The 259,155-nt window shown below is 46.4% G+C and overlaps 12 protein-coding genes and 1 pseudogene across 20 annotated transcripts; 7 read left to right on the plus strand and 6 right to left on the minus strand.

The window, feature by feature from the left end:
* Positions 1–3,199: 3,199 nt before the first annotated feature.
* pnx (posterior neuron-specific homeobox) lies at positions 3,200–3,894 on the plus strand. The gene is made up of 2 exons (XM_070988239.1): positions 3,200–3,314; positions 3,431–3,894. Exons 1-2 carry the CDS (start codon positions 3,200–3,202, stop codon positions 3,892–3,894), a joined length of 579 nt encoding a protein of 192 aa, XP_070844340.1.
* A 4,494-nt stretch (positions 3,895–8,388) lies between these two features.
* On the plus strand, positions 8,389–24,686 carry aebp1a (AE binding protein 1a). The gene is made up of 21 exons (XM_070988923.1): positions 8,389–8,957; positions 12,449–12,694; positions 12,947–13,006; positions 13,694–13,768; positions 14,040–14,108; positions 14,500–14,559; positions 14,662–14,721; positions 15,626–15,703; positions 16,696–16,805; positions 16,890–17,029; positions 17,743–17,827; positions 17,927–18,071; positions 18,664–18,743; positions 18,845–18,968; positions 19,768–19,964; positions 20,781–20,954; positions 21,051–21,176; positions 21,276–21,522; positions 21,708–21,847; positions 22,849–22,948; positions 23,081–24,686. The coding sequence occupies exons 1-21, from the start codon at positions 8,708–8,710 to the stop codon at positions 23,647–23,649; spliced, it is 3,135 nt and encodes a 1,044-aa protein (XP_070845024.1). The 5' UTR covers positions 8,389–8,707; the 3' UTR covers positions 23,650–24,686.
* On the minus strand, positions 24,638–30,468 carry ddx56 (DEAD (Asp-Glu-Ala-Asp) box helicase 56). 2 transcript variants are annotated; one of them, XM_070988924.1, is made up of 14 exons: positions 30,377–30,468; positions 29,326–29,487; positions 28,900–29,054; positions 28,551–28,721; positions 28,099–28,189; positions 27,764–28,005; positions 27,185–27,325; positions 26,572–26,685; positions 26,335–26,429; positions 26,082–26,155; positions 25,859–25,948; positions 25,670–25,775; positions 25,482–25,585; positions 24,638–25,050 (listed from the first exon to the last, which is right to left on the minus strand). In XM_070988924.1, the coding sequence occupies exons 1-14, from the start codon at positions 30,431–30,433 to the stop codon at positions 24,967–24,969; spliced, it is 1,686 nt and encodes a 561-aa protein (XP_070845025.1). In that variant the 5' UTR covers positions 30,434–30,468; the 3' UTR covers positions 24,638–24,966. The 2 variants fall into 2 exon arrangements, with proteins under 2 accessions (XP_070845025.1, XP_070845027.1); XM_070988926.1 differs by having other exon boundaries at positions 24,642–25,047.
* A 6,578-nt stretch (positions 30,469–37,046) lies between these two features.
* On the plus strand, positions 37,047–40,954 carry LOC139348753 (dual specificity protein phosphatase 26). Its single transcript, XM_070989078.1, has 4 exons — positions 37,047–37,375; positions 37,651–37,834; positions 38,708–38,919; positions 39,558–40,954. The coding sequence occupies exons 2-4, from the start codon at positions 37,656–37,658 to the stop codon at positions 39,767–39,769; spliced, it is 603 nt and encodes a 200-aa protein (XP_070845179.1). The 5' UTR covers positions 37,047–37,375; positions 37,651–37,655; the 3' UTR covers positions 39,770–40,954.
* Positions 40,955–46,900: 5,946 nt separating this feature from the next.
* LOC139348706 (arylsulfatase B-like) lies at positions 46,901–61,052 on the minus strand (annotated as a pseudogene).
* A 3,527-nt stretch (positions 61,053–64,579) lies between these two features.
* On the minus strand, positions 64,580–67,692 carry LOC139348788 (peptidyl-prolyl cis-trans isomerase-like). 2 transcript variants are annotated; one of them, XM_070989129.1, is made up of 5 exons: positions 67,483–67,692; positions 66,444–66,474; positions 65,337–65,425; positions 65,072–65,244; positions 64,580–64,965 (listed from the first exon to the last, which is right to left on the minus strand). In XM_070989129.1, the coding sequence occupies exons 1-5, from the start codon at positions 67,663–67,665 to the stop codon at positions 64,830–64,832; spliced, it is 612 nt and encodes a 203-aa protein (XP_070845230.1). In that variant the 5' UTR covers positions 67,666–67,692; the 3' UTR covers positions 64,580–64,829. The 2 variants fall into 2 exon arrangements, with proteins under 2 accessions (XP_070845230.1, XP_070845231.1); XM_070989130.1 differs by having other exon boundaries at positions 66,444–66,498; positions 67,483–67,571.
* An 844-nt stretch (positions 67,693–68,536) lies between these two features.
* Positions 68,537–88,139, minus strand: LOC139348962 (zinc finger MIZ domain-containing protein 2-like). 4 transcript variants are annotated; one of them, XM_070989400.1, is made up of 20 exons: positions 87,630–88,139; positions 83,065–83,166; positions 81,643–81,760; positions 80,188–80,390; positions 79,119–79,287; positions 78,251–78,457; positions 77,733–77,945; positions 77,382–77,465; positions 77,095–77,272; positions 76,776–76,917; positions 76,091–76,169; positions 75,259–75,390; positions 75,064–75,169; positions 74,576–74,733; positions 74,419–74,486; positions 74,259–74,327; positions 73,902–74,143; positions 73,195–73,316; positions 71,879–72,079; positions 68,537–71,093 (listed from the first exon to the last, which is right to left on the minus strand). In XM_070989400.1, the coding sequence occupies exons 2-20, from the start codon at positions 83,112–83,114 to the stop codon at positions 70,986–70,988; spliced, it is 2,649 nt and encodes an 882-aa protein (XP_070845501.1). In that variant the 5' UTR covers positions 83,115–83,166; positions 87,630–88,139; the 3' UTR covers positions 68,537–70,985. The 4 variants fall into 4 exon arrangements, with proteins under 4 accessions (XP_070845501.1, XP_070845502.1, XP_070845503.1 ...); XM_070989401.1 differs by lacking the exon at positions 87,630–88,139 and adding an exon at positions 87,242–87,336; XM_070989402.1 differs by lacking the exon at positions 87,630–88,139 and adding an exon at positions 83,604–83,643.
* A 3,779-nt stretch (positions 88,140–91,918) lies between these two features.
* LOC139349116 (secretory carrier-associated membrane protein 1-like) lies at positions 91,919–101,165 on the minus strand. Of its 2 annotated transcripts, none has more exons than XM_070989634.1 (9): positions 100,930–101,165; positions 97,329–97,406; positions 96,624–96,731; positions 95,969–96,080; positions 95,408–95,536; positions 94,382–94,541; positions 94,181–94,282; positions 93,912–94,029; positions 91,919–93,816 (listed from the first exon to the last, which is right to left on the minus strand). In XM_070989634.1, exons 1-9 carry the CDS (start codon positions 100,984–100,986, stop codon positions 93,667–93,669), a joined length of 1,014 nt encoding a protein of 337 aa, XP_070845735.1. In that variant the 5' UTR covers positions 100,987–101,165; the 3' UTR covers positions 91,919–93,666. The 2 variants fall into 2 exon arrangements, with proteins under 2 accessions (XP_070845735.1, XP_070845736.1); XM_070989635.1 differs by lacking the exon at positions 100,930–101,165 and adding an exon at positions 97,964–98,077.
* An 835-nt stretch (positions 101,166–102,000) lies between these two features.
* ap3b1a (adaptor related protein complex 3 subunit beta 1a) lies at positions 102,001–148,944 on the plus strand. The gene is made up of 27 exons (XM_070989542.1): positions 102,001–102,293; positions 108,441–108,516; positions 108,663–108,737; positions 110,922–111,017; positions 111,109–111,269; positions 111,964–112,030; positions 116,115–116,297; positions 117,278–117,433; positions 118,278–118,375; positions 118,472–118,526; positions 118,609–118,680; positions 118,948–119,010; positions 119,320–119,452; positions 119,569–119,678; positions 119,829–120,005; positions 121,113–121,299; positions 122,287–122,417; positions 123,218–123,392; positions 123,752–123,929; positions 125,799–125,955; positions 127,559–127,607; positions 128,836–128,939; positions 135,478–135,706; positions 138,347–138,431; positions 138,939–139,036; positions 141,077–141,215; positions 148,132–148,944. The coding sequence occupies exons 1-27, from the start codon at positions 102,166–102,168 to the stop codon at positions 148,283–148,285; spliced, it is 3,336 nt and encodes a 1,111-aa protein (XP_070845643.1). The 5' UTR covers positions 102,001–102,165; the 3' UTR covers positions 148,286–148,944.
* Positions 148,945–182,955: 34,011 nt separating this feature from the next.
* On the plus strand, positions 182,956–194,226 carry tbca (tubulin cofactor a). The gene is made up of 4 exons (XM_070989570.1): positions 182,956–183,120; positions 188,455–188,560; positions 191,085–191,171; positions 193,134–194,226. The coding sequence occupies exons 1-4, from the start codon at positions 183,068–183,070 to the stop codon at positions 193,212–193,214; spliced, it is 327 nt and encodes a 108-aa protein (XP_070845671.1). The 5' UTR covers positions 182,956–183,067; the 3' UTR covers positions 193,215–194,226.
* A 4,728-nt stretch (positions 194,227–198,954) lies between these two features.
* Positions 198,955–202,906, plus strand: otpa (orthopedia homeobox a). Of its 2 annotated transcripts, none has more exons than XM_070989369.1 (3): positions 198,955–199,025; positions 199,569–199,966; positions 202,297–202,906. In XM_070989369.1, the coding sequence occupies exons 1-3, from the start codon at positions 198,989–198,991 to the stop codon at positions 202,816–202,818; spliced, it is 957 nt and encodes a 318-aa protein (XP_070845470.1). In that variant the 5' UTR covers positions 198,955–198,988; the 3' UTR covers positions 202,819–202,906. The 2 variants fall into 2 exon arrangements, with proteins under 2 accessions (XP_070845470.1, XP_070845469.1); XM_070989368.1 differs by having other exon boundaries at positions 198,989–199,064.
* An 8,011-nt stretch (positions 202,907–210,917) lies between these two features.
* On the plus strand, positions 210,918–219,236 carry wdr41 (WD repeat domain 41). The gene is made up of 13 exons (XM_070989372.1): positions 210,918–211,339; positions 212,984–213,099; positions 214,103–214,151; positions 214,240–214,368; positions 214,471–214,533; positions 215,655–215,766; positions 215,848–215,910; positions 215,984–216,088; positions 216,163–216,344; positions 216,425–216,546; positions 217,393–217,478; positions 218,722–218,855; positions 218,938–219,236. Exons 1-13 carry the CDS (start codon positions 211,292–211,294, stop codon positions 219,076–219,078), a joined length of 1,350 nt encoding a protein of 449 aa, XP_070845473.1. The 5' UTR covers positions 210,918–211,291; the 3' UTR covers positions 219,079–219,236.
* A 759-nt stretch (positions 219,237–219,995) lies between these two features.
* Positions 219,996–252,741, minus strand: pde8b (phosphodiesterase 8B). 2 transcript variants are annotated; one of them, XM_070988987.1, is made up of 22 exons: positions 252,313–252,741; positions 243,411–243,467; positions 237,699–237,889; positions 235,797–235,856; positions 235,322–235,379; positions 234,949–235,037; positions 234,782–234,860; positions 234,514–234,654; positions 234,346–234,434; positions 234,207–234,261; positions 231,393–231,444; positions 230,901–230,978; positions 230,434–230,510; positions 229,069–229,233; positions 228,355–228,400; positions 227,013–227,142; positions 226,292–226,490; positions 225,938–226,155; positions 225,687–225,825; positions 225,241–225,408; positions 225,019–225,148; positions 219,996–222,592 (listed from the first exon to the last, which is right to left on the minus strand). In XM_070988987.1, exons 1-22 carry the CDS (start codon positions 252,592–252,594, stop codon positions 222,483–222,485), a joined length of 2,613 nt encoding a protein of 870 aa, XP_070845088.1. In that variant the 5' UTR covers positions 252,595–252,741; the 3' UTR covers positions 219,996–222,482. The 2 variants fall into 2 exon arrangements, with proteins under 2 accessions (XP_070845088.1, XP_070845090.1); XM_070988989.1 differs by lacking the exon at positions 252,313–252,741 and adding an exon at positions 243,558–243,688.
* Positions 252,742–259,155: the final 6,414 nt, after the last annotated feature.

Consider the following 259,155-nt stretch of genomic DNA (forward strand, 5'->3'; position numbering starts at 1 on the left):
GATTTCCTTCAGTGATTTAGAGATATGCACTGTTTGGTAGTTTAATTCTCACAGTCCATCATATTCTGAAGGTTCTTCATATGTTTTGTATTAAAGACCTTAAATGTGTGAAATAATTAAAACTGTCAGACAAATGCAATAAAAGATCTCCAGAAAAGAAGAGCAGTCGAAGTATAAAGTGTCATGAAATGTAAAGTTCCTGATACTTTGAATTCGTGCTTCAGTGCAGTAATGAGTAAATGTACTTAGTGACGTTTATATGGAGCAGCTGATCAGGTGTTTGGACATGCAAATGTCCTCTTTACGTTTTAACACTTCCATTCAGTGTTTACAGAGCAGAGAGCGGCATAGAAAGCTTTGTGAGGACGCGAGACCACCCCTCGTACGCTCTGAAAGTCAAACTGCAGTTAAACGTTTGCGGGGCTGTTCCAGCACCAGTAAAGATCGTCCAGCACAAAGACAAGTGTGCCGGCCGACGCGTCGCAAAGAGCCGGGGAATGCTCCGAGGGCGCCGCTGTAAAGGCCTTCAGGCCTCCTCAGGCCTGTGATGATCCTGCTTTCTCCTCCTCTTTCCTCCTGCAGAGGAGACACATCTGTGACGCTTCTGTGAAGTTATGAACACATGAAGGAGCGACATCATCATGAAGCTTCTTCTTCATATTTACAAAAATTCACTCCATGTTGTTGTTTTTTTTTTAATTTTAAAGGTTTTTCCAGTTGGGATGTGAGTCTTGAACTGGTTATTGATGTGATCGATGTCACTTGTTAACGGTTTTAAAAACTCCTTTTTGTAATGTTTAGAATTACTGAGTTACATTAGAGGCAGACATATTATTCTGGTGTACATTAAGGACATCTGAATATCAGAGTATGTGAGTTTTTAGAAAGTACATGTGCTGCACTCAGGAAGTACTTCATATTCAGCAGTTTTAAGAAATGAAGTACAATTACTCAGGTGGTGTACTTCAGCAGATCTTTGATAGTCGTACTTTGCTGGAGTTTTACCTCTTTACGCTTCTTTATTCTTTTCTTTTCGGACATCTAACTGACAGTTATTTACTCCCCCCCCCCCCGAGTCTGTCCATGTCCCCTTGTCCTGCAGAACAAAGCCCAGGGTCAGAGAGGGTCAAGCCTACTGGTGACATCTGCTAATTGTCCTGATGAGCCGGCCTCTCTGGTCCTTTCAATGCCGCTGGCTCTGTAGGTGTCTGTGGCTGAGAGCGCGCTGGCAGCTGCCAACTTCATGAATTACCACCATCGTTTACCCCCCGACTCCGAACCCCTGCGGACCCTCCTTCACGTTATGAGGAACGACCGCTGTGGGTATTAGGACACTATAAGCCATAATGTGGCTTTAAAGATGGGACTGTTACCTGAATTGTGAAGTTAATGAAGCAACTGAAGGGAGATAAAACTGTGGAGGGCAGCTGCAGCCAATTAAACACAAGCAAAGAGGCACGATGGAAAGTAACTAAGTACATTTACTCAAGTACTGTACTTAAGCACACTTGTTCTTCACTCAAGTATCTCCATGTTTTGCTACTTCAAGCTTCTACTCAACTACTTTTGAGAAGGAAATAATGCGCTTTCTGCTCCACTCGAAAGATTTCGTGTCTCACATTCATTCAAAAAACAGTTTGAGGATCAAAGACATTAAATTGTGTAATTTCACAAAAAGTAACGAGAAAAGTTTCACATGTTCATTATAAATGTCAGAAGAATCAGAACTGTGCTTCAGTATGAACAAACAGAGAATCAGAGATCAGGACAGGAGACGTTTTACTGCACAGACAGTACTTTTACTGCTGATACTTTTACTGCATGGATTGACTTGTAATTGAGGATTTTTTACATGAATGTTGAGGTTCTTTTATTTAAATAAAGGATCTGAACTCTTCTTCTGCCGCTGTAGAAAGGAGACTGTGGGTACTTGTCTTATCTCCTCTGTGGATTGACGTGAAATACTTAATTAATCTCTTACTTTATCGTGTGATACTGGTTTTGTGGCATTAACGCCTACTGCAAGCTTCTTTTCCTTTAAGTATTTAAGGCTGAAAAATGATCTCCCTCCACTCAGTCTGACGGTATCATTTATATTCTGCTTGTTCCAGCTCTTCATTGAAGCCACATGATGTTTGAAATATTCAAACCACGGACTGTATTTATGGCTGCGTTACTCCTCATGTCTTCTGCATCTTTTTATACGCATTTCCCCCAAATTCAGGCTATTTGTCATCTCTGACAGCATTGAAATCTGCTGTTTTAAATAAAGTTCTGTGAGCTGGAGGAAAGTCTGGCTGCAGGAGTTTGTGCTGACTGAGCGTCCGATCAGACATTTGACGTTCATTGTTTTCAGTATCAGTTTATCTGTCAATTCAATTTCTGATTGATCGATAACAAATAAGAAATGTTCAAGTCTTGATACAGTCTGAAATCCATGAGCCATTTTTTAAAAACAGGAAATAGAAGGAAATCCAGAGACTATTTGTCACTTTTGTTTAGAATTAATCATCAGATTACTTAATATTATTTCAACTGACAGTGAACTAATTGATTAAACACTGTGTACATAAACAATAAGCTTGATAACAGTGACAGAAACGTTGGACTGTCTGATTTTCTTCATCTGTCACCTCTAACCTGCAGGAAGTGGCTGCAGCCATCAGCAGCGCTCATAAAGTGGTCGGTGGGCTTAAACCTTTGTGGAGACGCTGCACTCCACAGGACAAGTGGCGCTATGGAAACTGCGACACAAGCGACAAAAAGCGCAAACTTTCCCTTTGATGAGTCCATCAATTAGCATCACAACCGGCGTTCACGTGTCCGACCGGCGTAAAATCTCACATCTGCAAATAATGACAAGCCAGACCACAAAGAGGAACACGGAGGGAAAGAAAGGAGGCACATTTTAACCAGATGCCCGGCAATAAATAACCGGCCCAGTGTCCCCCCAACTGAGAGCGGACATTTACATTTTGAAGTGCCCACACGGGGGTCCCACGGGGCCGGAGCGTGTCTGCGCGTCCGCACGGGAGAGACTGAGGCTGCGATTGTTCCCGCACGGCGCATTTGGCCAAATTTTCCAATGACATGTAAATGAAGCGCCCCGGCGGCCTGTGCTGAGGCTGCAGATATAAACCCCACAGGAGAGCAGGCTGAGCCACTGCTGCCTGCGCCCTGAACGGCCCACAGAGCTGAAATGCAGCCACCTGCAGCCAAACTACCGCTGATCCACAGGACTCCGTTTTCCGTGGAGGATATTTTGGATCCCACAAAGTTTACAAGAAGAGTAAACTGCGCCGAGGAGCCAACAGGTGAGAGTCAAACGGAGGGAGAAACAGTCCAGACCTGGAGAGAGAAGCTGAATCCAGCTGCTGCCTTATTTTTTCATGCATTCTTAAATTGATTTATTGGTGATTTTCCTTTGAAGGAGCCTCTCTTCCCAGAGATGGAACCAGAGAGCAGCAGCAGCCTCCGGCAGGTGGAGGCTGCAGGCCGGAGGAGGAGGCTCCGTGTCCGGGGAAGCTTCACAGGTCGAAAGCAAAAAGCCGACGCATCCGCACCGCTTTCACCCTGGAGCAGCTGCAGATCCTGGAGCACAGCTTCCAGAGGTGCCACTACCTGTCGGTGCTGGAGCGGCACACCATCGCCTCCGCCCTGCGCCTCTCCGAGACTCAGGTGAAGATCTGGTTCCAGAACAGACGCACCAAGTGGAAGAAGGAGCGGCTGCAGGGGCCGGAAGCAGAGGAGGACCACGGCTTCACACCATCCTTCCCCTCACATCCCACCCTCTGCTCATCTCTGACCTTCAGTCCCCTTCACTGCGCGCAGCGCGCTCCGCTGCAGCTGTTTGCGCCACTGCCGCTGCTGCCCTACCATCATTATTACACATGATGCGCAAACCTGCAGAGACTGAGCGCATGATGGACCAACATGCAGCCCACCAGCATCTCCACCAAGAGCTCCTGCACAGTGTGGCGCTGTTCAGGAGAGCTGCTGCTGAAGTGCCAGACAGGACTGAGTCAGAAATATGTTCTAATGTAATTATGCTATAACTTATTTTGATAAACATTTTTTATTGAATCTGATCTGTTTGTTTGTCATTTCTTCAAATATACTGACTTCCTCCACCTGCCACGAGGCGACAGGAAGTCTTCTTGTCCCAGTGCCTGAAAGGAAAGTGTTAAAATCAAAATAAGTTGCTTGAGCACACAAACATGTGGGCAAAGCTCAGAAACACACTGATGGATCAAAGACATTTCTCTTTATATATTCCCAGGCTGTGATTTGTTGCCTCATTGTGAGCTCTAATGGTTTGGAGGACACCATGATGTTACAGTAGGATGTAATTTGTAATTTGGCCTTGGTCCATGTTTTTAGCTGCAATTCTTACTCATAATGAAAACAGGTACATTTAATGGTCTGAAGGGGCAAACGGAGCCGGACTGAGGGTCCTTTCCTGCTGAGCACTTTACACAGAGAGCACTTTATTGATCCAATTAGCTAGTTCTTGAACCAAGAATGATCTATATTTAGCATTTATGACACTATGAGCAGCATTTTGCTGTTATGAGAACATGTAGCCACACACATGCAGGAGTATTGTCAGTCTGATCCTTTTTATTACTTACAGGTAAAGAGCGGAAAATGTGATCGTCTCCATTTTATGGCCAAAGGCAGCTGCTTCCAGAGGCTCACACTGAGAAAATATGAAATGAAGACAGAGGCTCATAAATAAGTTTGATAAGCAATAAGCAGCTCTGTGAGGCTACACGAAGGCTCAGCCCAGCCCGGTGCTGTTTGGGCTAACATTAGCTTGCCAAATAGTGATTAACATAATGTCAGACAGCCAGGAGTTCAGCAGCAGCATGGAAATGCAGAGATTAGTCAAAGTGTTGAGCGATAACTTACCCTGAGTTTACCCATTTAATGCTGTGTCTCTATTCTTCTCTGTTTGTGTCTGCAGTCAAATGTCCAACACATATTCAGGATCCTTCAGGGCCTCTGGTGCAGGAGCAGAGCAGCAGTTTCAAGGTAGACGACACGTTCGATCGAACAGGACAAGGTCTTTCCAAATTCAGCGAAGTGAACAGAAGCACTTCAGGGGCCAGATTTCAGCTGAGGCCGGCGCCCCTGTGGGCCGGAGCCTGGGTCCATCCATGGATCCGTCCAATAACTGATGAGATATTTTACTAAAAAGCACGAAAGACAGCAGGATTCATCCTCTGGGAACCACGACTGTCTGTACATATTTTGTGCCAATCTATCAGGTAGATGTCAAAACTTTGACCTGCTGGTGGCGCTAGAGGGAAGGTCAGAGGACCAAGACCAACTCATTACATAAAGAAACAGATGTAGTGTGAAGCAAAACATGAAACCCACTGAACCCTCTGCAGGCTGAGGTTAGAGGGGTGTGTGTGTGTGTGTGTGTGTGTGTGTGTGTGTGTGTGTGTGTGTGTGTGTGTGTGTGTGTGTGTGTGTGTGTGTGTGTGTGTGTGTGTGTGTGCGCGTGTGTGTGTGTGTGTGTGAGTGAGAGAGAGAGAGAGAGACAGACATGGACAGATGGTCTGAAGTGGACATTTTTGGACAACTTAAACTCATTTTGTACTGAAAGTATTTTAAAGAGACACATAAAAGAACAAATATCTGCTTTAATCTTTTCTCTCAAAGTCTTTGTCTCTCTCCCACACACACACACACACACACACACACACACACACACACACACACACACACACACACGCTTCTGAGCACATCTGTATATAATTTAGCACATACTCTTATCCTCGGATGTCAGGGGGCTCTGAACTCTCTAAAATGTCCATCCACTACAGGGAATGAGACAAACTAGAGAAGTGTTTAGGTTTAATGTAGACGTAATTAAACCAGGTCCAACAAAAGGATCTATGGGAAAAGCAAAGAAGCACAAACATCAGGAGCAAGAACTGATTTAGTATCAACCTTTCTCCAGGTGATAAAAGCTGAGATTTCTTTTCTCAATGAATAAATCTTGATGATGAAAGATGAAACATCACATTATCGCCAGCTGTTTTTTCCTGGCAGGCCTGTTAGAGCAAAACAGATCTGAAACCACCTCCATCAATGAGGTATTGGAAACAGATGGAGGCCCGAGAAAACAAAGCAGACGGGCCGACAACATGGCAGAGAGACGAGGTTATTGTTTCCCAAAACATGAGCCTGAGCAGAGAAGTCAGCATCTGATGGAAACAGAGGAAATGTTTTCCACAGAGTCTGCGTGATAACACTCATTATTGACAAGTGACATTTAGCAAAGGCTTCTTGTCCGAGCAGGTTTTGACCCAGAGGACACAGCTGTCCTCGTGGACATGAGTCATCAGTGATCACTTTCTGCTGCTGAACATCTCTAAAACCACAGTCTGCTTCTTGACTTTCGAGCTAAACTAAGAGTCTCAGCCGTGCAAGCAGCGCTGTGAGGCTGCACAGGAGCTCTGAGCTAAAGGCTAACACCAGCATGCTAACATGCTCACAATGGTAATGCTAACACGCCAATGTTTGGAAGATAAATATTAACTTTTTAATATGTCCAATTGCTAATTGCTAAACTGAAATGTAAACATTATACCTCGTCAACATTAGCATGTTAACAGTGTCGCTGTGTGCGTGTTAGCATGCTAGTGTTAGCATTTAGCTCAAAGCGTTCCTGAGCACAGCTTCACAGAGGCGCTACCAGTGGAGGAGGACGTATTCAGATTGTTTACTGAAGTAAAAGTACTGACATCACACAGTAAAAATACTCTGATGCATGTCCTGGATTAAAATGTTTCTTAAGTAAAAGTATAAAATGCAGGTTACTGAAGTAGGACTGCTTTACTGAAAAGTAAAGTACAAATACTTCAAACTTGTAGAAAGCATTCAGGTTCACAGGTGAGTTTTTATATATTCACTAGTTTAAATTATATTAAGGCTTAAAGTTAAGCATAATTAAGGGTATGGTCGCTTTGAGTGACAGCTGGCTGTTAGGTTTCATCGAGCAAAGCTCCATTTGGCCGCCTCAGCTCCACCCACACCCCACCTCTTTTCCCATTTTTGTATTAGCCGGAAGTTTGGCTTCACAGCGGCTCTTCAGAAACCTGAGGGCGGGGTCACGGAGACCGCGTTCATGTTTAATACACTCCATGTTCATCACATAGACCTCCTGTTGTAGGCTGTTTTGCGTGCATAGTACCAGCACTTCAAATATCTTTGACTGTCTTCTTGTCTAATTAATGTCTGTCGAAGGCGAGATGACCAAGCAGAACAGAATGTCCCTCTGCTGACTTTATAACATGACTCAGCTTAAACACTTCAATCCTCACATCTGGTAACAGTTTTTCTGACTGAGGTAATGCTGCGTGACCCATCAGTGACCGAGACCACGATCGACAAAGTGTTCTGCAAACCATTCCTGCATCAAGAAACGACTTTGTAATATTAGTCAAGACAATCAAATCTACATCTTTCTAACATCAGGTCATTCAGACTTTTCCTGCATGTTTTACAGGCCGAGTCCAGAGAGTCTGCTCTGCTAAGGCGGCTCAACACCGACAGTCAGGACATGTTGTCTTGCAGAGGGACTCAGGATTTAGATCTTCTGTCTCCAGAACAAACATCAGACCAGACGGCGCCGTCACAATGACCTGACATGTTGGACACAGCGGAGCATTTAGCAGCTAAAGAGCCTGATATTTCAACCGGGAGCTGGTGGAGACCAAAAACAGAGCTGAAAGAGGGTGATCGTTGGATAACTTCATCGAAGTGTTGCTCACCAATGCAGCTTTAACAAACTTCAGCCATCATGAGCAGATGTGTGAGGCTGCACTGAGAAATCATTTGTGAATTCAACTTTTCATTTTCATGAAGAAGAAGAGAGCTACTCCATCTTTCAGAAGTTGCTTTAAAAAAGCAAACACTTGGAAACATCACATGCAGCCGTCTTGTGCCCACGCTGTTCATATCTCCGGAGACTCTAGTAGGAGGCGAGCAGTTGTATGTATTTCTGTTCAGGGGAAATGTGGAGACTCGGCTTGTTCAAATGTCTTTCCAGTCATGTTTTCTATTGTTTAATTTCCTCACTCTAATCATCGTCACTGTGGTTAAGTCACTCTCTTCTCGTCGTTGTATGGACAACCTCAAAGCACATTAAAATGTCTTTCTTCAATGCTCTGTCTTTCTTTCTTTCTTTCTTTCCTCCCTCATTGGAATGTCACATGTGGCAGACGCTCCTCCCCTCTGCTCAGAGATGGGTGAGGGGAAAAGGGGGTGAAGGGCCATGAGGGAGAGATGTGACTGAGCAATATGTGGGAGAGGAAGAGGAGGAGGAGGAGGAGGAGGAGGCAGGGAGGTGTGCTGCTGCTGCTGCTCCACTCCAGACAGACGCTCCAGGACGACCAGGAGGCTGCTGTAAAAGCTTCAGCCCACAACATTTTCTTCCTCTCTGCATGCTGACTCGCCATCAGAGAGGAGGAAGCTCTCTAGACCTCCACAAGCTCATCCCTTTGTTCTCTCCACAGAACATCCCTTTCATGTCCTCTGAGACTTCTTAAGGAGCTCAGAGACTGAGACAGCTGAATCTGTACATCTGCGGGTCAGATGTTGGTTCCTAGATATTTTTACTAGTTTGAGATTCAGGACTTTTCCCAGAGGACGTCTGCCTCATCCTCGTCAGTGTCGTGCTTCCACTGGAGACATGAGGGCCGAGGTGCTGCTCGTCTGGGTGGGTTTGACCCTGGGCTGCGCTCTGGTCTGCGCTCGAGAGGATGTGAAGGAGGACAAGGTCTCCAGAGGCCGGATTCAGGCGAGAGAAGCCCGAGGACTGGCCGAGCACAGGAGGCGGGGGGAGGAGGTGGATGTCGAAATGTCAGATGAGCCTGCTGAAGCGGTGGAAGAGGAGAAGTCCAAACCAAAGAAGAAGAAATCACCTGAGGAAATTGAGGCAGGTAAGAGGAGCTTCTACAAACACGGGATGGTTTGTCTACTGCTCAGATGATGTTCATCTGGGATTGAATTTAAACCTCGTTTGGCACAAATGTTAAAGTCAGGTTAAGATTTTTCTGGACTTTCCTGGCCTCCTCACCGCTCCAAGCTTCCAGTCACAGTTTGCAGCCAAGACACTGAGGATACACAGACAGGAAAGGCTGCAATCAATCTCAGAGGCAGGAAAGCATTTGGTTTGAACTCTGTTATCTAACTCTCCGTCTCCAGCTTTCTCTCCGAACTCGTCCAGACATTTGCTTCCCTCCATAAACTCACAGAAACCTTTGCTAAAGTTTGTGTGTTTACCAGATGAATTGCATTTCAAAGGCAGCACAGCAGAGGGATTTGGGGATTTTGCTTTGATGAAAATATCGCAGTGATTCAGAGATGACAGCGCAGAAACTCGCACACATTCAGTTGGTGGTCTGACATTTTCTTGGCAGCCTGACTGCACCGCTGCTTACAGTACATGACTTACTCTCTCTGCCAGGAATACAGGTTGGACACGCGACAACGTTTTCAGTCGCAAGTTTTGTCAAAGCACAAAGGTCAGAAAATGAGCTTTACCATGAGAGTGGCGTCTGTGCCTCAATTATGTCTACAAGACAGACACATCCGTGAAAAAAACAAGTCTGAGCAACAGCAGAAATATTTCCACTACGATTTTCCATAAGAGAGCGGACAGGATTTACGAGACGACCCACTTTCAGTAGCACTGATTCAACGGTGCTGATCTTCTGAATGTTAACTTTCCACTGCATGAAGCAAAACCACAAGCCTTACAGCCAGAGCTTTTCATGTGTGACTGATTTAGGTTACATAAAAGGCCATAATTAACAAAACCTGAGCCCCCAAACAATTTTTCATTACTTTCAAGCTCTGTTTATCCAGGGAAGGCTTTGCTGAGCATGCAGCATCTCTATCAGCCCTGTTTGACGTCATGCTTTGCTTTGACTTGCTGCTTTTTCTGCACAGATTCTTGCAGCCTGTCCATGCTGTTATCTTCACTGTGTGCACAGCCAGAGGATGTGTTGTTGGGCTCCTACTTCCCAAATCTAAGTGTAAAGTTGTCATCAAGCAGAGCGCACACTGCAGACCACATGCCCAGAAACAATCACAACCATCTTCAGCGATGCAAAGTCCAGGATGCAGCGATGATGCTCTTGCAAAATAGTGTCAGCAGGGATCTTGTTTTGAACCTTGTGCACATGGAGAGGTGAGCCCTGGAACCAAAATGGCTAAACTAACCAGTAACACACAGAGAGCGGGGGTGAAGAATGCAAGCTGAAAGCCAATGGCCGGCTCCCACCAACAGTCTACTTCCTGTGAGTCACACGACGATTTGACCAAACACAGACTGATGTAGGAATTTGAATTTCACATTTTTATGCACTGGGAAAATTGCACAGCCCACACAGCGCATAAAAAAACGACTTGTCGGTCAGTCGCTCCACCTCTTTGGTCCAGACTGAAATATCTCGACAACTGCTGGATGGATTGTGATGAATTGTGCTTCACACACTCATGTTCCCCCCAGGATGAGCGCCATCAGCAGGTCAAAACATGTCAACAGGTCAACACATCTAAAATGGTGACCATGTTAAACGTTATACCTGCCTAGCATCAATGTTAGCATACTGGCATTAGCATTTAGCTCAAAGCATAGCCACAGAGCAGCTAGCTTGGCTGTAAAATCTCGTTATCCTTTAAATTTCTTTGGCTAATTCCTGTTTTTGTTGGACACCAGCCTGTTTGGCATAGCCTCAAGAGAACAAAACAAATAAAACCTTTGAATCTGGAATATGCACCACAATATAAACTGAATAATGGTCTTAAATTAGAGAAATTTTTATCACAGGGTCAACTACAAGACAGGGCCGTTTCCTGACAAATGAGCAATTATTTACAGTAAATTACTATGAACCATTGGACCTGCAGTGAACCCGAGACCTTTGGGGCCTGTGGTCGTGTGTTACCATCACATGCCGTTTGGCAAAGAAACCATGTGCCATAAAACCACCGTGTATGAGAAGACAAAACAGGAATAGCTTTGTGGTCTGCTGCTAAGGCTGGAGCTGATGCGTGCAGAGAATTCACAAGCCTCAGTCTCAGGTTGTTTAATGTTATTTCTGTGCACAGTCACAGAAAAGGTGACTGACAGTAATGAAAAGTGGCTCCCCGGCACACCGAGGGTGAGTCATGGATTGGCTGCGAGGGACTGTTGTGTTTAAGGACCAGTGGAACATCAGGAAACGGAGGAAAACAAGCCGCCCTCTGAGTCTGTGCTGGAGTCTGAACGATGATTGCATAACGACGGTGGATTAAAAACACTGAACCTGAAGACCTTTGAAGATCTCCTCTCTGTAATGTTCTGTGTAATTCTCCATGAAACCACCTATTTATTCTTTCAGGTCTTTGAGCAGTTTCTCATCACACACTGGAGGGGGTGTAAAGCGACGCTGAGCTGACTGAAGGCCAAAACATTTAAGTTTGGAGGTTCTGAGGTCGCCCCCGTCCATCCGCTTGTTAACCTCCTAATAGCTTGGGAAAAGGCTGCATTTTAAACTCTGCATACATTAAAAAACATTTGGTTTTGTGTGCAGCTTCCTGACACAAAACCACAAGTCTGTCATTTTCATGCACCAATCAAACAAGCAAGACAGAGCCAGGCTAGCTGTTTCCCACTGTTTCCAGTCTTTGTGCTAAGCTAGGCTAACTACGTTCTCACTCCAGCTTCATACTTCAGGCACAGACGTGAGATCGACCTCATTCTTCTTCTCTTATTCTCAGAAAGAAATCAAACAAACGTTGAGGAAACGAGTTGATGTAATAAAGCTGGTGTGATTTTAGCCATTTCCTCTGGAGGAAAACAACGTGCTGATGTCGCCTCTCGTCTCACTCGACCATCAGACCAAACTTTGTTTCCTCTTATGTAACTCTTCCGTCACGCAGACTGTTGAGCACCGGGTGTCAAAGGAGCAGCTTTCTGGGGAGATGATTAGTCTTTGGCAAAGGTCTCCTCTCTGAGTGCTTTCTTTTTTGGTCCCAGACCAAAACAAACCAATGAACTGCTGAGTTCTGCTGCAGAACCAGGTCCTGCTGGGTTTATGTCACCGTCTGTCTGTCTGAGACTCAGTCGGACTTGTTTTATAGGAACGTAATGACGTTTGCTGTAAATACATGTGTGCTAAAAAGACAGCCTGTAAAGAAAGACTGAAGAGAAACATTTGGCAATAAAAGTTCATATAGTCAGACAATAAAATGCTTAAAGAAGCTACACAGCTGCTTCATGTGCCATACTGTCTTTCATACATACACACACACACACACACACACACACACACACACACACACACACACACACACACACACACACACACACACACACACACACACACACACTGTTGACTGGTTGAACTGAATGTTTTCCTCTCTTAAACCCATCTGTGTGAAGCCAGGGCAAAGAAGGCAGCAGAGAAGGAAGCCAAAGCGAAGAAGCAGAAAGCCCCCAAACCCACCAAAAAGCCAAAAGCCCCGAAGCCCACCAAAAAACCCAAAGCACCAAAACCCACGAAGAAGCCGAAGGCCCCCAAAGCCACCAAGAAACCGAAGGCGATGACCACAGTGCAGCCAGACAGCAGGCGACCTTCTCTGGAGGAGGAAGAGGAGAAACTGCTGATTGAGCTGGGCTGGGACACGCGTACGTTCACACACTCTATTGATCAGGATATTGATGATTTTTCAGGGTACCTGCAGATCTTACATGATCTGAAAATGAACGTATATTCCACTTGATGCTTTTAAGAGACGGATGGTTGCAAATCTGACTTTAACGTCCTCTAGTGGAATAAATATGAGCTTTAAACTGATCTCATCTTCTTGAATCTGAATGTTCTGAGTCCACATTTGGTCTGATGGGATTCCTCCTAACTCTTTCACTCCACCTTCGCAGTGTTTCGACCTGTGACCCCACAGGGGCCTGGAGCCGAGGAGCCCGTCGAGCCGGACCTGGGTGAGACTTTCGCCGCTCGCTGTGCTGCTTCCAGGGCTCGTTAAATGAAGAGCAGAGACTCATCACGTTAAATGCTAATATTCCTGATTCACTGCAGCGATACTGTCGGCTAAAATGCAGTGATGGAAAGTACATGTACTCAAGTAGTGTACTTAAGCAGGATTTTGAGGTGCCTTACTTTGGTATTTCATACTTCTACTCCACCACATTTCAGAGGGAAATATGGAACTTTTTTACTCCACTACATAAAAGTACTGCTTACTTTTCAGCTTCTGATTAATTCTATAAAATACAATCAACAAGTAATGTATGAAAGTTTACTGATCACGCTCCAGCGGGATATAAAGTCATTTAAATGAGCTCCAGCTGCAACATTAAAGTGATCAACACATGAATGTATTGCTAATTATAATACATTGATGAATCAAATGGGTCATTCTGCAGCATGAGTAGTTTTAATTTTGGTACTTTAAGCATTTTGATGCTAATACTTTTGAAGTTTTACTTGTAATGGAGTATTTCTATACTATGATATTGGTATTTTTACTTAAGTAAAAAATCTGAATACTTCTTTCATGAATTCTAAACTGTAAAAGAGTCAGTTTGAATCACTGAAGTGTTGATGTGAGCATCATGTTGTCACGATAGCGATAAACCCAAAGCTTCCTCCTCGCTTCTCTCATGCAGTCGACGTTTCCAAGAAGCCGACATCTCCACCAAAAACTCGCAGCGAGCTCGACGCCGACTACTGGGATGCCAGACGTAGGTTTCACCAACATCTATTCATTCAGAGCCAGAAGTTTGATGAAGCCTTTGATGACGAAGCTCCAGCGGGTTACGAGGAGGCGCGATCACAGCCAGGACACTGCTGCACTGCATGAGACACATCCACTGTCTGAACGTTGCCATCAGAGGAATATTGTTTCACATTTCTTTATTGCATTATTGCAGGCTGAGTTCCTTTTCCTGTTTGATGGCAGAGATTTTGGCCTAAATTCGGATGAAAGTGGAGAATGTGTTGTGTTTCTCACAGATGACCTGCCTGGTGGACTCCCTGACAACAAAGAAGTCACAACTACTGAGGTCATCATGTATATTCCAGGTACCCCCCCCCCCAGCATAAGGTCATGCTTGTAAGAAGGGCTTACATCTGTAATGTACAGCGAACTGAGGGATTAAAGTTAGAAATGCTTTAAAGAGTCATGGATATTAGAGTTCATAATAACTGTTTAAGACTGATTTTGTCTTGAAAATGACCTTTTCTTTCTCAGCCATGTGCAGAATTCATCTAAATGAAACGAAAACTTTAAACTTCATGTTTGACGGGAGGTCAAAGTGATGCGTATCTTTGTGTATTAGTTTGTCTTGACGGGAGGAACAACTAAATGAGCTAAATGCTAAAGTTGAAAGGTCACCAACTGTTCACTGCATTTCAGCTTCTTTTTGTTTGTTTTGGAAGGAAAGTCTAAGCTGTAGTCATCTATGTGTTTCAGAGGAGACCACCACAGTCCCGTATGTCGGCCCCTGGTATGAAGAATACGACTACGCCGACCGTACGTCCCCAAAAATAACTAACCAATAACATAACGAGCTTCATCATGGGCTGCACTTCGTCATTGTGACCATGAGATGAGCCGCTTTCTGTCTCTTCACAGTGGCTGCCAAGAAACAAGAAGAAGAGGAGGAGCAAGCGCGAAAAGAAAAGGCAGAAAAAGGTCTTTATTCTACTTTTCTGGAATTCAGCTCAGTTTTATTTATAGAACGTTAAACCACAGCAGAAGCTGTTTCAGGACATTTTCCATACAGAGACCCAACAATCCCCCCACGAGCAGGAGCTGCCATACAAACACACTCTCTGAAGCACCAAATGTGGATTAATCCGCCGCTGAAAATAGTCCCCAACAAACGCACTACTTCCTCCAAGAGGAACCAATGAGCGTGGAGCTGACAGATGAGAGACGTCAGGCTAACATGTTGTTAGTTTGGTCCTTTCGTGGGATTTGTTGACAATAAGAAAAATATAAAAGCTCCAGACTTCTCCTTTATCCTTAATTCTTCAGAGGTTTAAGATAAGATAAAGCCTTGAGAAGGACGGCTCAATTTGTTGATGGAAAAGTTTGAATGAGTAAGATATGGATGATAAAACACAGTGTTTTTGGGAAACACAGCAAAAAAGATTTGCAATATTGCACAAGATGTGATGGATATTAGCAAATGCAGTGCAAAACGTAGGTTTGTGATGTTTGTTCAGGACGATTTGACTTCCAACAGCTGCCCTGTTGTTGCGGACGGTTTTGTGAAGCTCAGAGAGCAGCTGGCTGATGTTCTGGTGACATCAGGAAGGGAGGTGTCCGAAATCATGAGTTTGATAACTCTTCAAATCCAGTGAAGTCAAATGAAAAGTTGTGAAAGCCGACTCTGAAATCCAGCCTTGAATGTCTGACCTCGAATACACCAAACTGACCCATATCTGGGATGGGAAGCAGAGGTGGAAGGAGTGAGGGGAAAGCATGGTGCACTGTACGAGCACATGTGGAAACGCTTTGCGTGGTGGCTGCAGAGCGAGGTCCATGTGAGAGCATGTTGTCACACATAATGTTTTCTCATTACGCCGTGAAGCTGAGCGGCTGAGGAAGCAGTGGGAGGAAGAGGAAGAGGAGCGACTCAGGCAGATGTCGGTGCCCACTGAACCCAAAAGTAAGAAAATGACTTTTCTCCTTTAAATTACGACATTAAAGACGGAGAGTCGACTGACTGATTTTGATTTGATGTGGTGGATTGTAACTGAGTACATTTACTCAATTACTGCATTTAAATACCAGTACACAGTGCTTGTACTTTGAGTATTTCCGTTTTATGTAATTTAATATTTCTACTACATCTCAGAGGTAAATATTGTACATTTTACTCCACTACATTTATCTGGCCGCTTTAGTTACCTTTCAGATTAGTTTTCCATTACCTCCCTGTCCAGTGAAGAGCTCGTATCTCCAGATGTGTTGATGCTGATGTGCTGAACAGAAGGATGAAGAGTTCCTTCATGTCTTCAGCTCAATAAACTCTTTAAAAGCCTCTTGGATCAGCTGAAAAAGCATCGTCACAAAGCTGAAAACAGCCTGTTTTTATGAGCTGCTCACACTGTTTGGAGATACGTGGTTCTCACAGGACGCCGCTGCAAACATGTGATGATCTTCTAGAATCTGAAGCATTGATGAAGATTAAAGCAGCAACAGGAGATAAAGGAGTTCAATGAGCTGAAACATCTACAGCAGGAACATGAATGAACACATGAATGAACACATGAATGCAGCAGGAGCATGAATGAACACATGAATGCAGCAGGAACATGAATGAACACATGAATGAACAGGCACATGAATCCACAGACAGCAGAGAGAAACACAAGTACTTTTACTTTGAGTACTTTAAGTACATTCTGCTGATCTGTAACTTGACTTGTGAGTGAAGGTTGTGAATACTTCTGCCGCTGTTCACTGGTTAAGCGCTGAGTCTTTGTCAAGCACCACAGTGGAAACCGTCTTTGAGGACACGTTTCAATGCTTTTGACAGACTCGTTAACGGCTGCGCTGCTGCTCCCACGAACGAGGCCGATGAGTGCTTTGAATTTCCGGATCGTTCGTCAGGCAGATCCTGTTTGTGTGAGCCTGTATGTTTGCGTTTCCTCTCAGAGTGTCCTCCTCTGGGCTTGGAGTCTCACCGGGTGGAAGACGACCAGCTGCTGGCTTCCTCTCAGTCTCACCACGGCTTCGTGGCTGTGAGGGGACGACTCAACATGCAGGTAGACGTACAGCTCGCCTCAGCCCGCCGGGAACATGTGGAATTTAAAAGTTTGGCTGTGAAGTAAAGCCGTGGTCACCTGCAGGGCTCTGATAACGACGACGATCTGTACGGCGGTGGATGGTGCGCCGAGCCAGAGGAGAGTAACCACTGGTTTGAGGTCGATGCCCGCCGAGAGGTGGAGTTCACTGGGATCATCACTCAGGGAAGAAACTCAGAGAAGCAGTGAGTCCTGCTGAAACGAGCTCGGTGCACACGCTGACGCTGCTGTGATTTGCTGCTTTTAAACCATCTACATGTCACATTGATGATACTGAAGCCCATTCCTGTCAGGAAACGAAAGACAGTAAATGGGACTAACTTAAAAAGGGTAAATCAACATTATGAGATACTAGATTCATACTTTTGAGTCAGTAAATTTCAGATTTTTGGCCACTTGGGGGCAGCAGAGCGAGCTGACACTGACAAACATTCAAACATTTTAAAACACTGCTAACATGTCGCCAAACAGCGGCATATTTACACGTCCAGCAGAAACATTCATTCCTCTGGAGTCATGTTTGTGTCCAACCCTGTCAGCTCTGTTCATGGGCTCGTCCAGCTCCTCTTTAGCTGGACGCTAACTGTGTCTGTCAGCTGTTCGCTGGATTTAGCATCAGATTTTTCACTGGAATCAGCTGAAACATGGTTGATCAGAGCGGTGCGAGTGAACCAAAAACAATGAGCTGAAAGACACTACAACGCTGAAAGGGACTGCAGGGTCAGCTGATGATTCTCTTTGGAATAAATTCTAGCGACACGTTTCACATCACACATCTGATCAGTGTTTGAGTGCATTTTTAAAAAGTCATAATTTTGATTTAGTATCTCATAATTTGGCAGCAATGATCTTCCATATAAGAACAATTATGGTCTGATTAATCTCACTTTATTCCCAGTGAGGATTTCATGTCCTCTTACTTCGTGGCCTTCAGTAACGACAGTCGTGATTGGACAACGCTGCACGACGGCTACGCTGAATGGGTGAGTGGAAATTAAAAAATACACAAAATGGCCAGTGTTTACACAGAAAGACACTAAAGGATTACATCTCTTCTACTGTGTGTGACCGCCTCTGTGCAGTTGTTCTATGGGAATGTGGATAAGGACACGCCGGTGATGAATCAGTTCGCTACGCCCGTGGTGGCGCGCTACATCCGCATCCTGCCTCAGAGCTGGAACGGCAGCTTGTGTCTTCGAGCAGAGATCCTGGCCTGTCAACTTCCCAGTCAGTAACCTCACAGCACCCCTGCCCATGTCTAAACGTCACATCTGCAACATGTAAACTTTACAGCAAGCAGGGAGCCTTGTTTTAAAGCAGCTCTCAGTGGTTTCGTGACCTCGTGAGTCTCAGAGCGTCTCTCTGAGGAATACGTCACCGTCCACCCAGAGAGAAAACACAAACCTTTGCCAGACTTGAAGTCAGAACGGTTTCATCCAGCAGTGGTGATGCACAAGAGTCTGTTTCACAACACAAACTTCATAACCTCAGTTTTACAGAGTGGATTACACAACTGCACTGGAAGCTCTGACCTCAGTACTTCACACTTACGCACATCTTTTTTTTGTTTGTTTTTTTTGGATTAACTTGCACATTTCAAACTGTGAACTTTTGCTCTTCACTGTTTTACTGATTTTTCTTTCAGATTTTACTGTCTTCTTGACTTGCAGTACTTCTTTCTTTATACGTTCTATGTTGTTAAGCACCAAAACAAATTCCTCATGCGTGAAAAACAACCTACAAATAACCAGTTCTGATGACTGCAAAGTGTTTCCGCCATTTCCACTTCCTGCTATCATCAGCGTGCTGCTTCTTCCAGGCAGCTACCACGGTGAGAATGAAGTCGACCCGTCAGACGACCTGGACTTCAGACACCACAACTACAAGGAGATGAGACAGGTCTGTTTTTAAGTCCGATAAATGAAACAAAGAGTCGAACAGCCGATAGTTCTACAAAGAACGATCTCACAAAGGCGTTTCCTCTTGCCTCTCTCCTCCAGATGATGAAGGTGATAAACGAGGAGTGTCCCAACATCACCAGGATCTACAACATCGGTAAAAGCTCTCAGGGCCTGAAGATGTACGCCATGGAAATCTCTGACAACCCTGGAGAACATGAGACAGGTACGAGAGACGGACAGAACCCACTGAGTTCATGTGAGAACACTGAGAGTTTCATCCCGTTAAAAGAACAGACTCTGCAGTCTGCAGCAGGAACATGTGGGAAACGTCCGAAAACTGGCGCCAAATGTTGTCACTTCCTGTTCAAATAAAGCCCCCAGGGGCCACAGTTGGATGTCGCCCTGCAGCTCTCTATACTGCCTACTATTTAAAGCAAATTTGTCTTAAAAATGTAAGGAAAAAAAAGACAAACAGCATCAGTGGCATCCTGAACCACAAGGTTCTGTTGTGGTGGACGAGGGAGCGTTAATTTATCCTCAGAGAAAACACACACTGAATCAAGGGTCAAAAACCTTTGAGGCCAACTAATAGATTGTAATTTGAGGTAAAATTGATGTGGCTTGTCTTTAGTTGAGTGTATCCACACTGCAACCAGGAAGCCCAAATGCTAACATACAGTCTGAAACGGATTCCAGCCAAAGTACAAATCCTGGGACCAGAGTCTGCACAGCCAGAAACACCTGATATGAACTATTTGTCACTTAGTGGAACAACGCTGACATTTCTTGCAGATTTTCTATACATTTTGTTTTATATTGTAGCAAGATTGACAAACGTGGGTGTTGAGCATCTGCTTTCATGCATCAGCAGGAATTCTGGCTGCGAATCAACAGATTTCTGAGCGCGTCCTGCTGAGCTGTTCGTTATACTGAAGAAATGCGTTCATGCACAGGTCTGAATCTTCCCATCATCTTGGCACTAATAAACCCACGTGCTGTTCCTTTTGCTTGGCGCTCACCAGGTGAACCTGAATTTCGGTACACAGCTGGTCTCCATGGTAACGAGGCGCTGGGCCGAGAGCTTCTTCTCCTGCTGATGCAGTTTCTGTGCAAGGAGTACAACGATGAAAACCCCAGAGTGCGCCGCCTGGTGGACGGAGTGAGAATACACCTGGTGCCTTCGCTCAACCCTGACGCTTACGAGCTGGCGTATGAGATGGTAGGATGAAGCATAAATTACTCCTCTAAAGCATTTCTAACCTGAGTATTCTTAAATTAACAAAGCGTTGGTGCGACTACACGCCCTGAAGAAATGACCCTCGGTGTAGGGTTGTGGTTAAAGGAGCACTGGTTTGCTACCCGGGGGCTGGGTCGCGGGGGGAGCAGTCTGAGCAGGGACGCCCAGACTTCCCTCTCCCCAGACACTTCCCCCAGCTCTTCTGGGGGGATCCCGAGGTGTTCCCAGGCCAGCCAAGTGACATAGTCACCCCAGCGTGTCCTGGGTCTTCCCCGGGGTCTCCTCCCGGTGGGACATCCGATAAAGATGCCCGAGCCACCTCAGCTGATTCCTCTCGATGTGGAGAAGCAGCAACTCTACTCTGAGCTCCTCCCGGGTGACAGAGCTCCTCACCCTATCTCTAAGGGAGCGCCCCCCCCCGGGAGAAAATGGATGGATGGATGGATGGATGGATGGATGGATGGATGGATGGTTTGCTACTCAGCTTGTGAAACCTGTTGCATAATGTCGTCTTTGGCTTCGTTGGAGATTTGCCAAATCTGAGAAAGCTACCCTGATGATGTCATGAATATGACATTAGTTGTATTACGGGAAGTGCAGTAGATCAAATGTTTTTGGAGGTTGTCCCTCACACTAAACCGCTGCAGTACTCCTTTAATGGAGGTTTTCCATAATTCTTCGTGCTTGCAAAATGAATGACCTCTCTTCACATCTTCACAGCAGATTTCACACAATACTCAGTTGAATGGCTGGCTTGCCTTTTTGGAGACTTAGCATGGTCCTCTTCTTGTTGTCCAGGGTTCAGAGATGGGGAACTGGGCGCTGGGCCACTGGACTGAAGAAGGTTATGACATCTTCCAGAATTTCCCAGACCTCAACAGCATCTTGTGGGGAGCCGAGGACAGAGGCTGGGTCCCTCGGATAGTCCCCAATCATCACATCCCCCTCCCAGAAAACTCCCTCAATGGCTCCGTGAGTTTGTTTGATGCCACCATGAGATCATTCACCACTTTAATCCTTCACAGTAATTTGGCATTCAAACGTTTCTCTGCTTCCTTGCTCTTACAGCTCGCCACTGAGACAAAAGCCATAATTTCCTGGATGGAGCGCAATCCATTTGTGCTGGGAGCTAATCTGCAAGGGGGAGAAAAACTGGTCGCGTACCCTTTTGACATGCAGCGTCCACCCATTTCTGTAAGGCAATTTTACAAAGACGAACCATATCAACCTATGGATTACTTCAGCAGTTATACACCGATTCAATAATCCTATCATCCCTACATGTCGCTACAGTTGACCGACAGCCGGCGTTGGAGAAATAATGCCGAAATGAACGAGGAGACGTGGGCTCGCATTCAGCGACAGAATGAGGGAGCCCTGAGGGAGACGCCCGACGACGCCATGTTTCGATGGTTGGCGATGTCATACGCGCACAGTCATCTGACCATGACGGAGACGTACCGAGGCTCCTGTCATGGTGACGACATCACTGCGGGACAGGGCATCACCAACAGAGCCATCTGGAAGCCAGTTGTGGGCAGTAAGTGTTGACACTGTGGTCAGCAAAAAAGAGGGGCAGAAGTTTGGAGGCAGGATTAGAGGAAGACAACAAAATGACTTCCTCCAACGCAAGAACTTGTTACTGAGCACCTGACACTACTTGGTGTAATTGGAGGTGTGAACTAATCCTTCATTCTTCTGAAGCTTTTGTCATCTCTCCCACAGGTATGAATGACTTCAGCTACCTGCACACCAACTGCTTTGAGCTGTCCATCTTCTTGGGCTGTGACAAGTTTCCCCATGAAAGTGAATTGCCTCTCGAGTGGGAAAACAATCGCGAGGCTCTGTTGTCCTTCATTGAACAAGTAAGAATGGGACTGACAATTACAGGTAGAAATCAGCTCAGCTCACCTGCCTGCAGACTCGAGAGGTGGTCCTAGAAGGTTTGCTAGAATAGTGTTGGTTGCAGTGGATTCCAGTGGTGGCAGCCTCCATTGACACCTTGAAGGTATTTGCCCAGTTGTGAGGGACTGGTGCAGCAGGACAGTTGGCCACTTTCCTGTTTGGTTGTCCAGCCATCAGGACCGCATGACACAGAAGGAGTGTATTTTAAGGCTTTTCAGCACGAGACAGTCAGTATCACAAACCGCTTCTGACGCCATGTTTGTTTACTTCTTGCTCCAGGAAGTCAGTACCTAGAACCTTCTTCGTGATGACAGGTCGTGAAAGATGGAAGTGAATGAAGTGGTCATTGGTCGAGGACCAACCTATAGTCTGTCATGTTTCTTGGCCGAGTCACGGCAAGAATTTATGACTCTATACTCATCTAATCCGACCCCGGCATTACTCAAACTGGCTTTCCTGGATGTTATTTCGATGCTTCACTGAAACTTAAACCTTCCCAAACCAAAGCCAACCAGTCTGGAGGCCTGTTAAAGATAGCATTTGGGGGAGCATCACTGAAATTCACCATGTGCAGATTTTGAACATTTATGTGTCTTCAGGAGCAGAGCGAAGCGCTGCCTCCCCATAGATAGATCTGATCTACCTGGCTAAAATGCTGTCACCAGGGAGACCTTATGTAATGGTTAGCACTCTGGTCTTTGAGTTCATATCTCGGTGGGACCTCATCCTTTCTGTAATTTCTCCTTGCAGGACTAATGAAGGAATACTGAATTGAATTCTTCAACAAACAACTAAGACCATCAGATTTGATTTGAATGATGTGACAATCTCATAAAATTCTACTCATAGTGTCTTTAAAGTCTTGTCCTTCGCCATTGTCTCCCATTGAAACTGATGTAGTCTGAAGTCTGGTTGGATGTTCAGGTGGGATTTCAGGCATAACATGCTGTTTCCTGTGCAGGTAAATCGAGGGATAAAGGGTGTAGTGAAAGATGTGGAGGGAAATCCTGTGTCTAATGCCACCATATCTGTGGAGGGTATACGGCACGATGTCAAAACTGGTATGTTGGGTACAAGAGAAAAGATACTTGGCATGATGGAAATTTACAGTTTTTGTATTTTTAAAGAATTTCATTTCCTGACCAGCGATCAGTTCCCCAAAAATGTTCCCCCAAAATGTTCTCTCATTTTAGCTGCAGGTGGCGATTACTGGCGGCTGTTGAATCCTGGAGAGTACAGGGTGACTGCCAAAGCTGATGGCTACACCCCTCAGACCAGACTATGCATGGTGGGCTATGACTCTGGAGCCACTCCATGCAGCTTCACCTTAGCCAAATCCAACTGGGACCGCATCAGACAAATCATGGCGCTGAACGGCAAGAGGCCCATTCGACTTGTCACCAGACCGAGCGTGGTGAAAACGACGCCAGCCAGCACAGCAGGGTTCATCAGCACCACAGAAAGCCACGCCAGCGCTCAGAGGGCAGAGCGACTCAGGCGGCTCCGGATCATGCGTTTGCGCAGGTTGCGGCTGCAGAGATTACGAGGCGGTCTTGGCACCACTTCTACCACGACAACAACCACAACCACCACAACGACAACGACAAGAGCCACCACGACAACACCTGAGACAGAGAGTACCACCTCCTGGTACGACTCCTGGTTTCCTGTGGACAGCTGGTCCACCGAGAACCCGTTTGATAGCGTCATCTTTGACTCGGTACCCACACAGGACTATCCGTTTGAATACACTATTGATTGATTAGTACTTTCAGTGGCCCCACATCTATGTTACACAAAGACCTTACTAACCACTTCAGTTCGCTGCAACACCACAACTTTAAAAACACACAGTACTTAGGTTGTTAATGATGTAGTTCTCACGAGGTCTTCTCTTGCTGGGTAAACATTTTGAGACAAAGCTGATTTTAAAGGAAGTTCCATACGATAAATGTTTTTTGGGAAATTCTTCACAGAGGATTGATCTGGAACAGAAAGCTTCTGCTGAGCAGAGACCACACAGCACAAGTTTAACTGACTGTGTTCAGTAAAACAGTGCACAGGATGTCACAATACAAGGATATGATTACTTCTCCATTAGAAATGTACTGTGTGTATACCTTATTTTTCTTTAATGGCCTTACAGTGTGATTGCAGGCCTCAGATAAACTACTGCTGAATGCATTTGATTATTTTCTAATGAGCCTTGTCTGTGTATTATTTTGTGGTTCGAATTAGCTCTGTAGCATCGCTTAAAACGTCTAATTATTGGTGGAAATTGAAAACAAACCATAAATAATAAGCAGGATTAGAAGAAAACCGTACAGATGTTGATTTAAATGAAGCATGAGTTGGTTCAACAGCCAAACTCAAGCTGCCTGAAGCATTTTGATCACTACACAAACACTGACTTGAAAACTTCTAATTTGAACCATTGAGGGCAAATCTACAAACGTCCTAGTAACCTGCCGTGCTTCCAGTTTCCACAGAGTATACAGACAGTTCAACAGTTATGAGATGCATTGCCTTTAAATTTGATCCAGACATTGGTGGTCCCCAAACGATGAATCCTCATGAGTTTCATCAGCTCACAGTTTTAATTTGTCCAAACAGCTGAACTAACTTTCTGTTTGCTGCTAATTAGCAAATGCTAGCATGCTAACTCACGTCTGTGGGTACCTGCTGCTACGCCTGCTTAGTACACCTCAGCATCGTAAATACATGCCATTAGAACAACACAAATACTCAATGTTTGAGAAGAAATTACTTTATTTTAATAAACATTTTCATTGTTTCCAGAACAGACGCATTAGAAATGAGATTACATGGACGCTGCGCTCTTCTTATAATCTCAGTTTACGTTTGGATTCCACTAAAACCAAATTCAAACTGATGCTGTTGAGATTTTGGTCTGGTTCCTGTGTTGCAGTCGCGGTCCGTTGCGTCTGTGGTCTGTACAGCTTCAAGAGCCCATTAAATCCAGAGTCCATACAGTTTATATTTGTCTTGTCTGGGCCGACACTGGAGACCAAACCGTCCATCTGCAGTCCAACATCCAGGACTGACACGTGTACTGCAGCTATGACTGACCTGCTTTGCCTTTTCTGCTCTTCCCTCCGGTGTATCGGAAACTCTTCAGTGGGTTCGTCCCCCTGATGTTCTTCTGTGAAATAAAATACATTTCCAGGGCTCTTTCTATTTTAATATAGAGTTTTTATTCTGTGTAAAACGCAGGCAGAAATTTAGGATTATTTCCACTTTCAATTATTGAAATCTCAACTGTTTGAATAATTTGGTCTCTAAGAGGTTAGAGAACAGCTCCTTGAGCCCATGTTGTCTGATTTTGTCTCATTTGACAATAAACTGAATATCTGTGGGTTTTGAACTAAAAGAAATAGAAAATATTTCCTTTTTAGAAGGAGAAACCAGAGAATCTCAGCGTAGTCAGTTTAACTGACGCAAAAATAATAAAATATATCTGCGATATCTAAAAGTGTAGAAAAACATATTTCAGGTTGCTAAGATTGTCACTCTAGTACTGCAGTACCCACGCTGGCCATCAGGGGGCTCTAACGTGCGTTCACTGAGTCTCACCTTGAAACTGGTCTTGACTACTCCTTCTGGTTTTGACTTTTCCCTCATCCTCTTCCTCTTCCTCCTCCCTGACAGGCTCACCACGCTCCTCAGCGTCTCTGGAACTGCAGTGAAAATGATGAGTTAGCAGTGATGGAGGTCCCTGTAAGCATGCTGTGTGCGTGCGTGCGTGCGTGCGTGCGTCTTACCGAGGTACTCGGGGACGTTCTTCAGGTGGGGTTTGACCACAGCAGGATGGAGTTCTTTGTCATGTCTGAGCAGCTGCAGATCTCTGGGGTTATCCTCAAAATATGTCTGAGTGACAGCACAAACATCCAATCAGAGCGCGTCCACACACACACTTCCACCCCCTCCATGGTCTCTGCGAGGTCACTCACCTTCAGTTTCTCGGAATTGAGCAGCTCCTGCTTGATCTCCTTCAGTCTGGCCTCCTTCACTGCCTGCTTTGTCACTGAGCGCATGGCGTCCTGCACGCCAACACAACACACATTCAACATCCAGACTATCACAGCATTAGCATGATGGCCGCTTCAGTACGTCCTAGCACTAGACAGAGAGTTCGTCCTGCTTTGACTCTTCAGGTACGATGAGGACACTCACCCTGCACCTGTACCTGAAGCCCTCTATCTCGTCCATCTTGAACTTGTATGGTTTCAGAACAGAGTCGCCGTGATCTACAAACAAACAACAAACATGCTAATGTCACTATTAGCCCAGTAACAACTATCTGCACTGTCTAACATAAAACAACGACATCCTCCTGTTAACAAAAACCTAATTAAGTGGCTAAAATGTGCCTGGAGGTGATTTTAGTCACATGACCTCAGACTCCATGAAAAGAAGTCGTGGTTACCTCCAGTGAGGGCTTCCTCCACCTCTGACAGCAAGCCGAGCTCAGTGTGAGAGATGAAGGACAGAGCCGTGCCCGGGTTGTCTGCTCTCGCCGTCCTACGAGATAACAAAGAGACCACATCAGGGTCTGAGTGTCATCAGAGGTAAACTGCCTCTTATTGAGCTCCAGAGTAAACAAACACAAGACACACGACGAGAGTGATGCTGACGAAAAGCGGCTCAATCAAAACCTTCTTACCTTCCGACTCGGTGAATGTACGATTCTACGGTTGGGGGGAAATCAAAGTTGATGACATTGGCAACGTTTTGGAAGTCGACACCTCTGGAGACGCCGTATTCTTTGTCCTTGGTCCTTTAAAAACATCATTTAGAAGGAGCGTCAGTGTGAAACCAGGGGAAACCAGTGTCTGATGATCCAAAGCCTCAGGCCTCCTGTTACTAAGAGAAATGCAGGTCGCACGGACACAACAACCAGCCTCCTGTTTGTTTTCTGTTTGAGAATAAAAAGGTAGAGTCCTCTTTATTTTCCCCACAACATGCAGCCATTTATCAGACGATCAACCTCTGCAGTTTGAAGGATCCTCCCATCAACGTACATGCAAGCAGGAGGAGGAGGGCACCTTTCAAACACTCACTCAAATGACTCTGAGCTCTTATTAAACTGCTCCTCAGTGTAGTTCTTTAAGGATCCTGGTGCATGCATTTTTTCTGGTACATTCGTGCCCGATTACGGAACTTCTCAGGTGTCTCAAACCCTGAAAGAGCCGAACGATGTGCTTGTAAACTGCAGGAAAATGACACCAAGCATTAAGGCAGAGCCAGCGTTTCTTCCAAAATCTCGTCCCACTCACTTTCCTTGCTTCTCTGCGCTCTTCTTCTTCCCTTTGCCTGCAGGCGTCTGTGCAGCTGCACCGGGGTCAGCCAAACTCTGCTCATCTGTGGCGATGATGTAGTCGTAAAGCCCCCGGTTAAACTGGCTGATGATGTGACACCTGCAGCAGAGCGGCAAGAAACGTCAACACGTGCAGAAGAGGAGGGATTTCACACGCTGGGCGGGTTTCTAACACACAGAGCAATGCACTTTTCTTCAGGTTTGGCTTCTGGTTCGAACGTGAACGGCTGAATTGTTCCATTATTACCACCTGCCATTGTGTAGCACGCAGCTGCAGGTGAGCAGTGGAGGGTGGAGACAGAGGTGAGGTGCCAGGAGATGAACTTTAAATATTAGCTGGAAAGGGTCATTTCTGCCGTCAATAATTCACCACAGAAACAACTAAACACACACGAGAGTCTTGTTATTACTCGCGTGTCCGTTTCTTTGCATTTGAAAATGTAAAAAGTAGAAGAGAATCAGCTTCCAGACAAACTACTGGAAGGAAAATCACAACATAAAAACAGAAGGGCTGAGATTGGTCTGCGTCCTCTCTCACCTGGAATGGACGGGCAGCTCAGAGTTCAGCACACAGGCAGGAATCCCAAACTGTTCCAGAAACAGTTTGAGTCTGTAGCATCTGTCCACGGCGCCCACAAACAGCAGCGTCTTGCCCTGAACCAGCTGCAGCCTCAGCAGCGTGTAGATGAGCAGGAACTTGTCCTCCTCCTCACACTTGATGCTGTACTGCTGCAGCTGGTTGCTGTCTGGGAGCTGAGAGCCTTGAAGCTTCAGGATCACCTGAGAGGACAAAGATCCAGGTAAGAGGACTAAACCACACCCAGTGACACAAAGGCGACTTCTCTCAGACTACGACTGCGAAGAGGACATTACAGGGTTGTGCAGCAGCAGCTCCTTCAAGGCCTGAACGTCCTCAGTGAGAGTCGCCGACATCAGAAAGGACTGGTAGATCTTCGGCAAATGGCTGTTAAAAAAAAAATTAAAAATTTTAGAAGGTAAGAAGGTAAATATTAAGAGACACGACCCCGATTGGATGATGCTGCTCTGTGGCTGTCGGATGGGTAAATAGGCACGTTAGCCATATCAGCAATACGACCTGATTTCAAGTTAGCTGAGAATTTGTTTGCGTTACGCTGCCCCCTGGTGGCCAAAAGATACAACTACAACTTTAAAGGTAAAATCAGCATCATCATCAGCGGGCTTATATACATATATGTGAATACTCTTCACTGAATGGGACAAAGATCTTTCTGCTGAACAGTCAGAATAACTCAGCGTGTGCAGCCGCCTGAGGAAAGTCAAAATCTTTCTGCGTGTGTTCTCACCACAACAAGTTCTTCAGGTCAGCCTCAAAGCCGAAGGAGAAGAGCAGGTCGGCCTCATCTACGACCAGCATCTCGAGGGATGAATGCAGGACCAGGTTCTGGGCGTTGAGGTGGGCGAGCACACGGGACGGCGTCCCCACGACCACGTCGGGCTTCTCCATTAAGATCGGCCTGTTCAAGCACAACACCAAGCGCACACTTCATCGATAAATCTGGTTACACTTGATGCAGGAGAGTAAATTCTGACTGAATTATCCTCTGGAGACGTAAATACGTTGTGTTTGTACAAACATCATTAATGTCACTCAACAAAATACGTCCTCAGTGAGGGAAACGTGTCTGAACAGACCTCTGCGCTGATAGGTCAGCTTTTCTGGAGATGTCGGCCACTCGCACGTCCCTCGAGCAGAACGCCGTCAACTGTCTGATCATGGTCTGGACCTGGTGACCCAGCTCTTTGGTCGGAACCAGGATCAGAGCTCTCACATCCTGCTCACGAACACTCTGAAGATCAGCAAACACAAAGGAGGCGGTCAGGAGGGCGAAAAGGACGAAGCTGCAGTTACGCTCACTTTACTTCATCCATTATGGGCGGCTGCTCTCCCACCGGGTGCATCCACTGCAGCCCCCCCACGCTCAAAGAAGTAAAGCGAACAAACGAAACATGCGAAAAAAAACGACCATCTGCAGGTATTAATCACACGAGACGGTTTGGTGGAGTAAACTCACAGATTAAATTCACTTTCCTCAGTGTAATTTCTCCTCTTTTCCTCACCTGTTTGGAGGCCAGGATGCGCTGTATGACAGGTATGGCATAAGCAGCGGTCTTTCCGGATCCGGTCCGAGCTCGAGCCAGAAGGTCTTTCCCCTCCAGAGCCAGAGGGACGGCCTTCTCCTGGATCAGAGTGGGCTGGGACCAACCCAGGTCTGCGACCGCCTAAACGGTGATTCAGCGGAAAGTTAACAGCAGACACGGGCAGGAGGACGTGCAGCGAAGGTCCTCAGCTGGAATCGAGCTGGGTTTGTTGTGCTTATACTGTTAAACCACTTGTACACAAGGAAAACCCCCAGTGCAGTTTTTAAGAGTAGGACACAAACACACGCGCATCGAGGTGCATTAGAAGCAATCAGCTGGTTTGACGTCATCAGACAAATGTCAAAGGAAATAAATTTGGTAAATTGTTCCTAATTACACCTTATCATGTGTTGTCTTTTGATTGTTGTTACCAAAAACAGCCCCAATAACATTCGGAAAACAGGTTAACTCATTGTGGCGGCTAATCATACATACATTACTCTGCTTTTCCACTATCCATGGCTCATTTGTCAGCTTTGATATGACAGAAAACAGAACATCTGAATGTTTTACATTTGGTTAAATGGAAGAAAGACACCTTGTGGGACAGCCCAGAGTCCCTCTGAAGCCACTTTTCACCTTCAGTTATCAGGACGTCGGCTGAAGACCACAGAGGATCATTTTCAGTAACAGAGAGACTGATCTAAACATAACACGGGGAAGTTTTCTGCATCGTTTGCTAAAGTTAAAGTTAGATTTAGTCCATTAAACGAAACTGGTTTCTGTGGGAATGTTTCAACACAAAGCAAAGGAGGTAAACTGACGTTATTCAACGGATACGAAGAGCAAAGTCTCCTCACATTACATCTGTAGCTAACAGTGCGCGAGCAGCTAGCGCAGCCGTGAGGGCTCCACCTCTACTTCTGTCCACTTTCCTTCACTTTTCTGCGGTTTTAACTCTTCAGCTGCTCCTTCAACGGTTCACCAACAGTTTATCGAAGATTTACCGACGTCTCAAACGGCCTGTTACCTTTAAAAGACGGTCGTCTAAGCCCATTTCATGAAACTGTAGCCTCTCAGCAGCCATCTCTCCGCCTCACAGCGCTCACACGTGCGTCGCACGAGTTTTACGTCATGTTGCCTTCAAGTCCCTCCACTAAAGCTCCGTGTCTCAACATCTCTGCTCGTCTTCTTGTTCTTGTTCTTGTTCTTGTTCTTCTTGATTTTTTTTTTTTTTTGGGGGGGGGGGGGGGGGACTCTAAATTAATGCGACTCGCTATGATGATTAAAAAAAATCGAACAAAAAGAAAACACTTTTGTATCCTCTCCGTCGGAGCGAAATAGAAGACATTAATATCCTGAAATACTGATTCAATACAAAATATTACGTCAATCAAAGTTTAATTTAGTCTCTCTGAGGCTGTGAATCAGGTCTCTACTCTCGATTTAAAATATTTTACAATTAATCCTAAAGTTATTAAATTTCCTCTTGTCAGCAAACGCTTCTCCTTCCTGTGCTGTGTGCATTTTTTGAATGTGTTTGTTGTCAAATATTTTGGTCAAAAGTAGAGCAGTTCTACAATGTACAGACTGGTTCCAATATTCGGCTGAGAGTTTTTTTATGAAAATAGTTGTAGCGAACATCGAAAGAGTTACATCTTGAATTTACTTATATTGTATGGCAAGTATTATATTCACAAGTGCAAGTGGAGTCAAAAAGCTCCAACAATACAGCAGTTTATAAAGGAAGTACAGTTTTATATGACCTCCTTACACAGTGTAAAAGACAAAAGAGCAATGAAGACTCTGGATATTTGCGAATCCTTCAACATGTTTAATTAATTTTGCAGGTACCCTAAATATTTATGTATATATGTACATTTGTATATATTGTATATTTGTATATACACTGGTGTTTGTATATATTGTAATGTATATATTGTGTGGTGGACACTATCAGGCGTCTACGTATGGTCCCATTTACTGATGGTTGATGCGGCCGACGGAGGAGCCTCCGCGTCCTCCGTGGGCCGCGTAGGAAGGGTCGTCCGAAGGATGCAGCCCCTGAATTGGGACACAGCCACAGACGCACGACCGGGGTCCTGCGTGGATCCCCACACGACAATTTTGCTGGCCTTAGTATTTCCTGTGTTTTAGTTTGTTTATTATTGTTAGATTTAGTGTTGATGTGTGTGTGACAAACATGTGTATTGGACATTTGTGAAAATACGGAACAAATCGCGTCCCGTATTAGTTCAATACGGGATGCAACATTTAATTGTCAATTAAAGGACGATTCCGTATTTTACAGGACGGGTGGCAACCCCACCTATAATTGACCTTGAACAGCCAATTATGTGGAGAGATTGCCGCCCCATACAAAATAAAACAAATATAGAACAGAAATATGTCAGCTAAGACGCGACATTAATGATCCGTTAATGTCAGGAAGCACCCAACAAGCCATAGCTTCGATGAGCCATAGACGAACGGAGTTCGATTCGCCTGATCGAATAAGCAATTGATGAAGCACTGAAAAAACACCTTAAAAACCTTTTCATGGTCAATTTTTTAAGCCGAATTACTCAGCAGAGCATACTGATTACAATCCCAGATCGAAAACACGCGGACCGACGCAGATTTTGGAGAAAAGCGGGATAACTTTAAATTTGTGGATTTTTGACTGCGGTTCGGCGAGCCCCGCAGCGTCCCGTCAGAGTCCTCACTTCGGGACGAAAGCGAGTGCCACACTGTCAAAAACAGTTATATTTCTCCGTAGATTTTACAAATAGATCATAAGGCATGTTATTTAAATGTGTACTTTTTGCGTGAGTCTTACCTGGCCACAGTTTTATGCAAACGATGTCCTCGTGCGCCTGAGGTGAACGGCAGAGTCCCGTGATCTTGCTGGGCAGGTGGAGGTCTGCTATCCTGCACGTTCACATACAACCAGATTGACTGTTCGTGTGCATGCGTGAAAGAAGATTCACCGACCGGTATCGAGGAACACTTTTAGGTCAAATTTCAGGATTCTGCGTGAGCTCAGAGCGGGACACAGTGGAACTACACTGTTAAAAGGGATTTGGGCTTTTAGTCAGAAGGACTATTGCTGTCAAGCTGAGAGAACTCTGCCCATTACAACAAAGTAAGAAGAGTTCAAACAACTTCAACTTGAAAAAAGCGCGGAAACTCATTAAAAACCCACGATAATCCATTCAGTTAACTTCAGAAAAAACGTCAAGGTGGGCATTTCAACCAACACGCATGCGCCGCAATGTGACGTCACGCGCGTGTTGAACTTTAAATCCGAGCCGACCGCCATCTTTTTACCTCGGAGCCAGCCGTCCAGTAAGTACATTTAAAATTATTTTAGCTTAGTTAGTTCATCTGTTGGTAATGTGCACTGGTCGTCTAATGTCTCTCCATCTCAAATGATCCGTCAAGATATTAAACCTGTGATGAATATTTCATGTTCGTTCTTTTTCGGAAATGCTTTAGCATGTAGCGCTAGCTAGCTAGCTAGCGCCGCCAGAGTGAAACAGCAAGTTAATGTAGGGTTGAGCCTCATATTCGACTGTATCAAGTATTCGGCACCGACAGTGTACTCTTATAGGAGTGAGACAGTGCGGGACTTGTCTTTATTATTACGGAAAAATGTGTCAACTGTGGGAATATTATACCTGGATCAACCCGCTAATACGTGACGTTGCGACTCGTACAAGAGGCCTTGCTCGCACTCAAACAACCTGGCACAGGATTGACAAGGCAACGAAATAACAGCAATTTATGTTCCACCAGGAAGAAGAGTGGAAAAACACTGACCACTGCCGTAGTGTGTGGATATTTTTTTTATGTAGAGTTAGATGCTGTATAAACACGTAGTGATAGGTGATTGTTTTCAGGTGTGCCGTTACACTTTGTATCCATGGCAACGCGTAGCAGTGGGGGTGAACGGCCACGGGTTTTTTGGCCAGTGGGAAAGGAGCCCTATGCCGTTTGAAAGCGGGTCGACCGCGTTTAAATAAAAAAAACGTGTCAGCCCGGTAACCATGAGCCGCTTCCCCAATGAAATAAGCGGGTCGATGCGGGTTTTTTAATGCTAGCCGACCCGCTTTCAAACGGCATAGGGCTCCTTTCCCACTGGCCAAAAAACCCGGGTCTGATCTCCAGCTGGCAGCTGCCACCATAGACATAATATACGTAGACAGCTCATTGACTGACGCTTCCTATTGGAACTGACGTTCAGTGCGGCCGCCATCTTGGATGGGTCTCCCATGCGCCCCCAGTGCATTTATTTCTGCGGAGGAAGGTGTATGTCCAGCTACAATAATCATAACTTTTTACCCGATTTTCACACGGTTTGGTTTGTTACAAATGGCAGAGATGTAGTTATGACACAGGACGCTGTCACACATTAAGAACACGTGCTTGATGCTGAAATACTTTGTTAAAGAGCAGAATACAGAAAAGTAAGCTTTAAAATTCCAGGTCATTCCAGCGTCTTACACTACCCTTTTAAGCTTGCAACTGGGGCTGGGAAGCTAAATAAAATATAATAAATAAATAAAATATGGGCATAGTTGCTCTCTTTATGTTGACTTTGGTTGGCTCTGGTGCTAGCAGAGACCCACCCAATATGTCGGTGATGCTGGATTATGCTCCAGCATGTAATGAGGCGTCTACGTATATTATGTCTATGGCTGGACCGCTGTGTGTTGCCATGGATACAAAATGTAACGGTACACACGTCACTCATGAGAAGCTCTCTTTTCTCGCTGTCTTGTCAGTGCTGTGCCATGTGGCTTCTGTTTTTACAATGTAATCACTTAGCATTCAGATGAGTGACATGGCCCAGTGTGTCCACTTTATAATAAAGTCATGTTTATTTCATGTTAGGATACATTAAAATCTGGAAGCTTTAAATTGTGAACTGTGCAATTTTTCAGAGACTTGTGGCGATGCACAGTATTTTGCTCATCTAAAAATACACATACACAATAAGGAAACTGAACTTAGTGTGTTTTGTGCTGATAATGGTTGTATATCTTTCTTTCTTTCTTTCTTTCTTTCTTTCTTTCTTTCTTCTGTACAGGGTTACTTCAGTGTAGGCTGTGCTGTTTGGGGCAACTGTCCCTCAATGAGGTGGTCCTGCAAGTGTTTCTCCTCGCCGAACCAATGCACACTAATTGTCCATTATATCTCCACCTTGTTTTCATTCTCTGACTTATTTCTATTGCTCTGTTTGGAGGAACACTAATCCATGTGATGTTATAGAGAAATTGTCAAGAGAGTGGACATTTCAGTAATGTTTGAATGTTTTCATTTTCAACATTTTGAGCAAGTTTCTCAGATACGTTTTTTTGTTTGTTTTTATGAATCTTTGCAATTTACTTCAGCAACTCTGAACATTCACTCAGAAAGGACTTTGTTGAACTCGGAGAGTTATTGTTTTTCCCCAAAGGATGGCTCTTCTTTTTATGTATTATATTATTATTATTATTATTAATATTATTATTATTATTATTATTATTATTTATGTGTGGGACAGTGTAATTTCAGTCTGTGAGCAAAAGTGTGTTAGAGGGTGTAAGGGCTATTTTTTTAATATGTCCCAAGGAAGGTCTTTTTTGATGTCTCGACATCCATTGACACTTATTTTGAAGCAAGGCTGGTTGAAGTTGGACTTGTTGGGGGTTAAATAAAGGTCTTTATTGAATTGTCTGTTCAGCTATTTTTTCTTGTGTTAATATTTCGTTTGTCTAATTCTCATGGAGATTCTTTGTAGATTTTATTTTGCTTAAAATTTTGAAATCTAGCAGTTTCTGTAAACTCAAGTAACTTGGCAATAAAGCATGAGAAAAAAATAATAATGTTGCCCTAACTTGATAAAATAAGTTCAACCAACATCTTGTTTAGTTCTCTTAAGTAATGTTTTCCAGTCCACATTACTTGATACAGAAAGTTGAGTCAACAAATCGCAAGTTGTATCAATTATGTATTCCATGTTGAGCCAACTTGATCCACAGTTGTAGGAACTTGATAAAATAAATTCAACCAACATCTCTTAAAGTTATCTCAAATAATATTTTTAAGTTCAACTTACTTGATACAGGAAGTTGAGTCAACAGACTGTATGTTGCATGAACTCATGTTTTGAAGTGTAAAAAACTGGACACTATAAGTTGACTCAAATTAACTCAGTCAAAGCAACAAGATGACTTGACATAGTTAAGTCGTTGGGTCACCTAATCTTTATATATATATATATATATATATATATATATATATATATATATATATATATATATATAATATAATATATAGTGCATGCTTCCCGTGAAATTATTTTCCCCGCATTTATCCCATCCTCGGTCTGTCGATCCTCCGCGGCAGACCAGGAGCGGTGGGCTGTCGGCTGCCAGCCGCCAGCCGACGCCGGCGCCCGGGGACCAGTTCTCCTTCGGTGCTTCGGTTCTCCTTCCTTTGGTGATCTTCTTGCATGTTTTTAGTGGGAGTTATTTAAGGAGGAAACCTTAGGTTCATGCAAACTCCACACAGAAAGGCCCCCTTTTTTCCTCGAGCAGCAGGCACCGAAGGCGTGGTGGAGGACACGCCACCAGCGCCCACAGCGGGATTCTGGGGGCCTTCTAGCTGTGAGGCGACAAGTGTGACCACTTGTGCAACCGTGCTACCCTACAAATAAGTGTCTGACATTATTATGGAAAGAATCCATACAGAGATACTTCTTTGTTGATGAGTAAGATCTGTTTTGCTTAAGCACAAACAGCTGTTGCAGCGCTGTCGCCAAAGCCACCAGACTCCATTCAAAAAAACAGGAATTTTAGCATTTTTTAAAAAAACTTCTTCAAATGCATCAAAAACAAAATAAAACTCGACAAAACCCTTCTTGGATCACATTTTTAATGTTTCGGCAACAATTACTAACTCTGGATTGGTTGAAATAAACTTTCAATTCACCGAATGGGGAGAGGAGCGAGAGAGCTGGTGACGTCAGAGAAGCAGCGGGGGAAACAGCACGTTGAGTCGGAATGTTTCGTATTTTGTGTGTTTACCTTTTGTCACGCTTCACTCGTGTTTAGAACAATCCTGCAGAAAATGGGATTGACAAAAAATGATTGACAGGTGCTGATGTTTTTTTTAATTTATTTTTTCTGTTTGATTACGTTCTGTGTTAGATTTAAATTGTTAATTAAAAATATTGTGTTCTAAATTAAAATCTTATAACCTCGTTACATTATCTATTCCATTTCTTATTTACAGTATAAGTAAACTTTTGAACTACTTTTCAGTGACAACACAATTATTTTATTTTTTCTGTGATATTTACAGATATAGGGCTGCGCGGTGGGTGGTGGTGTCAGGTAGTGCGCGTGCCTCACAGCAAGAAGGTCGCAGGTTCGATTCCCGGGTCGGGCCTTTCTGTATGAAGTTTGCATGTTCTTCCCGTGCATGCGTGGGTTCTCTCCGGGCACTCCGGCTTCTTCCCACAGACCAAAAACATGCTCATTAGGTTAATTGGTGACTCTAAAATTGCCCCTAGGTGTGTGTGTGTATAAGTACAGCACTTGAGCAAACGTATTTATTTAGTTAGATTCCATCACAGCTCTGTAGAGATTGTTAATCAATTTCCGTCCCTGGTGGGTATTTCTAAATAAATCTCCCTGATTTGACCGGAAGGCGGCGACAAACGACTGAGCGCCCACCTCACGTGAACCATCATTAAACAATTACACATAAAAACATCCACGATAAGTGAAACCCAGCGCTCATGAAGCAGAGAAGCCCCCCATGACCACAGCAGAGGCTGCGCGTGGCTTTAAAGCCGCAGCCGCGTCTGCAGAGCTCACGAGGACTTGTTGAGAAGAAGATGGTGAAGATGTCTGGTGGATGCTGAGCGGCAGCATCATCTCGTCCTCATCATCCTCCCACAGCAAATAAATGAGTCAACATGGCCGCGGAGCAGCTCGCCCTGTAGCGCCAGAGAGACGCGGAGTAAAGCAGCACAAAGGTAAAGAAAACGCGCGGACGGTTCATGGAAAAATCCTGTTTTTATTTCCCATGTCACAGGATGGCTGCTCAGACACACACAGACATCCAGCCCAGTGTTCACCGAAATAAAGCTACAGGTATTCATTACATAATGTAATCATTCCGATATGTAAACGATGGCGGCTGTAATTCCTCCCCTGAACGCATCTTACTCTGGCCTTATGCATCTTGTTATTGTCCACTGCTTTCATATTTTCTCACAGACATCTATTCGCTTTCCTCTCCGCTTTGCAGACTAAATGGCGTTCATGTCCCGGTTCTCTCGGTCCCGCAGCAGCTCCAGGTCTCCGAACCGAAAGGACTCGGAGCGCGTCTCCCCGAACCTGAGCGTGTCGGAGCTGGAGAGGCTGCTCTGCACGGGCAAGACCGCCTGCAACCACGCAGACGAAGTGTGGCCACGGCTCTACATTGGAGATCAGTGAGTTTACATAACCCTCAGCTGGAAGCCCTGACAGGAAGCGATCTGCTGCTCAGCGCAGTGTACAAATACTCGGTTATAAGTACAAGTACTGCGTTCAAAACGGCAAACACTGCACACACAGAGATCAACAGTGGCAGCTGTACATAGTCACACTTTGTCACTTGTTAGAGACGACCCATAAAGGTAGTACTACAGTTACTGTTTGCAAAGTATTTTTTAATGTATTTACAAATTTATGGTGAACCCGAGATTCCATTACAACAAAAACACTGCATAAAAAACAAGAAAAAAGCAATCGAATGGAGGAAACGTTGCTTAAAATAAGCAAAATGATCTGCCAGCGGAGCAGGAAACTTTTACTTACCAGGATTTTCAAAACAAGTAAAAACATCTATTTTTATTTCTGGAAATTCTGGTTTCAAGCATTAATTTCCTCAGAACTAGCAAGTAAGTCTCAGAGAGACGTTATAATATCTTACTGTAAAGTACTTACTGTCAGTACTGTAAGTATATTTTGAGTCAAAATATACTTAAAGCACAAAATATAGGATGCTGTAGTCATATAATAGTGTGAAAGGAGTCTGCGTAACAAGTATTTTTACTTTGATACTTGAAGTACATTTTACTGTACTTAAAGTAACAGAGTATTGTTGCATTGCTGTATTGGTGCTTGTACTTGCAGTAAGGATCTAAGTACTTCTTCCGCTGCTGTCAAACATGAAAACAGCTGCAGCATGAAGTTTTGGTGGTCAGGTGTAAACATCTGCCTGTTGCTGCTGGACTGTTTGTTACTGTCAAGTTAATTCACTTCAAATGTTCATCGCGCCGACATGCGGAGGAGTCAAAGTCTGACTGTCCTCCTCTCTGCAGGGATATTGCATCAGACCGGCGCGAGCTGGCCAAACTTGGCATTACGCACATCCTGAACTGCGCCCAGAGCAAATGGCGCGGTGGAGCCGAGTATTACGCCGGGATGAACATCACCTACCACGGCATCGAGGCTCACGACTCCCCGACCTTTGACATGAGCGTCAACTTCTATCCTGCAGCTGAGTTCATCCACAAAGCCCTCACGAGTGGAGGTCAGTCAGTTTTATTCAGTGTGTCAGTCATTATCAGATAAAGCTGTCAAACAGGAAATGTTACGATAACACAACGTCTGCGGCGATCTTTCCTCCAGATTACACACCAACACTACGATGAATCACAACACGTAATAGACAAAGACGAGTGAGGAGGGAAAATGTGCAGAAGTCACTGTTTTAAACAACGTAGAGTAACTTTTGAAGGCTTTTATTTTATTTATTGAAATGCTGCATTACTGTAAATACATGCATCACTTCACTGTTTCTGCTCTGCTTCGACCACAAAGAGACACAAAACCCTCAGTTTAATACAGAAATACAGATACTAAAACGATGATGTTTGCACCTCAAATACACCAAGCAGATAGAAATAAATACATTTTATACGATATATCCCTGGAAGAGAAGCACAAACCCCTTCATAATGTTTAGATTTAATATCAAATAAAAAACTTGTAACTGAAAACTGCGATAAGTATTTTTGGCCACTTGGGAGCAGCAGAAATTAAAGTTGATTAGTTGAACTCGTTAACAAACGGCAGTGGCAGAGCAGCGTTATCGTTCATTTGGAGACTTTTTGTTTGTGTGTGTGTGTGTGTGTGTGTGTGTGTGTGTGTGTGTGTGTGTGTGTGTAGGTAAGGTGCTGGTCCACTGCACTGTGGGATTGAGCCGCTCGGCTACTCTGGTGCTGGCCTACCTGATGATCAGACAAAACCTGACGCTGGTGGAGGCCATCAAAACGGTGAAGGACCACCGAGGCGTCATCCCCAACCGGGGTTTCCTCCGCCAGCTCAACGGCCTGGACGGCATCCTGAGAGAGAGTCGCAAGACGTCGCCGCAGAGCTGAAAATGTCCTCGATGCTCAAACGACCAATCGGAGGCAGCTGCTTGTCTGGTTGCACTGAGTGAGGTAAAGGGACCAAGTGAGGAGCAGCTATGGGACCTGTAGCAGCAGACGACACCAGAGTCAGCATCCTCACATCCTTTATTCTCTTTGATTGGTTATTTACTCATTATTATTCATTTTATATTGGCTGATGTCCATACATGTGGAAGTTGCGGCTCGTTAATGAAGAATTCATTTAAATCAAGTCAGTTTTATTGATCGCAGATTTACCTCAAAGGGATTTATGATGACATCCTTCAGGCAGGGTCACACCAGAATTTAAAACAATAAATACATTCATTTAAATGAAGTGAGCATGATCAGTGAGCTAAATCTGGACAGTTGACCAATAGCGAGCCATGAGCGGAGACTTGAGTAAACCTGGAGGAAGCTCTCACAGCTTTTTAACTGACTTTTTAGTCGGTTATGAGACACGAGTCAATGGTACAAATACACCCTTCGAATAAACTGTGCTGAGTTGTCCTGTTAGCGACCAAGCTAACGGCAAACATGAATTTTCCCCCTTTAGTTACTCGTATTTGAAATGAAATGAAAGCGACGATCCTGAAATGTGTTACTGTGACTGATTGGTGCCAGCATGTCATGGCTGGCTACTGTTTTAGCCTCTAGCCACATCACCAAGCTTCTAGATTGTGGATGAATTCAGCCAGGCCACTTTCTGGTGTGACCAGGCCAAGACCTGGACTCAGATAAAAACTCCCCCCAGAGAGGACTGTAAAACCCCCGGGACGGATTTGCTAAATCATAACTGAACAAAACTGCAGAAAATGTCATTTGGAAGCCAGACAGGCCTTCAAAATACAAGAAACTGAAGTTATAGCCTTGTTTTTCATTAGGTTAAAAAAAAAGGTTCCCTACCTCGGGGTCGGGACCCTCAGAGGGGTCACAAGATAAATCTGAATGGTTGCAAGGTGATGGAAGACAAGCTGCTTAAGGCCCCATACAAGCCGTCTTGGTGGAGGTTATAAGACGATTATGAGGAAGTCTGCGGACAGAACTGAGGGCTAAAAACGTTCAGCTCCTCTGCATTTCAGGGTAAAGAACCCAACATTTTCCTCTTTTCATTTTCAGATAATTATGCTAATAAAACAGTTGAATTAATCATTGGTGAAAGCTAATGCAGTCAAAGAAAACTTAAATATTATTGGCTGAATTTTAAGGTTCATAGTTGTAGGAAAATTCTAGGTGATTATTGGGTTAGTGCATTATGCGAGGCTTTTTTGGTATACTAACATTATCATAGGTTAGGTTTGGGGTTAGGGTTAGGGTTACATAACCCTAACCTTTACCCTAACCCTGGAGTACAAGAACTTTATGGTGAGCGTTCACTCTAATAATAAAATCACACTAATAAAATCAGATTTTAGGACCAAATAACTGGATAAAATGGGGAAAAAAACAGTTTTGTCACTGCCCCCTACTGGTAAAATCATGTGATTGTTTCCTCGTTTAGGAGGGATCGCCTGACGGTGAGCCTCACATTGGCTGTCCTGTCTTTTCTGATCAGACTGAGGTAAAAAATGTGAACTATCAGCCCTCAGAAAGAAGATTCTTCCTCATAGTTTAAGTCTTTGCAGGTCTTCCCTCCACTTTTACATTCAGCAAGTGTCATTAAGTGCTCTGAACAGCTCTCACAGTGGTCGTAGCCCAGTCTAAACCAGCACAGTTATGTAGCCTGTTGATCATAGTATTACAGTGTTTTCACGGTGTGTACACGACTCTTCTCTGTGGTGAGTTTTTCAGAATAGCAGCATACAGTATACAGTTTGATATGATTTTCCTTTTCAAGTGAGTGTTGAATAAGTTCAGTGAGTGTTTTCAGTCCTTCTTGACTTTTGTATTAAATATCTTGTGTGTGATGATCTGAAATTCATCCAGTAGCTCTGTCGGTACTGAGGCCCTTTTGGACAGGATTTACATGAAATATTCACTGCTCTGTAATTTAACTGCTCGTCCTGGATGGCACGTTAGCCATCGTGGATGCTGTCTGGAACAGACATTCAGCAGGACAGAGTCAAAAGTGAAAGACACAGGCGTCTCTGTCTGAGTCGCATCTGAACACAAAAGCATAAGATCTTCCTTTTCAGAGTGGATTACACGTCCTGAGGATATGAGTATCATGAGTAAACATCCAATGATCTGCATAGAAATCATAGAAAAAGATCCTTTAGAACTTGCCTGAAAATCATCACATTTAGAAATTTCTCTTCATTGTCAAAGTAATCCAGTGAAATGTCTGTACGTCTATGGGTACATTTCAAACAGGAGCGGCTAATAGCTAATTGGGCATAATGCTTCCACTTGGTCAAAATACAAACAAACATTGACTTAAAAACGGGCTCAAAGGACATTATCAGTATCTCACTGTGGCTGACAGACAGAATATTTGCTGGGCTTGTACAATGTCTCTCTCTTCTAGTGGCCTCCATTTGTTTCAGTCATCATATTGTCTCTCAAATTTTCCTTAAGGCTGTTGTTAGCATGTTTGCATCTATCAGGTTAACACAAACATTTAGGCTCCTCTGTTTTCACAAAAAGCCAAATTTCACCCTGAGCTGGTCTACATGCATGTTAAAATCAGCCCACCAGAGAAATAAATCCTGTCCAAATGGTGCCTCGTACTCAACGTCGTACTCTAACGAGGCTTCACGTCGACTTCACAGTGACTGTTAGCTGTCTAGAGGAGTGCTGTGAGTGGTAATTTGATACGCCAGCACAGGAAGCATTTAGAGTAGACAAGCAGTGGAAGACAATACCACAAACGTGCCATTGCCAAAAGCTACCAACTGCCCTGAAGACAGAAGCTGCCAGTCCAGAGCTGCTTTCCAGTCCTCGCTCTTTCGTTGTGGTGTGAGATGATACTTGTGTTCTCATGCTAGTGGAAAATAAGAGACGATGCTGAAACTTAAACTGGCTTTTCCAGAACCCTTGATTACCTCAAGTGTCAAACAGATTTTTGTGACTCGTGGTGTTCGTCTGTGCTGTTTTAACGCCATAAAGCAGAGATGAAAGGGAAAAGAGTTTGTTCATGCTGTGCACATTTAAATGCATGACGTTTTGGGAAATGTGCTCATTCACTTTTTTGCTGAGGGTTACATGAGAAAATCAGCACCACCCTGTAGGCTGTTTGCAGATGACGTCGCGTCACTCTTTTGTTGAAGCGCAAACTGCAGATGGAGGGCATGGAAGTGATGTTCTGCATAGGAAGCACTATGACACACACTCAAGATGCCTGTTTAGTGTCATTTACGGTCGCTCAAATTGATGACTGACAATCCAGGAGGAGCTTTTATTGAGTAACAAAAGTTGTTGTTCATAAGGGGGAAAAATGCAAGAAATTGCCAGAAAAATGCCAGAAAAATGTCTTGTTAACTGTCTGCGGGAGGGAGGAGACGAGTCGGCTAATGGTGGAAGTGGTGTGACGTTATTGTTTTAAATCTATGGTAATTAAGTTAATTATATAATAAAATATATAATAAATAATAATAAACGACTAACACTTGTTAAATCGGCGTTTACAGTTTTACGTAAGACAGGTGAATGTAAATGATGTACCCTGTCTTTTGTTTCGCGATGATCCACATCTTTAGTGGTGTTTCACTGGACCTTTGCGTGTGCTTAAACTAAACTAGCAAACAACCGTAACGTAAAGGTCACCATTCATCACCGCGGCACTGAACATTTGTTGCTGGTTAATCACCAGGACAATAAAAGATACACACCCTCACAAAAACCCAACGAGAGCCATCCTGATTATTTTGCAGAGCTAATTAATGCTAACTCCTTTAGCAGATCCCGGTAGAGCAGGTAAACACACTGTTGAATCCATTTCTACGATTGCTCTCGTGTTTTGGTTGGTGGTAAAACCCTTCCTCGGCCTCTTCATGAGTTTCAGCTCATGAAGAAATCAAAGTTTGACAGAGCCGCTGTCAGCTCTAAGCTTTGATTGGATGATCGCTGTTCTGATCGTTTAGTGAACCATCACTTTAGAGATGTTGGTCACCTTTTTTTAACTTTTGTGAGAGCCAGGCTAGCTGTTTCTCCCTGTTTTGGGTCTTTATGCTAAGCTAAGCTAATTGCCTTCATACTTTCTGCAGGGCTTTATTGATCTTCTCATCTAAGTCTCGCCAAGAAAGCAGGTAATTCCCAAAATGTCGAATGTATTCCTTCAAAGAGTGTTTTTTATGGTGGCCTTGGAAAGAATGCAAACAATCTGGACACGACTATCAAGAGTTTGAAGGACGGTTTGTTTCATTGTGTGTTAAATTACTTCTTGTACCACAGCTGGCTGCTTGGGGACCAACAGACCCAAGAGGCCACATCAGACCCCTGTATCCCCACCACTTTAAAAGATGTTTCCATGAGACGTGGACGTCTTAAGTTTGCATTTTTTCTATAATATGTGGGTTGAATCGTGAGGCCCTGCATAGACTCCCAATGCCTAGAATCAAAACTCTTCTCGTGTCACGTCTTGTGTCGGGATAGCCGACTGTTAAACCCCTCGATGTCCTGGTGCAGCAGAATCTGCCTTTTCTCAGAAGCTTTCCTCCCTCAGTCAAACACAGAGGAAACACTGAAAACAGGGAACCATCCATGGACGTTCTCTGGACAGGGCATCGCCGACATTACGATCTCTACCTTTGCTGTATTGGATCTGTATGTTTTGTATTTGTGATTTTACTGTGCCGTGATTGGTCATTGGTCTCACTTCCTGTTTATATTCTGGTACTACCTTTGTTTTCTTACAGGGACCTTTCTATGGGAGAGCTTGAATTCTTTTGAATTTATTTTTGTATCACTCTCTTTGAGGTTCACTGAAGGAGAAACTGGAAAAAGAGATGTTGATGCCTTAATCTGTTTCCTTCAACTTGGTTTGTATGGTTTTATTGTGAATAACACTGAGCAATTTCTTAATCACAAATTGAAATAAAAACTTCTCTCAGCGCTGTTGTACTGTATTTTCTCTTAAACAGGGGTAGATTGAGTAGCAGTGAACAGGTTTTCATCTTGAATATAATCATTTCCTCTTCACGCTTTTATTCAACCCAGCTAGCAAGAGTACCATTAAGGTTCAAAGTTCATTCTTTACCTGTTCTGCGGTACTTCAGTCCTTTACAAAATAGTTGAAAAGCTGAAGAGCTTCACCTCGACCAACTCCAACAGTAAAATCCTGCTTTTACATGAATGCAGGAGTCAGAGAAAAGAGGACAACAGTCACAGGGGACACTTTACTGCAGTACTTTTACTTTCAAAACCTGAATTACATTTTCCTGATTATACTTACATTACTGCAGGAACATTTTCAATGCAGGACTTTTATTTTAGAAATAGATCTGAATACTGCTTCCACCACAGATGTATGACAAACATGACAAGCCGTATTTTCCCTGAGTTGACTTAATGACTTTAATGACCCAAAAAATATTATTTATTGTTAGAGAACTTCATTAATAAGGTGTAATGTTGTGATTAATTCACAGAAACACTCAAATACCAAAGTTAGCCATCAAGTTGTTTTGTGTACATGAACACCATCACTGTATTTAGATGTTTTATTTGCTCCTTAAAGAACAGATTAAAACCTCTGCTTTAGACACTATGACAATGAAAGTGCAAAAACAGCAAAAACAGCTGCATAATGTATTGGGGCGTATGCACAAGCGAAGCTTATATGCCATTTTTATGCATCCACTGAGTATAAATGAAGTCATATAACTAACAATGGCTATGTGGAACAAAATCCCAGTCAGTCAGTAATGCATCATACAGGTGTTCAGAGCAACTGATACTTTGCTGTCATCATCAACGCTCACATTTTTCTCATTGTACCTCCATCCATCCATCCATTATCTATACCGCCTATCCCTTTCGGGGTTGCGGGGGGCTGGAGCCTATCCCAGCTACAATGGGCGAGAGGCGGGGTACACCCTGAACTGGTCGCCAGCCGATTGCAGGGCCACATTCAAGGACAAACAAACATTCACTCACACTCACACCTACGGACAATTTAGAGTCATCAATTAACCTAATGAGCATGTTTTTGGTCTGTGGGAGGAAGCCGGAGTACCCGGAGAGAACCCACGCATGCACGGGAAGAACATGCAAACTTCACACAGAAAGGCCCCGCCTGACCCGGGGATCGAACCGGCAACCTTCTTGCTGTGAGGCACGCGCACTACCTGCTGCACCACCGTGCAGCCCCTCATTGTACCTGTGCAACCAAATATTCAGATTGTCAAGCCGTGCCTCAACCACAGCCTCGCCCCGTCTGGAACATGTTTTCAGGTGCAGGTTGATGGGTTCATACATAAATGCTTTCTGGGTGTGTGGAGGAAGCCTGTAATTTTCTCCTTATCGTCAAAGCTGATATAGGCGCAGTCTTTGGGACCACATCAGCCGAAAGCTGCAAAACACACACATTGGCAAATCATACAGATGGATGTAAAAGATTTTATTGCTGCCGATTTTAAACCCTTAAAAAATGACAATAGTTTGAGTGAACTAAAGTTACAAATAGTCTGAGGTTTATCTCACCTCCATTACAATCCTACCAGTGCTAGAACCATCAATAGTGATGTCAAAGAAAATTTTGGGATTTTCCATGCTTAGAAAAGCCCTTGTTATATGGCTATGATGGAAAAACCTAGAAAGAATAAAATATGGAAGTTTGGTTTTGTATCTGTGTGCTGCCACTCTATTGTGATTGGTTGAACTATTTCTCTTTTAAATCTCTAAAATGCACTTTTGTAAGTTGCTTCACAGTAAAGCATCATCAATATCAATCAATGTCAGCTATGTGATATGTTAATGTGAGATACTCTAATGGTAGTAATTAAACTAGATATGAGAATATGATATGGTGTGTGTGTGTGTGTGTGTGTGTGTGTGTGTGTGTGTGTGTGTGTGTGTGAATACAGTCTGGAACAGTCTTGGCCTGGTTCCAATGTTCCAGTGTTCAAACGTTCATGTTGAAACTTCATTCAAAACATAAAGCAGGCACGACACCGAGGACCTTCTCAGCAGCACTTGTACCATAATTAGCTGAATATAAGACAAACACTTTCACACCCTTTTACCCTGTTTATTATGTTTTTTTTTCTTTCCATGACAAGTAAAATTGGTAACATGATTTAAGCTTCCACCAGTAGGCACTTATGAATAGTAGTGTGCACAATTAACAATAAAAAAAAGCTTCATAACCCAAAATTAAACCTGCAGTAATTGACTCAATGGCCATGTAGGTGCAATGCAACAGGCTGTTAAGATTGACATATTATGGCTTTACTCATTCAGCTGGTATGGAGCAACATGACACAGACTGCAGCAGTTAAGTTGGATTCATTCCAGCAAAGAAGAAGAAGAAGACCAGAGCTGAGAGGCACAGTCTGTACGTACTGAACAACATTTCACCCCAGGCAAACATACCAGGCAATACTGATTATATTTTGCATATGTGATGCAATGCCTATTGTTCTGCTCTGAGCTGTACTGGCAGCAGCCTCACCCTTCTCGATTCATCACTACCCCATGAGTTTGGTGCATTTAGTAAATACGGAATAATATTATTTTGCATCACCAGCTGCTCCACCAGTTGACCAGCTAATTGCTAAGTTCAGAAGATTTTTCAGAGCACATCGGATGCGCTGGGGGTCCAGCACTTGTTGCGTTCGGTCTTGGTCTCACATTGGGTTGGGCCAAAAACATTGAGATTCTGGGTGTAGACAGGGCAGTTGGTAGATGATTGAGCTTTTGCCCTTGCGTATGGCTGCAATGGCTTTTGGAACGATTTTACTCAAAGTTTGAATCTCTAGCTTTGGTATTTGGTCAAGCCAGCCCTTGGAAAACCACCATAAAATATCAGCTGTGCAAAAAGGGCGTATATAAAAATAATATTTCTCATGGAGAGATTAAAAATTGCACGTGTTAAGGGATGGATAATTATGTACAGTGGCCACCCATTGTGGCCATTGAGCCCACACTCACTGTCAAACATCTCTGTCCAAAGACTCATATTGTTTTCCCTTATCATACTGAATAAATGCTATATTACTGTCCCTCCCCCAGGAAGCGGAGTTTAAAAAAATGAAATAATTCAATTGTCATTGCAGCCTTGCTTATTCACCATGTCCATGGAGGCATGCCATAAAGGCATGGTGTCTTAATGCAGAATGAGCTGTCTTGTAGCTGATATCCAATAAATTCTAATGATCATAGAGGAAAAAAATATTTCTACAAACTTCATTATTCCCAAGAAAAGAGATCCCTGCTGTTGTGAATACGCTAGTATATAATAGTCAACACGGTCAACTGAGCTTCATCGTTGTCATTGTCATTTAAGCCCAGGGTCCCCAGACTCCGGAGGGGCCTGGGTCACATTTGGGGTCATCTTTGGGGTAGTGTACTGGCACAGCAGTTTTCTGGTAGTGGCTCAGCCTGCTGAGGAGATGCTCCACTACTTCGGGGAACTGAGCAGACACTTCGTTCCTCTCCTCTGGATCTTTTTCTATGTCAAACAGCATTACAGGCTTCAGTGGTTTCACCCATGACTGCGTGCTCTTGGACTCCGACTCTCCGGGCAGGGGAAACCAGTTGCCACTCTCTGGAGGAAATAAGATAGACTTTAGCAGTCTTTATGCTTTCTTTAGGGAACATTGTCAGGAAAAACACTCCATAAACTTTCATTGCTATGCAGATGATACCCAGCAATATTGATCAATGAAGCCAGAAGAAACCAATCAGTTAAATAGATTCCAAACGTGTCTCGAGGACATAAAGACCTGGATGACCTGCAATATTTTTGTTGCTAAATTCGGAAAAAATTAAAGTTATAGCACTAGGCCCAAAACACCTGAGAAACTCACTATCTGAGGATATAGCAGTTATGGATGGTATTGCACTGGCCTCCAGCGACACTCTAAAGAATCTGTGACTTATCTTTGATTGGGATATGTCCTTTAATTCCCATGTAAAACAAATTTCAAGGACTGCCATTTTTCACCTACGTAACATTGCAAAAAGTCAGGCACATCCTTCTCAAAACAATGCAGAAAAACTAGTCTATGCATTGGTTACTTCCAGGATGGATTATTGCAATTCTTTACTGTCTTGCTAAATACTCTCCAGCTGATCCAGAATGATTTTAGCCACTCTGCACTGGTTCCCTGTAAAGGCCTTCTCTTTACATACAAAGCCCTACATGGCCTGGCACCAAGTTATCATGAAGAGCTCACAGTACCTTATTACCCCTCTAGAACACTGCATTACCAAAACACAGGCTTGCTTATGGTTCCTAAAGTCTCCAAAAGCAGAACGGGAGCCAGAGCTTTTAGCTATCGAGCTCCTCTCCTGTGGAACCATCTTCCAGTCTTTGTCCGGGAGGCAGAGACTGTCTCTACATTTAAGAGTAGGCTTAAAACTTTCCTTTTTGATAAAGCTTATAGTTAGGGCTGGCTCAGGCTGGTCCTGGACCAGCCCCTGGTTATGCTGCTATAGGATTAGACTGTTGGGAGACTTCCAATGATACACCTCTGTTCTTCTCTCCCTTTCCACCCGCATGCTTTCATGTCCTACCACGGCGTGTTACTAACTCAGCTTCTTCCCCTGGAGTCTTTGTGCTGTCTCGTCTCACAGGTTCCCGTGGATAATGGCTGGACCTGGATTGTGGATTATAGCTACGTCACCTGCCATGACCCTGCCTGACATCCAATGCAACTGCTACTACTGTTCGTCATACTACTTATTTTTAGAGCTGTATTACGTACTTACTTACTAATACGTACATATATCACATACATAAATATATCATATATGTATAGACTATGCTATATGTACACTACATTTAGTTAAGAGTCTATTATTAGAGCTGTCACTGTTGCTGTGATTGCAGTTCTCTCTCTCCTTCTCTCTTTCTCTCTCTAATCCAACCGGTCGAGGCAGACGGCCGCCCACCTGGAACCTGGTTCTGCTTGAGGTTTCTGCCCGTTAAAAGGATTTTTCCTTGCCACTGTCACCAAGTGCTTGCTCATGAGGGAATTGTTGGGTTGAACTGAAGTGAAGTGAACTGAAGTGAATTGAAGATACTGACCTTGGGGGCCAGTCAGCAGCTTCCAGGATGAGGATCGAATGGCTGCCTGAATGGACACATCAAAGCCAGATGTGGCCCAGGTGGTCACCTGATGCTCTTCGTTATAACCTGCAGGGGGCAGAGGACAGAGCTCATCACAAATGAAACCCTGCTGAAGGTATTAGGTCTTAATATTGTGTTCTGATGACAGTATAGACAGACTGGTAAAAGCCTCTTATATGCACAGTGAAACATGAACTTACCTGAACGGGCAGACAGGGGGTCAATGTTGTGCAGCAGCTCCAGTCTGGGTGAGGCAACCCCTTCGCTATCAGAGAAGAAGCAGTGTAACTCTTCAACACATGGATCCACAACCAACACACACACACATCAAGATGTCTGACTCATGTACTGTAAAATCCACTGGGATCTGTTAAAAGAAAGCAGCTGGCCATTGTTCACCAGGCAGTCATACGCTCTGACCGCACTCCACCACAGACTCTCACTGACCACAGTGTCTGAACACGACTACAATAACTCTCACTCTGTCCTGCCTGCCTACTGATCTAGGCCTTCATTTAGTGTTTAATGTCATCGGCTGAGCTGTCGGGCTGCTGTTTTGTGTAACAGAAGAGCCAATTAAGAATGAGATCAAACTGCAAAGCAGCAATGACAAACAGCAGTTTATGCCCAGCAGTGTTGTGTTGCTCACATGGCAACGCCAGCAGCCAGGCTGTGACTACTAACTTCATTTTCAATTTCACCTTCTCTGCTGTGTCCACATTTAGTTTACAGATATAAAGTGTCAGTCAAACAGGACTCAGTGACAGCTCATGATGACCTGGTAACATGGAAAGTTCATCTGTGGTGTGGCAACAGTTGTGTTTGACTTATCATGTAATTTGGTTTCTTTCAAAGTTCCAAACATAAAAATTGTAATTCAATTTATTACATATAATAGATTTAAAACATCTCAGGTATGCTGCCACATAAAAGGATTTGTAGCTAAACAAATTAGTTTGTCCAATAGCAGGATGTCACAGGTCTCAGAGGTGGGGATGGAGACAGGATGAGGGCGGGTAGTCAGAACTCAAGCGCTGGTGTCGCTCACGCTGTCAACTCAACTAAACACATTCTCGACCTGAATTCAAGTCCCAGCTCTGTGAGAACAGCCCAGCTCACCTGATTGTGTTCCTGATGTTTGAATCCGTCCAGTGGCTTTGTACCGTTGGTGCTCCCTCCTGCCAGGCCAACAAGTGTTGGCAGCCAATCAGAGATGTGAATGAGCTGGCGGCTGACAGTCCCAGGTTGCTTCAGTAACGGGCTGGCGACAAATCCGACTCCCCGGATCCCTCCTTCCCACAGTGAAAACTTCTTCCCTCGCAGTGGCCAATTGCTACCACCAGCCTCCGTCTGACCTCCATTATCTGCCCAACAACCAGACGACAAGAAGAAAAACAGACAAAGACAGAAAAGGAATTTCAAATCAGTAAAAATAAGGACGAGGGCTCAAAGATCTAGGGAAGTGTCAGTGTATTGTGTGGTGAACAAGATTAGGAGTCATTTAAACCAACGTTTAAAAGCAACATTTCCACAGATTTGCAGTGGTGCAGTCTGTGGAAATATTGTTTTTGAACCCACACTTTGCTTTCACAGCATTGTTCCTGTCTTCTATAAAAGCCCATAAAGATAGCTCCAAAGGAGTCACCTATTCTATTCTTCTAATTCTTTAGATGTTCCTATTTGCTTTCTACACAAGGCATGTCAAACTGTACAACACGTTATTACATTTGTTCAGCAAAACCAATGTGTACCCATTCACATTAAACATTTTCTACTCCACAAGACAGAAATTTTGAGAAATAATGAGTGCCCATAACTACCATATAGATCCCTTTATAGTCGTAAATTACGTTGGATATGACACTGATCAGGGTTTAAATCCTGGCTATGTGTCTCAGTACAAAAACACACCTGTTGAGAATACTAGGACTGTGTTGTCCCAGAGACCTGCCCTCTGCAAAGCCTGAGTGATGTTGCCCACTGCCTCGTCCATGGCAGACACCATGCCAGCATACAGTCTGCGATCGGGGTCTCTGATGAAGCTGTAGGGGGCCAAATAGTGCTTTGGCACTTGCAGCGGTGCATGGACTGATGGCAATGCCACGTAGAGGAAGAGTGGCTGAAAGATAAAGAAAAGAATATGTGAGGACTCATTTCTGTGACTTAGCAGGGTAGACAGTGTAAACACTCAGGGTCAAGTGGCCTGGGAGTTGAAGAATGCAGGGCTGGACAAGAGCAGAGCTGGAAACCTAAGACAGGCTGCCTGGGGCCTAGATAGATGGGTGGGACCACCTGAGAGGTCTGGCAGGAGGTTGGCAGTGAAGGCGCAACCCCTCTGGAGATCAGGCAGGATAGCTGCAGCCCAGGAAATCGAGACAGCTGCAGCTCTGGCTCAGTGGATCGCTGAGTGTTGGCCCGGCTGCTGTGGGGGAATCAGGAGCAGGTGTCGGCCCGGCCAGACCACCTAATTGAAACCAGGAGCAGGTGTCAGCTAGACCAATAATTTGGAACTAGGAGCAGGTGTCGGCTGGACCGCCAACTGGGAACCAGGAGCAGATATTGGCTGGCCCGCCGATTGGGAACGAGAAATGGACTTGGTGGTGGTGTTCAGTGATCAGTGTTCAGGCTGACCAGTGCTGATACTGGTTTTACAAACTGACAGACCACCAGCTGGGTTTGTTGAGATTCATGTTCTTCTATCAAACTGATCACAATATCTACACCAAAGTGTTTGTCCTAAGACCCAAACATATACGAAACATTCAAATCCCATTTTCCAGTTTCAAAAATGTAACTCATTTCGAAAACATTTTTCAGATGCGTTTTCCAATGAAGGCAACAACCAACAATTGTTTTCATTCTGGATTCATCTGCTGTCTTTTTAGGCCATTGATTGTTTTGTCAACAAAAGCCAGAACATCATGAGAGATTCTTTCATTCTGCCCAGTGATGTTCAACACAGGAAACTGAAACATTGGCCAAGGCACTGGGCATCAGGACCTCCATGGTGTTCAGAATAGGTCAGGATAAGGAGCTGGGCCACAGTGATGACAAGGAGCCGGACCCTCTTTCTGTAGGGATTCTCAAAAGGTGACTCCGGGACTGAATTCAGCCACAAAATGTCTGGGTTCATGGTAGCTGTCTAGTCAACTGATTGAAAGCCATTCGTTTGGAAGCTGCCTGGCTCTAAAGCAAGGTCAAGGAGAACAGAGACCAGGGAGCTGGGAGACACAAGGCTAGCAGGCAGATGGCTAGCTTGAGTTGGCAGCTGTGAACCTGGGACATTAAGGAAGGTGGTAACCTACACAAGTATGGAGTCCCAAGGACTAGAGGGCCATTTTTGATAACTCATATAGTCATACTTCAGAGTGTCTGTTGGGGCCATGCCTGGCCAGTTCACAATTGTGCGAATGGGAGGAACAAGGAAGCAAGGGGTGGGATCCAAATGCAGACTACAAGTAATGGAATGATGAGGCAGGCAAAGGGGAAGTCCAAAGAAAGGAGTCCAAACAGGAAAACAAATCCAAAGAAAAGGAGCAGAATCCAAAAGTCAATAACAAGTGAGCTCCAACGAAAATAACTACTGAGGGCTACGGGACATGGTTTAATGGAATTATGACTCTGAGAAGAGAAACCTGGGATTGTTCTTATTCTAGTCTATTCGTGAGGGGAAATAAGCTGCTCTGGCACCGAGGAAGGCTTTCCTGTATGCTTTAAGACAACCAGGCAGTGAACCTACAGCACTATAAACCAGATGATGAATTTGGGAGGGATTAAAGTTAGCACAGGAGTCTTCTGCTGTGTTGAGACATGGCCTTGAATGAAGTACTGATGGGATCACATCCTTGAATTTAGCTAAGCATTATCAGGCATCTGGTTTAGGAATTTTTGCCTAAAGGTGGGTTGTCTGGCAAAAGGAATTCAAAAGTTATTAAATGATGGCCCGATAAAACCTTTAAAAACTTCACTGTCAGGTCAGGTAAAAACTGTTTTACCTGACCTAAATGTGTTAAAAACACAGAGAATTCAGATATAAATTCAGAATAAGGCCCAGGAGTGCAGTACACAGTAACAAATAAAACTGTCTGCAGTGTTTTCCAGCGTTAGGATTTACTTTTTGTCTTCTACTAGTGTTTTTCTCTTTCCGCTTTTCCCTGGTGTTATTTGTCTGTTTGTCAGTCTCCCCTGTCTGTCTGAGACTGGGCATGTCTTCCTCGTGCACTGCTCGCCCTGTCTGATTACCTACATGCCTGAGGTGCGATGCTGGCAGTATTCAGACGAGGCTTTCTGGACTCGTGGCTGCCAGTTCGTCTTGATCTCAACTGTGTGGTCATCCTATCTTCCATTGTCTTCAGCCCCTGCTCGGTGTGCCTCTCAGCCTAAGGTCTCCAGTATAGTTTCTTTGCTATTTCCATTTCAGTTTGAGTGTGTTTTTGGTTTTTCCTTTTGTAAATAAATTGAATTGTTTGTTTCTGGCAATTGTCTTTGTAATCATCTGCTCATTTGAATCCTGAAATTCTTATTCTTTAAGGCTAAGCCTTAACATCCAGGTTTGGTGTGAAAGACTAAGGACAAGGCTCTCAAATGAGTTATAATTGAGTTTAGGTTTAGGGTAGATTAATAGTCTGGAGTCCAAAATGGCTGCAACTCTACCTCCTTGGCTGCTGCTTCAAGGAATGTGAGTATTACTGACTCTGGGGGGATTGGCTTCATTTAGGCTAACATACTCTTCATGACACAGCCAGCTTTAAGTCAGACGAAATAAATCGATTGATGATTTGATATCAACTCATTTACTAATACAGCTTTAGAACACAGAGAGTGGATGTTGAGTCCATATTTAATCCATATTGTTGTACTGTTCCAGTGGTGGTGTTCATTTCTTAAGTTTTATTTGGTGTTTATGTATAACTCCTCTTCTGTTTGCCAGGGTGGCACGGTGGCACGGTGGCAACACTGTCACCTCACAGCTAGAAGGTCCCGGTTCAATTCCCGCTGTGGGCACCGGGGGCGTGTCTTCCACCATCGGTGCCTGCTGCTCGAGGAAAAAGGGCCTTTCTGTGTGGAGTTTGCATGTTCTCCCCCTGTTGACCTGGGGTTTCCTCCACAAAAAACCCCCGCCAAAAACATGCAAGAAGACCACCACCTGACCAATGGTGACAACAAGGAACTGGGTCCCAGGGTGCCGCTGTCAGCTGGCAGCCCACCGCTCCTGGTCGCAGAGGAAGGACTGACCATGGATGGGTCAAATGCAGAGGAAGAATTTCACTGAAGCATGTGCATGATGTGTTGTTGTGTGTGATTAATAAAGTAAAGTTCTTCTTTTTCTTCTTCTTTTTCTTTTGATTGAATTAGTTTAGGAGGCAGACTAACTACAATGGAAGTGCAGAGGACCACGTAGGACTGTATCTCTGCGCGCCTCCTGGACTCAACTCTGGCTTGTCGTGGGTTTGGTTCACTAATAAATTGGCTCAAATTTCTGGAGATGAGAGCAGCTCAGTCTAAAGTGGGATGGATGCCGTCTATCCAAATCAGACCAAGTCTTCCCCAGAAAGTCTGCCCATTGTCAATGAAGCCCACATTGTTTTCTGGGCACCCGACATTGTCTTTGCGTGTGCCCATCGACTCCACATTAATTTCAGCGACCGATTGACATAATTGGGTGTCATTACCACCAACATGAATAACAATCGCACTGTATTAACACTTATCCCTAGCTGCTCTGGCCCCAGGAATGCATTTGACTGTGGTCGCTGGTGTCGCTTCACGCTTCTAAAAATGATCAGCCTTGGTTTCTCAGCGGGTGTGTCGCTGAGTGAGTGGAACCTGTTAGAAACATGAAGCGGTCGATGGTGGCCTCGGCTACGGGGCCTGGCTAACTACACCTTGAGTTTCCATGGTGCGGAGCCGTGCTTTCCATTAACTAATCCTCACCTCCATATTTATTACACGTACCAGTAATCGAACTTAACATTTTTTACCCGCCTATCTGTTTGACTGACAGTTTTATGGACCACTGAGACAGCACTGTCCTGGAAGGAAGCTGATTCAGTGTGAACAAAAAGTAGTTTCCATTAAGTACTTTTGCAGTGCTGCTGTAGCTTAGCGTGCTGCATTTCTCTGGGGGTAGCTGTCACCTTGGCAGAGTCGGATTTTTCAATGATGTCGATGATCCTCTGGCTGAACAGCATAGTGGAATAGACTCCGTTGTATGTTGTAGCGGCCTCCTCTCCGTCTCGCAGGTCCAACGCACAGCGAATCAGGTTCAGGTCATCGATCTGATAACAGCGCTGATGAGTGTAATAATCCCTGCAGCCTCCAAGGCAGCCTGGAGCACACAGTGTGCAAATGACAGGAATTAGTCAGATAAAAATGTATAATGCTTGAAATAAAACTGGAATATCAAAGGCTTCACTCTTTATGAAATATACCAAAGAATGTGTCAAATCCCCGGTGTGTGGGCAGGCAGTCCTTCTTGTACATGCCCAGGTGCCACTTGCCCACCATGTGCGTGGCGTAGCCAGCCTCCTTCATCAGCTGGGGCAGCAGTTTCTCATCGAGTGGCACACAGGATGGTTGACAGGCCTTGATGACACGATGTGTCAGGCCTGTGTGGATCTGAGGAGGACAAAACAAAGTCTGACAATTGGATGAAGATGGCGGCTTTATGATTTTTTTCTACTGTGTTTGTTACCGTTTGGGTGTCCATGTTTCTGGGGATGTCCCAGTATTCTTCTGTATTTTACCCCTCTCTCCGGCTGGCCTCTCGTTTAACTGTTTCCCTCTGAGTGTCCCGTATTTGTAACCTTTCTGAATACATTCCTTTCAGAAAGGAATGGACAAGAACGTTTTCTTGTTGTCTTTGTTTTTCACAAAATCTTCTACTTAGTATTTCACAAATGCATGTGTCCTGAAATGTGCAAATATTTACTGACAATTAACAACAGTTCATGTTTGTAAGCGCCATTTATCATTTTGTAGATTTGTTTACTGTTAAATTGCAGTTCTTGTTGAGCACAATGTGAGAGTGTTTAAATTTAGGGTTAAGGAACATTGCTGAGCATTTTGTGTGACTTTATTTCTGTTTGTTTTGCCCTCTGAGCTTTATTTTGTCATTCTGTGCAGTTTCTGTGGACTCGCAAGAAAGTAAGAGGAAATGGAATTTTATTGTGAAAAGTTCTGTTTCATGAATAAACGAGTGACGGTGGAGCAACACGGTTGTTTTACCGTTGGCGTTGTCACCAAGCCAACTTAATGCGTAAAACGTCTCATGTCGTCCTTAGATTGATTGATTGATTGATAGATTGACACGGGGCCAACAGATACCCTTTTTAACTACACTTAGATATCAAGTCATGGACGGCAGGGAATTTCCTTCAGCTCAACCAGGACAAAACAGAGGTTTTAGTTATAGGTTCTGAAGGCCAGACTGAGAAACTTTTACCAAATTTACAAGATTTTAAACCAACACAATCTGTAAAAAACCTGGGCGTGATTTTTTTATCCTGAGCTGACTTTTATCCCTCATATCAAAAACATAACAAAAACAGGCTTTTATCATCTTAAGAACACGGCCAGAGTCCGCCTGTTTCTCTCTCAGGCCAGCACAGAGGTGCTAATGCATGCTTTTATTTCCTGTTGTTTAAATTGCTGTAATGCCCTGCTCTCTGGTCTTCCCAAAAAGAGTATTGCATACCTCCAATTACTGCAAAACTCAGCCGCACGCGTGCTGACGAAGACCAGAGGGCGGCCCACATTACGCCAGTTAGACAGGCGCTGCATTGGCTCCCTGCCCGCTTCAGGGTCGACTTTAAGGTTCTTTAACTTGTTTTTAAATGTCTCAACGGCCTTGTGCCCTCTTACTTATCTGACCTACTCTTACCATATCAATCCTCGCGGACCCTGAGCTCCTCCGGCACCGGCCTTTTATCCATACCAAAAGCCAGAACAAAAACCCAGGTGAGGCAGCATTTAGCCACTACGCTCCACACCTGTGGAACAGCCTGCCGGAGCGCCTCAGGTCTTCAGAGACCGTTGATATTCTAAGAGAAGGTTTAAGACACACCTTTTAATCAGGCTTTTTAAGTGACCTTTAAGTTCTTCTTACGTTTTATCATTTATCTTATGTTGATGCCTTTTAGTTTGTTTGTTTTACCATATTTTATCTACTTTATTCATTATCTTATGAACTTCTCTTCTTTTAACAGTTTCATTTATTTTCTAATTCCAGTGTTTCCTCAGGGGGGTCATCCACACTGGGAGCTGTGTCTGGTCTGCTGCCGGGGGTGTTGTCCTCGGGTCCCTTCGGCCCAGCTGGTGGGGGGGCTCCCTACCTTGGTGTGGGGGTCCGCCGGTCTGTCAGGGTCAGGGGGGCCCGGATGGCCAGCGCCCCCTGTGCTCACAGTCCATGATGACTCCCCAAAGGGGGCATTCCTCAGCTTCCTGCCATGTCTCGTTAGTCTTCCTACCATGTGTGTGTGTGTGTGTGTGTGTGTGTGTGTGTGTGTGTGTGTGCATGTATTTCGGGGTGTGTGTTAGTACATATGAAGGGTGGGAGGGATGGGTTTTTAATGTTGTTCTGTTTTTATTTATATTAACTATTGTAAAGCACTGTGTGTTGCATTTCATTATGTATGAAAAGTGCTATATAAATAAAGTTTGACTGATTGATTGATTGATTGATTGATTGATTGATTGATTGATTGATTGATTGATTGATTGATTGATTGATTGATTGATGTGGTTATTAAGAAGGAAGAAAAATGTAGACTAAGGATAGGCACTACAATGTTGTTTTGACATCTTCTTCTTCTTCTTCTTCTTTGAAATTCATACATAAGAAACACCCATGGTTACATAACATGCAAGGCTGGCCTGGGGAACCGCCACTTTGGGCTGACTCTTGCCGTTCCTGTTCCAAGAGGAGGAGGAGGAGGAGGAGACTTCGTCATCACGCGATGATGCCGAAGGAGACGACTATGGAAATGGCATGCAGTAGTCTGCAGACGCCGTTTCCCCTATTGCATCTGAATATTGTCCAGGCCCGCCGATGGGGGGGGGGGGACACAAATGGGTCTGCTGTCCCGGGCCCAGGGAGAATTGTGGAATTAAAAAAATGTCAGAATAGTCCTATTTGTGGAAAACTATTATTTCAATCACATTGCAGTTTTTTATTTGTATTCTCCTAGTTGTCCTTGAGAAATAGTAATCATGAACCCTCCCACCCCAAACACAAAAATGGTTTGGCCAAGATCAAACTTTGATGTTGTTATTCATTTGAAGTTGAGAAGGCGCGCGGGTCTACGATCAAAATGTCTGGTAAACACAAGTCCGGTGCCCAGAAAAGGAAAGAAAAGAGAAAAAGAGAAGAGGGCAACAAAGGGTTGAGAAATGTTCTAAACAAATATTTTAAAAAATGTCCCGACAGTGAAGCTGGGACGAGTGGAATAGAGCGAGGTAAGTAGTGCAGCCAACCTTGTAACGCAGCCTAACTGACTAGCTCTAATGTTAACGGCCATTAGCCTAGCTTGTACAAAGCCTGACAAAACACGTTATCTTTGACAGAAACAGAGAGGCGGGAGAGCGAGCAGCGGTCAGGAGTCAGGCTACGGGTGGCGGAGAAGAGAGAGAGGGGCTGTGTCACTCTGGACCGAGTCCGGAGCAGCAGAGTGAGGCTGCCGGTGACGGAGAGGAGAGGGGGGGGGGGGGGGGGGGGGGGGGGGTGTCAGTGTCACGGTGGAGCCGAGGAGCAGAGTCAGGCTGCAGGTGACAGAGAAGACAGAGAGAGAGCGGGAGCTGTCCGCTGAGCAGGGATCAGAAACGGATTAGTTCTGATCCCCGATTATTAGAAGAGGAGAGGAAGAGCAGATGAGAAGAGAGGAAGATAAGAGAGAGGTGACAAGGAGCAGAGGTGAGGAGAGGAAGACAGGAGAAGAGAGGAACTAATGTCAGTTATGAGATGTTCATTTGGTTTTGAAGTTACAGAACTGACAATTCTAGCATGACGTTGAACTGATAAAGTTTTCATTTAAAGTTTGATATACATGCATATTATATATTTTTATTTTATTTATATATTATCAGTTGACAAAGAGAAAATTCTTCAAACTAAAATGCCTCATTTATTCTTCCCTGGTCTATTTTTCCTGCATGTATAAGAATTAGAAAATGTGTATGCATAACTCTTAATAATATTAGCAGGTCCTTTGTGACAAGTATATAAATGTCATATTTAACAAAAATCTCAGCTGCCATGGAAAGCTAAGATTTTCCCCTCGTATAAAATACCTTATTTATTGCATTATCACAATATATCAGACATAACTGGTGATGTTTAGTGACAAAAAAAAACCCGACGGTGGTGGAGGGGAGGGCCCATCTAACATTATCTTGTCCCGGGCCCAGACAAGACTGTCAGCTGGCCTGATATTGTCCACTGTGATAATTAAATGTGTAATGCTGTCATTTTCATCTTCATTTTGACGTTGTTAGAAAATTACAGTTTAATTCTTATTTTGTCTGCTTTGGAGCATGATGTGAAAATGGCAATGCAACAGACTGGAGGAGCTGTCTCCAGGTCAGCACTAAAAATGAAATGTCTCATGTTATTTTCATTGTAGTTTTATTATGGTCGCATGTGGAAATGAAAATCCAAATGGATTGTTGCATTTTCATTTTGACCCAATTAACACATAGATAAACGGGAAAATATAATGCTATTGTGGACTTACATTTTGCTTTCAAGTTTGCACATTATTGTGTAAGTCAGTAAATGTACTACTTCCAGCACTGCCTGTGAACGACCCTAAAACACAGGCAGCAGGACGCGGGCCTCACCTGATACCTCCCGGTCATGAGCTGGTTTCTGGAGGGGGTGCATGAAGGCTGGATGTAGTAGTTCTCCAGGCGGACTCCTCCAGCTGACAGTGTGTCAAGGTTCGGTGTTCTGATCTCTGAGCCGTGGTAGCCGACATCATGCCAACCAAAGTCATCCGCCAAGATGAAGACGACGTGAGGCTGCCGAGCCGCCAAAACCATCGGAAAGTTTCCGAGGAACACGGCTACAATAAGCAAACACACCGATTGTGTTTGATCCATCATCGTTTCTGAGTGAGTGGAAATGAACAGAGTAAGAGGGAGAGGTGAATAATAGTGATGCTGATGAGCCTTAACCAGCCAGTTGAATCACTGGACGTTGAACCACTCCCCTCCCTGGACTGCAGTCAAGCCAGCCTCCACTTCAAAAAACTGCAGTCAAGCCAGCCTCCACTTCAAAAACCATTGTCAATCTAGCCCCTACTTGTTTTGTGGTGCGCGTATATACTAAGCATTACGGTAAGGCTGCATTAAGGATCTGAATGTAGATATAAATACTGAAAATATTGGATGTTTCTCAGGGCTTTTATTTTGAAATTCTACATCAGACCTCCCTGAAATTGTGTGAGTGACACTCTGAGGCGGTGTACTGTCATTCTGAATCCTAATTGGTCTGTGGAAACAGGGCGTTTCCTTTTAATATCAATCTGAATTTAGTTGTAAATACTGAAAATATAGGACTTTTCTCTGGGCTTTTATTTTGAAATTCTACATCAGCCCTCCCTGAAATTTAGTGAGTGTCACTGAGGATGGGTACTATCATTCTGAATCCTAATTGGTCTGTGGAAACAGGGCATTTCCTTTCCATATCAATCACAATTTAGGTGTAAATACTGGAAATATCCTTATATTAATTGCACAGATTGAATTCCCTCCTGTGGTTTTATTTAAATACTTCATAGATGAATTGATTAAAAATTCATTAATTGATTCACAACTGTTATATTCCGGTCGATATTCTCAAGAAGCGTACACACTTATTACGGCTTCAACCCAACCGGGTTATAGACTTTAATAAACTTCAGGGTGTCACAAGTCCATTCAGCTCGGTCTGATACATAGGTCGGATAACTCGGTGTGCCTCGCACCAAAACACGTCCGTGTGGCAACACGGAACCAAACAATAGTTCCTATTGCTACAACAACCACGCCATTAGACAGGCTGAGCGATCGAACCTGTGCGATCAAGTCCACAAGAAGGTTCCTTTTATTTTGAAATCAGTCCTTAATGCAGCCTTACCGTAATGCTTAGTATATACGCGCACCACAAAACAAGTGGGGTCTAGATTGACAATGGTTTTTGAAGTGGGGGCTGGCTTGACTGCAGTCTCCCAGGAGTGGTTCAACATCCAGTGATGCGTCACTGGAGTGACTCCAGTTCATCCGGCGTCATCCTTCTCCTCCTGACCACTGACATTCCCGTTGGTTATTGGTGTTTATGTACTTTCTTACATTTCTCACCGTCCCAACGTGCTGTCATGACTATGAAAAAGTGTAGCTGCATTATTTTTGGAATACACACAACAGGCGTTCATTTGAGCTCTTCTGTTGAGAATTCAAGAATCGTGGAAGACATGAAATGTGTGTGTGGAAAATGGACAAGAAGAGTCAGATTCACGCCATTTCACTAAAATGATAATAATAATTTCAATAATGTGTTTTTGAGCGGGCTGCACGGTGGCGCAGCAGGTAGTGCGCGTGCCGCTCACAGCAAGAAGGCTGTCGGTTCGATTCCCGGGTCGGGCCCTTCTGCGTGAAGTTTGTTCTTCCCGTGCATGCGGGAGCTCCGGGCCACAAACATTAGGTTAATTGGTGACTGTGAAATTGCCCCGTGTAACTAACAGCGTAACGTTAATGATACCATATGGCACATTAGCCTTTCACCACGGTTTTCACACTGTCATTATAAAACTGTAAATTTGTAATTCTAAAAGTTTGATGTGGACTTCCGGCAGAGGTCATCAAGTGATGGCAGCCTAGGCAGAAACCTCCCGACCAAAGCAAAATAAGAACGCCCCGAAGTTAGAAACACACATGAATCGTACGGGACACGTGAAGTTAAAAAGGATGGGATTCCAGCATGTTTACTCTTCCTCATATAAGTCTGGCCGTAAGAGAGGTGTCGCCACTCTCATATCAAATACACTAAACTATGAACACATATCCGAGGTTCAGGACGAGGATGGGAGGTTCATCAAAACCACAGGTAGAATAGAAGGGAATGAAATAACGTTAATAAATGTTTATGTTCCCCCAGCAGGTGATTGGGTATTCTATAGATGCATCTTTGAATTAATGGTGAACGCACAGGGGGTGGTAATCTGTGGAGGTGATTTCAACATCAGGTTGAACCCTGAAATGGACTCATCCAAAGCAACTACCCAGAACAAACCCCTAACTAAGAGAATGAAATCACTGATGAGGGAATTGGGAATAATAGATGTATGGCGGGAATTACACCCTACTAGTAGAGATTACACACATTTCTCCTTTCCCCACTCGCTATATTCAAGACTAGACTATTTCTTTATGTTTAACATAGATAGATTTAAAATTAAGGACTGCAGTATAAAGACAATTGATCTGTCAGACCATAGTCCGATATCCATGTCCCTAACACTAGGAGGAAAGATTAGGAAAAATTTATGGAGATTGAACACAAACATACTTAATGATCCAAAAATTAGAGCAAAGAGGGGAAATTACAGACTTTTTAGACATCAATGACTCTGGGGATGTGTCGCCTACAATCCTGTGGGACACATTGAAGGCCGTGTTGAGAGGGAAAATAATATCCATTACCACACACATGAAGGAACTCCAGGGACAAAGACTGTCTGACCTTCAGGGAAAATTAAAACAGTTACAACTTTCTAACAGTAGAAACGTAAGATCAACCTTGAAAGAAGAAATTAAAAAATTACAGAGTGAAATTGACAATATATACACACAAGAAACTCAGAAAAAAATGATCTTCCATCCATCCATCCATCCATTTTCTATGCCGCTTATCCCTTTCGGGGTCGCGGGGGGGCCAGAGCCTATCTCAGCTGTCAACAGGCGAGGGGCGGGGTACATCCTGGACCGGTCGCCAGCCGATTGCAGGGCACATACACACAAACATTCACACTCACACTCACACCTAGGGGCAATTTAGAGTCACCAATCAACCTAATGAGCATGTTTTTGGTCTGTGGGAGGAAGCTGGAGAGAAGCCACGCATGCACGGGAACAACATGCAAACTTCATACAGAAAGGCCCGACCCGGGAGGGAGGTGACAGTGTTGATTTTCAGATCAATTTTTCATGCCCTTCCTGTGCAGTGAAAAGCTCGTATCTCCAGATGTGTTCAATGTTTGTGCTTAACTGAAAAATGAAATCTTCCTTTACGTCTTGAGAAAATTCTCCTCCTTCTTCAGCTCATTAAACTCTTAAAACGCCTCTTGGATCAGCTGAAAAAGCATCGTCACAAAGCTGAAAACAGTCTGTTTTTCTGAGCTTGTCAAACTTTTTGGAGATACGTGGTTCTCACAGGACAGCCACGCTGCAAACATATGATGATCTTATAGCACATGATGCATGACAAACATAGCCAACAGTATTTTCCCTGAGTTAATGCCTAGAATGACCTCTAGTGGTCAACTGCAGTAAGACAACCTGAGAGCTTCTTGTTGGATGACATGATCAACATTCACTTGTTTATCAGGTGCAATATGATTCATTCACAGAAACATTCACATAGAAAAGTTAGCCTTCAACTTGTTTTATTTACACAATCACCATCACTGTATTTAGATTTTGTTAACAAATGTGCTCCTTGAAGAACAAATTAGAAGGTACCAAATATTAAACACAGATATGAACACAGGAGAGGAGGAAGAGGAGGAAGTGGCTTCATCAGGTGTTTTTCTACTGACGCTGCAGACGAACCACCTCAAAGACTGACTGGGATGTGGGTGGTAAAGGACACACCTGACAGGTCAAAGGAGCTTTGTGGCACTATTTTAGTTCACCACAGTCGGCGATGACAACCTTGGCTTTGGGGGTGCCGCTTTTCGTGCCTTGCTTGTCCATTGCCTTGACGACATCAGTGCCTTCCACAACTTTGCCAAACACCACGTGCTTCCCGTCCAGCCTGGAGAGGAGAGGAGCTGATTAGTATGAGAGACGAGTATCAGAAAGGAGCTGAAAGTACTGATGGAGCCTGAATGCAGCAGCACGGGGGTCAGAGTGGAGCTCACCACTCAGTTGGAGCTGTGCAGATGAAGAACTGGGATCCGTTGGTGTTGGGTCCAGCATTAGCCATGGACAGCGTGCCCATGCCTGTGTGCTTCAACTGGAAGTTCTCGTCAGGAAACTTCTCCCCATAGATGGATTTGCCTCCTGTTCCATTGTGGTTGGTAAAGTCCCCACCCTGAAAAAAGTTAATTCTGCAAATGTGACAACAGGTTCAAGGTGAACGCCAGAAAACAAGGAAACAGCACAAATTCCTCGCCTTCACTGTACCTGGCACATGAACTTAGGGATGAGACGGTGAAACGTGGAGCCCTTGTAGCCGAAACCTTTCTCTCCGGTGCACAAAGCACGAAAATTCTCTGTAAAATAAAGACACTGTTGCTAAAGTACAAATATATATTAGAGGTTCATATCAGCAGAAATAAACTCTTAAGTTCATCAGAGCAGAGGTCTCAAACCCAAAAGAAGTCATGAGTCAGGCTGCAGAGGACTTGATTTTATTCTTTCTCAGCAATCTTAATCATCAGTACCTTTCACCTCCCTGGTGCCTGCACACTGCTGGCAGGGAGGGATGATGAGAAACAATCACACCCCACAACCCTCCTACACAGCCCCCACGTGATCTGCATGTCTCTGTGGCTGTTCTGCCTCTTTGAGATCATTCTGAGTCTCTGGTCGTTTTGCATCTCTTTCTAGCAGTTTTGAATGTCTTTGTGGTCATTTTGTGTCTCTTTGCAGGCGCTTTGAATGGCTTTGTAGAATTGTGTGTCTGTGTCGTCATTTTGTGTTGCTTTGTCATCGTTTTGCATCTCTTTGTGGTTGCTTTGTGTCTCTTTGTGGTGGTATTGAGTCTCTGTTGTCATTCTGTGTCTCTCTGTAGTCGGTTTGGATCTTCTTGTGGTCATTTTGTGTCTCTTTGTTGTCATTTTGCATCTCGCTCTGGTTGTCTTCAATCTGTTTGTGGTCGCTTTGTGTCTCTTTCTTCTGGGTGTTTTGTGTCGACAATGTCTATGTGGGTCAGTAACACGTGATGCTGGTGTTCTTGTTGGGAGTTGCATGAAGACCGTGGGACAGAGCAACAAATATACTGCTGTCAACCACCACCAGCTGTGGTGGAAATAACCAGCAGCAGGACATATCAGGGAACACATCTTCTTCTGCTACTTAACATGATTCACAGCAACGGTAGCACTCCTATCTACACTCACTTTTAGCTCCGTAACAGCCTCTTTATATTAATGCCTTGAAGCCTTGACCCATATTCAGACCCATATCCCAACCAGACTCATTCTGGGTGTGTGGAAGACGCCTGAGCAGCAGCTCTGCAGTTAAAGCTGAAGATACAAGAGATTGCCCTGACTGCCAAAGCTTACCTACCTGCAGTCTTTGGGACCACGTCAGCCCGGAGCTGCAAAACACAGACGATTCAGATCTGGGTGGCAGTATGACACATAGTGCGAGGACAGGGGAGGCGAGAGAGGCACGAAAAACTGAAGCTCTGCAGGAAAACAAGGCTCAAAATGTCTGGAGCGTCAAATCTGACAACAGCAGCAATGAACCAGGTTTCACTCAGCGGTAAAACAGACTCAAAGTTAGCTGTCCAGAACAGGACGCGTTTTCCATATCGACTCAATCATTTTATTCATAGCTTTTTCTGCAAAATGTCAGAAAACAGTGAACATCGCTCATCGGAATTTCTCAAAGCACAATGTGATTTATTCAGATGTCCAAAACCCAAAGACATGAAGTTTACACCATTTAAGACCAGATGGAGTTAGAAAGTCTGGCATCTGGGAAGCTGACGCCAGAGACTGTTCGCTGTTTGTGCTGAAGTAAGACTTCAACTGCTGAGTATCAGAACTCTTGCTTTCATGGGAATATTCCTCCTGAAATCTCTTTTAAAAGTGAGTCCTGGACGAGACGGAAGCCTGAAAGATTCACAAAAAGAACCAACAGCAAGTAAAACATTTTGATAGAAGAGAGACTGGAAACAGACAGTAAATTGCAGGTAAAGAATGAGCAGCGGTCAGTTTCACGCTCATTCAGTGGTGCAATAATCCTGTTTTTAGCATCTTATTCTTAAATCACGCAGGTCAGGGACTGCGCACCGGCCGCAGACTGTGCGGCTTCCAGGTGAATTTCCCATGACTGACTCATCAGTGCGATCACCTGCGCGTCATTTCACCGCTCTCATCCGGATTCAAGCAGTCCATCATCCCGCATCAGCGCGCCGCTCCGGGCAGCAACACCGATACCAAAATGGCTGAATGAGAAGTTGACGCACTGCAACGTGTCTGAGGACGTGAAGGCCTCGCATGAATCAGACAGCAGGATGTAAAACATGTTCTCGATTTTAAAGCTCCACAAACCAAACGACGCGCCAAATGTTCAGTAAACACTCTGATACTTCTCTTACCTCCATTACAATGCGGCCGGCGTTTGCGCCATCAACAGTGATGTCAAAGAAAACTCGCGGGTTTCCCATGTTCAGGAAGGCGCAGGTGAGGCGGTTATGAAGGTACGACGCACCTGAATGAATAAATGACACAACGAATTCCGCACGCGGCGTCAGATAATCTGGATCTGTGTAGGTCTGCATATAAGTGAGTCGCTGCACCTGTGATGTAAAGACTGCCGACAGCCAATCACAGTCACGTTCTTCTAAGAGGCTCAAGAATAGACCAATAGCAATGAAGGGGGGCGGGGCTAAACGTGAGATTGTCCATAGAAACCCGGCGGGCGGAGCAGAGCACCAATCAGAGATTTTCAAGCAGCTGGAGGTGTGAAAGTCCAACTGACCCAGAACATGAGCACAAACAGGGATTCAACACCTGGAAACATCTGCCAACATGTGGAAAGAAATCTTCTTCTTCTTCTTCTTCACAATAATAATACTGTTCACCTGTTCTGAGTGACATTTACTTACTTTAGTAAAAGTTTCAATATGTCGATTAAAACGCTCCACTACAAGTTAAAGTCCTGCAAACAAAACCTTATTTAAGAAAAGTACAGCAGTACTGTCAGCTGCATGCAGTAAAAGTACAGCAGTACTGTCAGCTGCATGCAGTAAAAGTACAGCAGTACTGTCAGCTGCATGCAGTAAAAGTACAGCAGTACTGTCAGCTTCATGCAGTAAAAGTACAGCAGTACTGTCAGCTTCATGCAGTAAAAGTACAGCAGTAGTCAGCTGCATGCAGTAAAAGTACAATATTTCCTTCTCAAATGTAGAAGTATTAATAGCTGGAAAAACTTATAGTAATGCCATTATTTAACATTCTCAGAGGGAAATATTCTACATTTCATCTGCTGTCGTTTGCAGATTAACTTAAAAACTATGATCCTATTAAACATAATGCATCGCTATAGATGAATCCATGCAACAGCACTAACCTGCACTTGAACTGCTGTAACGTGAAATACATCAACATGAAACGTGTTGACGGCAGATTTAAACACCAGAGGCCTGACTTTGTCAAATAAAGTGATTTTTAATTCTGATTCGGAGCTTCAGTCGAGGGACAAAGTAACTGTAGGTACAATGACGATTATGGTTAAAAAATAAATAGAAAATAATGGCAATTACAATGTGTTACAAAATATGTGGAATAGTTTACATATTAAAAAACTTTTTTTTCTAGCAAATTTGCAGTTAAATAGTCCATAATTTCCAAATATAACATGACTGTGATGCTCTGTTGGCAAAGAACATTACTTCTTGCTGCCTTTTCGGGGCGATGTTGGACCACAAAGTCGGAAAAGTGATTCATAGAAAAAAAGGTCAGCTTTAAAAAGTGGTCTTAAGAATAATTTCTGCATCTTTAACTGCGTTGCTCGATGTCAGCTGACTGTTTCCTGTCATACATGCGTCAGTGTGACCTCATTTGCTAACATACGGTATGTTTACAGAGCCAACAATGATCCATTATCCAACTAATAACATTAAAATTACCATGATTAACAATTCATTTGATACACACACGTTCTCTAATGAAAACAGCTGATTATACAGTACATAAACCCGCGTCAGGATGGGTTATACATGTCAAACGATCGAAAAACATACAAATAGCTTTCAAATGGCAGAAAATGCCATGACACACAGCTGTACACAGCCCCCCCCGGCAGAGGGAAAGATGGGAGTTTCTATATATTTCACAGTGCTGAAGGATGTCAGAGATACAACGAACCTCAGCGCTCTGCCAACGTCACGTGTACAAAATGTCCACTGTACATCTTTTTTTTTCTCTCGTGTTTAACGTGAGGTCAACGTCAGATCTTTTCACTTCGTCATCTGACTCATCAGCTTCAAGAAAAACTGCCCGTATCTTACACCACAACGCACAAACCCGACTCCAAAACAGCCTGAACTCTGTGAAAACACAAAACCACAATCAATCGATCAATCAATCAATCAATCAATAGTCTGTTCACTGACAGCAGCTTCAAGTGTTCATCCCCTTCATCCTTCATGTGTTCACAAAGTGGTGATCTCGCTCCATCCTGATCCTCTCACCTGTTCACCTGTGGAACGATCAAACAGGTGTTTCTGGAGCGTTTCATCTTTCAGGCTGTGAAACGTGTCGCTGCATCAGATTCACAATCAGAGATATTTACAGAAGTCAGTGAAGCTGATGAGGAAGAACATGAAATCTACTGAGTTTATGTCAGAGAGGATGAGCAGGTGATCACACTCTGCCTGATTTATGGTTCACACAGCGTCTCACCTGGTTTGGAATCGGGGTCGTATTAAAAGATGAGTCTGGTGACATCATATATTTCTCTTATTGTCAACAAATCCCATGAAACGACAAACCGGCAGTGAACGCTAACAGTTCACTGAGTGCATGAGCCGTCGACCTCCATTAAAACACATCAGTGAGCCTCGCTGAACACACACACTGTGGTTTATTCTGACTCGGTCACACACTCCATCCTGCTGCCACAAACACTCACTACAGCACCAGGTGAGGATTCATCCGCCGCTGAAAATAGTCCCCAACAAATGCATCGTTTCCTCCTGCTTGAGTCACGTTTGGTACAAACTACAGTGACCATCCGCTTTAGAAATGAGCTTTTTGAACAGTATTATTGTAATAAAAGTGTAAATCTGACCCATTTGTGAGTCTTCAGTAGGAGCCAATGGGCTTTGGGCTGAGAGCCGCAGACAGGGCAGGTGAGTCAGAAACACATGAGAGCTGCTGACAATGAGAAACATACTGAAGATCAGGAGCTTTAGTCTTTAATGCAGCGGTTCCCAAACTGGGGGGGGTGACCTCAGGGGGGTGTGAGGAAAGCATGGAGACGTTTGAATGACGTCCATAACGCCAAACACAGCTGCTTAAATATTACTTTACAACTCCGGAGAGCTGACACAGTGATGGTGATCGCTGGATATTTGGCCGTGATGATCATGAGGTGAAGAGTGAACGTTTGTGTACAAACAGGAATACGCATGTGTGCTGCTGACGTACGCAAAAGAGGCCCAGAGAGAAAACGCCTGGGAGCCGCACGTGAACACATCACAGCCTCCATTAAGCTCCACTTCCAGCGTTAACACTGTGTTCGAATCCTTCTTCCTGTCTGTGCTTAGTTTGAATGCTGGTCTGCAGAGTCAGCGCTGACGTTCTGCTGGATTCTTCATAGACGGACGGCGATCACATGACACGCTTCCCTCCTGCTCCTGTTTACTGCAGTCTGACTGTCAAAGTACAGCAGGACACCCCCAAAAGACAAAGACACACAAAAACACTCACACACACACACACACACACACACACACACACACACACACACACACACACACACACACACACACACACACACACACAGAGCAGTCTTCAGCCGGTGAGGGCGGAGCTACAGCAAACGGAGGCGCAGGGGCCGGACTGGAAGATGGCTGCGGCGACGGCGTGAAGGGCGTCAGTTGTTCTCAAACAGAGACAGGAGGTCATCGCTGCTGTTGGTGGGGAGGTCGGGGGGGCCCAGGTAGGACAGCAGCTCGTCCGGGTTGGTCAGCTCAGGAAGGAGCTTAACGACAGACAGACGCAGACAGAGTAGAGCAGTTATGTTAGAGGGAGACACTGGAGGTCCATATTTATGAATCGTGCATGAAGACACGTGTGAAGCCACTGACTGCTCCTCACAGGGAAGGTTAACCTTTAGGAGCAGCCAGTCACTTCCTGTGTCTCTGTCACATGGGTGCCGCCACTGGTGCGTCCCTTCAGGAGACCAGCGGCAGGTCCTGAGTCGTGAACGTGAGCGCAGACTGCGATCGATTCTTTCACCTCACGGTCGCCGCAGTAGCTGCTGGACGCAGCTTTTAAACAGCCGCGCATCACCTGAATGCTCTGACTGTAACATGGCAGCTTTGAGACGGACAAATCAAGAGACAATGAAGTTCGTTTGAGATCTGTCTCTGTCTCAGCAACACATTCTCATTAGATTCTGGAGACCTGGATCGAGCCCGTTAAGCTAGCAGATAAAAGACTGAAAAAACGGCTGCTAATAGAGAAAAACACGTTCTGCAAAACGCCGTCAACGCCTCTGTCACGACTGGAAACGGCAGGAGACAGCTAGTCCGGGCGTCCCGTAAAGATTCACTGATTCATTGTTAGAGCTCGTCCATTTCACCTGCTCAGGGCGTCGGCACGTGAGGGAGTCACTGGTCTCTGTCGAGAAAATAAAATGTTGACTTTCTATGTTCACACTTCAGTCTTCGTCAGCTCTGTTGGTGAGTTCACCTTTAGACAGAGAGGCTAGCTGTTAGCCACATTAAAGTCCTGCAAAGGTGTGATCATCGGGCTTCCACTCACATCTAGTGCATGATCGGCTCCCTCGCCTCCAGGCGCTCCCGGGCCTCCCAGGACGAAGGAGCCATCGCCCTGCAGACGGGGATTCTGGGTACCGGCGTTCCGCTGTGGCAGTGGACTGCCGGCGTCACCGAGACTGTGAACACCTGAAGCGTGCTGCTGCAGGAGGCCGTGGGCGTGCTCGATTCGTCCAGGATGAGGCGTCTGACGGTGGCAGACCAGGAAGAGACACAGAGACAGAGAGAGACACGAAACAAGAGGACAACCTTTATTTTAATGTCAGAGAAATGAACTCAGAGTGGGTCAACGCTGTGCACGAGGTGGTAGAGCACCAGAAGGGCGCGACAGAGGAGGAGGCCGTCCTGTAAAGACCTTCAGCAGACGGACGAGCAGCTGGCTGCGACAGGCGGGCTGGCGGCAGATATGGACTGAATATCTTCTCAGTCAGTGCTGTCGACTTCAGGCTCAGTTTAAGGCTCTTCACTGAACTCACAAGCCAGACGGAAAAGACAGTCAGTGCCACACAACAGCTCGAGAGCTAAGCTAAGACCAGTCCTACGGATGCTGCTGATTGGTCCAGGGCTTCAACAGTGCTCTCATCCATTATTTCTGCTACTTTGTAAGAAGAAAAAAACTAATTAAGAACAATTATTTTCTAATATGTACTATACAGCTTTACTGTGCGCATGCATGTGCTCCTTCCTTTGTTTGCAGAAGACCTGCTGCAGTGGTAACAAGTGTTGTCCACATCGAGCCGAGTGAAGTGCAACCACACTTTTGATGCGCGTGTGTGTGTGTGTGTGTGTGTGTGTGTGTGTGTCGCTCTCGCTCGTACGACAGGCTCCCACACAGATATCCGTCTTTGGGAGTGAGAACAGTGAAAACGCATCCCGGACTTGGTGACATAAAAACGTGCAGCGTAACGTGGAGACACCGTTAGCCACATGTTTGCAGGTACAAAGTCCTCACAAATACACAGTTTCATCTTTCAATGGTATCACCAGACGTACCCTTCAGCATTAATCACCTCAACTGGCTGAAAATCGATCAGAGCAAAGAAGTTTGACCGCCGTCACATTCAGCCAATGAGTGCCTCGGTCTGAGCTGCACAACCGGTACGTCAAACGCACGCGGCAGCGCCTTCTGTCTGCGCTCTATTCATACTCCGCTGCCATTGATGCCAACTCGAGCGTTAAGGAAAACGTCCTGAGTGCGTCAAACAGAAAAGACAGCGATCCCCGTCACCGTGGCCGGAGGCTGCGTCAGGAAACGGGCTGCTGCGTGCGCTCGCACAGGTGTTACGCAACAAAGAGTCTCACCTGCTCAGGCTGATACGGCAGCGGAGGCGGCGGTCCAGAGGAGGCGTACTCTCCGAGCGTCGGGGTGCCGGGAGTGTTGGGGAAGTCTGTGAACCCCGACTGGCCGGAGAATCCCTGGCTCCCTGAAACCACAGCACATGTTACTTCCAGGCAGCAAATAAAAAGAGGTCAGCGTGGACAAAAGCGCGCAGCTGGACGAGGACATGCGCAGGGGGACGGGGACACTGAGACTGCACTCACTGGTCTCTGCTGCTGAAAAGCTGTTCTGGGTCACCTCACATCTAAGAGCAGATCATCTGTTTGACTGAGCTGTGTGAGCGCGGCACAATACACACATTATATACTACACCAGTGGAAAGAACACGTTTCCATCTGACTCACGTGCACTTCGATGTGGCACTGGTACATTTTCATGGCACCAGTATTCTAAGAATCCTGACCATAATGAACATAAATATAGTTGATTTTGTTTTTATTCTGCGTCCTTTCTTACTGTCCTCATCGTACCTCAGGCAGCTTCAGAAAGGTCTTGTGCATCTTAAAAGCCCTGAAAATGATGCTAAACTCCCTCAACTCAATAAACAGTCAGTGATTTCTAAGCATTAAACGTTTATTTTCTCATGTCAGCCGACTGACACCGCTGCCGTTCTGCTGATTTCCAGCTCTCCTTTTCACTCTTTGGTGACATTTGTGAAACTCCACCCTACCTGGCCTGGTGTAGTCGGGGGTGTTCCTGCCCCCTGCAGTCACGCTCTGGTAGGGGGACAACGCCGGGCCCAGAGCGGCGATCATTTCCATCACATTAGGCAGGACCATGTGACTCGGGCTGACGGTCCGGCAGCGTTTCAGGACCGGGCCGTCGGGCTCCTCCTTTATGTGCAGGTCTGGTTTGACGGGCACCGGCCTCCACCCGCACACCGGGTCTATGGTGATCTCCTCGTAGTCCGAACTGACGGAGGAGCACACAGATGGGCTTTAATTACACCAAAAGTTACTGGACGGCAAACAGAGAGATGTCAGCATGAACGATCTGATTTACATAAAATCCACAGAGTAAGACTCACTTCTGGATGTAGACCAGAATCCCGAGCATGTACTGGTCCACCTCCAGCCCCTCCAGCAAAGCCGTTTTACTGTGAAGGACAGGAAGAAGCTGCTGGTCACGTTTGACGCTGAGAAAACCTGATTCTGAAAGGTGCCACGAGAGCAGGACACAGAACGTACTTGCACACAGGACACCTCCAGGTCCCTCGTTCACAGTTCAGCTGCAGATAGGACTCCAGGTCGAAACACTACGACATAAAGACGCCAGCATGAGAGAACTCATTTCTCTGTGTGGGCGGATGTAAACAGGTGTGTGCATGTGTGTGAGAGACTCCACCTGTATGTGTCTGCAGTCGTGACCTCTGGCTGGCAGCTGGATCCGTCTGAACGTGATTGGGCATTTGAGAGACACTTTGATGGCCGTCTGCTCCACGCCGTCCTCGCCGTTCAGACCAGGGGTGCCGGGGATGGTGCCGCTGCTGAAATTTCTCTTTACTGAAACAAACAGGGACAAACAGGAGGCAGAGTCACGCTGCTGCTCTGCGAGAAGCACTTTCCTGAAGCTCAGGACATCTCAGAGCAACGTCCGCAAGTTCAAGGACCAGTTTGAAGGATTTAGTGGCATCTAGTGGTCACAATACAGATTGCAGCCACTGCCAAATGGGGCCCTCTTGATGCAGTAACATGTCAGTAGTGGTAGTACTAGTACCTCAGAATTGTTTTTAAGTGCAGTACTTGAGTAACTGTGATACAAAGCCACTGGTGTAACTTCTTTTTTCACCAAGATGACAGATTCAAATCACAGTCAGCTGGATTTCAACTCACTCTTCGTGATGCAGTGCTCGGCCGGCAGGAGCCTCTTCTTCATCAGACCCTGCAGGACAGACCGGACAGACGGCCGGTGGACCAACTGCAGCACAAACAGGTGGGACTACGGAGAGAGAGGAGGGGAAAAAGGCTTAAAATGGGATCTGATGGAAGGAAACGTGAACGTGACAGGAAGCGGTCACTCGTACTCACACAGCAGCAGGCTGTCACTGTGATCTGCACGGTGTTACGTCCCGGCTGACACACTTGCTTCAGGTACAAGGGCTTGTGGGAAGTTTTGTTGTCGCCTCGTTCAATGCACAGAGGAGTTGCATTGACGCTGACCTGACGCAGAAGGAGAGAGGGGACAGAATTAAAGGACGAGCGGCGCCGTCACCATCACAAAAGCTTGGTTGACGATTTATTTCACTTTTCTAGACGAGTTTTTGATTTTCATCCCAACTGCTGCTTCACCTTTAACAGGTGAATCAAAAAATCATTCTGTGAATGGATTTTCATCACAACATGCAAGTTTAACAGTCAATTAATTCACGTTTCAATTTCCATTTGAAAAAACATTATCTATCCTCATGATGACGAAAAGAAAAGAAAAGAAAAGAAAAGAAAAGAAAAGAAAAGAAAAAGGTCAAGAAAAGCACAAGATTATAAGAAGGCGAAGAAAAAGAGGGGGAAAAGAAAAAAAGAAGGAAAAGAAGAAAAAGAACAAGAAAGGACAGAAAAAGAAGAAAGAAGAAGAGGGAAAAAGAAGGACAAGGAAAAGAAGAAGAAAAAGACAAAAAAAAGAAGAGGAAGAACAGGGAAAAAAGAAAATGTACAAGAAAAAGGAAAATAAGAACAAATGAAAGAAAAGAAGAAAAGGAAGAACAAGAAAGAAGAAAAAGAGAAAGAAAGAAGTAAAAAAAAGGAAGAAGCAGCAGAAGAAGAAGTTGAAGCAGAAGAAGAAGCAGATGAAGAAGAAGAAGAAGAAGAAGAAGAAGAAGAAGAAGTGGCGTCTTCCCTCTCACAGGAAGCTGCTGCTGCTTACCTGTACAGAGGCGGGCCAGTTGGTGTTCATCTGTCTGTCCTCATGGTGGTAACACTTAAACTGCAGCTCCAGATCCGGTCTGCAGGGGGCGACACAGCACAAACCATGAGAGGGGCTGGGTGGGGTTATCAAACGCTCCCCATTTGTTTTTCCTCATCTGGTGTTTTTAAAATCGCTCAGGAAGGCAGATGTGTTCTGCTCTGAGGCCACATGTTCTGTTACAGAGGCACATTTTTATTCATATTTATCCGTTTTCCACCTGATCTCAGCAGAGACTGGAAGACTAGTCTGAGGTTTGACACGAGACAACATACAACAACATCATCAGTCAAGCTTTCACTGTGATCACCAGTTTTTCCATGAGTTCGCTCTCAGTGCTCATGGGAACACCCTGTTATCAAGATCCCTGACAGGAAGTGGGATTTTGTGTTTCTTCTTCTTCTCTTGTGTCCCAACTTTTACTGGAGACATTTCCACTGCACGTAACTTCAGGTGTGAGAACGCTTTCGCTATCTGGTCACCGCGTATACAGTCGCTGCTTTTGGGGAAACCGTCTCCTTGTGGTTAAAAGGTATTTCAAGTTCACCGTGTGGGAAGATTTACTTCAAAAAGGTGTTCGACTCCCGCAGAGGATTCAACGACTGCATGTGTTCTGAAGGCGTGCGCGGTAAAATCAGTGTCCTACCTCAGCATGAGCGTTTTGTACACCGAGTCTCTCAGCTGGAAGGCGTGGTTACTGACGGCCAGGTTGTGCTCCAGCCTGAACGGCTCCAACACGACGCCGTCTCGCACCGGGAAAGTCAGGCGCAGGTCGTCGCTGGGGTTACCTGTGGAGGGAAAGCAGAGGCTTTTAGGGCGCTTAGCAGGAACTTCTACCAGGAGAGCGAGAAGCTTTTGGGGAACTCTACACTAACGTCCAGACAAAGCGTGAAACAGGAAGTCTGCGTTCTCCAGGTGAGATGTACCTGGAGAAAGTGTTTAGTGTTTCCTGCAGCCAGTCTCACCTGTGGAGGGCTGCTGGGTGCTGATGTTGGGTTTGATGTCCGGTGGGAGGTAGGGGGGTTTGGCGTCCTGGCCCGGGGAAAGGTAGGGAGGTACGGACGTCCCGGGCGTCATCGGAGGCGTGGGATTCCCTCCCATCGGCGAGCTGGGATACCCGGGCATCACTCCGCTCCGACCTGGCTGAGAGACGAGGACGAGGACGAGCGTTTAGAGCTTCAGATCGTCGAAGCGTCTCAGGCGAAGAGCTGGACTCCCTTGAGGGGCGGAGTTGAGCGCACATATGACTTACCCCGCTCACCGCAGCCTGCGTGAAGGCGTTGTATCCTCCTGCTCCTCCAGACGGCACGCCGCCCTGACCGTTGAACGGCTCTGACTGCGGAACAGACAGGAAACATGACGGTCAGCTGACCATCCATCAGATCGATCAACAGAGCTCGACGGCGTTTTGGAAATTAGATCCGTGTGCCCGGAGGCTCGCAACAGCTTTCATGAGAAATAAATAGGAGATTAAATCCTTGCCATCGTCACATTTTTCCGATTTATCATCCAGCATTTTCACTGTCAAGTAATTGATATTTAGGGATAATCAACTACTGACGTCAGCCTCAAACACCCAGAGTCTCCCAGTGGAGCCGATTACCTTATAGTACTGTGGAGGGTTGGGCTGGCCGGCTCCGGGGGGGAACTGGGTCGGGTTGTGCGATCCAGACGTGTACTGTCCCATGAGGGGCATCCGAGCAGAGGGGTACGAGGGCGAGGGGGCGCACCGCTGCTGTGGACCAGCGGGGTACTGCAGAGGCTGGTTCGGGTACCCTGACATCCCACCAGAGCTGTACTGCTGCACCGGAAAACCCTGGAAACAAAAGGATCCACGTTCAGCCCCAAAATCGATCTGACCACCAGCATCAGTGGCAGTGAACAGTGATGGGACAACAAACAGGAAGTCCTCCATCACGCCATCAATAAATGATTGATTGATTGATTGATTGTTGATTTATTTTCTGTTGATTGATCGGTCAATCAATCGTCTAATTGTGTCGGCTCTAATCATCACTGCTGCGTTCTTGTGTAAAAGGACTACATATGTAATAATCAAACACACTGTATCTGTGAGCCGTGTGTTTGCTGACCCCCTGCCCCCCCCCCCCCCCCACTGACCTCTGAATGAAAAGGCCGTTTGAGCCCTTGCTGGCCGCCTGGATAACCTCCATGCTGCGGCATCTTCTGAGTCTGGGCAGGGTGGGAGGGATACAGGCTTCCGGTGGTGGGCGGAGGTCCGGGCCTGGAAGAGACCATCCCTGGAGGAGGGCCGCGGGGGCCCGAATGAGACAGGAACTGGGTGCTGTAAGAGGATGCTCCACCCATCTGGGAGGGAAAAGGAAGTACGACAGCACGGGGTGAAAACACAGCGTGGAGAGGGGGACGCTGCTGTAGGAGAAGTTCTCTTCAGGCTTTAAGGATTTTACTAATCAACCATTTGTGATGCGAATCATCAAGGTGTTTTTCACTCAACGTCGGCCAATGAGGATTCTTTCAATAAGCTCAGAGTTTATCAACAGACGCCCGAAACATCTGGCCAGGCAGACAGATGTCCTCCTCTGAGACGTGTGAACTTTCTCAATTGAAATGAGCCACAGTTAAAGTAAAGCTAAACAAGTATGTACAGTGACATCTGCGCTGATGGACAGCCTGTATTTACTCTGTTCACATGCCTGGAAGCAGGAATATCAGGAGTGCGTGCTCCTACAGCCACTTTTGAGAACTGTGTTTTGTATATAGAGTCAACACTCTGTCAAATTACGTGATGTCTCTGCCTCTGACATGTGCCCTGAATCTGTAGGCAGCGTCTGCTTTTGCACTCCTCCCATAGACCTGCAACCAAACATCACCTCTCTGAACAGTGTGAGAACTGATCTGAAGAACTCTGACTCAATGTTCTTCAAACCATTTCTGAAGAGTTTAAAGACTGAGAGGCTTTCGATAAATAATCAAAATCTGACTTTTTCAGCCTTTTTCAGACGTTTACCTGTCCATAGCTCAGCTCCTGGTTCTGCTTTTCCTGTATTGCTGCAACAGTCGCCGTGGCGGTGGCAGTCGCCGTGGCAGCGGCGGCGGCAACAGCGGCGGCGGCAGCCTGAGTGAAGTCAGAGGGAGGACGAACGCCCAGACCGGCACCTCCACTGTTACCGGAGTAACTGCAGGGGAAGACGGGGAGATGAGTGGGCGGCGAGCCGAAGGCATGAGTGTGTGAGGTGTCATCGTGAGCGTGAGTCAGAGCCGTGGGTGAGAGCCGCCATGCTGACATATGCTGACACAGAAAGCAGCAGAAATAGCACGAAACGAACGGCACAGCGCCACGAAAAACCACGACAACGCTGTTCAGTCGTCAAAGTCACGTGGGAGAGCGTCACAGCCAGACATGAGCAGCGACGCTCCTCGCACAAACTGCTCGGCGCTGAGCGGGAGGAAGCTCAACATCACGAATGTCTTCAATAAACAGGTGTTAATCATGACTTCGACACCTGCTGCTGTGAACAGCTCCAGCTTCCTTATGTCACGTTTATTCCCTGAGTTTGAAACAATCCAGACAATCGAGCAGAAACGAAACAAACTGAGCTGAAATCAAGTTTTTTAGATGAATTTGCCCTCAGTAACTTTGGGTGGGTCTTTAGCCACGCTAGCAATGTAGCTGCAGGGATGGCAGTGGTCCAGCCTGAACCCGGGACTGGACTGACTGAATGTGGTTCAGAGGATCACGGTCCCCAGAGGACGAATCCCTCAGACCCCCGTGATCCTCTGAGGTTCACATTTATGGCTCTGAGTGAAATCTCAGAACAACTGTCTGATGGATGGTCACGAACTTTGGTTCAGCCATTCACGGTCCCCAGAGGACGAATTACAATCATTCTGTTGATCCCTTAACTGCCCGTCATCAGGTGAGCATAGTCAGGTGTGTAATTAGCGAACGTTAGCATGCAAATGTCTGCATCTCATTGTCAGCATGTTAGCATTTAGCTCATAGCACAGAGATGCTAGCACGGCTGTAGACTTGTTGCATGATGGAGGTCAGTGTGATTAAGTGACGGGTGCAATACCTTCCACCGTAGCCTGATCCTGGGTTGTAAGCAGCGCCGGGACGTCCGTACATGACCGGCTGGCCGTAACCTTTCGAGATGGCCTCCCCGTACGACTGCTGGCCCATGAACTGGGAACCCATGCCGGGACCCATGCCGGGGCTGCCGCCGGGCATCATGTGACCGCCAGAGCTCTCACCCGGACCCATGGGTGCACAGAACACCTACACAGGAAACGGAGAGAGTGACAAGAAGTCAGTCAGAGGAAGGATGGCGGAGGAGAGGCTTTACAGTCAGACTGAGTCTCATGGTGAATCAGAGTGAAACTGGCACTAAAACACGAAGCAAAAACAAGACGCAGAAGCACATTTTCTCATCCGAGAGAGACGGGCATCCCTCAAAACCCGAACATCACACCAGCCGATCTCGCACTTACAGCCGCGTTTATTTTCTGTCTTTCACAGGTACGTCATTTTCCAGGAGGTTTCCTGGAAAAACCTACACAATTTGGTACTGACTGCAGGGACAGTCCTTGAAAGAAAAGCTCCATTTAAAGCAGGCATTGACTCGTTTAAGGACGCTGCTAACATTTCTTTGTCATTAGCGATCAATCTGCAGATCCTCTGGTTTCTAAAGTGACAGAAAAGTACTGAAAAATGCAGCTGAAGACACACTTTGAATACAAAGCTCAAATGTTCTGCTGCAGCTCTCCCACATCCGACTCTTGGAAGCAGGAACAAATATTATTTAATAAGATGTGAGAGCTGCAGTGAAAAAGGCTCCAAAGAGCCGGTTGAGGAGTAAAAATATGTGAAGACTGAGACACATTATCAAGCAGCTCACTCCTACTCACGCTGAGGTGTAGGCGTGACCTTTAACAGCATCTTGCAACTGTTTATTTACGACTGCGTGGCTTAAGCCTACGTCTGCTCCATTGATAACTTTGTTCAGGAAACTGTGCTGCTGATGGAGGAGGTGTTAAACATCAAACGCTTTGCGACAGCACTGACGAGCGGACGGAAAGAGAGCGGCTTGGCGTTCGGCGTCGTGGTGTCAGCCGACTACCCGACCTGAACTGTGGACACTCCTTTGAGCATCGTGACCAAACACGCAGCCCTGCTCTTTAACCTGGCTGTTCAGAACTTTTAAGGCAAAAGAAAACGACTCATAAGTTTATATTTCACTCAAACTCTCAGTGACTGATCGTTCGCCCACTGTGGGGCAGCAGAAACCAGTATCGTTAAAGCTGATAATTAAACACCTCTTCTCACACTGTCACAAGCCATTTGTCCTACAAGTATCGATCAAAGCTGCTCTGTATCAATAGAAATCTGATTTAATTTGCCTTAAATCTATCTGATCATACGAGCTTTGACAGTAAATAAACACCCGCCCCTCCGCCCTGCTCTGATTGGCTAACAGCACATAAAACAGGAGGAGACAGAAAACGTCCCCGGGCGCCCAGACATGTGTTACCTGGCTGTGTGTGGGATTGGTCACGCCCCACACTGTGGTTACTACAGAGAGAGATCCCGCGTGCTGATTGGTGCCTGGTTGCCAAGAGACTGGGTCATTTAGGAAGGGGCCGTCACTGCTGCAGAAGGATATGAAGGCGAGTTACTGGTTAGGAAGGTTCAGGAGAGCATTCATCAAGACATCGACCACATCGCAGCGTTAAGGACAAAATGTTGGACACGTCATCAGGGCGTCTTTGTCCTGCAGCTGCACAGAGGCAGCACCCGACAAAAGGTACATCACACACCTGAGCTAACATTAACCTGCGCTGGTTGGCTGAGGCTACCCTCTGCTGCCTCCTTTAAACCACGTCCTCAGCAGGAAGCGACCACAGCAACGTTACTGTCCCACGCGTCCACAGAGGGAATCCTCCCCATTTTTACATTTCACTGTCAATTGTCTTTTTTTTGCAAAGTCTCCTAAGCTTTAGCTGTCAAACACACGTCTGCAAGCCTGAACGGAGCGCCTTCCTGAGGCTGCCTGTCGTGCCAACACGTCTCCGGCTTTCATGGCTTCCCGGAGAGAAAAGAGCAGTCAACAGGCTTCCAGGCTGCGCTCAGCAGCCGACCGTCCTCACAGTCTTGATTACGCGTTTGAAGCAGGCCGAGCCCTGTTTGGTGGAGTTCATTCACTTTTTCTGTCTCACCTGTACAGGTATATGCTCGGCGGTGACGCCACTCAAGATCTGTCCCTCACATTCACACAAAGCTAACAGAAACGTCTGATTTCCATCCGCGGAGCTCTGACTGGAGCCGAGCTGACACTGCTCCAGTTTGACTTTCGGCGCTGACTAGTTTCAGCAGCCGTCGTTTCAGGTGCAGCGTCGTCAACGATCCGGGCCGTGATGCTCATCTCTGGCAGGTTGGATTTTGGTGCGAGCAGCTCCGCGGGCTGCCGTCAGAGGGTCCCTCATGAACTGTGGCGAGCTCGTTTTAATCGCTGCAGCCGTTTCTCACATGTTGAGGCTAAAACTGAGGCCTTGAACGAGACAAACACAGACAGATATCATCTGCTGCTCCGTGCACGTCGCTCTAATCCCTGCGGTTCAGAGCAGAGGCGCACAAAACAACGCTGCCTTCCTCTCTTTCTGTCAACACTGTCGAGGTCGTCTTGTTTGAATAAACTTTATTGGAACTGTCACAAAGCCAGCGAGGGGTTTCCCTGCTTTGAGCAGCGCTGTCATTGTCCTCAGGTACGATGAAGCTTCGGCTCAGTGAAGGCAGGTAACCCAACGAGACCCTGACTGTGATCCAGACCCCCAGGATCCACGACAAACCCACCGCTGAGCGGAGCAGGTGAGGTGTCGTGAGGTTCACCTGAGGACACTGAGCTTAACGTCACCGCAGCGTGCGTGTGTGCGTGTGTGTGTGTGTGTGCGTGTACCTTTGTGGATTGGAAGGCAGGGAGGGTTTCATGGAGTTGAGGGGGTTCATCGGATGAACGGGGGGATCATTCGAGAGCCCCTGCCGTCCTCAAGAGGCAGCCCTAAAAGGGACAAAGACGCATAAAAAGACGGTTACTCAGAGCTCATTTACTGCACAGCAACAATTTATCATCGCTGAAGCCCACACTGTGTGCACAAAGACACTGTGCCCTCCCACTCAGAGCCACTCACTTTAATCTGTGTGTGTGTGTGTGTGAGCGCGCGCGCACATCAAAACGTTAGCCTATCACTGACTGCTGTAGCTCTGATACCTCTCAAAGGAGGGGGAGGGGTGCTGCAAGCTAAATTTAGCTTGCTGATTTCAAAAGGAATTTAAGAGAACAGAGATGTGAAGAGGCAGCCTCTCCTCTCAGCAGCACATCAGTCGCTCGCTCGCTCGCACGCACGCACGCACGCGCGCGCACACACCCCGCTCTTCCATTCGGATCCTTTAATGACACCCCTGCATGTTTATCTGCACGCTTCCCTCCGTCGGTACCAGATGTTTTCACCATCCTCGGCACATTCCTCGTCCCCGCTGCGCCGCCGCGCTCCTCCCGCCCCCCACTAATGATTTTCTTTATCTGACGCTTTCCAACCGACATGCTAATTTCCCAACATCAGAGCCTCGAACCCCCCCCCCCACACACACACTTCTTCTCTTTGCTTTCCTTTTTACACTCTGCAGATTTGGGTCAGACGCCCCACATATTGTGTAGAAGGAGGCGGGGTGGGGGGGGGGGGGGGGGGTTTGCTCAGATCACATGACCGTTGTACCTGATTTCCCACCTATCAAAAGGCACTGGCAGCCTCCAGACAGCACCTTGTAACTAAACCACACAAGGGGGGGGGGGGGCATGTAGGACGTCTGTCTCCGTCAGATGCTGAACTGAACACCAGCAGCACAGACTGTACCTGCTGTGATGATGGAGACACCGTGTTCCCTCACACTCTCTTTGCCTCTCCTAACCTCCGCTTCCTGACCTGAAGCAGCGGCGCCGCCTCTCCACCCAGCGGCCCGCCGCCTTTCTCGCCTCGTCCTTTCCCTCTGACCTCTCAGCCACCGGCCGACCCTCCAGACCAGCTCTCAGCTCTCTGTGCTGAAGCAGATCAAAGATAACAGTTCATGCTTTGACCAGCAGCCACATCTCTTTCTAATCTCCAGCACCGGAGCTGCAGCCAACAATGAATTTCTGTGGAACTGTGGAAACAACAAACATGTGGCAAAAATGACAAACATTTCAACAGCTGCCGATAAACCTCCTCATTAATTCATGGAGTAGCTGTCATTAACTGACATCACTTTCATTATTCATTAATCTGACAATTATTTTCTTGATTCCACGAAACGTCAACACACTAAAAAACGCTGCTTATCATGTCTCACTCTTTGAGGTTTCGGGTTCTTTAACGGTCTTGTTTTTGTCAAAACCAAAAAATATTCAATTTACAATGAAAACGCTGCAAATCCCAAAATCTGAGAAGCTGCAACCATCAAATGTTTGACCATTACTTTATGTTTACTGTTGTAGACTCTTAATTTGAAGGGCCAAAACATTGATATATGCAGCTGGGATGCAACTAATGACTCCACTGTCCACTCATCACTGATTCATTCGACCACGTAATGCATCCATAAGATGTTCAGACGTCTTTATACGTAAGTTGAATATTAAAACAGCTGCTCAAAATGTGAATATTTGCTTGTTTTCTGTGTAAAATATGAAGCTCAGACTAATTTATTCACATTATTAATAAAACATATTAATGACAAACAACCATTTGTGGATAAACATGTTTATATTTCACAGAAGAATTAAAAAAAAGGAGAAATTCTCAAAGTTTGAGTTAATTTTGGTGTTTGTCCCAAACCTCAGGTCGAGGACAGAAAGAGTCCCCTGCAGCCATCAATCACTTTGATTAATCGTTTAATTCTTCATGCTTCCCGCCCTTTAAACATGACGATTTGCTGATTTTTCTCGTCTTAAATCACATGAGACTGGTTTGGCTCCTGGTCAGGAAGCATGTGAGGAGTCACTTCAGGCTCTGGATAACTTTGAGAGAAATATTACAGACTGATCGATTAATGGAGGAAATAACCAGCAGATATAAAACCTGTCAGCTGTGTAGAAAACTGTCAACATTAGCTGCTTAGATATGAATGAGTGCATGAGTAACAATCTAGTCATAAAACAGTCACATGGGCCATTTTTTCTGCATCGAGTACTTTGACTTTTAATACTTAACATACTTTCTCCTACTCACATACTTTTACTCTCGAATACTTCCTCCATCACAACGCAGCGACTTTCAGTACTAATCACTCGTTTAGGTGTTTGACAAACAGCAGGTTTTGGTGGGACAGAACGAGACACGTCAGGGTGTCTTCCTCTGCAACACGTCTGTCAGCTCATTGATAAAAATAATAAGCAGATGGCAGTAATCTGTCAGCGTTCGTTCAGGGGTCCAACTCAGGTGTCAAAGCGATGACAAACAGGAAACGCATCACCTTCGGCAGCCACCTGTAACCGGCTGAGGGTGTGAGTGCCGTCACGCCGCCTGAGCCAACGGTCCGGCCCGACGAGCCCGCCAGAAAACAACCTGCATCTGAAACGAAGCCAACAGCTGAGAGCAGCGTCACATGACCGCCACATCTGTACAGTCACAGCTGTACAGTGACATCTGTACAAACCTGAGAGACGCTTTAAAGAACAACACGCACGGCGGTTCATCAAAGGCCAGAAAACCGAGGAGACAGAGGACAGGTGATTCTGTTATTCAGCCCACAGCTACAACACCTGAGCAGACACAAAATGCAGGTCAGCAGCAGCACAAACGACATCCTGAAATGATCGAATCGACGTCTCTCTGAAGCCTTCACGACAAAAACTGAACGCGCTCATGGAGGATTTACTGCTGGATTCAACTGCTTTAGTTTTACCTGAAAATCCAAACACGCTGCTATCGTCTCCACTGACTGATCAATCATTTGATCACAACCCTCTGAAGGCGAGGGCGACGTCTTAAAAACCCAAAGACAGGAGTTTCACCGTCACATAAGAGAAAAGCAGCTGCAGAAAGCAGAACTACTTCAGCTCCAAAAATGACTCCAACAATCAAAACATTTGCAAACGAATCATTTTCCTGTCGACCTACGGCTCAGCCAGGCGATCACTGAGGGGAGCCTGGCAGGTAAACTGACACAGATCAGAGGAAAACACTTATTTCCTGCGACTGAAAAACCACACTTTTCAACAACAATCCCGCTCGACAATAACGTCTGGAAACTGAGAGCACTTCTCTGAATGAGCAAACGTCTGACGAAGGCCACTGCTGATAACTCGTCTGCTGGATGAAAACACGCTGAACAATACGTGAGCTTAACTGGTTGATCTGCAGCGCACCTGCCTTTAATAAAGCACTAATTAAGAGTGTCAAAGGGATCTGAGAGATCACCAATTAACAGCCTCTTAAATACAGAAGAGGCAAATGACAGATGAGATGTTATTACTCCAAGGAATAAAAGACTGTCACACGAACAAAAGACGTCCACAAACGGTGAAGAAAAGACAAATAAAGGTCTGGAGGACTGAGCGTTTTGAGTGTGTGTGTGCTGGCATTAAGTGTAATGGACAGCATGGTGCGTGCCACAGGTGTACAACGAGCCCAGGAAACACACCTGGATGCTTCACTTCAGCCTGCAGTTTTCAGTCTTTTTAACCACCTTCCTCATCTCTGACCCAAACTAAGCCAGTCTGGCCTCCAGCCAAGGCAACATGTTATTGTACCCATGATGCATCCAGGAAGTCACGGCCACAGAGAAAAACAGGCACTGGACACCTCACAGACACACAGCAACACAACAACAACCCATGCACATTAACGCAACTGTTGAGAGACACCAAAGGAGCTCGTGCATTTCTGTCATGATGTGGCCACTCATCTGTTGATGAGATGATAGTCAGAGCGACGCAAACCTCCACCTGCAGCCTGCAACAACACAACCACAGCGTGCTGCTCGCGTTTGCAGCAGACAGAACAAAGCATTTGAGCAGTGTGCTGGCTGTGGAGGAGTGCAGCCTCTCCGTGTCTGCACATCACTAAAAAGCAGCGCGGCAGATGTTTTCTTCCACCTACCTGGCCGCGCCGCTTAATAAACGCTGGTATGTTGCAGTTCACCGCGAAACACGAGTATAAATAGGAAGTGTTAATAAAGAGAAGCCCTGTTTTGTAAAGCTGCGGTTTGTTAGTGTCGTGGCTTCCAGTTTGAATAATCTGTGGTTGCCTTGTTGGTTGTCTGGAGCCGGAGCTGTGGAGGGTCTTTAACACGCCGCCGCTGCCGCGCTGCTGGCTGCGCCGCTGGCACCGTTAGCTACCGAGGGCTACTTAGCTCACGTTAACTTTGTGTAACGGCAGCTCGTCTTTCGTTACACCGAGTGAGTACTTAGCCACACAGCAACGAAACGCGCTAGCTAAGGAGCTAGCCACGCTATCTTGATAAGTAATTGCCGTGAGAGGAGCTTACCTTCTGCCTGCCCCTGCTGCCAGACGATGAAGCCGCTGGACTGTAGACAGTTAAGTTAGCTAACGTTAGCTAGCAACAGTGTCGCAGTCCGGCTAACAAGACAAGGCTGCTGGATAACCGTGTTGTCGAGCGATGTTAGACTCTTCACACATTTTCTCTTTGTTTTCACATCCCAGACTGTTGAGGAGTAAGTACACCATCCAGCACTTTAAAGAGTACAGTGCTGCTGTTATTTATTACAACCTTCCGTGCGGTGTCACCTATTAGCAGTATTATTAAGCAATAAGGCTAACTAAGCACCTAGCCGAGGTAATTAGAGTTAGCTTGTTGCAGGCTGTGTTTGGGCAGGCCATAACCTGGCAGCTCGGTGTACCTTCCTCATTGCACAATGAGCCGCTATAATATATTCATGAGATCACAGGGCTAATGTCTCCCACAGAGAAAGGCATTTTCCTGTCCCTCCTCCTGCAAGTCAGGCGGCCGACTGACTGCAGACCAGAGCAGCAGATCATTTCACAGAAGAGGGTGGCGGTGAGCGCGCGCGCGCGTGTGGTGGAGATCATGGGGAGTGACGTCACCCGCAAGCGATCACGTATGTATGATCCATGTATGTAACATGGTCTGTGGTCTCCTCTCAAAGCCGTCGTGCACCTGTGACACCTACATGTACGCCAGCTCCTCAGCGGCGCGCGCGCACACACACACACACACACACACACACACACACACACACACACACACACACACACACACAGAGGTAGAGTGTGTCAGTTGAAGCAGGCAGTGTTTCAGCAGCAGGGCCAGCAGCGAGTGTTTTGGAGTCATTAGAGGTGTCTGCAGTGTCTTGCCAGAGGGCAGTGCAGCGTGGAGAATAAAAAGTCCAACCTGCCGTGTTTTTCAGACCTCTGTTGCCCTGGAAACAGGTGCCGAGATTTCCCGTTTCTTCATTTTTTCTCTACACTATCCATATCACCCCCCACCCCCCGCCACCACCTCTACACTCCACACACTGCTGCTGCCTTGCTGCTTCCTCCCCCACGACCTGCCGCATAGTACAATCACACACACACACACACACATACACACACACATACACACGCACAGTTTCCAATCTACTGCAGTCATTTCACAATGTCACAGGACGGACTAACCGGCTCTTCCGCGACATAACTGCACACAAAACCTGCGAGCGCGCACGCCGCCGGAGCCCTGACCCTGCTTTGACTCTGAGCAGCCATCAGCGCCGCAACAATCTGACCTCCAGCAGGAGAAAAGGGGGAGGTGGGGAGGCTTGAGGAGACAAAGAGGGAACGACTGAAATCAAGGACTGGTGGGAGTAAAAACAAAGCTGGCTGCACGCTCAGATTCAGCAGTGTGGCTCATCTCACTCCCGTTTGGTGTGGGCGAGGGTAAAGTGGTGAAGTCAGCTTTATTTATTAAAGATCAGTATCACAAATTTTGCCTCAAGGGGTTTTACAGTCCATGCAGTGTCCAACACGTCCGTCCTAAGACCCTGAAAAACCCCTTAATGGTAAAACTGGAAGAAACCTCTGGACGAGCACCAGACTGTGGACGACGAGTTGTGTTGAAAGCATCGTAGAAGTGCGTGACAGGGACAGGGACAGGGACAGGGACAGGGACAGGGACAGGGACAGGGACAGGAAAAGTGCCATCTTGCTTTCCCTTCTCTCAAAATGTTCACCCAGTTGATTATGCTCACGGGAGCGTCGCGTGGAGTTCGGGCAGATGGTTCACCATATTGCACACGCACCCATTTCATAACTGTAGGTGTTATTTTGAATATTCATGAATAAAAGTGGTGAAGAGAGGAGGCGTGTGTGCTGCAGAGACAGAGACGGGCCGGAGACGAGCACTCAAACCGGCTCTGTCTCCTCACTTTCAGGCCTTTTTAAGTCATCCTTGTGTTTCTGCAGTGTTATGTGTGCATACCATTGTAGTGACTTCTCTTTGGCAGGAGGCAGAGCATTCCTGGGAAATGGCTGACCCAGAATAACACACAGGCACAGGATGACTGAGCGAGCGAGCGAGCGAGCGAGGGTCCTCCACCCTTTCGTTGCCTGAGCGCACTTTAACCGCTGTTTCCTAATGGACGGCTGACATTTGGGGTGGAAAAGCACCGCTGCACTCATCGTATATGCAGCTGGAGCAGCAACGCACATGACTGTCATCACAAGAACTCATGACGCCGGCTGCCCCCTCGCCGCTCTGTAACTCCACTGTCATGTCCTCAAACCATACAAATCTGAATTTCTACCCTGCTGTCATCTCTGATCTCCCCAGGGCTCTGTGAAAGTTTTTTACTCGAGTACACAGCTCCAGCATCATCGCTGAGGAATCTCTCAGTCTGTAAAATGTCAGTTTAAAATGCTCCTCACAGCTTCCACGAGCCCTCGATGATGTCTTCAGATGGCTTGTTTGGTCCGATTGACAGTCCAAAACTTGACTGAAATCACTAATCAGTTATCAGAACAGACTGCAGTACTCAGTCGAGGCTGTACGAACAAATATGAGTACGTAGTATTTTCTGTGACTGTGCTTCTGCTCCACTCAGAGGGAAACATGGTACTTTATGCCACAAAGCAGTGCAGTGGTGGAAGAAGTACTCGAGAGCTTTACTTAAGTAAAAGTACAAAGTTGTATTATTGCTTCATAGTCCTTTTATGTGACGGCTGTAGTTCTTAGTTACAGTTAATGTTACTGAACAGGTTCAGATTTTATGCACAAAATATGAGATTTTTTAAAAATGAATACACTGGGATACTTTGAACTACCCAACAGTTCAGAACAGATGAATAAACCTAAATCCACCTCAACAGTGGGATTGTGCTGCTGCATGAATGCGTCAGTAAATGATGGAATAGAGCATCTGACAGTAAAACACCCACAGGGAGCATTTTTCTGCCTTTTCAGGACCTCCACTTTTGGGCCTTCGTGCCAGTAATGCTTGCATTCGTTTAATTGAACGTCTTGGACGCTTCGACCTGTCGTGTTTTCAGAGTGTGGTTTGATTTTATGATGAATGATCAGAGTACTTCTGCTGCCGCTCTGGCAGAGGTTTCCTTTCCCCTAAAGTCCTCCTGAATCAATCCCTTTATCCTGCTCGGCCATCTGTGTTATTTTTACTCCTCTTTCACTGTTTGAGAGTCATTGTTAGCGTGAACTCCAGTCATCCCTCCTTGTCCTTCAACCTCTGATTTCCATCTTACATGCCGCTCCTACGACCATCTGGTGCCGCGGATTCAGATTTCATCTCCTGTTCTGATGTGGGCAGACGTGGAAGTGAAATGTTTGAGGCTCCTCAGCTGAAGCTTCATGTAGCTGCATGGATCCAAACATCTGCAGCAGCTGGACTCTGCAGTTACAGTTAATGCCTCCATTGGCTCCGGCGTGCACAGTGGAACGTAACTGAGGACGTTTCAGTTTCCGCGCTCTGTGCTCACTTCATGCTACGATGCTACGCTTCAGAGCTACTGAAGCTACTTTTCACATTAAGATTTTACATTAAAAACATGATTGGTTTCTAAAATACAAAGAATCATTTGCAGGTAAACCACTGGTTTCCATCAAGCTGTGGCCTCTCACCACATGTGAGACCCAACAAGTCAAAAGTCAAATAAAGAGTTTTTTCTTCCGTCCCATCAATCATCTGACGCCCCTTCAGATTGATCTGCTGACCCTTTGGAGGGGCCCGACCCCTACGTTGAGCCCCACTGGCCTAATCTCACTAACTGTACATGAAGTATTTGAAAGTATCTGAGTTGAAGCATTGGATTCAGTGGTGGGAGAGAAAACATGGATCAGTGCCTCCCCAGCAGCTAGTGATGATGATGATTTTCATTCACTTGGTGGAAGAAGAATTCAGATACTTTACTCAAGTAAATCAGCAAAACTGCAATACTCCATTAAAAGTACAAGTCTTATCAAGGTATTATCAGAAAATATACTGAAAGTATGTCAGTAAAAGTGTTCATTACACGAGCAGATTTGACCTGTTACATTATGATATATGAGCACATTTGATTATGAGCACTGCTGAGCAGTTTGATCAGGATCAATAAGTTGTATTTTCTAAGCTGATTGTGTGTTTTGTGTGTAAAGGATGAATGTGAAAGGTAAACAGTAACTGTTGTTGTTGACTGAATGAATGCAGAGGAGCAGAAAGCTCAATGTTTCCTCGGACATGTGGAAACTCCTCTGCAGGCAATCACAGCCGACTCACTGCCGCCATCTAGTGTTCAAAAATCCAACTCCCCTAAAGAAAGCATGAAACGGGTACATAAGAAGAATTTTATTCAGTGTTAATACAATAAATATACAAAACTCAAACTAGTCAACATGCGACTGAAGGTGAAACCAGAGTGCATCTTTAAAGTACAGCAAAATTTAGAGCAAACAGCCGACGTCTGGAAATCGTACAAAACATACAAACATCCTTCTACTCGTCTTCAATAATTTCATTAAAATATTGGAGTTAGAGATGCTTCTGGAAACTTTAATTTCCTTCTCAGTGTTTCTACCACAAACCATGTTGATTATGAAGCACAGCTTAAAGCCACAGTCGAGCAACAGTACATCAAACAGGCCAAAGACTCCAAGCAGTGAATACCTGAAACTGACAGATCACCCAAAATCACAACATAAAAATGTCTCCAGTATCAAACACTGCATGTCGGCGGGAGAGGAGGCTGTTTGAAGTCTGACAGAGACGGATGCGTCCGATCGACCTCAGATTTCAAAGGAAAAGAGATCAAACAATTGATTGGTCAATCAGTTGGTCGACATGAAATTAAGCGACAATTGATTAGTCTCTGCAGCAATGCTAGCAGCTCTGTGAGGCTGTTAGCTACATGCTAACACGCTCACAATGACGCCGCTAACATGCTACTGCTTAGCAGGTATAATGTTTACAGAGGCACCATCTCAGTTTAGTGAAAATGTCTTTGAAACACCCAGTCTTTGACCATAATACTGGACGATTTGAAATCTCGAGCTGGGTAGAAATTTAAGGGATCAAACGGCAAACTTCCAGAAGTTGTGGAGATATTTCGCTGAAATCACAAATGCGAACTTCATGGAGGCGTTGGAGCAGAACTCATCCTCTGGGGAACGTGAATGTTTCTCTAACAGTAAATATCTGTTGATATTTCAGTGAGGACCAAAGCATGGACGGACCCAGCGGTCCCACTCTGCCTCACGCACACTCAACATCTTTGCTCGTCATTAGCCCTGCAGCCTACAGGGGGAGTGTTTGATACTTCACAAATGAGATTTTGGGTGGCACATCATGTTAAGGAAGTAAACCTAAACACTTCCTGAAAACAGATTCAGAGGACAGCAGAAAGTAGAAGGCAAGGCAGTGAACTGGAATGCACAGCATTCATCTTCAATACAAAGTCCCTCCACCGGGGGGCAGCAGTGCAGAAAACAGCAAAACCGATCAGAGAGCTGCTGCTTGCGCATTAACCGACAACTACCGAGAACGAGATGACCTCCGTTTGTCCAACAATAAATTAATTTAAAAAGTAGTGATTGGGCTGATAAATTAGAGGATGGCTCAGAAACACAGGAAGCCACAGAACTGGAAGGTGGTGGATGGTGGAAATGCCCAGCTACATCAGAATCTGTCTACAGAGGACAGACAGGCACACAAACATTCATTTAGTTGGCCACACACACACACACACACACACACACACACGCACACACACACACACACACACACACACACACACACACACACACACACACACACACACACACACACACACACACAAGGCTGGTTGAGAGGTGGTGGGAGTGCAGCGAGGGTCTCAGAGTCCGTGATGGGAGTGCACACGGCCGGGCAGGCAGAAGAGGACAGAAACGAGCCGGGTCCGGGTCCCCTGGATACCCGACCTCACATCAACCACCTCCATATTGTCAGGAGGTGGGGGGGCAGTCGGCTCAAGTGGAGCAGAGATGGAGGGAGAAGGGGGATGGGGGTTGGACGGAGAGATGAGCGAGCTCTGCGGGCCAATCAGATCTGCTCCTTGAAGGTTCCCTGCGCAGCCCTGGAGGCGGCATTAGCAGCGGCCGCCTGGACCGTCTTGTTGGACATGACGCCTGTTGCGAACTCCTGCTGCGCCCTCTCGAAGCTGGCGCCGGTGGTCCGGTACATCGCGTGGACCTGATGAGGATGAGGAGGGAGGAAGAGATGAATTACATCTGAAGGGACTTTAATAGAGGTCACTTAATCTTCCTCTTTGTTTGTTTTGCGTCTACCTTCTTGAACATGATGAGGGACATGACAGCCAGTGAGGTAAAGAGAGCGGCGATGAGGATCATTATGATGCCCACCGGGACGCTCCGGTTCAGGCCGGTCAGAGCTGAGATCCACCCGCTACAGACAACAACGTCATTACAGGGTCAAGTTACTGAGGCTTGTGTCAAAAATCATGTTCTAATCATTGATGCTGATTTGGTAAGAGCACTAAAAATGACTGAACATTTAATTTCACGTTGCTGTGTCTCTTCTCGTCCTGCCTTCTCACCTGGCGCCCCAGCCGGCGATGCCGATGCACTGCAGAACGTAGACGCCAAACTGACAGATGTACACGAAGAAGAAAACGAAGAACCTGAATGAACTGTCGCTCCTGCAGAAAGAGGGAAAACAGGACATGAAGACCACAGACGACGGAGCGGAGGAGCTCTTTGTTCGCACGTCCACGATGAACACGCGTGTGAACATGTACCTGAACGCTCCGTACAGCGGTCTGTACCAGCAGACGAAGGAACACGGCGTGAAGAGCATGAACCAGAGGATGGACAGGCCGAAGTCCACCCCGCGGTAGGCGTCCACACAGAACCAGGCCAGGCAGCCCACCATGTTCGCAAGCAGCGTCCCCGTGTGAACTGAATATGAGCAGGAGGAGGGAAATATGTCTCTGTGTCTTTAATATTGTCTCTTTACCTCCAGTCGGTACGGGACGATACCCGGACAACCCCAAAACACATGATCTGCTTTGTTTGCATCTCGTATCTGACAGTGCTGCACGCTCATATTTCAACCTGTAACACCGCGCAGGAATGAGAGCAGAGCACACAAATGCACATTTAATAATTCATCATTACCATGTTCATGGGTCCTCAGAGCGACTGCACGGCTAAAGGCGCCGCTCGCTAACGGCCTGTGAAAGTGAAGCGCTTTACGTCCCGGCGTGAAACATGACATCCGCCTGCTGGTCGGGGGCGGCGCCAATGTGTCCTCAACATCTTCTCTGCTTCGGCTCGGAAAGGAAATCCAGTTCGCTGGAGTTACTCCAAGGAATTCATCAGACAGCGAGGAAACGAGCCAGGGAGAAATGTGAGCGTATCCGAGCCGACCTTCACGCCATCATCTGACCGAGTCACTGCAGCGGCCGCATGACGGCACCATGTGACCATGTGCCGCCGTCACGCGGCCGCTCAACGTCACCTGAACTACAGAAGGGAGCTGTGAGTGAGCAGCAGTTGGGGGGGGGGGGGGCGCGTTATCATGAGCAATGTGACGCGGAACGATCCTGATAATCAACGCTATGAATGACGACAATGAACATGCCCCGCCACATTAAAAGCATCAGAGAGGTAAGATGACTTCAAACGGATTCTTTTGGGGATGTCTTTGTTCTCTTCACTCACTTCCTCCGTGGACAAATTCGCTGCCCTGGGACGAACACGTGGCCATAAATGCAGCGGCCATGCTGCACATCAGAAATAAAGGCATAAAAGCAGCCACTCACACATCCAGAGGTAATACATGATCTTGACCGTCTTCTGAAACTCTACGGGGATGTCCACGGTGATGTCGTGGTAGAAACATGGACCCACGGGGAGCATCTCCGGGAGGGGCGGCCAGTTGTTCTTCCTGCCTGAAACAGGACGAGACGAGCCGTCAGAGAAATGCGAGATCAGGGTTTCCATCGCGCTCGTCAGGAAGGATTACGGACTGTCGCTCGAACACATGTTTTATACTAACCGGCTGCCTGGATTCTTGTGAGCATGTTAACAATTAAAACACCTTTGAGTAAACTCATCTCATGGTTGGCAGTGAGATGAGGCAGTTAGCTTAGCTTAGCATAACAACTGTAACAGCAGGGTGAACAGCTGGGCTGGCTCTCTACTAATGAACCACTATTACTATCCACGCCATTTCTTTGCCGGCTGCAGTACCATTTCGAGGTGCTGGTGGTACAGAGCCAGGCTAGCTGGTCCCCCCTGCTTCCAGTCTTTATGCTAAGCTAAGCTAAGCGCCCCGTCTGGATTGGATTTTTGGGTGTGGACAGCTGTGATCTGACACTGACCTCCTGAAGCGCTGAGCGACTGCATCTCTCGCTCACGGCGGTCCAGCTCTGCCGCCTTCCTCTCCAGCTCCTCCTGTCTCCTCAACAGCTCAGCAGCTCCTCGCGACTGCTCCTACACACACACACACACACACACACACACACACACACACACACACACACACACACACACACACACACACACACACACACACACACACACACACGCACGCACACACGCACACACAGGTTAGAGTACAGCAGTGTGTGTCAGGCTGTCTGCTCGATGACTTTTTTTCTACTTTCGGAATAAAAATGTGGACGGGCAGCACCAGCAGGAGGACAGACATCACAACAGCATGTTCCCGGGAGCAATGACTAGAAAGGAGGCGCACCGTCACAAGTTATTTCTCTCTGTGTCCCTCGGAGAACCAGCCTCCTGCAGAGCGACTTTTCTGTCCACAAACTCAGCGTGAAACCAGCTGTCATGTTAACGGGTTTTCTGCCATCGACGCTGGACTGAGCCCATGAGAAGAGTCTGAGTCTGCTTCCTGATGCAGACCGACACACCGCGTGATCAGCACAGGGCGATGTCTCTCAGTGGACCACAGAGCAGAAAGCTACAGGAGATGAGGCTGTTTTTGGCTGGACGAGGTCTGGTCGTGGTCAGTCCTACCTGTGTCTGAGGCTGTGAGTAGGCCGGAGGCTCCTCTGTGGGTTTCATGATGGCGGGCTGTGTGTTGATGGCGGGTGCTGCGGTCTTGGGCGCCATACCTGCAGGCGTCTGTGGAGGAAACATGCAGACAGACAGGTGTTTGCCTCCAGTTCATCAGGATCTGCAGTGCTGAGCTTCTGAGTTTAACGTGGAGGCTAAAAAACATGAGACATGACTTCTTCTTCTTCTTACATTCAAATCAAACAGGTCAGCTTAGCGGAGGATTTTAAGTCCAAGCATGAAATCACTCAGTTAAAGCTGCAGAGTGTAAAAGGCAGATCAGTGTGAAGAGCACTCGTATGAAAGAACAACAGAAGAAACCTAAAAGCGAATGATTGGTGACTAAAAAACATTCTTTAATGTGGAGGGAGGACAGCTTAAGTCGCAACGCAAAAAGGTTTTAACAGAGCTCAAATGTTCACTTTCTGGCTTTTAACCACATCTCGTGCTCTTTTCCTTTTTATTTCCTTTTTATTTAGTTCTCAATATCCATCATATATTTTAAGACTACATGATTTTAGTTAGCAGTACGAACAAGAGCTAAATAATGAACTGGGATGGACGAAGAGGATTTAATTCAAAGTGTCCATCATATCCTCATGGCTCACTGTGTGAAAAGCAGAAACAACATGAATGAACTCACTGGTTCAAAGTACAAATACTCACCGGTTTGCCATCTGCGAAGGGATTGTACTCCTCCAGCCCTGGAGGAGCAGCCTGTCTTACCTGTGTCACTGATGGATCCTGACAAAACAGATTCAAAAAGACCTTATGAGAACAGAAACAAACATGAGATGCACATGAAAAGCTCAACAAAGAGTGAGGAACAGTCTTGATGTATGTTCCCTCGTGTTCTTACCGAGGACAGCAGCAGAAATCTGCACAGTGCCAGTAAAATGGCACATGTGAGCGTAAAAAGCCTCCATTATTCTGTCACATCAAGGCCAAACAGGCCTATAATTCAATACTGCCAAAGAAGGGATGATTCCAATAATTTTCACAGGAACATGTCTATAAATAGTCCACCACTTTTGGGGGGGGGGGGACATACAGAGAGCCTTTGTGGTTTTCTGCACTGGACACAAAACCTGCTAAAGCACTTTCTGATCCTTAAAAACACAAGAAAATCAAAAGGTCGGTGTTCACAAACGCTCATGAACGTCAGTTTGAGTGTGCAAAGACACAAAGTGAACTAAAACACGGAGCTGAATATTCAGGAAAGAGCAAACTTTCAAAGCACAGTTTAATATCCTCCTGCAGCCAAGCTACAGTCACACACCTGTATCTCATGACAAGCTTACCATCAGCTGCTGTCCGTCTCGCACTACTTTCATTCAAACCGCGGCTCAGATTAACATCCAGTCTGCATAGTCCTGCAGTCCTGTCCTCATCCGGTCTCTGTCCTGTCCTCTCGCTGTCTCCCTGACTCTTGTTCTGCCGAACGCACAGGCTGAAACTTGTCACCAGACCAGGGTCATCAATATTTCAGGCTATGTGTTTAAAGTTTAATGTCGCCCTGTTGCCCAGCCAAACAAAAACATGCACATTCCCCGAGTGTCGAGTTTTCGTCCTGAAATCTATACTCTCAGTGGTAAAAATCAAAAGATGGCCGTGCACGCTCCACTTGTTGCATGTGTGCAAACTGATCTCGTAGACATGGATTTCCTGTCGCCTAACGAGGCTCGAACCAGCAAACTTCCATCTCCATGACGCAGCTGACAATAAAACAGACATTGTGCTGCGTGATCTGCTGCACAAGTCTCAGCGGCCGATGACACTTCATCCCAGACTTCAACACTTTGCACGCTGTGCTGTTTAAAGGTGGAGCTGCGATATGCAACACAGAGCCGGGTCAGCAAAGAGCACACCGGCAGGACTCCACGCTCTGAACGCAACTCACATTTCATTAAGCTGCTAATAAAACACAACGTGACATCTGTACTTTCTTTTGCTAAGGAGCATGGGAGACTAATCCCTGTGATTAGCCTACATGGGAGAAATAGGTCAAAACAGAATGTGATGCACGGCTGGGAGATGAAATTCAGCAGGAAAGGCACCACAGGGGATCAGATCACCACATGTCGCCATGATGCCACCATATGATTTCATGAAGAATTGAAGATAGCTCGGAGGAGGGAACAAAGCTGTTTCTCCTCAGGCCAACGAGCGCGTGCCAGCGAGTGACAGACGAACGGCAGGACAGCAGGGGTTCGCTGGACACGTCACTATGTTAATGCGGCTCCGTGAATAATTCACCTTCCACACGTCTGTACCGTCGCACTGTGCCGTCAGCGCCTTTCACCGCCTCGCACCGAGCGAGCAAGATGGTGGGATGACTTTTTACGTTTCTGTGACACATTACAGCCTCGAAAAGGGGAGGAATCAGGAATATCTGTGTCTGAGTATCGGCCAATTACAGCAAATGAAAATGAACAGTTGATTACCTCATTTAAATATTAAGCGTGCTGATGACAGCTTTACAGATGTGAAGACTGCTCTGCTTTTCTTTGGATAACATCTGAATTTAAGGAATACTTTGCTCTGTCTGATGGAGACATCTTTAGAAATCATGTCCGGCTACTTATGATGGGCAGAAACAATCTGTTGATTATGAACAGATAAATCATTTGGCCTGTAAAAATATCAGAGGAAACAGGTTGATGCTCATCACAATATCCTACAGCATTTATTGTTATTGTTCTACTATTATTTTTGGTGCAGGCGGGGCAGGGCTGCCACTCTGATCATTTCCATTATCACCTAATCTGTTCATTATTTCCTTCATTCGTCTTTGGCCCATAAAGGTCAGAATAGTGAAAAACAGACTTGCTGATGAAAGATTTTTGATGCAGATTTTGATATTTAGGAGTGAATAAACAAACATCCAAATAAAATCAGACAATTATATCACTGCCACAATCAATTTTCTTTACACATCCCCTTTGCATAGAAATAAAAACAGCTGATGAGATTCCTTTAAATTTTCCTTTTTGACAATGCAACGGTGGACAGCACAGGACATGTCCCAGCTGTCCACTCCCTGGTGGACAAACTATGAACTGCTGGCACTATTTCGAAACATCTTTATTTCAGCTTCTTGTCATTTAACAGCTGACGTTGGTCTACACTGATCTGATGCTGTTTATTACATCCGCCTGACTGATTTCTCAGGTGGCTTCTAGTTGAAAATGTGCATCACAGTTTCCTAAATGACAAACTGACGAGTTCAGAAAACTCATTTAGTTCGACCAGCAGTCCACAGCTCAGAGGTATTCACTAAACTATCACAGGAGAATATGTCACAAAAGCTAATAATCACACCTGAGTGGCAGGAAGCAGGGACTTTTCATTGAAGAATCAATATTTAATCAATCAGTTGTCAAAATAATCACTTGACTAATGAGTAAATCTGATCTTTTCTACTCTAATGAAAACGCTAATGAGCTTCTGGCCTGGGGCCCATGTTCAGTACACCTGATATGATGAGACAGAGGGAAACACCATCTTCAGGCTGGCTGACGGAGGTTTAAGGCTCAAGAGGACATGATCAAATGCATGCTTTCACCATGACTGGACACGAGTGTGTGCACGAGGCCAGCAGCAGGAGGCATGACAGTCATCTGTCCCAGAATAATCCCCTAAAACCCTGCACCTCTGCTTGAGTTGGTACTATCTGTGGCTTGTAGCAGAAAGTCCATAAAGTGACTCTAATCTAATTTCAGACTCACACTGAAAAATGCAGTGAATGTCCAAAGTATGGCAGCGCTGAGTCAGGCAGAGAAATCTACATGCATGAAAACAGGAACAACATTTTAACACCAGAGATGTATTTCCTTAAAAACAAAGGTGTGTGTGCTCCCTTTGTAAGTCCGTCAGACAGCCGGAAAGTTAAATCTGAAAAGTGCAAAGAGAGCAGAAAGAAAAGCACAGAGTCTCTATAAAAACACACAAACACACCTGACTGAAAGCTAACACCTGCTCGATCAGCAGGAAGGCTAACACAAGTCATTGAACTAGCTAACACAATACCTGCTACCTTTACGTCAGGTCACACCAGTCAGGCAAAGAGTGAAAGTCTCTCACTAAAGCCGACCAATAAGTGCTTTAACGTCTGTTTTCAGTTGCTTTTAATATCTTTAAACTCAAATATCTTTACCACAGCTGCTTAACACAGAACAACCAGAGCCCGAGTACTGTTAACCCGTTACTAATGTGAAATAACGCAGATGCTAACGCTAATGCGGCTAACGCTGCTAGCTAACGTTACCTGGAAAGGGTTGTTGAACTCCGGGTCCGCGAACGGATTGCTGTCGAAATCCGACATTCTCCAAAGGGGATGTGGGTGGTTTCCGTTAAACGTGTTCCAAAGCTAACAATTGTGAGAAAAGTTTGAGATGGCGACTTGAAAGAAACGACTCGGTTTGAGGTGGACGCGACAGATGAGACGGAGGTGAAGTCAACTGTTGACTGTGTCCAGAAGAGATACTACTGAGGAGGAGGATTGGTCACCAGCAGCGAACCAATGAGACACAAGCACACGCCGGGCGGAAGTAAAGAGTCGTCACTTCCTGGATCCAGAGGCGGAACTTAGTACATGTACTTAAGTAGTTGAGCACAAACTTTAGAGGTACTTTTACTTCTTTTCTTTTCTTTTCTTTTCTTTTCTTTTCTTTTCTTTTCTTTTCTTTTCTTTTCTTCTATTGGCAAATATTTTCATAATCACTGAAATCATTTTTCATCCAATAGGTTATTATAGGTTCAGATACCCAGCAGTGAATAAAATAATTAAAGTAAGCTCCACCTTTACCAGCTGCAACACTAAAGTGATGAACACGTTAATACAATTTGTCATCAATATTATTAAATACTAGATGCCATGAAAATACGACTGCCACAGAAAGTACTATTGCCGATATTCTTATGAGGAAAAACTACTAATGACATATGTTGTATTGCACTTGAGAAATACTAGTCTGTGTATATGCACAATATATACAGTTTCTAAGAATACTGTTACAGTGTAGACAATAACTAATATTTTGCACATTTGTGAGAAATATTCAACAACGTAAAAATCACGTTGTATTTGTAATTTCAGTTAAAACGGTTTTTCCGTATGACGAGTTCGCAAGTTTTGACTTTCTCCCTCTCTGGTTGCCGTTGTTACCTTGGCAACACAGCGGCTCGGGGCGTTTCGACCATAGATCTGTGATTCTAAACGAGACGTCAGTTTGTACATTAACGGGCGCCGTAAGACTTCGTACAGAGTGCGTTCTAGTTGACGCAGATCTGTGCGCTGTTTGCGGCTGGAGCGCTGTCATGTGACTCCAGCTTGTCCAGCTCACACTTCCGCCACTGCGTGTAAAAAGTTGGTTGAAATCTCGGAGAAGTTTGGCTTCGGCGGAACTTTAAACGCGACGTTACAGAAACGTTTCCAGAAGTTTCTGCGCCGTTTTTCAGCCGGAGGAGGAGCGGAATCCATTAAGTTTTTTAAACGCTAAGCATGTCGACGAGCGCCTTGTACAATGACCAAGGAGGAGCGGAGGCTGCCGTGGAAGCGGGTCAGGAGAGCACCCCGACCTCCTCCAGCACCGGAGCTGCCTTTGGACTCTTCAGCACGGACTTCAAAAAGTAAGCTAGCTTAGCGTGTGTTCCGTCTGCTAGCAGAATTGCTAATTTGTGGTAAGGTTGGACGGTTTTGGAGAACTTTGTGCGGCTAACGTCCAGCGTAGCGTACGCCGAAAGAGGCCAGAAAGAGTCCGCATCGTCAACAAGCTCGGCAGTGATGGCGACTGACGGTTAGCCGTTAACTAGCAAAACTGTTATGGATTTTGATCAGTCTCTGGGCCCTTTTGGATAACTTTTGTCTTGTTCTGTGTGTGTCAGCGTTTGTCCGAGTAGGAAAAGCAGCTTCAGGTTCAGCTGCAGGATACAGTCTGAAGCCAAGGAGAAAAAGTGGAAAAATGAACATTTTCCCTTTGCACTGCACAAACTGATGATTTAGGAGAGTCAACCCGCCAAGAAACGGCTCAACAAAATATTTCTGGTGTCCAGATGATCAAAAAGAAACGGCTGTTGGCAAGATTGATGAATTTCCGTGGAGGTGAAGAAGTTCTGAAGAGCTGCCAGTGAAAGTTGTTAAGTTGACTTTTCATGGCATCGCGTGGAAATGTGAATACTGCACTTACGTGGTTTCTGTGGATTCATGGTGTCCTGTGAAGCCATGCAGGCTGCCCATAGTTATATGCTTCTTATACAGTTTGCATCAATGCGCAGGAAAGGTCTAATTAACGTCAGCTTCACTATAAAACTCATTAACCAGTCCATCAGTTTCTAGTCACTGCTCTGTGCTTCATAGAAATGTGCACAGTAGTGATTTTCTTCAGATTTAGCAGAATTGACACGCGGGCTTGCGGCTGAATGGCCTCCGCAGGTCTGTACAGTGCTGGAGGATGATGGTGCTGAACACATCAACACAGCAAAGTGCGATTTTATCAGTGAGTGTAACATCCATTTCTTTCCATTTCTCACCAGTCAGACTCCCGTTAATGCACATACTGACAGTTACTCACAGTTACTGAAGTTTTCCACTCACAAATGTTGAAAACAACCAAGTGCCAACCGACATGCCTTAAACCTGCTGTCGTAAAATGAGCATACACCTGCATACCACATGGAAAGATGCTTTGGACTGGGCTGCCTTATCGTACAGTAGTCAAACAGAAAGATGAGAGCACATGCAAAACATCACTGGTCACTGCAGCAAAGACCGGGGAACAAGATCTGCTTGCCTCACCTTTTGTGTTTTTTAATAATAAACGTGTGATGGGCTCTCCGTGTGAACAGGTTTGTACATTAACCTGTTAAGATGTGAAATGTACAGGCTGCTGTTGTGGAGGTGCGACCAGGTTTCTGCTTGTGACCAGTGGTTTATTGTTTTCAGTATCATGGTTTACACACAGTGTTTGTGTACAGAAGACGTCTTAGCAGCTGAAATTAGTTTGTAGCTCACTTCTTGCTTCAAAGTGGACCATTAGTTTATTCAGACATCATTGTTCAGACGAGAGAGAGAGATTTTTTTATGGCTGTGTGAATGTGGGATTGAATTTGGAAAGCAGAAATGTCTTTGTTTGGACCTTAAGGTTTGTCTTAAAGGCCTTTCTCTTGAATATATCTGCCTTTTCTAAGCCTGGGTCGGTGATTCTCAGTGTTTTATTATGCTTGAGTGTGGATGGATTAGAAACTGGGATCCTTGCTTTACAGTCAGTCTGAGCCGCTTGAATTCCTCAAGACGTGGGACCTTTCTGGACCTTTCTGGACCTTTCTGATCTGGGTGTCCAAGGCTTCCTGTGCTCCATGCAAATATCACATCACAGTTAGCTTCTGCATTAGCTCAAAACCATGTAAAACCAACCTTTCACTGGTATAAAACTGTGTTGTCAGCATGTTTTGAGTTTCATCTCAGAAACCTGCCACTAGAGGGCAGCCAGTCCTCACCGTGTCCACCCTTTGCATTTGTAATTTACTTGTAAAATCAGTTTAATGCACTTTGAGTGGGCAGTTAGCAAAGCACACACCACACTAGCTCCACAGGTGGAGATCGTAGCAGCTTAGCACTCAGTGCTTTTATATGGTCAGTCCAACTGGATGTGTAGTCAGTAAAAACCTGAAATCTGGCAGCAGAGCGAGTGCGGCTCCCCTGCAGCGTCTCGGCTTGCTTTGAGCTCTGTGTGCAGCATAAATGTCATTTTGATGACGTTCTTTTCCCATCGTGCTAAATGCTGCTTCTTATGCTAAAGTGAGCCTCTAAGCTGTCTCACATGACCATCTACCCAGCTAGGCGAGGCGAGGTCATATGTTTGCCTACCTCCAAGCCAAAGTGGGAGATCAGAAAGAGAGCAGAGGGGCATGAATGATGCTTCTGTTTGCACGTCTGCCTCACACAGTTCACCCTGCCTGAGCCGTGCCAAGACAAGAGTCTGCGTCTCATATTCGTGCCGCACACAGGCTTTGTCCCCCTCAGCAAATTCAAGTTAGCCCCAGCTCGCTTCCATAGTTGTGCTTTTGTTGATTGAAATTGTTGAATGTTTGTCACATGAGAGGGGCACAAACAACATTCCTGCAATGTTCTGCAGACATATAGGCGTCATCGTACTGACGGAAAGCTCCGTGCCGGACCTCATCCAGGCGTGAGTCATGTGACGCATCGTTATCTGTGACTGGAGAGGTGTCCGCTGTGGCCGAGTGCTTTGGCTGTGTGGATTTGTTGTGTGAACACTGTGATTTTGGGCTGCATTAAAAGTAGATTTTTGCTCTTTAGCTCTGTTTATGTCGGCACATTTATTAATAATATCCAGTCCAGGGCACGTTTGACTTTCAAGCACTGAAAGGTTTGCAGTCTTTCAGGCTCACCAGGAAGTGGAATCAGTGTTGTTTGGTTATTGGTCACCGCCCACTCGTTATGGAAGTGTCACAACCCATGAAAAGCCTGTTTCTCTGTGTGCTTGAGTTATTTTTTTATTTTTTATTTTCTGACTGCTCACCTCACTGCAGATGTATTGTGCTGCTGTCAAACCTTCCTTTTGGCAAACTGCGGGAGATTTGAACAGGAACTTGCATTTCTTCCCAGACTTCTTGGCGCGTTTGATCAAACCGCAAATACTTATATTTTCCCCTGTTACTGATAGTAATTTGTGAGTTTTTCCTTTTCTGACTTAAACAAACATGCAGTGTTTTCTTTTTGCTGCGTGCCCTTCAAAACGGTCAGATTCAGCTGGAAAAATGTTCTGCTTTGACCCCCTTTTGTCTTCAAGGCCAAGAATAAAGAACGTTTGATCACAGCTTCTAATGCCACATGGATGAGAAATCCTTTAACTGGGGGTATTTATTTTTATGCCAGCATCATACATCGATTTACAATGCGTCATATTTTTTTCTTTGAGTCAATTTAGGAAAAAATGTGACCACGTCCATCCATTGATTCATTAACTCGCGAATGAACGGAGGAATCCAGCCAAATGGTCAGACCGCATCGTTTTTCTTCTGCGTCCTCTTTTAATCAAGAAAAACATGAAATTTTATGTCAAATAGGAATACAGTTGTGTGTAAAATCCAGCTGTGAGAGACGTCTCTGCCGTCCATTTGTCCTTCACGCTTCTCTAAAATGAAAGCGTTTGGACTGAAATACAGAGCTCAGATAATGATCATCTGATTTCATCTTCTTTCATCCTCCGCCACGGGTAAATGACATAATAATAAGTCTCAGCAGTGATGGACAAAAAGATTCAAAAAGCTCATAATGAGCCAGAAATGCTGCAGATTTGGCTTTTTGGTGAGTGGAGGGATTGAGAGCGATGCGGTGGTGTTTGCAGCAGCTAACAGCTAACTAAAGTATTTCTGATCCAGCGAATTAGAATATTAAACTTGAAAAACTGGATTTTGTCCAAAAAAGGAAGAATTAATGTCGACGTCACTGCTGGCAGCGAATCACTGAACGCTTCCTGCTCAGCACCAAAGAGCAGACTGACACTGAGCGACTGAACATCGAGCAGATACGAGCGCATGTTGGACTTACCTTCATCAGGTGGCCAGAAACACATCTTCAAATGCTAATGTCGCTTTGTTTCTACTGTAAATGGGCACCTGTTTGCTCACCAAATCAACTTAAATGCTAATGTTAGGTTGTGTTAGCTTGTCTAGGTTTAACACAGTTGTGCGATATATTAACTAGCTCGTGAGAGAGTTGAATCAAATTTGCACCCTCCAGTTCCTCCTGTAACGTTCACATCTTCAGGGTGTTTCCTGACACTCAGCTCGGTGCTGTTGACTTCGCCGTGGGCCCATCCCATCAGCCCTCTCAGCCCAACTTGGCAGGCTGTGTGCTTTTAGCGGTGTCAAGCTAAAGTCGGTTATTGTGTGGTGGAGGTGATGAAAAGTAGCTCAGTGTTTACCCACCAGTGCTGATAAGGCCCTCCTTTTTCCCCTGGAGGGAAGTGACCACAGCCACACGGAGACTGAGCCACAAACACAGCCAGAAGGCAGGTGAGATCGCCTCCAGAGGACGGTTCACATGAATAAAAAGAGAGGAGTGAGAGCCCAGCACAGCTGACCACAGAGGGAGAGGCTACCGAGCGAGCAGGCGCTGCTGCCCTCAAGCATGACTATGACTCGCCATTAGCGAGCTGACAGAGCATCTTGTGACTTTTTTTTTTTTTTGCCCAAGAGAAAGAGGAAGGGAGCAGTGAATGACAGGCACAGAGCCAGTGGAGCCAGTGGAGCCAGTGCTGTTTTTCCACTCTTCCCAGCTTTGACAGTTATGAACAAGAAGGAGACGAGGAGACAACTGTAAATAAAGCCAAGGCACACAGCCTGAAGGAAAGTCATTACCGCTGCTCCGCAGCTGGGTTTGTGGACTCTCTCTCTCTCTCTCTCTCTCTCTCTCTCTCTCTCTCTCTCTCTCTCTCTCTCTCTCTCTCTCTCTCTCACACACACAACCACACACACACACACACACACACACACACACACACACACACACACACACACACACACACACACACACACACACACACACACACAGAACAAGTGTCCTGGTTGTTGAGTGGACTCGGGGGGTTTTCGGACTGCCGTGGGGGAAAGCCGGTATGGATGTGGGTTTATCTTCTTTGCGCTCGGAGGCGGTGGAAGCCATGAGGACAGCGCTGGTGTCTGCTGAGAACTTGCAGCTCACCCTGAAGACTGGGCTGAGTCAGGAGGAACAGGCCCTCACACACACCACGAGTAGCCCCAAGGAGACGCACAAAGCCGGGTACTGTAGTACGATCACCCTCAGCACTGCGACAGAGACTTACCGTTTGACGTGACTTGTCGTTCAGGTTATTGTTTCCTCCTAAAGTTGAAGGTGGGCTTCAAAAGAAAACCTTAAAAAGGAATTATTTAAAACTTTTGAAAGCATTTCTCAGTGACTGTTGTTTAAAAATGAGGTTTCATAAACTTTAAAGTCATGTTTTGAAATAGGTTTTCTCCAAAGTTTCGGTGTTTTCTTACTAAGGATAATTTTACTAGGTACTGAAATTAAGAACTCAGATTATTGTTGCACAATCTTGAATTAAGATTGTTGCCTCTCAAAACCTTTAACACAATTCAGGAAAAATGCAAAACATTCATGATGTGGAAAGGCAGCTCGTGGTAATGAGAGCCACGCTAACGGTTCTTTGAAGCTAAAGCTCAGCAGTGTTCTGGACAAAATGCTAATGTTGCATGCTAACATGCTCACATGTCAACATAACCAGTGTTTTGCAGGTATAACGCTTAGCATTGTCACCATCATAGTTTAGCCTGTTAGCATGCTAAATCATGACACTCCAGTCAAAATTTTAACCTGATGATGGACCTGATTATCCTGTGAAGAACATGGACTTCACGACAGGTCCTCCAATAGTTGTTGAGATTTATCACCTCTCTGAATATTTTAGCTCTGTGTGGAACAAACAACCCGTAGTTTGTGGTTGTACAGTGACGCTGTGTGTTAGCATCAGCTAGAGAATGAGCTTTGTCATGTCATGTGAACGCTTTTAGAAAAGCTGCTGCTGCGTTGACATCGACGACGTTCCTGCCGTTCCCCTCGCTCCCCTCTAATCTGTGGAGGTGACACAGCTGGCGAACACACGGGGCTTTCGCAGCACCTTTGGTCAAACTGTTCAAACAGATGAGTGAAGTCACCTGAGCGACGCTCAGCGTAGCACAGGCGGTGGAGGTGACGGTGTTTTCTGTCCTCAGGAATGAAGACCTCAAAGAGATGCTGGAGAGCAACAAGGAGTCGCTCAAGCTGGAGGCCATGAAGAGGATCGTTGGGGTGAGTGCATTGTGGGAAATCACGTTTTAAATTACTAACAGCATCGTGTGCGTGCGTGCGTGCGTGCGTGCGTGCGTGTGTCTTCTCTCGCCTGCTGAGTTTAATATTGGTGGGTAAAATGCTTTTATTGTTTGATTTGTCCTCAGCTGATCGCCAAAGGGAAGAACTCGTCCGAGCTGTTTCCTGCTGTTGTGAAGAATGTCGCGAGCAAGAACATCGAGGTGTGACATGATGAAGACAGAGCTGTTGCTATCTTCACGACGGTCGGTCGGCTGTTATGATTCACTGATTTCTGGTTTGACGCTGGGCGTATGAACTCATGGCGTCACAGACGAGCGTCCTCACGCAGTGCGGCAGCAGGCTGCTGTGGACGGGCTGCATGTGGAAGCAGTTTGTGTTTGTTTGATTCATTCAGATGGTCTCATTATAGTAACGACATTAAAGAAAGGGATAAAAAATAGACATGATTTACGATGCTCCACTGATGTAAACAAAGAGCTGTTATACAGCCACCATACTTTAGCTTTAGCTACTTGAGCTTTAACCTGGAAAAATGGCAAATGAGCGAATCAGAATTAATATATTACAGAAGGAGAAAAAAGCAAAAATGAATAAATATGTTAGAGCTATAGTTGAAGTTTGGTTTGCTTAAAATAAATGAAAATGATGGAAATTATTGAAAAGAAAGACGGCAGTTAGTCCAAAGTGACACCTGTTTATTCTGTCCAAGCAGCAATCAAAACCTACCAAAATAAATCCAAACCGTGACGTGTTTTTGCATGAAAACGATTAAAGCGATGCGTTTGTGTGGCGTGCTCTTTAACCGCTCAGCTAACTGGGACAAGGTGAAGTTATTCCTTTTTATTTTTAAGGTAGGTTTGACTTTTTCATCGGGGAAAGCGTTTTTTAAAAGCCTAATCTCTGATCAATCAAGAGCGGCGCGACCGGTTTTATCGCTGCAAATCATAAATCAGTGCCGCAGCGGCGGTGGAGCTACTGTAAGACACCGTGTGCCCGTCTGAGTGCGCCAATACTAAACCGTAAGGTGTGAGCCGTGTGCACAGACTATTCCAGTGGACGACCAAACGCTGAGCTCCAGCTCAAGGGGGGTTCCCATGGCCAGAGCCTGTGAATATTGATTAGCAGCAGCAGAATAATCAGGTAGCGCGAGGGCCAGCGTGTGAGCGGGGGGCCGAAGCCGGGCCCTGTGTGCGAGGCATGCAGCCGAAGCAGCTCGTGGCAGGGTAGGGGAGCAGGTGGGTGGACGTAATTGGCAGGAGACAGCCCACAGTCACGTCTTCGGTCTCCCACCTCACACTCACCAGCTGCTAAGGCAGCGCCAGCTTCTCTCTCGGTTCCTTTGCCGTCTTCTCCACACTTCACTCGCCCACAGTACGCCGCGCTAAAAACGGCCTCGTCTCTCGTCTCTCATCCTCGTCCTCGTCCTCGTCCTCGCCCCTTCATTTCAATATCACATGTGAATGTGTGCGTTAGCAAGTTTCGCTTTGCTTTCGGGAACTGACAAACTGCAGACTCCTCAGGACGCTGAGCAGGTCGTAGAGGCCTTCATCGCCTGTTCAGCTGCTGAGAATGAAACCAGTCGCGTGTTTTGTGGTCATAGCAGCCAGATCCTTGAGGGCAGATAGGCGGCGTCTCCCCTCATAGTGAGTAATGCCATTAATTCCAGCAGTAATGACCAGAACGATGATGGAGAACTGTGGTGCAGCGCTGCAGGTCGATACTCGCTGCGTTAGAAAGCGTGGTGCTGATTGCTAATTAAGCTCTCGGCGATTGTACCTCAATGCGACCTTACTCCTGACCTCAGATCAGATCTTAAATGAAATTAGAAACATCCCCTGAAGTAAATCATCTTTTTTTTTAAGAGCGCTTTTATTACAGCTCCATTATTTTAAGGAATCTGCAGCCTCACAGGCCAAAATCAGCTTTGATGGCTGATGTGAATCAGCGCAGGAGCGACCTTTGACCTCCAGTCAAACTTGCCAGACAGCAGGACAAATATTATCTCAGGCTTTCCTGCGAGAAAAGAAGCGTGGAAGTGTGGAAGCCAAAGCTAATGGGAGCGGTGGGGGGGTGGGGGGGGGGCTCTCAGCCTGAAACAACACTGGATCCAGTCCTCATCAGGTGATCTCAGCGCAGGAAATCTTTCTGTACCAGCACTTTTTCTCACTTCCTGCAGAGAACCCGAGCTGAGAAGACTCCCCGTCTCATTCTTTGTTGTTCATTTGTTCCTTTTATAGCTGCACTCTTTTATTAGATCTAAACCCACGCGGCACGTCCTCTCACATAAACCTGCTTCAGAACGCAGCTTGTTTTCATTGTTTTCATTGTTTTCAGTACGTACTCCGTTAACTCCCACTGCTGTTTGCTTTGACTGTCGTGTGCAGCTTAAGAAGCTGGTGTATGTGTACCTGGTGAGGTATGCAGAAGAGCAGCAGGACCTGGCTTTGCTGTCCATCAGCACCTTCCAGCGAGCCCTCAAGGTAACATTTCTACCTCTGTCCTCTGCCTGCCTCTCTTCAGTTAACACGGGATAAATGCTTATAGATGCTTCTCTCTGGATTTCTGTGGCAGGACCCAAACCAGTTCATCCGGGCCAGCGCGCTGAGGGTTTTGTCCAGCATCCGGGTCCCCATAATTGTCCCCATCATGATGCTGGCCATTAAGGAGGCAGCAGCTGACCTGTCCCCGTATGTCAGGAAGACGTCGGCCCACGCTATCCAGAAGCTGTACAGGTGCAGTTCTGTGCATGTGACGGTCTGGAAGCTAACAGCTGCACGTGTTAGCTCGACTGGCTCTGCTCGCCGTCTCTCTAAGACTGGCGTGGTTCAAAGAATGACTTAGTGCTTAAAACCTGAGTGAAGCAGTTAAACTGAACTGCAGTCGATTATTTGTGTGTTTGATTTAATGGTTGATATCAGGTGATAGTTCTTCAAAATCTCACCTGTTCACTCTGCTGCACTGTATCCTGAGTGTCTGAGTGTGAAAACGTACGCTTTGTGTACTGGCCTTTAAAATGTCCTCAGTGGGACACAAAAGTAGCGTCCACGGTGTTCAGCTTACGATCAGATGTGACAAGCAGAGAAATCATCACTTTTGAGAAGCTGCAGCCAGCGAATCTTTGGAAATTTGGCTTGAAAGAGGACTGAAACGATCGATTACTCAGCGTGTGGCAGCTGTAGTTCAGGGCTTATACAGTGTTCATTGCATTTTACATATCATGCACACTGTCGATGATGAGTCACAAGTATCCAAAGCCTATGAAACACGCTCGTAGACAGCTGACCGATCCAGCCCGAGCTCTCAGACACCTCAGCATTCAGAGCGCAGAGGGGACATAATTTAATTTGTTAGTCCATCAAGTTTTCATGTTATGTGAATAATTGCCATTCCTTCATGACGGTTCGTCTGCCTCTCTGTTGTCTTCAGCCTCGATGCGGAGCAGAAAGAGCAGCTGATCGAAGTGATAGAGAAGCTACTGAAAGACAAAAGCACAGTGAGTACAGGCTGAGCGGCGAGTGTCGTACAGTGAGCTTCCCGCGCCGGAGACCACTGGAGGGCGCCGCAGTCAAGCGAGTGCCCTCTCAGCTCTCCATCCCACAGCTCATTCGGCAATGCCATGGTTTGTTAACACCCACTTAAACCCACACATCTTCAGATGCTCCTTGTTAAGTGTCCATTTGGAGGGAATTTTCGCACTGATGCTAGTGTCAGCTTAATTTTCTCAAAGGCCAACTTCTTCTCTTTTCTTCCAAAATGGACTGTAAATGAGTTGGATTCTGAAATCCTGTGTTTAGGCCAGTCGCAGACACAATGCAGGCAACCATTAGAAGTCAGTAGGCAGCACATTAATTTGAGGAGGTCACAGCGAATACTAAGGGTGTTTAAATGCCAATTTCAAATATGTAGATGTCGGCCGCAGAGCGTGTTGTTTGAACGTGCAAGTCATGCACAGTTTGTTATAATTATGTATTCACGGCGTATACCTACCGTTGTACAAACAAAACAAAGCGGCTCAGGCCAAGGGGGGATGGAAAGCCCAGTACCAGATGCATAGCATATTTAGCCCCAGACGCTAACGAAGACAGATGAGTTCTCCCCGTCCGAGCCCACGTTGTGAGGCAGGCGGACAGAGAGAGAGGGCACTGTCATCACGCAGATGCACAAGCACCATCAGTCTGTGATGAATGGTGAAAAAGCCAAACATGGAGGATACTCACCGTCTATCAGGACCATTTCATGGACGTTTAAAAGTCCCACAGCCACAGGGAGTCTTCACGCTGTTTTATTTCTTTTTCTATTTGCTGGAGTAATGCTTCATGAAGATGTCCTGCTCTGGAGTCAGTGACGTAGGAGACTCTTGGTGGGTCACTGAGGGTGAACATGTAGCTCAGCGTACAGGTGAACGACACACCTGAAGGTCAGTGTCCGAGTCGTGACCTGTGAGAGCAGTTTTTAATGTCTTCAGGGATGAAAAGATGCTATTGGCTGCATTATTGGAAATATTCACCTCTGAGAAGCTGAAAGTTACTAATTGATCAGTTATCAGAATTGTTCCTGTTTAAAGTTCCTCTCCAGGCTTCGATTAAACCCCTAAAAACTCGAATGTGTTCACCCAAAGCAATCCCAGCCTCTGTCTCCACCCGCCCCTCTGCTGCTGAGTCACACCTGTCCATCACCTGCCGCGACATGTCAAAATAAAAGCTCTGTTCAGGCTGGAGGCTCTTCAGACGTCGTTAGGTCTGTAGCACCAAGCCTGATGTTAATTAATCAATTTAACCACAGATAAGTGAGTTCATCTCTGTGAACGGCGTTCAGCTGATGCCTCTGTGCCGCCTGTCGAGGAAGGAAGCGTTTGGTTATTGTTCCAGGCTGTGGCGGTGTCCAGGCCTCCTGACGTTTACCTTTACAGATGTGCCTGCTCGGTTAAATGGCTGTGACACGCGGGGCGCCTGCTTATAGGCAAGATGCTTTAAAGAGAAAATGGGAAGGCCTGATGACAGAGACAGCAGAGGAGTTTGTGCAGCTGTTTTACCGTGATGGATCTATTATCCAGCCATTACAAGATAAATGATCGATCCCTTCCATCCTCCCTCCCCGTGCACCCTCTGCAAAATTGAAATGAGAACGGAAAGCGGGGAGGGGGGGTGCTATGATTAGGGGCTAGGTGAGATGCCCATTAATTTAAGAGAAAAGGGAGGGAGGAGGAAGAGAGCAGGAGAGGAGCGAACGGAGGGAGGATAGGCCGACCCCACGCCGGGCCATCAATCAAAAAGGCGCGCGTTGTCTCTGGCGTGATGACCCAGCACTCTCTGCCTCTCTGGCACCCTAATTAGAATTCATAGCAAAATAGATGCAAGGAAACGGTTTGGGCCCTTCATAATTTTATAGGAAATTTATTGTTATTAGAAGAACCATTTGCTTAGTGTGATTTTTCCATTACCGGCTTGTCACGCAGGCTAGATAATACGGTCGAGGTGGAGGAGGAAGGGGAGGAGGTGTATGAACTCCATAGATTGGGGTGTCAGTTTTGTTGATGGTGCATGTAGTTTACCTTGGAGCTGTGTCTAATGGGGGAAGTTGGTGGAGAATGCACAAAGCCTCGCGGCAGGCTCACAAACGGTGGCGCCTGTAATAGCCTTCGAGACAGGAGAGGCCGGAGGAGGGTGCCAGGGGAGAGGGATGCAGAAATACACCCCGAACACGCTGCAAGCACATATTCTAATTGGCTGCTCTGAGTTGGTTTATCTACAACAGAATCTGTCGGCAGAGATATTAACTGAAAGCCCGGCTGTGCTTCAACACAGAAACACACAAACCCGTGTTACTCAGATCACATGAGGTTGTTTCTGTTCTACGTCATCGTGCATCGTCCAGAAAGAGAAGCTGCGCTCGACATGTTTGGTCTTCGCTGGATTGTTGGCAGAAACCTCAGATGGTCAAAAAAACCAAACCGCCTGCATTTCTGCGGACCAGTCGACCTTTTCCCCCAGCAGTCTGACTGTCTGAGCTGCTGAAGCACAGGTGATGGCTCAGCTCCGTGTGGATGTTCAGTAAGCTCGCAAACACACCACCCGGGCCCTGAAACAGTCACACTCATAACTGGAATGCAGCCATCCTAAAGGTCAAAAGGTCAGCTGTGAAAAAGGTCTAAAGAGGTGACAGCTGAAGGCGAGGTCAACTCACTCACTAAACTCATCCTATATAAACAAATACTGGGGGATCTATGGGGAGAAATGGAATATAATACTCAAAATTATGTTTTCATGAGTGTACAATCACCTGAAAATACGAATCCACCATGTTGCACCGCCATGTTTCTACAGCAGCCCAGAAAGGACAAAGTAAATACTGACACTGGGAGTGTGAGACAAAACAAATAAAAAAACAAAAATCCATTTTTATTTTCTCTTCTAATAGCTGTCAGTAGCCAAACATGCATTTGCCAGTTTATTAGGTACACCCAACTAAAACGCAAACTGCAGCCTGCAAAATGATCATAAAGGTGATTAAAAACACTTTACGGTGTACCTAATAAACTGGCAGCTGAGTGCGTGTTGCCTATGATAACATGCCGTTTTGGCCCTGAGCTGCTTTCATCATGTAATTACCTGCTGGATCTACATGCAGGCATCATTTTTCTGAAAGCTGGTAGACGGTCTGTGAATATGGCCTCGTGCATCAGCGACAAACATCGTTGTTTGATCCCTCCAGTGATCTGTTCATCAGCGTTCGTATGTGAATGTCGGAGAAGCTGACCGTCACTCGCATTTAAGGGCCGGATATCTCAGAGAATCTACGACAGCAGCCGTGCACACACACATCTCACACACACACACACACGCACACGATCAATGCAGGCTCATGACAATGCTGATGGGTAAATGCACCGGTTTCCCACAGGGCCACCAGGGGCCAGAAGGCTTTAATTGGGAAGACCAGATTCTGCTCCCTCTCTCTCCTGCTTCACCCTCGCCTGCCCATGATAATGCTGTTTGCATATTAATACACCGCCATGTCACTCAGTCTCACAGTCAGTCAGCGAGCCAGCAGGCAGTTGGGTGGCGGGGGGGCGTTCAACAGCCAAATGGGTTTTTTCCTTCTACCAATAAAACACGGTTGATTATTGGCTCCCTCAGCTGCTGCTTCCCTCTTGTCCTCCTTTCCTCGTGAATTGAAGATAAAATGAGTTTTGCACCTGAGAAAAAAAAATTCTAATTTGTAGAGAAAATATGAGAAACACCCACTGATGGATTTCTTCGGCAGGGCTGCCAGTTAAAACTTTAACATTTTCCTCCTAATTATCAGCTAAGTACTCAGAGGCTGAACTGTGTGTGTCGTAATCAAAGTAGTAAATTGGTGATGTGTTTTTTTAAGTGCAGTAATAGTAGTTTTTTGACCAGGGTCAGTTTTTCTTATTTCTCCAGAGTCTGTATATCACTGCTTTTCTAAGAGATAAAGTATCTGTTCAGTTTGCCAAACAAAAGTGTTGATCCTGGAGAGAAGGAGATGAGAAACATCAGCGTTTCCCTCCTGAGCCGCTTTCTCCTCCTCTGCCTCGCTTCCCCTCCTCTCTGCAGCTGGTGGCCGGCAGCGTGGTGATGGCCTTCGAGGAAGTGTGTCCAGATCGCATCGACCTGATCCATAAGAACTACAGGAAGCTGTGCAACCTGTTGGTGGATGTGGAGGAGTGGGGCCAGGTGGTCATCATCTCCATGCTGACGCGCTACGCCAGGACGCAGTTCACCAGCCCCTGGAAGGAGGTGAGGCGCTCTGCACCTCACACACTTCAAGCTGTGGGGCTCCAGATGCAGGAAGTGGAAATTCACCACACGCTTACATCGAATTTAGCAGTGAGCAGGTTCTCCGAACATGGCGGTAATTCCTGAATATGCCAGCTGCTCAGTCAGTCAGGTGGTTTCTGATCTTTAAGGAAAAGTCCAAAGATCAGAGCCAACAATGAACTGATCCTGTTGGCGAGTATCAGAGGCTGATGTGTGTTATTCCTCTGTGCTTTGAGCTCCATCGTTCACTTCAGATTTTATTTGTGTCTCATTCAAAAGTGCTTTACAATAAAGGGTTAAACATAAAAGGGAAATAAAAGAGCAAAAAATGTGCCAATGCACAAGAAAATCCATGCAGGCAAACACATAAATACATAGAAGCATACAGTTTGTGCAAAGCAGATCAAAGTCAGCCACACCTGGTAGATGATCCTCAGTCAGCTCCACATACGCTGACCTGCTGCAGGAAGTAGTCCTCAACAAATGCACCGTTCACTCCTGTTAGAGTGATAAAAACTGCAGCAGAAAAAAAAACAAACTGTTTAGTCTTCAGCAGGAACCAGTGAGCTTCAATCTGTGGACGTAAAATATTTAGAGACTGACTTTAAGCTTTTCGTGGGATTTGTTGACATTTTACAAACTTCATTTAAGAGGATCAATCTTTTACTTTAAAAATGTCATCATAGAAACGTTTAAATTAAAATGACAAAGCCAAAAAGTCTCTGGATTCATAATTTAGGGATTCAGATTGTGACATCTGAGTTAAATTCTTTGTGTTTTTAAATAACTTTCTGTACAAAATGTGTGATGGCTCCTTTGAAGCTCAGAGAGATTCTGGACGCACTGAAAACACGTTTCTATAATTAAAATGAGAACATTGTGCAATGTCGTCCGCTGTCAGCTGGATGCTGGTGGGAGATGGTTTAATGCGTTGTTGTGATGTGTTGTTTGTGTCGCAGGGTGCCATGTTTGACGAGAATAATGAGAAGGCGTTCTACGACTCGGACTCGGAGGAGAAAAAAGAGCAGACGGAGGCCAAGCCCTACATCATGGATCCAGACCACCGGCTGCTGCTCAGGAACACCAAACCTCTGCTGCAGAGCAGGAACACCGCTGTGAGTTGGCTTCAACACGGGCGCGTGCAGCAGCGTTGGAAGGGTAGATCCAATGCCCATCCGACGCCAAGACGATTGACACGCATCGTCAAACGTGTGGGAAAGTGCAGAGCATGTCAGAGTTTCACCTGCTCCTGTCTGAGAAACACAAAGCTGCACGTTAGCGAGCGCCGCCGCCGCCCCGTGCGGACGTCAGCACGCTCTCAGAGTCACAAACACAACACACACACCTGGACACACACAGCAAACAGCTGAGAGTACACACACACACACACACACACACACACACACACACACACACACAGCAGATCTCCATCACCCAGGAGCCTCAAGGTCTCTGTCGCTGTGTAGCAGCGGGAGGAAAAATGCTCCCAAATGAAAGTGTTGATTAAAATGCGACATGCTGTGTCTTTTACTGCCAGCAACGCGGCGACATCCTCCATCTTCATAGACGGCTGAAACCTTTTCATTCCGCCCGCCACGATGGACACACGTCCGCCTGCTATTTAAAGCTCAGCTGAAAAATTACCTTCACAGAATCGTGTCATGAGCGCCTTTGTAGAGCCGAAGAGACGCAAGTGAGGGAATTTAATGTTAGCTTGGGTACACAGATGGTACAGAAACGTACTGTGGGTGGTGCAGTAATAACAATAGTAATACAGCACTTAATAGTTACAAAGTGCTTTTCAGAGCGATAAAAAACACAAAATCAGGCAAAAGCAGCGTGTGGAGTTGGAGGTGAAAAGTGGGCCGAGCCCTCTGCAAAGTGTCTGAAAATGAAACCAAAGACAGAAGCAGGTCTCGTCAAGGTGTTTGAACCTGTGAACTCCTGTCTGTGTTTCAGGTGGTGATGTCTGTCGCTCAGCTCTACTGGCACTTGGCCCCGAAGCACGAAGTCGCCATCGTCACCAAGTCGCTGGTTCGACTGCTGAGAAGCCACAGGTGACGCAGACAGACCACACGCTGCTTTGCATGTTCGCCTCCTCCGTCTCAGCTGTCGTTGATGTGTGGATGTTATTTTCTGTCTCCTTTGCGCAGGGAGGTGCAGTACATCGTGCTTCAGAATATAGCCACCATGTCCATTCAGAGGAAGGTGAGTGTGCTTGTGGACAGCAGGATGGTGACAGTGTCTCGCATTGACGCCTGATAACATGACATTTTCTCCCAACGAACAGGGCATGTTCGAGCCCTTCATGAAGAGTTTCTATGTGAGATCCACGGACGCCACGCACATCAAAACGCTGAAGGTAGCTCCCACTTTATCATGAGCATGCTTCACCTCAGCACGAGCCCGGGAGTTTGAGACATGATGCTCAGAAAAGACTTCACACCCTGTGCTTGTTTTATCCCTTTTTAAAACCGGAGCGAAATTTCTGCAGGTGAAATTCAAGTTTGTGAAAATGTTCAGAAAAGAGAATAAAACACAGAAAATCTGTCAACGGTGAGGCGACGCAGAGAGAGAAAAACCTTACTGAGCCACAGTTCAACCAGCCTCTCCCTTATCATTTCCATAGCTGGAGATCCTGACCAACCTCGCCAATGAAGCCAACATCTCCACTATCCTGAGGGAGTTTCAGGTTTGTTTTGTTTCTCAGTGATTACAAGTGGTTGACATCAACAGTCAGGCATTAGAGATCAGATATCACTTTGGACATTACGTTGTTAGAGACTGCAATGAAAGCAAGAAGAGCAAAGAAGATGTAGAAGAAGAACAAATAGACAGTATATAGATTATATACAAAAGTGTAGAAAAATGAAGTTCCCTGCAGGATGACTCAGTTTGAGCACAGTAGACGTGGATCATAGGATAATGTTTTGCACTGTTGCGCAGTAGAAAACGTTCTGGTGACTTTAACAGCTTGCCCCCCGTCCTCGTCTTCTTCCAGACCTATGTGAAGAGTCAGGACAAGGCGTTCGCGGCGGCCACCATTCAGGCCATCGGCCGGTGTGCCACCAACATCTCCGAGGTGGCGGACACTTGTCTCAACGGTCTGGTGCTGCTGCTGTCCAACAGAGACGGTAAGGACGTGTGGCTGCGACGTGGTGCGGTCCTGACCTTCCTCGCCGTGTAAACGTGCTGTTTAAAGGGACGGTGTCGCGCCTCTCATGTCAGGCTTGCCGTGCTGTCTTTGCAGAGAGCGTGGTGGCCGAGAGCGTGGTGGTGATCAAGAAGCTGCTTCAGACTCAACCCACCGAGCACAGCGAGATCATCAAGCACATGGCCAAGCTCTTCGACAACATCACCGTACGAGCCGCCCTCTTATTGTTCGTGCTGTCGAACCATTTCTGTTTGTTTCAGGCCGGAGCGTGTCGCGACACAGCGTCATGACAGCATTTCCACCGGTGCTGTCAGTAACTCTGCTCCTTCTCTCTGATTGGTTGCCCGCTCTTGCAGGTCCCCATGGCCCGAGCCAGCATCCTGTGGCTGATGGGAGAGTACTGTGAGAAGGTGCCAAGAATCGCACCTGATGTCCTCCGTAAGATGGCGAAGACTTTCACAGCAGAGGAGGACATTGTGAAGCTGCAGACCGTCAACCTAGCAGCCAAACTCTACCTGACCAACTCCAAGCAGGTACGAGACACAGTCCAGCACCGAGAGGCGTGACACAGGGAGCACACGGATAACCGCTGCTGATGTCTGAAAGCAGCACATACGTCGCCCATGAATCATTCCTCTAAGTCTTTGTTTCACGACGCGTGGCTTCGTCTCGCAGCGATCGCAGACTTCTGCAGTTCAGCCTAAACGCTCAGTTTAAATGCAGAGCTGTGAATGAGACGGCTTCGGCGTAATGGAGCATCTCCCAGCGCGGCTCTCTGCCCGCAGGCCCATTCGCTCAGATGGGGTGATTTTGGCCTCCGAGTCGGGTTTATGAGCCCAGACGGCGCCTCCTCAAACGAGCACATCATTACACCTCCCGCTCCTCGTAATGTGTCGGGGAGGACAGAGAGGGAGAAACAAAGACAGTGCAGGGTTATAAGGCTGGCGTCATGGCAGCGCTGATTTGTGCCTTTACACCTGCTTAATACCATTGGTCAGTGTGAGCGCTCGCTCTCCCTGTTTTAGGTCAGTGTCTTACTCATCAGGCTGAAATAAGAAGCGAAACATGTGAACAAGGAGAAAAGAAAAGGATTATTAGTCATTAAGGACCAGCCGTCCATGGAAATGATTGCTCTGTATGTGAAGCTAATGGCTTGTTTTGCAGTTTTTATGATTTTTAAAGGAAAAGTTGAACATTTTCAGAGATTTGCTGCCTCTCTAATGTTCCGATGAGCAGATGGGTCTCATGTTTTCACAGTGCAGAGCTGGAGGAAGTCGTCTCAGCTGAGCGTAACGCATCTTGTCTGTTTAATCCGAGCAGAAGTAGTCATGTGACAGTGACAGGTTGTGGTTTCCAGGTGAGTTCAGCGCTGAAGCTGCTGTGTTTCTCAGAGACGCTGACTTCCTGCGATATGAAGATCTCGACGCTTTATACTCGGCGTGCAGACATGAGAGCTGTAACGATCTTCTCTCAGCAAGGAAACAAATGAGCGTGCTTCCTAAAATGTCCATCTTTTCCTTTTAATGGCTTTTCCTTCTGCTCTGGTAAAGTAGCTTTATAAACATCCTATAAGGCCTCTGTCGCTGCCCGCCGTCTCTCTCATCATCCCGCTCCCCCCCCCCCGCCCTCTCTGGCTCCAGACCAAACTGCTGACCCAGTACATCCTGAACCTCGGCAAGTACGACCAGAACTATGACATCAGAGACCGAACACGCTTCATCAGACAGCTGATAGTGCCCAATGAGAAGAGCGGCGCCCTCAACAAGTACGCCCGACGCATCCTGCTGGCCCCCAAACCGGCCCCGGTGCTCGAGTCGGCCTTCAAAGGTACTTCATACATTTCTAATATCAGCCCATTATCCTTACTTTGAGACCTATTAGCCGGTCCGAATCGGCTGAAAGTTTTAGATTAAATAGCATTCCTCTCTGGTAATTGATCTATTTCTCATCGAGTGGCTCTTATTTGAAGAAGTATGCAAAGTTGATTCAGGCAGTGGTTTTATTATTCTGCTGTGTCTGTCTCTCTGAAGGGCAGTCAGGTCAGACCCCTTTACCTCGCACTAATGACATGGGTAAATAATTGAGCTAATGCTAACCTTTTGCAGACGCTCGGAGGAGAAAAAACCTCCCTCATTTAGCTGCCTCCCCTCTCTCCCCCTCCCTGACAAAAGGGACACAAACGGCCTCCTGCAGCATTAAAATTCACAGGCGGTGTGCAGCTACTGGATGTTTATGGAGAGCGTTATCCGCCCGTCATTCTTAATATTCACAAGTGAAGTCTTTTTTTCTCTTTTTGGTTTGCAAAGCACAGTTTTTAGAGCACACCTCCCAAGGCACACACACTGATTATCTGCCTGTGTGTGTGTGTGTGTGTGTGTGTGTGTGTGTGTGTGTGTGTGTGTGTGTGTGTGTGTGTGTGTGTGTGTGTGTGTGTGTGTGTGTGTGTGTGTGCTGGTTTTTAAGCGTGGGTGGGGATGCCTGCGCCTCGTTTTAAAAGTGTCTGTACGTGCACAGTGACGGTTTGGCCATCGGCTTGAATTCTCCAGCGCTCATTAACCTTCTTTTATTTTTGCTCTTTTGTTTTCCATTAATTTAAAATGACATGAGGAAATATTCAGATCCTTTACCTCAGAAAAAGTGCTAATACCACACTGTGAACAGACTGTTACTAGTAAAAGTGGTGCTTAAGTGGTAGTATGTTAGTATAATCAGGAAAATGTACTTCAAGTATTGAAAGTAAAAGTTTTGGCTTTTCGATGCTTTTCTTATTTTTTCCGCCGTTTTGTCCTCAGTCTGTCTTTTCTCTGCTTCCAGATCGAGACCGTTTCCAGCTGGGCAGTCTCTCCCACAGCCTCAACAGTAAAGCTAATGGGTACCAGGAGCTCTGCGACTGGCCGGCTGTGGCTCCCGACCAGTCTGTGAGGAACGTGGAGGTCATCGAGCCAGTAAGGAGTCGCCATAGTTACACTCATATCTGTCTAATTCTGTCCGCCTTTAGACAAAAGCATTCATGTGAAGTGGATTTTAAATAAAACAGGAGCTAGAATGGAAAACAGCAGGGAAAAGAGAAATGAATGAATAACCCTAAATTTGATTATGTAAGAATCAGCGGTGGTCAGAAATGTTTCAAAGCTCCATTTAAAAAGATGTTTTCTGACCTCCGGCTTCGTCGCTGTCCAGCCTCGTTTCGTGGGATGCATCAGTTTTCCTGTGTTCATCTGTTCTGTTCAGAAGTTTTGTGCCTCGTTACAAGTTAAAGAACAAAAATTACAGATATTAAAGGGCTTTGTTTTTCACTGAGAGATCTTATTGATTCTGGTGTTGCTCGGAGCACCAGCTCAGGCTTTACTGCTGGTGCTTCGTGGCCACTAATGGAGATCCTAATAAAACAATAAACAACAATAAAGCAGAGCACAAGCGGCCATCTCTACCAGCTTTATTCCTTAAACATAAGATGGATTTAACAGAAAAGATATCTGCTAACTTGTTGATTAACTGAAAGTGATTGAGGGGTGTGAGTGTGCTCTTCACAGGCTGCTAACAGGCGGACGATGATGACGATGACTCATGACAACGTAGCTGCAGAATGATTAGTTTTTTCCCATTGCCCACGTATAAAGCAACCACTATTGGATGATGCCTCTGATTAAAGTCTTATTAATGAAAAATCTGGTCAGTATGCTCATCCCTAAATTATCAGTCTCAAATGTAACTGATCTCATTTCCCGCCGCCGCATCTGATCAGGTCAAAGAGTGGGCGCCGTTGGCTCGGAAGTCCAAGCAATCCAAACCCGATGACAAGTTCTACTCGGACGACGAAGAGGAGAAAGATGAGGAAGGATCAGAGAGCAGCGGCAGTGAAGGCGGCAGCAGCAGCAGCAGCAGCAGCAGCAGCAGCAGCAGCAGCAGCAGTGGTGAAGGTTTGTTTGTGTCTGTGTCTGAAAGTTTCTGTTTCCAGTCTGACAAAGCGTTCGCTCACTCGGTCAACTTAGAGAACTCAGCCAATCATTTGCCTTTTGCAACCTTGATCTGATTTTATGCTGCACACAAGCTCATAGTTTTCCACTCAGCAGTCAAACACTGAAGGCACATTGAAATCTGGGCGGGAACGGCGGACTCCGCCACTAACAGTGAACACTATACAGATAGATGATAACACAAGTAATCAGAAATGTGCTTGGATTTTATGAAAATGTGAGAATTCAAACTTGAATTCAGCAGGACGGTGTTTGATGTGTAAACTGTGTGCGTGCGTGTGTGTGTGTGCATGTGTGCACAGAGTCAGGCAGTGAGAGTGAGGAGGACAGCAGCGAAGAGTCAGAGAAGACCTCCAGTGATTCTGGACAGAGCTCCAGTGGGTCTGAGAAGAGCTCCAGTGAATCTGAGTCAGAGCAAAAAAAGAAGAAAAAGACCAAGAAGGCACCACAGAAGAAGAGCAAGCCGGCTGCTGCCCACAGGTATGCTGTAATCCCTCCTGTCAGGAAGCCTCATTTTTCCTCCCTGTGAATTCTCCGTGTCCAGATGTTACCTGTTTCTCCGTCTCTTCCTCGCTCTCGCTCAGCTAATTAGACAGGTGCGCGCTCGTCAGCAGCGAGTGTGATCAGCGCTCTGCTGCACCAATAAGCTCAAACTCCCATCTGTTCACAGCTTCAGCCATTTTTATCATCGATGTGACAGCCCGCCGGCTGGCACCGTGCTGCCCTCTGTTCAGTTTGAGCTTCTCTAAACCCGCCAAACTTTGCACTTCGTACAGCTCGTTTTGAGGAAAAACATCGTTCCAAGTTAGCACAAAGACACACCTCCAGAACAGGATGCCGGGCCGTCAGAAGTAGACGAGACAGTAGAGTGAGATGCACACTTCCAGAAACGGAGAAGAAGATTTGGCTTACACCTTCATTGTGCCTGAGTAGAGCCTGAATGAGACTCCACGCTCGAGCTTCTGCAGCAGCGTGTGTTTGCCTAATAATAATATGATGATATGATGATGGGAAAGTCAGATCTGAACAATCAGTGTGAACGAACTTCAACCTAACCGAAGCGTATCAGTAAACATGTACGTACAGCACTGATGGTCACAGTGTTGCGAGCGTAACAGTATCCAGGTTTGATTCCCAGAAACCAGGATCAGGTGTTCGCATGCAGCAGTATCCTGGTTTCTATCCAGGTGGATCCTGGTTCCACACACCTGGGACACGGTCTCTGAAAGCAGGACATGACGTTTACATCGTCAGCGCCGTGAGTCCGTTTTCAGAGAGCAGAGCAGAAAATAACCTCACACCAACTGTCTTAGTGGAGCTATTGATATAATCTGTGAGCCACACACACCTACTGTACTGTGTATACGCCTCTGTGTCCACACACACACGCACACACACGCTGGCAGAGCTGCTAGAATATCGTTAGTGTGAGTTCCATTAACAAGCTAATCAAGGAGAATTTTCCTCCTGCAGCGTAACCCACATTTACATGGCTAATGGATAATGACTTTTGATTGGTCATTTAGCAGCCTGGTGTTACCAATGAATGAGATTTGAGTCATTACTGCCGAATATGCTCACGTACACTCTCTTACACACTGGCAGATTTAGTTTCTTATGCACTCCACTTCATTTCCTCACGGACACACAGACTCACAGCGAATGTACCTGATTTCGCTGTGTGACAGGCCGCCGGCTGACCCTGTTCTCTCCATTAGAGGGTATAATTAGAGCAACTCACCCCAGTGCTCGAACACACACAAACACGCACACACACATACACACAGTAATTAGAGCAGCTCACCCCAGTGCTTCCACAACAAACACAGCATAATGCCCTCATTATGGCCCAGTCATTTCAGGCAGGGCCTAATCAGGCCCACAGTGATTTATATCACTTTTTCCTGTTCGCAGCAAATGAAATCTGTAGGCCAAATTAATACTGGCTTTTCATCATCGCCCAAGTTAAAAAGCCAGTTACCGTCACAATTCCCCTCATTAATTTAACGGCTGAAAATCCCAGGCAGGCGGAGTAAACACTCATTATGGGGACAAATTGAAGAGGGACAGAGCAAGTGGAGGAGAGAGGAGAAAGATGGGAGAAATCTTTTTGAGTGAATTAACTTCACAAACAGAAACAGATTGATGGCTGCTGCTCTGACGGGCCCAGCTGATGGAGGCGCTTTGCTTTTCCTGCTGTTTGTTCACACTGCGTCGTGGAAGCCGTGTGCCTTTTCTGTGAATGTTGTGATGAGAGTGATGTGCCTCTGAAAGCTGATCAGTCAACAGTCAGGACTCCCCTCGTCCGTCACGTCTGACGTCCGTTCCTGCTCCTCTGCTGTCTTTCAGTGACTCGGATGAAAACGGTAACGGACCAGCGACCCGAGCCAGCAGCTCGTCACCCGAAAGCTCCCCCGGCTCGGAGACAGACTCCGAGGACGACTCCGACTCAGACTCCGTCACGGCGCAGAAGAAGAAGAAGAGCGATTCGACGCCCAAACCCAAGGTGACGTTATGATTCATGTGGACCCGAACAGTTTCTTAACTCCGAGCGTCAGAAGTGAAACTCGCCGTCACTCACAGCCGACTTTTCAGGATGGTGACCAAGGTGGAGAAATCCAGTTTGCCCACAGGTCATAAATACACATAGGTTAATAAAATACTCCATTATTCATGTGAAAGTGTGACAAACGTCAGCTTTGGTTTTGGATTCAGTGTCCTGCCTTCCACAGACTGATGGGAGCATCACTCAGTTAACCAGATAACTTGTAAAAGCTTCTCTGAGCATTGGTTAATAAAGAGCAATAATCAATACTTACGGTTAATTGTTTGTAGTTTCAGTAAACGACTCAGAAAATGTCCAAAAAGCAAGTTAACAACTTGAATCACGATTCAGATATGGATGTAGTAGAACTACCAGCAAGCTGCTGCAAAATGTAGCTGAATGAGTAGTTTGACTGCGTGTAGTTCACTTTATCAGACGCCCCAAGAGATGCTAAAATACACTTAGAATACATGTAGTGATCCCAACTGTTAGATAACAGGTTAGTGCAGGTATCAGATGTGTTGAATAGGAGCACTTTGATAGAGATTAACGTGCTCAGGTTTTATTCTGGATTTCATGCTGCTGGGTCATCTGTATGTTCATCATCCAAATGACATAAACAAGCACACTGAAAATATGTGTAAAATATTCATTATACACATTATACTGTTATTCAACGTTTCATCCTGTCCCGTCGTGTTACACAAAGCTTCGACGGTTTCATCTCAGTTTCGGTCAGAGTTAAATCTTCATCCCTGATCAGACATATTCCCAGACATCTACGATATGTTGTGGCTGAGCCGCTGTGGATCATGATGTCACTGTGAGGAGGATGATGGAGGACCACCGTGTTCTCCCGGGGAGCTGTTGTTCCCTCCCCTGTCGTCGGCTTTATTCTTCCTCCTCTCGTCTTTCGTTCGTCCCCTCTCAGCCCTCCTCGTCTGTTTCTCACCTGTTACGCTCATCACATTATTTCACCCTCCCTTTGCTTTTCTGCACTATGAAATTCTCATTTCATACAGTTTGTCATTTGGACACGGCTTATGAATTATGCATCTCTCTCGCTCTCGCTCCTCCAGACCTCCTTTTACTAACAAGGTTTCCGTCTCTGTTACCACCACGAGCGTCAGTCAGAGGTCTGATGAGACACGGCCTCTAACTTCATTGTTTGTTTTCACTCTCCTTCCTCGCTCCCTCCTCTGTCCCGTCCTGGGTGTCTCCCCTTCCCGTCTCCTCAGCCTGGAGTATGCAGAGTGGAGTTTTATGGTTCTTTATGCGACGTGAGCGGAGGCATGGTTGGTTAGGAGGCCGTGGAGAATAACGCGTTCAGACGTGGTTTTATCGTGCCTGCTGTGGAGCGAGCTGTGCTGTGATTCAGTCCACAGCTGACACGCCGGCCTCAGCGGCACGAGGTGGCGTGTTTCAGTGTGACACGACACACGTCACTGGTCTTTGAGAGCTCCAGACGTGTTTGGGATGGACGTGTCCCGTCTTCAGACACGCTGTCAGCAGAAGCAGCACAACACACAATTTCAGTTTGTCACCGTCGTCTTTCTTTTTTCAGGTGGAAGCGAAGTCCAAGACGGAAGTCTCCTTACTGGATCTGGATGACTGTGAGTTCCTCCTCTGTAAAGTACTCAGTTCCTAACATTTATGGTGCAGCTTTCCGCTCCTCTCAGCTCTCTTAACCTGAACGAATCCTGCTCGCACCGCCCTGGTTTTCAGCAGCCAGTCTCAACAGCTCCATTAAACCAAACGTCGTCTACCTGCACGACAGCAGATGCCAGACAGACGAAGTCTGCGTGTTCCCAGAGAGGAAAGACCTGCGTCCAATCCAACAGCCCAGACGTTTTTCTCTGGAGCTGAAAGAGCCCCAAAGTGAGCGAACAGCAGAGTGAATATTTACGGACGCAGTGTTGTTCAGTGTCTGCTGTGTCTGTAAAAGGACAGCTTATGAGACACATTGAAGGGAAAGGGTCTTTTCCGTGTTGTTGTGTCCACATGACTCATGGAGACCACGGTTTCTGACGTGGTCCAGTTTTGAGCACTTGCTCTCCTCAAAACCACCAGACCCCATTGACAAAAACAGTCATTTTCAGTTCATTGATACCCGACAGAAACCAACTAAAACTCACCAAAGCTGTCTTGAATTGTCTTTCCAACGATCGTCAACTTCGGTTTAGTTGAAATAAACCCATAATTCACCAAATTAGGTGTGAAAATATCAAGAGAGAAGCGGGGGGGGGTCGACCATCAGGGAAAACAGCGTGTAGAGCTGAAAGGTAAAATATTCCCTTAAACCTGCTGTAGATAAGTAAAGAAATACAAGGCTTATGCTAATCCTGAAAGCGTGGCCTGATGTCATTAGATAGTAATCAGTGCCTCTGTGTGAAGACTGGCTCCTGAGCCTCAGGCAGAGCGTGAAGTCCAATAAACTTTCCCAGTAAATAACACAGGTAAGTCGTGTGATACGCTTGTTTTAAGTGAACCAGGTACCCTGCGGCTTCACGTCAGGCCTGTTTGACCAGAACGGATTCACATGCTGTTTTTTCTAACAACAAAAACGATGACCTGCTCGACCAGGACATCTGTTAACTCTCTTTTTAACATGAGCTGCTGTGACTGTTGCTGTTGTTATGGGGAAACTGTCACTGTTATTCACTGAATAATACTGAAAGCACACAGGCCGGCGTTGGCCGCTCGCTGACAGGTGTTATTGAATAAGGTGATACGATTCGAGGCTTTGGCGCCCTCCAGTGGCGTTATCAGAAGGGGCGGACGTGCGCCGCTCCACAGCGGCTTTAACCATCTGAAAGTCTCTGTTTTCTCTGCCTCCTTCAGTTTCTCCTGCGCCGACAAACGCCTCGAGGTACTCCGCCCTCTCCTCCAGCCTCCTGTCCGACCTCGAGGGCCTCTCTCTCTCCAACGTCTCCTCCGCCGTGCAGGTGAGTACGCTCGCGTTAGGAACACACGGCGACGACATTTCCTCCATCAATGTGCGTCGAGAGTCAATCGTTCCTCTGTGTCTGACGCTGACAGGACAGCAGAGCGCCGTGTGAGCTGGCGAAATGAGCCTCTCTCCCTCGTGGAACATTTCTGCCTCAGACGCCAACTGTTGACCTTTCCTGCCTCCTTATATTTATAGCCAGTCAGGACAGGACAACTGCTCTCCCTGTTTCCTGTATCTCTTATAGTCTGTCTCTCTCACCCTCGCCGTCTTTTGCTCTTCCACACCCTTGAACTCTATTTCTGCGTCTCATCTATAAGTCCACCCACTGCCTTGCCCTCCCCCTCTCCCCCTCTTCTCTCTCTCCTCCTCTCTGTCACCTTCCATCTCTCTCTGTCAGATGTTGCGTCCCTCGTGTCTCGCTGGTGTGTATATCTGATGGTTGACCTTTCCTACTGTGACGGCTCCTTTCTCTCCTCAGTGTGTGAGCAGCTCTGCACCTATGTGTGTTTTCTATCTGGTCCCCCCCCCACCCCCCGGGAGGAAAATGTCCAGCCCATTCTGTCTGCTGTTGCTGTGTCTATTTTGTGTCTCAGAGCAGGTCTGTGCTAACTGCTGGATCTCTGTGTTCAGCTCGTTGTTGACGCCTGCTTTTGTGATAGGATTTAGCTTCTGCTCTCAATAAATTGCTCATAATTATAAACGTGGCTGCCAATAATGATTATTTATCAATTTAAAGATGAAATTGTCAGAAATTTGCACAAGTCACAAGTTGCTTGTTGCAAAGAGAATATTCTGCCACGTGCTTCTTGTGGCGTTGCAGTGCAGAGGAGTTGTGTTTTTTAGACAGTCGAGGTAATTTTATGTATATATTGCATGTTGAAAATTTGTCTTCGGAGGTGTTTTCCAGTACGAGCGACATGTGACGTCCTGTGTTATTGTGGGAAAAGGTGAGAAAGAGGAAGACGCTGAAAAATTCGCAGATTTCTTTAAAGTCTGCGCGTAAACAAACGTGTTGGCGACACAGCTGCTTGTCTTCCCAGCAGCCTCTGCACCGTCCCGGCTCTGCTCGGCTTCGCGGTGAGTCACTCTATATTCTGAGTCTGCCCGCCTGTCACTCAGCTTGATTGACAGCTGCTCTCAGGACAGCGTTTACGCAGCGCGGCTCCTGTTGGGCACTCTCTCCTCCTCAGGTGAAGGCCGTGCAGTAATAGAGAATAGAAATGCAGATGAGAACAGGGAACTTTTGGCGCATCAACATCTGATTTTAGAGTCAATTCTATGCATAAATACATGATGGGCATCGGGATTCATAGACAAGGCTAAATAACCTCACCTTCATTCACACACGCCCCTCCCCATGCATGCACACGCTTACATATCAGCTCACACACACACACACACACGCACACACACTGGCCTCGGTGTCATTTCTATTTCTCAGCAATCTGCCCACAGAGGCAGCGAGTGTGTCTCAGCTGAGCGCTCGGGCCCTTTTAGAGAATTACTGCATGGTTATCAAAGGCATTTAGATTAACCCTGGTCACTGTCTTTGACCCACCTCCTCCTCCGCCTCCTCCTCCTCTCCCCAGCTTCTGCATGCTCCCGCTCTCTCTAATAACATTTTGACATTAGGATCTCTCACAAATGCCTCTTAAATCCCCCGCCCTGCACCCCCCGCCCCACACCTCTTCCGCCCGCTGTCCGTGTGTGCGGCGGGGAGGCTGAGGCTGATAACTTTTCATTCATAATTAGCAGTCGGCGAATGGGGCTGCGTTGGGGGGAAATTGAACTGTCAGTGGCGGGGCGCGGGGCGTTTGACCCCATCACGCCCAGAGGGGGCCATCATAATTTGTTCATTTGGTGTCCATCAGGCGGGCGCCAGCGCGGCCCCTCCTCCTCCCCCGCCTCCCTCCTCACCCCTCTGACCTCCCCGTAGTGGGCGCTCTGGGTTCACGTCTAATTATGAATCAGCAGAAGGACCCCGAGCGCCACGAATATAGCAGCCCCTGCCCTCCAAACCTCCCGCTGCCACTCAAGCTGCGGAGATTGCCTCTTAAATAGGAATAAATGCCCACACAGAAACAGCCAGTCGGCGCTGCGGCCGGCGCGGTGAGCAGAGACTCTGGGAAATGTTTGTGTTTTCACGCCGCTGTCGCAGCATTTCTTCTCTCATTAGCTGCTTCTAGAGACTCTGAGGACAGGTTTCTGTTCATCAGAGGATTCACAGGAAGCTCCTTCCTCTCGTCGTCCTTTCCCGAGGTGACAGAGGTCATAACGCGGTCCCTAAACCTCGACTGTCACGTATGTTTCCAGGCTCCACTTGTCACAACAAAACCGCTGAGCTGTTTAATTACTGTAAGCAAAAGAATTTGGGTCTTAACCCTCTATTTTGAAATCCAGAAACAGGAAGTGATGACACATCCACATCTGCATGAACAGCATGCAGCTCCATTCTTACAGTGACCGAGTAATTATCAGTTAATTATTGACCCTAAACGTATTTTTTCTTAACATAATAATGAAAAATCATCTCTGTGCTTGACTCACACTGTTAATGAAGGCCCCGGGAAGACAAGCGACCACTGTGTGGAAGCTAATAAGATGAATTAAATTTATTAATATTTAAGAATGAAAGAATATTCTGCTTAATCATCTGCAGGTGAAGATGAACGAGGAAAGATGCACGTTAGCTAAATCTGTAGAATCCCTGCCTGCTTTTGATCCTGTTCAGAGCTGAAACGATCACTCGATTAATAATTAGGTGATTTATTGGCACAATTTCGATCGTTTTTAAGTATTTTTTCAAGCAGAAGTGCGAAAACTTCACTGCTTCCATCTTCTTAAATGTGAATATTTGCTGCATTTCTTCGCCTCCTGTGACAGTTTTGGGGTTTTTGACTGGGGGATGTTGCGATTCACTACTTTCTAAGATTTTTCAAACCAAACAATTCATTGATTAATAATCTGCAGTTTGATCCCTGATCAAAACAGTCATTAGCTGCAGCCCCAGATCCATTAAATATCGTGCTAATACAAAGAAACTGTTGGCAGTTTGTTAGTAACACTTGCAAAGCTCGATGAAGGACAACACTTTATGAATAACAGTCCTCTATTATTGCTAATATTCCTTAATGGAAAATGTGAAAATTAATCATTTCAGAATACCCAATTTACTGACAAATTGGCATAAATGAACTAACCTCTGTCTATATGCGCTGCAGAGACGTCCTGTTGCATTAAAGTAGTTTTAGATGACTGCAGTAACATTTATTTAATTCAATTTGCAGTCAAGGTCTTTGTGACGCCCCTCAATTAATTGTCATCTCCTGACTGAGGAGAACAATTAGGTGCTAAAGTCAAACACGTGTCCCTTACCTTAATCCTCACAGCTCTTGTCGAGCATAATGAAATCCTGTCCCTGCTGTTGGCGGCAGACGCTGTCTGAAAAGCAGAAATGGATTTTCAATATGTGCCCATACATCTCTGCACCCCGCCACGCCACTTTCTTTTAAATTGGCCTTCTTGTGCACACGGCACAAGGCTACCCGGCTCCGGTTAGCCCTTTTGAATATGTCAGCGGGATTTTCAGGTCATTTGCTCGAGAGGATGCCGGGAGCGTGGCGTCCGGGCTCTGAAGGTGACTGGCGTCTGTGTCATCCATCACGGGAGCTTCCTTTAAGTTGATGCATAATAGAGCCTCTCAATCAACTTCCTCCCTCACTGTCACCTCCCTCCTCCTTCCTGTCCAGGCTGGAGAAGGCGAGCCAAAGCCAGAGAAGAAGAAAAAAAAACGGAGATGGAGACTGACAGAGGAGTCAAGGTTACATCCCTCCTCTTCTCTTATTTACACTTGAGGCGTTATGGGCTTGTGCGGCGTAACAGGACAACAATGGATGGCGGAGCGAAGGGGCTCGAGTGGGCGCTTGTGTCAGGCTTTAACTGTCCACTGTGTCAAATTGGTGATAATAAGCAGTTTGAAGCCCTGTCCTGTCTCTGTCCGTCCCTCCCGCTCGGGGCGAGGCGACAGACGGGACCTTGAAGCAGGATGTGTCTGTCAGGGAGGTAAATCTCCGTCGTGATGGGGTGGCAAACATTATGGCCGGCTTTATCGACACCGACTGCTCTGACACATCCAAAAGTGGCCCAATAAATTTGCGGGCTGGCGGTGGCGTGACGGGCGCTCGCGAGGGCGCAGCGGCGTTACAGCGCGGCGACAAATGTTTGTTTGACCTCCTTTACAGGCGCTCCGGCGGTCCGGGCACAAGAGACGCCGCTGCTCTGTCAAGGGGACTGAAAGATGGCGGACAGTTCATCCTTTATCCAAAGTGACGTTAGCTGGCTGCTGTTTTAAATGTTTCATAGCGCGACGCCCAGACTCAGCCTCAAATGCCCCGAAGGGACAGATCTCAGCTGCAGATTACACTGTTTGCACAGAGCTGAAGACAGATTTGAACAGTTTGAATGTCCTCTGAGGGTTGATTGAGTCAGTGTGCTGTTTTGACCTCCTTAAAGTTTGGATTTTCACCTGTGAAAAAGACTAATGTTTAACAATTTTGGCTGAATTTCAAATATCAGTGAAACGCACTTGAGGATTAAAATGCCAGAGGTTTCAACCCTGACACCAAAAAGGTTTGAACTCTGTGTGAAACATAATTAAAACCCAGAATCGATCCTCTGCGAACAAACTGTGTCTCTGAGTCTCAGGAAAGATGCTGCTGCGTTGCATCATGGGAAATGAAGGCTCCAATGTTTCTGAGGCTTGGCCCTCATCAGGGATGTTGTGGCTTCTGCTGCTTTGATGATGATCATTCCTCTCAGACCTGATGCTCTGACTTTGTGGACGTGTCATATTAACTTGCCTTGAGTACTTTTCTGGCGTGGCAGCTTCACGTTTTGTCACCGTGGGTCACTCGTAGGCGCTTTCCTCGACACATCCTCTCCATAGTTCAGCCGTGGAACCTGTTGCCTCTCCACGTGTTGCTGCTGCAGCACAGTGATGCTGTGAACACAGCGGCGCTCATCCCCGCAGCCCCTCTTGTATGTCAAAGCGATTCTTCACCCTCGCCGACCACATGACACGTCGCGGGGCGTCTCGAACATTTCTGTCCCGAGTCAGAACACGCTGCCACTTCGTCCGGCTTCAGCGACACGATGCAGAGTGACACCGCTCGAGGCTGCGGGCTGCGCGTTTCCACTGCGTTTCTTCTTATCATATTATCAGTCATATTCAATTAGCTTAATTAGCTTTCTTAATCATTTCACTGTGTTATTCGCGGGATCTGTTTTTGTTCTTCCACGTACAGCTTCGTGGCATTTCTTACTATTTCTGCCCTCTGCCACTCATCTTTGAGTGTTGTATTTGTTAATTCTTCCATCAGTCTGACACGTCTTTGAGGTGGTAAATATTATTTCTCTCCTCTGAACAGCAGGATGACACGTCTAAGCGTTGCCTCTGTGTCAGAGTGTGAATACACTCAGGTGCTAAGTGTTTTGGAAGGTGTGAAAAGGCTTCATCCGTCCTGATGTTTTAAACTAATTACCGCTGTCACTCAGCGCAGACGGACCCCTTTGATTTCCGCCAAACTACTCAAAGTTGTTCCACTTTTATGATCTTTTATATTACTTCTACAGATACAGCAGAGGTGTGTCTCAAGTTTCTGCACGTTGTGTGAGTTTTCTCAGTTTGACAAGCGCCGTATGTTGAGTGCGCTGCGCTGCGTTGTGTGGGCCGACCCACCTTATCTGCTAATGGGAGCTGACAGTCGCCACCATCAAGTGAAAAACTGAAAGCCACCAAGTGTGAACAATGTTCATCTAAGTAACAAGATGTTAATTTCCAGGAGAAAAAAATACACCAGCAGCACATCCACCCCCTTTCTCTTCCACATCTCTCAGAGGTAATGTAATTTCCTGCCTCTGAAAGGGTAAAAGCCTCTTTAAAAAGGCCTGCGAACGGCAGCTTTGGCCCATGCAGGCACTCGTGTTTCTATTCATTAGAGGTTGTTTTTATTCAGCCCGCTTTGACCGAGCGTCCCTCTAACTGGGCTGATTGAGGACATTTCTTAAATGGGTCCTCTTTACCCTACAGAGTTAATGAAGGGAGGGTTGGTGGGGAGTTATCAGCCAACCCTCCGTCCCACTCCACTCAGGAGTGCTGCATTCTGCGCGCTGATTGGACGCGGTGAATTGCATGAACGTAGGTGATGGAGGGACCGGAGCTTCTTGTATTAATCTGTCCTCTTGTGTGGATGCATTTGCAGTGTAATGTGCAAGGTGTCCCTGGATGTGGCGTTTTGTGCCTCTGGGTGAATGTTCTGCATGCGCTGCTTTTCTCATCTGCCTTCTCTGCTTCTGCTCTCAGGCTTTTGTTTCCAGCAGCGCGTCGCTGTTTGCAGATCAATCCGGCCCATAGTGCACTTGGTTTCTCTGATAATCAGGAAGTTTGGCTTATTTTTCAGAAATGTTTGTTCGCACTAAACTTCTGCACCACATCCCACTCAGACTCAGCCGCTGTCCGTCACGTGTCCCTCCAGGTCACCACTCCATCTTTCGGCCCCGTCAAAACCTACGAGCTGCTTCACCACATGACAGGAAAAGGCCTGTCAGCCAAGTACCACTTCCCCCGGCAGCCATGTTTGTACCAGCCCAGCATGGTGGCTGTGCAGGTCACACTGACCAACAGCTCAGACCACAGCCTGGAGGAGATCCACGTTGGAGAGCGAAGCCCAGCGAGCCTCCACATCCACTGCTTTAACACCATCGGTGAGTATTAGCACCACCTGTCAAACACTCCACTGCTGACTCATCACAAAGCCACCAAGGAGTATTAATACGCTGCTTTCTGTTACCATGGTACTGTTCAGAGTTTTGCAGTATAAATTGTGATACAGTACATTCTGTATACTAATGTGTACTTGTTTTAGTAGTTTTATACTGTAATCATCAACGAGTACCGTGACCGTGTGTGTGTGTCACAGCCTGACGTCTCGCATAGAGATCCACAGGTGTCCAAAACCATGCTCCTTCACGACCGCGAACACACACACACTGCAGAATGAAAGCGTGTGTTTGTGACCTGTTTCAGCAGGAAACCGATGGCTGCAGAGCCTCAGAGAGGACGGAGAGGTCAAAGTGTTGAGAGACGAGCGTCCACACGAGCTCGTTTTCTGCCTCTGTTTAAAGCTGCCGGCCTGCTGACACGTGCAGGGTGACCAGTGGGTCAAACCCAGCCTGAACTCTGCGTTTCCCCTCTGTAATGTACATTTATTACAGTCTTTTCAATGTTAGCAGTCCCTCATGACGGCTCTCTGGCCTCTCTGCAGCTCTGTTTACTCTCAGATTGATATTAAACGCTCATTATGTTATCAGAAACCTTTAAGCCCGTTTGCCGTCAGCTCAGCAAATAGCCCCGTCCCGTCCCCCCAGCCTCAAAACAGCCAGTGTTCCTTCAGCTAATCCCTGTTCATTAGTATCAATCAGGACCGACGAACAAACACCGTCTCCATATTTCTGGTCTCGCTGCTGTCCGATGGCTGCGCTCGGTGTAATACGAGACTGAGAGCAGCACTGCCTCAAGATCTTCTTTGTCATGCGCGCACAAACATACATGCATACGCACACACACACGCAGACCTGGTGTGCGCTGGAGCACGTTAAAACTGTCAATTGCGAGGGATTGATTGGGCATTGAAGGAACTCAAGCAGCCAAACAGTGGGTAATTTGGATCGATCGCGCCCGGCCGCTGCGAGCGGGAGGCTGGGCTCGCTTTGAGGAGCTGCAGGGATGAATGCAGACAAAGCTTTGTGTAACGCTGCTGTGCGCGTTCGTTAAGGGATGCACATGACAGGGTTTGCATTTAATAAGAAATACACCTGCACGTTGCCTCTGCAGGGCGCGTTACTTTTCATCGCTGCTAATCTCTGCCCGAACGGCTGTTAAACGCATAATTTAACAGTTTAAAATGTGTGATTTGGTCTCCGTTTCCGTCCGCCGACATGTTCCTGAATCACTTAATATCCCTCTAGTTAGCTTGTTAGTGAGAGCTAGTCACTGGCCTCCACCTTTAATACTCCACGCATCAAAATAAAAAAATAAAACAGCTGGTAGCGTCGTGAGTTTTAAGACGATTTCTGTTTGTCACAGCGTGGCTTTGATTTCATCACTCATCTGTAATAATAATACTCACAGAGGAAGTGCAGAGATCTGGGAACATGTTGACCTGCGCAGTCAGGTGATTGTACAGGTTGTAAACAAACACGCAGGTTAGCCAAGAGAGAAGTGACAGGAGGCGATGAAACTGGTGAAAGTGTGAAATGATCTGTTGTAAACCAGCTTTGACCTGCCGTGCTTCCAGCTGTTGTGTTTAGGTGCACTTACTTTTATCATTACCTCAAAATATTAAACTATTTGCTTATTTTCACGCTGTCTGATTGTCTTAACACTCCTTTTTCTTCTCCTATGGGACGTGTGAGGTCACGATAACTGATGGCAGGGTCAGCTCAAGCTGCTGAATTAGCCTCTGAGTCTTAGCTTAGCATGAAGGAAGGATAACTCCTCTGAACTGGAGGGCGAACGTAGTGTGAGAAGTTAAAGTTGTTTCCTTCCAAATCCAAAAGAAGGATTTATGCTCCGCTGCAGCTTTAGTAAAAGGCTTTTCTATTGGTGCACACGCTTCACGTCGCTTTGTGTTAACGCCTCGGGAGAAGCACGGGGAGGCTGGAAGAGAGGAGCATGAGGAGCAGCTGAAGGCTGGACTGCAGTGAGTTCATGATGGCTCTGTTTTCAGAGGCCTCCCTCTGGAGTCTCTCCTCTGCCTGGAAAGAGTTATACGGTGAAACAGCCGAGCTCCACGGAGAGAGAAACAGGCCGACTGGGGAAGCGTGGAGGATGTTTCTGTCTGTCTGTGTTCTTCTCATCCTTAACCTCCCTCCTCCTCCTCCTCCTCCTCCTCCTCCTCCTCCTCCTCCTCCTCCTCCCCCCTTCAGCTGTCCACACTCTCTCCTCAGCATTTTTCGGCTTTGCTTAAGTCTCCGCCTGGCTCACATTTCGCCGCTGCGTCTGTCTCGCTCACCCGTCTCTCTGGGTGCCGCCGATGCTCTCGCTGACAGGCCTGTTGTTCTGGAAATATGCTAGTCCTTCACGTGTTTCTTCTTTTTTTCCCCGAGGCTGGAGGTGAGCGGGATGAGATTGAAGGATAGATTTCTCACACACGGTGGCCTTGCTTTGTGAAGTAGAAAACACAAGCGGTGTGGATGCCTGTCTGTTCCACTCTGCTGCCGCCCCCCTCCTCTTCCTCCTCTCTCCTCCCTTTGCTCCATCCTTCCTCACGCTGCACACTGTGCCCTTGTCATTCACTCTTCCTTTTCTCCTCCCACCTTTCCTCCCCTCTCTCCCCTTCTCAGAGCGGCTGGAGCCAGAGGCCTCCGTGACGGTTTCCATGGGCATTGACTTCAGCGACTCGACACAAGCGGCCCACTTCCAGCTGTGGTGAGACAACCTGACACCCGCTCACGTCACAGCGGCCTCAGTGTTTCTCTCAGACCTTCAGACGTACATCTGTTTCCCTCCCGTCCTCTGCTGCTGTTTCCAGAGTCACGTCTCCCTCAAGTGTCTCCGTCTCCTCTTACCTTTTTCCTCCCTCATTTGTTCTTCGTTAATTCTCCTTTTCCTACCCGCTCTGTGCTGGCACTCCCAGGTGAGACATCAGCCACGATTGATCCGGGTTCACTGGGATAACAATTATTCCTCCAGTAATCAGCCCCGGCCCAAATCAACCCGCTGAATGCCATTGGCACCGCTGCTCAGCTGATCGATAACCTTATCAGAAAATCTGTTCAGGATGGGGGAATCAATGTGGCCCAAAATGCCATTCACAGAGCGTGATTTGGAAGGCAATCAGAGGAGAAACGTTTAATACACAAATGAAGCATAAACGTGCACAAAACGCTCCACATCTCAGCGTCATGGTGTAAATAAAAGACTTCTCGTTCTCAGCACCAAGGAGGACCAGTTCAGTGTGTCCATCCAGCCCGCCGTGGGAGAGCTGCTGATGCCCAGCACCATGACAGAGCAGGACTTCAGCAGGGAGCAAGGTGAGCGAGGTTTACGTCAGCTTCAACGAGTCCTCTGCTAATTCAAAGCCTGTGATGCACGCCGTGCTCTGACTGAGTGCTTTTACCTGTGAGACGCACCTGCAGAGTCACTGCAGTGTTTCAGAGTGTTCAGCGTTCAGTGTGTTTGCTGCTTTTTACTCAGAACTCACCTCTGATAGATCAACATCAGCCCATAATATAACGATAAAAGGTACAGGTCTCTGAGTCCATGTGTTCATCTCCTTCATCCTTCATGTGTTCATCTCCTTCATCCTTCATGTGTTCATCTCCTTCATCCTTCATGTGTTCATCTCCTTCTTCCTTCATGTGCTCACAAACGCTCGCTCCATCCTCCATGAACGTCTGAGCCTTTCCAGGACGCCCCTTTCATACCCGATCATGATCCTCTCACCTGTCACCAATCAGCCTGTTCACCTGTGGAATGATCAAACAGGTGTTTGTGGAGCGTTCCACATCTTTCAGTCTGTGAAACGTGTTGCTGCATCAGATTCACGATAAGCAGATATTTACAGAAATCAGTGAAGCCGATGAGCTCAGACTGGATGAGCATCGCTTTCTGTTTCAGTCATATTTTGCACAGCATACCTTCATTTTTTGGAGTTGTGGTTGAATTGAGTTCAATGCAGGATCGACCAAAGTAATCCACAGCAGGGCTGCAGCTAACCATCGTTTCATTATTGATTAATCTGAAGATTATTTTCATATCAGAGCCCAGAGTGAAGTCTTCAAACAGTCCAAAACTGTCATTTACTTTGATAAATAACAAAGAAATCCTCTCATTTACGAAGCTGCAAAAACTGAAACAATTCATCAGTTCTCAAAATAGTTGCTATTAATTTTCTTTCAGCCAATTTATCGATCAATGGAGCGATCGGTGCAGCTCTGACCTGCAGCCTGACCAGTCCTGGATTCTGTGGTTGATGCTGATAGATATTTGTTTCTCTCACAGTATTTCTTACATAAATACAAAACAGTTTTGATGCAGATCTCTTAGATTTTTCATTATTTATTGATCTGTTGTCTCCGCGATGCATTCACTGGACGTCTCACAGGTGAAGGATCGGCTCGTCCACGTCGTCTCTGGTGGACAAACTGTGTAATGTCGGCACTGTTTCTGAATTCAGGCTTCTAAGCTGCAGCTTCTCGTCACTTAGCGGCCCACACATCCACCAAACCGATAGATCTGAATAAGATGACATTGGTCTCGCTCTTGCGGTGAAGGAACATGTCAGCCGGGGGCTCGTTGATGCGTCTTAAGCAGTTTTTGGATGACAGTGGAGCTCCGTGTGTTGTAGGTCTGAGCGACAAAGGTCTGAGTTTCTCTCATCTGTTGTGTGCAGAAATCATAAGTGACGCATTTAAAACGAAATAAAACATAAAAAAAAATAAAACAGATACAACGCTCATGTCTGATGAAGCACTTAATGTGGTCCCCCCCCCCCCCCACACACACACACGCACACACGCACACACACCTGTAGAGCTGAGAGCGCGCTCATGCCCGAGCCATCAGTGCTCTTAAGTGCCTGCTAAATGCTGCTTCAGCCTTAATTAATCTTGGTTCTGTGTGTTCTGAGCTCTGCTGAATGCACCTCGCTCTCAGGCGTAGAGCAGCTCGCTTTGCTTTGTACCAGCCGAGCGCAGACAATGAATTCTTTCATCCTGCAGGTTTTCCTCGTATTTGCCTTTAAGGCCTCTTTTCTTTCCGCCTGACTCGGACGTGTTTATGCTCTTTCTTTCGAATCCTCGCTCATCATTAAGTGTGCATGAACTGGCCATTTGCCTTCAGCTGGGAGGCTTTTCATCCAGCTCTTATTGAAGAAGGCACCCTTTCACTGTTCAGCCTCCCCAGTTTAGTTACCATCAAAATCTATGTTATCCCAGAGTACGCTGACGCAGCACAGTGATGCACGTTTTGGATGATGAACACTTGACCGTTGCAGCGGTGCAGCTTCAGATGCAGGTCAGCGTGTGCTCCTGTGGGCCCTTTTGTGGCTAAACGTCTTTGCATCCTTTCAGGTAAACTCCTGGGCATGAACGAGACCTCGGCGACTGTCAACATGGCGACAGCAAACGCCTCCAGCCAGGCCATCAGCAAGCAGGTCCTGTCTGTGGCCAACGTGGGCGTCGTGTCGTCCAGCCAGAGCGGCCTCCACAGGTGAAATGTCTTTTATGGCTCATACACAGATCAGCTTTCCAGGTTATTCATGGAGGCTACCTGTACTCATTCATACTGATACTTGAATTAAGGGTTCTTCATGAATCATTGTACAGTAACTATAAGCGTTTCTGTGGAACTCGTGCACATTTAATCCACCACCAGCCAAAGACTCGGAGCATTTCACACTCAGTGACAGATGTTTAGAGTTTTGTTCCAGCTGTTTGAAAGGTGCAACCACAAGGCAACCAGGACGGGGGTTGAATTCACAGTAAATGACTGATTCAGGATTTCACATTTCAGACAAACAGTTGTCTCTGCAGTCCTCTGAGATTTCACCAAACCTGAGCCTGAAAAATGAACATGCTGATTGGCTTTCTGGTGGAGGGATGGATGAGTGGGTTAGCTTAGCTTAGCACAATGACTGCAGACAGCAGGAAACCGCATGCCTCAGTCTGTCCAATGGGAACACAGCCTGCCCACCAGCTCCTTAATGAGTGCAGTGTGTGTCCTTTGTTCAGTCTGAAAATGGTTTGCTTGGGTTTTATTTGCTGGAATGTTTCTTGACTTCCTGGAGTTTGCTCCAGGATCTTCTGGCTGATTGTTTGTGTTTAAGGGACAAACGGTGAACAGGACCTTCTCAGCTGACTCTCCGCCTGGAAGCAAATAAGAGAACATCACAAAATGTGAAACTAGTCCCCTAAAGAGACGACCGTCCTCATCAGGAAACAAAAGATTCAGCAGCCAGAACGGCACCAAATCAGTGAAGACGTAGTTTACTCCAGCAGTTACAGATTATTCAGTATCCACTAAATCTGACCTTTATGAAATCAGTTAAGTCCCATTAAGATCGAGATTTAACAGCCTGTCCCTGAAACCAGCTGTTTACGCCGACTGCAGAGACGCACTGCCGAGTCGTTTACTCTTCGACTGCGTGCAGAAACACTTCATCCAAACACACAAACATGAGACGTTTGTCCAGGAAACAGCCGGACAGAAGAAATGCTTCAGATCCCGAACTGATGCGAGTCACATCCAAACGTTCATGTGTGGAAACGAGTGAAAGAGTGAGCGTGCAGGGCTCACAGTCAGAGTGTGTGTGTCCCCAGCAGCCTCACACACACACACACACACACACATGCCAGGGGAATGCCCTGAGAAGCCTGGCTGTGTAATTGGTGTACACAGAGTGTGCTAATGAGCTTCCTCCTCTGTCACGCACACCCGAACACCTGATGGATAATTACACCTCCCTCTCTCCCTCTGTTTCCTGCTCTGTCTCGCTTTCACTTCATCTCTGCGCCCCCATCTGTCTCTCCTTCCACGCCACTGTCTCTCTTTCACTTCCTCTTTGTCTTTCACTCCGTCCCTCCGTGCCACGGTCTGTCCCGCCCCTGCTCGTCTGTCTCTGGCTGTCTTTTGTTAGCTCGCCGCGGGCGGACGCCCCTCCGTGTCTCCGTCCCCTCGTCTTTCGGCGTCGGTGATCATTTCTTTGTAGGGGTAGAGGGAGACGGTGGATAAGTAAGGGACAGAGACCGTAGCACAAGGGCACGGTGAGCTGAAGAGTGAGTGGAAATCAATGTTAGTCAGCGGGAGAGACCTGCGTCCAATAAGCCCATACCTCATTCACAATAACCAATAGCTGAAATGACTCCGTGTTATCAATCTCTGTCCTGCTTCTGTGACGGCTTAAGACCAAGACAGTCTCCCAGCGTTGTCCCGTCGTCTTGTGATAATGAAGACGCCCTCTCACATACTGTCCTCACGATCACCGGCTCTGACTGGAGGTCCATTTGGGGGACGATGGAGCTCCTCTGTGGAGAAACCTTCAGTCCTCGCCTCCTCAAATGACTTTAGTTCCTCTGAATTTGTCCCTTTCTGGTTTTGACTCGGTGCAGAAGCTGCACGAGTTCTGATGTTTAGTTTGAGACCTGAGATTTATTGTTGAATGAAGTTAACGTGCAAATGTTTTGCTGCTCGATTAAACACTGAAGTCATATTATCACGTGAGCGTTTGCTGTTTTTCTCGCTTTCTGTTTCACTGAACTGAATATGTGACGTCTGTTTTTTCACTTGTTGCTATCAAGAACAATCAGTAATGAATTTAATCATTGGTTGCAGCCTGAGTTGGTGTCGATTGCTCTCTTAATTTGCCAACTCGAGGTTAATTCTGTCATCCAGTTTATTTACTTATACTTTCTGTTGTTCTTTTTCGATTTAACACTCGGTGAAAGAGTTCATGGGCGGCTGTGGCTCAGGAGCACAGCAGAAGTTCAGTGGTTCCAATCCCAACCCCTGCGGTCTACCTGTGGACGGGGTCGTGGGGAGGACACTGACCTGGTTGGTCAGACGACTCATCAGCTCCTTCGTTTACGCCACATTTTCCGAACTATCCATTAGTTTCATTATCAACCAGTCTGTTGATTATTTTGAGGATTAATGTCAGAAAATGGTCCTGAATGCCACATCACAACTCCGCAGCGTTGACTTCAGTTATCAGAAACGACCCCAAAACCCCAAAATATTCAGTTTACTGTCCAATGAAAGACAGATTCTCACCCAGGGGAGACAGAATATTCAGCCTTTTTCCTTCATCATTAACTGAAACGATTAATTCATTTGAAAGTTGATGCTGATTAAATTTCTGCCACTCGACTAATCGGTTTAGCATTGCTAATTTCAGCTGTGGCGTTTTCATGCGTGTTGCTGTGCGCACACACACGCAGCAGAGTGATCGATCTGATCGGATACACCCACTGAGAGCTTATTGTGGAGGTCGCTCGGCGTTAGCTGTGATGCCGGAGGTGACCTCCACCTAGGACCCCTCTTCTTCTCCTCTGATCTCCCCAGAGAAAGGGTCCTCTAATCCGGCTGAGATCACCCAGAGTCCCTGCCCTCGGAGGGAGTGAGTTTGGGTTTAATGTAGAAATAATGGAGGGGGTTCAGTCTTAAGCCTCAGACTGATGCAGTTGAGCTGACGTCGCCTGCTCAGACGGAGTCAGCTCAGGCTCTGCTCGACAAAGCAACAGCTCGCCTTCCTCTGCAGCCCTGCACTCCCCCTGTTCACCAGCAGGGTGCAGCACTGCTTTTCCCAAACAGGCGTGGAGGCCGGGCGGAGGGGGATGCCACTGAAACACAGAAATTGATTGCTGGAAAGGAGGATGGCAATAAATCAAGCAGGAAAGCAAATGTAGAAAACGCTGTTCTTGTTTATGTCTAAACAGGCGGAATAGAATAAATGTGCTCTATTTTTCAGTCCGTTTGAAAGCAAATTTGATCGAATTCTGCATGCATTGCCAATCCCTCTGGTTAGAGCCTAATTTTCCACGAAAAAAAGGAAAAACTGAACCCCTTGATTTATAAGCTGTGCTTTCTCTTTACTATACACTTTGATATGATTAAATTATCTTTCTCTGAACGCTGAATTTTCCCTTCGTCAGTGAAGTTGAATTCTTGTTCCTGTTTAAAATTTAATTGACTGCCATTTATAACCTGACTAATTGAACGTCTGGCCTCTCCATCACAGGCGGCTGCAGCCGACACTGTGGCTCATGATCTGTCTTCAGATGAGAGTTCGGTGTAACTGTTGTAACGTGCGTTGTTAATCGACCACGATGAAGATGCAGCGTGCGGCCGCGTTTGCATGTTTAACCCCGTCGTAGGTATCCTTGAAGTTAAATTCTCGTCCCCTCTGTTCGTCTTCTGCCTCTGCGGTCTGTCTGTCCTCTCCGTCCCTTCGCGTCCGCCCGCCCTCTGACTGCGGCGCTGCAGTTTGTCCGTATGGCGAGCTCTGGAGATGCGTGGAGGGTTCCTGCTTCTAATTGGGGCTAATAGCTCTGGCCATCTGCCTGGTGGGAGCCTGCTCGCATGTGTTCAGCTCTGCTCTGGCCTCGCTGACCACTCAGTTGAAGGACACTCGTCCACCTGGCCGGGAACCAGGATGGAACAATAATACCCACCAGCAGCCACCACGCATTTGGTCCCAGCTTTTCCGGATTTTGGTGCAAGCGTCACGCCTTGTCGTCGTCTTTGCACCTGAAGAGCTGCGAATGTTTGCTCATGATGCAGGCGGCCGGTGGTCTCGCTGTGGGTTAAGTCCTGTGTTCCTGGTTGCGGGCTCCTCGCCGGCCTGTGTCTTCTCTGCGTGAGGGTGAATGTAAAGGTGAAGCCCACTTTGTGTTTGCAGTGGCAGGGTGGAGGGGAGGCAGATGGCACACACAGGCTCTCTGCACTGAGGAGAATCACAGATAATTGGAGAGTGATGCTTAGCCGCAGCCCTGCCGATCGATGCCAATCCGCCTGCTCTAAGTCCAGGGGTTATGCTTTGCTTTTCTTTCCATACACTGCAATTAATCCAGTGTTTAGCCCAGCATGTGAAGAGTGCAGGAGAATACCAATGACCCGTTTAAGGCCCGCTTGTCCTTAATCTTTCCCCTCTAGCACTAAAAGTGCGCTGATGTCGTGGTGGATCGAGATGCGATGTAGATCAGGTCTGTGCGCCTGAACGTGAGCACAAAGCGAGAATATTCAAAGCGAATACGCTAGGAAATCAAACATGGTGGAAACACGCTTATTACCACACGTGAACAAAGGCACGCAGCGGCGTCTCTCGAGACGAGTGGAAGCAGCCTCAGGGTGGTGTTAACTGGCTGAGTAAATGATAGATTTATATCCTAAATCCATTAGCAAAGCCACAGGGACCACATAGACACCTTAAGCTGCTGACAGCGGGGGCGGGAGGAGGGCTGAGGGACGAGGACGAGGGACGAGCGTCCATCTTTGCATGTGGTCATGATGGTGCATTAAACGGAGAAAATTTGCCGAGAAAAAATAAAAAAATGGTTTTTGTTTTTTTTTCATAAATAAGATCATTTCATTCATGTTTTTAAAGGTTTGAACATCAGAATCCTGAATCCCCACAGATAGAAGTTATTATTGGATTTTATTGTTGTTGGAGTCACAGTAGTAATTATTGGATTGATATAGAACCCCTGAATTATTTAAAGAAGAGCGAGCGCAGCGGAGAGGTGAACCCTCTTCTTCAGTGGCTTGTGCTTCCTGCTGAAGAGGCTAATATTTTAATTAAGCCTGAGGAGGACTCTCTCTCCTCCTGAGAGCTCCCTGATAAACTCCCTCTCCTGTGTTGATGGTAATTTAGCGGCTCCCCAGAGACGCACCCAGACACACCGGGTTTGTGAGCCAGCGCCGTTTCATTGTGTGCGCGCCCCCCCTCCCCGTCTTTAACGTGTGCGTGCTAATTGGTGGACGTGCTGGTCGCCGCCGCCTCGCAGCACGGCGTCGCGGGGCTCTGTGACAGCGCCTGTCCAGAGGCCGTCCTGCGGGGGCTCTTCACAGGATTTAGTCAGGCCTAAGTGGGGCTCTTTGTGGGCTGTTTGTCAGACCTAAGCGGGCTGCCGCGGGGGGTCTTTGTTGCGGGGATGTAGTGCTAAATGGAGGCAGATGGCGGGGAGTTAGCCACGTGAGGCTCAGGGAGGCAGAGGTCCACGGGGGAGCGGGAGAGGGGGCTCGGCTCGGCTCTGTGCCCCTCAAAGAGGGTCACGCTGGGTCATAGCCTCTTGTTAGCGCTCTCAATGGGGACCATGTGTGCCCAGATTTGGCCCCAGTCTGCAGGGACGGTATCCAAGGAAACCGTGGACTGAGAATTCTCCCGATGTCCCAGAGGGAGCGGGTGGGACGGGGAGGACGGGGCGTCCCCCACCCCAGTCCGAGGCTCCCACACACTCACAGACACCCACAGTCCATAAAAACAGGCTAAACGGTGTTTGAGTGACACAAAGGGCGGGCCCCGGCTTTCACGGCTCCTCAGTCCGCTGGATAATAGACTGTCTGCTGCTCCGCTCTATATTTCCTGTCACATCTTTTCCGTCTTTGTCTCGCTCGCTAATTTAGAGTAATTACAAGGTGTGAGGTGTTGGAGAATTTTCCAACGTGAGGGTTTGTGGGTTTGGGGGAGAAACGTGAGTGCAGCTTTGTCTTTTTTGGTTTGATGTCTTTGGCTTCACGTCCTCTGTTTTCTGTGAATTCTCACTAAAATGATTTCATTTTTTACACTTTAAGTGGGAAGTATTTCACTTTCAGTTGCAAACACGTTTCATTTACTGAAAACCAGGATAGAAACGTGGAATAGAAATGACGTCGGCTGGGTTCAGTGTACCAACGAGTCTCCTTCGTGGTTTCATTCCTGTTGAAAACAATATAAAGTAAATATCTTTGTTTTCATTTTCAAATGCCGTGACATGCCACCAGGCCTCCCATCCTGCCCAGTAACGATCAGCTGTTCACTCATCCTCAGAAAACCTCTTTGCTCACTTTAACCAGATTCCACATTTTTATTTTTGCAGACATTTTGTAAAAAAATCGACAAACATTGAGAATTTATTAGAAATTGTGTGTTGATTGTTGGATTGTCTCAGTTAGCCTGGTGCTGTTTAGCCAAACAGATGGTTCAGGTTTTGTTTGATGGAGGTGAGTGAAAGAGAGAAAGAAGCATGGTCACACTTTATTTTAAGCTGCACATATTCACCACATAGTTGCTTATTAGCATGCACATGCTAACCCTCTTATTCAGGCTGTTGCATCTGGTGTTATTAAGATCATAATTCATACACAAAAACAAGAGGGAAAACTCTTGTTTAATGGCCTCGTAGTTGTTGAATGTGGTCCTAGAGAATAAGGCATGAATGAGTGTTTCATAATGACGATTAAAGAGCTGATAAGCTGCTGATGCTGCTGTTAGCAGCTGTTCTGTTCCTCTGCTGGATCGTGGTTAAGCTGTGTGGTGAACTCTTGCTTTAAGGCCTCGTTGTCTGCAGCTCTCTGCGGCCCGGCGTCGGCCCGGCGTCGGCCCGGCTCGCGGCGCTGTGAACCTGACCCTTGTCCTCTAACTCGCCTGCAGGTTTGCCGGGCGGACGGTCAGCAGCGGAGCCCTGGTCCTGGTTTCGCTGGAGCAGAAGGAGTCGTCCACTGCGCTGCTCACCATCAACACAGAGAAGAGCGTCATGGCGTCCATGTTGCTCCGAGACCTGAAACAAGCTCTGGTCCAGGTGTAGAGTCCCCTCCCTCCTCCTCCTCCCTGCTTCCTTTAGTGCAGGTAAACGGGGGACGACACTGAATTGGAGATTTCATAGATTTCATTTCTGTGGTTTGGGACAATTCAGGCAGTACTTTCAAACACGAGACACTTTTATCCAAAATACAGAAACTTAAACTGGAGCTTGAACTTTCGTGCTCGCAGAGAATGAACTGGAAACGATAGAGGAGCGCTCAGCTGCTTTTCTTATTTTTCTGGCCTGTGCTTTTGGAAAGGATTGTCCTGAATCGTAGGAATAACTGTGTGAAGTCTCTCATGACGTGACGATCCCTGAAAGCTCTCAGAAGGCATCACAGAGGTGCTTCTAAATGTTCTCGGTGACGCTGCTCCTCCACACAAAGGTTGCTTACCTCGCTGGTGACTGTTAGATCACGTGTCAAACACAGAGACGAGGAGGGTTTAATGCCTTTAGGACGCCTGTCATGACAGCATGAACGCTGGAAGCTGCTGACGGGCCTCTCTGATGTTTTACATTCCAGCCTTTACACTGCCCCCAAATCACATTAACGAAGTGCCTTCAACGTGAAATTAATTCAACGTTAGACTTAAATCAACAAGCTCTTTTTATCTGTATCGCTTTGGCTGAACAATAAAAAGTGAATTTATTAAAACAACAAACATTTTTTTTGCTTTCTGTCCAGCAAATAAAAGTAACGCTCCTCGGTTCGACTCGGGTGGCGTCGCCCGGCCGTGTCTCTGTGGCGTCTCTGCCATGTCTCTGCATCGTCTCTGTGGTGTCTCTGCCGTGTCCCTGCGGCGTCTCTGCCGTGTCCCTGCGGCGTCTCTGTGGCGTCTTTGCCGTGTCTCTGCATCGTCTCTGTGGTGTCTCTGCCGTGTCCCTGCAGCGTCTCTGTGGCGTCTCTGCCGTGTCTCTGCATCGTCTCTGTGGTGTCTCTGCCGTGTCCCTGCGGCGTCTCTGCCGTGTCCCTGCGGCGTCTCTGTGGCGTCTCTGCCGTGTCTCTGCATCGTCTCTGTGGCGTCTCTGCCGTGTCCCTGCGGCGTCTCTGCATTGTCCCTGCAGAGTCTCTGCAGCGTCTTCGCGGTTGCTCGCTGAACGTGGCTGAAACACAGAATCATTAATGATGAGCGCTGCTAATTGGCTGGCTGAGGCGCTCACCATGTACTCATGACATCATGATTTTGATGAATCTGCCGCTCCACCTGCTCACATATGTTCTTCTCCATGTTTCCATCCACTGCGCTGTGTCTTATAAACCCAGAGGAGGCGAGCGCTGGAACACGGTTCACATCAAAACTTTGACCATTTTCCTAAAACATCCTGTGGATATCGCTGAAGATACGGAGCTAATGTAAAAATCCAGTAAATATGACCTTGGTGGCACGTATAATACAGCCACTTAATGAGACACACAGCCTTTAAATTTGAGCATTAATTACGCAGCTTCAGCCTGTTTGACCAGAACTAATTCACGTCTCACACAGACTCAGAAAGGTGGCAGCGGATCAGAGATGGCGGCTGCCTCGTGTCTGACCTTTGCGCACAGCTCTGTCACAGTGCTCTTACTGCTGATCTGAAGGGCCGTCCAGAACCCTCAGAGATCCTGAGAACCAGCTGCATGAAAAATGTTCCATCTGCTGCCCAAAAGACACGATTTTCAATCCATTTCTCAACCTGCAAACTGCATTCAAACAAAGATGGTGGCCTGAACGAGCGGGGAGATACTGAGAGGTAGAAATCGTTTCGTCCTGCAGCAGACACGACGTCTGTCCATCCACATGGTCAGAGTGACCTTTAAGGGCTGCAGAAATGCCCTGAGAGCAGCGGCCGGTTTTCCAAACATCACTGGGTACATGTTGTTTAAAGAAACGAGTGCTCGGCTCTGTGACCTGATGACGGCTGATGCAGCACGTCTGAGGGACTAAAGCTGAATCAGATCTGCGCTCATATTCAGGCCCAACAGCAAGAGTTTTATCATCTGTTTCCAGCTGAAATTCATTAAAAGACACACACACAACAGAAAGGTTTGACTTTCCACTGAACTGAACTCAAACTGCCCGAGTTAGTGATTAAACGAGAGTCAGTCAGTTTGTGGCTTCAGAGCCGATATCAGCAGAAGGACTGAGTCTGAGCCGCGAACTGAAGAAGCCGAGTTCAGATCCAGGATGAGTGTTAACGAGACTCTGAGCGGGGAACACGAGCAAAGGGCCTCAGCTCGACTGTCGAGCTGAACTGCAGCCGATCCGCAGCCTAAGCACAGCTCAGATGTACGTGATGTGTTTTAGCATCGAGCGTGGCGCGGCGTGGCGCGGCGTGGCGCGGCGTGGCGTGGCGTGGCGCGGCGCGGCGTGGCGTGGCGCGGCGTGGCGCAGCGCACTGTGCTCTGCGTCTGGCTGTCTTTTCCGGTTCATAAATAGCGTCTCTCTGAGGGCTGTGGTGAACACCTGTTAGCTCATCTGTCACAGGAGCTCCGCTCGCATCCATCACCTCTCCCTCTGTACTCATTCCCTCAGCCAGCTGTTCCCATTACACACACGCACACATGCGCACACACACACAGTCAAGCTGTGTCAGGCCTGCCAGGTACACACACACACACACACACACACACACACACACACACACACACACACACACACACACACACACTCTCATACTTGTCATACACATCCACAGCCACATAGATGATTTTCAAACACATTTTACTTCACAAAAAGACAAAAACACGACACGAGCACACATTCGAGGTTTCAGACTCGAGTTTCTGCCTAAATGTGAGGCAACAAGCTAAGCCAATGAGAAGAGCTGATAAAGTTAAGTTCTGCTGCAGTCAGCATGCTAACAGACACGTGACGATGATGCTACCTTCAGCGTTCTAGTTTAGCAGGTGTTAGCATGCTAACACTGAACACAAAGCACAGATGAGGCTGATGGGATTGTTTTAAGTTCTTCAGGTGTTTGGTCATGCTGCAAATGTTTTGTATATATTTTAATGCTTTCTGTAATCTCTGTGCAGCTATTCAGACTCCTGACAACGTGTTAAAGTGTTTCTGGATGTGTTGGCTTTAAGTTTCGATGGCTTGACGGTGACATAAGATAGAAACGTGGTGACAGTCCTCATGAATCCCCCATCAGGAGCCTCACAGGCCGTCGTCCTGGCTCGAGCGGCTGTCAGCCAGCATCCAGCAGACGCCGCTCAGTGTCCCACGTTCTCGTGACTTTAATTAATTCTGAGCGTAGACACGGGAAAAGAGCAGCGAGTGGCGGGCGTGTTTGAATAAACAGCAGAACTTTACGTCTGCAGATTTTAATAATCTCTTACAAAACATGTAATTCACCTCTCTTTCACTCCTTCAGTGTTCTCATCATTTCCAGTTGCAGAAACAACTCATTTAACAACTCAGAGACAAAGAGACATGATAACTGGGTACCTTTGAACAGGTAATAGCTGCCGTTTGTCTGGCTTCAGTCACAACAATAAAAATGCTATTAACAGAAGCTTGAACGGCTCGTTTTCCAGCTGCAGCAACCTGAGCGCACCGACAGCGTCAAAACAACGGCGTGCAGAAGAGAAATACTCTGAGGACGAGGAGCAAAGTGCTTCTGTGCACGTCCTGTTTAGCTTCAGAGCAGCTGCAGGAGAAAACACTCCAGGAGAGAAAAGATGGAAATGTCTCATGTCTGCAAAGGAAAGTGAGGATCAAACAAACGAATTACAACACAAATATACAACAACACTTCAATACGTGACCAAACGTCTTATCAGTGGCACAGAGGTTGTAGAAATAACCAAAACATAGACAAAATATTTGAATTTGTGTGACGTTTTGGCCTAGCAAATGTTAGCATGCTAACACTCAGATGGTCAGCACCGTAACCGCTAACATCAGCATGCTAGCACTGTCGCTGTATGTCAGCATGCTGATGTTAGCGGTTAGCCCACAGCTCCACTGTGCTGCAGCCCGGCTCCTGATCCTGCACAGGATGTATGTAAGAGGGTCGCTGCCTGGATGAGCCAAACATCTTCTAGAAGCTCCAGCACGTCCAGCTTCCTCCTGAAGCTCTCACAAAAATGACCTCTTGGACATTTTTGTGAAAGTATAGTTTTGGGAGAAGGTTGAAAAGACTTTTTCTTAGGGTGTCCTCATACTGATAGATGCACAAAGGTGTGTGTGTGTGTGTGTGTGTGTGTGTGTGTGTGTGTGTGTGTGTGTGTGTGTGTGTGTGTGTGTGTGTGTGTGTGTGTGTGTGTGTGAGTGTGAGATCCATCTCCCGGTGTTGGCACCTGCTATAATGGGCTCTGGGGAGGGAATGAGAGAGCGGGGGCTGCCTCCCTTCCCTCCTCCTCTCCTCAGCATTGCTCTGCAGTGACAGCTTGATTTCTTTGCCTCTCTGGGCTGCAGCACAGTGACATGATGGGCCTGCTCAGTTGGTCTTATCACGGTGTGTGTTTGAAGAGAGTGGATGGAGGGAACGGCGGGGGGAGACGGCGGGACGGGGTGGGGGGGGGGAGTAAAGCAGAGGATCCCAGCTGAGGAAACGGCTGTCTGACCTTACCACTGAGAGCAGCTTCTCATTAGCCAGAGTGTCTCTGATCAGGCCTTCGTCGGTCTGACAGGCAGCCACACACTCAGCGCAGATACAACACACACAATCACAGACTGAATGTCAGCGTTGACGAGGGATCTCCTCCTTTACTGAGACTTTCTGTCACAGCGTTAATATAGAAAAGAGCAACATTACAAAGATAAGAAGCAGAATACAGAACGCACACACAGTGTTAATAAAACTTGATAAACTTTGTTTGTATTCCAGCTTTCAAACAAGAGATGCAGTTTAAAGTGATTTAAAGCAAAGAAAGAACAGGCTCCATATAGTCCAGGACATGAGATATAAGGTCAAATGCACTAATATATGGTAAAATACAGCATAAAATGTAGAGTAGCATAATATATAATTAACGAAAAAACACCAAGACACACATTTTCGTCCTGTGCAGATGAGATCATGCATCTTCTTCGCTGTAAAAGACTTGCGTTAAAGGGTCCGTTCACCCAAACTGCACCGTGAAGCTCGCTGACTCGGCCGTCACCATCTTTGTGGCGCCTGATCCAAAAAAGAGCCGAATGAAGCAGCTGTCACTCAGAGCAGCCGTGCGTCTGTAAACATGTTTATTTCTGCTGTAAAGTTTTCATGTGGGGGTCTATGGGGAGGCATGCTGGCGATTCGTGGAGAAAACTGTATTTTTGTCCATTAAGCTGTTTTTTAGACTAATTTCCGTCTAAAACTTGTCGTCAGAGGACAAATAAATAGATTACAGATCCTGTAACTGATCATTTCACAAGTCGCTATCGCAGTTACTCCTCTGGCAACACAAAATGATGTTCCCTTGATGAGCTGAACACGCTCTGCTGCAGAGCGAGGCCTGCGTGATGATGGAGGGAGGACGTCTGAGGACCAAGTGTCACATCCACACAAATACAATTTCTCCCCAAAACAATCAGCGTGTAACTCCAGCAGACCCGTGGGAGCAGTAATTGTGGTGATTATGCTTAAATTGATGCTTCTCAGCTATTCTTGTGTCTCCTGTATCGTAATTAGTTTTTTTTTTCTTCCTGAACTGAAGTTTCTTTGAAATGCTTCTTTGGAGCATGGAGACTAATGACTTCATGTTTCCCCACTGAAATCTTCAATCAGCGGCTCATTAGGGCGACAGACACATTCAGCTCTGCTGATTTGATTTTTCACTTTCCTCCTCGGTGTCCCACATTTATCAATGTGCAGTCCAGAGGAGCCGAGGTGACTGTCAGGTTGCTGAACCTCGCTCAGACACCTGCTGGGTTAAAGCTCTCAGTGTTTCCTCACTGACAGAATATTATGAGTCCTGATCTGAGGAGACTTCTTCTCCTCAGATATGATGTGTGCTGTTCTGTTTTAGAGCAGTAATTAGCTTTTAGAGCTGTAAATGTAGCTGTACACACATGGTATTGTTTAATATTCCTGAAAAAGAAATGGCAGGCTGCCGTCTCTTCTGGCTTTATGCACTGATCTGCTCTGCGCTGTCACTCAGAGAGCAAGGAAAAACTAATCACTGCTGATTCTTTGAAAGGCTGCGCTTTCATTACATTATTTACCCTCCATTTCTGCCCCTTTTAGGAGAGACACAGCTCGCTGAGGGCCGCCTCGCAGGTGCATTTAACAATTGACTCATGCTTATGTTTCCCCCACTGAGGAAGCAGGCACAAAAGAAGACGGGCAGAAAGAGCATTTATGGTCAGTGGCGGAGAGGAACCTCCCAGCAGCCTCTAATTAGCATTTGATTGCACTTTAAAAAACACTCAAGTGCATTAAAAAGTGATCACAGTCAAAATGGAGATGGGCTTCATTAACAGAGAGGAGGAGGCAGAAAGCTTGTGGAGGTAAACACGCTGTGCCCCCGCTGCTGTGATTTACTGTGATCCAGATGCAGAGCTGTTGACAGGTTGGAATGAGTTAATACAAGTTAATAAGTTAAAAGGGGTGAGGAGAAGGTGAGTGCTGCTAAAGTGCTCCGCGCTGCTATTCGCCACCAATTTGCCGCCATAAAGGCTTGCACTAAAGCGGGCTCCATCTGACATAGTGGCGTATTAGTGGTGCAAAACGCACATAAACTGCGGTGATTCACGCACACAAAAGCCGCTCGCCGAGCCTCCAGACGGCCCTAATGAAGACCTGTGTGGCAGCGAGCAGAGTGCAGCCTCTGCGTGTGCGTCAGCCTCCGTCCTGCAGCGCTTTAACAGCCGCAGTGCAGTCTGGAAAGCAGACGAGCGCCTCTGCGGCTTTCCTTCACTGAGTTACTGATCATTCAAGGAATTTACGCGCGTTCAGAAGATTGAATCCGCTCACCGACGTCTGCTCTGCTGAGTTTATTTCCCTTCAGAGCGCATCACTCATCTGTTCCTGCTGCGATTAATAATACTCAGAGCTGCAGATTAGTCGATTAATTGCTTCGGTGATCGATTCATCATTTCAGTCGTTCTTCAAGCCAAAATGCCGAACCTTTCCCGCTCCAGCTCCTTAAAGCTGAAGACTTCCTGTTGCTCTTGGCCTCACCTGACGGCTGTGAGGTTGAAGTTTTCAGTGTTGTCAGTCAGTTGCAGCTTTTGTAAAAACGTCACTCATTAACGTAGTTTCTCCTTTTATTTCTCCTGAAGGAAAAATAACCAGCTTTTGATCATGAACTCATCTTTTAAGTCATTTATCAAGCTAAAATGACAAAAATGACCTGCTTCCATCTCCTCAGGAGTCTTTGTATCACTGTAGACTCAACACATTAACAGGACATGTGAAGACCTCGTCTTGTGATGGTGAAATGTTCTTTCTTTAACTGATTGATCTCAAAATGAATCACCGGTGAGAAAAACCATCAGGCGGACACAAAAACAGGAACGCTCACTGTCAACAAGTCATTGTTGTGTTTTTGATATCAGTATCTTCCGTTTCCTTCAGGAAGCACTCGGATCCTTTACTGGTGTTAAAGTGCACAAAGTGTGTCAGCGCGTCAGGTGAAGTGGAATATTTCCCTGAAATGAAGCAGGACTCACTGAAGTTACTCAGTTACACTCCGCCGCTGAAAGCTGGACTGGTGCTGTGGATAAAAGACATTTTGAGGCGTAACCACGTGGTCTGTGCTAACGTGATCACCTCTTCAGGTGCTCTGAGGGGCTGATGGGGGGGGGGGGGGGGGTGGATGGTGCTCTGGCACTCTCAGCCTGTCACTCATCAGTATCTTTCCCTGAAATGTCACCGCTGTATAATGCGCGCGCTGCTCTCTCATCTGAATGCTAATTTACTTTTTAAAAATCCTCCCTTGCGCGCGGTGGGGGTGTGGATGAATCTGCTAGAAATCACAGATGTAGAGCGCATCAAGCCTGGCCTCTCCTCCTCCTCACACAGCTCTGAAGGCTGCTTAATTAACCCCGGGCAGGCCGGCAGGGCGGGGCGGGCCGGCGGGGCGGGCGGGCTTCCTGGCAGCGCGTGGCCACAGGCGGTGGACCCTGCGCTCGGATGTAAATGCGCATCTCATTTCCACGGTGCTGGACACGCACACGCAGCCCCTCTTCATGCGCAGAGATGCAGTGTTGCAACCTCAATTCTCCTCCCAAATCCAGAAACTAATCCCCCGAGACGGCCTTTGAGGAGGCGGGTCCCGGGTCCTCCCGAGTCACTTTTGGGGAGTTAAACGCTTTGGAAGGATCCTTTTGTTCGCGCCACGCACGCAGCCGCGCGCCTCTGAGGCGCCTTTGATAGAAAGAGAGCGGCCTTTAATTGGAGTGGTCCGCGCGCAGTTGTCATATGGAAATATTTGAATAGAGATCGCGTTCAGCACTTCAGCCAAATCCACTGGCGGGCTGGAGGGCTGGGGGGCTGGAGGGCAGCGCTGAGGCGGAGGGATTAGATAAATGGACTCAATCAGCCTATTAACACTTTCACCCGCTTCACGAACATGCTGGTTAACATTTGAAAGGACCTGAAAGGCTGGCCCTCTCGCGCGGCCACCTTTGTCACCTTTGTTAATAACAGACGTGTCATAATACTGAGGATTACAGCAGAGGAGGCTGTAATCCTGTTAGTGGGATTACGCTGAGATCTGGACGCTCCGGGTCCTGGTTTCTGCACTTTGGGGCCTGATGGTGTCGATTGTTCCATTCGCTTTCGTTCCTCATTGAGGATGATCTGGCATCAGCTCGCGGGCTGACGAGGTTACACGCTGCATTTGTTTGAGTTTGGCATCTCTAATCATGGCGTTTCCAATTGCGTGATTTATGTTCGCCGTCCAAACGCGGGTATGATTACGGGCCCGGTGGCGAGTGCAGTTTGGATGTCTGTGGGAGGCGAAGGGGGAGTAAATGGGCGTTTTATTTATCACCGGTGCCACAGCCCCCCGGAGCGGAAGAGCGCCCTCCCAAATTGAAATATAGCGGAGTTTACTCTCCTTATTAGGGCTCTCTCCGCCGCCTCAGCCCAAGGCTGCCATCAAACTGAGAACAGCAGCTCTGACACCTAATTGCGTCTGGATTAATGTGGCCTGGACTGACAGCAAAGCTTCCCCAAAGCAGCCAGCTTACCTCCTTTGTAAAGACCAACAAATGCACAATTTATGGGCCTTTAGAGGAAAGAAAGCACAGATTATTTTTTTCATTTCTCTGAATGTAGAATGGATTATGCTTTCTTACCTTTGTAGGCTTTAAAATGAACGTATCGCATGTTTGAGGGCCAAATATAGATGAATAACACAACTGAAAAGAATTGATTTTTTCTTTCATGGGTGCAACCGGATGTCATGTATTTGAAGATGGTACAAGCCTGTGCTCCTCAGTATCAATCTGATCCTTTTTCTGAAAAGATGTTTTTTATTATAATGTCATATCATCACTGCTCGCAACTGTTGCTGCTGCTCACCAGTCAGCTTAGAAATAAATACATGCACTTTAAATAGGAGAAGAAATAAAAGTCAGTGTTGATCACAGAAATAATTCATCAAACATTAAACTTAAGAGATAAATGGGACTGGTCATAAAAAGCATTAAGGAAAAAATGTAAATATCCCCAAATATCTAGAAAAAAAGGTCATTGAGTGATAGAGAAGCATGAGGAATGACTGAGGGAGGACTTGGTGTCCTTTAATAATCATTCTAATGTGATCATTAGTCAATTAATCAGTGCAGCATCCTGAAGGCCACAGAAACACCTCAGAGGTAAAGACAAGGCTGAAAAGCATCCTGATAACAGGTTCATAAAAATGAAAGAGCGTTTTCAAAGAAGGCAAACTTTGCTGTCTGCAGCTGTCACTGCGTCTGTGTTCATGTCCCCGTGGGGACACTTGTCCTCTGCATTCCATCAGAGCTGCTCCTGAGCTCTTCCTCCAACGCGTCTCTTATTAGCTGGAAAACAGCTGAAGCAGCTTCAGTCGCTCGGGCCAAAAGCCTCCAAACGTTCACCTCTGCAGTGTCGCTGAGGCCGCCGAAGGAGCGATGGAGGTTTCAGACACACTGCAGCAGTTCAGCCGTGACCATCAGTCTGTCTCTGCAGGGGACAGAGTGTCTGTCAGTGATGGAGGGACAAACCTTTTACTCAAGTACAAGTGACAGAAAGCACAGAAACACTCTGCATTCACAAGTTCACTAAAGTAAAAGTACAAATTTACAATCTGAATATACTTAAAGTTCCAAAAGTGAAAGTACTCGTTCTGTTTGAGGATAATATCAGACTAACTGCTGATGCACGAGTGTGTTCATCACATAATGCTGCAGCTGGTGAACATGAGGCTCATTTTAATTCCTCTACACAGCTGATAGCTCGAGCACTCACTCCAGCCTTCAATGAAGTCTTCATCTGTAATATTACGTCACCGTTTGTTTGTATTAATCAGAATCTGCAAAGTGGATAAAGGTGTCAATTAAATGGAAGGAAGCAGCAGAAGTAAATGGAATTACTCCATTAAAAAAGTGCTTAAGTACAGTAAAGTAATTAGTACAAAAACACTGTTTTATATCTCACTCGTGCAGCTCAGAGTTCTTCCAGTGTGAAATCCTTTGAGCAAATATTCAGCATTTTTTCTTGGTAAATATCTTAAAAATAACTATAATCAGGTGATTCATTTTCACGTCCTCGTCTCATTTGGCATTGATCGTTTGTTTGTTGTTCACTGACTTGCATCCTGTTATATGATGCTGAAGTTACATTACTTCATGTCGGGAAATAAATCTGAATCAGTCTTTTCCTCATCTGAATCATCTGCAGTGCAGTCTGAGGATGTGACGCCAGAGTAAACAGTGCACACGAGCTCACACAAACACAGACAGAAGAGCTTGATGACAAACGTACCGGCAGCACGAGCAGCATCATGGAGGCGTGCAGAGATGAGATCAGTTAGTCTGATGTGATTTGTTGAGCAAACGGAAACGTGTTTCTTTTGTTGAAGCACAGCTGCAGATGTCTGAGGTTTAGCTGAAAGAAATTCCGTGAAAAGACTAAAATCAGAGAAACGTTAGTGGACTTCCTGAAGCGGCGTCACTGCGTCAGACTGAGCCGCAGAGAGGTGGACGGTGGAGGAAGAGGGCTGTGACGCACTCAGCACCTGTCAGGAGGTGCGTTCGTAGCCGGTTTGGGACTTTTTTTTGGACTGATGATAATTTAAAAAAGCTTTCCTCTTTCTCGCCTTCACTTCTCTCTGTGCCAAAGGCTCATGGGAAGTTTAGCTCCCATTACCTGTAAACGCAAAAGGTAAAGTTGTGTTATGGAAAAAGGTGACCCTCCACCCCCACGCTCCTCCCAGGAGGTGCACGAGCTCCTTAACCTGAACGAATAATGTGTACGTGTGTGCGTGCGTGCGCGCGCGCGCGCTCCAGGCACCGGCCGGGCCTGGAGGAGCTCACCTGAGCGTTACCGTGCAAAGCCTCCATAAAGCGGCGGCAGGCTGTGACCTTTCCTATAATTCATCACGCGGCGGTGACAGAGGGGCCCTTCACAGGCCGATAATTTGATTACTATAACATCTGTAACATCAATAATGTCCGATGAGATTGTTTTGCGCAACCAAACATGCAGAGGCCATAAAGGATTGTTGTGGCGCGTGAGCGGCGGGAGGGGAGGGGAGGGGGGTGTCATGACATTTAACCGCGTGCAGTCAGCGTGGCCCCCTTCCAGAGAGGAAGATGATGTCCACGGTGATGGTGATTTATAGCCTCGTGTGCTGGCGGAATCACCTTTACGCACAGGTGTAAATGACGCGCAGGTTAAAGGCAGAGACACCTTTACGGCCAGGAAGTGAGCTCAAGTGAGACAGCGCCGCGCACGTGCGCTTCTAACGTTCATATTCCCGCAGAGGTGTGTGTGATGGAACAGAGTGTGTGTGTGAGAGAGAGAGATCGCGGGATATAAATGTTTTGCTTAACCAGAGGAAACACCGCGCCCGCTAACCGATCGTCGAATCCATTAAGCTCATTTATTAAATGCAATTTGCCGTGTGTCATTGAGCTGAGTAATGTTGGGGAGAGTTGAAAACAGGGCGACAAAGGGCCACTGGGCGGGACAGCGGGGATACGCGGCCCTGACACGCGGAATTAGGGAGGAATTAAGAGACTCATTGAAGAGGTGGTTCCAGGATAAACAGAGCAGCCGTCACAGGCAGACACTCCGCAGAAGAAGAAAAAAAAACCCTCAGGCCCTCCGCGCGCTCCTCTCTTCTCCGAGCTGCTTTGATGATCGAATTTCCATGTTCAATAAAGCCTATATTTAGCGCGCCGTCCAGGTTTGATTCCAGGAGCCAGTCCCACCGGCGAGCACGCATGATTAGCACTTTTCTCTGGGAGCTAATGCGCTCGAGCTTGTTTTCCCCACGCGCCCCGCATTAAATCATCTTCCAGTGCGTGTTGCAATCCTCTTTGTTCTGCTCTGCGGGTTCCTTCATTCTGCAGGTGCCACGGTCCCACCGTGAGGCGTTTAAGGCTCCAACTCTGCCTCGAAGTGCAAGCTTGACATTTTTCCCCTTCTTGTTTCTCTCTTTCTTCCAGCGCGCACTTCTCTAATTCCTCCCTCCAGCGCGCGCCGGCTGTTTGCCTCACCAGTCACAACTGTTAATGTTACATTACAAGATTGATGTCTCATCATTTTGACCATTATTGTTCATAGTAACGAATGTGAAATGAAACAGCAAAGACAGAAAGGAACGCGCTCCAGTCCCCGCACTGGATAACAGACACAGAAAACCTCACGCGCCATGGTTATTAGCTCGGGCAATTTATTTTGTGTATGTCAGAAAACAAGAAGACCAGAAAAAAGAATATATAGGCTTTCTTTTCCATTACCAAACATTACAAGCTTATTTCCATCACTGCGCCGTTCAGTAATTTGCGGGGGAAAAGCCAACAGAGTCTGGGTGCGTGTGTTTAAACCCATTACTTTGCCTTTTAATCAAACGGCGCGCTGGTGTCAAAACGCACTATTTTCTCCATGCATCTCCCCTCCCTGGTTCCAGTTCACCGGGTGACCTTGAAAATGTTTGCTCTCCTAAACGTCTCCCTCTCCCTCCCCGCGGGCCTCCGGGCTCCCACCTCCCGTCTGATCCCGAGGAAAAGCGAAGCCTGGCCGGGCCACGAAGATGCTGCTGATGGTGACGACTGAAAGGTGCAGCCATAGAAAAAAAGATGTTCTGTACGTGATCATCAAATTCAAAACTAGCTCTAATATCAACAGAAAAATCGATTCCAGAAAGGCGTGGATTGTGTTTTTCTTGAAGCTCCGGTCTGATGGATGGCCTTCATTTATGCCACTTAGACTGTATCAGCTCAGAAAGGCCCGCAGTCGTTGGGTTTGTCATCAGCTGCTCATCCGTGCTAATATGAGGAAACGACAGAAGGCCTCACCTCCGCTGCTGCGTTCACTGACACGAGGAGGCAAAAAATGCATTCAAAGCAAATGATCTAAAGCAGAGTGTTGTGTAAACCCCGATTAGGCCAAAGAATTAAACGAATATTAGTGCGTAATTGTTTTACTGTCATGGCATCACGCTCAGATAATGGACTATTGCTTCAATTACACCGCTGATCAATTGCTTTAACCCGCAGGTGTCAAGGTGTGAGGGGCGCGTGGCCGGCACGCGGTGGAGTAAACATACCTGCAAGCTCGCGTGCGTGTGAGTGAGCGAGCCGGAGGGAAGAGGAGGGGGGAAGAGGAGGGGGGAAGAGGAGGGAGGGAGGGAGGGCGCAACAACACTAGGCCGTATGATTTATCGCAATGGGAACGCAGCTCCAGTTTTTTGGTGCCCGGCCTGTCCTAACGCATTTCGCTCCAGCCATCAGCCATGATTAAACACCTGCTGTTGCGGGGGAACAAAGCGCACTAATCCAATATGTATTTCTGACATCTTAAATATCACCCAATCCCCTGACATCACGGGCCGCTTTTTCCGCGGGATGGAATTCTAAAACATATTTTTCTAATTTATGGACGGACTATAAATCAAAATTAAGCCCGCGGACAACGAAATATACATCAGTGGAAAAAAAAAAAAAAAAGGAAAAAGTGACGATGAAGGAGCCACATGCTCACACACGAGCACGTGCCCTCCCTCCCTCTCCCTCTCTCTCCCTCTCTCTCTCTCTCTCTCTCTCTGGGTCTTCGTGTTGGTTTTCAAAGTAAAATCCGGATTCTGATCACTTCAGATATTCACGTTGCTCACGTAAAGAACAGTCGCGTGCTCCCTCAAATGTTCACTTGCCCCCCCGCATCGAGTGAGCGGTGATGATTCACTCATTCACACCTTTTTGAACGCGCCCTCAGTCGATTAGACACCGTCTGAGGACAGAAACTGGACAGGGAGCTGCGCGCTCTTTGTGGAGCCTGAACGCACCACAGGGACATGACATCGATGCCTCCACTGTCCTGTCTTTGGGATTTTAGACAGAGTACAGGAAAGAGTACATTCACTGAAGTACTTTTTTGAGGTGCTTGTACTTTACACTTGTACTGCATTACATTTCAGAGGAGAGTATTTTTACCCCATGACACAAACTGTGAGGGTCTTCTTCGGTTCATCAGAGGTTGGCACAGGCTGGAGCATATGAAAGCATCATTAGTGACACATGAATATAACAGATACTAGTATGACAATCTGCTGTCTGATTAATACTTTACATACTTCTGCAGTTACTTCTTCTTTTGGGTGTAATGGAGTATTTTTATTTTGTGGTGTTGCTGCACCTGAAAGTACTTCTTCCATCGCTGCTTTGGCTTCATTGAGGTGAAAAAGTTCAAACAGATCAGATGAGTCCACACAGAGATGTTTCATAAATATTTCCATTTCAGGAGAAGTTTTTTATTCTGTTCACTGGTTTTTTCCCCTGAGTGTCCGCTGACTCTTCACTCTGCTTCAAAGTCCTAAAGAGGAAGGAAAGCGGCACATCCTCACGGACAACCACATCGACTGATCATTGATCGTTTCAGCTCTAATATCAAGCCAACTAATCAATTAATCAGGAGCTAAATCTATCCCCCTGATCCATTTCTGCCCCCCCGTGTGTGACCTTTGACCCACATCACACTTCTCACCGCCTTTATTTTAGCAAATGACTGCAGCGGTTTACATTTCAGGGACATAACTCTCTGTTTTCCTTCAAAGTCACTGCAGTGTTACAGGAAGTGCTGCAGAATCTGCCCCCCCCCCAGCCCCAGCCCCAGCCCGAGGCCACTGTCCCCCCCTGAGGTGACGCTCATTGTATGTGACTCCTCAATTTCGCTGCTTCCCTGCATTTACAGCACATTTCTGCCGCTGTATCACCGCGCGATGAACTCTGTGGACAACCGGTGTTTGCAGCAGGTAATGGATTGTCTTTTTCGCGCCATCCTCTGGACCCCGGTGCTGATGTGCTGAGAAACCATTTCTCCCCCAGAAAACCTCCCACAAAAGACCAAACATTATTCTATTTGTTCATGTTGTGGCTGCAGGAGTGGCGCCCTTTGTTCTGACCTGAGCGCGCGCTGCAGGCATTAGTCTCACTGCGGTGTTGATTGTATCACAACAATGAGCCATTACAGGATAACTGCAAAACTAACCCAGATAATTGTTTATAGTGGCCTTAATTAATGCACTAATGACTGCATTTCATGCCTCCTAATGAAAATAAAGTATATTTTCAAGCATATAAAGTTTGTGGCCAACAGGGCGGCTAATTGTCATAATGTCTTCTTATTGATATTTATGTAAATAAGCAGGTTCCTTTCATCAAAGCGTTGCATTCAGGTGAAATTGTTGGGATTGTTCGCGGCGCGCGCGTGCGGAGGATGCACGCGGCATAGCACCACGGACAGCGCGCGCAGAGCTCAGGACGCATGGGCCCATTTGCATGTAAAACGACTCTGTCAGACGTGTTTTGGTGATGCGTTTATGAACGTTACTCAGGCATTAGTGCCGCGGATGAAGAGCCACATTAAGGTGGATTATTTCCCCTCACCACACTGCAGTTAAACGGCGCGAGCTCGCAGAGAGGAGCTGCCTGAAGCTTTAACTCTGACAAACTGCAGAAAATCAGACGAGTAATCAGATTAAATGAGCTCTTTGTACCACGGCGGCGGTGCTGCAGCTCAGCTTTGAGGCCGGCAGCACCGGAAACTGCAGCTCATCGCGTTTCTGCTTTTAGGGGAAACAGGTGGCATCAATGAAGAGAGGAGGGAGAGACAGTCAGCGTCACAGGATGAAGGCCTGCTGTAACCATCGTCTTCCTCTCCTCTCTGCCTAACAGGCCTCCCATTAGGACAGAACAGACGGATGATGTGCAGAAAGTACAAATATGAGGTACCTGCACTTTACTGGAGTACTTCTTCACACTTGTACTTCACTGGACAGAGAAGGAACCTTTGTTATTTTTAACATCTTTGACAGATTAGGATTTTTCATGCAGATGATGCATTATTAAAGATTAAATTAAATATTTGTGAAGTGAACTGCAGCAGTAAAAATACACTAAATAGTCCTTCAGTATGATGTATGACAGTAATATTAATATTTAACACCAGCAGGTTTTATCTTCCTCCACACTTCTGCTAAAGTGATATTTGTAATGCAGTTATTTCACCTGTAACAGAGTACTCTTATATTGCAGTATTGCTACTTTTACTTGGGAGCTGAGTCTCATCTGAGTACTTCCTCCAACACTGTGTGTTCTATGTACATAATGTGCGTTTAAGCACATGTAGGCAGGTTTAAGGTCTGTTCTTCCAGCATTTCATGTCAATGTGAAATATTATTCTCTGCTACTACTAATAACAAAATACTCTGTGTATTAAGATTTTAAATACTGAATCCACGATGGACTCACAAAATATAATACATTGTAAAACAGCCTGCAGTGATGAAACATGATGAAATACACAGTAATATGACACATGCAGGCCATTGTAGTACATAACAAGTACTTCTACTTCAAGTACATTTTGATGTATGTTTAGGATTTTTGATGCCGTAGTTTTACTGTACTGGAGTATTTTCACGGTGTAGATGATCAGAATACTTCCTCCACTGCAGTATTTGTATCAGTCATGCAGTATCATGTAAATACTCTCCATGTTTTACATCAGCTGATTATTGTTTTCTATATTCTATGTTGGGGTTTTTTTTCTAAAAAAGCACCACAGCAGCCTTCAAGTGAACAATATAAGAGAAAATACTGACACACACACACACACACACACACACACACACACACACACACACACACACACACACACGAATGTGTGTGCAAGAGAAATGAGAAGTGCGGCGGGAGAAGATTTTTCATTTTGTGTTTCGCTTCAGCTCTGCCCCCCTTCTACAGAGGATCCAATCAATCTGCCAGCTATTAAGTTTGTTAATTGATAATGCATACTAATTAGGCTGTGCGCAGTTACTTTGGAGACTCTGAGGAGGTAATTGTAGGCACAAGTCCAAATGGAGTTTAAAACAGTCTGTGCCAGGTAAAAATTCATTAGGCGGATAGATTGGAGAGGACGAGGAGAGGGAGGAGGTGCGCAGCAGAACAGGTGGAGGCCGGGAGGAGGAGGAGGCGGAGGAGGAGGAGGGAGGATGGGGGTCAATGCTAATGCCAGTCTGTGGAGAAATTTCCCACTGTGATCCAATCATTGTTTCTGCTCCTCTCACGGACACACTTTGCTGCTGCTGGTAAACTCCTCCGCTCAGCTGCAGGTCAAAGCTCTGAAAGACTCAAACTTACGTGATCCTTCATCAGGCAACGCTCTCCACCTCCACCACCTCCACCCGCAGCTCCTCCTCCTCCTCCACGCTGTTGCCCTGAGGCTGATTGACACGCGTTTAACATAATGAGACCTATCTCCGGCATCTCCGCGTGACGGCTGTGAATCAAGGGCCCGGCCACTAATTGAGACGGTTGTGGTGTGTTTACTGTCCCCTCTCGGTGTCAGCCTGACGACCCTTTGAACTGTCTGTCACTCTCCCCGACAAATGAATGTGTCCCTCAGCGTGAGAGGCATGCCGGGGGATCATGTCAAAAGCGTGTTTTACAGCTCGCCTCAGTGTCTTTGTCACTGAGGCTGAGTGACAGAGATATACTGCTGCACCACTGGAAATAGATTTGGCTCAGAAAGCTGTGGATCCCTTCAGGAGGCCGGGATCTGACCGGGGGCGCGCGCATGCCGCCGTTTCTCCGGCCTCTCTTTGTCTCCTCACCTGTCCTCGCAGCTGACAAAGTGAATCAGCTTCTCTGTTGCTCTAATATGAAAAAGCGGGACATTTTTTGTGTCTCAAACTCGATGAAGAGAGACCATAAACTTCACAAATCGCTGCGATGTCCCGCCGTTGTCCCATTATTTACCCGCAGTCTTTTAAGCAGCTCCAGCCCCCCGCTGTTGAATTCATAATGGTCTGTGCCAGTCCATCAGCCACTGCTCTGCTCTCTCCTTCCTGGTCACTTGTTAAATAATCTCTCAGTCTTATTCTGCTCTCTCACGTTTGTTTGTTTCCCGCCCCCCTCCCGGGACACCCAGAGACAGACAGCCTTGCCAGATTCATTTTCTGATCAAAGCTGTTTGATTTGGTCAATTTTGCCACATTGGAGACGTTCCCTATTACTGAGATAAATAGCCTCGGGCTAACTGTCAACGAAAACTTGTAAGCTAATAAATTATTCCAATTTCTTCCAGCTGGATTTCTCTTGGGAGTCGGCCTCTAGGAAATACACTTTTTGATTAGTAAATTTCTGCCGGCGCGCGCGCGCGCCTGTGTGAGCGTGTTCGGGTGCGCCGCCGCGCGCATGTGTATGTGTCTGGACATCGGGATGTGTCGTTTCTGATTAGCGCGCGGGCTGCAGGAGTGGAGGCGGCAGAGGGGGCTGTCAGTAGAAGGAGGCCTCTAATGCATTATGCATTGACAAGGCTTTGGATCTGCCACCTCCGCCGGCACGCCGGGCTCACCTGAGGGGCCTCCGCTCTGCTTCCCCCTCCGCGCTCCTCAGGCCTCGCCGGCGCTCCTGGGGGAGAGCAGGCTCTGACAGGAGCCAGCCCCCGCCACCTTCCACGCCGCTCCCACCCCCGACAACCCCCAGGTGTGTGTGCGTGCTCTCTCTCTTGACTGACACGCACAAACACACACGCTGAAGACAAACACACACACAGACTCTCTCCTCTCGCGCTTGGCCTGGAAATGGGCCGATGGGCAGAGAAAGTGTGTCATCAGCAGAAACGGACAGAGTGAGAGGACATGACTGATAGGCTGGAGGGGAAAATTGATCGGCTCCACGTCTCCCAGCCAGGCAGTCTGTCCTCTTTCCATCGCTCCATCCCTCCCCCTCCTCCCGCTCCTCCCCCTCCTCCCCTGGCCTGTCTCTCCGCTCAGCTAGCCCTGGTGACTCAATAAGGCTCAGCATGCTCCGCATCTCCAGCCCTGCTCGGCTGCTTTTGGGCTGGAGCAGATAAATAGGTGTGCGTGTGTGTACGAGCACCAAAGCCACACACACCATTCATCAACCTACCAAAACTGTCCCTAGATGATTACCTCTTCCAAGCTCCCCCAAACCAGGGGGAGGGAGATGGAAGGGGGAGATGGTAAATGAAACTTTTGAGGGGTCAGTGGTTTTGTACTTTGGCTATTCATCTTCTCCCTCACCTCGCAGGGCTGCAGAGAGGCAGGAGTGCCGCTGGATAATTACCTCTCAGCGTGCCGCACTGCTTCATTATGTCCTGCAACTCCAATCCACTGAAACATTTGTAATTTAGTCTGGGAAGCTTCGCGCAGGCCATGCTGAGAGGAAGATGGTGTGTGTGTGTGTGTGTGTGTGTGTGTGTGTGTGTGTGTGTGTGTGTGTGTGTGTGGGAGCAGCCTGCCTCTGAGGGTAACGTGTGAATGCATATTATTGGTCGGGATCATTTCTATCTCTACCCGAGCCCATTTAGGAAATGAATTGAAATTTAATTCATCAGTTGTAGAGATTGCCCATTATTTTCAATGAGTATTGTTTTTCAGATCAGGGATTGGATTTGCTGAAACTGGTTGAATGCAGTGTACACCATGCATACACAAACCCACCGCGATGGACGCCCAGGGACCATGATGCTCTGCAGCAGCGTCGATGCCCGCACACCATTTACTTTTAGTCCTTTGACGAAAATGCAGCAAAGTTTTAGTTGGATTTTAGGAGCTGCATTTGAGTTAGCTTTCATCAGCGTAATAGGTTGTTTGCAGTCATGTGACGTTAGATCCAGATGGAGGGCAGGAAGTGAAAACTGCAATGGGCGAGATGGAGGAAAGGTGTTACTGAGCTATTTAGATGAAATGATGCAGTGAGAGAAAGATGTCAGCAGGACATGAAAGCAGACTAAATTATGGAGGCAAACAACATTCTTGTTGGGTCCACGGCCTCGGTACCAAAGTGCTCCAGGACTGTCGTTTGTTTTTTCAAGGGTTTGTAGCTTTTATTGTCCTGTGGATTAACCGAGAAACAAACCCTAAGCGCCGCAGGGCTGAATGTTGACGTTTACGTTACGGTTGTTTGCTCGGTCAACAACTCGCAAAGGTCCTGTGAAAGAACGCTGAGGACGTGGATCGTCCTCAAACAAGAGGTACGTTATTTATGTTCAGATGTCTCGTGAAACCGTTAACGATGATTTAACAAGTGCTCGTCGTGATGCTCGTAGCTGTTCCTTTAAATCATCACCATAGATTTAAAACTCTAGCGTTACACCGTTTCCACCATCAGCCGACTCGGCTAACTCGAAAACATCGTCACTTTGCGTGTGTTTTGATGCTTCCTGTGCAGAAAATCACTTCCTGCCCTCTATCTGCAGTTTGCGCCACAACAAAAGAGTGACGCCCCTCCCAGACGTGCCAGCGGGGGTCAAACGGCGAACTAAACTTGTGAACGAGAGGTGTTTTGGGTGGTGGACTAAACGGTTTTACCACTCAGGAGCTTCAGTGTGAGACTCTGCAGGTCGCTGACTTTGCACTGAAGCAGTCATCAGCTCGTTTGTCCGTCTTTCACATTATTTGTAACATGATTCTTAATCGCTCTCATTTACTTCAAGGTTACGTTTTATTTAGTCTTGTTTCTCAGAATGAACGCTGCTCTGCCGCCATGCTTGACTTCAGCGGCGCCCTGAAGAGTCCAGGAACTGGATCAGTCATTACCGAATCTTTCCGGTCGTGACCTCATCGCTCTGCGTGTCCTCCCGTCGGCCAATGACGTCTCGCTAAGTTGGAGTGGGACCAGCAGTGAGCCCCCGTCATACAGACAGAGCAGAGACGGCCAAAGCCCAGGGGGCCGGGGGTCCAGGCCGAGGCCCAGGCTCTCAGATGTGGACTCAGATGAGAGGACGGATGGATGAACAGGCCTTTGTTTAGACGCAGCCTTTGGGACTGAGGTCCGTCCCTGGAAACGTGTCTTCAGCTCTTCTGAAGGCTCGCTGCTGTCACTCAGGTGGCTTTGAGACTGAAACGTGTGTTTTACCTCTAAGTCCAACCTGTCGTGCACAGGTGACATGGGTCTGAAACAAACAGTCATTTCCTCAATCAGCTGGACGCGTTTTAATCAAATGTTACTCGAACAGGAACAAAAAGATGTTTGTTGGGGACTATTTTCAGCAGCGGATGAACCCACATTTGGCGTTTGTGTGGCAGCGTTCTGATAACTGAAGGTAATCGATCGATGGAGGAAATGATCAGCTGATTGATCCAGAATGAAAAGAATCATTAGTTTAAAATGAGCTCCACCTCAACCAACTCCAACAGGAGCGTCCTGCTGAGACATGAACGAGGAGACACCATGTACTTTAAGTAGATTACTGATTTTACTTACATACTTTTACTTCAGATCTATTTCCATGCAGGCATTTTTTACAGTGTGCTGTCGCAGCGCTGTCGGGTTTTATTGTCTCTTCTGGTTTTTGTTGTCTGTTCACTGCGTCTCCCTTCTGTCCTCTGACTTCTCATCCACACCTGCCCCACATCAAGTCTCGTTAGCCCTGCCCCTCTCGTAGTGTTTTCCCCAGCCAATCAGCTCCTACCTGCTCCTCCTTCCTGCTCACCTGTTCCTTATTGCTCCATCAGCTCCTCCATACATTTACTGAGCTCAGTCACTCGTGTGGATCCTGAAACAACCAAACAGAAATGTAATTATTCTTCCACGTCAGCTAGCATTAGCCATGTTTTCACGTCCTGTTGTCGGTGCTGTCGGCCATGTTTTCCCACGTTATGGGAATATCCAGGAAGACGACGACAGCGGAAACAGCAGCTTCTTCTTCTTCTTCTTCTTCTTCTTCTTCTTCTTCTTCTTCTTCTTCTTCTTCTTCTTCTTCTTCTTCTCGGGTTTTGTTGCAGAAACAGCTGATCAGTCAGTTTGCTGTCAGAACTTTTTGTCAAAGGCGTTTCCATGTCCCGTTTAGCGGATTAGCTAAAAGGGCAAAAACCACCTCAAGCGAGCGGAAAAACTTGCGAATTTCAGGTCTTTTTAAAAAATTTTTGCCGTCTCCATCAAACTTTTCAAATGCGATATTTGACTTGATGTTTGACTTTGGTTGAATTCTCCTTTTCGTGAGACGTTCATGCCAACATCATCTTCCGTCGTGCATGAGGAGCGAAGAATTCAACACTTAAAATAAAATAAAAACTTCCACCTGCTCTCAGCTCACATCTCCTCCTCTCCTCACTGCTCCTCCCTGGGACAAGTCGTGGAAAGTCCTTGCCTGTGCCCCCCCCTCTTCCTTCCCTCCTTTAAAGCCCCGTCTGCTTCCTTTGCTCCTCGCCCCCCCTCGCTGTCATCCTCCCTATTAGACACTGCTGGCCTCTAATCCGCTAATCAGAAAACTCATTTTTCCCATCCATGAACTCCCAGCAGCCCACGAGCGCTCAGACACATTACGCTTGTTCACTTGCATGTTTACACACCCACACAGTCTTCCTGTAAGAGGTGGGGCCTTACAGTAGGAAGAGCGCCCCCCCCTCCACCCCTCCACCCCCGTTCCCTCCTCCTTTCCTCCTGAGTGGAGAGGAGAGAGTGTAGGGAGGGCAGGAGCAGCCAGCTGGGTTGTAGGAGTAATAAAGAAGGAGAATCAATAGGGCATGCAATGGAGCCAAGGTGCTGCCATTCATCACGCCGCCTCCCTGACTCCCATCATTCATCATGCTCAATGAGGCAGCAAATAGGAAAATGACTATTTGTATCAAACACATCTGCACTCATCCACCAAGGTATTTTATTCCCATTAACTCTCAGAGTAAAATACGCACAGGGTTGTTGTTTTTCTCCCCCCTCCCTCCCGCCGTTGTGTGTGTTTGCGTGTGCGTCGCGGTCGTGTTGCACGTGTCTCTCTGTTTGTAAAGAATGGTGCTGAAAAATTTCTCGGGCAAACAACATATTTACGGTGGAGTTCTCCCTCTCTTTCTTTTTTCTGCAGCTTTTATGATTCAACCACACCCACATTCCCACCCTCCCCTCCCAGGTCTCGCACCCACCTCCCCATCATCCGTTATGTGCTGCCATTGGCGGCTTGTCATGGATGTCTTCATTCCCGAACGCCGGCCGCAGACGCACACACGAGCAGGCCGATCCTGTTTGCCTTTTGGGTTTACGCTCCCGTAATAAATCTCTGCGGTTGACTCTAAGTGCGGCTTGTATTATTCCAGAGCGGCTTATTCACGCCTTTGCTCTATAAATTACCCGTGCCAGGTAAGATGGAGGTGCAGCTCGGCAGCTAAAGGCTGGATGGGATGCAAATGTGGAGGACTATCATCATTATAGTGTAATACCCCATGAAATGGTGGGATCATTACAGTCTATGGCAGGATCATTATTGTCTATGAGCTTTATGAGCTGCTGGGGAATGGCAGAGAGCAGCGCCTATACGGGGAAATAGGCCCACGTGCACACACGCGGGCTCGCACGCGCACACACACACACACACACACACACACACACACACACACACACACACACACACACACACACACACACACACACACTCCTGCCTCCGCTTCAAGGCTCTGTGATCCGGCCTCTCAACCTTTACATTAAACTAGTGCTGTTTGTTTTGAGGCTGCTCCCCCGGTGGCAGCCCCATCACGTCATTACGGGCTTACAGTTTTAATTGGATCTGTCAAATTCTAATTAATGTGGATGATCCTCAAAACAGAAAACATAAACAAGCAGATTCTCATTAAGATGAAAATAATGCAGCCTGAGTTTTGAGTGTTTATATCAGCAGAGAGGGCAAACAGGCAGCGAAGGGTGCGAACACCATGCTTCACACAAACATCAGCACATAAACCTTTAATAAATGGTTTGTAATTATCAGCAGATATGAGTTCATTAATGTATTAAAACTATGATTAAAACTGGTGTTCAAAGAATGAATGATATTAAAAAGATGATAATCTGTAATAATATGGAGCTCATCATTACTGAACATTAACAAACACATGAAATCTCCTCACATCTGTTTCCAGCTGCATTTCTGTCTGCGTCACATGATGTGAAAACCTGATCACGGAGGAGGAAACTCAACATGCATGGATCAGTCAGACCTACGGAGCTCAAGTCCAGGACGGCGAGGAGTCAGAGTGTCGGTCGAAAGTGAAGCTTCTGCTCACAAAATCCAGTCTGACCTTTAATTTTATTTCTGTTCCTTTAAGGCCTCCTTGTTTCCTAATCAGGACTCAAACATGCGTCATTCGCGTTCTGTATATTGTGGCTTTTTGCAGGTTTCAGTGCTGCATTCAAAGCACATTTTAGTCAACATTTTTCCACGTGCACACGAGCTTAAACGGTGCTGATGAAAGAACGAGGACAAAAAGACGACACATGGAAGAAACAATGGGGAAATAAACAAGTTACACAGTGAAACGTGCCCGTATATAAACGCAGTTTTTCATTCATGGAGAGCTGCAGCTGATATTTTATATAAAATGAGTCACCGGAGCTGCAAACAAGTCAATATGTGGACTAATTTTCTCCAACTACGAACGTTTAGCCACCTCAGCGCCACCGCCAGCATTCACCTGAACAAAGCAAACTTTAAGTTTGATGTCAGAGTTCAGCTTCAAATCAGAGGGTGTTTCTTTGTGTGGGTGTTTGATCAAAGCAACGCGACAGAAGTGCTAATATCAGCCAAAGCCTGATGTGTATTTATAAAGTGCATCTGCTGTGAAGCTGATCTGATGCTTCTCACGACGCTTCCCGACGCTCGTTCTGCTGATTAGGCAGCAACAGGTCACAGTGATAATAAGCAGAAATCCACTGTACAGACGTTCACCTCGTGAAAACGTACAAATCACAAATACACAGCTGGAGCTTTATAAAAAGAAACTGCTGCTCAGTGTAGTTTTTTTAGACACTGCATTTGACTATTTTCAGCAGTGGATTAATATGTGTTTGCTGCTCTCGTGCTGGACTCATACAGGAGTCGTTACAGGATCAGTTCACTGCTGGTTTTTGTTTAGTGGTTTTCAAACTCGTCTCGAATGATTCAGGAAATTTACACAAAATTTCTTAAACAAGATCCCGTGAACTCAGAATCAGTGATTAGGAGTTTTTCTCACCAGCATCCTGAGCTAGATGTCGTAGAGTTTTACCTGTCACCTGCTGCTAAGTGCAGCTGCTCTTAGCTAGTTACCTGTTAGCTGTGCGACTGGCAGCCTGTTAGCTGACTGTTAGCTGTTAACCGTTAGCTCCTGTGGTGCTGTGTCCCTTGTCATCAAACTGGCCTCTGCTGGTCTCAGAGGTTTTGTTCAGGCTAATTGGCTAATTCAAAAGCTAATCAATATCCACGATAAGTCCCTCCCCAGCTTCCTGTTTCCACAGGAAACACGTGAACATGTGTGAGACGTTAGCGCTCTGCTAGCTGTGGTTTAAGATTAAGCTTCGTGTAGAAAAATCTGAGGTGATGTGCGCCTCTAGCCAACAGTTGTTCCAGGTCTTGAAATGTTGTTCGTGCTGCTTTTGACATCTCAAATAACGGTAATAAAAAAACTACGAGCAGCGTTTTTCTGGAACCTCTCAGCTTTAGCCGCTCGGACATTAATCTGAGCCTCGTTCAGAAACCTCCATCAGCACTTTTTGCCTCTGTAAACTCAGGCTGACTTGAATCCTCGCTGGTTCCAGACTGCGAACATGAAGTTCAACACAAACCTTTGCACCTTTCCCTCTCTTCCCTTTCTTCCCTCCTTCTCCTCCACGCCTCCATCTGGCCGCCCGCCGGCGCCACGCTCTCCATCGGGCTCCTCTGGGAGCCGCCAGCAAAGTCACAGACTGCAGGAACAGACCTTTCAAATTCATAAAATTCATAGGATTTTTCACAAATGAATGAACACAATTTTCTACCAATTTCCTCATTATGCAAATATGCAAAATATCACATTTAGGCCAATTAGGCTTCCACACAGTTCCAAATTTAACCGTTTAAGCCATAATTGCAGAAACTATCAAATAATTACCGCCACTAATTGTGAATATTTGTGACAGATACAACAAATTCTCACACAAATTACATTTTATTCAAGGATCCACCGAATGCCACTGCAACTCTTTTTTTCCTTTTTCGCAAAGTCTAAATTAACTTACATAATAAAGTGAATTGAGTGCTTGTTATCGAATTTGAACAATTCATAAGGCTGTAATGTGGAATGATGAAGGAAATTGGTTCGAGATCCACACAATATTTTCCTGATCTCCTTCGCTGGCCTTTCTATTTGTGGGAAAAATGTCTCCCACTATTACTGAAGGTGTCACAAAGTCTTCCAGAGACGGACAGAAGCTGATAGAAAGTGATGGGCTCTCATCACGGAGCCTCACTCCTCCTCCTTCAGTGACGCTGACGTCAGAAATACCCAGTGTTTTTGTTAAAATGAGCCATTTAATAACAATATAATAAAGCATTTTTGTGACAAAGCCTTTCTTCTTTTTCTTTCTTCCTTTTCTCCGCCTGTCCCGTGATAAACTGCAGCGAGCGCCGGGTGCTGCATTCAGGGAAGGTCATCTTTGGACACGGACATCTATTCTACCCCTAATACAAGACACAGGCATTTATAACTGTCTTGCTGGTGACCCGTTAGCGGATTATGGATGTCCCCCTCGGGCAGTGATTTGTTTAATCCGTGGAAATGGTCCTGGTGCTATGTAAACAAGCCAAGTGCGGAATGAAGGTGGCCACCCAAGCGTGGCAGGGAGGCCCTATTTGTCAGGGACCCTTCATAAAATACGGGGACGCTGTTGGAGAAGTGATGTCTTCATTTTTCGCAGAGGGCAAAAAGGCTAAAAGACTATTCCAGCGAATTTAACCACAGGAAGGTTTTTGGAGCTCATTGTAAGCGCTGCTGCAGAGAGATGAAGCCGCACTCAAGCAGCCGATGCATGAACGTATTTCATGTTAATTTCCTGTTGAGAATATTTCTGGATTACGTTCAGCGAAGTCACAGTGAACAGTCACAGCCTGAGCGAGTCTCCCAGTTTGCTTTCTTGCTGAGATTACCATGTTTGTTTCTATGCAACAATCGGCACATTTTGTGGGAAATATTATGGATTAAATTTTCTGTTTCTAAAAATCCAAACATAATCTGTTCAGTTCAATATGAAGCAGCAGCCTTGGAGACAGTTAGCTTAGCTTAGCATAACCGCCAATCAACCAGCACCTCTAATACTCACTAATTTGCACATTATATCTTAAAAACCAAAAACACCTTTGGACAGAGCCAGGCTAGCTGTTTCCAGTCTTTATGCTAAACTAAGCTAAGCTAAGCTAAGCTAAGCTAACCTCCTCCTAGCTGCAGCCTTGTGTTTCTAATGAGCGTAATTCCTCTGAATTCGCTTTAACAATGGGAGGATGTTATTTTACGCAGACTTTAATACGACCTCTAAAGGCTGAAAAATAAAATAAATGAAAGCACAGCAGCAGACCTGCATTAGCGTTCAATTTCATTTCAGACATTTAGACCAAATTTGCATGTGAGAATCATTAAATGACACGCAAACCATCAGCACGCGCTGTGTCTGGGTGATTCCTGTGTGTCAGTGAAAGCTCATTCAGTAACAGCCCCCCCCTTCACCCCCCATCACCCGTTTCCAGAAGCAGGACTGCAGTCGGACCCTCGTGGAGAATGGTTTTGGGAGTGAATAGAGATGAAGGAGGGGATATTAAGTCACTCTATATAACATCCAGGACACAATGCTGCGGTGATTGATGGGGGACAAAGTAGGAACAGCAGGACAGGGGAGGGGGGGGGGGAGATCCTTGGAGACAGCAGGGTGAGTGAGTGAGTGAGGGAGGGAGGGGGTAAATATCGGAGAGGAAAAGGAGAGGTGAACAGAGGGAAAACACATTTGTGGGGGGAGCGGGCGGAGTTTGGAGTCTATTTGTATGAGTAATCAGGAGGCCGTCCGGCGGCTCACACACAGCCGTCCTCGCGCTCTCTGTCAGCCTGTTTACTCACTGATTCTCTCAACAAGACAGCCATTGACACTGGATGGATGGGGCTAATCCGACACAGAGAGGAACAGCTCTGCCGGGCCGCAGGGCTGAGATGGAGCGCCCTCGACACACTCCCCTCACCTAATCTTCCGGCAAATATTTATCACTATCAATTTGGCCTGACTCCGTGACATTAAAATACCTCGTATAGATAACCTCTCGCTGGAGAATCGATCGCGGGCTCCCGCCGGCCCGTCCGGCTCCGTCTCCCCGTGCAGCCGACCAGAGGAGCAGATGAGAAGGTCACTTTAGCGGCGCTTCACACCTGATACCGAGCAGGTCATCCGTGCCGCCGGCCGCGCTGCCCGGGGAGGCCTCATGCATTTTAATGGGGGTTTGTTTGAGGGTGGAGGATTCCAGAGAGGGGCTCAGGAGCCAAGGGGTCCCTGAAAGGAAGGGGGCACCCAGAGGCCTCCTGCATGGCGGCAGAATAAGGAAATAGAGAAAACAGAGAAAGACTTTCATCGTCATCACTGTTTCCAGACAGATTCAGGGTTAAATTAAAAAACACCTTCATTTTATTTCACTTTCACTGAATTTTATCTGTTTAGCATCTTTTGAAGCACCACGTGCATGCTGGGCTTTTTTCAGAAACTCAACATTTTGTCACTATTAAAGCGTAAATATGAGAAAAATGACACACACCTATAAAATGTGCAAATCTTTAATTATGTACTCAAAATATTATTATAGAACAGGTCAATTTGCAAAAGAAAAATATTATTATTACAGTATTTATACACACAAATACAGCAAAAAAAAAAAAAAAAATCCAGCTCTAATATAGTTTGTTTACATTTATAGTCATTTTATTCAAATGAGGTTTTGTGCCTTTTTCATCAAAAGTCTATTTATGCCTGAAAATATTAGAAACTCAGTTTTGAAATGTCTGTCAAAAACAATAAATACAACAGCTCAGTGTTGATGGATTCCACATGACAAAAATTCACCTTACTGATGATTAGCTGAGTCTGTTTTAAACAGGATTAATTCAATGACATGAAGGTCAACCAGGAAACAACTGAAAACAGCTGAGAAAGGTCCAAAGATTTCCCTCAGTGTCTTAAAATCTTCTTATTTCTCAATCGTTCAATCAAAGGGAAATATTCCACATTTTGCATCATTTTAAGACACTTTTTTTTTTTTACTAAAAGGGGGTTAAATTTTAAATTCTGTTCTGCGGGTTTGGAGCATGTTTGGCTGCATGATGTTTGCAGCTGCTCATTAAGGCTCAGGTCTCTATTAAAAGCTGCACACCAGCTGCAGGTGAGAGAAGGTGTGTTTTCCTAAATGTTGGTGAATTGTCCCTTTAAGGTCTGTCATTAAACACGTTTGAAACCAGATAATCAGCCAATGATGAAGCGCTTCTCCTGTGTCGTCATCACAGGCAGAGACGTTATTTCCCAACTTTATTATAATTCAGAGGAAATCACATAAAGCTTCTGCGAGAGGCAGAATGCTGTGTGTGTGTCTGTGTGTGTGTGTGTGTGTGTGTGTGTGTGTGTGTCTGTGTGTGTGTGTGTGTGTCTGTGTGTGTGTCTGTCTGTGTGTGTATGTTTGTGTGTGCGCGCGTGTGTGTGTGTCTGCCTGTGTGTGACTGTGTGCGCGCGCGCCTATCTGTGCGCTCTCTAGGCAAATCTGCCGTGTGAGAGCACCAGCTGATTTCTCGCCTCCTCCCTCCTCTTCCTCTCGCCTCGCGCTAATTGAGCGGCGGCGTTCATACACACACTTCTCTCTAATTTCTCATTTGCTATTCCAGCAGCGGCCGAGGCGCGTCTCGAGGAACACATCTCGGCCTCACCGCCGCAGAGTCCATCAGCCATTCCTCCCTCCCGCCGCTAAATTAGCTGTTTTGTTTGATAATCAAATCTCGGCGATTCCGCCTTGTTCTCTCTCTCTCTCTCACACACACACACACACACACGCACACACACACACACGCACGCACGCACGCGCGGGCGCCCGCGCACAGATGCTTTACGCTATTTCTGATGGAGAAAATTGCCAAAGTGAATTGATATTTGATTTTCAGAGATATGACTTGCTCGCGAGCTCACGCACGTTCGCACACAGCACGTGCGGAGTGCATGCGCGCGCGCACGCACACACGCAGGCGAGGCGGCGCATTAGAAAACTCCAAAGTCATCCAGTTTGCTCTAATCATTACAATTAGCCGTGAATTATCACCGGACTCTGACAGACGTTCCTTGTAACTCTCTTTTATTTCCACCCCGCGCTAATCAGCGGCTCTCATTACAAACGCTGATTAAACTGCAAATTACCCAGCAGCGGCCCCGTCCACGCCTACCAGTGCCTCGCTCAATATCAATTAAGTCTAGCAGCCCGTCTGTAGTCTCACGGCGCTTCCAAATGCTTGATAGTGCCACTTATTAGTTTGGAAAACTCGGAAAATACCAATAATCAACGGCCATGAAGCTGCGGGGGAGAGAGCCCGGGGCTTCCCCACCTCTCAGATGCAATCACAGGAGCTCTGCACGATATAGGATTTCTCTGCTGCTGCTGCTGCTGCCGCCATGCATGCAGACCTGGAGCAGGTATCCATCCCATGCACACACACACACACACACACACACACACACACACACACACACACACACACACACACACACACACAGAGAGAAAGCTGCGCCATGTTTTATTCTGCTGAGAGAAAGAAAAACATGCCTCAGACAGCTCATCTCCTCGCTTTAAAGCAATATTTTAAAATAATCTCCTGTATTTTTAATGCATGGCAGATCTCATATGTGACATCATGAGATGCTTCCGGTTTGCAGAGAATGAGCTCGTTTCTACCCTCTTACGTTAACCTGAGATTAAAAGCAGCTCACTCTAATCATTTTGCATTTCACTTGAATCTGTTCCTGCCTGTTTCTGTGACACTGTGCTCGTGCGTCTGCACCGTGTTGAGCAAGAGAAGAAGAATTCAGATTTACTGAAGTAAAAGAAGCAATACATCAAGTTAATGTACTCCATTATGAGTACAACTACTGCAATGCAAGCAAAATAAAAGTGTAGTCAGATAAATGTATTTAAGGTGGAAAGTCCACTCATTATGCAGAGAAACGCTCCTGTCTGTGTTACATTATCACGCAGTTTCTTTCATTACAGGGTTATTCTTATTGCTGCAGTCGCTCCCTGTGAAGCAGAATTTTAATGTTTTGGCTGGTGGAGCTGCAGCAGTGCTTAATGTTTTATTGGGTTGGTGTGCAGAGTGTTTCTCTGCAAAGTAACTAAAGCTATCAGATAAACGCTGTGGCTTTAAAATGTAGTGGAGTACTAAAAGGGTTCAAGCAAAGTACAAGTACTGCAAGACCAAAGTATTCCATCACTGTTAGCTGTTAGAATGTTTGCGGTAATAAAATTCATTTCCATCCAGTGAACAGTGTCTTTGGCACTTATTCATAAATATGTATAACTCCACATTGTGTGTAATAAAGATGTTTTTTTTCCATATTAAATTTATTATGTCATTTGGATTGAACCTGGATTTGTAATCTGTGGTATCACACAGGCAGATGCTGCATCACTGAGTCCCTTCCTGTTTGTTAGGCTTTAATAACATCCCACATAAATGAAAATCAGAAGTTGTGGCTGTAGAATAATGAACATATTCACAGGAGATGAATTACTTTTTTATGCTGCAGCACAAATGAGATACTTGCTGAGATTTGTCATGATACACACGGTATATATTTTCATTTTTGCTTAATTTGAGAACACACGTGTAAAAAATGAGCTAAATAAACCACAGATGGTGATTGTGTGTTAAAGCTGAAATGCACTGCGAGGAACAGCAGCATGAGACGCTGAGAACAAAACATGAACTGCTGCTGTGGTCCAATTTGTTTCCTACGTCACCTGTTTTTGGTGTATTTTATGCGCTGTTGATTATTTTTACACCACTAAAACCTTTTTTTTAATTCATGAAAAAACATTTAAATGAGGTCAATAACATGAACATTAATGAGAAAATATGAGGCGAGGATGAGTTGAACAGTTTCTTTTTTCAGGAGAGATTTCCTGAATGTGCTTTAATCTGCTCGTGGGTTTCTTTGCATGAAAACAGGCAGAATCTGTTTTCCTTTCCTCCAAACTTGACGACCAATCTGCTCATCAGCTGCAGGCCTCGTTGTTATGATGCACAATTAAGACGTTTGTGTTAAATCACTGTGTGATTTCTACTGCTGTGGAAAATCTGTGTTGAAGCTGTAAGACGGCATCATAACGTGCAGAAATGCAGCTGAGTAACATAAACTTTTAATGGTACTGGCAGACTGGATTGTAATAATAGATATATATAGATATATATGTAGGCACAAACAGCCTTGAAGAATAGTATGAAATCGATTCTTTTTTCATATATCACACAAATCAATATCAGATACACAAAGATTCAAATGATATTGAATATGCTGTCGTTGTAGCACAGCTTTATGAGCCGTGTCAATTGTTTAGCTTAAGTGATGAACTGTGGAAATAAAGAAAGTGGCTTATTCTGAAGTTTATGAAACCAACACAGAGCACCAAATGTTTGTGTTGACTCAGTTCAATGCTGGTTAATAAACCCACCTGCAAATACAGGATGTCTATATTATGTATGAATATATTAGAATGAACAAGATGCACAACTAACAGGCAAAATAAGACGTGAGGCGGCGTCTAATTTTATTTGTAATTATGTGCAGCCCAAAAAAGATAGATAGATCCATAGATAGATAGATAAATAGCAGCATTAGAGCAACCAATTTCACAAAACCAAACACACAATATAAAGACATACACAGAGGTGGATAAAAAAAATGGAATAATAAAAATATGAACAACTAAAAGCTTAAAGAGGGACTGAACTGCAAGTGTAGTACATGCTGCATATTTTCACACACAGATATATACTACGTAGATCAACAGTAAATTGTTGGATAATATGCTGAAAATAATCAAAAACTCACTCCCTTTAATTAATTTTGTAATTAGTGTCAATGGTTATTCTTGTCTCTTTCTCCATCGAGTTTTGGTTGAAGCAGTGCACTGAAGTTCATAACTCCTAATAGTGATGATGGCTATTGATTTTTATTTGAATATATTTTAAGATTTATTTTTCAGGCAATAGAAACACAGTCAGAGGGTGAGCTCAGGGCTGCACTCCTAACCTGAAAACTTCAATTGTCCATATCTGCAGACACTCTGCAGAGCTCTCACATTTTTAGTTTCTATAACCATTTTGTAGAAAACACTAGCAGCAGGCAAACATCCCAGATGATCTTTTTCTTCAGCTCTAATGAGGAAATCCCAAACCAGTCCTACGACAGGTAAGAGGTCCTGAAGCAGCTCAGTGATTCAGCTCCCCGTACCACCACTGCACGATACAGCGCCTGTTACTGCATTTCTTCATGATGACTGAACATGAGAGTAGCTGAGAAATCATCAAGGAACAACAAAGACAACAGTCTCTGAAGCCATGAAGAAGAGAGCAGAGAGAGGCCGTTTGCTGGAGTCGAACAGAGCAACTAACAACTGAACCCAGATCTGTGACAGCATAACATAAAACCTGGTGTCCGTCCAGCCTTCATCATCATCCCACCCTTTTATTAAAGGTTAAACCAAGACCACACCATCACCCAACACCATGACAGATATGTATTAGGCCTCTGTTACAAGTTAAGTCCCTACATTCAAAGTGTTACTTCAGTAAAACAGCAAAACACTAAAAACTACCAAAGTATTCAACTCTAAATATACTTAAAGTTTCTAAAAATAAATTATCATTGCATTCTGGTAACTGAAGCATTAAGATGTAAGCATCACTTTAAGGTTGCAGTTGGGAAAGATTTGAACAATTATCTAGACTTCTAGGTAGCTACATCTATAAAAATACATCAAAATGTAGAAGTTGATTTAGATTTTGTATTAATAATCTGAATCTGTAAAGTAACTAATGTTGTCAAATAAATGTAGAGGAGCAAAAATTACAATAGTTTTAATAGTAATTTAAAATTGTTATTTAATCATCTCTTTAAATGTAATTGCAATGTGAAATGTGATTAAATGTGATTAAATGTCGTCCAAAGCACCAGATCTCACTGCATCAAGTGGTTTTCCTGCTGGACCTGTCACTGTGATCCAAGCACTCGATAATCTTCCGCTCCAACAGATCGATTTATCTGCGAGCAGCTTGTCAGCACTGACTTCAACCACACAGCACAGCGATCACACAGTTAGCCGCAACACGCTACAACTGAGAAAGACCCACAAACTGCACCAATGGAAGACCCGAGATTACGGCAAATTAAAATCAAAACTGGCATCGTCAAGAGGTAAAGCTGTTTTTTCGTTTGAGTCAAAGGTGATTTAGCATGTCAGGCATTTTACGTACAGTGGCGTCGTTAAGCTAAGGGGAGCGAGCTAACTAGCTTAGCTGGGCGGACAGGCTGGACAACAAACATGGATGTTTGTCGGACAGGTTTTAACGTTACTCCGGTGTTTTGGCGCGGCCTATATTCAGCAAATGGCTAGCTACGCAGTTTTGTTCTGTTTGCGGTTACTACACTTCTATTTATTTGAAGCAGCTCTCACTTCTGGTGTGCTGTTACAAGCTCATTGTGCTCGAAAAGGTAGCGTTACACAGCAATAATGCGTTTGTTGTAACTTGTAGTAGCAGTTAACGTTAGTCGACTGGCGCTGGCTGTTAGCCAGTTAGCTATCACTTTGCTAATAGCATGTCGCCTTTTTGGGCTCGTCTGCGAAGTAACTGCTTTGTCTCTCAAACGTTCGTGTATGCAGCTGGAAGAGGTCACTCGCAACCAAATATGCTAAATATATATATTTTATATTTTATTCAGGGGTTGAAAATGTGAAATACACTATCACTGGTTACAGAGACGCTCACTGAAAACTGCCTTAATCATCCTGGTTAATGTTGGATAATCTGACAAAACGACGAGCAGCTGTTCTTTATAGTTATCTTCAAACCACACACCATGACTGCTTCCTCACTTTGTCTGAACTCATGATGGACATTTGTGGCGATGTAAGAAATACCTGCATAGTCATGTTACTACAATGGGAAGGTCTCCATCATCATCATCATCATCACTGCTACTGTTAGCTGCTGCCTTGATAGCAGGTCATCACGTGCATATTAGGCCGATAAGTTTGTCATTTTCATCCATAATAGATTTATAGTAGCTCAGCTGAAAACGATGTGAGGAAACATATCAGTACTGTCTTCACGTCTGTTGTGTTGGTGACAACATTTATTTTAGAGTGATAAGAGTGAATTTAGGCTGATGTTAATCTTATTGACTCTTATTAAAACACCTGTGTCAGGTGATGTAATGCAACACAGCAGTTATCTCTCACACAATTATCTCCGATGTAAATTCTTGTAATTTTCCAGCTATTTCATATAGGGAGGATCACATATTGAGAGTTAAAAATATTAGAAGTAATTTACAGTAAAATTCAGTCCACACAACATTGTGACCTACTGCCTTAAGCTGTTTTTGTCGCACCGTGTCAACAGCTCAAAGTGAAAGTGTCTCAAAGGGAGGACGGGTAGCGTCCAATTCAAGTCCTTTTTTACTGGATATCTGTCAATACTGAGTACGATTCAATACTAATATTTACATAAATGTTGATTAAACATGTCTCTGACACACTGATTTAACAGTTTTAGCTTCTAAATTTGCCTTGAATGCTGCAGAAAAGCCTACATAGAACCAAGAAACCAGCAAATATTCACATTCAAGTGGATGTTTTGTTGTTTTTGCATAAAAAAAAAAGACAAAACTATTAGGTAGTTTGCTTCAGATGTGATAAAAGTGCAGACTGGAAACGTGATTCACCCACAGGGATGAAGTGATTAAATAATGGGAATAAGTAAGATATTAGTGTTGATCATTGATTTATAAATCACATAGTTTAGTTCATTTCTTTAAAAAATAAATCTGTAACAGAAACAGATTTGCCTCAAATCAAACGTCGTCAGTGTTCTTCTAGATCTCAGAGATCAAAGACTAAAGACACCAAATACGTTGTCTGAGCCTCGTGTTCACTATTTTAAGCAGTTTTCTGTCCCAGTCTGTCACATGTGGCCTCAGAATGAGACTGGTCTTCGTCTCAGAAAATGGAAAATGTGCTTTTACAGCACCAAAAGTAATGGGTAGATATTCTAAATCTGTACCCTAATAAGCGTGTTTTGTTTTGTGCATGGCGTGTGGACAGACGATGTGGGACAAAACAAGCTTTCTGATGTAGGACCTCTCCAGCTGATCATCCAGTTTAAGACGGCCTATTAATAAACTTGGCAGCCGTCCCTAAATTTGCACAGCGGCCAGATTCACCCGCTGGAATAAAAAACACTTTGGGTATCATGAGGTGTGGTGGGATAATGGGCTCAGCGTAGTCGTCTGTGCGATGGACCGAGAGGCTCGTCGATCAGGCGGACCTCTAACTCCGTCCTGTCGATGCTGATAGCGTAATGTGCTATCGACTGTTTTGATGAGGGTCAGATTACTAACTGGCTCCCTGAGGTGGGGATGATGATGGTGGCTGGATTTCCCGTCGAGGATGATGTCACAGAGTACACATTGTACGATAGTGTACTTCATCAGGCGGTGCTGTCCCTGTCTGAGCTGATGTTTTTGAGGCAGAGTGTGCTGCATGAACGCGAGGCAGGACATGTTCCACCTCACCGGCTCCAGGCCAGAAGGACTGCATTGACTGGACCCTTAATCCAGCTGTTAGGTTTAAACGTACAAACTGTCACTGCTCTCTGTCTCTTCATAATCTCCGTCTCTTCCTTCTTCTCCCTCCTCCTGCCTGGCTCACCCCCGCCTCCCTTTCAGATGTTGGGGGTTTAGAGGAAACCTGCCTGCTCTTTTAGCCGGGCCTATTTCCAGTGGCTTTTGCACATTCCACTCGGTGCCTTTTCTGCCCTAGCGAGGCGGATGCCCTTAATAAAATGACAACAGTAATTTGCCTTTGTCATTCCGGTCCCGGCACAGACTACATCGCTGCTCAAAAATACAGTGCTAGAGGAGGCGGCCGAATGTGTGTGTCGGCTGGCTCTAATTCCCTTTTTTTCTATTTTCCAGAGAGCTGCCTTTTCCATTAAGCCTGAGGTGGCAGGTCTATTTAAAACCAGCCACGACCCCACCCCTCATTCACACAGCGCCCCAAGTCTGGAGAAATAAGAAATTAACATCAGGACTGGAAGGGGAGGAATGGACGTTTTGTTATTAGACTGTCCTTCAGTTTTATTCAAATGATTCCAGCCTTCCTTCCTCCGTCTTTCCCGTCTCTTCGCCACCTCCTTTGACTCTAAACAGGTGACATCACTCACTCTGCATCAAGCGTGCGAGTGGAAGGCGGGAGCTGCCGCTGCATATGGCGCCTGTTTAAAAGCTTCTTGATGGAACCGTATTAGACTGAGCCGTAATTGATGTAAAATATGACAGAGTGCTTGGCTAAGCAAGGAGCAGTGCAACATGGAGGGAAGGGTCTCCAGTAATGCGACTGATTAATGAAGAATCACTCACTTACGCACACACAGCTGATTTTATGAAAAATTAAATTTGTGTTGTCATTCGACAAGCAGGCACAGCCGGAAAAAGACTATTAGCTGGGAATCATTATCAATAGCGATATTTTCAAACTCCATTATGCCAATCAGGGTCAGAATCTGTTTAATAGATTTAGTTCCATTTGGCCCGTAATTGATAAATAATCAAAATATATCAATGTACTCAAGCCCATTTTCACTAACAATCAAGGAAAAGAGGCCCATTTACCACCTGACTTGGTCCAAATTAGGGACTAAATTGATGATCAATTAATCTCTAAAAAGGACTAGTAGTTGTGTGTGTGTGTGTGTGTGTGTGTGTGTGTGTGTGTGTGTGTGTGTGTGTGTGTGTGTGTGTGTGTGTGTGTGTGTGTGTGTGTGTGTGTGTTGGAGGCGATAGGAGTGGATGAAAGAGTCGGATAAGCGCGCTGATGAGATGTGAGCAGGAAGCGTTGTATAGCTAACAAGGACGCCAAAAGGTCTGTTTGTCCGGCTGCTGCGTGTCTGCTCAGCAAGGAGGGAGGCGACATGTTCTGGAAATAAAAGTCTGGATGTTCCTAGGGCTGGAAAATGAAGATTATTTTAAATTAAGTCAGAATTCAGTTTGGAAGGAAATTTAATTGCATTCAAAGCAGCTGTGTCACTAAATGCTCTTTTAAATGGCTGAAAATCTCTGATAATCTTACATCAGGTTAGATAAGTGAAAACAAACTGCCGGTACTATTAATAATCAATTATTTGATTTAGTTAAATGCAAAACAATTTAAAACAAATATCAAACAAAGACAGTCTCGAGTCCTGGTTTCTAAAACTGGAGGATTTGCAGTTTTTATCTATTTTATGTGATTGTAAATTAAATATTTTCTAACATTTTATATTCGTCTGTATGCTACAGCAACAACTCATCAATTCAATCATTTGAAGCAGATTATAAAAAAAGCTGTTGAAGAGCTTCTTCGTGCACCGGATGTGTCCGCCTGCCGGCCTTCATCGGGGTCGTCTGAGGTTGTTTCTGGGTTATTCCTCTGCTATCTGCGGTGTAACGTGCTGACGTCTGAGGCTCGTCAGCCTGTTTCTGAGGGTTTGTGCTTTAGACTTCGCTGAGTTGAAGTCGTTTTCTTTGTCCTAACCTCAACCTGCTCTCTTTGGGCTTCCCTGTGTTCTAGAAAAAGGCAAATAATGTCGTGCTTTGAAGGGAAATGACTGTAAACCTAATTCACACTGTAATATACAAAGACGAAGTCAGGACAGGAATAAATGGAAGAACTCGTTTACATGTAAAATGGATCTGTTTCCCTGTTCTGGATCCATTTCTGATGTCGTGTAACCACCTGGTTTGTGTCATGAATCATGAATGTGTTAAGCAAATCTTCTGTCCCATAAAAGGTTTTCAGAAGTTTGAAATTCTCTTCATCCATTCAAACCGTCCTTTAAACATACATTTAACAGATGAACCATGCAGTATGCAGTCTGATGTGAATTTAGTCTCGTTTCCACTGATAACAGCTCAGTTGTTTTGTCTAATTGCTAACTTTGAAATGCATGAAAGTCAATGTTCAGTCACTTTGGTCACGACCTCCTGCGATGGCTCACCTCCACGTGGAGCTTCTGAAGCCTCACGCTGTGAACACGATGCATTAAATTAAACATTTCCGTGTCAGATAAGCATCACATCAATGATGTGTGGGAAGCTTTTTCCTCAGACATTCAGGGATGTTTTTCCAGTCCATCCTCAGTCGCATTAAATCAAAACAGACTCCTTGTGATTCGCTGAATGGATGCCGTGTTGTGTGTAGCATCAGCGAGGAGGAATGATGCGTTGGCTGGTTGTTATTGAGGTGTGTGTCTTGCCATCCTGCGGGAGATGATCTCACTGTGTCTCCTCAGTCAGAGGAACGCTGGAGGGAATGAGGATGGATGGCCCTGTCTGCCAGAGGTGACCATCACAGCCTGCCTTTTCATGCTTCGGCCTATTATCTGTCTGGGAGGCTGTGCATTTGTGTTTCATGTTTGATGGAACAACACCGTGTCGCCGCCTTTAACTATGAACTGTCTTCTCCTCTGCTCCCGTCCTCCTCGTCTGCAGGTTGGCCAAAGAGGAGATTGCGTACAAAGCTGAGGCAAAGCAGCAGGAGGAGAAGATTGAGTGCCTGAAAGCCGAGGCGGCGGATCATTATGTCATCAAGAAACAGGTATGAGGGTCTTACCTTCTGCTGCTGTCACACTGTACAACAGTTCTGCATCTTAATTTGAAAATCCTGCCATCATCGGCTCATCAGCAGCACTTTTCCCGTCGATCTCAGCCTCTGAGTGGAGGGCAGTCGCTCTCCTGTAGTTGGGAAGTGAATTCCATCTCGATGATTTGAGAAGCCCCTCGTTCATGTAATAAGGTCAGTCCACAGTCATAATGAAGAATTAGATTTTGAGAGGAGAATCATTAGTGATTTTGTAATTTAGCTGATGCAGATGTAATTATATCATGTTACTTTAGAGGAGTTTGATAGTTACTGACACGCTGGTAATTCAGTGTCCCTCACCTCCTGTCTGTCTCTGTCCTCCGTCACTCGCTGTGCTGAAGCGTCTGTTTGTGGAGACGTGTTGTTCTGCTTTTTTATATGACATTTTGACTGAAGAGCAGCAGTTAAATGAACACAGACAGATGAACGGGTTCAGGTCAGTGCGCAGGTTTCGGGCCAAAAAGGTGAAACTGAGAAGAATCAGCGTCAACACATTATATAACAATAGCATAAAGAGTTTTAGCCGTGCTAGCAGCGCGGCTCTGTGGATGGCGATGGCTGCCTGTTGGTCCGAACTATTGGTTGAATTGCGATGAAACTTTGTCCAGACCTTTGTGATCACTGGAGGATGAAACCCACCGACTTTGGTGACCCCCTGATTTTTCCTGCCGGTCGCCACGCGTGTCGCATTTATGGTTTTGAGTGAAATATCAGCGCTGCATTTATTAAGCTGATATTTTCAGCATCAACCATTGGATGGATCCCTTCAGGTAACAACTTCCTTAACTTTCTATCATGAGGTCAAAATTTTAATTTGTCCTATATTTTGTTTTATGACCAAATACTGAACCCTGTATTCAGGGCTAATCAGCAGTTAGCATACTAACATGCTAAACATCAGCGTGTTAGCATTGTTGCTGTAAGTGCATGATGACTTTAGCATTTAGCTCAAAGTGCAGCTTCACAGAGCTGCTAGCATGTCTGTTTGCAGTCAGATGGTGTCGGCCATTTTTTCTGTAGAGAGTCAGCGGTCACCGCTACCAGCCTGAAGCTTGGTAGCGGTGATGCAGCTCTACGCAGAAGTGAGAGTGACGAAACCTGGAGGGGGGAGTGAAACTGGAGGACAACTCGTCAGCTTCCGTTGTGTGGTCGTTTGGATTCAGAAAATCTGACGAATGGTCACTTTAAACCATGTCTTGATTGAATTTAATAACTGTTACTGTGATAAAGCTGATGTATGGTGTGATCGCCCTCACCTCCTAGAGATAAATAAATATCACATTTACACAAACCGTTTGGGCTTTAAATGTGATGTTTTCTTTCTCATTTCAGGAGAAATACCCAGTGTCCTGGGCAGGAACTACGACGTTATCTCAGTGGTACCAGAACTTGGTCCTCCAGTACTGCTCCACACTTCCTCCAGCAGGAGCACTGGGTCCCAGTTCACTTGGATTTCGACCTCCGCCTCTGATTATCTTTACCGCTAACATTAAAATTCTGTGTGTGCTTTGTTTTGTTTGTTCATTCACGGAGCGGCGGCTCGGGCTGAGCAGCAGGCTTGGCTGGTGTTAAATGGGGAGATTGGGAGGCCAGATGGATTATGGTTGGAGATGAGAGGTCTGACGCAGGATGGATTAGAGGTTTTTATTTTAATGGAATCAATACGCTGTAAGTGTCATCTTCATCCAGCGCTGATGGGATCATTCCACTGCACTGGGAGGGCGCCGTGACTTTCTCTGTTTCAGCACTCCTTCGCTCATTCTGCCTCACCTTGTCACATCTCGATGGCAACCAGCTCCACTAGTTGTCTGCCGTCTTTCAGCGTGTCTGCCAGCCCGCCGGCGTACGAGTTCATCCGAGCGCACGTCGGTGCGCACAGCCGTGAAATGTACACGTGTGCGGCTGCGTCCATGTTTTGACTCTGCAGCCCGACAGAGGGCTGGGTGAGGAAGCATCTGTCATGAGTGAGTGTGTCTGACAGCGTTAGCCAGCTCCTCTCTGCTCTTTAGGGTGCCAGCTGGGGGAATTCCACATTAGCCGCGGCTGTGAAAGTTCCCGGGCTTTAACACAGTTTCTCTCCAGGCGTAGTAATACCTCTTTACGCCTGATCACAGCGCCCTCGGCTCAGGGTTTCTTCATTTATCCAGGTGTGCAGTCGGATCGAGGTGGTCCCCTGCTGCCCGGCTCCCCGCCCGATCGATAACTCAATAACATTTTTCATAGCGCTGGCTTGTTGGGAGATGTTAACCACAGCGGAGTGTGTGTGGGACACCCTGTGTGTTACTGAGGAACAAGGCTGCAGCCAATGAATATGCCCGTTCTCCGGCTCTTTAAATGAATGTTCTCCACTTGGAAAATACATAACGTGTTGATTTTTCTGGTGAAGGCAGGTGATTGGAAATGCTAACGGGCTGAGGTGGGGGTAAGTCCAGTTAATAAAGGTGGAGGTGGCACTGACGTGGTCTCTGTGTGCTTTCAGATGGAGGTGTTGCAGGAGTCCAAAATGATGATCCCAGACTGCCACCGCCGCCTGGCCACCGCATACGGCAATCTGCTTCAGTTATTAGTGAGTAACACTCGCTGCCGCTGTTAAGTGGAAGTGTAAAAACCTTTTTTCAGCTCACAACAGGACAAAAGTGTATTGATGAAAGTCTCGATCGATTCCTGAGACTAATTTATGGCCTTGTTGAAAAACTACGTGGTGTAATTGTGTTTGTGGGAGAGTGTGGACACATGGTGACAAAAACAACGCGTTTTTATTAAATTAGCCTAAACGTCAGCATGTGTTTATGCAGAGTGGGCTTCTCTTTGCCAGCAGTCCCCCTCCTTTAAACCTTTTGTTCCAGCTGAGTATCTGAGAGTAGTTTTACTGCAAAGGTTTCGCTGTGAGTACACAGTATGAGCAGTATGAGCAGCGTGGTACGATAGCTGTCTCCAAAAGCACCGTTATTATCAGCTACAATGACCCTTAACAGAATGAAAACAGTGAAAAAATACTTTATTGTAGTTTCACAAATGATTATGACCTTTAATTGTTTTAATAGCTCTCATACAGTAAAATTCAATAAGCAAACACACATGCAGCTGAGCTCATCCCAGAGCTCACAGGCGTAGTTTAAGAAAAGATGCATTTCTTTCAAGTAAAACTGCCTTAGCTAATAATTGTGGCCAGTAGGGGGCAGACCATACTACAACAAGCTGAGGCAGCCTGGTCCAAGGGTCATATTGTCTTTTAAAGTTGTTACGGCTAGCAAACCTTTTCAGACATCCAGCAGAGAAATCCACCTGTTCAACGAGTAAAACTCTGCAGAGCTGTGAGAAGACGCCGTGTGCTGGTACCTACGAGCAACCTCTGTCACATTGCATGTGCTTATTAGATTCAGCATGAATGAAAGCAGCGTATTGATTAATTCAGCGTCGGGGTTTAACGTCCTGGACACCAATCGGTTCAGCTTTGGTAAACCTGGCTGTGTAACACAGTCTCGTTAGCTGGACACGAGGCAGCGCGTGGAGATGCCCAGTGGACAAACAATAAATACATTATTTATTGTAAGGTGTTCAAATGTCAAAGTCTCCATTTTTATGTGGCCAGACCGAGTGAAACCTGTTATCAACAAGGTTAGCAGCCCTCCAGAAGCACCAAAAAAAAATCAATATGGCGGCCTCAGTTTACCTTTTTCCTCCACCATGTTGACGACGGTCCTCTGTCCAGACATTCATGGTTCCCAGAGGATGTTTTTCTAGTTTGGTTTATGAGCACACGCCTGCAATACTCACGAATTTCCCATCAGCCTTAGCTGCTCTTTGTGCTTAGTGCTAATCAGTGAATGTTAGCATGCTAACATGCTAAACTCAGATGGTTATGCCTGCGTAGCATCGGCACGTTGTGAGCAGCACTGATCTGCTCGGCTGTTTGCCACCGAAGGTACGAGAGTTTTTTGTTATCTCGGTGAACATCTGAACGCGCTGAAGTGTCGCACGTGACGCCAGGTCGACATCTTTGGGTGTCTCCGTGCAGCCGCGGCGCGCGCTGAGCCCCTCAGGACTCGAGCTGATTATGAGAAGCAAACATAAGCATGTGTGTCTCAGGGTCATCTCAATTAATGCAGAGCAACAGTCAGGCAGCTGGTGGTGTGAGTCACTCACATGAGAGCCGAACGGCCGGCGGAGGGGGCTAACCTGGAATTAGCAACACGTCCCCCTCCCCATCACTCATCCTCCGCTCGTTCTTCGTCCAGGCGGACCTGCACATACTGTACGCACACGCTCATCAGCGCTCATTAGCAGCGCTGTCACTGCAGTGACCACCACAGGAACTCGCACACGCCTGATTAAAGGACAGCGTACAGTCACGTTAGCCCGCGCTCCAGATGCTAAATTTAGATCCTGGTAATGTGAAATATGAGCGAGGTGACGTCCAAACAGCTCAAGAAGTTGGAGAGAGTCGTGGATTTAAGTGTCTGGATGTGATTCCTCTTTTCTTTTTTCTTCTAAAATAAACCTGCATGCGTGTGTTTGTGTCTTTCAGGAAACAGAAGAGGATTTGGAAGAATCAGAAGAGTACAAAGAGGCCAGGAACATATTGGACTCAGTGAAGCTTGAAGGATGATTTCTGATCTCGCTCTGTTCTCGCTGTGAGACGCTCTTCTTTTAAATGTCCATTCCTTTCGTCAGGCCCCGTTTGCGAGCGTGGAGGCAAAGCCAATCATTTCAGACTCTCTGTTCTTGATGTAATTATTTCTACTGTTTACCGATAACGTGCCACACCTGAGCGTACCTCTCCTGTCTGTAAGATCCCACAAGAACATGAGCAAACATTCAGCCTCTTGGTGGAGGAGCGGGGCGTTCTTAACATTTTATTCGTCATACTGAAACACAGCCTGGACATAGAAGACGTGATTAAACACACACGCGCGCGCGCACGCACACACACACACACACACACACACACACACGCACACACACACACACACACACACACACACACACACACACACACACACACACACACACACACACACACACACACACACACACAGTTGTCTTTCCTGCAGTTATGTTGGTGGTCTGCGTGGGTCCACTGCTGGACTGGTGTGAAGGCTTTGCACTGGTCACCATTGTCAGCTGAAAACCTGCAGAAGTTCCAGTGTTTCCCGTCATTTTTCATTCCTTTTCTGTGTTTCTGAGTTGCTTAAACCTCGTTCTGCCTGTCACCCTTGATCGCGATGCATCAGGCCACAAAGTTAGCACCAGCCAGACGCCGCTAACATGTGAGCGGCTGGTTGATTTGCTTCAGTCGTGAACCAAAAATAACCTAAAAAAACAAACGATGGTAATCTGTTGGTGGAGAAACTTTCAACGTTCACTCTCATTTGGCCAGTGGACGGTCAGTTTTCACCCTGATGCCTCCCAGAAGAGCGATTGTCTTCACTGTTGATGTTTCTCCTGAGTTTCCGGAGTCTGTTCTCTGCATCCAAACACGAATATGTTCAACTCACAGCTACAAATGACCACATTTTGATGTTCTTTGCTTGATCAAACTGTTTGTGGGTTTTAAAATGTTGGATTGTCATTTTCTTCCAGTCCACTAATCGATGAATAAACGGATGGTTTCAGCACTAACTGATGCTTCAGCTGCTGGTGTTCCCGTTCGGATCTGCGGAATGGATCGCGTCCTGGTACCTGTCAGTCAAATGACAGATGCCGCTGGTGGCCATGAATGACAGAGAGGCCGCGCGCGTCCCTGCTGCACGTGCATCTATTATCCCCGTGGCCTAAAATAACGACACCTTGTATTAAGGCTGAGAGAGTCCTTCCTAAATAGTCATACTAATAAATGAACTCAATTGGCAGACAAATTAAGGTTACATTTGACTTGATCCTTATTTTACAGATTTCGATAATTATCGGGATCACCCCAAAGTCTCATTAGCGCCCTAATGAGGCGCTGCTGCTCCGTGGCATCTACCCCGCTCCATCTCGTTAAGGAAATCGCTCTTCAATGCTGATTATTTTATTTGGAGGTATAATTATATTTCTTTCGGATAAATCACGGCCTAATGGAGTCCGTGCAGAGGGCAGCGGCGCTAATTGAGGCATGAGATGCGGCGGCAGGACGCTGCGTGCGGGCGCAGGCTGCTGGCTGCACGTGCGGCGGCTGTAGGACAAGTCACGTCCCTCACTGACGTACAGACAGCAGTGCTACAATGGAAACTACTCACTCTGCAGCCACTGTTTCATTTGAAGTATATGTGGAAGCGTCATCAGCTGAAAGTGTCAAAATAAAAGCACTCATTAGGCAGCAGAGCGGCTCCTTTCAGGGAGTTATTGTATGAGATAATTGGATTTTTACTGCCGTGCATAAACGTGAAAGCAGCGTTTTAATGTTGCGGAGCACATTTTAACTGCTGGTGGACAGTTGAATCATCCTTTATTAACTGATCAGCTGCTTGCTTTTAAACTCTTAATTTGAAAACAGCACAATATTGTCCCTGATCAATGTGGAATTTAACGCACTTAAACAGTAAAATAGCTCGAAATAATACGACTCCAGTATCTGAAAACGACTTAAAATCAGTTACTTCCACCATCATAATGGCTTCTCTGTTATTAATTCTCATTTCTCAAACAAAACTGACCTCGTCAACCTCTTTGCTTCCGTGATCACCTCCTTCATGAGCTGTGAGTTATCAGGGAATCCGAGCCTCCTTGAATTAGCACCAAATGAACGGAGTGGCCTGTATATAACCTCAGAGCCAGCTATACATGCCATCTCCAAGCTGATAATAATGAGAGGATATAGCACATGAGACTACTTTGTTCAGCTGTGAAGGTAACTGAGTAAATGTGCTTAAAAGGAAAGTCCAAATACCTCAAATTGCCCTTAAGTAGGCCTGTTTCATTCTTAAGTTATTCCATGTAATGAGCATGTATAAAACAATGCATTCAAATACACTGAATTAAAGCACCAAATATATAAAACTGGTAGAATGAGACTTTAAAATGCTGCTTGCACGTAAACGCATCAGTCATAAGAGTATTAAATTCATTTGAAGGTGCAGGCTGTGCTGCCTTCACAGTGAATACTTTTGTCATACTTAAACAGACTTCTCTTGTACTGAAAGGATCGGGATACTTCCTCCACTGCTGATTTTGTTAAAAACTTCCTGTTTTTAAGTTAGAAATAGAGTAAAGGTTGACGCGGACGCGGTACTTTGCCGCCTCCTTGCTTTGGCGGTAGCGTCACGGATGCGTTTTCCGCGAGTGCGCACATTTGCGCCCTTTTTCTGTCGCTAAAGTTTTTGCCCGCGGGCTGCAGGACGCAGGGCAGCCCGCTGTGCCTGCAGCGGACTCGGTGCCTTATCGCTGCTAATCCCCGCAGACTGTCACCAAATCAGCTGCATGAAACAAGAATCTCATTTGTTAAAGTGGAGCTGCTGCAGATGGAAGATCGATTGTTTTTCTCCTCAGAAATCTCTAATTGAGTGAATACAGACTGCGGATCACAGAGAGGAAGGAGGGAAAAAAGCACCTGGGCCTGCAGCGGTTTGGAGAGTCTGTGCTGTAACCGAGAGGTCACAGGTTCAAGCCCCGCCGGCCTGCAGCCACGCGCACGGCAGTCCCAGACTTTACCCACAGTGCACCACTGACAGCGTTATATTTTTATGTTTTTCCCTGTTTTCATTAAAAGCCACTCCTCGTCTCCACAACGCGTGAAAATGTCTACTTTCCACTCAGATGCGCCGCATTAACTTGCAGGGCGCGAATTTGTTTGTCTGTTTTTATTTCTATCGAGGAGAAGATTGATGCGAGCGAGCTGGAGGAATCTGCCGCGGAGAGCTGCAGCTCGCTGTGCCTTTGGTCCTTGTTTACACTAATTACAGCCTTATCAACTCAGCAAAACCAAGACCTTCAGCACACACACACACGCGCGCGCGCGCACATGCGCACAGGCAAGATCTATTGACGCTATTAAGTGAAAAGATGCCTTTGAATTAGTGAAACTAAATACACTGACTGTAACAGGACTAACAGGCAGAGCCATGTGTCAGACAGAAAATAAAAATAAACTAACAGTATTAATAATAATAGCAGTGCTGTGAGTCTCCAGTGCGTTGAATAACATGTTTTATTGTCCAAAAATTTTCAAAATAAAGCATTCAGTCTAAATAAATTGGGAGCTTTTACATGAAGGGAGCAATCACAAATATTATTATAAAAAAAAAAAAAAACACTTATCAAGCTTTTAAAAACTATTTTTTTCTATCTGTAAATAATAAACAAAATGCTTTTAAAATATCAAGAAAATTAATATTTGTTTTTGGTGTTTTTTCTTTTTTTTTAGGCCCTTCCACAAATATCTCCCTGACACCTCATCATCCCCTCTCTCGGTGTTTGGGTTAAATATGAGCCGCTGCTAGCAGAGGAGTCATTCACTTTTGTTTGTACGGCTATAAAAGCACTGAGCTATTGAAAAGTCGTAAAACGAAGCGCGCAATCCATCATCCCGCAACGTGATGCTTTTGAATTATCCTCATCGGCTTTCAGCAGAGAGGAGGCGAGCGCGAGAGGAATACTTTGACATGTGCACAGTTATTCACAGGACTCGAGCAGGCCACGCAGGTGCACAAACAGTCAATAATGTCTTTATAATCCTATGAAATAAAACAGTTAATGAACACTTGCTATATAAAAACACAATAATTTGGATGAGTTCCGGTCATAAACCTTTTAAAATCTACCTCAAGTCCAGCTTCTAAAAAAAAATGTGAGCCCTGGTCAAAGAGAGGACAAGAAATATCTCCACGCGCGCTTCTTCTTCTTCCGTCCGTCCCTGAAGAAAGACGCAGACATCAGCGCCAAAAAGCCTCCTCCACATCCAGATGAGTCACACAGAGCCTCGCGCGCACGGCTCCACTCCGTCCCTCCGTCCCTCCATCCATCTCTGGCGGTCTGTCTGTCTGTCTGTCGGTCGGTCGGTCGGTGGTGCCACCAGATTGCAGACAAATAAAAGATGAGCAGAGGCGACTGAAGGCTGCGCGGATGGAGAACAGAAGCCGCACGAGCCGCGGGTTCACGCTCGGACGCCTCCTTTGTGCCACTTTTCCAGCACATAATAAATAAACCTGCTCCCTGAAAACGGCCCGACATCTGTCTAAAGCATGTCTCATTTTGTCCTTAAATATTTGGCAGAGTGATGTCCAAAAAAAAAAAAAAAAAAAAAAAAAAAAAAGCTGCTGTGCTAATTGAATCTATGGAGGTTTATTCGGTGACAGAGGGAGGTCCTTTATGCTGGATTTTAAAGAACTTTTTCTTGTCTCATTGAGAATAAATAAGCTACATTTGCACAGATTGTGAAACATCGGGAATAAACGCCTCCTCGTGTGTTTGGACTGTCTGCTCAGGTGTCCCGGCGTCCAGGTGTATTACCTGTGCTCCTCCATCGGAGCCAGACATTCACAGCTCATGTTGAACTCCCTCCACTTTCCGCAGAATTAATTTACTCACACATCATTTAAACCAAGTCCCTCCCTTCTTGACAGTTGGGCCTAAACACGAGTAAATTACCACTAATTTCTACTGATCCTGCTCTGATATTTGCAATAAAGGCGCATAGATTCGCCACTAATTACATAAAAGCCTAATGGCCTTGAAAATGAGCCTGGTTAGAATAATATAAAGTTTGTTGTTTGCCTGACTGGGAAATCAAGGATATTAGAAGAGGTTCACTTGGTCCCCAAGAGGGATTTAGTGTCGTAAAGAGGTCGACAATAACATCAAGGAGACTGAAATGCCATAATAATAAATGCAGCTTCATGTCACAGACTCCAGCTCACATCCAGGGTGCTGTCTGTTAATGCAGCCATGTGCTTCTTCCTCATATGAATAACTCCTCTTCTGTTGGAGGGGCTCGCCATAAAAGCGGGAGCAGAGCAGCATGCACAATTAAACAAATATTGTGGTGATCCAACATTTCTTGAACGGGTCGAAGCTTTCACACAGATATTAAATCAGCTTATTTTATTGGATGTAATTTGGAGGAGAAATCAAAGCCAATTACAGGAATGAGGAGGAATGAACTTGTGGATGTGAGAGGATGGAGGTGCGGGTGGAGGGGTGCTGGGGTGGGGTGGGGTGGGGGGGTCTCGGGCTAAAGCTGACATACCTCAGGCTTCAGCTCTGATTGGTCCTCGTTTGGAGAAGCTCATGGGTTCATTCCGTTGTTAAGCGCCTCCCCATTTCTCTAAACTACATTATAATGCAACGAACCTCCCTTTTAACCACAAACCGAATTTGCTTTCATTTAGGCTATATATATTTCTTAAATAGGTTAAAGTCATAGAGATTTTTTTGGAATAGCACTTCGCCCTGGAGCGGTGCGCAATGCTATCTCACGCCGACCTCCTGGATGCTCGCCTCGGTGAGTTATCATCACCAAACTCCGGTCTTCAACTCTACTGTAAGCTGGAGGCACTTCTAATCTTAAATCAAGCTCAGAAAATTGACAATTTGCTTCTTATATTATCTTAATGTGACTGAAGTGAGCTAAACTCGCTTAATTCATTGGAAAAGTAATTATTATTATTATTATATTACTGCGTAATTTGATTTAACAATTTTCTAAGATATCGGTGTGATCGAATTGAATTAAGAGTATTTAAGGAGCAGATTGTAACGTGCATGCTGTGCTTGTCTCTGTCAGAGAGCCGCGCTGGATTTTTTAATTTCTGCATGTGTGTTTCATTTGGAGCGGCTCGTTTAGTGCACGTGCAGCTTTTCTCTCCGTTTTCTGCTGCAGCGAAAATAATGTTTCAGCTGCTCCGAGCCCTTCTCTTCTGCCTGTAAACTATTTCGCATGTGTGCACTTTAAAGTCTCGCAGTATTTGCCTAACTTGTCCCTTTTTCCCTCCTGTAGCGAAAGCGATTTCTGTGCAAATCTCACCAGCTGTGGTTGTCTGTGCAGGGATGAAGGATGCCGCGGCGGAGCTCCTGGGCCACAGGGAGGCTTTGAAGTGCAGGCTCGGCGGAGGGGGACCTGACCCGGGACACTCCGGGGAGCTCGGCCCGGGCCCGGACGGCGTGGAAGGGGCCACGCTGCTCCCGGGCGATGACATCAGCAGCGGCGGAGGAACCAACCAGGTGCAGGTCAACAGCAAAGAGCAGGAGAAGCAGCAGCAGCAGCAGAACAACCCGAACCAGTCCGGGGGGCAGCAGACCCAGAAACAGAAGCGGCACCGGACCCGCTTCACCCCGGCGCAGCTCAACGAGCTGGAGAGGAGCTTCGCCAAAACGCACTACCCGGACATCTTCATGCGGGAGGAGCTGGCGCTGAGGATCGGCCTGACGGAGTCCAGAGTGCAGGTAGGGCGTCCGGAACAGTCCGCGTGCACCACGGAGGAAACGACACAGTTCAGAGACAGAGGAGAGACACAGAGCCGTGACATCTGAAGGCCGTGCGCGTGATTTAAGAGCTGCAGCAGCTTCACACGCACGTGCCACAATAATAACATGAATCCATAAACAAGTGCACCAGTTGAAAACGCGCACAATAATAATAATAATAATAATAATAATAATAATAATAATAATAATAATAATAATAATAATAATAATAATAATAACGGCCTCGATATGTGACACACTAACTGCAGAAATTAATAACTGCATTCAGTGAAATTAAATGAAACAATTTGACTTTTTGACTGAGCTTTTGTGCAGGTTGAAACGCGCCCTGGGTTAAAAAAACAAAACAAAACAAAAACTCGCTAATTTCTCATCAATAATTAATAAATAGAATGGCTGTAAGAAAAACGCTGTTTATTTTTTATGGATGGAGAATTTCATGTTCTGATTTTAACCGTCGGTGTTACAACTTCAGAAGATTTAGTGGATAAACTAGAAGAACATTTTAATTGTGACTGAAAGGAAATTTGATAGAAGTTCAGCAAAAAAATAAAATGGAAAATGTTTCTCATTTATTGTCTTGATTTTGCTTCCGGTTACACTGAAATAATCATCTGTTGCAGGAAAACGAACTACGCGAATTTATTGTATTAGACAACAAAATAAAACAGTATCATAATAGAAAAATAATAACTCTAACAGCTGAAGGAAAAAAGAAATGTTATTTTATTTGTCTTACAGGAGCTTTAATGAGTGAGTTTATAGGTAATAAATTAAAGCTTATAGTGTGTGTGTGTGTGTGTGTGTGTGTGTGTGTGTGTGTGCCTTGCCTCACCGGGTTCGAACCGGCGACCCTGCGGATTTCAGTGACTGCATAGAAACCATGACAGCAGTGATCACAGCCTGAGATCAGCGCGTTGCTTCACTTACATCCTTTGTTTAACAAAAAAAAAAAAAAAAACTGGCGTCCACCTCCTGTGATGAGTCCGCAGGGATCCAGATGGACCGCAGCTTGAGCTCGCGCTGAAATCAACCTTTTATCACACCTGCATCAACATCTGGAGCAAACCGCGTGGATTTTATTGCCTTGATAATTTTATAATTCCACCTTCAGTCACTTCCAGCCTGCACGAACACAAAACATGGCGCCGCCGCCTGATTACCCAGCAGGCACGGGCTCTTGGCTCGCTCACATGTGAAATAACACCCTAATAATCATGATTATTATTGCGTGGGTCCATTCAGCTCCTATATGCTATTTCCATAAAATAAGAATTAGTGAAATGAAGCTCGTCTGCTCTCGTGAGGGCGCCGCGGTGAGCAGCAGATCCAGGTTCAGCTTAGCGATGGCCTGTCACTGCTCTCCACGTCTTAATGCGACGCGCTGAGGGTGCACTCTGTCTTTTAAACGGAATGAGAAATTGCATTTTCTTTCCTTTGAAGTGTAATGCATTTCAGGCCGGATTTCACGGCTGGCTACGCGGGGGGAGAGCCTGAGATTGTCCCGTTCTTATTACTGCGCCCCACTTTCTCAAGCAAATCTTCACATTAATCATAGACGCCCCGCTCACAGCCGAACCTGCGCAGGCTCAAGGACTCCCGGAATAACGTCTGTTTGCCTGCAGACTGTTTGTCACAGCAATAACATTATCTTTATTATCGGAGCGCGTGCGCTTCCAATGGCTCCTTCCAAAGCAGGAAAAATCACCTGGAGTTAAAATCTGTTATTAAAAATGTTGAAATTTAGCGCAAAAATAAAAGACATTTCTGCACCAATGAAAAGTCGAAATAATTGCGCATAAAAACACTGACAAGGTCTGCAATATTTTTATGGAAATTATTCCTATTTATGAATTCAGAATTCACCTTTAATTTTGAACATTTTGTACAAAATAAACGTAAATTACAGCACGTGTGAGATGTGACCTGTTAGGCCAAAGGCTGAAAGTTTAAGGATCCAGATGGAAGCAAATATATTTCTATTTACGCACGTGTTTTATTTATTTTTGGATTATTTGGGAACGTTTCGGCACAAATCTGAACAATGCAGATGTCACATCAAAGGCTGCTAAGATCCGGAAACAAAGACACATCAGTGTTTCTCTGCCGCTGATTTATTGTTTATTTATTGTTTTTTGTTGTTGTTGATTTATTGTTGCTTGTGCGCATTATCATGACCTGATGTCATCACCTCTTTTACGCGCGCTCACAGCTCTGACAACATGACCTGTCAGTGACCAGCAGCCATCACACCTGCTCCTCCTGACTCATCACGTCTCTGTCTGCAGGTCTGGTTTCAGAACCGACGCGCCAAGTGGAAGAAGCGCAAGAAGACCACCAACGTGTTCCGGGCTCCGGGGACTCTCCTGCCGACGCACCACGGCCTGCCTCAGTTCCCCTCCGCCGCGGCAGCAGCGGCGGCCATGGGCGACAGCCTCTGCTCCTTCCACGCCAACGACACCCGCTGGGCCACGGCGGGGATGCCCGGCGTGTCCCAGCTGCAGCTACCGCCGGCTCTGGGCCGCCAGCAGGCCATGGCGCAGTCCCTGTCTCAGTGTAGCCTCGGCGCCGGGCCGCCGCCCAACTCCATGGGTCTATCCAACATGTCGTCGAACGGCTCCGGGCTTCAGTCACACCTCTACCAACCCACTTTCCCCGGGATGGTACCCGCGTCCCTGTCGGGCCCGACCAACGTGACCGGCTCTCCTCAGCTGTGTAGCTCCCCGGACAGTGACGTCTGGAGAGGGACAAGCATCGCCTCGCTGCGCCGCAAAGCGCTCGAGCACACAGTATCCATGAGTTTCACCTAGTGAGGAGGGCCACCGCGCAGAGCTTTTCTGTCACCCACACACAGATCTTCTGCATTTAGTTCTTATCCATCCGCTCCATCCAGACGGTGCACCGGGAAAAATACAACCAGGATACTCGTTCCGAGCTGCACACCTGGCGCGTTTTCCTCCCAAATCACAACCCGAGGAAAACTGAAGCTATTTATCAGCCTGTGGGCCTTTCTCGAGCATAGGACTGGTTCTGTTTTAAGCTATAATTTATTGTTTCGCATGTAGCCTATGCCAATTATTTATTTGTCTATTTAAATTAACTTATTGGTTTGTTCTGTATTTATTTGGCACATGCAGCCCTCGCCTTTACTGTCGCAGGGCCTTTCAGTGACATTTGCGTGGTGACTGACGCTTTTTGAATTCTGTGGATACTCTGAAACACAAAACAAGGCTCCAGATTCCTTCTCCAGCTGCTGCACAGCAGCACGCAGCTGCGAAGGGCCAAAGGGATGCGCAGTGTCCGTGCAGAAACAAGACACCTGGAGGTTTGAGAGACCCGAGAGAGTCACCTGAAGAGAGGAGGAGACCGAGCTGACTGAGAACCAGGACGACATGGACTTGACTGCATGTGCTGTCCAAGGCAAAAAATAAAAATAAAATTAAAAAAATAGATTAAAAAAATACGGGAAATACTATAATGAAGACCTGGAGACTGACTTAACTATAATCTGTTATATAGGATGTTTTGTGTAGCGGAAGCGCTCTTGTTCCCATTTGGTCAGTTTGTGATAACTTATGTTTCCAAAATTCTGTCTGTGCTTATTATCAAATAACTTTCTTAAATGTTTGAACCATTTTGTTTCATGGACATGTTTATATCAATTAACTGTAAATGATCAAATAAAAATCATTTTCAATTACGTCACATCACGAATCAACCCTCGTTTCTTGAACGGCTCGAGTCTGTCCTGTAAAAACCATGTATCTCCAAACAGCCCTGTGTTCAGCTTTGTGACCGTGCGCTGCTTCAGATAATGCAGCAGGTTTAAATGGTTCGTTCACAAGAATTTCCCCAACGCACAAACGAGCGTTTAATCAAGAAAATCTAAATTTGGAGATACAAGGTTTGATTTTTTATTTTTTTATTTATTTCTTTTTAAATGTGTGCAGCTTGTCCAGTGACTGCGTGTCCAGACTTGTCTAAAATTCTGATCACCTTAAATCTTTCCTGTTCAATCTATGACATCATGTCATGACATCATCAGATGAGTGACCTCATCTGCAGCCAGTGAAGCAAAGAGGGCGGAAACAACTTTTCATTTCATTTTATCTTTTTACTCCACTGTGTTCATCTCCAGCTGCTGCTGTCAGACTTGTTTGACATTAAAACCATAAGAGCAGTTTATAAAATGCATCGTTACAGATTAAACAACCAATATTATTATTCAAGTCTAAATTAGCTCCACCTCAAACAGCCACAACGTAAATGCTGCTCTGCATCAGTACTAAGAAATGCTCAGTCATTTTGCATTATGATACATTTTCCTGATAATATTTCTGTGCTTTCACTTATAATTTTGCATGCATGACTTTCACTTGTAGTTTAGTAGTTTTACGCTGTAGTTTTCCTGCTTCTTCCACCTCGCTCACCTCTGGTTCCACCTTTCCTGACTGGTTCTTTGTGAAACAGGGAGGAGATGCTCATGCTGGCACCTGAACGCATTTCTTGTGTTTTGTATGTTTTCCTGTAAAGAATCAAATGGACCAGTTCTCATGCAGACGGTGCATATCATCATCCAATTAAGCATTTCTTTTTTATTTGGATAAAAGTCTGCCCACATAGCTGCAGTGTAAGAACATACAGAGGCTGTCAGCGAGCATCTGCACACAAAACCCTCAATCCCCAATTAAAAATTAAATTTAGGCAAGATCAGAGGTGTCAAACTCAATCTGAGTGCAGACCAAACTGAGGGCCCACGGTGTTTTTCTTCGTTTTATGATTGTTTAGCTCAAACCAAACCTGGTTCAAATAAAGGCTGAAATGAGGTGGAAATTTAGTGGCATGAACCACAAACATTTAATCAACTGAAATCATGAATTTCAGGAGCTTCCAAATTCTGAGGGGCTGCAGTAAAATATGTGACACCTGCAGCCATTAAATAATTGATCCAATGGAAGATCTCAGTTTAAATATTGAACAGTGTCAGGTTTTGTTCATGCAGGTGGGTTCAAACATGAAGGCAGAGCCGCGGCTGTGCGACACAGACTGAAGCTAACACATCATGTCAGTCAGTTCTTCTGCTGAATCCTGCCCTCTGCTTTCTTAAGAATTATATTTTTTCTGTTTTTGTTGACGTTCTCAGGTAATTATTCTACTTCATGTTTATCACTGACATCACAGTGGGCGGAGTTGTTGTCCTGGAGTGCATTATAAGTCTGCCTCTCTCATGTATGTAAATGGTGTGGCAATAATATTAAATATAAAGCAGTCCAGCTCAACACGACTGCAAACCAGAGCCTCAATAACAAACCTCTCTGAACATTATAATCTGAAAGCAGAATTTGTGGCAGAGCTGTTGTACTGGATCACACAGTGAACCTAATGACATGTAATTATGTGATAATAATTATGTGGAAAAGGGACAACAGCAGTGTTACAGGTGACACTGGCCATGGTTTGATTTGGTTTTATTTTGTTGTTTATGTTTACTGTTCTCAGAGATGAGGATGCTCATGTAATTCCATGTTGTTAATCCAGGTGTGCCAACTTGTACAAGATTAGCTTCTGTGTGTCTCATAGCGTCAGCAGCTGTTTACAGCAAACGTCTCTTGGGGGCGTTTGTACACATTTCCTTTTCTGGGCATATTCTAACCATCACAGAGGAGGTTTCCACCATCAGCTGGTGCCACTGGGCCTCAGACGGAGCTTGTTGGGTTAACTTGAGCACAATGTACGCTCATTGGTCTGCCATTGTTAGTTAGTCTGCTCAAATGGCATCAGGACATTCTGCTGCTCTTCTCATTGGAGGAACTTCTTTCTGGAGCATCACCAACAACTTCAGCGGCTGCAGGCAACACAAGATCATCATCTTTTGACCCCTCAGATTCATCTTTACCTTCATGTTGGAAACCAGCTGTTAGTGCTTGTTAACTCGCTGCACTTGCCAAAAAATTCTTAGACATTTTTGACTGATTTTAGATTTCTATTCAAAGCTGAAGCTGGATTAAATCCTTGAAGGTAATACCATCTTTATGCTACACATGCATGCAGTGTGTGCAGGGCTTCATGCTGTCTTCACGTGTTTCTAATCACAAAGAAGAAGCGATCGTGAAGCACCAGGATAAAGATTTTTGCAGTCTGGCGACAGATGTGAAAAATAATACATAAATGTAATAATTTGTTTCACTATCACCCAGGTTAATTAGTTTGTGGAAATGGGTAACCTATTTCTCATTGGGTAATTTGTCACACGCTGACGAGGTAGCCAATCAGTGACCCTGCTGTTGGTGGGATCATTTCTCCCAGAATGCTGTGCAGCGAGTGTGTCGCGGAAAATGTGAGAGCGAGCCAATGTTTACCTCCTATTTATTCCACACAAATAAATGAAATCAGTCAATAAACCATCCAAGGGTGAATATGGCTCTCTCTATCCTGGATTATGAATGAGAGCTCATTAATTTTCCTGTGCTAGAGTGTGTGTGTGTGTGTGTGTGTGTGTGTGTGTGTGTGTTTATGTACGTGTGAGAGTCAGTTTGTGTGTTCTGTGCATGTCTAGGTGTGCATGCATGTGTTACTGCATGTGTGTCCACATGTTTATGTTTTTATATGACATTGAATGAAGTGATGTGAATTTATATCAGGACCGATCAGAAATCTACGTTTTTGTGATTAACTTGACAAAATAACAATAATAGTTTGCCGGTCTTTGCTTCAATTCTAGCCTGTTGGTGGTTAGCTTAGCTTAGCTTATCTTAGCTTAAAAACAGGAAACAGCCAGCCTGGCTCTGTCCAAAACTACATATCTGCCTACCACCACCACTGAAGATCAATACATGTTATGTCTGGTTTATCTAAGTTGTACAAAACCTGAGGTGTGATGACAAGAAGTCCCTGAACGCATCACCTATGTAAAACCACAGCTTGATGTTTTTACATGTACAGTTTATAAAGAAACAAACATTTTTTATAACGTGTTAATTGTGAGCTTTTGGCAGATTTTGTTACTTCTTGCATTTCCAGACTAAATGTTTCCAATTTCCAGGTTTTATGCTAAGCTAAGCTAACTGGCTCCTAGCTCTAGTTTTATAATTAGCGTACAGTCATGAGAGTGGTTTCAGACTTCTCATCTAACCCTTGGCGAGAAAGCAAACATGGACATTTCCCCCACATGTCCAACTATTGCTTGGTGTCAAAGAAGAGATGGGAACAAAATCCAGCTGATACCAATATGAGAATCAGTCGTATCAAGTGGGTGTCAAGTCTTTTTGTACAAAATTCCCTCTTTGTGTTTCCAACTCAGCAAGGAAACACTGCTGGGGAAGCACAAAGATGCTAATGCTAAACAGACGTTGGACTTTGGGAGATGCCTGCTTGATTCGGCTAACAGTCTGCTGAATCCTCGTTTTGACTGCGGCTGAGCTTTGATTTGCATTTTTGCACAAAAAAAGCGTTGTTGACACCGATGCTGCATTTACTGACTGCAGGATAAAGAGATTGATACCTCTTTCAGGTCTGTACTCTAATTATGAAGCTAGAGCCTGCAGCTGATTAGCTTAGCTTAGCATAAACAGCATGTTAGAATCAGAAAGTGATGTACACATTGTTCTGAGTCAGGCTTTAAAAATGTGAACCTGTCTTTCAGCTATCAGCTGTAACACCTGGAGCTGATGTTACTGTGAAGAAATACTCAGTTTGAGCCACACATCCCGTAATTATTGATTATCCTTTGGATTTGGGGGAGCAGAGGTACGTTGGTGGCTTCACACCCACGTTATGGATCCAAATTCATGAGAAGTTTAATTTTATTTGACAGGCAGAGTCTAAGAGCGTCTTGGTGATTGTTATGCCAGATGGCGGCGAGAAAATCCCATTTGAAGGTTTTATTAATTTTCGTTAAAACGGAGAGTTTCGCCGATGGCGTCTTTGCTCTTTCGCTGACGAGGCTGACTGACATCTCGCTGCTCCCTCCATTTGTCATTGTTTGAAAACGTCTTAATTGTATTACATGCAAATGAAGAGATTTGATTTTTGCCCATTATCTATTCATAAGAGAAAATGAACAGAACATTAGTGGGTCACCAATGAGGGAGGGAGGAAGGGGGAGGAGGGGTGAGAGACAGACAGTGATGATCAGTTGGACAGAGAGGGAGACGGTACAGAGCAAAGGAGAACTGGCAGCTTCGCATTACTGTGCTGTATTTCTTCTAACTTTGTGGATCTGGACAAAAACGATCCTTCCCTCCTCGTGTCTGAGGCCGGTGTGAGCCTCTGCATGCCAGCGTGTGATGGGTCAAGGCTGATAATTAAACCTATGATGACTGAAACACAGCAATTACAGTCATATTCATGTGACAAATCAGAGTGACAAGCTTGAATACACTCAGGCATCTTCCCTGGTCAGCCTGAGACCACGATCCTGAGGAGTAGGTCTTATGGCACGAGTGTCGCCACTTTAAAGGAAACAACACTTTCCAGCCTGTGAAATGTTTGCTAAAAGCTGAAATCTTATTTGGTTTTTGAAGATTTTTGTGGAAGAAATGGACGTCAGGGTGACAGCCTCAGGAATACTGAATATATGTCATTGTTAACATAAAGAAAGCGATGGAGAAGTCAGATATTGGTAAAGAAAGAGCAGTAAAGGACAATCCTGAGTCTGCAGCGGGCTGGTGAGGCTGCTGCCCGGCGTATCGAGACCCCACGTGAGGCAGAGGCCACGGCGGGTAAAACAGAACACAGTGAAAGCCTGATGAAGAGGGACAGTGAAGTGTGTTGGTCAAGAATGAGACTCTCTCTTCTACAAGGCCTCCTCGAACAGCGAGGGAGGGAGCCTGTTATTGAATACTGCTGTTGGCCCATTGTTAAATTACAGCTTAATTCCTTTTCCATCATCATAACCATTTGTTTTCCTTACAGGGAGGAGATGGGGGACGAGCCCAGGCGGTGGGGGACGAGGGAGCCGGCGGACTTTTCTCTTAGCTCTGACTCTGGTCTTTAGTGCTGCGAGTGTTTCGGTGGCCATCGCATCATGACTTCAGCTCTTAGCTGATTCCTGCCATTGGTCATATTTGACACCTCGTCCACACCTGAGCGAGGCTGTGCTTATCTTTTTCTCCTATTTCTTCCTGGTGAATCTCTGCATAAGCCCTCTTTCTTCTCTCCACCTTTTCTGTGGGGATGGCGATGTTGGTCTGTCGGTGGGTTGGTTCGTCCACCACTTTGGTCCAGGCTGAAACACCTGGATGGATGGATTTGCATGAAATTGGGTCAAATATTCGCTGTGCTCAGAAGATAAATCCTAATTACTTTGGTGATTCTCTGACTTTTCATCTAAAGCCATCGGCAGCTCAAAATCCACCGATTCTGTGAAATATTCGTACATTTACAGGATGGACCGGCACATAATTTGCATGTTCGTGGTTACCAGATGATGTATCCTGCTGACTTTTCTCCAGAGCCACCATGAGGCTGATGTTGTGGTTTGGAGTGGGATGGGTTTTTTTTTTGCTGATTGGTCCTGATTGAAAATAGTTAAAAATTGAATTTTTCAAAAACCTGCAAAAATAATGACATAACCAATGAGCCTCAGCTGTACATTATTTTTTAGTGCTGATTCATAAATGTTAGCGTGCTAACATGCTAAGATGGTGAACATAAACATCAGTATGTTAGCCATCTCATCATGAGCATTTGTTATTGACATTAGCCTTCAGCTCAAAGAATGGCTCAGTGCAGCCTCACAGAGCTGCTCGGGTGTCTGCTGTCTTGTTGCTTTTGCACTTAAATCACAATCCTCCACATCCTTTCAGTGAATTACACACTGACTGAAGCACTTCTCTACAGTTTACATATTTGACCTATTCATCCAGACATCTGACAGATAGTTAAACAAACAGAGCATCACCCATCCCCAAATCTAAAACCCATTCACTCCACCTCAACCAATCCTTCTCCCCAACCCTCCTCCTTTCTCTAGCTGCCCTTGAGCTTTTCTATTACCGCATGGAAAGCACCTCGCAGCCCCTGACAAGCGCGGCGGATCGACACTAAATCAGAAATCAGTGCCAGCCGCAGATCTGAGCCACCATGAAGGTCACAGGCCCTACACTGCGTGTCGTCTCAATCGGAGGAGCAGGGGTAGACACAGCAAGGGTGATGTGTGACTGTGTGTGTGTGTGATGTGTGTGTATCTGTGTGTTAACAGGGGAGGCGCACCGAGGAAGATAATGTAGAATGGAGAAGGAAGATATGGAGGGAGAGCAGGTCAAAATGAAAGTAGTAGTCACGGGAAGGAGGAGAAAAATAAGGGGAAATGGGAAAAAATGTAGGCAGAGAGAAGTAAAACCAAACAACAGAATCAAAGAAATAATTTGATTTTGTCTTTCAAGAATTATGCTCAGAATTTAGATAAATGTGAGGGGAAACACTTTTTAAAACTGCTTGGTTTTCCCTGTTTAATGGAGGCTTGAACCATCTGATCTCATGGGATTGTTACACACTGCCATCTACCTGTCAAAGGGAGAATGACACCCATTTAAACAGGATGCACGAGCTCAGCAGCTGACCGTGTTGAAACGTTAAATTTCCCTTCCGGTCAAATATGTGCTTCTTATTGTATGTGTAAAAACATACATTTTCATTTGACATCAGAAGGCTGTTTTCACGTTTATCTGCTGAAGAGAGTTTCTCTTAAATGTCATCCCATTTAGTCTGGAAAAACCAAATTATTATTCAAAGCAGCGCTTTTTTATTTGTTAAGAAGGCTGGAGGGGTATTAAAGGAAAGCGTGATCAATAAAGAACAGACACGCCCACATGGAGTTCTTTAAAATGTAAAGGAAACCATTAAAATAACATGTTTCTTTACAGCAGTTGTTAATGTGTGTCCAGTATTTCTCGACCTGAATGAATCCAGTCCATCTAAGGCTTCCGTCGTTTGAGTCACATGAATATTTGTTGTGGTCGTGACTAAGATGCACCTTATAACAACATGATGCTATCTTACACACGACTGCATTAACGTTACATTTTGTGAGCTTTGGTGAAATTATCCGGTCAACGACTCGAAACGTGACATCTCAGACTCACAATAAGACGAGAAATAGGTCGATATTTCACGAGCGGAAGCGTTTGTGATTTCCCTGTTTACGCTAATGATGCACGAGCCTGTAACGTTAGCTTGTTTGTGATGCTAACAGGAACATGTTAACTATGATTAGGGCTCGTAGCGTTATTCAGTGAAATTTAGGAACTAGCTTCAGTCTGTCAGTCGCTGAAAAACGCAGTCATGCTTCGGTGGATTCTTGGTGGTCGAGAAGCTCAGAGCTCAGTGGAGGTAAGACGGATTGTAAATATTAATTTGAACGTTAGCTACGTCAGTTAAGCTAATGTAGCCGCGTCAGTTAAGCTAATGTAGCTGCATCAGTTAAGCTAATATTTTTACGTGTAAGCTAGCTGTGCTATACTAGCTATGTGTTTGAGTGAGGGTCTTGTTTATCTTCTCCCGCTTATTGCATGATTGATCCCTATTTGATCGATGGTAATTTAGTTTGGACTAATACATACTCTCCTAAAACCATTAAAACTAATGTATTTCCAAAAAAACCCAAACATGTACGATTGGCGACCAGGGGTACATTTACTGAAGTACTGTCACGTTACTGAAATATTATTGTTAAGTACTCGTAATTAGGAGAAATATTTATTTAGAAATACATGTAGAAATATGAATATTTTTACTCCCATTACACTTGTGTCAGATTATGATGGAGGTTTATTATGATGGAGATGATGTTATACAGTAATTAAACCACCCAAAGCATCAGAAATGAGGAAGCAGCGAGCTTCATTATTAAAATGCTGCTTTACTTTGCTTCTTAAAATACATTTGCTCACAGAACTTCATATTCATCAGATCTGTGGGTTTTTGTGTCCATGTTCTCAGCATTTTTCTCTCCGTCATCTATAAGCACCTGTGCTGTCACGTCTGTTTTATATCTATTATCTGGCTTTATGCTGTTCAACGTTTATGCACATTAAACTAAACTAAAACTAAACTAAATGATGTCTCCAGTGCTGGTAGAAGTACTCAGATCCTTTAGTACCCATACAACAGTTCAGAAATACTCCTTTACAGCTGGCTGATAGTCCATCATTCAGAATTAAAGACCAACTTCTGTGTATTTTGGGTGTTTTAGTGCCTTGTTGTGTGCATGCAGATTATTGTGTTATATTTGTATGTTTTGAATCTCTTTTATTATGCAAACGTTTTGGTGGAGCATCTCAGTTTAGTGTATTTGTCTCTCCATCATGTCTCAGAGTTCATAAAACGTCTCTTTTCCTTGACATAACCAGTGAAAGTTATGAAATGCTTTCCATCATCAGCAGAATGACACGCCAGATTATTAGCCAGATAAACAGCCGCTGAAACTTCATGCTCACAGCACATAGTTCAACGTGAAAAGAGTGGTGGAAGAAGTATTCTGGCAATACTGCAGTGTAAAAATACTTAGAGGCGAAAATGTGGTAAAAGCACGGGGAGCGTACAGTTCAGCAGTTTGGTCCAGTGGTTCCAAACCTCTAAAAGACCACAGGATAAATCTGGATCATGAGATGATTAATGGGATGGAAAAGAAGAAAAGCTAAGTTGTGCTTCACAGATCGCTCATCGTTTTGCAGACTTTCCTCTGTTCGTCTCTTCTTTGTGAAATATAATTTGACTTCTGCGGGCTGAGAGGGGAAATGTTTTTGGTGAAACTGCTAAAACTCTTTTTGGTACGTGGTCATGAAGCAAAGAGATTAGGAACCGCTGATTTAGTGTAGTAGAACGAAAGCATTAGGTCGCAGAAAATGAAAATACAAGTCCATTAAAAATGCAGTGAGTCGCTGTCCACTGCTGTCTGTCCCTGCTCTGCGCTCTGTCCACTGTCTTCCTCCACGCGGCCTGTTTGTCTCACTGCTGTCCCTCTCTTGTCTGCAGAAAAGCCCTGTGTTGTGCATCGGAGAGGAACAGCCCAAAAACTGGTTCACTGAGCTGCAGGTGCTGAAAGGACATTTTGACATTGTTCGATTTCTGGTGCAGATTGATGACTTCAGGTAAGCAGACCACAAGCCCCCCCTCACCCACCCCCGTCCCCCCCGGTTTTCGTTCTTTCTAACCTCTCTCCTCTACCCTTGGCTGGCCTCTATCCCTCTGTGATTGACAGGAGATCCTCACCTACAGAAAACTTACAGAGCATGACAAGAGCCCAATCATCGCCGCTCTGTGATTGTGTGTGCGCAGTACAGTCCTAACCTGAGCCCTTTAATGCTGCCCACACACACACACACACACAGGCACGCACGCACGCACGCACGCACGCACGCACGCACACACACACACACACACACACACACACACACACACACACACACACACACACACACACACACTGAAAGGCTTTGCACCTGCTCTCCTCTCGGCGCTGCGTTGTGGAAGCATGCTGCACACAGGCATGGTAGAGTGGGTCTACATAAGCGCTCAGATTGGGACAGAACTAAGTGAGTGTGTGTGTGTGTGTGTGTGTGTGTGTGTGTGTGTGTGTGTGTGTGTGTGTGTGTGTGTGTGTGTGTGTGTGTGTGTGTGTGTGTCAGGAGGTGGGGGTTGCTTCACGCCTGGTCTCCTCCAGTAATAACCCCCTCCTCTGGGTCTCGTCCTCTCAGCACACAGGTTCACAGTCGGGGGCAAAGGCCAGAAAATTCCCTCCAGATTGCTTTTGAAGTCAGAAAATGTATCCTTGACAGTTCCTCTCTTCTCATTTTACCTCTTTTTTATCTGCTCATCCTGTCTGTTGATTTTGGGAGCAGGGAGTGTGCACGGCCGAGGGTCAGAGGGCGAGCGAAGGTGGAAAGCCCCCGGACAGGTGTTTTTTTTAAGATTTGTCCGGTGGAGATGGACGTACGGGAAATCATCCCTCACACAGATAGAGATTAACTCTGCGTTTGGCTACGCTCGCTGAACTCACAAAAGATGATGGCTGCCAAGTGCACATCTCCAGCGAGGTGTTTGTGTCACGTACGAGCAAGACACAATTCATCGCTTTCATCTTATGTTTTCCAGGTGTGCCTCAGCAGGGGACGACGGCCTCGTCCTCGTTTGGAATATCGAGGTAACGCATTGCAAGTCGATCATTTCGCCGCTTTGTGAAATTTCTCACAACACTGTGGCACTAATTGCTTATTTTTTCTGACGGTTAGACCGGGGAGAGGCTGCAGGAGCTGAGGGGCCATTCCCAGCAAATAACAGCCATGACCACCTTCACCTGTAACAATGGACTCACATCGCACACCTCGCTCATCACGGCCTCCTCGGACCGCAGTCTCAGCGTATCCTCGTACCGAAAGCTGGAGCGAACACACAGCATCTGAACACATTCTGAATCACTGTTTGGTGTGTTGTGTTTGTAATTCCTTAATCTTACTCGTCAGCTGTGGGACCCTGACACAGGCAACAGGGTTCAGACCATTTCAGACCTTCAGTCGTCTGTGAAGGTAACTGATGAGCTCATCTGCATGTGAGTCACATGTCCTAATACAAGACAGTTTTATTTAATGTTGTCAGACTGAAGCAGGAGGACACCTGGAAACACCTGGACAGAGGGAAATGAAACAATGCTTCCTGTTCTGATCTTCTCGTAATACATTTATCACATCTTTTGCACAAAAATACACCGAATTAGACTGATGAGAAGAATTCTTAGTGGATTCATTAGTGAGAAGGGCCGTGATGATCAGTTCATGGTTTCAGCCATTTTTCAACAAGCCACAGGTTCCCTCTTCTCCTGTGTGAGCGTTAGCTGCTCCTCTTCGTCATGTTTAACACTGAACGTTTGGACAAAACGAGACATCTGACGGCGGTGCGTTGGGGACTGAGTCGCAGTGAGCGCTGACATCATTCCTTTACTCGCGGCTGTTCCCAGCAGTGACCTCACTCCCTCCCCCGTAGAAGGGTCCAGATATTGAACGAGCGTTGGGGCTCGTTTCCATAATGATCCCATCGTGTCTGAACAAAAGCCATTACTTTAACAGCCAGCAGTGTCAACGCTTGCATGTTTGGAGTCACATGGCTTCTCCTGTGCACAGAACGACCAATCAGGTGCCAGTAAAGTGACGGAAATGAGTGATTATGACATTTACGTCTTTGCCACATGCTCAGTCACCTGTAGGACAACTCATTTTAGGTCTTTATCTCATTGATTCTGCATAACGCTTGTGTGAAAATGATAGTGCTTGTGAGACAATGGCTCCAGGGGGAAACTGGAAGCACTAAAAGCGCTCGAAATGTTTGCTCCATGCGTGCTCACATAGAGGACCAGGATTAAGTACATCCTGGTCCTGCACATCAGATTTTTTCCCATATTTCTGAGCGATTAGCTTCGCGTTGGCGAGACGTGTGAGACACTAATTGAAATGTTGGACACTAAAGGTTGTTCTGCCACTTATGATTTAAGATGAGAACGATAAGCGCCTGCTGTTGATCATAGATGAAGGTTAGCTGCAGCATTTAAAGGCTAATTGTGCTTGATTTCTTTTCCTTGCTGATGTTTTGTGTGTGTATGTGTGTGCGTCCACGTGCAGATGAAGAAGCAGCACATGTGTTTGTGTGTCCTCAGTGTTTGCTGGTGCTGGAGCGGCTGTGTGTGTGGGTGTCCGGCGGGGAAGAGCTGTGTGTGTGGGACAAAGACTTGGAGCTGCAGTGCCACAGACAGAACCACAGCGACACCGGTAAGAACCAACAAACGCCCCGACGCCGCCGTTTGCACTCGCGCTGATTAACGCTGTTCGTGTGTTTTTGGCGTTTTGCAGGAATAACGGCTCTGATAGAGCTGCCCAAGAACTGCCTCGCTGCTGCGATGGACAAACAGATAGGTAGAGAGCGTGCGGTCGTGTCAGTGTGCTGTGTGTTACGAGCAGACTGATGATAACGGTTGTTTCTCTGCAGTCATCTACAGGCTGACCGTGTCTACGGATTCCTCTCTGTCATTGGCTGAGATCCGCTGTCTGTCTGACCACCAGGACCAGATTCGAGCTCTGATCAACGTCACAGGTCAGTCTATGAGGAACCTGTGCAGGTCACACGCTTTGGTTCACATGTCATACGTACGCCGTCGTCTTCCTCAGACGGGCTCTTCGCCAGCGGCTCCCACGCGGGCGAGCTGATCTTATGGGACGCGGTCGATTGGAACATCCTGGCCTATGAGCACATCCTGTGGGAGGAGTCTCAATCCTGCGCTCAGGCTGAAATACGATTGGCTGCCAAACCCAGCGAGATGTCCATTCAGCATCTGACCACCGATGGAAAGGTGAGGCTGAGAGTGTCGCAGCGCCTCGTCAGAGCTCGTTAATGTGAGCCGGAATCAAATGTACTGCTGGTGTCTTGTAGCACATCCTGGCAGCCGTGGGCAGCGGCCTGTATGTGTACAGCGTCCTGACCAAGACGGTGGTGGCCTACAGGAAGGTCGCCCACGACTCCAACGTCTTACACACCATGCTGCTGTCCGACAGGTAACAAGCCAGACGTTTTCCCACAAGCTGCAGTTTTTGCATCCAGAGTGTGACAGAGTTAGTGCTGCAGAACAGTTTATGTCAGACGATCAGTTTTCTCTTTGGAGAGATATTTTACGCCATTGATCGCTCTCAGCAGTGATCTGCTTTGAGATCATGCACAGGAAGAGTTTTGTCCATGAAACCTGAGGACGCACTTCACTGCAGAGACACAGTGCTGTAAGTGATGAAGGTGCTCCTCAGCTTCTCTGGCTCGTGACCCTTTTAAACAGCGCGACCTCTGCCTGTGACTGACGAGCATGAGTTGTGTAGTGTCCATCTATTTTTTCTGCTTTCTTCATTAGTTAATCAGGCTCTGATTAGCGGTTGCGATGGCTCTTTCATGGCTCTGGAAGGCGCTCTGAAACACAGTCATGCAACAAGCTTATTGAATATGCTCAAAAATCTGTTTTCTTTTGCATCGTCTAAATGAAAATCTGGGTACTTTTAATAGTTCATTTGTTTGATTTGAGTTGTGATGTAGCTAAAAATGAAAATCAACAGATGCAGCCCTGCAAATCATCAATCCTCAATCAGCCTTTATTAGTTTTTAGGTACCAGTGTTTAACTTGGCCTTCCAGCACCTCTGTTTTACCTTTAAATGATGTTTATCGTCTCATTCTGTGTTCTGATATTTAATTTGAAGAGTATTTATGTCCTGAAGGTCTGTGGAGAAAACAAACAAACACATGGAGACTGAGCAGTGCGTAGACCAGGATCTGAGTCCTGCTCAGACCTGTTCCCAGACGTGTGTTTAACACACCGCAGACCTGCTCGCCGTTAAAGCAGATGTTGTGACTGTTTCAGCGAGCTGATGTCCTGCTCTGAAGACGGCAGCGTGAGGATGTGGGAGATCCAGGACCTGCCTCTGCCTGCTGAGGCAGCCTCTCCAGGTGACGCACACACACACACACACACACACACACACACACACACACACACACACACACACGCGCGCACACACACACAGTTTCACACACGGTGCTGATTGGCTGGATTTGCCTCGTTAAGACACCTGGATGACGCTCCCAGTGATTGATCACGTCCATGAGCATGAAACAAAGTTCAGAGACTGAGGAGACCTGCCTGCACTCAGCGTGTGTGTGTACAGTTGGTGTGTTGTTGTAGTTATGCACTCCAGATGTGGTGTTGTGCACATCAAAGCAAAGCGAGCTGCGGCAGCACTCGGATGCTGTGTTTTCTTCTTACAGTGAGTGGGGTGGTCTCAGGTCCAGTGTGTCTGTGTGGTCGGGCCGTCTGCGGTCGGCGGAGAGCTGCGGTGATGCCGAGTAGATCTTGGCTGGAGACGCACTCAGCCTGCATCACCCGCTAATCATCAGCAAAGGCCTCGTTTGCTTTACGCTGTTTCATGGAAACCAGACATCAGTCTCTTGCGTCTCCTGTGGCCTTTAAAGGAAACCTCTGTATGTTTCAACCTGGCCTGTTTCCCATGATTGTTGCTGCTGTAGCTCATGTGGATCATGTTGACTTTGCTTTCGCCACCTCTGTTGTGGAGATCTGGGGAAACGAGGACTCGGGGTAATGTAACGTGAAGAGCCCACAGAGGATCATGACGCGGCTGTGGAGTTCCCCTCAGCTCAGTTTGAGCTCATTGTTTTAGTTTTGGTTCAGTCTCGTAGCATCGTTTTCAGAGATGTACAAACCCGCTGTGCTCTCTGCTCTGCACCAAACAGCAGACAAAGCTAGCAGCTATGTGGAGAACATAGTGGAGCATTTACAGCTGAAGAGCCAGATGTTTCTCTTCACAGTTGGCAGGGACCAAAACCTGAGCAAAAACAGAGTCAACATGAGACTGACCTTCACCAGCTGGCCACAAACATGACTTTACTCCAGCAGTAATGCTGCTCTGTGCAGCTGGATGTGTGACTGAGTGTTGGTCAGAGCAGCTTTAGAGGCTCAGTCCATCAGCTGCAGTTTCACCCTCAGACACTCTGCTCCACTCAGTCCTCTGATGATGTAACTGCTGCTTTTAGCCAATCAGACCTGACCTCCGTCTCCTTGAATACACAGAACAACATGTTTTCAAACCAGGAGCAGCGAATGAGTTTGGACAAGATGAATTTGCTGGGTTGTTTGTGTCTTCTTTGTCCTGAGTCTGTCCTCCGTGTCCACCAGGGTTCTTTGGAATGTGGACTTTCGGCCGGTCGAACAAACAGAGCGGTCCTCCGTCAAAGAAGGTCACGGACGTCCCGAACATCAGGACGCTGGAGCTGACGGGGGATCTGATTGGACATTCGGGGGCCGTCCAGGTGGGACTGAATGGCGTTTCCTTGTGTCCTGCTTCGCACCGGCGTCACAGCAGCGCATTAAGTCTCTTTGCTCTTCTGTCAGATGTTCGTGAGCTTCGGCGAGGACGGTCTGGTCACGTGCTCGGCGGACCACCTGCTGATTCTGTGGAAGAACGGGGAGAGGCAGTCCCACCTGCGCAGCCTGGCGCTTTTCCAGAAACTGGAGGAGAACGGAGGACTCTGACCGACCCCTGACCTCTGTCCCCTGACCTTCAGTCAGCTCTGAAGGAGAGCTGTGACGTCAGGTGACGTGAACTCACTGGAAGGATTGTTGTTTGCATTTAGTGATGATGTAATTGTTGTTGTTTGCACTTAAAGAAGTAAAATACCTCAAAACAACTTTTCTTCCAGCCTGCAGTGTTTCACTGTGATGTTGGTGTGTGGGACGCTGTCTATGATTGGTCGCACTGCGTCCTGCAGGCCTGTCAGGGATTAGCTGGCGTTTGATTGGCTGCTGCTGTCTGAGCAGCTGCTTCAGTCCTCATTTCGGTGCCTTTTCATGTTTGGTGTATAAGCCTGTTTCTCGGGGTGTTTTCAGTCATCCTGTGAGGTGCATGAAGGAGGGAGTGTGACAGCCCTTCATGCTTTAATCAGCATTCATGTATTCACTCAAAGGAACAGTTACACATTATTATCATTATATTATTTCTTGGCTGCTCTCTCTGTTTACTACATATGAGCTCCAACCAGCTAGCTTGACTTAGCATGAAATGGGGAAGCAGCTGGCCTGGCTCTGTCCGAAGGTTAAAAAAAAAACCTGCAACAACTGAACTCATAACGTGTTAATCAGCGAGCTTTGGAGGCGCCTGCATGCAGACTGTGTTACCTTTGGACAGGCAGGACGCTGCTTTCTGTCTCTATTCTGAACAATGCTGAGCGTCTCTCGGCTGCTCGTGGAGCGGACAGATGTGATGGTGTCCATCCTGTGATCTAACTCTTCAGCGTCGTTCCTAAAATCTCAAACTGCTTCCATGAATGTACCAACGTGTTCTTTAAAGAAAGCTTTAATCGCCTCTCAGAATACATCCCTGTGTTTGACAGAGGTCAAAATAAGACGTCGTAATCCAGAAAGCAAACTGAATTCACCTTTTCAGACATCTTCAGTGACTCTGATGGAAAGCTCTTTTATTACTATGCATGAGGCAGTAAAATCTTTGAAAACACACATTAAATGACCAATAATGACTTTTCTCCTTTGAAAAATAGTTTGAACCGTATATAACATGACTTTCTGATTGTTCTGCTTATAAATTATACAAAACAGCAGGATTGGCACGTTGTCTGCAGCCACGGCTCAGTGTCAGAGATGAGAGAGGAGGTGATGAAGGCTTATCATGACGAACAAGCAGCTCACAGTCCGGCTCTGCCTTAGCGGACGCAGAGCGAGCCAGGCGTCATCCCCTCTGATCGGTGGCATCGCTTCCCAGTCGTGGCTGCTCACAGGAAAGGCGTGCCCGACGTGGAAGTCCGTGAATCGTCTCTGAGAATAGAAATCTTTCATCATCGTCTAGCAAAAATATCTTCTGATGATCGGCGAGAGCAGTCATGAAACATTCAGCAGTTTCAAGTCGGCGTGAAATATTAAAATCTTGAGTCAGAGACTTTGATTGGAAATCACCTCGGCAGCATATAACAGCCAAAAGCAAATGATGCAAAACGCAAAGCAAAGAAGGAAGAAGGATACACTGAGCGAGTATGTACAGAACAGCAGGTACGTGAGGTGGAGACAGAGCAACCACAGCGGACCGAAACACCCAAACGTGAGCAGATTAAGGCGTCGATTAAGACCGTGCTCGTCAGCAAGATGACTACCAACCATCACGAGCACGTGAGTGAAGCGAACTGAAGCAACAACAAACCAACAGAGGAGTTCACGTCTGATCCAGCTTCACCTGATTCTGTAGAAACCTCGCAGTCGTACAACAGAAGGAGACGTCAGGACGGTCGGGACAGAACGACAAACGCCGAGTCGCCGAGTCGACTCAAAGCTACCCAGAGTCCTGCTCTTCGACAACATGGAGAACACGTATGGCTTTTCTGGTTAGGTTTCCTTTCTTCAGGAGCAGTCTCAACCAAAAAATACTTCTGCTTCTGTAACGATGACCAAAGAGTAAGGCACCTGTAACGAGCTCGCCGTGCCTTTGGTTAACACTGTCATGAGCGTTTCCTGGATTAACGCACACACACACTCTGAACACACACCTCCCGCTTCACCCGTGACCATCCAGATGGGACGAGAGCTGGTTAATACATGATGGCAGCTCAGCTGGTTTATGGATATCTGCAGATTTAGCCACTAATCGACACTTCGAATCCACTGTTCTCCAACACTGTTTCACCTTCGAGGGTTAAATTTAGGAGAGTGCTCTGAACGATGCACAGCTGTGTTAACTACAGGACGACACTGGTTCAGCTCTTAAAAGCTTTTCTTTCTAGATGCTGACTACTTTCTATCCTCAGTCAACCTGGGCTGATAACAGCTTTCCTCTGGATCATGTCTGCGTGCCACAACTGCACCGCTGCTGTGTGGCCACCAGAGGGCAGAGACACCACACACATGTCATCATCCGACGGCCTTGTCTCCAAATAATCTGGAGCTCATGTGCAGCTAGATTTCCCCCAAATGACTGCGAGGTGAAAGGCAGCTGCAGGATTTTAAACGATAACCGTCTAACAGAAACCACGCAGGCCGGCGCTGCAGCCGAGCTGGATCCACACGAGGATGTGCTGCTTCTTCAGTGAGTGAAACACTGACTGAGTGTTCAGATGCTCGCAGGTCACATGTTTCCTTTGATCTGGGTGCAGATATCTACAGTTAGTGTCACAAAGCTGAGTGTGTGACGTCTGCTGTGATGCTGCTTTCACAGACGAGGCGTCCAGGATGCTACGTGATCTTTAAAACCTGTCCGCTGCTCCCCTCCGATTGGCCCCCGGGGCTCCCCTTAAATCTTTCCAGCAGGATCTTTCATTACGGGGCCTAACAGGGACAGGCTTGCTAAGCGTTTGGTCCCAGACACCAGTCAGAGCGTCTCTCGACCGTGTCGCACGTCGGCTGACGAGCGTGGACAGATCCGTGTCGGTGCCTCGGGCTCTGCTCACCGTCTTATTCGCCACGTGTCTTTAGAGCAACAGACAGACGCAGAATGAAAAGATCTGTTCAAAGAAAAGCAGAAATAACAAGAGGGAAACGTCTCGATTAGCTAAAGTGCAGGTTTTTGGTGTGTTGCGTTGTATGGTGCAGATTGTCAGGTGAGCTGTGAGCTCCACACAGGTGCTATTAGGAAAACTGAACAGGGCCAGCGGAGAGTCGACGGGGCCCTCAAATGACAACCTGTTCTCCGCTGGCAGACACCACCTCCGCCGGAGCCACACAAGAAAAGAGGCTGTGATTTGAGACTGAATCAGCGTCTCGGTGTCCATCGGTCAGTGACGCCCGCTCTCAGAGGCCCAGATCGCCCGCCGTCGGGGCCCGAACGCGGCCGGGGGGCCATGGAGCTCCGTCGAATCACAGCTGAAGAGACTAACTGTCCACCGCACTGGCTGTGCCGCCCTGCCCGGAGCGATGGGTGAGAGGAGGCGGCGAGGAGGTCACGAAGGAGGAGGAGGACGCAGGCTCTTGCACTTCATCTCGTCCAAGCCCTTCCAGTACTTGTAATTCTCCGACAGGTGTTCCATGAGACCAGGCAGGCTGGCGAAGGCTGCGGGGGGGACACAGAGGAGGACAGGTTGAAGGACGCGGACACAGATTTGGACACACACACTGGATTTGTGCTCAGCTAATCTTAAACTTTGCACTAAAACGACGATAATTTGAGTCATTAAGCTCCGCAGACACACTGTGAACAGGAAGAAGACGAGCACGGCGAAACGTGGCCACACCTCCTGTCAGACGCTTCCTGTGATCGTTCCACACGAGTTGCCGGGCAGGAGTGTGTGTGTGTGTGTGTGTGTGTGTGTGTGTGTGTGTGTGTGTGTGTGTGTGTGTGTGTGTGTGTGTGTGTGTGTGTGTGTGTGTGGTTCATGTACAGTGGCTAATGTTATGTACACTCTGCAGTGTTGCTCCCACATTAAAGGCCAGCTGGAGCCGAAGGTCTCCCTGCATCTCTCACACACACACACACACACACACACACACACACACACACACACACACACACACACACACACACACACACACACAGTTTGGGCTGTGTGAGTGTGTGTCCTCAGTGCACGACCTCGTCTTGTTTACATCCTCGTTTCCGGCGTGTTGATGACCCCGGCTGCATCTGTGGAACTCACAGTGACCCTGGTGGAGTGAGAGCGGCTGTGTGTGTGTGTGTGTGTGTGTGTGTGTGTGTGTGTGTGTGTGTGTGTGTGTGTGTGTGTAAGTGAAGCACCCCCCCCCCCCCCCCCCCCCCCCAAGACCCTAGCGATCCTAAACCCCCATCCCCTCCGCTATTTTCCCAACTCCCCCTCCCGACGCCCTCGCAGTTTCTCTGCATCCCGCTGGCATTCGGAATCTTTCCGTGACATCAGAGCTGTGTTGACAGTAAACAAGTTCCCTCTTGGGGAGTCTAAACTCAAAGGGAGATTCAGTGGGAATGGGGAGCTCTGAGCGCCGTCCTGCCCCTTCCCTCTTGGCTCTTCCTCCTCCTTTCCTGTAATTTCCACTCCTGCCATCTTCCAGGAAGCCTCTGAGAGCGCCCGAGGCCGTTTCATCCCGACGTCTGACAGAGCTGTCGTTCGCTTTCATTCATCCTGCTGACCAATCGGAGATGTGGGCGGAGATTCAGAGGTCCGGAAACAGGCGACATCTGCTCGGCTGGAAACACTCGCGGGGCCACTGGTGTGTTTCCAGGGGACCATTCTACCCAGTTTGTCGATTGTTGATTAGCAACATTGGAAATCCCTGAAGCAAAGCTGGCAGTGGATCAGACGGAAACAGCCATTGGATGGATTGTCCAGACACTCGTGATCCCAGAGGATGAACCCTGCTCACGTTTCTTCTAGCGCCACCATGAGGCTGATTTTTTTTATTAAAAAGTCCTGAAAAGTTTTGGACGGCCTTGAAATTTGCTCCAGATATTCGTTCTTTCCTCTTTTCTGTTTTCTTCTTTAAGGACAAAATGATCGTGGATGAAGCCAAATGAAAAGCACCTGACGCTCTAGCGCCACCTTCAGGCTGACATCTCTGCTTGTAGTTGAAGCTATTGGTCGGTTTGAAATGATGTAAACGGCGTGAATTGTGGACTTTGATGATCCTCTGACTTCAGTTCAACCTCAGCTGCACTTTGCCTCTTGTGCTAATTAGCAAACGCTAGCGTTGATTTTGAGCCTGCGAGCCTGCTGATGATAGCATTTAGCTTGAAGCATAGCTATGCTAGCAGCACGATTGTAGACTCTTAGTCTTGTTTTCTGCTTTTGAACCTTTTTAATATTCATTTTAAAAGCCAAAATGTCTGTTCAGCGAAAAGACGCAATCGTTTGTTCCTCTAAACAAATCACTTAAAGGGCCGAATCTGCTTTTTACCATCTTTTCCTATAAAAACCTACAAAATCAATCAACTCTTTTCTTCTTTGTGCCGTTTCACAGCTGAAAGGGAATGCTACGGATTTTAGACCAATTTACGAGCTTTTACAGGAGTTTTCAAGCGCGTCTTTGTCAGCAGCCTGAACAGACTTGTTGAGATGTGAAAACCAAGCAAAGACCAGCGTTTGTTCATCAAACCCCTGTTTGAAAGGTTGAGATGAAACTTTCAGGCTTCACTTTGGAGGAGCTCCAAAAGCTGCTTGGACTAAACGAGGAGGTCTGAGACAGTTATCAGAGAGGAGGACAGAAAAATGTGAATCTAGCTGTAATGTAGTTAGAAGTGGACTGAAGAGCAGACATCAAACATACAGGCAAAGTAAAAGCAGACGAGGACGCTCCACAAAGCCAGTTACTGTAAGTACTTAAGTCCTCTGAAAGTAAACATTGAAGCTCGTAAAGTAGCCTGTTGGACTCCAGCTGAGACTCGTGACCTTTGACTAACACAAGCAGACTGTAGTAAATATGTACCGGGCTTATTTTAGGAACACCGTCCTCCTTGGAAGTGAAGTGGAAAAGGAAGTGACTAAACGCAGCGCAGCAGAGGATTCTTACCATCCCAGGCGTCAAACATATCGGTGATGAAGTAGTCGATGAAGGAGATCTGGGACTTGGGCACGCTGCAGGTGTTCCTGTCGAACACAGGCATCACCACCGGCAGCCCCTGCCGCTTCTCCTCGTCCGTCTGCGGGGGAAACACACACATCACCGTTAAGCGGCGGCAGCGCAGGCGAACCAAAGCCGAATCGTCCCTGTTCAGCGCACGGCTCGTCACACCTGTGCAAAGTACTCCTCAGAGATCCGGCCGGCCCACTCGATGCACAGCTCGAGCGGCCTGCAGGGGTTCGCCACGTCTGCGCACTTGATCAGCATCCTCTTGATCAGCAGACGGTTCTCTGGAGAGTTCCTGATGTTGGCCTGACCGTCACAGTCGCTGTTCACGCTCTGCAGGAAAGACACGGAAGACGTGAGCGTCACACGAACATAAAGCATGCATCTAGCACAGACAGACAGCAGAGACACGTCGTCTTCACAGTGACACTCAGTATGTTAAATTTGTGCATTTCCTGTTAGCTGCTGTGCTAACACGTCTCAGAGCTTTGCTTCCGTTTCCTTATAATCAGCACCGACTTGCAGATTTCCTTCCAGGAAACGTGTTTTGAAACAACAGACCTGTGAAATGACGCGTCACCGCTGCGTAACCTTCGCATGGCCACACTCACACTGATGCTGGTCTCTTCGATGGCGGCCATCGGCTTGTTGATGCTGTTCACGAACTTGCTGACGTGCTCAAAGTGTCTGGTCATCTCCGTGGCCAACACCATGTCGATGATCGCCTGCCGCAGCGTTCGGAACTGGTTCCTGCCAGCAAGGGAGGGGATAAAGTTAAGATCTGGACCTGTCGGACACCGATCCGCCACGGGATCATCATGTCGCACGCCGTTTCAGGTCGCGTGTGTCTGCTGCTACCGACCGGTCGGTGTTCTTGAAGATGTTGCTCTTGCCGTCTCGCATGGTCAGCTGGAAGGCGAGGGCGGCGTGGTGGCTCTCCAGCACGGCCGTGTCGTTGTAGAGGATCGCCAGTTCGCTGCCTGCGTTACACAAGAAGGAGTTGGTCCTGCCCGGGTGGTCCACGTCGTGCACTGTGGCCGCGATCAGCGCCGCCACCTCGTCCAGCTGGTCCAGACTGCTCTGAAGGAAGCAGCACAGACACAGAGGGATGTCAGCGCTGGGCTGCGTCTGACGCCTGCTTGCTTGAATAAATGTGCTGCATTTTAAGGCGATCTCGTGGCTAAAACAACAGCGCGTGTGGTGTTTTTCGTCTAACCTTGACCCTCTCTTTGCGGAGGAAGTATGCAGTAGCGTGCAGCACGTCTGCGGCGTGGGTGGAGTTGTGGTAGGAGTTGGAGGCGTGGTAGCTGGCCTCCATCAGCTGCAGCCAGGAGCGCAGCGTGGCCTCCGAGCAGTTTAGGAACTCACACACGCCGAAACTCGTGAAGATCTTCAGCCCGAGGTAAGTCAGCGGCCTGCAGGGGATCACGCAGAAGACGGCCTCTTACACATGCTGTCATGTTAAAGGTGAAGCTACAGCTAGCTTAGCTTAGCATTGAGACTTGAAGCAGCTAGCCTGGCTCTGCCCAAAGGCATCTTTAATGTTGAATTTTTAGAAAAACCTAAATGTAAAAAAGACATGTGGGTGTAAAGGACAGGACTATTTACTGACGGGGTGCAGTGACTTCCTGGAGTCTAGCTGCTGCTGTTTCTAGTCTTTATGCCACCAATGTCTGAAGCTTCATATCTGCCATACAGATTTGACATTATGACAATATATATATTGTGAAATACGCAGAAACATGGTGAGTGAAGGTTAATGTTGGGTTGATTCTAAGAAAATGTATTCAATCGTCAATGTTGAGGAGGCAAAAGAAGTGAAAGGCTCCAATAAATCCAAGTTAACTGCTGGAGCGACTCATAAATGATCTCAGTCTAAGAAACTAGTCTTCCTCCTCCTTCCGGCTGCTGTGATTCACTTTCCTCCACCTTCGTACCTCTTGTGCGTCGCGGCCTCCAGCTCCAGGATGTTGAACTCCCAGCACTCCTCATCGTTCAGCATCTCGGCGATGGACGGCGGGACGTCACTCAGAGTGACGGGGATAGCCAGCTGGCTCTGACTCATATCTGTGTGCACACACACGAGGTCACCTCACAGCCATTAATTCATGGATACATCAGAAAAGGCTGCAGCAGTCGTGGCTCTCTGACATCTATGCATGTGCTAACACACTGGCTAAGGAAGGAAGACGGCGAGCAGCGTTTAAAGGGTTGTTTGAGAGCAGACGGGAGAAAGACGCCGTTTTCCTGGAAATTTGACTCTTGGTTTTGATCTTCTTAAGTGTTCTTGAGAGCTTAATCATGATAATGGGGATTACATAATAAACCGGAAGAATTCACACTCTGCAAAGCCGCGGGAACACTGGAAGGCTCCCGTCGGGACAGTAATCAGCTTAAACTGAATATTTATTCATGAGATTGAGTGCAGGCAGCAGCTCTGTGACGACGCGCCTGCACTCCCACCTGCTCTTCGCTCAGTAACATCAGCTCAGCGCCGGTCGGCTCGTCTTACTCGTCTGTCAGAGCTGTGAACAGTCAGCTCTGTGAATGCATCTTAAAAGACAGCAGTTTTCCAGCAGGAGCCCGGCGCTCCTCACGCTTTCACAGGTTTTACTCTCCTGAGTTTGAAGGTTCGGTGCAGGGACAGTTCTGATCCACCAGCAGGACTCAACACGCGACTCAGTTATGGGTATTCATTCTCCTCCTACTTCTGTTTTGTTTGCCGTTAAAGCGCCGAGAAGCGGAGCGGCGAAACATTTCTGTGGCCGGCGTGATGAACACCAGAAAGCTGGCGACGCCTTAGCGTGGACGTTACTGACTTTACAAACCAGAGCTTGTTGGACGGGATTCAGCTGCAGGAACTGTTGGACATTTTGGGGAAATACGGCTTTTTTCCTCTGAGTTAGACAAAAACATTGATACCTCCCACATGAAGCTGGAATTGGGAGTTGATTAGCTTAGCTTAGCATAAAGACTGGAAGCGGGGGGAAACAGCTAGCACGGCTCTCTGTTCCCACACCAGAAATGAATCATATTCTGTGGTTCATCCTTTTGGTCTTTAGGCTAAACTAATGAATCATTGTCTCCAAATAAAGTATTTCCCCAAAATCTCAAACTTTCTTTAACGCTCATCCTTCTTCTTCTCGTGTTTGTGTTGGACCACCAGCTACTCACTGTGCATCACGTCAGCTGTGCAGTGACTAAAAACTCGGTCAGATTGTCTTTCTGTGAATATAATACGGGATTACTTTGATGCTCGTCCAGCTCTTTGAAACTTACTTTTGCAGAAGACGTATTCATTCCCAGAGAGTCTCCGCAGCCCGTCCTGAAAAACATAAAATAAGAGTCACTGAAAGCTTCAGCTCCGTTTACTCTGGAACATTTATTCTGCAGAACACAGATCCTCATTAACGAGAACACTTTTTATTTACCGTCAGTGAATCCCATGAAAGCACAACACGTCTGTTCTCCGCAGCTCTCGACCTTACGCACATTTATTTCATCTGAAGACGTAAATCTTAAAAAATAGCTAATAACCAAAACCATAAAAGCTCAGTAAGTGTGTGTGTGTGTGTGTGTGTGTGTGTGTGTGTGTTCAAGGTGCTGGGTAAAGCTCTGAGGCTGTGATTCACTCGCAGGTTTTGGTGTTTTTGTGGGAATACGCTGATAAAAACGCAGGACTCGGTGCACCAAAGTCTCCCTGCTGGACGTTTCTGCAGCTGATGGACGAACATCTGCGTGCAGTGACTCACCTCACAGCTGATCTCATTCAACAAATCAGAAAGTCAGAGCTAAACAAAGGCTCTGCTGGCGCTCTGATTGGCACCATCGATTCGATCTGGAAGCCAGAAGTTTCTTGGCTCAACAGGAATGCATGTCCACTTTCAGACACATGAGGTAAGAGCGGCTCTTTCTCCTCTCCTTATAAAGAGCCTCCAGCCTGTAACGTAAACCATCGACGAGTCTGAAAGCAGAAACCTCGGCTGCACTTACACTCATGAGTCCCCCAACCAGGTCGTTGGTGTGGGGGTCGTCCTCTTTGGAGGCGAGCTGAGGGGAGTAGAGCTCGGTGGTCCTCAGGATCTCCAGCACGCGATCCAGAGCCTCGGCCACCGTCACCGGGCTGCTCTCCTGGGCGGCGTTGATGATGTTTATTACCTGAGGGAGAGGAAGAAGAAAAGTCCCCATTCTGCCTCAAACAGATGCTGCACACAAGCCCCCGCACAAAGAGCCCTCTGCGAGCCCGCCGCAACAGAGCGCTCCTTTCTTTGTGCGTGTGTCATGGAGACGTCCATGTGATGCTGGACAAACCTCGTCTGAGGCAAAAACAGCTAAAAAAAGCCGCTCCTCAGACACACGAGCATCACAGGACCTGCAGCGCACAATGTCACATACTGTTCGACGTATATCACCAAAGCCTCATCCGGCCTACAGCTTCCTGTTCCTCTGAGCGCCGCCACACACGGCAGGTGGCGGGGTCACGCAGAATCCACAGCTCGAGACCACGCTCACATTAAAAGTGATGTTTGCTAATAAGAACATCAGCTGTGAATGGCAGGACAATGAAGCCAAAGATAAACGGTCACAAACAAGGAGAAAAGCAATAAAATGGGGGAAAAATGAGCAAAAGTCTCAAAGAGCCCACAGTTCCTTAACAGCAGCACAGCCTCGTTAAAAACCATCTTTATCATCATGGAAGCTCCAGTTTGAAGCATTAAGAGACTCAGAACCAGAAATAAATCTCAGTCATCAGTCGAGCACGTTAAATTAAAGCTGTGCTGATTTAGCTTCACAGAGTTCACAGAAACAATCAGACGTTTATTTACAGCAACTCCTTATTTTCTATCGTCTGTCAAAGTGAAATAATCAGTTTCACCCAAAATTCACATTTTAACTGAAATGCTTCAAAGCAGCTGGAGTTTGAACGGACAGATGTTTAGATGTTTGTCTGAGGTGAAACAAGCTGCTGACGAGCCACAAAAGAGCTTCATCTACCATGAAAATCCAACATCCAGCAGCTTTCTGAACCAAAAAGCAAATCCTCAGTCCAGCTGTGACCTCTGTGACATCAGTTTTTACACGCATGTTCGTGAGCTTTGCTAACTTTTTTCAACAAAGCTGAAAATCTAATCTTATTCCAGTGTTAGATTAGTCAAATCTGTCATATCAGCATGAGTTTTCATACATTTTGAAGAGGTTTTCAAGTGACAGTGATGAATTAATAATAATGATCAAACAGGCAAGTTTGTGTTAGTTGAGCGTTAACACTGTTAAGAAATATTTCCTTTTCTTGTGTTTGAACAGTCAGTTTTACACCGAGTGACTTTACACACTCTGGTTTAAAGTCAGAGTTCATACCTTGGTGATGGGAGCCTCGATCGTCATGGAGTGAATCCTGGCCACGGAGGAATATCTCCGATTCTGCAAACTGGGAGCTGCAGTTCAGAAAACAAAGATTTCAGGTGTTACGGCGGTTCTGCTGATTGGCTGTCAGCCTGTGCAGTCTTCAACGCTGCAAACCCTCCAAAAACTGAATCAGAGCGGCTGAAACTGTGAGGCCTCGTCAGGAGGCTCGTGAAAGGGCGAAAGGATGAACAGAAGACACACAGAAGGACGAGAAGACAAAGTTTGGAAAGAAAGAAAGGCTGAAGGAGACAGAGCAGAGGAGGAACGTGAAGTCCTCCACGTCTCCTGAGCTCAGGCAGCCGCCATGACTGCTCCCGCCTTCACCTCGTCCTCCCCGCCGTTATCTCGGCCTCTCAGCGGAGCCGCGCTCGTCTCAAACACAGGCTCAAATTAAAGATAAGGCCTTCGCGGCTGCTCACCGTCACTGCTGCGAGAGCTGAGTGACCTGGCGTCAATGGAGTCTTTCCTGCGGTCACGGTGACGCAGAGAGTGGCTCTCTGTGGAGGGAAGTCAGTGGGTCAGAGTTCATCACACTGATGAGATCCCATTCAGACACAAAACACTTATTCTGTCTGCTGCTTGATTAAAAAGACTTTCACCAGTTTCACAAGCTCAAATTTGCTTATTTTGTATGAAAATCTTTTATTTTTCATTCGGTATGATTATTTTTTTACTTATTAACTCGAGAAACAGGTTAAAAAATCTTTAAATCTCATTATTAAACATTAATAAAGAGTCAATAAATTGTCTATAAACACACTTAATGTAGTCCAACACTGACAGAAAGACACTAAAGCTTTACACTTCTTAACCTCCACTGAAACATCAGCTAACAGCAGAACCGACATGCAGCTCTGTGACTCTCATGTGAAGTGATGAAGACTGCTGCAGAGGTCCGAAGAGGACGTTACCTGACTGAGAGTGTTCCCCGCCGCCTCGCTCCTCCTTGTTGAACCTGTGGACCTGACAGACACACAGAGAGCAGAGGCTGATTTTAAAGTCCAGGTCTGGACTCGGACCAAGAGCCGGCAGTCAGCCTAATTTCCCGCTCCTTGAACGCAGCACGCCGGCGGGTTTACTGCTGTTCTTTAGAGCCTTAACGTGACGTTCTTCATCTTTCCATCTCACCTCAACGCACAAACGTTTGCTTCTTTCACATTTCATTGTCTTTCCGTGTAAACTGTGAGCGTCACGTCTTCAGTGATTCCCTGAAAGCAGCACCTGTATCAGGTAAAGCTGCTTATGAATACACAGAAAGCAGCTGAACCAAGCAGACGCGGGAACTACGTCTGGCCGGGTGTCCGAGGGAGGGACGTCAGCGGGACGTTAAGCTGCTCGTTTCTCACAGAAACAAACTCTTTTCTGCCTCGTTGATAACGATGGTTAAAGCGTGACGACCTGACGCACAGCTCAGCGCGCTCAGGCGGTGCGAAACAGGCTTTTCACCGCGCTCACGTCATGAATGACCAATCAGGTTTTCAGCTGCACACAGAAAAGACGCACGTGGGAGAAAACAGCAGTATAATTCAGAGTACTAGAAATATAAGTGAAGTACAGACAAGCCGTTACAAGTACAAGTACACTTTGATTTAATACTTTTAAACTTCAGACGTCAGTAAGTTCTACTTCAATGCATTAAAAATGAATGTACTAATTCTGCAGTACTTTAAGCAGTATTTCAAAGTAAAGTGTACTAAATTACAAATATCAGTAAAAAAGTGCACTTATTTTCAAGTCCTCTGTAAAACACTGTTAGCATGCTCAGTTAAAGTGTACTTGAAGTATATTTCCAACGCACCGGTGATGTAATAATTGTACTGCAAGTGTGTTTTGAATACTCAAGAATCCTGATTTCCTCTTGTGTACTTCAGTACACTTCAAGTTTGGAAAAAGTTGTTCCTATTTAGCAACTGCTAACACTTGAAGTACACTCAAGTCCCGCACGTCTCTCCTCACAGAGCTAACTGTGCAGCCTGTTAGCACGACAGAAGGTCAAAGGCCTCGAATTCTGACCAGAAATACAAAAATGAAGCTTAATGAAGCAGCAGGATGTAAAACTTGTCGGTTCAGTGTGAACCTGTCTGCACACTGGTCCACGCTGATCCTCGCAGGTGACCGTGTGTCCAGAACATCCCGTTCGTCACACTGGGGTTATTGCAGATATGGATATGAAGAGCCTCTAATCCCGTTGCAGCAGATTTTCTCACTCGGTGACTCACCGCACCTTTACAGGCTGCTGACGGGGCATCGAAACATGCTGCACTTTTACTCATTTCCATGTACAAAAATCAGGAGAGAAGTCATTTTGATGAGCAGAAATGTTCCTCAGTTATGTTTCTCACTCGTCGGCGCGGCCCTGCTTTCCTCAGTCGCTCGCTCTCAGGTCTCCAGTGCGTCCCACACTGAGTAAATAGGATTAAGACGGCATAAACACTCCTAATGACATACAAGGTTGCCAGATTTAGCTGGCTGCATCTTAATGGGCTTCTTGGGTTGCAAAGCACAAACAGAAATCTAAAAAAACATCTTGTGAGTTAACTGGACTAAAGCTGGGAAACAGCTGAGATGATGATGGCCCTTAACTGAGAGGGAAGACAAACAGAAGTGACCCTGAACCTGCCGTGAGTCTGCAGCGCTGAGACAAATGCTGCTAACTAAACAACACAATGAAATGGAAACCGTGGGCCACAGCCAAGCGTCTGGGTGGGAAAGACGTGGAATAATGTGTGGTTTAAAGAGCTCCGAGGAAAATGGTCCAAGCAGGGCCACAGTATCAGATCGGCGGCATCCTGAGAGGACCTCTGAATGCCCAGCGACACCATTTTCTTTAAAAGCGTCATCAAATGCTGAACGTTTGTTTCTGCTTCGCCTCACTTCTGTTCTGTAATCTGAGGTGAAAGCGGATTAAAAAAAACACCCTGATAAAACCACTCAGTCTGACGCTGCACAACCCCGGTCGCGGAGATGCCTTCTGCGGTTTGGAGAATGGGATCAGCCGCTGCCATGTCTAAGGATTCCCAATCCCGACGAGCGGGAGCGAATGCCTTGTGGCTCTGCGGGCGCATGCCAGCGGCTGACTCACCTCATGCACACATGATGAAAGAGAGCAGCGAGCTAAAGCTGGTCTCCCTGCAGCTTTGCCCGGGGTATAAATAGCCCTGGCGCCTGGCTGCTGGCCCTCCCGGGCCTTAGCGGGGGATCCTGGTGCTTAGCCGTAGCTTAGCATAGCATGACGTTATTGGCCTGGAACCCAGCTGAGAGCAGCGACACACCTGCTATGGAGGAAGCGTCCGCGCTGCCAAGCAGGGCTGGAAGTCTGCGAGGCTACATGCCCCACTGAAGTCTCTCAATCTGCCGCTTCAGCCTGCGGTTCATTAAAGGTGTTTATGTAAAACTACCTGCCAGCAGAGTTCAGACTCACTCATTCCTCCCCCAGGCCTGACCGAGCCGGGCCGGGCTGCAGCATTCGGGTTTAGAAATCTCTTCACACATTCAATTTGTAGCAGGAACTTCTTCTCCAAGCAGCTGCTCGCGGGCTTGAAAGCAAAGGATTTCTCATTTTGAGTCTGCAAACGAGCATTTTGGGCAGATTCAGGTTTCAGAGTGTTGCTCATGTGCGTGCACGGTCCAGGTTTGGCTTTTTCCAGCTTTGATAAGAGTGCAGCTCGATGGCCTTTTCATCATTACCAAAGAGAAACCTTCAGGTAGATCACGGCTGGACTCACCTGGTTGTTGTTGTCAACGTGAGGTCTCTTGATGGACACAAAATGTCGAATCTTCCTGTTGGAGGCGATTTAAGAGTCAGTCAGTACTTTCTCATTTCCTGTGCGGTGACGACTTTCGGGCTGACGGATCTCATCTTACCCTCCTTGGCCGATGACAGGCGTTATCTTCACCTGCTGCTGAATGCTGTCGCCTGACTTCTTCCTGGCGTAGTAGATTCCCTGCCATTCCTTCAGAGAAAGCAGACAGTCAGGTGACACACAGACGGGAAGACGGACGGATGGATGGACAGACGGACGTGGGACTCACCTTTCCTTTCTTGATGCAGGTGTTGATGGTGTCCAGCAGGTCAGCTCTGTTCTTGTCGCTCTTGGGGAGTTCGGTCAGTTCTTTCCCGATCAGCTCCCCCTTGTGGTAGCCCATCATCCGCTCAAACGCTGGGTTCACGTACTGGGACAAAACCAGGAAGACGTTAAAGTCCAGTGACATTCTGTGTTGCTGGTCCTCACCCTGCAGGAAGGCGTTGCTCATGCTGCTCTGTATGCAGGTACGGCAGGTGTGTGTGCATCATGGCTACCTGTATGATGTGGTCCTCGCTGGTGATCTCCACGGCCTCCTGACAGTGTTCCAAAGCAGTGAAGACGGAGTTACAAGCCCTGCGGACGGAGGAAGCCGCACCAGCTCAGGACCAGTAAAAACACAGCGTGTGCATGTGTGTGTGTGTGTGTGTGTGCGTGGCTGTACCTGAGTTTGAACTGGCAGCGCACCTCTCCGTGTTCAATCTGTATGAGCTCATTGTAGCAGGCTGACACGCTGCTGTTCTCCACAAACCTCTGGAGGCCAAACGAGGTTACGCGGCGTTCGAAGGAGAAGAGAGACGAGCGGAAACTGAATGAGTCAGGATTCACTCGGTAGTGACTTGTTTTCAAGCCTCCTACGTCATTTTGACACATCGGACGCCACCGGCAGAAACCGCCTCCATAAAAACTGGAGACATGCTGCTATTTCAGCGTCTCAAGCCCTTCAGAAGGCCAGTAAAACACAGCAGAGACGAAGATAACACATTCAGTCTGTCATAAACACACAGTTAGAAGCTGAGGCGAGCTGCTGGACATACCCTGCTGAAGCCAGCACAGAGGAGAGGGAGGACAGACGGCTCGTCCTGGTCAGCCGGCCTGCACAGAGAACCACCACCATCATCATCATCATCATCATCATCATCATCATCATCATCATCATCATCATCAGAAACATGCCTGAAAACACATTTTCTCTCAGCTTCCTGCCATTGTTTCCACATTAAAAGCCTGCCTATAAATGCAAGGCTGCAGGACTTTTATTGTGGAGGAAGTCTTGCCTTTTATTGTGGAGGAAGTTTCCCTCACGTTTAACTTGACATCAGACAGCAGTGACATGATTGATGCTGCGCTGAAAGAATCTCTGAGGTTTTATGTGTCGAACTAAACCAAACTCTGTTTTGCTTTTTAACTTCAGTCGCTGAAACTGTTACAGATGATTCGGAGCCAAGTTTTCAGGAACTTTAAGGCCCACAAAACAAAGAGGGTATTAAAATCAGCACAAGTCAATCTTACTTTTGTGGCACGACGGCGAGAATAACGGCGTTCTCGGAGGGCTTGGTGGCGCGGATCAACCTGGAAATAAAGAAAAGAAAGGGATTAACAGCCAGCGGGAGTCAGCGGGAGTTCATTCCATTCACAGAGAGCTCATGAGGACGGCTTGGACTCAGGTACAGCACAAACATGTGGGAGCACGGAGGGTGATGTCACGGCCACAAAAGCTGAAACACACCATCTGCTCCAGAGGTTCGGCCACAAAGCCACGCGGCTGGCAGGACGTACGGGACAGCGGTCCGGGGGCGGAGGAGGACAGCGGACAGTGATGGAGATGATGGCAGAGATCCTGGTGGGGGCTGAGGGACGGGAGGAGGGGGGAGCCAGGAGAAAACAGTGCTGAGGAAAGGAGCAACGGCCAAACTGTGGTGACCAGGAGACAGGAGAGACGAATGGATGTGTCCCTTTGCTTTGGGAAATAACGAAGCACTTCTAATAAATCACTCCACAAAATATACGGCGGTGGCTTTTAGAGGAGCTTTGGACGGGTTAGCGCGGTATCTAACAATAACCACAGGCCGAAAGTCTGCAGAAACACACACAGAAACACACACAGAAGGAGCCCTGGATCCCAGTCCCAGCGATGATGCCTTGAAGGTATTCGCACAGGCGTAAAGGCGAGCATGGGACACTCACTGAGCGCGACGGGAATCCCCTTTCAAACGCCCTGAACACAAGCTCTTTGTTCCACATCCAGCTCTTATTGGCTATGTGAAACATGCAGAGATTGGTTAAAGTCAAAGGGCAGTACACGATATTCGTTTCGTTAGTGAGGAAGGAATCTGACATTGAAATCCACAGATTGGACATTTTCTCAGCAGGACGGCTGGAAATGTCTCCTGTGTGAAGCTTTGAATGTCCACCCGAGACAGAAAGTAACAGGGGACACACTCAGGACAGACCAGCGTGGACACCTGGCAGAGAGCTGTGTGAGACAGGGGTTTTCTGCTGTGGAAAAATGGACAAAAAGGGAAAAAAGCCCCTCTTTTTTAACATCCTGCATGCGTACTTCACTCTCGATCCCCCCGGGCCACCGTCCAGCTTTCAACAAACAAACAAACTCACAGTCTGTGGTTCAGGCTCACTCAGTGCCACTCTGTTCCAGTCCAGAAGCCTCTCGTGAATTGTGACATCCAGTACGCCCTGCTGCTTCTCTCTGGGGTCAAACACTGGACTGAGAAACTGAGCCGACAGGCCCAGAGCGCAGCTTCAGGCTGGAGATGCCTGCAGTGCCTCCGTTGAACACCAGATGGCGCCAACAAGCCCTCCACCACAGTGTGAACTCTGGCCGCTCTGGTAGATGACTGGTTTTAGGTGAAAGTCTCACATAAGTGAAGGATTGCATGACCTTTATTATAGAAACTGAGCGACTCTCGGCAGATGAAGCCCTTTGCATGTAGGCCTGAACACAGACACAGGAAGAAAGACTGACTGAAGGAATGATGAGACGCTTGACAGTTTGGGAAGCTTATTCACTTTCAGGCTGAGAGTTAGAGGAAAAACACTACTCAAAGTACGGAGAACATGACGCAGCTGCTTAGCTTAGCTTAGCATTAGAATGGAAACAGGGGAAGGGCTCGTGTGGTCTGTCCAGAGGAAACAAAACCTTCCTTCCACCACCTCAAACTACCAGAGTTTGTTCAATTCGGAGTAAAAATGACAAACTGTGCTTTTACTGTGACTGTGATTATTTCTTATTGAGCCTTAAAGGTGCTGGAAGGTGGACTTCGTTACCTTCAGGCCGAGCCAGGTCAGCTGTTTCCCCCCGTTTCCATCTTTGTGCTAAGCTAAGCTAACCGGCTGCAGCCTCAGACAGTATTCACATACAGACAGTGTGGAATCAGACACGCAGCTAAGGCTCACCGGCACACAGCTTCAGGCTCAAAGTAGCGCGAGTGGCGTCCATCAATGACTATAATCTCGTGGTGCTTGTCCAGGAAACACTCCACGGCCGACTCGGGCGTCCGTGCGATGTTACACCTGAACCCGGCGCGGTCGCAGGCCCACCAGAAGGCATCGCTCTGGCTGTCCTCCTTGGCGAACACCAGCAGGACCTGCGGAGACGGGAAGGAATGGACGCCTGGGTGAGACCGTGCTGCTGCTGCGGTGATAATTATAGAATATCTGTGTTAGTGGGTCTGCAGCACATTTACTGCTCAGACAGGAAGCAGACAGTTACTGACATTTATGGGCCTGAATAAGAACCGCTGTTACTGCTGAGCTTCATGTACATCTGTGATTAAACACAGCTCAGTGCCAAAGCCCTGCTCAGAGATGTTTAACTCATTAACACACGCCCCCCTTTGGAGGGTGGGCTAGTTTTGCTCATGGCAGTGAAGCTGGACACAACATTTATCACACTGCTGGGCTGTCAGAGAGCTTTGAAGAAGCACCACGGTAGGAAGTAATGTGTAACTTCTGTTGATGGTATTGAGATATATCAGGTGTATCAAAGGTTCAGATTTATGGTCATGAACATAAACAAAGTCTAAGCACATGTCTCCAACACGCTGACTGACAGAGAAATCAAAACCAGAGAAGAATAAGAGCTGGTGGTGATCAAGAACGTCCGGGTTATGAACAAAGTGCTGCGCTGTGACACCAGAATCCAGAGTTCCCGTCTCACTGTGGTTTGTGGACTTCTTCTCTATTAAAACAGATCTTTCCCTAAATGAACCAGGTGAACACGAGCGCAGCAAAGACGGCCTGTCGCTGCAGAAAACAGATGAAACACAGTCAGTAAACAGTGAAGTTAATATTTCACTTCCTCCCGCAGATAAAAGTAATTCCAGCTTCTTCTCGACGTCATCAGCAGAAGCTCTCGAGCTGCGTTTACATTGTTCTAAACATAGAAAACACGTCATGGCAGGATTGGCCCTTCGTGGTTCGCATCATTTGTGGATTTCCTCCCACAGCGTCATGACACACACAGCTCAGAGGATTCACTATGATCTGTCCATAACGGCGTGCTGATCCTCGGCTTCTGATTGGCCGACAACCTGTGCAGGCGCCTCTGTGCCTCGTGCTCGTGCTGGGATGGACTCCAGCTCCCTCCATGATAAAAACTCAGAGGAAAGAATGGATGAAGCAGCAGGACTGAGCAGGCCGCAGCGTGGACGCGTCAAAACGTCTTCTCCTCATCAAGCTGTTTCACACCAACAGACATGGACTCATGTTTTTGATCCCACGCTGCGCTTTGACCGTGAACGCACCGGCACCTTTGGTACAGCGCGAGGAGACGCAGCACGCATGCGGCGGACACACACATGTTCCCAGACACATGTGCACACACACGCAGCTGGTCTGCGGCCAGAAGCAACAGAGCTCAGCTCTGCCTCGCAGCGGCATCACCTCCCGACTCCCACCGAGGACAACAAAGGATGGAGTGACCGGGGGGGGGGGGGGGGGGGGGGGGGGGGGGGGGGGCAGAGAGGGAGAGGGAGGAGGTGAGTGGGTGTGATTGAAGAGGAGAGCCTCCCCACACGTCCTGTGCACAACCCCGACAAAGCCAGGAACCCTGGGAAGCTGAATAAAACCACAATCAATCATCAATAATCAGCAGCTTCATGTGTTCATCTCCTTCACCCTTCATGTGTTCACAAAGTGGTGAACTCGCTCCATCCTCCACGAACGACTGATTCAGACCCAATCATGATCCTCTCACCTGTCACCAATCAGCCTGTTTACCTGTGGAACGATCCAAACAGGTGTTTCTGGAGCGTTCCACATCTTCCAGTCTGTGAAACGTGTCGCTGCATCAGATTCACGATAAGCAGATATTTACAGAAATCAGTGAAGCTGATGAGGAAGAACATTAAATCTACTGAATTTGAGCTGTTCTCAGGTCAGTTTATGTCAGAGAGGATCAGCAGGTGATCACATTCTGTTCGATTTATGCTTTATGCAGCGTCCAATCAGGGTTTTATTTTTAAAACGAGGAAAGAGAGTTGGTCAAAGTGACACCTGAACGCAGCGCTGCTCAGCTGGACACAGGACGGACAGAAAATATGGAGGTGAGAGCGGCAGGAGAAGGAGATGGGAGAAATGAGCTCGTACTGGTGAGAGGCTGTGAAAGGTCCACAGTCTTTGATCTGGACCTGCTTTGTGTAACCATGGTGCTAACATGTGAAATTCCACACGCACAGGACCCGGCCGACCCTGGGAGGACGCCCGCCGGCTGCACGGATCTCTGACCTGCCACCCAAATATGTCACCAGCCCTCGCAGGAGGCGCCGTGGGTCTTAAAAGCCCGCACACGGCTGCGCTCCATCACGCCAACATCACATCTGCCTTCGACGCTCGTCCCTGAACGCAACTCGCTGCCTGCATGTTCACACACTTACACCATCTCAATGTTGACATACGTGTGTTTAAGCACACAAAGCCCGCAGTCACTCTCTGGCTTCGTGGTTTGGATGAAAACACGTCCAGTCAGCGTTCAGCGGGCGCACGGTTTTATCTCCGACCGCTGCCGCCAGCTGACTCACATCTTCAGAGTTCAGAGGTTAATCCGCCATGTTTGCACAACCGGGCCAGATGCCGTCCAACGCTGGGAGATTCCCAAACACAGAGAGGTGTCACTGGGCTAACTGGCTTTGAGCACTTGATCTGTGTGGGAGCACAACACAGTCTGAGCCAATCAGGCTGTTTTCATGGGAGGGCCACAGATCCAGAGTCAGTTTTTAAGACTCTTTACAGGCTAAATGTAAAGGCTGGACGTCATCTTCACCGTGCAATGTGTGGCGAAAATGTCTTAAACATGTGAATTTTGATAATTAAAGAACCCACCTTCCTTTGAGTTTTGGAAAACTGTGATGAGCATTTTCTGGAGATCAGCAGAAAATAATCACAAGATCAGTCAGTAACGAAAATGGCTACAAACATATAGGATACTGATCGAGCTGTTAACCCTTCAACATCCAGCCTGAGTCCAAACAAACCCTTTCAGTGATTTTGGATGATTGATTTCGGTTTTATGACGCTGTCGACAAGCAGAGCGCTTTGAAGGAAGCTTCCAGCTGTTTCCTCTGCCGTGCTTCGTCTCTGGAGGAGTTTTATGACGCCATGTTCTTTCACAAAATGACCACAATAACGCAAGTCTGGAGGCTGCAGCCACTCTTTATTTTTAGCATCGTTCCATCTGCAGATTATCTTCTCACTTCATTTCTTGGTTTGTTCAATCATCAATGCAAAAAACCCTGAAAACGTTCAGCAGATCTTCATGTCAGGATCTGGACATTTATGGTGTTTGTGCCGACAAATGTTCTGCCCGTTGATTTACTGTTGATCTACTCACTGATTGAGTTTAATTAAACGTTCATGTAACTTTTCTGAGCGCTGGCAGTCAGTGAAAGTTCTTCATATCTCATCCTGATGCACAGTATTTACAGTGTGACCTTACTTTAAAGTCAAACTATGATCTTTTCCAAACTAAACAGGCAGTTTTGGTGCCTGAACTTAAACAAAAGTGTGTCTGTTTCTCCACGTCAACCGCGTGTTTATTATTGTTCTCAGGGAGCTTTATTTTGAAAGTCATTTTACACTTATTATTGCTACCTTGACCGCGCAGCCCTGCACGTTGGAAAATGACACTCAGTGCCTTAAAAAGTGACGCCAAGGGGTCCCGACCTGGTCCTGGTCCTGGTCCTGGTCCTGGTCTTGACCATGATAGTGCAGCGTCACATGAGGAATCTAAAAACATACGTGTTACTTCACCCTCGCTGAGTGAAACACAGGACTCATGAATCATCAGATGAGCTGAAGGAGGAGGCATCTGGAGAGGCTGAAACTCTCCAGGGCTGCGAGGCGGTAACAGTAAATGTCAAGGAAAACTCACTGTATATAACTCTCTCCTGCAGAGATTTTATCCCTCGCTCCTCATCTCTCTGTTCCCGAGGAAGGAGTCGAGGAGGATCCGGCAGAGGGCTGGAGGTGCTGCTTTACCGGGCTGCTTCGGGAGAGCAGTTTAAGGGTTTTACGGGACGTGAGACAGGGTCTTAGGAGGCTTTTTAATAAAGCCCCTGGTGCCTCCACCTGCCTGCACGCTGCCACAGATTCCTGGTGCGATGTTATTTGGCATGGTGAACGAGGAGGAGGAGGAGGAGGAGGAGGGCGAAGGGATGGCGAACACGGCATGCCAGGCCTCTCACATCACTGCACTGGAGCAGGAACTGAGCTGAACCCAGAAACCCCTGGAGATCAGTCAAGCCAGCGCGGCTCAAACTGAAGCAAATGAAATCAAAGCAATAAACAAGCACCTAATAAAGCAGCTGATTCCTGCGGTGGAAGCTGCCAGAACAGAGGAATGCTCCGTGATACCTGCACCTCCAGCGGCTGTAACCTCCAGCAGCTCCGACTTTCTTTGTTACATAAGGATAAATCTCACCAGCACATGGCCTAATCCCCACGCAGAGGATGAGACAGACAATCCCTGACTCAGCTCCGACTAACCTTCAATATTCCCGAGTTCTCCACGAGGAAGATGAGATCTGAGCAGAAGTGACGCCACAGAGTACAGACGAGGTGTCTGCAGGCAGCTCGAGGTGGACTCTTCACATAAATGCAGCTTCTCAAAGCCGCGAATGAGCCGATGGAGGCACGCTGAGCAGACATAGGTCATCAGCGCAGTACGGATTGCAGTTTGGGGACGTATTAGCACAACCCTGCACTCTGTTAGAGATTCAATGTTTGAGCTCATCAGCTTCACTGATTCCTGTAAATATCTGCTCATTCTGAATCTGACGCAGCAACACGTTTCAAAGCTCGTAAGTTCAATTTTTCAAGAGGACATTTTGATCTGACTGATGTCTCCTTCAGCTTCAAGCAGCTGGACTCTGTCCTCCATCACTTCACCTGGAGTCACATCGTGAGGGACTCTCTCAGCGGTCAGTGTGAACTGAAAAGGTGTGACTCCAGCAGGTTAAACCCGTTTGATTGGTCGAAAGGCCACACGACGTGAAAAATTATGAAGCAATCCTTTAAAATTTCATCACTCGCTTCCGTAAACATTATCATACTACACTGTCCTCCAAAGCATGATGGGAAGTGGATCATATTTAGGTTAAAACAAAGAAAACATTTTCAACACACTTTAAGCCAAGTTACTACTCAGGAGTTGGGGCGACTGGTTTTCTTAGAAGAAAGATCATATTGCAGAAAATCCCAACGCGACCTGAACGCAGCACGGCTCCGGTTTATATAAACAGTTCTGTATAAACAGCCGGGGAGAGCTGCATTGATCAGATGTTAAGATCTGCTCTTCAGACAGATGCTGGAGATTCTGTGAGTTCAGACAGTAACAAACGCTCACAGAAAAAGAAAAAACTGTTAATGTAAGAACTGAAAAACAACCATCAGCGTAAAGATAATCAATCTTTTCAGTCTTCTTTCAAACGACAGGATTATTTTTCTGTATCGTATCACTGGAAGCTAAAGATTTTGGCCTTTTTGGGCTTCGGAGACATCGTTAGCTCTGCAAAGTTTTGATGGGCATTTCTTGATGTTTCAAAGACGAAACGATTGATTAACAATCAACTACAAAACAGACGTAAAGCAGCACGATCGTGTTCTTCTTACCTGAATGGGCTCTTGAGTCAGTCTCATCGGTCCTACACATTCTTCTGTGGCTGAAACCTGCAAACAGCAGATGAGACCGTGTGAACACAAACACAAACTGAGCTCGTGAACACAAACAAAGCAAAGCAAGCCGCGAACACTTCTTACCATTTTACCGTTGACGTCCAGCAGCATGTTGGCATATTGCTTTTTCTTGCACCACCTGCCTGCGTTGCACCACCCTAAGCCTTCTCTTACTTCCCTCTGTCAGCTTTAAAAGTCCATCGAGCAACAAGACAAACAAGTGTTTCCTCAGTAAAACATCAACAGGCTTCAAAGAGAAAACAAATATCTGCTTCTGTTCTGCAGATCCTGAGCTGGCGTCTGCGTCTGCGGCATTAGCAGCGCAGAGCCGACCTGTCCGCTGCAAACATCTTTAGAAGGTATTAGCAGCCAGGTTTAATCCCTCTGCAGGAGCATCACATTCAGTGCTGTCTATGTGCGCGCAGGCTTCTTAGCCCCATGCGTCATCCTGGTGTGAGTAAGCCACTCGGCTGCATGTGCATCCTTTCAGCATATGCATGCACACACATGCTTCCACCGCGCTCCAGTGACTCAGCGCTGCACCGTTTCATGCAGCCTCGCAGAGGAGTGAGGCCACATTCACTCTGATGGGAATTACCATCAGGTATCCAGTTATTTCTGTGCCGGTGAGTCACTGCTCCTCATTCTTTGTTCGAATCGGTGGTTTCTGTTCGTAAACACACACACTCATAACCCGCAGGAGAAGGTTCCAGATTAAGGCCTCATTCTACCTGAAGAAAAATATGTATGAGGCATCCACAAGAACGGAGAGGGAGGGGGGGTTTCAGGTAATCTACCAGAGGCACGAGGTTGTAATAATGCACGCCACGCACAACCTCCACTCAGCCGCGGCGTGACTAACGCGGCGAGGTGGACGAGGGCCGGTGACTCAACCACACATCAGCATTATTTGTCAGCGGTAATTAGACTTAAAGGTGGACAAACCGCGAGCCACAAGCAGCCTCAACGAGCCACTACGCACCGCCAGCGTCATCAAGAGCTTGTGGGCGCCACACTTGAAGAACGAGCCTAATTTTGGGTAACATGCATGAACAAACCTGCACGCACACACACAAAAACACACCTTGGTCTCACACACATTCATGTTTTTAGATTTAAAGAGCAAAGTGATGCAAAGTGGACGTCAAGAGTTTAGTTCATCTGCTGCATCAGGACTGTTTTCCTGTGGGTGCATGAAGTTTGTCTGTCATCAGTCATCAGATTCGGATTCAAATGCAGCCATGAAGGAATATTTAAGTCCTTTTCTTCAGTAAAAGCATGAATACAACACTGTGAAAATACTCTGATTGAAGTAAAAGTCCTGCATACAAAACCTCAAGTAAAAGCATCTGAGTGTGATGAGCCTGATGAAGTGCATCAGGGCGACACGTCGCTGCTGAAGCTCAGAGAGCAGCAGCCGTCAGGCAGCAGGTGAGAAGCCTGTTCGTGACGTTTGGACGCTGTCAAAGCAAATGAATCCGTCTGTTACTGTGGAGCAGCTGAAGAAAGTCATAACTTCATCACAGATGAAGGTTTTCATCCTAAAGTTGGGCTGATATTCATTCAAAGCCTGCAGAGGGAGGACAAAACCTGACGTATCCTGAACCACTCTGATCCAAAGCAGCTGTTTCTGCTCCAAACCTAACAAGGTTAACCACACGTTAGGAAGGCTCAGCAGGCGTTTGGAGGAACCTCGTGAGTCTATACGAGACACATAGGCAGAAAACACCGTCCATACTTGATGACCTGGAAATGAGGACGGGCCGGTGGACGTCACAGCCGAGAGCAGGAATCACTGACGTGCTGGCAGCCATCTTTCTGAGGTCGAACAGGTCAAAGGAAGGAGGTCAAACAAGTCTGAGACGACCTGAGGGAGCGAGGACGCTCTACAGAGGGACGGCTTCATGAGACAATGAGTAATTCTGTTGTACTTGAGAACGACGCAGCCAGATGTGAACCAGGACAGGAAGGAAGGCGGCAGAGACGGGAACAGCCGAGGAGTTAGAGGATGATGGAGGAAGCGGCAGGTGAAGCTGTCACAGTGCACCATCAGCTGACGACGTCTCCGCGGAAATACAGGAAGGGGAAACAGGTGGAGGAGGATGTAGGAGTACACAAATAAGAGCGTCTGAGAGTTAAGACGGATGGTGGAAGAAAGATGGATGCAAGTGGAGAAGAAGGAGAAAGGCTGAAAGCAAAGAGGCAAAGTCAGCATGAAGCTGGAGGAAAAGGTGGATGAGGAGAAGAAAGAAGGAAAGAGAGGAAAGAACTGAAGCAGAGGCTCTTTTCACTCAAACATCTGACAGCCTCAGCGTCTCAAAGGAGGATTTGTCTGCAAAAGTAAACTAAATATTGAATTAGACAGAGTCGTCTCAGAAAACTGAAGCATTTCTCGTGTTTTTGATGGTGTAAATGTGTGTTCATGTTAAAGCCACTGACAGCATCCTGCCTGGGAAACAGCTTTCAAACTACATTTCCAGTTTGCACGGCAGATTTACAAATGTTCTCAGCCCAGGATGAGACAAACCTGATGACATCACGATGACATAATCAGGGTTATTTTCTCAGACTTGACATCATACAGCTGTTCTGCTGCAGTGAACTGACCTTTATGTGTGAAATCGGTGGAGTTCCCCTTGTTAAATGTATAAACTACGCACTCGAGTTGGACGTTGTGTGTTTCCACTCTTCTGACGCTTGTTGCCTTTCACAGCAGACCCAGAAGAAGTGAGATCATGACTCTGCACTGAAGTACCAGCAACCACAGCGGAGGGAAGCTGGCCATTAGAAATGTGGGAGAAAGAGGAGGAAAAATGTCCCAATGTTCAGAAATGATGGAGACAGACACACAAAATCAAGACAACTCGTTCTGCTTTACGTCGGGGGACGATCACAGCCGAGTCTGGGCCATAACTATAGAGCCAGTCAGCTGTTGGCCACAGCCTGAGCTGTTTATTCCTCTATTTGTTCACATTTTGGCACCTTTACAGGTATACCAAATTAGCTCTTAGCCACCTCTGCGCCACGTGTACCCACAGATGTACAGACTACAACCACATTACTTTCATACTGACGAAAGCTAAAAACTTCATGACTGTAAGTCAAGTTCTGAAGTTACAGGAAGTGTCTTTTTCTGGGATTTCTAATCAGACTCAAGGACGTCGGACAGAAGCGAACACCACATGTGCATCACGCTGTGTGTCGCAGCCAAACTATCAGCCAATATCAAACGTCCCAGCATGCACCTGTCCCTTCCAGCTCTTCGCCTCACGTCCGTCCCTCTGCAGCCTCACAGTCAGAGACGTCTGACGTAGCGCTCCAGCTAATTGCTAACTTCGTGGAGCTCCTCTCGCTGTGCGCTGCCTCCCTCCTGGACTCACTTCAGCTCGTCTTTGTTTGCATGAAGCACTTTGTTACGCTGGCTTTGAAAGGTGCTGTATAAATAAACCCGTAATTACTTACACGGGCCCAGGTACATCATGTCATTGCATACAGTGCGCACACACTGTTATGATACAGATTAAACATGGCTCTCATTGCGGAGGCCCGCTCCGCCGTCTCACTGCACATTTAGCACAGCGGTTTACTCTTCAGAAAGCTCTGAACTTAACAAAGCCGCAGCATGTTTAATGTACTCTTTTGAAGGTGTTGTCACTGTTTACAATGATGTTGGATTATAAGGATGACAAGCTGGTTTACATTACAGCTGGAGAACAGAAAGGCTTGTTTACACTCACAGGCCGGCGTCCAATCATTCTGGGTAAGTGACAGAGAGGCTCCGTCTCTCATCCAGGCCGAGCTCGTGTGGGGCTCTTACTTTGAAACTGTTTAGAAACCAGAAATGAGGCAGTGAGTCGTTACTGTGGCCTTCAGGGCGTCTGATCCTGTGCATTATGTCACTCTGCTCTGTTTCCAGTGAAATGCCGTTTGATTTGTTTTGTGCATTAGCTGATAAAAACCGAGCACTCGGCTCGTCGTGTTGCATTACTCATCACGGTCAACAGCACGCCTCCGTGTTCGCGTGAAGCAGTCCTTGCAACAAGGCCTCGTCTTATCTGGCGAGCAGGTGGCCTTCTGTGCCGCCGGCGTGGACCTGAGGTCAGCCTCAGTCTGCACGCCGCTCCGGTTATCTTCCTTCAGACTTCTTTCCACAGGATGAAGTCGAGATAATCTCACACAGATCAAGTGATGTTTGGATGTGGGTTAAAACTGTCATGTGAGCGGGTTTCTCGCTGCAACCTTCAAATTTCATGCTCACTACAGATAATGACGCTCCTTCTGTAGATGAGGCCTCGTTCTGAGCCAGCAGAAACACTGCTCTTATCATGCACTACCTGCAAAGCTAACAGCATTCCCATCAGCCTCAGCTGCGTTTTTATGTGTCATCCTCATCAGCAAATGTTAGCATGCTAAGCTAAGATGGTAAACAGCAGCTAAATGTCATCTGTCATTGTGTCAGAAGCAGATTTCAGGTGAAATCCACCGCTGGGCAGACTTCAAACTCGTGCACATCAGCTGGACTGGACAGTCGAATTTGGCCAAAGCTGCTCGAGCTGCGGTGAGGAGGTGACCTGTTGATTCTGCTCCTGGAAAACAGAAAAGCCCTGCTGACAGAGACACTGTCCTCGCTCACATGTGACTCCTTCCTGCTAATCCTGGCCGACTCTCTTTCGACCAGGAAAGAGCAGAAATCCTGACTGTGCTCCGGTGACATAACACGCATGTAAACACACACCTACAGCGACGTCTTCGCGTGTAAACAGTCGTCCCAGTCCAACACTCAAAGTATTTTCCACTTCACAGCCCGGATGACGTCCCTGCTCTCGCACGCCCACCGGTCAGACAGCGTCCACCCCAAGAAGGTTAAATCTGAAAACGTCCCTTAAAAGCACACCGAGAAAACCTGAGTTTTTAAAAGTCGACCCGTTCAGCCGCTGCGCTCACGCTTGGATCTCTGTCAGAAAGTCGTTTTTAACAGCTGGTTCCAGCCTCTGCACCGGCACACCGGTTAAAGCACGAGAGGACGACTGCGGAGGACGTGGACGCTACAAGACACACATCAACAACATCAATAACGATGACCGACACAGCAGTGAACATGTGAACGTGAGGCCGCTCGCACGCTGAGTTCTGACAGCGAACACGACGGCTGGGCGATTCTGATTTTGCTGACTCAGCGTGTTGCTTCAACGCTTACGGCTCGCTCTGCATGCGTGATGCCACTGAGGTGCGTGAACGAGATGGACAATCAGGATCACTGCATGGACAGAGGACGGGACTCCTGTCCTGCTCTGGAGACATCGCGGAGGACACGGGTTGTGTGTGACCTGTGATGCAACAAGGACCAAAGATCAGGTCTAAGATCAGAGACCATCACGCTGGCCAGAACCGAGTCCTAGAAATCACATTTATACGACTAATCTGCAGTCACAATCACTGTGCTGACAGACGTAAGCGCTGCCTGGATGATGTTCAGAGTCAACGCCGTGAGGAGGAAAAGGATCCTGTGGCGTCTGAGAACCACAGAGCAGAAACAGCAGAAGAAGAGCTCTTTAGATCAGATTTTTATCCTGATTCTGCTGTTTTACCGAGATTTTAAGATTTCTTTGTTTGTTTTTTCACTGTCTTTATTTTCTTTTCCATCCTTTTCTTCTCCGTCTTATGTTTTCATGTCCACTCTCGATGTAAAGCGCTCACTTGGTGCTCGTGATTTCTTTCTTTCTTTCTTCCCATCATTATTTTTAACATCTGCTGGAGCTGCAGGAGGCGGTCGAGTGGACAAAGTGCAGGACTGTGACACCAGAGCTCAGGGTTCACGTCCAGGTAACAGCAGCACTTTGGTCCAGGTGAAGGAGAGCTCTGCATGAGAACAGACCATAATATTTCCCTGACATTAGCCGAACCGTCGGTGCCTGAACAGAAGAGGAAAGAGCTGCTGTACGTTTCTTATTTTAGTGGCAAACAAATGAAACACGCTGTCAGTATCAGGTTGTTAATGAGCAACATTTGCTCATCATCAGAGCGCATCAGCAGACCGTCGAGCAGGCCGGCGCTCTGTCACCGACCTGCGACCTGCGACCTGCGACCTGCGACCTGCGACCTGCGACCTGATCTCAGCTTCTGGAGGTTTATTTTCCGTAATTTGTCCTGCAAACTGTTTGTGTTCTCGTTCCACTTCTTTGCAAATAAGAGCAAATAAAGAAAAAGCCGATGAGGACACTTTGTGCGAAGCTTTAATCAGGTTTGAAAACTGAGTTCGCTGTGCTGTGAGATGTCACAGGATCTGTAAAATCGGAACTTTTGGAAGCGAGCGGCGATGCTGAGAACGCGCTTCTTCACGCTCTCGCTGTCTGCGTGAGAGGCCCTGGAGGGACGTCTGTACGGGCCCCGGGGTCAGCTCCCTCACATGCGACTGTTCACACTCCCGCCATACTGACCAGAGGGGTAAACAGATGACTTGTGTATACAAACATGCACATGCACACGCACGCACGCACACACACACACACACACACACACACACACACACACACACACACACACACACACACACACACACACACACACACACACACACACACACACACACACACACACAGACACACACACACACACACACACACACACACGAGAGTGTGATCAACAGCACGGCAGATTATCAGGGTCCTGCAGGGAAAGGCATGGTTTGAATAATAAATGGCATCATTGATCCTCGCTCAGTCGTCAGAGATGGATACTGAGGGAAGGAACAGCTGACAGACCGGCACGCACGCACGCACACACACACACACACACACTCTATCTGTGCAACGCTCAGTTAACGACACAAATCTATAAAAAGTATGAAATCGATGGATCTAAATATTATCAGAGTGCTGCAGTGTGTTCTGTGATTTAAGCTGCTGATGAGAAACTTCCTGTTCGAGCGACTAAATATTTTCATTCAATCCAACGACTCATATTGTGCCAATTTGCTTCCATATTAGGACCAGAGGAGGCGAGCGAAGGCCAAAAAATAACGAAATGTGAGAATTAAAGTGCATGAGAGCCTCTGCTCAGGCCAGGTTATATTAATTAGACATATTTTAATCAGCAAAAACAAAATAATGCCAAAAACCAAAAGTTCAGAAGTATCGTTCACCAAGAATCGTACAGAAAAAGGTTTGTGACCTTTTTCTGTTCAAGCACGAGTGTGTTCTTCTTCTGCACAAGCCTCGGCCTGAATGAGTTAATCTGTTCTGAGGGTCTGATGACATGATCATCTGCTACAGGACTTCTTAAGAAAACACAGCTCCATCCTCTGGGGCTCCATCACAGATATGAAGGAGTATCTGTTCACATGCTCCCTCATGACAAGACAAGTTTACGATCCTCGTAGCGAGGATGAGAACTGATGGTGAAGCCAGCCGCTCTGCGCCTCGCTCGCTCCTCATTGGCTCACTGATACTCTGATATTAAGATAATTACGTCTCGTGTGATTGATGACGAGTTGTTTTTCAGCTGTATTGCACAGCTTTAAAAGTCCCTGTCGTCTTTGCCCAGCGGTCATGTCACTTCATGACGGGCTGGATCTAAAGTGACAGCTGGGGGGCTTAATTCAGAGACCAGATCTGAAATCACACAAACATTTAATTCTGATCTTTGCTCACGACGGACAGCTAATTCTGTTTTCTTAATTACTGACACGTCTGTTTCATGGTTACAATCAGAGTTAAATTTCACATTTTCTGTTTTCACGTCACTTCGTGAGCTCTTATTTTCACTTTAACGGCAACAATAACTGATGTGTAAAGAAGCAGTGATGGACTGAGCCTCATCGTCTGCAGACAGCTGTGTTTACACTCTGACTGCTATCTGCACATCTACGCATGCATATGAAAAGGTCCAGAAATGTCTCGAAACTTGTCCAGTAAATGCTGGACGATGAGACGCGTGCAGGTCATTTGTTCGCTGATCACATTCATCACGTTGCAGCTGAAACCTGTTTTCTTAATCAAAAGTCACTTTAGATGTTGGGACAGCTGAAAAGATGCAAAACTAACTGAAATATTACATCAAAGTCTTCAGAGCTGAACTTTTTGGGCAATGGAGCACATGAACGTGGGAATGAGTCATTTAATCAGTGCAGCTACAGAATAAAACCAGACTTTTTCACGTGCGTCAAAGCGGTCATGAAGCCTCTTCATGAAGTTTAATTAATGAACACTGCACGGACGGATGAACTCGAGCTGTCAAACCACAGACGATCCTTCGACTTCTGCCACTTTCAGGTGACTTTGTGGTTTACGAACTGACCAATTACTGCGCGCGTCTGAGGAGGGAAACTGAGGAGGAAGGCTGGAAGTGTTGAAGCTGTTCTTTGACGCTTCACTACAACAAGCAGGATGCAAACACTGAACTGATCACTGAGCAGATTTTTAGAGGAAGAAATGGAAAAATCCTGCAGGAGAACTGCTGGATAAGCATCTGTGATGTTGTTGACAGGGAAATAATTCTGATCTGCGACTGACTGCAGAGCATTCTGCTGAATAAAGCACTGATTTTGTTGGCCTGTCTGTCATTAATGACATTCATCTCTGAAAACAGCGGATCAGCGCGGCAGCAGCAGATCAGGCAGCTCACAGGGGATGATGGTTGCAGGCAGGCAGGGCTGATGGAGCAGCTCAGTGACCTGTGGTCATTGTTAGGATCAAAGCTGCCCATCAGGAGGCTCGGGCCTCCTCTGGAGCCGAACCAACCAACCAGCAGGCCTCCCTCACGTGCGGTTTTCACTCACGACCCGCTGATGAGGAGGATGATGATGATTCGCCCCCCTGAAACGCGCCCCTGGGTACCGTACCTTGACGCTGGTGTGGCTGGTCTGCGTCTCGGCCTCGATGCGGATGTGTCCGCCGCTGTTCTCCTTGCGATCCCGGTACGAGTTGTTGCGCGAGTGCCGGTTCTGGTAGGTGATGACGGAGGGGATGGTCTCGGCCGCATCGGTCTTGATGAAGAGCCCGTGCAGCGTGGCCGCGGTGCCCTGAGAGATGGTGGTGGTCTGGTGGGGGGAGTTGGACTCGTCTGAGTCTCGGCAGTAGATCACCCCGCTCTGAGAGACGTGGATACTGGGAGCGCAGCCCATACCTCAGCGGCGCGCCTCCGGAGCCTGATCCCGGATAACGAACAGCGACACTTGGGTACCACCTTCCTGTCGTCCTCGGCCGCCCGCGCACAGGCTGCGGCTCTCCGGGCATCGGCTGCGGGCTCGAATCGCTCTCTCCTCCACACACCTCCGTTTGAGCACATGAAGGGGGAGGTTATTGGGGGGGAGGGGACGTGAGGTGGCGTTGGTGATTGTTTAATTCATGCGTCCCGTGAATCCGCTCCCTCCTCAGCCTCCGCTACCGTCGGATCTTGGATTTCGATGTCATATTTAGGACGGAAGGTGATCGGAGCCGCCGGCGCGTCTGCTAAACGAGCCGGACTGATGGATGAGACAATAAACGGACTAAACCACCTGGCTGCTCTTCATCACCTCTGTCTTCACATCCGGCTTCGTCCTCTGAGACATGCGCGCGCTTCAGGCCTGTGGAGGGAAACTGGCTTCATCAAATCTGTCCGTCTCCTCTTCAGTTATTCTGCTTGTCGATGATTGGCCACGGTCCATCTCTCCCTCCTCCCTCCCTCTAACATTATATCACTTCCATCTCTCCATCATGACCCTCTAATCTCCCAGGAGGCCACGCTCCTGACTCCAGGGGTCATCTGAAGCCTCACTCTGCTGAATTGGACATAATGCTGTCAAAGGAAGCTAATGGAGGCTGATGAAAACCACTTACTGCCCGAAGACCCCCTCCTTCTCTTTGGGCTCATATTTATAGATTTCTTGCTAAAGATGCTCAGATATGAGTTTGTTCTGCATGAATGATGCAGCCGTGTGAGCGTTGTGTTTGACTGTTAGATTCATTATCGTCGGTTAATCTGTCTTTTATTTCCTAAATATCTAGTTTGGTTTATAAATTCCAAAATAAATGGAGCAGATCCCACCAGAGCAGAGTGTGTCGTATTTTGATTGCACTGAATATCCCTTACAAATCCTGTTTTCCAGAGGTCCTCGAAATGCTCACTTGTCTAATGTTTAATATCACTTTTTAAAGTTGATTTATTTAACTCCTTTATTCCACAATAAACAATAATGTGAAGACACTTATAAAACACGGTGAGTCTGTCCAGAAACAGACAACAGATAAGAAAACGATGAGCAAATAAATAACAAATATTCAACAGTCACTGAAACGAAGCCTTAAAACTGCTCTGACAGCCACTGAACCACACTGGGATGTAGATGGAAATCAGTCAGCTGATGAACTGGCTGATAAAAGCGAATCCTCTCAGGTGTTTGTCAAGCTAACGTCAGTGGTTTGAAGCTGGTTTCAGGTTCAGAAACTGCGACGACTTCCTGTTCTTATGTTTGTGTTTCAGACATTTGAGCTTTGGGAAATTGTTGCATATGAAAAGTGAAAATCATCATTGGTGGATTTGTCCGATCGAAGCTTTAATCAGTCTGTTTCTCTGATGGTTGATACCAGGATTCGGTCATGTGTAACGACACCTGATCACCATGCATCTCCTGTCAAACAGTCTGGATTTGCTTGTGACCAGAACAGTCATTATTTTGAGTTTGAGCCTCAGGCAACGGTGAAATGAGGATGGAGTTCGGCATGAATGGGTGATTCTTCTTATGAAACCTCCAACAGATCGGCGTGGCCAGGCTCCAGTCCGCGGCGGCCATGTGTACTGGCCACCATTATTCTCCTCTATGGCTCCAGCTTTGTGTTCACCCTTTTAAAACATGCTGCAATCAATATGTTTGTGTCAGCGAGGGATCACATGACGACAAAGGGGCCACTTGTAGTGGCGAGCGTCACCTGACGGCGGTGCAGCTCTGCAGCGTCTGTCAGCTCAGTGTTGTGTTTCAGTCTCTGCGCTCTGATTCAGCCAAACGCTGTGCACCGTCACACACACAGCTAGCAACTGGCTGGTGAACAAGTGGAGCACTTAGCAGCTAAAAAGCCAGATATTTCCCTCCGGAGCTGGAGGAGACCAAAACAGAGCATGAGCGGAGCACGTTCATGAAGTGGGCACTAACGTGACTCTGAATCAATGCTCGGATAAGCTGACATTCATCAAACAGCAGCTTTAAACGGCTTTAAATGTGTTGTGTTTACGGCTTGTTCATGCTACCTCTCAGTGGTAAAACTTCTGTTCATGCAGGTTTAATTATGCTGCACATTTGCTTCATTTGTCATTAAATAATTGTAAACTTTCACATCACATTTGTGGTTGGAAATATTTAATCTTTAACTTTATTTCTACTCATCACTGATCAGTAAGTCATTAATTAATAATGTATTACTTATTTATACCTCTAGTTGAAACGTATAAAGCCTTTACAAAGTACCATAAAGTGGTGCTGGACCGATGGCGTCTAACTTTAGAGCTGTTAAATATCTCGCCCACGTCACATGGAGCAGCGGCTCATGGCTCTCAGTATAGACTCAGTTCATCTGTCAGGACATTATAGCACGCCGTGTTTATTACACAGTGTTATCTACTCCTCAGCAGGTTCATACCTCCACGCTGCGTGTACCAGCAGGCCTGGCTCGAGTCCAGCTTTGCAGCACAGCGTATGACTTCAGTATGATCACCTCATCCACTGCTCGGCCACATGCAGCTCAGAGCCACAGAGAGCTGAACGTGGGCAGAAAGGATGTGCCAACACTTCCAGTGACCCCAGTGTACAACGAGAAGGAGAAGAAGCCGCACAAGAGCTGCACTGTGCACAGAAAAGCATCCATACGGAAAGTACATCGCTCTGAGCGTACTGCAGTATTTCTGCCACTTTATACTTCTACGCCACGACGTGTCAGAGGTACATGTCGTACATTTCACAGCTACAGTTACTAGTTACTTTACAAATTAGGATTTTACACCCAGAACATATGATTGGCTTTTACAACATAATTAATTAAACGTATAAACAGTGTGTAAAATAGCACACATGAAAGTACTCCAAAAATGCAGTATTTTAGAGTAAAACACTGGCAGGGAGCACTTTACTGCAGTGACTACTCTGAGTTTTGAACTTTAAGTACATTCTCCAAATAATACTTCTGTACTTTTACTAAAGGAACACGTTCAACGCACGAATCTGACTGTAATGGAGTATTTTTTTACAGTACTGAAGGATTTAAATACTTATTTCAGTGCTGCCTTTAAATAAACTACTGTCCGTGTGGCGCCACAGATCTGATTCAGCGAGCTGCTGCTGGGACTGCAGACCGCCCCCTGGTGGCAGGCCTCACCTTCAGCTGCTGGCCAGATGAGAGATCAGAGGCAGCGCGAGGAGCCAGCGTTCAGGTGAGCACGCGGGCTGACACACCTGCAGTGACAGGTCAGAGTTCACCTCACAACTGTGCAGCTGTGCACTTCCCTCCACATCTGTCTTCACACTCCAAACGTCCAGCTTTTATTTTGAAAAACCACTAATGCAAACGTGCAAACTGCCAGCAGCTCTGATGAGTGACATTAATCAACTATAATAATGAACATTGTGAACACTGTAAACCGTCATTAAGAGCACAAACTGCGCTCCAAACATCATTTTCTGGAGCTTTACAGTTTTTCTTTTCTGTCAGTGTAAAGAGCAGAAAGACTGAAGCAAACGTGTTTCCAGCAATACAACTCATAAATAATGAAGGACGAGCCAATGAAAGTAAGAGCAGGCTTCATGGTTAAGATGTTTCCACCCAATCAGTGCACACGGCTGTCCACGCTCTGCACTTTAAAGTCCAATCATGGACGTTCGTTTGATTTGATTTATTTGTTTATTTGTTTATTGCTCCTTAACGAGCAGCAGGTTACAGATGACACGTGTGGCAGTAGTTTGGGCGTGCAGCCTGTATGAGGACCTCCTGACACCTTGACACCTATTTAATAAATGATGGCTAATGAGGTCGCAGAAGTCGCTCGTGTCGCAGCTCTGCCTGCAGGCTGTTCGCAGCGCGTGAGTCCCGCAGTCAGCTCCTACCTTTGGCGGTCCGTTGGGGAATGACGCGCTTTCCTCCGCTGACAGTCCGCTCATGTCTTAAAGCCTCGGAGTTTGATCCTTCAGTGTGAAATCTACACGACGGGAGCAGCTCGGACTGCTTTCACTGCTCACAGGTGTGTGAGAGGCGCGCGCAGAGCTGCGAGGACTCTCTCAGGTACCGACGGCTGGACCCTTCAGGTGGAGTCGGCCTGAACTTCATAACCTTCTGGGTTCAGCCTGAGCCGGCAGGCTGGAGTCCGTGCGGCCCTAGTGTCCTCAGCCAGAGCTGCACTGTAACCGAGTACATTTACTCAGCTTTACTGCAGTATTTCTGTTATGTAACTTTATACTTCAAGTCCACTACATCTCTGCCAGCTTCAGTTACTTTACAGTTTACAGTTTGTACCCTTCCTGATTTTGAGTTTTTCTGATAAACTGAAGGATGAAGAGTTCCTTCATGTCTTCAGCTCAATGAACTCTTTAAAAGCTTCTTGGATCAGCTGAAAAAGCTTCATCACAAAGCTGAAAACAGCCTGTTTTTCTTTTTGGAGATACGTGGTTCTCACAGGACGCCGCGCTGCAAACGTGATGATCTTCTAGAATCTGAAGCATTGATGAAGATTAAAGCAGCAACAGGAGATAAAGGAGTTCAATGAGCTGAAACATCTACAGCAGGAACATGAATGAACACATGAATGAACACATGAACGCAGCAGGAACATGAATGAACACATGAATGTAGCAGGAACATGAATGAACACATGAGCGCAGCAGGAACATGAATGAACACATGAATGCAGCAGGAACATGAATGAACACATGAGTGCAGCAGGAACATGAATGAACACATGAATGCAGCAGGAACATGAATGAACACATGAACGCAGCAGGAACATGAATGAACACATGAGCGCAGCAGGAACATGAATGAACACATGAGCGCAGCAGGAACATGAATGAACACATGAATGCAGCAGGAACATGAATGAACACATGAGCGCAGCAGGAACATGAATGCACAGACAGCAGAGAGAAACACACTGACAGGGACACTTTACTCACACACGAGTACTTTTACTTTAAGTACATTCTCTAGACGACATTTACACCTTTACATAAGGTTTTGAATGCAGTACTTTTACTTGCAGTTAAAACGACTGGAAGCAAAATCTTAACCAACAAATTAAAACAGTGGTGGAAAGTAACTAAGTACATTTCATCAAGTACTACAAAATACAAATTTGAGGTAACTGTATTTGAGTATTTTCAACTTACATGACTTTATTTTTATTATAATATTTGAGGTTTTCCATAGAAAACACCTCAGATTCTTGAATATTGTTATAGATTTCCTCTTATGAGAAAAAAATGCTGCTTAAGTGTAAAAGCATCATTTGCTAAAGGAGTACTTTTGATACATAAAGTGTGTATTTTGATACAGCTCTTTTACTTGTCATGGACGTCAGGTTACTGATACTTAAACTATATTGACTTTTATATTTAACTATAATATTATAGATCTGAGACGGAACTGACAGAAATATGCTCATCAAAGTGCCAAAAACTTCCTCGAATGGCCACGTGAGGCCGGTTCCAAAAGCGAGTCAGTTCCCATAGACCCCCATATTAACAGGCCCAGCTTTACAGCAGACATAAACATTTTACAGCCTGGTTCAAAAGACAGTTTTATATCTAATTTCTGTGGGTGGCGTCACTGAGACTACGTTTAAATAGTCTGATTTTGCTATCAAGGGGAATCCACTGATTTGATCAAGTTTTTACTGGTGATGTATTCACCAGTGGAGAACAAACAGCGTTCATGTCGGGGTGCTGCAGGACGGGCTGTGATGAATGTCTCTGCACCTCTGAGAGACACATGAGGACACGTCAGAGGGGATAAATACGAGTCTGGAGATCCGCAGACATTGCAGCCAGAAAACAACCGTTTAGCTGTGACGCGTCCAGATTATGACACAGTTTCTACGTCTTCCTGGAAGGAGGATTGAAAAAGATGTCGAGACTCATTTTTGACCTGAGAAGCTAATAAAACTCTGTCAAGGTCCACGGATGAGCTCGTTCAGGGGCTTCTGAGCACATGGCATGGTCTTCATCAGCAGATGAAGGTGGCTCAGCGGCCGTGAAAGAAGAGACGTTCAGTTCACAGTCAAAACTCCAGGCTGACGGTTCACTGTTAACCTTGAAAGCAGCAGTTGACAAAACAATCTCAACTCATGGTCCACTAACTTGTACTTGTACTCGTGTCCCTTTATTTGTACTGTAAATTTCCAAGAAAGTACGACCACACGGCTGAGCGGCACGTCAGAACGAGAACTTTTACTTTCTGTAATTATTATATTCTTTTGATTCATTGGAGTTTTGAGTTTTGTCAGATGAAGCAAATCCATGAAATACTCACACGGTCAGCTTTATTGTGCACACGTACGAGGACATGCAGCTAAAACGAAGCTGAACAAAGAGAAAATAAACACAACTATTATGTACACACATGCAGCTGAATATGTAAATATATATACAAAAAGCAACAGGGACCAACAACGTCCAGTGTCTGTCTGCAAGTCAGCTGTTTCTGTAAATATAAATAAAATGAAGTGT

This window comes from Chaetodon trifascialis, chromosome 20, assembly GCF_039877785.1.
Source record: "Chaetodon trifascialis isolate fChaTrf1 chromosome 20, fChaTrf1.hap1, whole genome shotgun sequence".
Lineage (NCBI taxonomy): Eukaryota > Metazoa > Chordata > Actinopteri > Chaetodontiformes > Chaetodontidae > Chaetodon > Chaetodon trifascialis.

What these genes read in the sequence shown, in the direction of transcription:
- wdr41 (XM_070989372.1), top strand. Translation starts at nt 211,292, where the DNA reads ATGCTTCGGTGGATTCTTGGTGGTCGAGAAGCTCAGAGCTCAGTGGAG. An exon ending in AAGCTCAGAGCTCAGTGGAG is followed by an intron (nt 211,340 to 212,983) that starts GTAAGACGGATT and finishes TCTTGTCTGCAG; the next exon opens with AAAAGCCCTGTGTTGTGCAT. An exon ending in GTGCAGATTGATGACTTCAG is followed by an intron (nt 213,100 to 214,102) that starts GTAAGCAGACCA and finishes TATGTTTTCCAG; the next exon opens with GTGTGCCTCAGCAGGGGACG.
- LOC139348788 (XM_070989129.1), bottom strand. Translation starts at nt 67,665, where the DNA reads ATGCAGACCTACACAGATCCAGATTATCTGACGCCGCGTGCGGAATTC. An exon ending in CCGGCCGCATTGTAATGGAG is followed by an intron (nt 66,475 to 67,482) that starts GTAAGAGAAGTA and finishes TGTGTTTTGCAG; the next exon opens with CTCCGGGCTGACGTGGTCCC. An exon ending in TCCCTAAGTTCATGTGCCAG is followed by an intron (nt 65,245 to 65,336) that starts GTACAGTGAAGG and finishes AACTTTTTTCAG; the next exon opens with GGTGGGGACTTTACCAACCA.
- otpa (XM_070989368.1), top strand. Translation starts at nt 198,989, where the DNA reads ATGCTATCTCACGCCGACCTCCTGGATGCTCGCCTCGGTGAGTTATCA. An exon ending in CTCCGGTCTTCAACTCTACT is followed by an intron (nt 199,065 to 199,568) that starts GTAAGCTGGAGG and finishes TTGTCTGTGCAG; the next exon opens with GGATGAAGGATGCCGCGGCG. An exon ending in TGACGGAGTCCAGAGTGCAG is followed by an intron (nt 199,967 to 202,296) that starts GTAGGGCGTCCG and finishes CTCTGTCTGCAG; the next exon opens with GTCTGGTTTCAGAACCGACG.
- pnx (XM_070988239.1), top strand. Translation starts at nt 3,200, where the DNA reads ATGCAGCCACCTGCAGCCAAACTACCGCTGATCCACAGGACTCCGTTT. An exon ending in CTGCGCCGAGGAGCCAACAG is followed by an intron (nt 3,315 to 3,430) that starts GTGAGAGTCAAA and finishes TTTCCTTTGAAG; the next exon opens with GAGCCTCTCTTCCCAGAGAT.
- LOC139349116 (XM_070989634.1), bottom strand. Translation starts at nt 100,986, where the DNA reads ATGTCGGATTTCGACAGCAATCCGTTCGCGGACCCGGAGTTCAACAAC. An exon ending in ACTCACAGCCTCAGACACAG is followed by an intron (nt 96,081 to 96,623) that starts GTAGGACTGACC and finishes GTGTGTGTGTAG; the next exon opens with GAGCAGTCGCGAGGAGCTGC. An exon ending in CCCTCATCATGTTCAAGAAG is followed by an intron (nt 93,817 to 93,911) that starts GTAGACGCAAAA and finishes CATCCTCATCAG; the next exon opens with GTCCACGCGATGTACCGGAC.
- LOC139348962 (XM_070989400.1), bottom strand. Translation starts at nt 83,114, where the DNA reads ATGAACCCCCTCAACTCCATGAAACCCTCCCTGCCTTCCAATCCACAA. An exon ending in AGGAGCTGAGCTATGGACAG is followed by an intron (nt 78,458 to 79,118) that starts GTAAACGTCTGA and finishes TTTCCCTCCCAG; the next exon opens with ATGGGTGGAGCATCCTCTTA. An exon ending in CAGTGACAGCCTGCTGCTGT is followed by an intron (nt 75,170 to 75,258) that starts GTGAGTACGAGT and finishes CTCTCTCCGTAG; the next exon opens with TCCCACCTGTTTGTGCTGCA.
- pde8b (XM_070988987.1), bottom strand. Translation starts at nt 252,594, where the DNA reads ATGGGCTGCGCTCCCAGTATCCACGTCTCTCAGAGCGGGGTGATCTAC. An exon ending in TGACTCAAGAGCCCATTCAG is followed by an intron (nt 237,890 to 243,410) that starts GTAAGAAGAACA and finishes CCGTCTCCGCAG; the next exon opens with GTCCTGCTGGTGTTCGCCAA. An exon ending in TCTGTGCTGGCTTCAGCAGG is followed by an intron (nt 235,038 to 235,321) that starts GTATGTCCAGCA and finishes TTTGGCCTCCAG; the next exon opens with AGGTTTGTGGAGAACAGCAG.
- tbca (XM_070989570.1), top strand. Translation starts at nt 183,068, where the DNA reads ATGGAAGACCCGAGATTACGGCAAATTAAAATCAAAACTGGCATCGTC. An exon ending in AAAACTGGCATCGTCAAGAG is followed by an intron (nt 183,121 to 188,454) that starts GTAAAGCTGTTT and finishes CCTCGTCTGCAG; the next exon opens with GTTGGCCAAAGAGGAGATTG. An exon ending in GCAATCTGCTTCAGTTATTA is followed by an intron (nt 191,172 to 193,133) that starts GTGAGTAACACT and finishes TGTGTCTTTCAG; the next exon opens with GAAACAGAAGAGGATTTGGA.
- ap3b1a (XM_070989542.1), top strand. Translation starts at nt 102,166, where the DNA reads ATGTCGACGAGCGCCTTGTACAATGACCAAGGAGGAGCGGAGGCTGCC. An exon ending in TACTGAAAGACAAAAGCACA is followed by an intron (nt 112,031 to 116,114) that starts GTGAGTACAGGC and finishes TCCTCTCTGCAG; the next exon opens with CTGGTGGCCGGCAGCGTGGT. An exon ending in GCTCGAGTCGGCCTTCAAAG is followed by an intron (nt 121,300 to 122,286) that starts GTACTTCATACA and finishes CTCTGCTTCCAG; the next exon opens with ATCGAGACCGTTTCCAGCTG.
- aebp1a (XM_070988923.1), top strand. Translation starts at nt 8,708, where the DNA reads ATGAGGGCCGAGGTGCTGCTCGTCTGGGTGGGTTTGACCCTGGGCTGC. An exon ending in ACGAGCTGGCGTATGAGATG is followed by an intron (nt 19,965 to 20,780) that starts GTAGGATGAAGC and finishes CTTGTTGTCCAG; the next exon opens with GGTTCAGAGATGGGGAACTG. An exon ending in CTGGAAGCCAGTTGTGGGCA is followed by an intron (nt 21,523 to 21,707) that starts GTAAGTGTTGAC and finishes TCTCTCCCACAG; the next exon opens with GTATGAATGACTTCAGCTAC.
- LOC139348753 (XM_070989078.1), top strand. Translation starts at nt 37,656, where the DNA reads ATGGCGTTCATGTCCCGGTTCTCTCGGTCCCGCAGCAGCTCCAGGTCT. An exon ending in CGGCTCTACATTGGAGATCA is followed by an intron (nt 37,835 to 38,707) that starts GTGAGTTTACAT and finishes TCCTCTCTGCAG; the next exon opens with GGATATTGCATCAGACCGGC. An exon ending in CAAAGCCCTCACGAGTGGAG is followed by an intron (nt 38,920 to 39,557) that starts GTCAGTCAGTTT and finishes GTGTGTGTGTAG; the next exon opens with GTAAGGTGCTGGTCCACTGC.
- ddx56 (XM_070988924.1), bottom strand. Translation starts at nt 30,433, where the DNA reads ATGGCTGCTGAGAGGCTACAGTTTCATGAAATGGGCTTAGACGACCGT. An exon ending in TAGACGACCGTCTTTTAAAG is followed by an intron (nt 29,488 to 30,376) that starts GTAACAGGCCGT and finishes ATCACCGTTTAG; the next exon opens with GCGGTCGCAGACCTGGGTTG. An exon ending in GAACGTCCCCGAGTACCTCG is followed by an intron (nt 25,586 to 25,669) that starts GTAAGACGCACG and finishes TTTTCACTGCAG; the next exon opens with TTCCAGAGACGCTGAGGAGC.